At 38.2% G+C, this 288,358-nt stretch overlaps 1 protein-coding gene across 2 annotated transcripts; it reads left to right on the top strand.

Moving 5' to 3' along the window:
• The first annotated feature begins 65,370 nt into the window (after positions 1–65,370).
• On the top strand, positions 65,371–211,438 carry TDRD3 (tudor domain containing 3). Of its 2 annotated transcripts, XM_087814305.1 has the most exons (15): positions 65,371–65,528; positions 115,561–115,645; positions 119,520–119,585; positions 135,534–135,694; positions 139,997–140,138; positions 144,943–145,014; positions 147,312–147,461; positions 153,108–153,248; positions 158,415–158,571; positions 159,287–159,412; positions 173,848–174,698; positions 179,471–179,596; positions 188,917–189,002; positions 207,032–207,157; positions 211,241–211,438. In XM_087814305.1, exons 1-15 carry the CDS (start codon positions 65,488–65,490, stop codon positions 211,293–211,295), a joined length of 2,385 nt encoding a protein of 794 aa, XP_087670431.1. In that variant the 5' UTR covers positions 65,371–65,487; the 3' UTR covers positions 211,296–211,438. The 2 variants fall into 2 exon arrangements, with proteins under 2 accessions (XP_087670431.1, XP_087670430.1); XM_087814304.1 differs by lacking the exon at positions 188,917–189,002 and having other exon boundaries at positions 65,372–65,528.
• The last annotated feature ends 76,920 nt before the right edge of the window (positions 211,439–288,358 follow it).

Below are 288,358 nucleotides of genomic sequence, written 5' to 3'. Positions count from 1 at the left end.
AAATCCTTTCTAAATATTGATGTCCCTATCACTTGTATGGTCTCATATTGTACTGACAATAATTGATAATATTGATTGAGCACTTACTAGTTGCCAAGTACTGCACTAAGAGCTCACTTTGATGTCTCGTTTAACCTCTCTCTGATCCTAGGGAGAGACTGTTAGAAATTAGGAAATGGAAATTTACAGAAGTTAAGTGCCTTGTCCAGTTGCATGGCTAATAAATAGATCTGGGACTCAGTCTCTTCCCTCTAACTTCAGAGCTTATGCTCTTAAATCTAATGTGACATTTCTTCAGCACACCAAGGGGAATAATGATATAGATGGTGGTAGACTGCTTCTAAAATTGTACCGATGATCCCTACCGTATGGTGTGCTCTCCCCTATGTGTTCCCTTCCCCTAGTGTGTGGGATGGACCTAGTCACTTGCTTCTAACAAAGAGGATATGGTAAAAGTGATGAGATGCCATCTGACATTAGATTATAAAAGATGGTGACTTCAGTCTTGATTGCACTCTTTCTTGCCCCTTGCTCTCTGCTTTGGTGGAGCAAGACGCCGTGTTGTAAGCTGCCCCGTGGAGAGGCCCACGAGGCAAGGAACTGAGGGTGGCCTCCAGCCAGCAGCCCAAGTGCAACTGAATCCCACCAATAACCACATGAGCGAGCGGGGAAGTGGATCTTTCTCCATCGGAGCCTTGAGATTTCTGTAAACCAGCTAATACTCTGATTGTATAGCCTGTGAGAGGCTCTGAGTAGAAGGCCTAGCTAGCTAAGCCGCATCCAGGTTCCTGACCTACAGAAACTGTGACTTAATAAACAGCGTATTGTTGTTTTAAGCTACCAAGTTTGGGGAGTAATTTATTACACAGCAATTGATAATTAGCACAGTGATAATGTCAGTGTTAATAATGTTAACTATCATAGCATCTTGCATTTGTGTAATGCATCAGACTTTTCCAAAGAAAAATCAAGTTTCAAAATAGTAAAATTAGAAAAATATTACCGTTATCTTCCCCTAAAACATAGCAGCTGCACTTGAAAGCACAACCTGCATTTTCAATAAGAAAAAATAGTTTATTCACCTGGCTTTCATTACCTTAATTCCCACCTCTGAAACCATCTGAAGCATGCTATCTAGCAAAGAGGTTATTTTTTTCTTTGTCTAAATTATTATTAAAGAGCCGCATTTAAACCATCTGGCCTGGGTGTTCTTTGGACTTCAAATTTGTAGCAGCCAGGTGGATTTCTTACCCTGTGCTGGGTTTTGTAATCCTTATGTCAATTCCCGCTCCAAGAAAGGGACACGGATTTTGAGCTGTCAATCAGTATTTTTGCCAGTTAAGATGAAATATAAAGGGGGGGAAAATTTTTAAATTAACATAAGACCAGTGCTCAAATTGGGCAAGACCACAAAGAATTTTTCTAAAAAGTTTTCCCAGAAGGAGCTAATTACTGTGGAAGAAAGTAATCTTCATGTTTGGCTTGAAAAACCATAGAAACAACAAAACGCAAATATTTATAAAATGATGGAAAAATTAAAGGAAGAAAAACTTTTGATTGCACTCTTATGGGGGCTTTGGTTTTATGTTTTTTTATTTTTAAGCAGTGAATATATGAATAAATATATATATACCCATACATCTTCATTAACAGCAAGAGAAATATAGGAAATATACCAAAAATTCATTCATTTCACAAATAGTTATTGAGTATCTAATATGAGCCAGTCAAGTTCTGAATGTAAGGGATACACTGCAGAATAGGACAAACGCAGTCTCTATGCTGATAAAGCCTAAATTCTAGTGGGAGAGACAGATAAGTAAAAGCTAAAGCAATAAATCAATAAATAATTACAGGTTGTGATAGTGATTGAAAGTAAAAAGGAGAAATTGCTTACATTGGATGTTCAAAAAGTTCTTGTCTGGGAATTAATGGAAGGGTGGGGTCAACTATGTCAGGAGCTGAGGGAGAGCTTTCCAGACAAAGGGAATGACAAACATAAAAGCCCAGAAGTAAGAAAGGCTGGAATATTCTGGAAACTGTCAAAGGTCTGTGAGCCTGGTGGAGAATGGGGTTAGATGAAGGGTGGGGTGTAGTCATGGGCCAGAGCATTTAGGGCTTTGCAAGCTCAGGAAAGGGGTGGGATTTCGCTCTAAGTTCAAAGGGAATCCATTAAAGGCTTTTAGGATCCAAATGGCATGATCTACGTTTTCAAAACATCACTCTTGTGGCTGTGTGAAGAACAGACAGTGAGGGAGCGAGGATGGATGCCAGGAGCCGAGTTGCAAGCCTACTGCAGTACTGGGGGCTAGAGAGGGGGTGGCTTGGAGCAGAAGGTAGCAGTAGAGGTGATGAACGATGGACAGATTTTGGAGGTAGGATGAAAGGGACTTGAAAGTGATTTTTATGTAGGGGCTGAAGGAAAGGATGAATCAAGGAACCCTCTTGAGTTTGGTGTTTGAATTAAGTGCACATGGTGTCACCGTGTATTATGCTGAGAAATCCCTGAAGAGATCTGTGTGTAGAGAGACTCAGGAGATTGGTTCTGAACAAGCAAAGTTTGAGATGCCTATGAGATATTCAAGTAAAGATGTAACTTAGGAAACAGAATATATAAGTTTGAGTTATATATAATAAGTATAAAGTCAATCATAGTCTATGATTAGCCTAAATGTACAATATATACACCATGGAGGATTATGCTTGGAAATTAAATTCTGGTTTTATTTTAGAGAACTGAAATATAATGTCCTTTCGGTTATTTTCCACTTTTTTTTTAAATCCTCACCTAAGAATATTTTCTTCCATTGCTTTTTAGAGAAAGTGGAAAGGAGGCAGGGAGGGTGGGGGGAGAGAGAGAGAGAGAGATCGACTGGTTGCTTCCCACATGCACCCTGGCAGGGGGCAGTGGGGAGTGAACCCGAAACCCAGGTACGTGCCCTTGCCTGGGAATCGAATTTGAGACCTTCCTGTGCTCTAACCACTGAGTCACACGGGCCAGGGCGTATTTTCCACTTTTAATTGTAGTCCAAACACAAACCAATATCATTAAAATTTTTTTCTGCTTCATGTTTTCTAATTTTTTAATATTCTCATTTTCCATTATAAAAAGCTTCCTTATTTAGTTACAGAAAGGAGGAGAGGTCTATAATTTATAAAGCACTTAATATAAAACATGCAGGGACAACTTAGGATTATTTCACTCAAACTGTAACAACAGTCTCATATTATTCCCTTTTTGCAGGTGAAGAAACAGAGGTTCAGAGCATTTAAATACCTTGCCCAATGACATATGGTCAGGATTCGCAGCCAAGTTTTCTTTTGGCACTAAAAGCCATGCCCCATCTTTATAGAAATGTAAAGCACAGAACCTCTCCTTCTGTTTCTCCTTCAGCATCCACATTTCTTTGCACAGTTCTTACATCTCTTTTATTTTCAAACTCAGTTGAATTCAAGAAACACTTAGGGCATCCCAGGCACTTGTTTTGCTGTTGACTACATTTCTGCTGAATTTTGGACATGCTCTGTTCCTCACCTCCACCATTTGATGGTATCCTGCCATTGTCTCAGCTGCTTAATGAAAAGAAATTTCCAATATCCTTTCTTCTCAGAATGTCACAAATGGCTGTTATTGCCTTGGCAATTTTCTGGACCTCTGCAGCCAGTGAGGATTGGCTGTTACCTAAACTGTCCTTTTCTCCTGACCATGATCCACACGGGAAACTAGATTCTTTAACTCTGAGGCTTGCTTAATGGAACAAACAACTTGAATTTCTTCCACTTTTCTCTTTGTTCTTCCATAATATATTTTCTTATTATAGTTCCCCATTCTGTTGTTTCACTTTTAATTTCATTATTTTCTTTTTGTGTTGTTTTTTAGATAATTCAGTGCCCTTTTCTAGTCTCAGGTTTTCCCCCCCTGCATTTCTATTTTTGGAATAATACTATTTCAACCTCTTAGTACTTATTTATTCATTTATTTAAACATATTAATAGCCCCAGCACAGGACTTAATGATTCTATTTCAGAAAAAAAAATTAGTATTTGTCATTGGGAGATATACTTATATTAATTACATACAATAGTCAAAGGAACACCCACATTTTTTTTCAAACACACTCCTTTGTAGCAGCTTCTATGTGCCAATCACTATTTTTGCAAGCTGTGAGCTAGCACCTAATCCTCCTGGCCACTCCATGGGGCAGATACCATCATTACATGTTACAGGTGAACAGACCAGCAAGAAAGTAGAATGAGTGCTCAAAATAGAAAATCTGGACCAACTTTTACACATGGAGATGGAACCTAACCCCAATCACCTGACTGCAGTATATATTTGGGGCATTGTATGAAGGGAAGAGGGAAAAATGGGGAGATGGTGTCTCTTACTTTGCAAAGTTGTGGCGTGTTCCTAGGAGAAGAGAGTGGAGTTCCAGATGGACAGAACCGAAAAGGGGACATGACTTAACTGGGGGAGAAGGGAGAACTGACCTCTTTGGGAAGGTAGAATTCACCTCTTGCACCTTCCTTTTGATACCAAAATAAAAAATGTCTGTTAACTAGAAATGTATTCTTTCTGATCTAGTGTTCTGGTAGAGAAATTTGCAGAAACCTGAACAGTGTGATGTACTTGCTGGCAGTGATAGGAAAAAAACACAGGGTGCTCTCAGGGAAGATGGCATCCGCTTATTGACTGGACTGCGGGTCAGAGTTTCAAATGGTGATTAGCCATACTGCTGGGCAGCCCATGAGAACCATCTTAGGGAAGCACTGCAGAGGAATGTAAGACCAAACCTGCTTCCCTTAAAGAGTGGAGGGCATTTCTGTGAATGGGGAAAAGAGGGAGCTTGGAAACATCTGTATTTCATAACACCCACGAATTGCTTGCACTTTAGGAGGAGAATACAGCATGTTTTCAGGTTTAAGCTTATGTAATTGTATGTAATTTTATGACACCCTGATAGCATCTGTAAGTTAGAAAAGAATCGCAAATCCAGTAGTAGCCCGTGACCAATGCAGTGTCCTTGTACAAACCAGTTTCTGGTGAAATGTGCTGCTTTATCAGTAGCAACGTGGCTGAATTCTATCTGAACCACAATATACACATGAACTAAAGTCGAGTACTTGGAAACCTATAGATCCAATGAAAGTAAGTTCACACTATAAGCTTAACCAAAAAGTAAGAAGAGTGGTGAAGAAGAACTGTGACCGACCCAACACAACACTTAATATACTGACAGTAAAGGTTACTTTCAGAAAGTAGGAGGAATTTCAAGTATCTGTAACAGGTAAGTAGCAAACACTTTGTAAAACTGTTTAACAACCAGGAGAATCCTGATAAAGAGTCCTCAGTAAGTTCTAGAATAAGCTTAATTTACTTTATGAAAACCACATTTTAGTCATCCTTAATAACTCACTCCCTGTCACAGTTAGGAAAGCTTTGAGCTGCACATGACAGAAAACTCCAGCTGACATGGCTTAAGCCATTAGAATACAGTTCCTTAAAAAGCCTAGATGAGTTTAATTTAGGGATTAGATCAGCAGCTCCAAATTTTAGGGCATTCGATTGGAGTTTCTACGATTCTGTTGATATTCCCTGCAGCACCAGGCATCAGGCCCTCAGGCTTCAGAATTAAAAGACAAGAAGCAAAGGTGTGGTCCGGGTGATGGGGAAAACTCCTCTCACTTGCCTGTCTGCTTTTATCAGGAGGAAGGAAAACTCTTTGCTGGAGATCTACCCATGAGATGTCCTCTTGTGTCACAATGACCGGAGCTGGGTCCTATGGCATGTAAACTACAAGGGAGACCAGGAAAATGAATACATAGTTTTTGTTTTGTTTTGTTATGTTTCCTGAGAGAGAAATGGGCAAGGAAGAAGGAAGCTGGGAATGGCTGATGGGTAGTTCATTAATAAGTGTTGGTCATATTTTCCATGTTTAAAATGCTTTACTTTCTCTGGATTTCTCACAACAAAGTCAGACTCCTTGTCCTGGAATAGGTCTTTTATGAGCTGGCCTCTGTCCACCTCTCTAACCCCATCCCCTACCCTATCCCACGGGAAACCTGGGTTCTGATCATCATGGACAAATTGCAGTTCCTACACCTCAGCGTCCTGTCTCATACCTCTATGTCTTAGCTTTGCTATTTACCCTTTAAATACACGGTCTGTGAAGTATTTTCCAGCCTTCTCTAAGACCCTAGGAAAAAGTCATCCTCTCCTCCAAGTTCCCACAGCATCTTATATCTGCTATAGCACATGAACACATTGTTTTGTGTCTACTGGTTTATTTGTCAGCCTTCCTCAACAAATCCTGAAGGACAGAGATTTTATGATGTCAGCTTTGTGCAGCACCTTGCACAGGGCTCCATTAAATTTGCTGGATGAATGAATGAATGAATGAATGAATGAATGAATGAATGAATGAATGAATGAATCATCGGCTATTACTCAATTTTCGATGTCCTAGGTATAAATGTACTGGATGTGGGCACAATTCTCTTTCCTCTTTCTTTTTGCTTCAGCCGTTTTGCCCGTCCGCACATTTTTTCCTGAATACGCTTCTTACCTCTGCAGCACAGAACTGAGGGGCTGCAGCTTCTCCCAGGGGCTGCTTTGTCCTTGTCACTCCCTTGTAGGCGTCTTTCCAAGCCTCAGGCTCAGCCTGACACCTTGCTGCCTTTCCTCTCCCTGCATTTACAGAGGGTCCCTCTGTTGTGTGTCTCCAGCACTGAGGCTGCACAATCTCAACAGGCCACAAGAACCCTGCCTACTAAAATAGACCAACCTCCTGCTTCGGGACTTTGTTACTAGATTTTACCAATCATATTTTTTTTCACTATATTCTCCAATAGGAGAGATTGTTTATCTCCATGAGGAAATGCTTTGTTATAAAAGAATAGGATGTTTTCCTGTTTGAAGATCTTTACCACATCTTTACTTGCCTGGCTCAGTTCTGCCTGGGGCTGGGGTGGGGTGGGGATCAGCAGGAAACATGTGACTCCTTTCTGTCTGTTATTTATTTATGGTTTTGAAAATGCTCTGTCCCCCGGAGGAAAGTAATGCTACTAATTTTTTCACTGACTTTCAAATGGGCATTAAATACTGATTTTCCTGACTTTTGACTTAATAGATTCTACACAGGATAAATCTGAGATTGAGTTTCTAGGTGCAAATAGGGCATATGGGTAAGGGGTTAAGGGGCTTCATACCTAGGGCTTAGAATTAAGAACAAGCAAAAGGCATCAGAGAGATGCAAATTAAAACCACAATGAGCTATCACCTCACACCTGTCAGAATGACTATCATCAATAAATCAACAAACAACAAGTGCTGGCGAGGGTGTGGAGAAAAGGGAGCCCTAGTGCACTGCTGGTGGGAATGCAGACTGGGGCCGCCACTGTGGAAAGCGGTATGGAGATTCCTCAAAAAATTAAAAGTGGAGCTACCTTACGACCAAGTGATTCCACTTCTGGGAATATACCCAAAGAAACCCAGAACACTAATTTGAAAGAACATGTGCACCCCTATGTTCATTGCAGGGTAATTTACAATAGCCAAGATTTGGAATCAGCCCAAGTGCCCATCAGTAGATGAGTGGATAAAAAAGCTGTGGGACATTTACACCATGGAGCACTACTTGGCTGTAAAAAGGAAGGAAATGTTACCCTTTGCTATAGCATGGATGCACCTGGAGAGTATTATGCTAACTGAAATAAACCAGTGAGAGAAAGACAAATACCATATGATTTCATCTATATGTGGAATCTAACGAACAAAATAAACTAACATAAAATAAAATGATGACAAATATTCTAAATAATAAACTATGGAACAAAAAAAAAATGAGGGACTAAAATACTTGGAACAGTTGTTTCTTCTGCTGTTTAGAAAAAAAATCAATAAACTTAAAGTTTTGAAAAGTATCAAGGTTTAGAGAAAGAGTAGGAAAGTACTGAGAAACTCATGACAAAAATAAATAAATAAATAATAAAGTAACAAACAAAATAGAAACAGACTCATACAGAGAACCGACTGACAGCTATCAGAGGGGATGGGGGTTTGGGGCTGGGTGAAAAAGGTGAAGGGATTAAGCAAAAACAACAACAACAAAAACCCCTCATGGACACAAACGATAGTACGATATTACCAGAGGGAAAGTGGGTGGAGGGGAGTAGAAGAAGGTAAAGGGGGATAAATGGTGATGGAAGGAGACTTGACTTGGGGTGGTGAGCACACAATATAATATACAGATGGTGTATTATAGGATTATACACCTGGAACCTATATAATTTTATTAACCAATGTCACCCCAATAAATTCAATTAGAAAAAGAACAAGCAGAAGGGTTTGTCAATAGACGGGAACAGAAACAGTGCAGGGGTGACAAGGACGCAAGCCTCTTCGATTACATTATCCTGCAATTTTACTATGAGTTTAAGAATGAATTTATTTTTATTTATCTCGCTCAGAGTAACGTGCTTCTTTAGTCTGCGGTCTCATGTCTTCGTTCACTTCTGGAAATCTGTACCCATTTTCTCCTCATGCCCAGATATTTTCATTCTATCTTCTGTTTCTCTGAGCTTTTCTGTCATGTTTTCCATCTTTTTTATTTCTCTGTGCTGTGTTCTGGGTTATCTCCATAGATTTATCTTCCAATTCACTAATTTCTCTTCTGCTGTATATAAAGCATTACTTAATCTATTGAGTTTTTTCTAAGTGACTCTCTTGTTTTCTTTTTATGTTTTTTTAACAGCCCAATTTCTTCCAGCTTTAATGATCTGTCCTTTTAAAACATACATATTCAATTTCTTTGAACATTTTAAACATGTATATATTAAAGTTTTGGAATCTTCACTTTGTTGGGACGAAGGATTCTCTTGTTGGCCGCTAAACTTTCTCATATAATTTCTGCTCATGAATTCACTTTGCGTAAGAGTTATCTTTCCTAGCAGTTTCACACGGGCCTGGAAGCAACTCTCAGAGATGGTTTCACATCTCCTCTACTGAGGGGTTGAACTATTATGCATTTCAGTGTGATATTTCTGCATAATGTGGGTAGTGTGAATTGAGACCCTTTCGCTTGCTCGTAGATTTGATTCCTCCAAGTGGGCTCTTTCCTCCTCACCCCCAGGCTGCCTCCGGGCTCTATCATGGGCCCCATGGCAGGACAGTTCTTTCTTGCCTTGCCCTTTAGGCAGGAATAGAATGCCTGCTGTGTACAGGATCTGCACTTTGAGTCCCATCTCCACAAAGTATTAAGGCTTGGCTATGATATCCTGGCACCTCACAGCAGTACAGCTTTACCTTCTTTTTACTCTGAGCTTTAAATTCCTTCTTTATTTACGTAACCTAGATTTTTTTTCTAGATTGAGCTCAGCCACATACTATTAAAATAATTTAAATTTTTATTTTATTATTTTTTTTGCTGCTATTGTGGGAGGGAATGACTTTCTTAACTGGAAGTCATTCCAAGCCTATTTTTTACCCCAAAGTATTTTTGACTCCAGTACAGAGTAGGTGTTCAAGAAATGGTTGTTGAATTGTTGTTGTATTATTGAGATATATATCATATTCTGGCCAAGTCAAATCTTGTATAAGGGAGACTTAAACTAACATTCTGGAAAACACACAGAGCAAGAAGCTAATGCTGTGCTTGGTGGTATGTCAATTTGCTTACTCATTTTATAATGGAATTTTTTTTTCTCTTTTTCACCACTTAGTTGCCTGTTAGATTTATCTGAGAAATTGATTCTTTATAGCTCTGTAATTAAGTGAAGGAGTCTTGGGCCTTGGTCTTAGCAGATTCTGGATTTAATTCCAACTGAGCTACATCTAAATGTTCAAGTCACATAATAGTCACACAATAATCACTTGTTGAAAGAAGAAGTGAATGAATCATTTTACTGAGTATCAGTTCCTCCTAAGTAAAATATGGACAATGATAGTATCCACCTCATAGGGCTTTGAGCATTAAGTGAGCTCATCTATGTAAAGAATCCAGCAAAGTGTTTAGCATAGAGTAAGAGCTCAATAAATGTTCACTATTATTATTTCATAGAGTTACATGAAATTCGTATCTCAGGACCTGGACATAAAATAATTTAAATAATTATGTATTCTTTACTTTTTCTTTCATTTCCCCTATAACTTCCATTACCTAAATCTTCTTTTTAAAAATGTTACTCTTGCCCTAGCCTGTTTGGCTCAGTGGTTAGAGCGTCCACCCACACACTGAAGGGTCCCGGGTTCGATTCTGGCCAAGGGCATGTATAAGGTTGCAGACTCGGCCCCTGTCGGGGTGCATGGGGAAGGCAACCAATCGATGTGTCTCTCTTACATCGATGTCTCTCTCTCTCTCTTTCTCCCTTTCACTCTTTCTGAAAAATCAATGGAAAAAATATTCTCTGATGAGGATTAAAAAGAAAAATATCTACTCTTTATAGGGTTGTGCTCATAGATAGTAAAAAGTTCCCAATTTTAATTCATAGTTCTATTATTTGCTCCCAGCCTAAATTTCTGGGGAAAAATTTTGACTTTTTGTACATTAATAACAGTGGAATGGTTGACCTCCAGGTAAGTATTTATTACAATATTAGAAAAATTGACTCAAGAAAGTAGAAACTAAATAGAGGTCTAGCATCCATCCCTGCACCAGTGGAAATACCATATTGTATTATCTATAAGAAAAACAGCTTTTTTGATTTAATAGATGCTAAAAACAAAGGAGAAATAAAAATACAAATTTTCTTGAGTTCATTCTGGCTTTCACTGAATCCCCTTTTAAAGGAGTTAAAATATCTTAAAGAAAATTAGATCATCGTATAATTTTGTACTGTTATAGTCCCTTTAATATTCATCTACAGTTTATGTAATTTAAACTATAAATTTTAGAATTCTATTGTATGTCCCTGCTTGATAATAAATACAGAAAGTGATAGTGCCATCTTGTGAAAAAGATGCAGAACTGCATTGTATTAACTCATTTGAAAAAATTGAAATAGGTGGAAAAGATACAGAGCTAGAGTTGTGTATAATAAAGGTTAATCAGCACATTTCTGTGAACTTAGCTAGATTTAATGTTAAAAATATAGAACCTAGGTAAGTCTGCCACCTTCCCAGATTTTTCTGTAGCATGGGTAATAACCAGGAAGGAAAGGTTAACATCCTAAGTTGAAATGATGCAAGAGGAATTACCAAATTTCAGACCATTTTGATTACAAAGGGAGAAACGAGAAGAGAAAGAAATTATGCCTGATGCCCTGAACAGTAAAGCTGTGTACGTGACTGAACCAAAGATGTTGCTAAACACAACTGAGAGGAGAGGGAATTGTTCACAACACTGGGTAAACACCTGCCCTGCGTTCTCACCAGGGCCTATACAAGGCAGGGCCACCCTCTAGCTGTCACAGAAAAAGAATCTGGGGAGCTGACAGAGGGTATTGTAACTTACAGAGAAGAATTATCCTGTATGAATAGAAGTGACTCCAAATATTTAATTTGTTTTAGGAGGAGCCAAGAAACCCTTGCTTTTAGGATCAATATGAAGCACATTAAAGGTAAGTTCAAAGTTCTCTGAATGATATGATGCAACAGACAAAAGCTGCTGCTTGCTCACTGGTTCATGAACCCCTCCCTTGCCTGCTTGAATGAGAACCCCCAGGTCGCACGCATGTCGAGACGGCTGAACACGGTCATCAAGATAGCACTGAGATCTGTGAAGGCACCAACCTAAGAAATGGATTTCTATTTGAGGTTTAATAGGGGGCCAAATGGAAAGAACAAAGAGAGATAATTCCTGTTAGGATAAGCCAACAGAGAGAAAGAAAAAGAGGGTGAGGAGACAGAATCTGGGAAGCAGCGACAGTTAGGGGTGGGAAGGTGGTTAGGTCAGGTGAACGGATGCTAATAGCACTTAAAATGGAATCTCATTTATTTGTGGTATCATTTTAATAGTTAAAAGGTAGCTTCTAGGAAGTATGCTGAAGAAAATACCAAGGACAAAGAAAAGACAAGAGAATCATAATAATGAAAGGCTTTATTTGAAAATAAAACTTGGACCATTGCCTTATGATCCTGCTCCTAGTACCAATTTTTTTAGTTCCTTCAGTGATCTAAAGGTCTATGGGAGTTGTCAGCTGCATAATTTCACTGTCTGGGCTCCCTCCTATATATTTAAGAAAGTGGCCCTGCACATGCAGTGAGGCATGAAACTGAAGGAATTTTATTCCGAAAACCTTGCTTTGAATTTTCTTGCCTTCGTGGATTTAACTTAGATCCTTTAATGCTATAATAATTTGGTTTCATATTGAATGTCCTTTGGGCTTTCATTGTCATTTATTTTTTTAAAGAAGTTTTTCATGAGTTCAAAATAATCCTTTTGGTGAAAAGGCAATTCAATTACAGTGACAGCATAAAAAGAACCCAACATGATACAATTCTCTAGTGAGATCAGACTTATTGCTAAACCCGGATGAGTTTATAAAACCAAAATTTGTATTTGCATTTCCAGACACTCAACTGAAAGGCTTGATCAGAACCTAAAGCATCAAATAAAAGTGAAGCTCTCATCTACATCAGGCAGAGCTGAATTAAGAGTTTAGTGACTCATAAGTTGCCATGGCACAGCCATTTAACGAGGTTTGAAAGCACGTTTATTAGACGCCAGATCGCCCCCAACGCCCTTTCACTCAAAGGCACAGGAGAAAGTGTGCAATTCCTTCTGTCCACGGGGGAGATTGCCCACCCCCAGGAATGGCTAACACACATCCCCAACCTCACCACAATGGTGAGTAGATTATGTGGTAACTAGTTTTATATTTAATGACATTATTCTCTGAAGACCTAACTGCTGACAACATTCAAATTGTGGCTCCACCAGTTCAGGGCAATGTGACCTTAACCTCTCTGTCTCAATTATATTTAATCTGCAAAATGAGGTGATATTACTACCTATCTCATAGGCTTTTATGAGATTACAGTGCTGGGCATATTTTAAGTGTTAGTTATTATTATAATACACAAAAAATGAACATATACATGTAAAGTTCTAATATGCATATGTTTGCATACGACTGGTGCTTATAAGGATGAGTTCATAGAATTTGGCATTGTATGAGATCATAGAAATTTGGATTTTGTATGAGATCATGGAATTTGGCATTGTATGCTTGGAAAATTGAATTTCCTGAGGGGTGATTGATGGTGAAGATTAAGATGTTAGAAGCCAGAATGAGGAAATTCTGTAAAGGTTTAAGTGGAACAAAGGGGGTATATTAAGGAAATAGCGGTGCAGAGAGATACTTTTGTAGACAGAAGAATATTAGTTGTGAGTAGGCGTTTAGCAAATGTTTACAGTAGGAATTGATGGAAGAGGTTTAGAGTAGGACCAGAAATACTGAAATGAGTCAGGAGGTTACTGAGGAAGCAGCACAGGCCAGAGAAATTTGGGAACCCCTCTTAGATTCTCATATATTTATCATAGCAACTATAACTCTTTATTGCTTCAACTTAGTTGCTTATATTCCCATCCTCCTTAATTGAAATTCAAAATGGATCTCACCTGGGAGCAGCATGGGTCTCACCTGAGAGGCTTTTAGACATGCAGCCTCTCAGGCCCCACCCAGACCTGCTGCAATTTTGTCTGCATTTTTAACAAGATGCCCAGGTGTTTCCTGTGCATGTTACAGTTTGCAAAGCACCACTTTCATAGACCTTAAGACTTAGTCAATGCTCAACAGAAGCTTGTCAAATGAATTAAGTTGAATATTTGGAGGCCAGCAAATCATGCTTCAGGTGGAGATGAAAGAAGTCATTTTAACCCCAAACCAAAGCCTTGACCTAGAGCGAAACTTCTACGGTGACTACAGAAACTAAGAAAAATCATCCGCATTGGCTGACAGGTAGCAGGAGTAAGGTTCTGTAAGAGAAAAGTCGGAGTGGTTCAGGACTGGAGCTAATGGGAAGGAAGCCCAGGAAACAGCCACAGAGACGCTGTGAATACAGTTCATATCATGAGACACAGCCCATAGCAGTATGATATGTTGTGTTCTTAACACAAATGATGCCTTGAGTCCTATACTGTGCGCCAGTGGCAGAGGCCTGAGCTGGAGACAGGCAATCCCACCCTACTTTGGGGGAGGTGGGTATCCGGGAGCTTTGTGTTGAAGATTGCCTCAGGGATCTTAAATCTGCAAGAAGATTAAGTAGAAGAGGCCCCCACCCCGCCCATTTCCCCCTCCACCACCACATTTTTAGAGGCACATAGAAACTGTGCCTTAGACACATACTAGTTCATCTGAGTATCTGCTTTTGGAGTTGACCCTAACTTCTCGGATATGCTGACAATGCTTTTGAAGTGTTCACTCAAATAAATGTAAAATATTAATTTTCGAGAAGACTTCCTTATCTAAAGTAGTATCCCTGTTTTAAGTTAGCTTTCAAAACACAGAATCACCTTCCACCCTCCCCCTACCTACAATCGGCCCCTAAGTCTTGTCTACCCTGCCTTGGAAATCTGTCTGGCGCAGATCCTCCCTTTGCATTTCGGCAGCCCCTCTGAGCCAGTGCTGGGAACAGTCTTCTCACTGGGAATTTGGCATCAAGTTTGGAGCTGTGGAGTCAGGTGAGGTTTGCCTTGACTTCCTGCTCCATCCCTTGGTACACATGTGGCCTGAAATTATGAACCTCTCTGTTTCAGTTTCTTCATTTGTAAAATGGGGATAATGGTAGTACTTACCTCACAGAGGTTTTAGGAAGCTTAAATGAGCAAAGTGCTTTGTAGTGCCCGGTACATTGTTAGTGCCATACACATATTCCTTAATTTAAAATTTTCCACAAGATTTGCTCAATAATTGTTTTTCTGCTTCCTGCCTTTACTTTCATCACTGTACCAACTTATCCCCATTGAAATCCCTTGCAAATCTTCCTAAAACATTCCTCTGAGCATTAGTTAGAATGGTGTGGCCACAAATGACAGGAAACCTGACCAATAGTGGCTCAAGCTATAGTGTATCTACAGCTCACTCGACTGGTCATCTGGGAGTAGGCAGGCCCAGAATTGATTCAATAGCTCGCTAATGTCATCAAAGACCCCAATTTCTTGAATCTTCCTAACTTAGCCATCCTTCACGTGTGAGAGACATTTTTCCTCATGGCCCCAATATTGTTGTTGAAGCTCTAAGCACCACATTCCTACACAACAGAATTCACAGCATGAGTTCAGCAAGGGGAATGACATGCAAAGGAGATATAGCAAAATGATTTTCTCATTGTGTATCTTTCTCTTTAAAAATGTTTTATTTTCCAGAAGCACCTAGTAGATTCCCCTTACAGCTCATCACTGAGGCTTGTGTTACACTGTCAGAGCCCATGGCCATCATCATTAAAGCTAGGAGGAAAAAAGGAAGGAATGGCTGTGGGGAGGCAGCTAACAGTGTGAGCTTGACTGGCTTCAAAACCCTTTCCTGGCACCTCATTGCCTGCCTAAACAGCTCTAACCCTATTAGTTAGAAACTGAGACTCCTCCATGATGTAGCTCTTCCATGGCTGCATCTCCATGGACCTCCTCTGTACGTCTATACTAGTGCCCAGCCATCCTCTCAGCCACTACCCAAACTGTCTTGTATTTTTCTGCCCTCCCTTCCCCATGTTTTATTGCCCGTATGTTTATCATTTCTCCTCCTTCAAGCCAGCACGACATCCATGCTTCCCTGTTCATCTCTGCATGTTAAAATGCAACATTTCCTTAAAGGTCCAGATCAAATATCTTCTCTTCTACTGAAACGTTGTCTGATCCTCTAAGGCAGAAAGACCTTTCCTTCCTTCATATTCCTCATATTGTTTTATATTACTTCCATGTTCTCTGATATTTGAGTATGGAAAGGAGGTGTATATATATTATCTTTTTGTTCCATTACTTTCAGCTATGTTTACTACTACTAATAATAAAACTATTTATTGAATGTTTACTATTTGCTAGGTATATAGGACAATGAGCACTTCACGTGTATTATCTCATCACACTAATCTTTAAGAGTATGAATATTTCCTTTATATGAGGAGTAAACTAAAGTTAAACAAGGTTAAGTGGCTTGCTTTAAGATCACTATATTTTAAATGGCTGTATTTAAGTATTTAAGTGGCCTGTATTTTCAAAAAATATGCTATATGACTCAATGTAGTACTTTTCAAAGTAATAACTCTTCATTAAATTTTTATCTAAATGAATGAAAGAGTATTTGTATAAATTGGCTAATAAAGATAGCCAGTCTAAGTAACATGTGTCCCACACCAGCTTCTCTCTCCCTGAATTTAAACCCAAGAAACAAAAAATTGTATCTCTTATGTAGGTTAAAATACCTGGATATCTCCCCCAACCTTTCTCATTTTGCCTAAGCCATATAGTCTTTTATTCATTCAACAACAACAAATACCTGTGTTAATTGAGCACATACTGCTTGTATGTGTCAAGCAGTATGACAAGGCACAAATAATACTTTTGCCCCATCTAACCACTTCAACAGAAAGTGGCTTAAACATTTAGTGGTTTTTATTATTTCCCTTAACAATTGGTAGGTGGTTGCTAGGTGGAGTTAATAGCTTAATGATGTCAGGTCTCAGGATTGGTATCTCTGCAATTCTCTTGACCTCATGGCTGCAATATGGCTTCTGTGACTCCAGACTACATCACTACGCAACTTGCAGAAGAATTTCCGATTTCTCATTGTATCTCAATGATCAGCATTAGATTACATGCTTGTCCCATCTTCCCTGAGATCAAGAATCTCATAAAACCTGAACTAAATTGGAATTCTGCTAGTAAGAAAGAAGGAAAGGGAAATGATGTTAAGTCTCCAACAAAAATGGTCTCCCCAGATGAGTAAATCAGAGATAAATAAAAGGAGCATAGTTCTTGTCCTGATGAAACTGACTCCAAGCAAGTGGGACAGATATTAAATTAAAAAACAAAATTATACATTATGATAAGTGATAAGAAGGAAATAAACAAGGATTTGTGGAGTAGACTGATGTCTGCTTAAAGCAAGATGTTTCTGGAAACACCCTTCTACAGAGGTGACATTTACACCCTTCTACAGAGGTGACATTCTTTGGTGAGACCAAAGAATGAGAATGAATCAGCCATATGCAAAGCAAAGAGGAGTGTATTTGTAATAATCACGTTTTTTATTTTCTACATCTTATAATGTTTTGACATTTGGAGGCATCTTACAGGCTAAGGAAAAGACTATCTCTCCCAAGACTAGCCAATTCTTAGACATAGCAAAGTGTCCAGATGGGAGCATTCCTTTCATAAGCAAACCACCCAACGTGAATCTATACTCCCAAATACCCACTTTATCAGTCCTCACACACCAAGCCACTATTTCCCCTGCCCTAAATCATCCCACATCAGGTACCAGGCCTGCCAGAATAATTTAAGCCAGCCAATCCCCAGCTATTTACTCAGCCCTTCATTTCTTTTTCTATGGAAACCTCAGTAAAGGCTTTGGCCTAAGCTTTCTCCTCACTCCTGTCTTTGCCACCTGACCAAAACCTGGCACTTCTCCTTTGACCCTTTGTGGTGTAGCCCCTTTCTCTTGAGAAATGTAAGTAACAAAAAAATGTTCTTTAAATGGCATTAGAGTCTCCATGTTATCACTCAGACACTTTAACAGCTTAAGAGTCCGGCACTGAACAATGTGGAACAAGTGTGAAGACTCTTGGTGGACACTGGAGAGAACAAAGAAAGCAAGTGTGGCTGCTGGTTAGCTGATATAAGATTGGAGAGGAGTGAAGACTTCTAGCTGTATAGCAAAACCCGTTCTCTCATGCTCAGGTTTGAGAACCATTGTTAATGGAGAAAGAAGAGACAGAAAATGGAAGACACATGAGTTCCTGAATATCCACATGGAATAAAACTCAATATAGGAGTCTGGAGCTCAGAAGAAAAGTTTGGGTAGGATATTGTCAATTTACTCAAAGCCATAGATGTGAGTAAGAAAACCTAAGGAGAGATTTAGAGAAAGAACAAGAGGACCAAAGATTGAGGCCTGGATAACTTCAGCATTTAGAAGGAAGGGGAGGAAGTGGAGCCTGAAAGTCAGTCTGAGAAATGGGAACCAGAGAGCTGGAAGGCAAACTAAGAGTGCGTCCCCATGGAAGTCAAGAAGGTAGGGTACTTCAGAGAGGGCGCTGGGCCCCTCCCAGTGCAGGTTCTCCCCCTCCTCACAGAGCAGCAGCAATGCGTCATTGAAGAACTGGCCCTGACTCAGGAGTGAGTCGAACTAATTAGAAAGTAATCCCACCTCCTTGCCTATGTTTGAATGTGAGGCCCAGTTCTGCCCAAGAAGATGCAAGGAGAAGCTTGCTAGAGACTTCTGGGACAATTCTTCCTTTCTCTTAATAGAGAGCAACAGGAAGCTAATGTCTGTCTCTCTCCCCGGGATGTAAATAATATAGCCTTGATTGCTACTGGCAGGCAGTTTATAACTATGAAGGGACCACGAGGGCATCATTTTAAGGCCATACATTTCCTCATTTGTAAAATGGGGATAAAGCTAATACCGACCTCACAGAGGATGAAGCTGGCATTTTGGACACCCGTGCACAGAGGTGAAAGGAACCAAAGCCCTAGGTGACAGGGTGGAGGTGCGGAATCAACCAAAGCAAACTTTCTGTTCTGTGAGCTGATACAGTTCCCTGTCGTTTAATCAGTTTAATGTAGGATTTCTGCTACTTGTAGCTGAAAGCAGCTTCTCTGATATAGTGATATATGAAGGCTATTTTTATTTTTAATTGTCAAAAAGTCACCGATTTATTACAAATTCTCAAGAAAGATTATTTGTATGAAGTATTGTTCAACGAGTGTTGTAAAGTACTTTTCTAATAAAATGGAATCAGCAACCTAATCTTATAAGACAACAACAAAAAAAATCAGCTTAGGGATAATGGATTAAGCATTTTACTTATCTGAGAATGAATATATATTTCCTATTAATGTATTATTCTACAATTCAGGTCATATTTTAATATTAAAACCTCACTGAAACTAATTTTTTGAACTCTCATTTTGCATAAAAGGAAGTCTATGTCTTATCCTTCCCACAACCTTGAGTAATTGTAAAGACTGGAAATTAGGTCTGTGGAAGAAGGAACATCTTGAATATTAAATATGCAAAATACAATAAACAGGAAACTATATCCACACAAAGTCAATGGTTTGACTAGTTGAAATATTGATATCTTAATTTCACTTAGAAAATTGATTTATTAAAATACAATGAAGCTTAATACTTCAAATTAATTTTATTTACTACCAGAATAGTGAAGTTGTAGAAAGAATGCTAATCTAGAAATCGGGGCTTTGTGTGTTAGTGCCACCCCTCCCACCAGCTTTGTATTCTCAAGTACATAATTAACCTCTTGTTACCTTATCTAGGAAAGTGAGGAGAGGTTGGTCTTGGTAACCAATAAAGTTCTTCCAGTTCTATAATTCCATAATTTAAATTGTGTCTTAGATTATGAAAGTAAAAATAATTGAAGTCACATTTTAATAAACATGTTATATGAAATGTAGTCTATTTCTAATTCCAAATTGGTAATTGTTTTCCATTTATAGCTTACTCTCTTTTAAAACATTCTTATTGGAATTATTTACTAGAAGCAGGTAGGAAGCTCCCATATAGATGAGTTTTAATTAAAATACCTGTCTGCCATGCACCAGAAAGACACATTTTAAAGAGAGGTGTAAATAGATTGTCACAATGAAAAAATGAAATTTCTTTTTTGTGGTGCTTAGAAACAGGATTAAAATTAAGCATGATTCTTAAGCCAGCAATGTATTTCATAAATCATAAGATTATAATGCACAATATCCTTATTAAAAATGCCACTGTCAACATTCTCACTTACAGTGTGGTAAGTGCTGCATCAGTAGGATTAGTTGTGTGATGTGATGCTTTTAGCGTTTGGTTGGTTCTGCAGCGTCTCTTCTGCGACAAACATGGTTCATTGGTTCAATAACCAAAGTCAGCCATATGCAAATGTGAGCAACAATGATGATTTTCTATGTATTTTTCCCTATATTCGTAGACAAATATTATACTGACTTCCTTTGACCTATTTTTTTTAATTCTCACCCAAGGATATGTTTTAATTGATTTTTAGAGAGAGAAGAAGGGAGAGAGAGAGAAAGAAAAAAAAAACCCAAAACATCGATGTGATAGAGAAACTTTGATCAATTGTCTCCTGTATGTGCCCTGACTGGTGATCCAGCCCACAACCTAGGTATGTGCCCTGACAGCAAATTGAACCCACAACCTTTTGGTGCATGGACAGTGCTCCAACCAATTGAGCCACCTGGCCAAGGCTGTTAGTTCCTTTAATTTCTCTCTTCACCCCCTCCCCAATAAAAGATGTGTATATTACACATGATTATTAATTTGGGGCATTTTCTTAGTAAGTGCACTGTCTTCCCTAATTTTATTTTTATTGATTGATTGATTTTAGAGAGGGAGAGAGAAAAACCTCAATTAGTTGTTCCACTTACTTATGCATTCATTGGTTGATTCTTGCATTGTGCTCTGACTGGGGATTAAACCCACAACCTTGGCGTGTTGTATGATACTCTAACCAACTGAGCTACCCTGCCAGGGCCTGTCTTCTCTAATTTTAAAAGGCAGTGACGCTTAACTTTTGTCTTGATAAATATGATTCAATTGAGCTAAACTGCTGTTCTTCTGGAACTTAAAAAGTAAAATGCCAATATAAATATGTAGTAATTATCACTAGGATTGTTCATTTTTAACTATTAAATTTAAACAAAGAGCAATCGTTGTTTGTTCATGCAAAACAAACACTGCCTATTTAAGATCTTTTTGATTAATCTGCTTCCCTGTGTGCAAATTCAGAAGAAAACACCGCCTTGGGCTCAGCACACACATCTATGAAACTAAAAAGCTTTGAGGTCCCAGTCAATTGTTCAGGTTTTCCCAAAGCAGGGGTTTAATGGTAAACAATGCTGATCAGCTGGGGGAGGGGAGACCAAATCTCAGGAAACAGGCCGAGCAGTTGCAGCCCAGTTCTAAAACAACTGTGGGAAACAAGGGGGGTTGGCTGTTGGGGGGAGGGTGGTTGAATGGTGGGAAGTGGAGGGATTTATTGAAAAGGAACTGTTTTCAGACAGAGTGCCAAGGAATACTAGAATTGCATCCAGAACAAATATAATGAGGAGAAGGAAACTTTAAACCAAAACTCCTGGCAGAGGTACTGCTGTACAGGGCCAGACACATGTCCCTGGGGCTGTGCTCAGTGGGTTAGGCCACCTGAGAGAACCCCTAAGGCTGAAAAGGCAGGTAGAGCCAGATAGTAGAAGCATGTTGGAGACCCCCATTCTCCCAGAGCCTCCAAACTTGAAAAAAAATCCACAGAAAATTACAATTAAAAAAAAAAAATCTTCCCCTGCGGATATGGTTTATTGATTTTTATTTTATTTTATTTTATTTTATTTATTTTATTTTTGAGAGGGAGAGAGAGAGAGAGAAAAACATCAATGTGAGAGGGAAACATTGAATCTGCTATCTTTTTGGTGTACAGAATGACACTCCAACCAACTGAGCCACCTGGCTGGGGACCAAAATCTTTTATTTGGTGGGATTCCTTATAGAAACTGGTGTAAAGGTAGAGATGAAAGGTCAGGGCATAATAAAGCAAAAGTGAAAGCCTTCCCAGAAGGATTGAACTGTGGGAAATAACAGAGAGGGTCCAGGTGAGCTCTGGCCTGCAGACAGAAATTTCTACCAGAGCTCAGGGGAAAGGGAGCCTCAGGTGACCTCTAGGTTACACAAGAGAGGTGAAATGATAACTGCCTACTATACTTTAGGCACTGGCAATGTCTTTTACATCACTGGTGTCACTCCACCTCTGAAGGGCAGGCTGGGCCCAACCCCCTGGGAGGAGGGCTGGCAGGAACAAGGTAATGGGTAGACCCCAGCTGCTGGCAGGAGACACTGCCTGAGCTCCCCTGGGGAGTCAGGGCTCTGATCTGTGTGGCTGAGGTCACGTGTGCGTGTGGGTATCTGTGTGGGAGAGGAGTTGGCCAGAACACAAGAATCCTAGAAACCCAAGCAGAAGAAGCCAGTTAGGTAGCCTAGCGCCCAGTTATTTATGGGGTTCTCTTAGGTGGGTTCATGGGATCACTTAGCAGCTGTGTCTCAGGCTTGACTATTTTACATCATCCTAACTCCTTGGGTGAGAAATTGATATGCAGGTTCAATTATCTTCTAATTTAACTTTGAGGCTGAGCAGACTAGACTGTAGATGTGGGTCTGCCTTACGTGGAGACCATCTGGAAAGGGGTTAACACAGGGACAGGAATTGACATCAGTATGGGCAGAGTTCGATTTCTGAATGGGGGATAAGACTTATAGATGCTAACTTACTACAGAACAAGTCAAGATAATATATAATCAATTGTTATCATGTGACAAGTATTGGATAAGTACTAAGTCATTATAGAGCACTGATTCACGTATTAAATACATATCGAGAGAATTCCATGGGACAAGGACCGTACTAGGTTCAGAGGACACAAAGACCAATGACATGATCACTTCTTTCAGGAAGGTCCCTGTCCGGTGGAGAAACACCTGAGTAAAAATCAGAGCCTCGTGTGCTGCATCAGATGTAAGAGCAGAGTTTAACTGGAGCCCAGAGGAGAATGCGAGCTCAGCCTGGGAGCCTCAGGCAGCCTCCCAGAAAGACACTTCGAATGTGATGTCGATGTATATTTATAGAGAGAGAGACCGCTGGCTGGGGCAGGGTGTCCTGCATTTATTACCAAATCCTTTTTAAACCAGTAGTCCCTTCTTCCAAAGTCCCACAGAGAAATGTATGCACAGGAACTAATGGTCAGCTTTGGCCCTGAATCAGTTGAAATGAGTGATTTCAGACGGACCCTGGGGATCAGGCAGGCCACGTTGCCTATAACAGAAGTAGCCCCAGAGTCCTTCTGTGCTTCCTCCTCTGCTGTCCTTCGCCTGTCTCCCACCGACCTCGGGCTCCCTCGGGCTGAGAGAGCAGGAGCAGTCTCTGAGAGCACTGTGTCTCTTCAGCAACACATCAGGAAACCACAAGGACTGCCTTCCATGGAGTTACTTTAGCTCAGCCCAGGGAAAAGCTCCTTTCCTGTTACAGTGACCAATAAAATTGATCTATCTTAACAACATTTCTCTACCTTAAGGGAGAATTTGTGGAGAAAGAACAGGATGGAGAGGAGCCCTGACCTCGCTGGGGATTCTGAGAGTGCCGTATGACCTACATTTTGAAGCATGAGAAAGCCTAGTAACGAGTATTTATAGCAGAGGAAACCATATGCTAAATTCACAAGGCTGAGGAAACCTGGCAAGTCTAAGGAATGCCAAGGAATGCAGCACGGCTGGGCCCCAGGGTGTGAGGAAGGATGGTGGCGGATAGCAGGAGATGTGGAATCCTAAATAGCTGGGGTATCATTCAGTAGAGACCGGTGGGCATCCGATGATTGAAAGTAGCAGTGACCTGATTAGATGCTAATTGTAGAACCATCATTTGCTCAAGTAAAAAGCCTACTTAAGCCTATTCTGTACTTGACTCTCATCCTGAGGTTGTAGGTAAGGGGTGTTATGTCCGAGAATCAGATCCCCTATGCGGCGGAAAGACAATCACTCCAGAGCTGATAATGTAACAGCAAAAGGGACTTTTATTCCAGCCAGCTGGGGTTCGGTCGTATCCAACGCAGTGGAATTCTGACTCGAACCCTGATCTAAATTTTCAACAAGCTTATATAAGGTTACAGTGAGCAAGCAATCATTGTCCTTGCAAGGGTTGTAAATTCTTCAGGAAGGGTGGGCTCAGGATGTTTCTCAACCACAGGCGCCTGAAGCTTGAGTGCACCTGGTATTTGTCAAACTCAATGGTTTAAGGCAATTCCTGGAACCGCCTCCACCCTCTGTAATTTCCTGAGTCACTCATGTATGCCTTTTGTTCTGCCCTGGGGTCTAGGAGCCTGCCTCTGTACTGATGGGTCCTCACAGGGGGAGCATGAGAGCCCCAGTAGGGGAATTCTTCCATGGAGGCACTGGAAGCAGTGTGGGGAAGACAGCAGATTTCAGAAGGCGACAGAGAAGAAACACTGTCAGGATTTCTCAGGAAATATGTGAGACATCTCCTGGGCAAAGAATTATAAGATTCAAATTCCATTTTGTTGTTAATGACTCATTATAAGAATTTTTTTGCATTTTGAAAATTTAGGGGTTGAAAAGTCACAGCTGGATGCAGGCTCTCTCCATAAAGCTAACTTATATCACAGCGTCTGTTAGTCCCAGACCCTCCATGCCCCTGTTTAGTAATCTGATTTTTCTGTCTATAACATACAATGACTGTTTGGCCCTGCTTGTGTTACATGCCCAACTGGACCAATTGTTGTATCTAGGAGAGTGTAGTATCACAATTGGCCTACCCTGAGACTCATGCCTACCTGTATATCTAGAGACTGAGGGCATCTTTTTAGTCAATAATACTGTTTGTCAAATATTTCCACTTTCTTTCTGGGCACATGGTACAATTACAGTTCCCTGTCCCATTGGAGTAACTTATAGACATGTGACTTTCTTTGACCATTGAGTGAGCAAAGTGATGGATGTCACTTTTAAAAAGTAGCTTTATTGAGATATAATTCACAACATAAAATCCACCGTCTTAAATTGTACAGCTCAGTGGTTTTTAGTGCATTCAGAGAGTTGTACAACTATCATCACTGTCTAATGCCAGGACATTTTCATGACTCCAAAGGAAACCCATACCCACTAGCAGTCGCTCCTGATTTCCCCCTTCCCCCTATACCCCACCCATTGCTAATCCGTTTTCTGTCACTGTGGATTTGCCCATTCTGGATGTTTCATGCAATATGCTGCCTTTGTGACTGGCTTCATTCACTGAGCATAATGTTTTCAAGTTTTGAGTTGTAACATGAATCAGTACATCACTCCTTTTTATGGCTGAATAATATTTCATCGTATAGACTTATCCCATTTTGTTTATCCATTCATCCATTGATGGACATTTTGGTTGTCTCCACTTTTTGGCTACTGTGAATAATGCTGCCATGAGCATTTACTTACAGTATTTTCTGTGGACATACGTTTTCATTTCTTTTGTATACACACCTAGGAGTGGTATTGCTGGATCGCACGGTAACTCTGTTCATCTTTTTGAGGAACTGCTGAGCTGTTTTCCAAAGCAGCTGCACCATTTTACATCCCTACCAACAATGTATAATGATTTCAGTTTCTCCACTAACACTTCCTATTTTCTGTTCTTTAAGTTTAACTATCTTTGTAGGTACCTCATTGTGACTTTGGATTTTGTTTCCCAAATGACCAATGATGTTGAGCACCTTTTCAAGTGCTAATTGGTCATTTGTACATCTTTTTTGGAGAAATGTCTGTTCAAATTCCTTGTCCATTTTTTCATTGGGTTGTCTTTATATTGTTGAGTTGTAACAGTTCTTTATGTAGTCTGGATACATGTCCCTTGTCAGATATATGATTTGCAAATTATGTTTTCCAGTTCCTTGTTTTGTCTTTTCACTTTCTTGATAGCATCCTTTGATGCTTTCAGTTTTTCATTTTAATGAAGTCTAATTTACCTATTTTTTTCTTTTGTTACATGTGTCATATATAAGAAACATGAGGTCATGAAGATTTAGTTCTGTTAAGAATTTTAGCTTTTACATTTAACATGTATATTTTACATTTACAACTTACATTTATATTTTATAATCACTGTTTACATTTAGTTCTATGACCCATTTTGAATTAATTTTTCTATATGGTGTGAGGCAGTGGTTCAACTTAATTGTTTTTTTCCAAAGAGAGGAAGGGAGAGGGAGAGAGAGAAACATCAATGATGGGAGAGTCATTGGTCGGCTGCCTCCTTCACTCCCCCTACTGGGGATCGAGCCCACAACCCTGACCAGGAATCAAACCTCGATCTCCTGGACCATAGGTCAATGTTCAACCACTGAGCCATGCCAGCTGGGCTCAACTTAATTATTTTGTTATGTAGATATTTAAATGTCCCAACACCATTTGTGTATACCCATTTTATTTTCTCAGCAAAATCTTAATTGATCATAAATGTAAAGACTTAATTCTGGGCTCTCAATTCTATTTCATAGATCTATATGTGTTTAGCCTTCTGCCACTACATGTGTGTCACTTCTATGCGAAAGTTTTAAAAGCCAGTGCACAGTCTGCCACGCTTTAGTCTTCTGTTTCTTCATTGCAAATATTCGAGATAGGAGCTGGGATCAAAGCCTGGGTTCCAGAGCAAGAATAACACGGAGAAGTGCTCTGGACCAAAGCACATGGGATGTAGTGTGAGTGAGAATTCAATTTTTGTTTGATCTTACTAATATCCTGAGGTTACTAGGCTGTTCTGACAAACTGAGCACTAAAATTGACAACTTCACATAGAATAAGGGTGGAGTCCACACAAAAATCAGAGGAAGGAAAACGAAAGCGTGTTGGGCAAGCAAAACTTTAGCTGTAATTAAAACCCCAAAGGCTATGAGCTAACTCTAATTGTGTTGTTTACCAAGATCATATTTTGATTACTACGTCCTGGGTACTGGGGTGCTAAAAATTCAGTATGTGAAATGTCATCTCTACCCTCAGGATCTTACATTCTAATTGGGGAGATAAAATGGATACACAGAAAATAAAGAACCATACAAGCTACCATGTAATAGTGGGCTAGAGAAGCTTAAAAGAGAAGAAATAAGGGTGATTTAGGACAGTAAAGGAGGGTTTCGCTATGTTGTGATTTAAGTTGTACCTGCAGGGAAAGAAGGACGGATGTAGACAGAGGAGAGGAAAGGTACAGTGGTACAGGTGTACAAAGGGGTAAGCAAAGCAGTACTAACTTGCTTGAGAGACAATAAATAAATAAACCAGTTTACCTGGAACAGGAAGATATGTGGAGAAGTAGTTGCAAAAAGAGTTTGGGGCAAAATTGAAGAAATATATGAAAGATGAGTCTAAGTTTTATTCTGTAGGTAGTGGGAAACCATTGAAAACTTTCTTGGAGGAAAAATGATGTTTTTGTGAAATTAATCTTATGGCAGTGACATTAGAAGCAGTAACATTAGTTCTTCATCACCTCCGAAATGACCTCTAAAGGTGGCTTCTTAATGTATCTGATTTACAATAGTTTATCAGTGCAGTCCTGTAGAGATGTGGAGGTGCCAATTACCTCTCTGTCACTCTCGAAACTAGTAAGCAGTTCAGGCTACTGGAACAGAATGCCATAAACTGGGGGCTTATAAACAACAGAATTTATTTCTCACAGTTTTAAAGGCTAGGAAGTCTAATATCAAGGTGCCAGAAAATTCAGTGTCTGGTGCTTTTTGGTTCACAGATGTCCCTTCTCAAAGTGTCCGGACATGGCAGAAGTGAAGAAAAATGCTCTCTGGGGTCTCTTTTATATGGGCACGAATCCTACTCATGTCAGAATCATCTCCCAAAGGCCCCGCCTCCAAATGTCATCACATTGGGGATTAGGATTCAACATACACACTTGTGGGGGGGAACACAAACTTTCATTCTGTAGCAATTATCATCTACCATTGGAGCTTTCTATATTGGATAGTATAGTGCCAGTACACTAAGAAATCCTATGTATCAAAATGGTCAAAAAACATACTAAATGTGGGCTTTAAATTTTGGATCCATTAGGGTCTTGCAAATAGATTCCAGGGGAAAAGAGTAGACTTTAATAGTGAAGGAAATTGAAGCCTCAACCATCTGAATGTGGCAATCATGAGCTGTTTTGAGTGAGAGTTGGCAAATATTTTCCCAACTGTCAATTCTAAGAAACATGCAAACAGATTCTGTATGACTGAATGCTGCAGTGAACCTGTGTCTCTGTTAAACCACAGAGAAATGAAATAAGCTGATTTTAAATTTCTAAAGGGAACTTAAACCACCTGCTAAGTTGTAGAATTTAATTTGCAAGATGAATACTTGGCAATGTGACACTTCTTTCATAGCTTCATTTGCCATTTTAATAAAAATGTTCACAATGCTTTGGTTCCATCTGTTAGGGAGCGTGAAAACAGCTAACTGCTATTCAAACAACAAAAAATACAGCTTTCTAGAAAACTATATCTAGTGCCGCCAAAATGTAAAGAGGTATTTATAAATTTTAAACTTCTGCCTCACTTCTTAAAAATGTCGTCATAATTGCACTGCATCTTGGACACAACACATAAATAATTTATGCAAAAAATTTAAATTTAAATGATTCCCCCACGCTCCAAATGCAAACGAATGCTTCAAGGTTATCATGACCATGAATCTTACTGCAGCAGGCTACAGATTTTCATTATAACAATTTGTAAGCAAATATTTGGTTATTTTTATAAGCCACAAATCTGGCTGAAGGGGAAAATGATATGTAATAAATAAAAACTGTGCAAACCACAAAGTATGTTTGTTGTTACATTTCCAGATTGGAGTTAACAATAAGCTACAGTATGACAGCCTCCCTACTTTACTGATTAAATTTCCATAGCTTTTCCCCTTCAAAATAGATCAAAATGTTACACCTTTCAATAAGAGTTATTTCTCAAACACTAATTTCAGGATTTAACACCATGTTGGCATATGGTAGGCAAAAGCTATGTGTTGAGTTAAAGAAATACAACAATAGTCAATGTTACATCAAAGAAAGGCAATGAGAGAAGAGATGGAAACAAAAGGTAGGAAAAAAGGGAGGAAGAACAGCTTTTTCCGTTTTCTGTGCCATGGAATTACTTTGGACATTAGTTTCAGCTGGCCTCACAGTGAGAGGCTCGGTAAAACTGACAGTGTCGCAGGGAGAACAAAGGCTGAGTGACACATTAGGGGGTCTGTAGGCCAGTTGTTAGTCCCATGCCATCTCCTTCCATAAGGAAATTCTATATTTACATTTCCTGCAGAAAGGTAAGGGTGTGAAAGTGTCCTTTTGTTATTCAATCTTGTCACGCTTTTGTCTCAGATTAGTAGATATTGAGAGTCTCTTTATTTTTTATTTTATTTTATTTTATTTTTTATTTTTGTTTAAAATATTACAGATGTCCCTTTTTCTCCCCAATGACCAGTTCCACCCCGTCCCATTCCCCCCTTCCCAGTCCCTCTCCCCACCCTTGTCCCTGTCCTTGGGTTGTGCATATATGCACATAAATTCTTTGGTTACTCTCCCCCTCCACCCACCTGCCCTCCTCCATCCCTCTGACATTTGTCATTCTCATCTATGCTTCCATGTCATTGAACCTGAGAGTCTCTTTAAACATTAGTGCTAGATATTCGGGTATAAGCCTAGGCACTTTATAGGCAAAGAAAATGAGATCCTTGAAGTTAAATAGCCGGCTGATTACCTATTGAATAGGAAATAGATACAATATTTTCTTAAGATCATCTCGAATTCCAAAGTTCAAATAAAAAGGAAATGAATAATAAATATACTCATTTATCTAGTCATTTCATAACAATAACAAAACTTGTGTCCCGTTGCCAATTTTAAGATGGGCTAGAAGCACCTAAAAGAAAGATAATTTTACAAGGAAAGATATTAGTATTGATATATTTGTAGTGAAGTCTTGGAAACCAGGTTCCAATCACCTACTACTCAGAAAGTTTTATAATCTGTTTGATCCCAAATCTTCTCATCTGAAAAATGGGTACAATAATTACCTTATGTAGTTCACCAAGTATTGATAGGATGAAAACAAAAATAAGAGCATGTGCCCAAGGTGCTTTGCTAATTGCACTGTGTTAAATAAAAATAAGGTATCTTGGACAGTGTGGTCGCACTGATTTTAATAGCAATACTATGAATCCTTCCATACGAAACAACTGCAAATAACCAGTACACGAGAATCTTGCTCATTAAAAATTGTTGATCAGAAAAAGAAACTAGCACAGCATGGATAAATAAGATACTAAGGAAAAAAGATAAAAGTGAGTAGCAATATCAATCAAGAGCTGAACACTCACCAAAAAATGATGCCATGGAATAGTTGATATTTGGTATTAAACACTTTATAATTAACGTTTTTAAAATGGTAGAAGAAGCAGTTTTCATGTGATAAGAAACCACAAAGAAACACTATATATGAGTATTTTTAAATAACAGAAATGAATAAAATATGAGGTAGCAGAACATAAGAAAAAAGTAGAAGAGAAAAAAAAGCCATTACAGAAATAAAAATGAACCATAAGAGAACAAAAGATAATAAACACTGTGGAAAATTCATGAGGACATAAGAGGTAGAGGGAATAGAAATTGGAAACGTTTTTTAAAAAATTTAGGAGTTAAAAGGAATTAGAGAAACAAAAAACAATAGAGAAACCAGGAAAAGGAGATTCAGTGTGTGCATAACTGGAGTCCTTAATTAAGACTAGATCAGTGGAAAATAATTTTTTTAAATTCCTAAGGTTAAAAAACATTCTTGAATCGGTCTATTTAAAGAGTATAGACTGGCTCATGAAAATTGACCCACAATGGTCAATGCCATCACCTATCCTAGTAACAGTTACTAAGCTAACAATTTTATATCCACCAAAGTTGTCCTTCAAGGCCTTGGAAAACATGTAAGAACTCAAGGAATAAGAACAGCCAGGAGTCCTTATTGAGGAAATTATTGGAGAATAAACTTCATCAACCAAGAATTACTAGGGAAGCAGTAGGAAAAGAGCCTGCAGTGAGATTTAAATATTTTTAACTATAGAAGTAAGACTAACACAAGTAAGAAGGCTAGGATGACAGAAACAAACCTTGGATGTCCTTCCAATTTAGAAATTAAGTAGTTAACTAAATTGGAAGTGTCTGGGGGAGAAAAAGGGAAATTGTCCCATCTATCATATTTGAAAGTCAATATTACTATTTAAAGTTGATAATAAAATACTGGAAGTAAAAGAAAACTTAACAAACACTAATAAATATACTTTTATTGACTCATAATGGGGCACAGAGGATCAAAAGAGAACAGGGAGCGGAGGAAATATTCTAATATTATCAGTGATCCTCATAAGGAGCTAATAGTGTCTAAAGAAATAAAAGGTAAATAAAGAAATAAAAATATAGACCTTCTTAAATATAAAAAAAAATGCACATACAAGCAAACAAATTACATTGAAAAGGCTTTTAAGTCATCAGATAACGCAACATAGAACAATGTGACAGAACTAAGATCAAATATATCTATCATATGGAAAAATGTAAATGAATTTAACTCATCCATTAAAAGAAAAAATGTTTTCAGATTAGAGACCAAAGCAAAACTTAATTTTGTTCTGTATGTAGAAAGCAAAATTTGGAAGAGTTGAAATTAAAGTAGGTGTTGAAAGGTCAATATCAGCTAAAGTGGAATTAATGAAAAAGGCATTATATAACAAATGTCCTTTATAATTTCAAAGGGGACATTTGACAGTAAAAATATAAAAGTTATAAAAATCTGTGTGCCAATGAAAATATCAGCATCATCCATAAAGCAGAAATGGTTTAAGTTACAAAGAGAAATTAACAAAAATACATGAATGTAAGAGACAAAGGTCTCAAAAAACCTAAACAACATTATTTTAAAAATTCAATTGATGCACTCTGAACTCTGTTCCAGAAAATATTAAATACACCTTGTTTTCAGATACCCATGGAGCAGTCCTGAACATTGATTATAATTAGACCATAGAGTAGACCTCAATCAATATATTTGATTATAATAAAATAAAACTAGAAATACATCAGAAAATAAAATTTAAAATATCATATGACAATTTAAAATTTCTTTTTTTAAAAAATACATTTTTATTGATTTTTTTAAAGAGAGAGGAAGGGGTAGAGAAAGAGAGAAAGATAGAAACATCGATGAGAGAGAAACATCAATTGGCTGCCTCCTGCATCTCCCCTGCTGGGGATGGAACCTACAACCCAGGCATGTGCCCTGACCGGGAATGGAGAACCAGAGACCTCTTGGTGCATAGGGCGACGCTCAATCCACTGAGCCACACCAGCCAGGCTAATTAAAAAGTTTTTACAGCAACCTGGGTCATGGGCCAAAGAAGATCCATAAAGTAAAACTGTAGAGTTTAAAAAATATAATGATAATAATAATGAAAACACTATATAACTGTGCTCAAAAAAGGCAGAAGCCCTAAATATTTAAATTACTTTAAAAAGGGGAAATTAGCCCGGCCGGGCCTGGCTCAGCGGTTGAGCGTTGACCCAGGATCCAGGCGATTGGGGTTCGATTCCCTGTCAGGGCACATGCCCGGGTTGCGGGCTGGATCCCCAGCGGGGGTGTGCAGGAGGCAGCCGATCAATGGCTCTCATCATTGATGTTTATATCTCTCTCTCTTCCTCTCCTTTCCTCTCCCTGAAAGATATATTTAAAAAAGAGGAAATTAAAATAAATGAATTAAGCTATCAACTTAAAAGGTTTGAAAAATAAAGCAAAATAAGCTGAAAGAAAATAGAAGTATTAATAAATATAAAAGCAGAATTAATAAATTTTAGTAATAGAAAAATGGAGCTCATAAATAAATTCAAAACCTGGATCTTTGAGGAATAAAATAGAATATGTAAACTAGTTAACTTAAAGGAAACTATAGGGAAAGTGTAACTATATAGATTAATAAATGACAGTAGAAAAGTAACTTTAGAAAGGAGGACATTCAAAGAATTCTGAGATTACTTGGCTCAACCTTATGCAAATAAATCAAAAAAACCTAAATGAAATGAATAAATTACCATAAAAATATAAAATATGTAAACATACCAATTTTCAAGAGTAAATAGCAATTGTCAAAGTGCGATCTTCTAAAACCATCACCAGGCCCAGGCAATTTTACAGAAAATTTGTAAAGCCTTTTAAAAAAGATTACTCTAACGCTATTGGAACTGTTTCAAAAAATTAAATTTCCAAACTATTGTTTTCATCCATTTGCAATGCCTATATGAAGAAAACATTCAAGTACAAAGAAGGTCACATATAGAATACCTGAATTAATAGAAAGACATATTCTATGCTTGATTAGGATTCATATTCATTTCCTATTTATTGTAGCCCCAATAAAATACAACAGATTTATTTATTATCTAGACAAGCTGTTTTTAACTTTAACAAAAAAGAAAAAAAAGAATCATGAGGTAGAACTAGCCCTACCAAATATTAAAGATTCCTGCCCCCACTGTGCACACACCCTATATAATCCCTGCCCCTTGACTATGGACAAGACCTGTGAGTATAATGGGTGTTACTGCTGTAATTAGATTAAAATAGCTGGAAAAAATGAATAGATTTTTCAGATATGATTATGTCTCTACTCAGTTGACTTTAATAAAAAGTAAAATTGCCCTGGGCGAGTGCTTTAATTGAGAGTTTGATGTCAGAGTGTCTTCTGCTGGCCTTGAAGCAGCAAACCTCCCTGTGGTGAGAGGCCTCTAAGGGGTCACTGAAGGTAACTCTCTGGGTTGAGAGTGACCCTCGGCATAATAAGAAGTGAATTCTACCAACAATCATATAATCTTTGAAAAGAATCCAGATTCTGGCTGACACCTAATTTAAGCCTTGTGAGACCCTGAGCAGAGGCCCTGTTAAGGCATGCTTGGCCTCCTGACCCATGGAAATTGTGAGATAAATTTATGTTGTATCAAGCCACTGACTTGTGATGGTTTGTTACACAGCAAGAGAGCCTATTCAAAAAGCATTTAACATATATCAGAAAACAATTAATAATTTACATGTATATATGACCTAGGAATAAGCTTAATAAGGATTGGGGGGAAAAAGACTTGAAAAATGAGAGATATACTGTGCTCCTGAATGGGAAGACTGCATATTATAAATATGCTGATTCTATAATTTAATTTATACATTCAATACAATTTCAACCTAAATTCCATTTGAAGTTGAAAATCTAAATTAAGAAATAAAAAGTTTAGGAAAAAATGGTAATGGGGAGTTACCCCACCAGATATTAAATAGATAAATATAAAGACAGCAATATTAATATTAATAAAAATAGTAATGAAGCTTACCACATTCCAAGAATCAGGTTGAGCATTTTACAATTATCTCATCTTATTCTTGCCACAACCCTTTGAGTAGATATTACTATTATCCCATTTTTACAGATGAAGAGATTGAGCTTTAGACACATTAGATTACATGTAAGTAAGAGGATCAGCCTGGTTTTAATCCATGCTGTTGCTTCTCAGACCATCCTTTAACCACCACATATACTACTTCAAGTTCAGATTGCTGGTGAAAGAATGGACTTACGAATAACCGTATTGGGACAACTGGCTTATCATTTGAAAGAGAATGAAGTTGAATCCTTACTTCCCACCTGACAGTGAAGCAAGTTTCAGAGGAATTAAATAAAAACAACTTGCAAAAAAATATACTAGAGAATAATAGACCAATATTCATATAATCTTTGGGACAGAAAACCATTTCTAAGCAAAAAGCCAGTCAGTAACATAAAAATTTAAATTTCTATACAGCACTACATAAATTAAAAAAACATTAAAGCCCATTAACAAATTTAAAGTACAAATAACAAGGTCTATGACTTGGTGTGGAAGGGTGGAAGCTATGGTAAAATACATGGAGGTTCACGGGTTGGCAGGCGATTTAAAATTATTCAGAGAAGCTCCAGCGAGCATCATTACTCCTTCAATTAGTCATTAAATAGTCTGTAGTCTGTACAAGGTGCTAGGGGCAAGTGGTAAACAAGACATAGAGAGCATGGGTTCCAATTGTGGGAAACTGTAAATTAAGGAGAGAGGGAAGGAAGGTGGGAGTAGGAGGAGGGGGAGAGAGAAACAGAGAGACCATGCAGGGAATGAAAACTGGATGAGGTAACTACCTGATGGTGACAGGTCATGGAAAACTCCCCTGAGGACGTAAAAGTCAAACTAAATCTGAATCATAGGAAGCCAGATGATGCTGTGACAAGAAGTGATTTGACACAGAGGTTGACCAGCTGGAAGGTACTGCAGGACCTAGCTAAGACTTGATGGTGTCAGAACGAGGAGTCCATAGCAACGCATCTCCCGCCCCCTAACACGCCAAGGCATACAAGACATTTCCTCATGAAACAAGTTAGGAGGCGCGGATGTCTGGGTATCACGTAATTCCATTCAGGGTCAAGGCTCAATCTGTCTTACTTGTAGGGCACAAATACTTTTTCTTAAATCCTCAGCTGAGGACTTGGTTAAAGAGAGGAAGGGCGAGAGAGAGAGTGACATCGATGTGAGAGAGAAATGCCTAAATTATAGACTGAGCTGATTTAATCATAACACGTTTAACCTGCTTTTAAATGAGTTAAGATCACTAACTTTTTCAATTTTGTTTTTAAAGTTACATAAATTTGTTTCAGAAGTTAATGCAGTGAAATAGAAATGGTTGTATTAGAGTCTACAATGGAATTTAACTCTTCATGTCTGTACCGTACAAATGAGTTGTAATTCTACTTAGCAGCACTCTCATCTTTCCATTAATAATTTCTAAGAGAAGATATATCTAAGTGATTACTAGTAAATTGTTCTAAACTGAATACTGAATACTTTATTTCTTATATTCACAAAAACTCGTGGTAAAGAAATTCAAAACTTATATATGTCAAATAGGTTCTTAAAATTTTTCACAATCCATCTATTGGGCTCAAGAACCAAGTGACAATGTGTGGAAAGAGGGAATAAAGGGACATGAAACCATGTGATAGGACAAGAGTTGTGATTCTCCACGTACTGATTGTTGTACTGACATATGGCCATTGTGGGGAACACTTATTCTTACACTGTAGGTCTACATGTGAAAAGTCTACTTGCCTCCTGTAGATGATTGAATCACATCTAAAAGATGAAATCACAAATTGGGCAAATCACCTTGGCCATCCTGGTCATTTGGGAAAATCCTAACAAGTCTGTCCTGACCCACAGATGCAGGTGCAGGCTTCTGCTTACTCAGGTTCCCACCGCTGTGCACTGACCACTTCCCATGCTCTGCCTCCGCAAACAGTCCCTCATCCTCCAGGGCCTCATGGCAGACCCAACGATTTACATTCTGTTCTTGCTCTCTGCTCAGCCCTACAGACCTGGACCAACTCACCTGGGCCTCAGACCTTGACTGGCACCTGGCTGAAGTCAATAAATATTTTTTTAAGCCCTGGCCAGTGTGGCTCCATGGTTAGGGCATCGGCTCATGCACCAAGGGGTCTTGGGTTCAATTCCAGGTCAAGGGCACGTACCTGGGTTGCAGGTTTGATCCCGAGGATGTAGTACATTTCTTTTTCAAAGAACAATATGGAATGAGAAGTCTCCTAATGTCTTTCTCTGACTGAAGCAAATATCTCATTTATTCTCTCTCTTCTTCTCTGTACATGTTTTGTACTGTGGTTAATAAGTGCCTATCTAACAAGATTCCTATCTTTCAATATTTTAAAAACTTATTAGTATTTTACATTTTTATGTGAAATTTGTTTTAAAAATTTTTAATTTCATTTTGAGATAGTTATAGATTCACATATAGTTGTAAGAAATAATATACAGAGATCCCATATACACTTTACCCAGTTTCCCCTGTGCTACCATCTTGCAAAACAGTAGTACAATTTACATTGACCAATCTATCAACTTATTCAGATTTGTTTTATTGGTATTTATTTGTGTGTGTGTGTGTGTGTATTTATACGTCATTGAGATATTAATTCAAGGTTAGCCCTGTATATTTTTTCCTCACATAATTTTATTTTCAGCTTATTTCTCCCTTGAATAATCTTTACATTTCTAAAAGAAATGCTCTATACCTTTTCTGTGATAGTGTCTTTGACTTTGCATTATTTTAGACATTGCAATCAACAATAAAGAATATTTTCCCCCCCAAATCTGTTCTTTTTAATTCATGCCATACATTTTTTGAACTCCTGGTAAGTTATTTTTAAATTATCTGCAGAGAGCCTATGGCTTATTTTCTTTAAATTAATCCATGATTTTTCTTCTAATAAATGTACTTCTTTTATTATATTTCTAAAATGAAGTATATGCGCTATAGTTTTTGGGGGGTTCTCCCAAGTTAAATCATACTGTGATAGCTCATGTAATAACGGTACACTTTCAGATTTTCTATAGACAGAACTTCCTATTTATACTTCCATATCTAATAAAATTTATTTTTTTCTGGGTGCTGACGTTACTTATTCTAAAAATCAGAGTATAGAATAATAATTCATCCTGGATAAAATCTTATCTTCAAAATAGTCACATTAGATATTGTCAACCTACATGTTTTATAGCACTCCAACCTTTCTGAGTTCTCTACAGTTTGTCGCTTAGCCTATATATCTTTTTGGTTTTTCTCTTTCTACCCAGCTTTTGAGATGAAATGAAAGCAAAATTATCACTTCAATTGCAATTCAATGCAATATGATAATTATATTACTTTGAATTCTAATACCCCCCCCCCTTTTTAAAGAATATATTACTTCTTAAGCAGGCAGTATTAGCTCCACCTGAGACAGGAACCCCAGATCCCTGGATTCTTTAAACATCTTACTGCTGCACAGCGTCATGGGGACATCAAGATCACCTAGCACACGGTACACACCTGGCAGACACTACAAATGAGTGGCACATAAACCACATCCAGTTTGCAGTTATTTTTTGCTTGACCTGTGTGAAATCAGTCAACATAATGTGTGTGTTTTTAAAGTTTCAATTAATAGACAAAACTTAAAAAATCAGGAGGTATTTCACATAAATATCCAGATTTCCAATTTTCCTTGAAAAATTAGGATGCCTGGTAGCACTCAGCTGGATCAGAGGGGCAGCTGCTCACTTCGGACAGGGCAGGTGCTCCAGTGTGCCACAGCTGCACCACTTGCTCCTGTCAGCCTGACCTTGAACATGAGTCACGCTGATCATTCATCACCGCACTCAGGCTGTTGTTTTCCTTAGGTTGTGTTGCCTGCCTGAGGCCCCTCTCTGGCTCCCCGCTTGGTGCAGATGTTGGACATGACATCCATGAGAATTCCTTTGGACTATACCGAAGGCAGGTTGAGGCTGCTCCTTCCCCTCCTTTGATTGGTTTGCCCCACCCTGCCATCCTCAATAACGATTCCTCAATTTATGTGAAATCTCCTGATTTTTAAAGTTTTTTCTATTAATTAAAACTTTAAAAACACACACATTATGTTGACTGATTTCATACAGGTCAAGCAAAAAAGTTAAGGCATCCTCAATAAGGATTCTGCTGGCAAACAGCCCTCCCTCTGCTCTTGGATATCCCAGTACCCCAAAGGACTACATTGTTTAAGTTGGGGTGAGGTGGAGTTCCCACAAAGGAAATATCCTCAGGTCTGCCTTGACATACCAGTCACAGGGAGGGGAAGCAAATGAAGGAGCCAGCCCCGTGGCATAAGAAGGGAGGGTGATAATCTCCGTTTGAATTCTCTTAATTCTATCTTTGCAAATCTCACTAAATTGTCCTCTCCTGATACCCAGCCCTACATAATGTATACTTGGGACTCCATTTTGCCCTTGACTCTTTTCACTAGTTGGAGTAAATGGGGTTAGGGCAGAGCTCCAGTTTTCCAAGGAAGCGAGAAACACTCCGGGCTATTAAAATTGCCGAGTGTCAATTGCTGGCTGCTCTTCACTTCGGGGTTGCTTGTGTATGCATGGCTTTAAAACCTCAGGCTTTTGGCCCATTACATATTGCAAACTTTGATTTTTGAACTGTCCTCGGGGCATTGAGAACCGTTTGTTAGTCTCACTATTTTGATACCCACCAGGGAAAATATCCAAGCTGCTATGGAACAGGATCGTTAACTGAAGCATCCACTATGAGAAGGAAACTGCATAATGTTATAAATGGAGTCACTGCCATGAAATAGTACAGATGTATTCTTTTCAGTGGCTTCCGTGCAAACACCCAGTCAAGCTGAGACTTCCCTGACTGTGCACAGGGAATGTATTTCAGAAAACCACCAGCTGGGTTTCTCAGTGGTTTAAAAGCTGCTGTGCTGCAGCATTTCAAAATAAAATCAGTAAATACCACCTACCAACCAGTCAAATGTTTGACGCAACGCCCCTTTACTTCAAAGCTTATCATGAAATTGATTTTCAGTGCTTTTGCATTCCAACTTGCTAGCCCCATGAATAACTACTCTAAAATAATTGCAATTTAGGAGTGTTCAGGAACTGGTAGGCAATGGATAACGACTGTTTTATGCTTAGCCAGAAGATGTGGAATAAAAATGTAAAGGAAGAACTTGGGTGTTTAGATGAGAAGAACCATATGATGAGGAGGCAAAGGGCCAGAACATGATTTTCCATGATAACCAGAGTAATTTAAAACTTTCTAAATTTTTAGTGGGATGGAATCCTCAAACAAGTGAGATTTTATTGCCTGGGTAGTTAGCAGAGGCTGTAGAGCAAATTCTAATGTTTGCTCCTGGGGTGTCATTCATTGATGATGACTTTCTAATGAGATAGTCATTTTGAGGAGAGATTTTTTAAAAATTTAGCAGATTTTCTAGATATTTGGAAACTCCTGGATAACAAACAGAATTTTTTGCTTTACATTCACATAGCATTGTATTGATACTTATTTTGAAGGCATGTGTGGATCCAGCTTTTTGTGTGCTGGAGCTTATACAATTTGGGGAGAGGAGCTTTTTTAAAAGAGAAGAATACAAAATTACGACTATAAAATTTGGTAAGAAAATGAGTATTTAGAAATATAGTAGAAATCACAACAGATTACAAATCTCCAAATCCTAAAATAACACAAAGATCACAGAATCCAGAAAATTAACAAAAGTTTTTTAATCGATGAACTTCCTGATACATCTCTGTAGCACGTTTTTCTTTATACCTTTGGCTGCATTCTCATTAATTGTCTCTTCACGTGACAATGATTTCAGAATATAATTTTTATCCAAAGAACTGAAAGATAATCCAGCCTTTCCTCTGGCATAGTTTATTTATACTTCTTTATTCTTATTGAAAATTTAGAAAAGTTTTAACTTCACAATTCCTTGTTGATGAAGTCCATGTACAATTTTAATATTGCTGCTAAACTTTGGAAAACCTCTATCAAGTTTCTTTCATACATGAGCCATTGGATTTCAGGACACTTCAAGGCCTCTTAGGCAGTGGCTGATCTGATATCACTCATTCACCAATTTGCCATTGATGTTCTTGTATCAGGATGCTGGCTGGGGCTGCACAGCGGGGGGAAGGAAGATTCCTGGAAGTCATTCCTACAACGGGACAGCTAGCAATAACAACTGTCCAGGGAAGCACCCAAGCTACATAAATACAACTGTACCCCCAACTCAGTTTCCTCTGGGAAACTCCCAAGACGGCTTTAGAGTAGAATTCTGTGCAGAGTAGAAAGAGACAGTGGTTTTAACTGACTGTGATTAAAATCTCCTCCTTTTGCAAGTTATACAAAATAGGCACGATAAATCCACTTTTGTCTCAAGGAGAAGAACTGGATGTAGCATTTTACATAATTATGTCTGTTCTCTGAGAAGTGCCCTCTGAGCCCTGAATGAGTACTTGTCTATCCCAGCACAGCCAATTTAGGAAAAATGTTTCTGAGATTTCTATATCCCATTCAGTGTCTACATATATTTCTTAAGAAATCTGTTGACTAACCTCCACTGTCCAAACTATAGCCTTTCTAAAACCACCAACTGAGTTCAGATTGTTTAAGAAACAACCTGGAAATTTATCTGACCCTCATTGTCGTAGGGGGAACAAAGCATTCCTTATGAATGTAAGAATGGCAAGATGTGAAATGTTAAAGAAATACGTTGTTAAAGAAAAAGAACAAGAGCAACATTTTTGTTCAATCAACGATCAAATATATTATTTTATGTTATAAATCATAAATGTAAAAGAGGTTAATTTATGTATGGATTACAATTTATCTGTATCAGATGATATTTAATTGCCTTATGTAAGCAAAGCTTTGTCATAATCAAAATTCCATGCTTTCTAAAGACATAAACTTCTGTCTTAAAAAAATAAGTCATTAGGATTGTTGCAGTAACCCGGCAAAGTGGGAGTTTCTAGTAAAATTTTGATTTGAAAGACACCAAAAGGTCAGCTTGTTCCAAAATATTTCTGTATGCCACGGCAAAGGGGATATTTTACTAGAGCATGTCCTCCTCCTGTTACGATAATATAAATTATTTAATTATATGAGCTATTTATCATCTTGATTTCTGTAGAGACAAGAAATCTGACAGGTTGAGGGTCAATAAAATTGAATGGAACACAGCAGAGAGAAGATCTTGAGGGCAGCAGAATTTTTGATTATAGATGACAGGGTTGGGGCAATGACACAGGAATCAGCTACTGTGGAAATCTCAATTTTTCAATTTAATTTAGTAAACATAAAATATGCAAGTGGTTTTTTTCTACCCATTAATTTTCAAGAGTTTTTGAAAAGTTAGCAGATAGGGAATAAAGTAATCAGTATTCTATCTTTTCTAAATGTGATTTGGGTTTTTATTTTTTAATGGTAGCATTTCATTTAATTAAAGAAATAGATTGTGGCTAATGGAACCTGAGGAAGCCTAAGTATTACAAGATAAAACTTCTATAATTCAGTGTAAATCTTTTCTCTTTAATTTGAAATAAACAAAGAGTAGAACTTGAAATGGTTTTAAGAGGTGGAAAGTCCAATCCAAACTGGCTGAAGAACTTATTGGCTCATGTTACCTAATTTCTTCATGTTTGGCTTCATCCAGGGGATAAAGTAAATTAATTTACTTCTTTCAACCCTGCCATCCATTGTGGAGCATCATTTTAAGGCCCCAGATGGTGGCTTCTGGGTCTCCAGGCTTATTTGTTCCAAGGTCAAGTCCAGTAGAAGAGAGATGCCAGCAAAAGTCCTAGATTTTATTCTTCCTAGACCAACTGGGGTCATATGCCCAGCCTGGATTAAATTACTCTCTAAAGGAAAATGGTCAGTCTGACTGGCCAGACCTGATTCACAGACTTTTTCCTGGAACAAAAGGTGAAAGTGTCCCTCACAGCAAGGATGACAGTGGGAGAGAAAAGGGACCCAAAAGAAATCCAGATACAATACTATTAGCAAAGGAGGGGGAATGACTACTAAAGAAAAGCGGTGGAGTCTACCCTCCATAACTCAACATCAATATACATCTTTCTTCACATATACAAACTTCTAAACATGCCTTAGTTGGGCACATAATGACACCAACTTCCATGTCCACTCCTGCCCTTCTTAAAGGGCAACAACTCAATGTTTGGCCATTACTGCATCTAACTCTAAATTTAAGATGTCTGGATGATGCATGTTTTTAAGTAGGTCTGTATATAATGCTCATGATCTGACAATCTATGGATAAATGCAAAGCCTAGTCACTTCCAATATACTCAAAATGCAACTGTAGATTGAAATAGGCTAATTTAAATTTAGAACTCATATAGAATGGAAAAAAGGGGATAGAATGTTTTTTTCTTTGAAACAACTGAGAGTGGTCACTGCTTCAATAGCATGTATCATATCCTGCAGATAAAGAACACTATGGATATTTTGCTTGGGAAATAAAAGAAAATCCTTGGTCAGATAATCAGGCCACCTCCGGTCCTCTCTGAGAGGACCTCCCGCCCGGCCGGGTGTGGCTCAGCGGTTGAGCATCGACCTAGGATCCAGGTGATCGGGGTTCGATTCCTGGTCAGGGCACATGCCCAGTTGAGGGCTTGATCAATGACTCTCTCATCACTGATGTTTCTGTCTCTCTCTCTCCCTCTTCTTTCCTCTCTCTGAAGTCAATAAAGATATATTTAAAAAAAAAAAAAAAAGAGAGAGAGGCCCTCCCTAGTCTAGTATCCTCCACAGCAATGAGCACCAAGGAGTCTCCCTCTGATGGGTGGGCCTCCTTAGCAGAGCACTGCCTGTTGGTGCAAAGGGGCTGAGGAGTGAGAGCCAGCTGTGTGTATCTCTTCCCAATTCTGAATTCAGTGACATACATTGAAGCTTGAAAGGGCCATAGTGGGAGTAGTTATACCACAGAAATCAATAAATGTCGTGAAACAAGGTCCCCCTCTCTGCAGTCAGTTTTACTATTTATCAGGATATCCCTGACAGGAGGTCTAGAAATTAATTAGGACTTAGGGGACGAGCAATGACCAACTTTTGTTTACTAAATTTTTGTTTACTAAATTTGAGATTTCTGTAGCAATGCAATTTAAGAATGTAGCTGAGTCTGCAATTCCATGGGTTAATCACCAAATCTGTTTGTCTTGTTAAATTAGTCTTTCAACTTAGAATATGGGCAGATTTGTACTTCTTAGCAACTACCTTCAGTTTCTTCTTTATCTGCCCAGACCTCAGTGTCAAGGCCTTTATCTTGTCCTTTGTCTCACAGCACAGTGAACATATGGTCTGCAAGCAAAGAGGCAATAACTAAGCAGCTTTAGCCCCCAAGCTGCGAGCCCACTGAATATTTGCGATTAGAATATTTATCCCCTTTTGCAAGTAGAGAATTCACAAGAAGAGATGCTAGGTAGGAGCCTGAGCATCAGACTTTCTAAAGTGCCAATGTCACCTCACGCTGTGTTTCCCGCCTTCTGTTTTGTTTGCATTTCTCTAGTTTGGTGCAGAGAATTTTGTTTTTATAATATTGCAAATCTTCAGATCACCAGGCCCTCAGGCATATAGCGCATTGGCAACAGAGTGTCTCTCTGAGCATAGGTACATTTAAAAAGGGTCAATTCTTTCCAATGGGTCAATTTCTATGAGGTTTTTATCTTTCTTGTAGAAGAAAAATCAAGAGTATAGCATCCTGCAAACCAAGTGAAGGATGTGTACCCGGGAGGAAGAAGCACTCAGCTGTGCTCGGTGTCAAGGCTGCTGGATCAGTGTGCTAATGTCAGTGCTCGTAGCGCAAAAAGAATGAGGGGGAAAGATTGAGCACTGCATTTGGCCTCGTGGAGGCCTGTGATCAGCTTGACAAGAGCAGTTTTAATAGAGTAACGGGGGCAAAATGCAGTGGGTGTAAGTGACAGTGGGATGAGAGGAGCTGCAGAAAGTATTTGGTGAAGTTTTGCTGCAAAAGAAGAGCTTTGAAGATTATTTTTACCCCTGTGAAGATTTTGACTGCATGTCCCTGAATATATTTCCTTCAATGAGATGGGTAATTCCTGTAACTACTCTAGTGAGCTCACTTATTACAACCTGACGGCACCTAGAGGTATAATAGAAAGAGTTAAAAAAAGTCCACTTTTTTTCAGTTAGTCGATAATACAATAAGGGTCTTAACTACCGTTATTAGTTGAGAATTTGTGACAGCTAATATATTTATTGACTCGAATTGCTCGGAATCTCTGAATTTTCCTTTTAACTCATTACAGAAAATTACCAGAAGACAGTTACCTAACTTCCCATATATATGTATGTGTGTGTATGTATGTATATACTATATGTAATATGTGTATAACATGTATATTATATATTACATATAAAGTTTTTTTCACTTTAAAAGGATTAACAGAATAGCTATACAATGCAGCAACAAGAACAAAAATATACTTAAATAGTTTGAGGTCAAATATATAAATTCAAGGCATTATTAATCTATTTACATTTTTATCTATTACATTTAATTCTACTTGTTAATATTTACCAGGAAATCTCATTTTACTTTGTTAAAGTCAGAATAACCAGTTTTTAAGCTATCATCTGCTGGAAGGTCTAAATTTGAAAATGAATGAATTTACTTAGGCTTTACTAAGAGCCTTGAATTTTAAAAGCCTTACAATTCATATATAATAGGATCAAAGCCCCCCACTATTTCTAGATAGAGTGTGCATTTCAAAGTAACACCCAATTGCTTGACATTCCTGAAAAGAGCTTAAGTACAAGAAGAAATAAAGAGCAGTGATAACGGAGGGAGATGGTGAACAGTATTAGTACTCAGCTCAGTGCTTAGCTCTGCCTTCTGTGTGCTGTGTCAGTAGTAGAAAGTGTCCTTCGTGTTACCTGGCATTTCCACGCGGAGGGGAGGAAAGTATCTTCATTCCTTACGGGACAACGAAGTTGGCACGATGCCAGAGGCAGGGTTCATTTTGCTCTATTTCAGAAACACTCCCCAGTTCCCCTGAGAAGGGCTTCTGGCTTCTCTGCTCGGCACAGACATTTCCACTTCATTCAGCCACTGTCTTGCATTCAGGACCATAGCTTCAAGCAGTTGGCAGCTCATTATTACTTCTGTCCAGGGTCATGAATAAGGTAAACTTATATCCAGTCAATTATTCAGATTAAACTCATCCTCAGGGTGAGTTTGATACTGAAAAATCCAAAATGCTTCAAGCTCCTGGCCCCATAACAAGAGCACAATCAGATTGCACACTGAGCTCATTTCTCCTCCCGCACACTGAACAGGTCACACTCCTGACTGTGGCCTTTGCTGGGGGGTTATGTTTCATGTGAGCCTGCAGGTGCATATTTTGGAATATTGACTTTCACATTATTTAGTATGGGGCTAAGCATAATGCCGGTGCTATTATATAAGAAAAAACAAAAACAATAGAACAGTATTCCTCCATGGTTCCTACTTCTTTACCACTAGTCACCATTTCTAAAGATATTAAATAGTTGATATACTTTGAATATTTCATACATAAGAGTAGGGCATAATGTTGTCTACAATGGTGATAATGTATTCATTTTCATATTTAAATTTTAACAAATTAATATAAACGCCCTCCCATATTAATAGAGACAATTTATGGGAAGTGAATTTGGTATAATTGGATAACCATTATGATGATGGTGGTCATGTTGTGGTTTTGAGGATGTCCTAGAACTGGTGGCAGTATTGAGTCAAATAATATCTCTATGGGTTCCTTTTATTACTGCCTATGATGCAATGGAGATTTTTGAATAACATTGATAAGCGTGTAGAGTTCTTTTAATCCAGAAAGAACAAGTGGCATTACCACACTGATTTCAGTCTATGAGGCGAATCTAACCTAGAATAAACATTTCAAGTTAATCAGGCGACAGCAAACATTATATTCAGTAACCAATGTTTATTTAGTACTTGCTGTGTAACAGGTACTGTATGTGTATTTTATGTCATTTACTCTTCCAAGCGATCCTGTTAGGACAGTGCATTAGGAGATAATGAGGGTCAGAAGCTAAGCAGTTATTCCAGTCACTCCGTGATAATAAGAGGTGGAGCTGGAATTCAAACCTGGGGGTCTATCCTTCAAGTTGACCACAAAGCTCTGTGGCCATGCTGGGGAGTAAAAGGTTGAAGTAATGGTTCCTGCCTTTAAGCACCCCACAATGTGGAAAGAGAAATGGATGGATAAATACAGAAATGATGTCAATGTGGTATAGTGAGAACTGCAGAAAATGGATGTCCAAAATGACATGTGAATGAAGAGGCAGGAGGCCGCAGTTGTGCCTGGGGAAATCAGGTGACGGTTCCCAGAAGTGAGATCTCAGGCACAGAGGAAAAGAGGGGTATTCGAGGCTAAGAGCACAGTAAGTAAAGAACCACCAAAGAGGAAAAGACATTAGCACATTATGGAAATCCTTCAAAGTTTGGTAGTGGGGAGAGAGGTGCTTGTGGCAGGAGCACAAGAATTAAATATGGCAATGCTCTGAATTTACTGTACTGAGTAACTGAATATTAAAACAGTCTGTAAGGATCAGGGAGCATAAGTTAGAGGTTAAGTGACTAAGACAGGACTTATGACTTGCTAAGTTTTAAGCTAGGTCTATTTCTCTAGTTATTTTAATTACTTTGTCAGCACCCTTCAGAACACATTCTTTCTGTAGATATTTTGTTTCAGGTCAACAACTCCGTGTGCATTTCAGCTAATGCCTCATTATTATGCTAACTGTATTTTCTTTGTTGAAACTCTGTATTACAGTGTGTTACTATATATGGCAGGGTATGATTTGGCCTTGCCGAACTTTGGGCCATTACCAGTGGCTTCAGATTGAAAAGGGTTATTTTGAGGTTATACACTGACACCACAAAGGACTGAATTATTTATGACTTTAATATTCACCAGTGTTTCTAGCTCAAGATCCAATATACCACTGAATATTATCTGTCAACAAAACGCTGCATCTGTTCCATTTGTTGATGACCGATAAAACAAAGCAGTTTAAATTGCTGCTTTGAACTCAACAGGGGTTGAATTTCTGCCAAGTATCTCAATAATAATAATAATAATAATAATAATAATAATATTTGCAATGTTTAAAATATTTATAACAAATAATATTTGTCCTGATACTAACTGGCACCGTGCATAATGGATGCATGAAATTTACATATACATCAATATCTATACTATATAACTATATTTACTAATTTCATTTTTGCATAATAGACACTCATTTGGGGAAATAGGTAGCTTCCTCAAACACTATCTGTAAGCACTTGCTACATTTCTGTAAAAAATCAGGGTCTGGTAAAAAACGTATTTTTAAAAAATTATGAGTGAACATCTCTCTCATTTGACCACTTTTCCCCTTATACTTAACCTTCAACAAAACTTAAGAAAAATGAATATTAGTTATTATGAGAGAAGAGGAAGAAGAAATATTTTAAAATTCTTATTTTTTGAAGGCATTTAAAAAATAAATATATCGCCCAGCCAGGCGTGGCTCAGCAGTTGAGCATCAACCTAGAAACCAGGCGACCAGGGTTCGATTCCCGGTCAGGGCACATGCCCGGGTTCCCAGTCAGGGGGTGTGCTCAATGACTCTCTCATCGTTGATGTTTCTATCTCTTTCTTGCTCTCTCCTTTCCTCTCTCCGAAATCAATAAAGATATATAAAAATAAATAAATATATCGATAATTTTACAGAATTAAACCTTAGAGATGGAAAGCAGTTTAGAGTTTAATTTTAAAAATATTTTTTCAAAACTGTCAATACCAAAAACATCAACCCCCAAATGGGTTTTTATTACCTTACAATAATGCAGCACAGGGCATTTCCAGGACTAGTGCTAGAAAATAAAACATCTTACAATATTAATTATTTTCCCCAAGAAACAATGTTGCTTCTGGGAATTGCATCATTGACCAAAAATTCAACATAAAATAAATCACAGATATGCCCAATAACACTGTATAAAGTAAATGCTGAGTCACAGTGCAGACTGAAGGAAATGATGCAAATCAGGGGCCTAGCACAGTGCCTGGCACATACATATAAGCAATCTGTAGACGTTAGTTTCTCATATCCTGGCTTCTGGTTACTTTGGCTGCCTAACATATTACCCCAAAACTTAATGGCTTAAGTAATAATAATCACTTATGCTCTCTCATGGTTCCTGTAGGTCAGAAACCAGAAATCAGACAAGGCACTGCACTGTTTTCTGCTCCATGATGTCCGAAGCCTCTGCTGGAAGAGATGAAGACTGAAGGCTGAATCATCTGAAGGCTCATTCGCTCACATGTCTAGCAGCTGCTGGTGGTTATTGGCTGGGGCCTAACTAAGGCTGTTGGCTGGAACACCTACTCATGACCTCTCTGTATGGCCTGAGTTTCCTCAACATGGTGATTAAGGTCTAAGGGCAAGAATGAGATAGATGGGGGGGAGATAGATAGAAGGCGGGGGGAGAGAGAGAGGGAGCCAGCCAGAGCCTGTACACACTATACTGAAGCTGTTCTGCCTTTTTAAAAAATATGTCTTTATTGATTTCAGAGAGAGGGAGAGAGAGAGGGAGAGAGAAATATCAGTGATGAGAGAGTCATTGATCGGCTGCCTCCTGCACACCCCCAAGTAGGGATCAGAGCCCGCAACCTGGGCATGTGCCCTGACCAGGAATCAAACTGCAATCTCCTGGACCCTATATTGATGCTCAACTGCTGAGCCATGCCTGGCAGGGTGAAGCTGTTTTGCCTTTATGATCCCTAGCCTCAGAAATCAAGCAGCCTTACTTCTGCCACATTTAAATAGTCAGGTGGTTACAAAGATCCAAAGGGAGAAGCATCAGCCTCACCTGTCAGGGGAGGAGTGCGAATGTCACACTGTAAGAAGAGCGTGTGTGATGTGGTGTATATTGGTGTAGCCAAATTTGAGAATACAGTTTGCCAACCTACCAATAATTTGATTTGAAATAATAAAATTACACTTGAAATCATAGAAATTAGGAGAGTCCAGGTGACTTTATAATGCATTATTTGGAAATCCATCCGTCTGAAGAAAAAAAAAACAGTTCCAGAAAAGTAAATGATCTGAGTGGGGTCATTCAACTGGTTCTTCTAGTGTCAGGAGTTAAACTCAGGTGTGCTGAATCTCAATTCTATAGTAATTTACCATATAAATATTCCATAAAATCTGTCTGAGTTTGTTCATTGATTAGAAAAAGGGCTTAAAGTATTTAAAACTATCTATCTGTGTTAAAAAAAATTATATGTGAGAAATCTGAATTTTTGATACTAATTTGGGGAGAGGATGTTTCCCAGCTGTGGTTAAAAATGTGTAGGCGCGTCTGATAAACAGGTTGGCTCGTGACCTCCCTGACATGCACTTGCATAAGCTAGATGTATGGGGCAGGTTTAAGCAAGACAGAAGAGTGGAGAGGCCAGTGCAGTGTCTGTTCCTCAACCCTGTTTCATGCAGTTTCTCGTTTGAGCTTTAGGGAATCTGAGACCTGAAGCAAAAGCTGTTTTAAAAGGAATCTGTGAGACCCACAGAGTAAGCAGAGATGCTCTGGGCCCCAGGTGATCCAGTACAGCTGGGATTTGGAGAGGGGCAATCCCCGTTTTATGCACTGGACACAATGCAGGTAACACATTGATGTTTCACATATTTGAAGTATTGCAGGTTTGGGGGCAGTAATAAACCATCGCCTAGAGAGAGAAACAGCATTTTTAGAGAGGTCATGGGGTAAGGACAATATCCAAGTACTTTCCTCTAGTGGGTTGGGAGTCAGTGGACAGAAACAAGAGACCAGACAGAGGACAGTCGATGACTATTGCTGCTCATGGGCCACACAGCTCCTGAGAAATCCTTGCAAAGCTAGGATTAGTTATTGCGGAATGGGTCAGGGGGATACTCAAATAGTGTTTCAGTCCTACAGTTATGCTGTGAAGAGTGACAGTAAAATCGGCATATAAATACTAATGTAGCCTCATTTGAACCCACGGACAGATAAGGTCTGTGAAAATTTGGATCACACGAATTATCTATAATTAACATTTAATTAGCAACGATTTTATTTGACTTCTTAAAATTCTGAAGGGCACTTGGAGAAATGATTTGGATTACATGCTTAAAACTGGACTATTACCTTTTCTTCCCTTCATTCTGAGACATGCAGAAGATTATAAAATTACTCTATTCATCACCATTTTAAAAAACATTACTGAAGCATCTAACTACTTGAAAACATCATTATAGGGTTTCTTGTTGTTGAAATTTAGAGATCCATAGCCTCTTCAATCTGCTGATCTGTTTACATTTTATTCTTTGCTGTTTCCAGAATCCTAACCTCTCTTTTCTCACTTCTAAGACTTCTTATTCCACCCCAAAACCAGGATAGCTTTAATTTACAAAATCACAAAACTGCAGTTGCAATGGTGCGTGCAAGTGGAGTGGGGCTGAGTAGGTAGTGAAGGTTGGAAACTTCTTATCAGACGTGTAGGCTCAAACCCCGGGTCTGCCACTGACCACCTATGCAAATTTGGGCCTGAGTTTCCACATCTGCAAAATAGGGATCACACACACACACACACACACACACACACACACACACACACACACACACACACATAATCTATAAATGGTGCAAGGGACACTGTAAGAACTCCCATTAACTAAGTCACAGGGGAATTATGAGCTAAGATTTTTAAAAAATAGCACTAACTAGTTAGAGCCCATTCACCCAACACCTTCCTTAATTTCTGTTCACATGATCATCTTCTGTGTGAGCTGACCTGTGTCTCAAAGTCTTTCTCAAGAAGTAGAGCACAGCCTGGCCAGCATGGCTCAGCAGTTGAATATCGACCGAGGATCCAGGAGATCAGGGTTTGATTTCAGGCACATGCCTGGGTTGCGGGCTCGATCCCCAGTGGTGGGGGGGGGGGGGGAGGCAGCCGATTAATGACTCTCATCAATGATGTTTCTATCTCTCTCTCTCTTTTTCCCTTCCTCCCTCTGAAATCAATAAAGATATATTAAAAAAAAAAAAAAAAGAACAGAGCACAGATGTTAATTGAGTAGTTTTGAATAAGCAAAGGGGTAAAAACCAAAGCTTTGAAAAGTAATCACCAATCTTTTATTTATTATTGAGACATTTTAGGAATAAAAGTGAATGCAAACCAGCTCTATCTCCCCTGGGCTTAGAAAGTTCCACTTCTAAGTCCTTTATAGCAAAAATTATCAGAGGTAACTCCTGGCTAGTATTTTAGTGTTCTCACTATTTTTAGACCTGGAGAGCCAGTGAAGAGATTTCGACTGTGAGAGCAAACTCTCAAAGCCCAGCTCAACTTCTTTGGCTCACTAACATCCCATCGACATGCAATATGTCAGCTAGCACTGCTACAGCGGGGGAGCAGGGATTGAAAGAAAGACTGGCTTATTTTGCTTAGCATAATACTTTCCAGGTCCCTTCATGCTGTCTCAAAGGATGAGATCCTTCTTCTTTACAGCCGCATAGTGTTCCATGGTGTGAATGTCCCACAGCTTTTTTATCCACTCATCTACTGATGGGCATTTGGGCTGTTTCCAGATCCTAGCTATTGTAAATAGCACTGCTATGAACATAGGGGTGCATAGGTTCTTTCTGATTGGTGTTTCAGGTTTCTTAGGATATATTCCTAGAAGTGGGATCACTGGGTCAAATGACAGTTCAATATTTAGTTTTTTGAGGAAACTCCATACTGCTTTCCACAGTGGCTGCCCCAGTCTGCATTCCCACCAGCAGTGCACTAAGGTTCCCCTTTCTCCACACCCTCGCCAGCACTTGTCATTTGTGGATTTGTTGATGGTGCCATTCTGACAGGTGTGAGGTGGCACCTCATTGTCATTTTAATTTGCATCTCTCTGATGATTAGTGACTTTGAGCATTTTTTCATATGTCTCTTGGCCATGTGTATGTGCACTTTGGAGAAGTGTCTATTTAGGTCCTTTGCCCATTCTTAAATTGGATTGTTTGTCTTCCTTTTGTTAAGTTGTATGAGTTCTTTATATATTTTGGATCTTAACCCTTTATCAGATGTATCATTGGCAAATATGTTCTCCCATAGAGTGGGCTTTCTTTTCATTTTATTGGTGGTTTATTTTGTTGTGTAGAAGGGTTTTTTGTGTTGTGTTTTTTTTTTTTTTTTTTTTAAATAAGTGTTTATTTATTTATTTAGAAAGGGAGAGGGAGAGAGAGATAGAAACATTGATGAGAGAGAAACATTGATTGGCTGCCTCCTGCATGCTCCTTACTGAGGATCGAGCCTGCAACCCAGGCATGTGCTGTGACAGGGAATCGAACTGGTGACCTCTTGGTTCCTGGGTCAATGCTCAACTTGCTGAGCCACGCTGCTGGGCTATCACTATATTTTAATAGATGACATATCAATACTCCATTCATAGACAAAAAGAAAGAAAGAAAGAAAAATTTATCATATGAATGGGATAATAACATGGAAGTCATTGCTTGGATTAGTGCTACAGTAAGAGTGACAGAAATGGACAGAGGAAGATAAACTGATCCCTGGCACCAAGGTTATGGTTAAGGATTTCAAAGAAACGGGGGAAGATGTTTAACTGTAATGTAGTTTTTCCAAATTTTAGTCATTCACAAGCTACCCTCACAATTTTGCCATATTTGCATACTTCCTGTATTATTGTTTGCTTAATATGGTTTTTTAAAACAGAACCACTTAAAAGAATCTTATGTGTATTCAGACAGGAAATTTTCTTCACTACTGTAAATGGAAAACCAGAAGAGTTTTACATAAGTAGAAAGTAACTATAAAGAATGCAATGAAAACATAGCAATGTTATAAAATTATAGTTACATATTGTTGTCTATAGAATATTTTGACCTTAAGGCCTGCTATCTTGTTTGTTAAAAATGCAGGTTGGCAGGTGTTAGAGAGATGTTAGAAATGCTTGCTCCAAACTGACACCTCCTCTTTGAAGCCTTTAGACAAACTGAGAGAGATTTAGAAAGAGGGAAAACTTTCTCACTGTGTGATTGATTCAATAAATATTTATTAAGTCAATGTTATGTCATACCATGTCCACAAGCCTGACAGAAATGTTTATGAGAGAAATAATATAAAGTTAATGCTATAAATCTAAGAAATGATCTCCACCTCCACTTGTCCCATGTGCTGGGAATGGTGTATTGGGTAAGAGGGATGGTCTGAGTGTTGAACAGGCCTGGATTTAAATCCCAGCTTTGTCATTTAATGGCACGCTATCTTGGAAAGGTAATTTTACCACTATAATCCTGTTTCCTCATCTGTATTTAGGAAAATATTTAGCACATTAGTAAATTTTGTTGTGATTATGATAATAGGAATATTGATGTACAGGATGAGCTAAGAAAGAGGACTGTTGCTATTGTTTTAACGTGTTACCTACACATTGTCAAGCAAATACATTTTGACTGAATTCAGTTTATTTGTTTTAACGATCTGTCCACATTACTTGTCCTTCTAGCATCACAGTTCTGGTGGTATGATGCTTTTCTACTCCTTTGCTGCTTCCTCTTTCTCATGCTGTTTACTGTGGTGGTTCCTTATCTTCACTGTTAGAGCCTCTTCTCCATTTTTACACTGTTTCTCAGAATATTGTTCATTTACAAGACTTTTAACAATCTCTTGTAAGACGAGTCCAAAAATCAGTAAAATCATTATCTCCAAATCTGCCCTTCAGCTATATACAGATCAGTTTTCTACTGGGTATTTGTTATGTCTCATCACTTTATGTTCAACACAACTAAAAACAGCACACTGTTTTCACCCTTCTTTTCAAAGATTCCCCCACACCCCCGTTTCTTATGAGTGTAGGAACTAAGTGCAGGTGCCTCAGAGTCAGAAGGCTCTGGAATCTTGGCTCTACCATTTGCTAATTTAGATGCAAGTTTATATACATATATATATATATATATATGTTGTATATGTGTAGAAAGTATATATACTTTCTAATACTGCACAAGAAGTAGATAAGATAGTGGAAGAAACAGTCTATAAAGAATGTAGCTAACATACTTTTTACATTGAATTTTACTTTTTACACTGAATTTTTCTTTACTTATCTGGCCACTCTAAAGAAAGAAGTGAACATCAGTTTTAAAAAGGTGAAGCATAAAGTATGTTGATATTTTCCTTCATGTACTTTCTTGTGAAACATTAGTTCTAAAATTAATTCAAATTAGTTAAGTATCATCAGTGAGCTGAAAAGTGGCTAAGTACCAAAGAGCAAGAACAAATGACAGTGATTGAGTTCTGAGGAAGGTCTGAAGAGGGGCTGCATGTTAGGCTGGGTGTTAGTGGCAAGCGCTGAAGAGAATAAACGATTTGTAAAATATTTAGTCTATGGTAATTGTGAGGAAGGTGAGAATATATCAGAAGTAATCTTAGCAAATTCCATTGTTTGAAAATTACACCTACAGTCTACAAAGATTTTGGGGAAACCATTTTCTACTTCCTTTGAAAGACACATCATCCTGCCCTGGCCGGTGTGGCTCAGTGGGTTGGAGTCTCATCCCATGCACTGAAAGGTGGTGGGTTCAATTCCTGATCAGAGCACTTACCCAAGCTGTGGGTTCGATCCCTCGTCAGGGCATGTACAGGAGGCAACCAATAGCTGTTTCTCTCTCACATCGATATTTTTCTTTCTCTGCCTCACTCTTAAAAAAAAAAAAATCATCCTGTGCACTGTACCAGATCTAGTTGGGAACACAAAATACATGTTCTCTGTCCTAAACAGCTTAACAGCTAACTTCCATGGCTCTAAGGAATATGGTAAAATTTAGTGCTTAAAGTGAATTAAAGAAAATAAGTAAAATATATGCAGCCTAATTTTTTGATGTAAAAGCAAAGAAGGCCATTTCCTCTTGTGCATACTTATGAAGCTTGCTCATGTTAAGTTGTTGGAAAGTGACTGTCAGTGATTTTTATTTAAATAAAAATGAATATGTGAAAACTGAAATGTATCCCAAAGCTACATTAAATTGTGACAATTCATATTTTAAGTGGGTGCAACTATCAGTCTTTTAAATGATAGGGATTTAGGGTAATTTAAAATATAACATATAATAACATTTTGATTTATGTATATTTAGAATTGGATAACTGAGATGGATATATTTTGGCCTGTCTGCTTGACGGCCTGCTTCTCTCACACCATGATCTCTGGCAGGCTCTGTGTGACATGTCACCCCTCCCTCTGACAACGATGACTGAACCCTATGGTGGGCTCCTTACCCTTGCCATGCCAGAGTGCTTTTCTAGTTCCCTTTGGCGTCAAGAGTGAGAGTTTCTTTGGGGGCTGGAATTATAATATATAACTCAGGAGGTAAGGAAATATACTGTCATGCAAATTGGGAAGTAAAGAGAAGAAAGATGTGCAAGGAGCAGCAGGGATGTTGAGACTGAATTTTGCCGGGGGAGTCCAGAGGCTTTCAGCTGTTGCTTCCTCTCCTCCTGGAGGTCTACTACTTCTCTGCTCTTGGGTTCTATAGGATGCTCTGTATCTTTAGACATTCTATTTCCTTTTGCTTAAGTTAGGTGCTACTGAAAGTAAAGAGTGCTAAGAAAAATTCTATTGCACTTTCAGTGATATATCGAAACTACTAATGTAAATTTGGAAATGTTCAATGAAATGTAAAGGATATTTTAAGTACTCAATGACTTACAAGAAATGATTACATGAAAAGGACACATAGGGTACCTAGGTCAAGCAGAGTATTAAACTGGAGAAACAGTACTTCAAAAATATAAATATAATTTATAACATTCATAACGAATAACAGAGATAAATAACATAAACAGAAATATAAAATCTATATCATGTTGCAGTAATTAGACAATAAAATCCTTAACAAGGGTAGAAGAATCTTCAAATTTACATAGCTACCAACCATATTGCACATATATATGAAACTCCAAGATTTCACAGAACAAAAGCAGCCACATAAATTCACTCTGCCATTTTCTTACTGGTTCTGTATATATTTTTACAAGAGTAATACATGCTAATTTTGGAAAACATATTCATTTAAAGGGCAGACAAGAAAGCTACACTAATATTATGTATATGTTCTCTCAATCTTTTTCTTCACTTATAACTCATTTGGCTGTATTTATGTCCAATTATATTCAAATTCTCTTATATTTTGTAGTAGTTGACAAAAACCACAGTGATCAACTCATATTAATTTATTAAAGACAGCACATGGCTTCTTCCCGAAATGATCAGAATGAAATCTTCACATTGGTCTTATTCACTGCTATTTCCCCATGCCTAGGACTTAAGTAAATATATTTATGTTAAAATATTTGAAAAAATGGACAACAGTATTTTTCATTCAAGAACACATATATATAGCACAAACTCAAGTTAGTTAAAAATTAGTCATTTTACAAAAGCAAACAATTGTGTTAGGTAGAGTGATTTCCATCTTTCCTGAAGGAGTGCTGGCTCAGGTTTAAATGATTTGGGCCTTGCCTTATCTGGGTAAAGTAACATCATCATTTTCTTACAATATGCAAACTGAAGGTAGCATGACTCTGCACTTTAAAAGCATCTTATCCCTATAGAATTCAGCTCTTGAACTCAGACAATTTGTGTACCTGCCCATGTTTTCTAAACCATGTCTTCTAATCCCAAAGTTCTCTCATTCTTGGAGGTGTACCTAATGGTGTGTTATTAAATGTTTAATAACTGGCTCTCCAGAAAAAGACAAAAACAACAAAATAAACAAACCTGATGTTAGCATTTTCCGTGGTATAAATACACAATGGCTAATTTCAAGCTAAGAGCATGGTATGAATGCTGTGTTTTGGAGATGTGCCTGTTTGGCTTTCATGAGTGGGGAGGATCTGGTTCCATCGCAACACTGGGCTTAAAAAAATTAGTCATTTTAACAATGAAAATATGGATTCACAGTATCCTTCATAAGAGCTCAGGGGTCTGACTGGATATCTTCATAGCACTTACAACTAATTAACTATGTATAAAGTAATTGAATGTTTTTAGCATGAAACAGACCATAAACTTCAAAGGCAGGGCTCATGACTACTGATCTCACCTGCAGGGCTTGGCACAGTGATGGGCTCATAGTGTGGACTCAATCAATCCTTGTTAACAAATGACTAGTTTATTCATCTAGCCCCATAATTTTTAAAACTCCTTTTAAGTTGTTGAATCCTTTATTCAAATTACATCTTTCATCAAAATGCAGTGAATAAAGCAGATAAAAGAAGTGCCGTTATGCTTTGAGCGGGGGCCTAGACTCCAGCTTGCTGACCCTTTGCTTTGCCCACTACTGTGGTTCTTGAGGCACAAGTGGAGCCAGTAGGGCTCCTTAGGAAATCCTTTGGAAACCACTGAACCAGTGTAACTACTTGGATTCCTTTCTGTAATTAATCATTAACAGAGGCTTGAATACCTCCTCTGCTGGGGAACTCACTGTTCCTAAGGGTGCTATTTCTTTGTTGGACTGCCTCCAGATTAAAATTTTTATTATACTGAGCTAAAATCTTCTCTTTAGTCCCTAGAACTACCCTCTGGGAATGATAAGAAAAAGTCTCAATTTCCTTCTACATGAGAGTCTTTCAGATTTATAAAAGTTACTACAATAGTCCTCTTCTTTCGCCCTCCTTTCCCCTTTGTTTTCTTCTTCCGTGTTTTTTCGTATTGATTATATTTTGATTAAAAAAATAATAAAACAATATGCTGCATAAAGTGAAAGTATATTAAGTATCATGTAATACAACAGTGACACAACTTCTTGTCCTGAGGTATTTGAAATGCAACAAAAAGGATAAATAATAATATAAAAGCATCCATGTTCTTACTACTCAATGAACAATAACTAATATATTGCCATAATTGCTTCTATTCTTTTAAAAGAAACAAACTTTACTAATAAAGCAAATAATCCTTTTTGGCAACTACCCTCAGGTCTATTACCTTTCTTCCCCCCTCCAACCACTATTCTGGGTTTGCTGTGCATCCCTCAAATCTATTTTCATACTTCTTCACACATATGGATGCCTCTACATCCAGGCATACATACACTTGTGCTGTCCAGTATATAGCCACTAGCCAATGTGGTTATTTAAGTTTAAATTAATTGAAATAAAAATTTAAAACTCATTTCCTCCATTGCACTAGTCATATTCCAAGTGCTCAGTAGCCAAATGTAGTTAGTGGCTACTATATTAGTGCAGATATAGAACATTTCCATCATTGCAGAGAGCTCTGTTGGATGTTTCAATGATTTTAGTATGTGGTGTGCTTTTTATATTTGGCATTAGGTTGTTGACATGCACCTAAGTGACATATAGGGAGGTCTAGTGTATTCCTTTAAACTGGCATAGAACATTTTATTTTATGAATATATGACTTTTTAAAATCTATTTCTCCCCATTTGCACATTAGAGTTGTTTTTATTCTTCTATCTTAAACAATGCTTCAATGAACATCTTCCTCTAGAATTAGTATCTAAAAATGAAAATGCTCTATCATAAGGTATGCATGTTTTCAGTATTTCTAGATATTGCCAAAGCACTCTTCAAAGTGTTTGTACTTACTTCACTCCTATTAATAGTGTATTAAAAAATAAATTTTCCCATATCCTTGCCAACATTGATATTGCTTATTAGTTTTTGCCATTGGGTTAGGTAAAACTGGTATTTTATTGATATCTCATTGTTTTAATTTTTGATTACTGACATGGCTTAAACATTGTCACATATTCATTGACTACTTACATTTAGTTTTTGTATATTGCCTATTCATATACTTTGTCCATTTTTTCATGGGGATTTTTGCCTTTTTCTTACTGATTTGTAGTAATTCATCATATTAACTTGCTTTTATTCCATTACTACACACACATATATACGTAATTTAGGGTGTCCCAAAAATGTATACATACACACACTTTCAATAATTATAAAGACAGTGTTTCTTAAAATACACTTCATTTTATTTATTTATTTTTAAACATATCTTTATTGATTTCAGACAGAGGAAGGGAGAAGGAGAGAGAGAGATAGAAACATCAATGATGAGAGAGTCATTGATCAGCTGCAGCCCACAACCCGGGCATGTGTCCTGAACCGGGAATCGAACCCTGATCGCCTGGATCCTAGGTCAACGCTCAACCGCTGAGCCATGCCCAGCTGGGCTACACTTCATTTTAAAAATTGGGCTATCAGCTGTCAAAGTGTGTATACATTTTTTTAGGACACCCTGTATACTTATTAGCCAGTAGACATACTGGATAATCTCTCATTTCTTTGTAATGTCTACATGGCACCCATTATAATATTTAAATATTCCTCCATTGATGGACATTTTAGTTATCTTAAGGGTTTTGTTCTCACAAATAATACTGGTACCTCATTGACTACAACCATTAACACTGTTCACTGAGTATTTCTGGCTCTTTATCTTCTGGCATCTGGTGATTGATTTCCTGTGTTATCATATGTCCAGTCCTAGAAGAGCATCTAATTTCCAGTGTGAGATCCTCCAGAGCCTTCTTTCTATCTACTGCTTCGATCATTAGCACAGTTTGAGATGGCTAGTGCTCTGTGAGGGTGCTGGAGTGAGGATGACCACCATAATCAAAGGCTTTCTTCCACACCCTCCAGATATTTCACATTGTACCTGTAACATGAAAGAAAAACATTTTTTATTAAAAGCCACTAATACTTTGTGGTTGTTTATTTTCATAGCATAACCTAGTCTATCCTGATGGCCACGCCCTATTTCTAGTACTTACTAATTAAGAAAGTTTTTGGGTTTTTTTTAAGGAAATGAGGCTCACCTGACATGATTTAGAATCATAGAATTCTAGGAGTCAAGCAACATTTAGCGGTCAGCTATTCCAATTCCTCTTCCTATTAAATATTTATCTCCTAAATCATAAATTCTGGAATCATGACTAAGGTCAACAGCAAATTCCCTGGTCTTGTTTGTGGAACCCTGATTCTTTTATTTATCTATTTTTCAGTGATGGACATTTGCATTGTTTCCACTTTTCAGCTATTATGAATAGTGCTTCTATGAACATCCATGTGGGTTTTGTGCAAACATGTTTCTATTTGTCTTGGGCATATAGCTAGGAGTAGAATTGCTGAGTCATGTGGTAACTACATTTAACTTTTTGAGGAACTGCCAAACAATATTCCAAAGTAGCTGCACGATATTCTCACCAGCCATTATGAAGGTTCCAATTTTTCCACATCCTCACCAACACTTGTTATTACCCATCTTTTTAACTATTGCCTTTCTAGTGGATATGAAGTATTTCATTGTGCTTTTGATTTGCATTTTCCTAATGACTAATGATGTTGAGCATCTTTTCATTTACTTATTGGCCACGTGTATATCTTTTTTGGAGAACTATCTGTTCAAATGCTTTACCCATTTATAAACTGAGTATTTTTAAAAAATTTTTATTGACCTGCAAGTTTTTTATATATTCTCAACACAACCTCTATTTTCTCCAATTCGGTAGATTGTCTTTTTTACTGTCTTGACAGTGTCCTTTGAAGCACAAAAGTTGTAAATTTTGATAGTCCAATTTATCTAATTTTTCATTTTTCTATTGTGCTTGGATGTCATATCTATTGCCTAACTCAATGTCATGAAGATTTACTTCTACATTTTCTTCTACGTGTATTATATTTTTAGCTCTTACATTTAAGTCTATAATCAATTTCGAGTTACTGTATATGATGTGATGAAGTGGTCCAACTTGATTCTTTTGTATGTGGATATCCAGTTGTCCCAGTACCATTTGTTGAAAACACTCTTTTCCCTTTCTTAAAACTGAAAATATTTTTACCTGTTTCAGGCTTCTAGCACATTTCCTGATGAGCTCAGCAGTTAGTTCTTCATGGCTCCCTGACATTGGCTCATCTAAATCATTCACAGGCTATTTTTGTTTTCTCTGGAATGTAAGTGGCCTAAGGACAAACAATTTATTTTGCTTCAAGGGACCAGGTACTCTTATAATCTCACATTTTATTGTGTTTTTTTTTTTTTTTATCCCTACTTATCCATAGTCTTCTTTCCTTCTTCAATTTGAGAACCTTTTTCTTCACTGAAATGACAGAGGCAAAACAGGTGGATGGATTCTCAACCTCTTCTATTAACTTATATGCTGACTCCAAAACATTTAACTCTGCCTTTTTGCCCTCTTATACCTAAAGCTCTTTTGTCATCTTAACATTTCCTCCAATTTTCAGCTCACTGTGAGGCTTTACATTTCTGTAAATCCATGATTTATCTTATTAAAAATGTAAATCCACTTTTTTGTCTAGTCAGCTGCTACTATTTTTCCATAACACTAACATATCTATATAGAACATGATTCCAATAAAAAATGTTTGATGTGAAAGAAATTAGTATAATCCATACATTTTCCTTAACTTTTTATTTTGAAAAATTTCAAACCTAAGGAAAAGTTTAAAAATATATGATGTACATATATACACAATACATAATATATATGGACTCTCCAATTAGATTTTCATTTTTAACATTTTGCCACATTTACCTTCTCACCTCCCTCTTTCATACATATACATATATGTGTACATACATGTGTATACATTTGTTATGTAAATATATCTTCTATATAGACAGACATATCTACATAGATATATTCTGAATCATTTGAAAATAAGTTTCGGATACAACTCTTAAGCCATAAATGCTTTGGCATAAAACTTTCAAGATTAAGGACACTACCACATCTCTTTAAGGCTGAGGATTACATTTTGTTGTCATGTTTCTTGTGTCTCTTCAATCTGGAAGAATTCTACTTTTCTTAAAAAAATTACAATGGCTCATTTGAACAGTCCAGGCCAGGTTTCTTGTAGAATACACCACATTCTGGATTTATCTGCCCTTTTCCTCAGTTTAACTTGTTCTAATACCCCCTATATATCCTTTTAATTTGTGCTTATATCTAGACTAGGGCTTCTTAACCTTGGCACTATTGACATTTGGGGCCAGATAATTCTTTCTTGTGGAGAGGCTGTCCTGTAGTTTTTAGATCTTTAGCAGCATCCCCAGCCTCTGCTCATTAGATGCAGTAACAACCCTCTGCACCACCTTTCCCTGCCTGCCTTGCTCTCCAACTATGACAAATAAAAATGTCTCCAGACACTGTCAAAGTGCCCAGGGGGGTAAGGGGATGGGGATCCACCCCTTGATTCAGAACCACAGACTAGAAGCATGATGAAAATCAAGTCAAACAATTTTGGCAAGAATAGTTCTTAGATGATGTATATTTCTAATTGCACAATATCAGTAAGCACATAGTATCAGCTTTCCCCATTATTAGCAATTTTAGCTTTGGTCACTTGTTCAAGCAATTTTTTTTTTTAAGGTAAAGCTATGTTTTCTATTTTATAAGTAAGTTATGGCTTGACACTTTGAGACCATGTGAAGAACCTGTACTCCTATAACCTTTTGCCCAGTGGCTTTTAGCATTCTCTGATGAACTTTGCCTGAATTATTTGTGGTTGATTTGAAAAACAGTGATTTTCTAATTCTATTATTTGTTTTACATTTAATCTCCAGTATTCCTCTGAAAGAAAATTTTTCATTCTCCTTTCTTTATTTTTAGTGGCACTTTGAACTCATGCATTTTCTTTATCCAATTTTTTTATTCAATTAATTATTGTAATTACTGTATTCTTTGTGATGCTCGTACTGTCTGAAATTTCTCCACTGGAAATCCTCAACCATTCCTTAAAGCATATCCTAAAGCAAGGGAATTAAGTGTTTTGTGGAGCTTTTTATTAAAGTAATTGTAAGCACCACACAATGGTAATTTCTTAACTGTATTACACTGCATATGTGAACAAATGTGTGAAGACTTCACTTTTAACCAGTGAAGAATTCTGATGATTAGAACAACCTATCATTTTCATAGTTAACAAGTTACATTAATTGCAAAATATAAATAATTAAGAGAAGATTCAACAAACAATAAAAATTAGCAATTTAATTTTGAGTCATCTATTTACTTCAGAATGGTAATCTTTTCCTGACTCCTGGATATGACTGGTGCCCCAAAATTGAAATATACACCCGGACCAGCTTGACTCCTCAGTGGTTGGGCACTGACCTTGAAGCAGGAGGTCACTAGTTCTATTCCTGGTCAGGGCACATGCCCAGGTTTTGGGCTCAATCCCCAGCAGGGGGCATGCAGGAGGCAGCTGATCAATAGCTCTCTTTCATCACTGATGTTTCTCCCTCTCCCTTCCTCTTAGGAATCAATAAAAAAATTAAAAATTGAAATATACTTGTAGCATATATAGGGCATACCTCAAAAATGTATACTCAAATTTTGAATAATTATAAAGGCAGCGTTTATTAAAATACATTTCATTTTCAAAATAGAGCTATCAGCTGTTAAATTGTTTATACATTTTGGGGGGACACCCTTTATATGGCCTTGTGTGTGTGTGTGTGTGTGTGTGTGTGTGTGTATATATATATATACCACTGCTAATTGTAGGGAATAGGATAAGGTTACTTCTGTTTCTAAAAGTGCTTGGGAACGTATTACAACAGCATTAAAGCTCAGGAAAGCACCGCGATTTTAGGACTATGACTTTTGGGAAGCCGGAACGGCATAACCCAGTTAAAATGAGGGAATTTCGGCCCGGCCGGGCGCGGCTCAGCGGTTGAGCCCAGACCTTAGGATCCAGGCCACAGGGTTCGATTCCCAGTCAAGGCACATGCCCGGGTTGCCCGCTCGATCCCCAGTCGGGGGCGTCCAGGAGGTGGCTGATCAATGACTCTCATCATTGATGTTTCTACCTCTCTCTCTCCCTCTCCTTTCCTCTCTCTTAAATTAATAAAGACATATTTTTTAAAAAAGAGAAAATTTCGCATTAACGATTTAGCTCCACGCCGGGCAATTATCCCCTTCTTCCCCAGTTCCAGGAGCGGCTCTGCTCAGATCCAGAGTCTGCTCTAAGTCTGTTTATGATAATGGCTTCAAATGAAACCACCGTGGTGATGGGATTTAAATCGACTCACCCTGGTACTTAGCAGCTGGGGCCTGTGCCACCGTACTCCCTCTGCTGCGCCCCTCAGAGGTGAATGACCGTGGAGGGTGGAGCATACTTTTAGGGAGCGACTCCCGGGGCCGCGTGCCTCCTGATTGGCTGGCGTGGGTCTCAGCCGCCCAATCACATTAGAGCGTCTCGGGCGCCGCTCCGCGACGCCACTGCGCATGCCCACTCTGGGACCCGCTCTAGCTTTTCAGCCTCCCGAGAGCCTCGAGCACCGGCCAGTGGGCGGTGGGAGCCTCGCCCGGGGGTGCGCCCCTGTCAACACCACAGGGCCGCGCTGGGGCACTGCCCAGCCTAGTGGGGAAGCGCCTGGAACAAAGAGCACTGACCCGACTGCCCGGTTTTCCCACGTCCCTTAAGTGCAGGTTCTCTTGGGTTGACCACTCGCTTCCATTGTGGTGTCCGACCTGGACTTTACGATTTGCCTGTGGGGACTGAAACGAAATCGACTGCGTTCTTTCTTTGCGTCCAGGCAACAGAAAAGCGGGGTGAATGGAACGAGTCCTTATAAGAAAGTAAACTTTTCCCCTATGCAGAGGGGGCCTGGGAACCCCTTTCCTTTGAGTCTTACTGCCTGCAAGGCGGCCTTACCAGCGCCGCCACAACCCTGTCGGTCTCGGCGCCGGCGCTACCCGCTCGCCCGGAGCGGGCCCTCGTCAGCGAGGGAAACGCGGGCGTGACTTTCTGCTCTACAAAGAACCTCCCCAACTAGTTCCCAAGGCGTGCGACTCACAAAAGTGACCCCCACAAAAAACAACCAGCCTTTGGGGGAGAGGCGGCCTCGCGGTCCTGGCTAACAAACCGGCCCCTGCCTCCGGGCCCCAGCCCGGCCCCGGCTGGTGACCGCCTCCGGCGCGCCGCAGCCGCCCAGCCGCACACCGGGCCTGCCCCTGCGGCCGCTCGGAAAACGCGGCGAGCGGAACCCGCACGCGGAAGCGCGGGCCGCACTGAGCATGCCCAGTTGCAGAGCCGACCAGAGGAGTTTTTTTCTTTCTTTCTTTCTTTCTTTTTCTTTTCTTTCTTTCTTTCTTTTTTTCCCTTAGTCTCAAGTAGGAGGCCCCCCCCGCCTCCACCGCAGCCCCCCACCACCCCCGGCCTAAGCAGCTACCATGGCCGAGGTCCCCGGCGCGGCGTTGTCCCAGGCGGGTTGGTAAGTGGTGAGTCCCGCCGGCCGCGGATGCGGACCGGGGCCCCAAGGAGGGTTGGGGTTGGGGTTGGGGGCGGTGGGGTGCGTGTCGGGGTAGGCGGAGGCCGCCGCCCGCCCCCGGCCTCCCCCAGGCCCTCCGGGCCGGCTCCGCCCCCGGCGCCACGCGGAGCCGGCCGGGTCCCCCAGCTCCCCTGCGGGCGGCGGCGCGGCCTGGGCCCTGGGTGCCGGGCGGCGGGCCGGGGAGCCGCCGGGGGCCGGGGGCCGCGGGCAGGGCGGGGCGGCCCAGGCCTGACCCGGCCGGGGGGGACCTGCCGCGCCGTTCGCGCCTCTGCGGGGCGGGGGAGTTGCTGCGGCGGGACGAGGGGAGGCGAGGGCAGGGGAACCCAGTGCGGTGGCGGCGGAGGGTCGCGCCCGCGGGAGCGGAGGGCGGCGCTCAGCCCCGACCGCTGCCCCGCGCCTCTTCCTTCTCCTCCTTTCCAAGTGCAGCGGCGGGTGTGCCGCCGAGCCCCGCGCACACGCGCAACTTCTGAGCGGAGGCTGACCGCCTCGCCCGTGCGCGGGGGGGCTCCGGGCAACTTTTCTTGAAGGGATGGAGGTGTTTCTGGTTTTTAAAGACGTTCCATGTCGAGATTTTAAGGCTCTGAAGGCAACAAAACATCGTAGGAAATTAAGCGGTGTCTGAACTGCGGCCATTACAGTTGTAAACATCCAGTTGAACTCGGTAACGCTTCCCCAGGCCTGCGCCGGCGGCCTGAGGAGGGAGCGGCGGAGGGGCCCGGCCCTGCGCCCTGGAAGTTCACGACCTTCGCGACAGGGGAGAGGGAGGCGTGGGAAAGGACAGGCAGAAAAGCGGAAAATAGTGGGAAACTGCACCGGGCAGCGGGCGGCTGTGCAGTCGAAGTGGAGAGGGAGGGGAGTTAATTTCCTAGAGGAGTGGGCTTGGAAGGGGGTGAGCGGAAGGCTTTGGGGCGCCGCGGGAGGACAGTGCCGGTGCATCTGCAGGACTGACGCTAGGTCCGGGCGCCTCGTGGTCGTGGGAGGATGTCCAGTGAGGATTAAGACCAGAAAGTGTGGGGCTAGGCTATGGAGGGTACAGGTGCCTAAAAATGTGGATTTGATATGGCGAATAAAGTTTTTGATTAGAGTGATGTAATAATACCTGTGTTTTGAAGAAGCTGCTCTTGGTTTGACAGCCACCCCATTTTTTTTAGGTGGAGACTGAGTCACAGAACTGTTAAGGAACTTTCCAAAATTGACATAGCTGGAAAGGGAGGGATGGAGGTGATCTCTGGAGGGCCAGTTCCCATGAGGGTGCTTTTAACTGTTACGTGCGATTGTTCCTACAGTGTTTGTGTAGAACACTGTTGGCATAACAAACTGTAGTTTAAAACTCGCCTCATTTAGTATTATTTTGTTCTTGCAACTGGAATCTCTTCTTTCAGTAGTTTTTTTTTAAAAAATAGTTTTGATACTTCATTATTTGTTTATTTTTAAAAATATGTCTTTATTGATTTCAGGGAGAGGGGGAGAGAGAGAGAGAAACATCAAGGATGAGAGAGTCACTGATGGGCTGCCTCAGGCAAGGCCCCCCACTGGGGATCCAGCCCACACGTGGGGCATGTGCCCTGACCGGGAATTGAACTGGGATGTCCAGGATCGTAGGTCGATGCTCAACCGGGACTCTTCTTTCAGTATTTTTACCTCACAAGGTTGTCTTGGATAATCTTGGATCACTCTTCCATTTGAATTCCCCATTTTTCATTAGATTGAGCCTTAGTTCCTCAAACTAGTTCAATGATTTCATTTACAAACTTAGTCTTTTACTGCTTTCCAGCACCACTCCACCTCCTTTAGAAAGGCTAGTCTCGTTATTTTGGTTCCAAACACATACTAAATTGTTCTTCTTTGGACTCCTGACTCCTTAAGAGTGGAGAACTACATCTTATTTTTCTGTGTACCTGTAGTGCCAGAGAGCACATTACATTTTAGGTTCTCAGTAAAGTCTGATACAATTGACCTTGGAATGACCCTGCCAGTTAGAATTCCCTAGCTAAGGTCTCTAACCAAGCGTAGGCAAAATTCCTCTGTTTGCTATTTTGTTATAAATCCTGAGCAATGTTATATTGTAACGTGTGTCACTTTGTATTGCAAATTACCTGTTTCACTTCCACCAAACTGTATTACTTTTATATGACTGACTCATAAAGGGAGGAGTAATCTGTGGGTTTGATAAAACTCTTATCTAAGAGTTGGGGAGTGTTACGTAATTTCACTCCCCAACTGTTAGAAAACTCTTGGCCGGCCTTCCTGCCTTCCTGCCTTCCTGCCTTCCTGCCTTCCTGCCTTCCTGCCTGCCTGCCTTCCTGCCTTCCTGCCTGCCTCCCTCCCTCCTTCTCTCCCTCCTTCTCTCCCTCCTTCTCTCCCTCCCTCCCTCCCTCCCTCCCTCCCTCCCTTCCTTCCTTCCTTCCTTCCTTCCTTCCTTCCTTCCTTCCTTCCTTCCTTCCTTCCTTCCTTCCTTCCTTCCTTCCTTCCTTCCTCTCTCTCTCTCTCTCTCTCTCTCTCTCTCTCTCTAAGGGGGGGGGGAGAGAAAGAAACATTGATTTATTGTTCCACTTATTTATGCAGTCATTGGTTGATTCTCATATGTGCCCTGATGGGGATGGAACCCAAAACCTTAGCATATGGGAATGACTCTAACCAAGTGAGCTACCTGGCCAGGGCCTCTGATGGGTCTTGAACAGACTAAACTTAAGCCAAAGAAGATGAGGATCTCCTAGGTTTTCAGCGGCCTGTATTGTAATAGATCTTATATTTAGGTAGAGACTTACTACTATGTTAAAATTCAGACTCTAAAAAGTTTAGGCAGAGAAGAGCACTGGAAGGAGAATTTCTGACCGTAGAGCAGCTTTGACCAATTCATTCCAGTTCTGACATGCTGAGTTTCATCTAACCCTTGGAATACTCTGTTATTGTCACTGACAAAACCATATTTCTTTGAACTCGGCTTGTAGGACCTGAAAAGAAATAGATGCTAAAACACCTAAACTATTATTAAATCCATTCTGTCATTTTCACCGAAAATACTAGGTTAGGGAAATATTTAGTGCTGAAAAACTTGTTTCTGAAAATGTGATCTTCAGGGAGTACAGATAATCTATATAGACTGATCTATTATTCCAACTTGGTATTTTTTAATACATTTTTTCCCCCTAAGTCTTTATTCTTCATTAGAACCCCACACAAATCAATATTTTAAAGTACAACTCCAACAGTAGCTATACACACACAGCTTTTAATTTTAAATCAGCAAAACCTAATGCTTTCTGTGCTACTGGCAACTAAGAATATATATATATATATAAATATATATATATTTATATATATATATTTATATATATATATCTATAAAATTAGATTTTGCTGATTTGAACTTAAAAGTTTTAGGGACTTCTACAGTATAGTGATTATGTTTAAATAATGCACTAAATGGTACACTGAGTCTAATGCTTAATTAAATGCATGGAATAATATCACTGAGAGAGTTGACTTGATTTGTCTAGGTAACAGGTTTACTTCACCCTGCCTGTTTTGTTTTTTCTCTTTGGAGATTTCCAGTAAGGGGGAATTGTGTGTTTCTACTAACCTTTGAATCTTTTGAATTTTCTTATAAATATCAACCTTTGAAACTTTTTAAAAATAGAAACCATTGAAGAACAAAAATTCAAGTTAATTTAAAGATAATTTAAAGATCTAATTGGTTTACTGAATGATTCATGAATCAGACAGCATCCCATCTAGTAAATAGAAATGTGTCCTGAGGAGGGAGAGGCTGAAACTGGAATTAGGTTAGGTACTAAGTGTCGGTGGGGCTTACACATTTAGGGTCTGTTGTTTCTTTTCTGTTGGTCCTCACCTGAGGATATTTTTTTCTGTCGATTTTTCAGAGAGAGTGGAAGGGAGGGGGAGAGACAGAAACATCAATGTGAGAGACACATCCATCAGTTGCCACCTCCCACACAGGCCCTGACCAGCCTGGGGATCAAGCCTGCAACTGAGGTACATATACCCTTGGCCAGGAATCGAACCCTAGACCCTTCAGTCCAACGACCAACACTCTAACCACTGAGCCAAAGCGGCTAGCGCTGTTGTTTCTTTTTAACAAAAGATATTAAGGGAACATAATCAACTGTGCTTGTGTTTTTGAAAAGATATTTTTCATAGAATTATTGATTGTATAGCTTAACTCCCTCAGTGTGGAGATGAGAAAACTGAAACACAGAGAGTGTGTACAATTTACTCAGTCATAAGTGGCAGACCAAGAATAGATCCCAAAGGTCTGGAATAAGCATTCAGTACTCATTTCCACCAAGCTGTGGTGACCACTTCTAATTGATATTGCTGATCAAAAAACAGCCCATTTTAAAATTGAACCCAGGATTTTAAATCACTTTGTGGTATGTAAATTTACTTTCTTACTTGGGAAAGGTAAGGTGCTTATCCTGTGGAGTGATTGGGCTCAGGCATTGGGCTCAGGGAAATCTTTACCTTTCAGTGGCTCATCTAATTGCTGATTAAGTTTATCTGAAAATCTGGTTAATTTTTTAAAGTCAAAGAATATCTGAAAAAGTAACACACTATACTGTATATTTTTGCCTAATCCAGTAGTTTTGAGTTGAAGGACACCAAAGGTAGCCTTAGAAATAGTGTGTTTCCATTTTATTCTGAAAGAACCTACGTATTTCCTTAGAATCTCTAGGTTTCTGACATCCAGCGTTTAACTGGTTAAACCTTGTGCTCAGGAGTTGTGCTTAGGAATTTGGGGGTTTTTGTTTGTTTGTTTGTTTGTTGGATAGGCTGGGGTTAGAGGTGAAATCAAGGAACACAAAGGTCTCCTTCGTACCTTGTCCCCTTTGAATCTCACCTTCTCTTTTGGGTGTTCTCTCCTTGATTGCTGGTGCTACCACCTTACTGATTGATATCCTCAGGCTCAAGTGTGTGCTAAACTTCATTTCTTTTATTTCACCTTTGAACAACTAAGAAAGGCTACAGATTATAAAAATCTTTATCAAAACTCAGTACTAGAGGAGAACCGCCGTGGGATAGAGAAAACAAGAAGCACAGTGGCATTGTGGACTGTGAAGTGGTTATTGCCCTGTTGTCCTGAGGGGCCTGCCCTGCTGTTGTGCATGTTGCCTTGAGGTGGCTACTCCAGAGAAGTGGAGCAGCTTCAGGACTTTCCGCGGGAATGCTTAATTCCTGGCTCTTGACCTGTACACAGATGGAGACCTTCCCAAACACATTCATGATCAAGACCAAAACAGTCAGATTCCTGTTCTGCATTCCACTCCTGTGCCTTTCTTGTTTGTTTGGTTTCAGTTTTCTGAGACACACCTGTTCCCCAGGAGATGGCTAGTGAATGATCTCAGTCTTCAAATAAGAAACAGCCTTCGCAGCATCATAATATACTTTCCATACTGTCACATGATCCACTATTAGTAACCAGCCATACAATAAGAGTTTATGCAAAGGCTATTTCAGCGTAACTCTTAGGCATAGGTATATTTGTAAAGAATATTGGGAGTTCTTTGTAAGGTTGTATATTCAGTACAGGGTTTTTTATTATCTAGATTTACAGAATACTTAATCATTACCACTTTGATATAACCATACCTTTGGAACACTGTTTTGGAAAGGATCAGAACTGTTAAAACACTTTTTGGATGAAACAATAATAGAACACTAGAAGAAACCAATTGCTTTACACTTGGTTTTCAGGGGAGCTTATTGGAGACATCCTTCTATTTTGAAATATTTCTTGTTTCTTTAATGAGCATTTGTAACTATTTCTTCAGTTTATATTGTTTGTGTAATTACAGTGTTCAAAGGTAATAAGCCTTCTTGACTTTGTGTCACATATGTTATATATATGTGTATGTATGTATATATATTGTCTGGTTGCTTCTGTAGGTATTGTAAACTGCTAAAAATGACTGGATATTCTGTTAAACTGTGCAAGTTTTCAGGTTTTAAGGTGCTGCTTTCAGTGATTTTTTTTTGGTGAATAACCTATAAATCTAGTTTCAACTGCCGGTAGACTTGACTGCCTGAAGCATAAAGGCAGTATAAAAAGAAACTTGCTACCTCAGCAAGTTGAAAATAATTTTCTCCTCTCACACAGCAGCATTTGCTAAATCAAGTAAAAATTGCATAGTAACATTTCAAGAATCATAAAAATACAACTATATTCCTTTTTTGGCTTATGTTTTCTCTTTTTGACAATAGAATGTGGGCATTTTGACTTACCATGTTATAGTTAAGTTCCATCTCTCTAGAAATTCTGATTTTTTGAAAGGTGTAAGATTTGGAAGTAGCTGAAGAACACTACCTCCAGATAATTTTTAGAAGGAGTGCCCAGCCGGGCGTGGCTCAGCGGTTGAGCGTCGACCTGGGATCCAGGCGATCAGGGTGCAATTCCCAGTCAGGGCACATGCCCGGGTTGCGGGCTCGATCAATGACTCTCTCATCATTGATGTTTCTGTCTCTCTCCCTCTCCTTTCCTCTCTCTGAAATCAATAAAGATGTATTTAAAAAAAAAAAAAAAAGAGCAGACTACATTCCCAGCAATACAAAATTTTTATGTGCAATTGAGAAACATTTGTGAAGTCATAGAATGACACACAAAAACAGAGAATGCGGGAGGAGGGGACACAACTGTGTTGTCATAATGTAAAGCCTTAAGGGTGTCAAATCAAAGGTGATGATGGCAGAAAAGAAGCACACTGGTAATGCAGAGAACAGGCAGCACATTGTGCGGCAGGGTTGACAGAGCTCGTGTGTGCCTTAGTACTGTGACCCCATAACATCCCTTCAGTGGGTCTGGGTCTGTGCACATGTGGGCGCTTCTCACACATGTTGGGTACATCACATCTACCCAACAAGACATCTTGTTGTGACAGGCACTTTCTTTAGTAGAGTGCTACCGAAGGTATAATAATAGTCTTTACAGCAATGGTCAGTTATAACGCAGAGGACTATGTAACCCTATACAGTAATGTCTGTACTGAAATACATGTAGCAAATACATATTCCTCTTTTGCACAAAGTACTGTGTTGTTGGAATGGTGTACAAGACAGGCAGAATTTAAACATGTTATACACTGGCATTTTACTTGCAGGGTGTTGTTGAAAATAGTTAAGTCAGACTTGAGATATCTGGAAGGCTTTTCAGACCTAATGAAGTATAAGCAGAGTATGTTGAATATGCCATCTCATAATGTGGTATCTGGTCTTTGTTTAGGGAGAAGGCAAGGCAGGTTCATTGGTGTACTCATTCAACAGGTAATTATTGAACATCTTGTCATGACAGGCACTTTCTTTATTATAGTTGGATGTAGTCTTATGGGGGAAAAGCCATTAGCTATATATTAAAACATACTGCATTTGTAAAATATACTAGAGAGGAGAAGGGACATTGTTAGTAAGAACTTATAAAAAGGGAAATTTGATGTCTTCCTAGTGGGGTCCAGAGGATGAGTGGGAATTAAATAACCTGAGTAAGGGGAAAGCAGCATATGCAAAGGTCATGCACAGGTGGGTATGGAGATCTGAAGGGCCCGGCGGGAGGAAGCCAGGACAGAAAGGCAGTGTAATGAGATGGGGCGGGGAGAGTCTCGGGATCCAGGTCATGAAGCTCGGGCCTGGAAGGCCATGGTAAGGTTTATTTTTATTCTGAAGGGAATATAGTAATTAGTTGAAAAGCTTTATTGGGATGGGAGGTTGAAGTAGGGATGACATCATCTTTAAGTTTTGAGGTATCCTTGTATTGAAGAAAATGGATTGGTGGGCAGGAGTAGATGGATGGAGCAGGTGATGGTTGTGATGAAGAACAGTAGACTAAGTTGAGATGTTTAGGAGGTAAAATGGAAAGAACTTTTTGCTGGGAATTAGAGAAACAGAAGTGTCAGGGGGTTGGTTTCTAGGTTTTTGGCTTGTATACCGGAATTGGTTAGATAGAGACTATTAGAAGAGGACCACATTTTTGAGGGATGGATCATGAATTCAAGTTGGACATTATTTGAGTATGAGGTGCCTTTGAGTCATCTAAAATGAGATGCCAGTTAGGCATTAAGAAATACTAATCTTGCACTCAGAAGAGAAGCCCGGAGATATAAATTTGGAGTCATTTGAGTATAGCTGATGATTGAAGAGTGCATGGGTGAGATCAGTTAAGGCTGCACTGTCCAATTTGGGACACATAAGCCACATGTGGCTACTGAACACTTGAAGTGTGTTTCTAGTCCAAATTTAGATGTGCCGTAAATGTAAAATACACACTGAGTTTGGAAGACTTAGTTCAAAACAGGAATGTAAATATCTCTATGTAAATAGAGAATGTAAATAGCCAGTTTGATAATCGGCCGTCAGAAGCTCAGTGGTTAGAGCGTCAGCCCTCAGACGGGCTTCGATTCTGGCCAACGGTGCATATCTTGGTTGCAGGCTTCCCGGTGGGGGCAGGTGCAGGAGGCAACTAATTGATGTTTCTCTCTCCCTCTCCTTCTCTCTCTACCCCCCTTTCATTCTCTCTGAAAGCAGTGGAAAAAATATCCTCTGGCGAGGATTAAAAACAAAAACAAAATCTCTCATTAATTTTTATATCGCTATATATTGAAATAATGTTTTCAATATGTTGTAGTAAAATATATTATTAAATTAATTTTACCTTTTTCTCTTTGCTTTTTAAAATGTGGCTACTAGAACATTTTAAATTACATATGTGGCTTGCATTGTATTTCTGTTAGACAGTACTGAACTGTGATCTAAAGACCAAGCTTTGAGTAAGAATAGGCTTGGTTCAGGCACTAAGGAATTTCAGCATTTTAAATTGAGAATTAGCCTTTAAGGAGCAGCCAGAGAGGAGAAAAAGCATTAGAATGCATTATGAAAATTATGATTTTTTTTTAAAAAAGAGAAAATGGGCATACCTTTAAGAGGTCTGTGGCAAGATAATTTGATTGGGTCAGTATTAGTGTGTTGACTTGCTGATATTAGAGATTCAGAGCAATTTTTAAAACATTTATAAATTTAGATATCTGAAGATCCATTGTGTTAATTCCTTGCAAATCCCCCGAAATTCCTCTAAATATAAAATGCAGTAGCAGCTTTTCCGAGGACACTCTGTCATGGATATAAATTGAAGATATTAAGAAAAAAAAATTTTATTTTACTAAATTCTAAGCAGGACCTTGAAAAGTTTGAAAATTAATAAAGGTTGATTTTGTAAAATGGCTAATATGAAACATTAAACATAAATATTGATGGAAAACTTACTCTGGATTAAAGACTTAAATGTTAGACTCAAAACCATAAAAATCCGAGAAGGAAACATGGGCAGTAAAATCTTGGACATTTCTCGTAGCAATATTTTTTCTGATATATCTCCTTGGGCAAGGGAAACGGCAGAAAAACAAATGGGACTACATCAAACTAAAAAGTTTTTGCACAGCAAAGGAGACCATCAACAAAATGGAAAGACATCCCACTGAATGGGAGAACATATTTGCCAGTGATATATTTGATAAGGGGTTAATATCCAAAATTTATAAAGAACTCATACAATTCAACACCAAAAAACCAAACACTCCAATTTAAAAATAGACACTGCTCCAAAGAGGACATACAGACGGCCAATAGTCATATGAAAAGATGCTCAGTGCCACTAATCATCAGAGAGATGCAAATTAAAACCACAATGAGATACCACCTCACACCTTTCAGAATGACTATCATCAGTAAGTCAACAAACAACAAGTGCTGGTGAGGGTGTGGAGAAAAGGGAACCCCCGTGCACTGTTGGTGGGAATGCAGACTGGCCCAGCCACTGTGGAAAGCAGTATGGAGTTACCTCAAAAAATTAAAAATGGGACAGCCTTATGACCCAGTGATCCCACTTCCAGGAATTTATCCAAAGAAACTCGAAACACTAATTTGAAAGAATATATGCACCCCTTTGTTCATTGCAGCGCTATTTACCATAGCCAAGATTTGGAAGCTGTTTAAGTGTCCATCATTAGATGGGTGGATAAAAAGCTGTGGTACATTTACACAGTGGAATACTTCTCCACCATAAAGAAAGAAATCTTATCCTTTGCGACAGCATGGATGGACCTGGAGAGCATTATGCTAAGTGAAGTAAGTCAGTCAGAGAAAGTCAAGTACCTTATGATTTCACTCATATGTGGAATCTAATGAACAAAATGAACAAACAAGCAAAATAGAGACAGACTCATAAAGAGCAGGAAGACATCTGCTGTGGGGTGGGGGGCTGGTTGGCAGTGGGGGAAGGATTGAGCAAAAAAAGAGAATTCATGGACAAGGACAACAGTGTGATGATTGGGGGGGAGGGGATGGTATGGGGGCGATAAGTGGTGATGGATGGAGACTTGACTTGAGGTGTTGAACACACAGTACAGCGTACTGATGGTGTGTTGTAGAATTGTGCACCTGAATGAAACCTGTATAATTTTGTTAACCATTGTCACATCAATAAATTTAATAAAAAGGGGGAAAAATTTAATTCCCAACCTAGAGAACCAGCATTTCAGTGTTTAGATAAGATGGAAAATATGCTCAAGGAACCTGACTTTCTTTGGAGGAAAAAAAAAAGAAAAAAAAGATCCCTGGCTGGTGTGGCTCAGTGGATAGAGCGTTGACCCTCACACTGAAGGGTTTTGGGTTCGATTCCCAGTCAAGGGCACATAATACCTGCATTGCCGTTCACTCCCCACCCCAAGTTGGGGAGCATGTGGGAGGCAGTCAGTCACTGTGCCTCTCTCACATCAATGTCTCCCTCCCTCCCTGCCTCCCTGCCTCCCTGCCTCCCTCCCTCCCTCCCTCTCTGAAAAGCAATGGAAAAAATATCCTAAGGTGAGGATTAACAAAAAATTAAAAAAATAAGAAAGAAAGAAAAAAGAAAGGGAGGGAGGGAAGGAAGGAAGGAAGGAAGGAAGGAAGGAAGGAAGGAAGGAAGGAAGGAAGGAAGGAAGGAAGGAAGGAAGGAAGGAAGGAGAAGGAAGGAAAAGAAAAAAGAAAGTTGCTAAATAAAGCTAACATTTTATAATGGATTTTGAAATCGATTCAGTTTCAGTTTTGTTTAGAGAGAGAAATAGGGACATATGTAAGTTTAAGTGTCCAAAATGTTGATAGGTAGTTATGATAAAGTTAATGAAATTATTCTTCCTTTTCCATAAATATATTCTAATTTTAGATCCAGGCAAATAAATGAATATGTGCTTTTTCTAATTAGTTAAAATAGCTTGATGCCTTATTATTGTGTAAGCTCCTATAAGGCCAAGATCATGTCTTTCCATATTTTATGGTATTACTTGCATTTAGCAGGGTGCGTGTGAGGTAAAGAGTAGACACTTATATACTTGAGGAATGAATATTAGTGTCATATTAATGTCAGTATCTTTCATTATATTGTTTTTATATTCTCAAGGAACATGAAACTTGTTCAAGCCATTTGTAGGGTAGTCACTGATTTCTGAAATGAGTGTTGTAAAGTTAAAAGTTTTTATGAAAAGATGCAACCTCAGCCCTGGCTAGATATCTCAATTGATTAGAACAGTGTCTGATATGCTAAGGTTGAGGGTTTGACGCCAGTCAGGGCACATACAAGAATCAACTGATGAATGCATAAATAAGTGGGAAAAAAAATCCATGTTTCTCTCCCTCTCTCCCTCCTTCTCTCTAAATAAATGAATAAGTAAATAAATATGTAATCTCTACAGAAATGTAAGAAATAACCTGTTACACAAAGCTTTATTTATTGATATTCTAACAGAATACAAACACATGCACTCACAAGTATATATTTATTTAGATGTCAGTTTTGAAATATGTTGATAGAATTTCTTTTCTTGGGACAGCATTTCTGTAGGGGCTCAAAGCAATATTAATAAAAACTATTTTCAGAAGTTTGTTAAATTAGTATGTTTGTCCTATGTCCTAATTATTTCTTTACACATTTGATATTTTATGAATTATTTCTTTACACATTTGATATTTTATGATATGCTAACAGTTTTTACTTTTTTTTTTATTATATTTCAGAATTGCTTGTTAGCTCAGAGTCCCTGGTAAGAAGGTGTTAAAATGATGAGATCATAATTCATTCCAGAGCCTTTGATGAAGCAAACAAGTAGGCAGTTAAGCACTTTGCAGTCTGGTGAACTGGCCTAGGGTTTCAGTCCACTGGGGTTTTACCTGAGGACCCTGCCAAGCACAGGTTGCTTTTATGTTAACTTTCAATTATGAACACCAAAAAAGGCCATCTATATGTTACTAGTTAGGACACAAAGCATGTGAAATGGGCTCCTTCTCAGTGTCCTTCCTTAGTTCACCATGCTCAGAATGGCAGGTATTAGTGATCCTTTCTGCTGGAGCTGAGAGTGTAAATTGATAGGTGGGGGCTTCTACTCCTAGGGGTTTGCCATGATCTTTTTTATCTGGGCTGCATGATGACTCCGTCTGTCCATTTCACTCTTAATTTGTGAGTTATAGTGATACTTCTCCAGGGTTATGTTGATTTGACCTCTTTCCTCAGTTGTGCTTCTTGGGGAAGGATGGGGTAAGGTTAGTACCCAGACCTCAACAGAATCTTCTTTCGTTGTTGTATTTTGAAGTTTTAGAGAATCAGGATATACTTTTTTTCTTATTTTATTGCTGCTGATAAATTTTTTGACTGCTTTTTCTGGTTGTGGTTATTTGCTCTGTTTTTACTATTTTTAACTTGTTCATCTAAATACTTACATATCCATCATAAATTATTATAGGCATATATTAGGTGTTTCTTTGATAATTAAAAATTAATAATGGACCATGGCCAGTGTCTCGGTTGGAGTGTCGTCCTGTGCACCGAAGTGTTGTGGGTTTGATTCCCGGTCAGGGCACATACCTAGGTTGAGGATTTGATCCCTGCTGATCGGGGCAGGTATGGAAGGCAACAGATTGATGTTTCTCTCTCACATCGGTGTTTTTCTCTCTCCCTTTTCCTTCTTCTCTCTCTCAAAAAATCAATTAAAACATATCCTTGGGTAAGAATTTAAAAAAAAAGATAAATAATGAAAGTATTTTGTATACATGCATTAAAAACATGATTAATACCCTGGCTGGCATGGTTCAGTGGTTAGAGCATCAGCCCACACACCGAAAGGTCTTGGCTTCAATTCCAGTCAAGGGCATGTACCTGGATTGCAGGTTCCCCGCCCCGGTGGGGGCTCATGTGGGAGGCAACCAATTGATGGGGCTCTCTCATATCAATGTTTTTCTCTCTCTCTCTCCTCCTCCCACTCTCTCTAAAATCAATGGAAAAAATATCCTCGGGTATTAACAAACAAACAAAGAAAACGTGATTAATATACCTCCGTGGCTGGGTGGCTCAGTTGGTTGGGTTGTACTATACACCAAAAGATTACGGGTTTGATTCCCAGTCAGGGCACATAAGTAGGTTGTGGGTTCGATCCCAATCGGGGTGCATATGGGAAGCAACCAATCAGTGTTTTCTCTCACATTGATGTTTCTCTCTCTCTCTCTCTCTCTCCCCCCCCTCCCCCTTCCTCTCTCTCTAAAATAAAAAACATATCCTCCAGTAAGGATTAAAAAATTAAAAATTAAAAAAAAGCACATCCACAGGACAACAGTTTCTTTAAAAAAAAATCCAACATGATATACCAATACCATGAAATTCCAGTGCCAACTTTTGTGTCAGTGTTTACATCATTGTTAATGCAAAGTTGAAACCAAACAATGAATGGGTCCCAGCTGTCTGTCATTACTTGAGCCAGTTAAGCAGAGACAGGGTTGAATCATATGTGAGTGTTTATTCCAGTAATGCCAGCAATATGGGAAAGCAGCAGGTCATCTGCAAAAATCTGCTCCCCCCGCAAGCCCGTTGTTTATATTGAGTAGGACAAAGATTACATGGGAAAGTAAGAATTACAGGCATGGGGAAGTAGGCAAGGTATAATGGTTACAGGTTATAGGCCATTCCAAGGTTAACTCCCAGGTTCCAGGGTGTCCAACTCTCAGCCAGGTTAGAATATGCTTTCTCTGATCAGAACTGAACAATCATGGTTAACAGAGCATGGTCAATATTTCTTACAGCTATAGCTAGTCCCCACTGTTCTATTTCTGATCCTAACAAAGTGACCACCCACAATAACATTTATTTGTTGGTAACCATATCTAGCTGCTCTTTGCTACACAAAGACAGCTGCCTAATGTTTTATGCATTAAAATTTTTACCAGGTATGAAGACAGTATTTCTTTAGCTGTGATAGCTCACAACTGAAATACATCTTCATATAATTAGATGTAGTTTCTTAACAAATTGAAAGTTTAAAAAATTGAGATTTTGATTTAATTTTATGAAAAAGATATTCCAGTGTTGTGGTACAGACTTTAATGGGTACAGGGTATGAGAAAGGACTTAATATTTAAGTGATACGTAACCGAAATCATGGTGTGCATACTGGTCTGATTATCTAAAAGGCAATAGAGCCTTAAAGTTTTACCAGTTTATGCTTATGTGAATAAGCATTTACATTGATGTTATTTTAATTAAAATGCAAAAATTGACCCAACATATATTCTTCTAATACATAAAAAACTGCTCTGTATTAGTTAGGTTGAAGGCGAGGCTGATGTATCAGAGACCCCACATTACAGAGATCTAAAGAACATAGGCTTTTTTTCCTCTGTCACAAAACACTCAGCGTCGTGGTGAATTCTGCTTTGTGCTGTCATTTAGGGGGACCCATGGTTCCTTCCGTCTTACTATTTTTTTCTCCCATAACCCCTGTTATTCCCAAGTGTGGTCCTCAGACCAGCATCATTAGCATCCTAGTAGCTTGTTAGTTATGGAGAATTTCAGTCTCCACCTTACATCTACTAAATCAACATCTGCATTTTAACAAGACTCTCCCAGGCATTCCTTTGCAAATTAAAGTTTGGGAAGCAGTACTCTGGGACATCATCATCATCTTCATGGTTATTGTAGAGTAGCTGTCAATCTGGGTTTCAGCTAGTAAGCCAGGGAAGGACAGCATAGAACCACAGAGTCCATTCCTGATAGAAAATGTGCACACATCATGTCCTTGGTTTCCATGAATTTAGTTTCATGTCAACCTGGAAGGGATACTGAGAAATGTGTTCTAGCTCAGTGATTCTCAAAGTGTCAGTTTTTTAAATTTCTAATTTTTTACAGATGAAAACTATAAAATCTTGCAGTAGTGTCAGATTGCTCTAAAAGGTTTTAAATGCTTACCTCAGTTTCTGTGCTTATCCCGTGATGGAGTAGTAATAACAAAGAGTTTGAGGATTGGCAGTGATCAAGGACCACACTTGAAGTAGTTCTTTTCTACCTGGACACATTTAAAATTTTTCACTCAGCGATACTGTTCAAATTATGGTAAAGTTGCATGAATTGGTATGAATGCATAAGCTACTTTTTTTGGCCTTTTATATTTTTTGATATAATTACTTTTAATATTCTTCTAATTAAAAAATTATATTATTTTTAGGGTTAATCTTATGTCCGTAAAGGACTTCCCAGCTTGCAAAGCCCTCTTTCCCTAATTATATGTTATTCCATAATAATAAGTAGTATGTATGAATTTATTATGCTTGCTTATAAAAGGGGACTGCAAACCTTGGTTTAATCATGTTGTTGATACCTAATATGGCACATCAAAGAATGGTCATTCTTTTCAGGAGATAATACTTAATGTATTTTAGCATATTTTTAGCTATGGACTAATATGAACTAATATTGGTTTACAATTGGCGTTATGAGACTTACCTGTACCATTATTGTATTGACTCACATTGCTTGACTGGTTTGCAGTATTCCTGTCTCAGCGTATTTTCATGGAAAATTAAATTAAGTTGAACGGTTGGTGGTCTTTTAAAATGTTTACCTTATCACAATAATTTTCATGTATAAATTGAATTGTTTATAGTTTTGGTAATGCTTTAATGCTTTAAAATGTGTGATTATAGATTTCTGTATACCTAAGACATGCTTTTAAAGTGGAAAAACAGGCTAATGTTTGGCTGAATGTTTTTGTTGTTTTCAAAATGCTTGCTGCTGTCTTGGTCCGCCCAGTATTGCCCTATAGCACCAGTTTCTTTTCTTTGCCTGAGTTCCCAGTATATATGAACTAATAGGTCAGCAAGAAGTCAGCATCATGAAAGTGTTGCCAAAGAATAGACTTGTAAGCTTGAATCAATTTGTGTTTGAAACTGAGATTAATAAATTATGAGATTTTGAAGTTAAAATTTATATTAAAATTATTAGTTAATTAGAATTACATCACAAAGTTGGATTATCATGAGTGATTATGAAAATAGCTCTGAAAACCCCACTATGTAAATCTTCAGTTAGATATAAACTTGCTTCTTGAGAAGCAGTGTGGTTGGTACTTAGGAGCATGGGCTCTGAAGTCTAACTCTCTTGAGCCAGGGTCACTTGAGCACATTAATTAACTCCTCACTGCCTCAGTTTGCTCATTTGTTAAATGTGCCAGTTGTAGCACCTAACCCATGTTATAATTATGAGGATTAATGAGCTAATACACACAAAGTGCTTAGAACACCACTGCTTGTCATCTGCTGAGCGCCCAGTAAATATTTGCAGTTCTTCCTATTGTATGTTAAACCTGGACTCTCATAATTTATTTTTGCCAATAAATAAATTCATGTACTTTGCAAACCTTTGAATTTCTGGTATGTCACTTTTGGAAACAGTTGATGTCATTTACTGTATTTTAGAATACCTTATATTGTCTCTAAAGGGTTACTTGAATAAAGACAGGACCTTTATATCATATGAATTTTGAATCTTGTTCTAGAGTATATCTTACCATTTGATAGTCTTACTAATGTCTCAAGTTAAAGATAAATTGGTACATATAGGATATTTATTTCATATAATATTATTTCACTTGTACAAGAGGGATAGAAAGACATTTAGAGATGAAACTGTCACTACTCAGTCTTGCTATGGATGTGAATTTAGTAAGTCTCAGGAACAGAAGGCAGGTAAATTTCACATTCTTGTTGAAATGTTTCATTGTTATTAAGTATTTGCTTTTTGTTTTTGTAAATAAGGATTTTGCTTAAGGAGAGTAATGGATGATCCTCCTCAAAAATTAAATTTTTGGAGCAGGTTATGTAATATGTAAATTTATGAGAACAATACAAATTTATTTAAAGATTAAATACATTTTTGAGAGATATCTTTTGAATCTAGTTTTTGAAGAAAGAAAGATTATATATCTTTACCTTAAGTAAGGTATTGGCAAACTATGGCCCATGAGCCAAATCTGGGCTGCTCCTTGTTTTTGTAAATAAAGTTTTATGGGAATTTGGCCAGTCCATGCTTTTGTATTGTAGAGCAGAGTTGAGTAGTGGTGGCTGAGATCCTATGAATAGAAAAACCTACAATTTTTACTTTACAGAAAAGTTTGCCGATTTCTCACCTAAGTAATTAGTGAAATAGATTTATCGATTCATTATTACTCAGAAAACATTGAGGTTGGAATAAGTGGTGCATACTTCTTGTCTAATATTTGTCAAAAATTTCCAAAACCACCATATCCTTATTCATAATGCGTGGTACGACCGGAGCCGCCTCGCAGATTAGTAAATCCTAACTGTTTGATGGGAATGTGCCAGTACTTGCAGTGGGGCTTCCTATCAAACACAGAATTGTCAGGTGTTTTTGAAGTGGTCTACTGATTTTAAAAGAGCTTTTCTATTTACATCCTAGAGCAGATAGAAATCCTTCATTGATTTCAATTGAGAATTTCTGTCACACCTGGACAACTTTTGAATTTTATAGAAAAGCTAGACCACAGATAGTTTTTATCAAATCAGTACTGCTTAAGGGAAGGAAACAAAGTAGATGTGAGGTTGAAAAACCTGTTAAAACATATCAATCCTGAGTAAAATATAGTTTGTCTATAGATAACAAAATACATTTGATAGCCAGTTATATTTTAATTAACCTGACTTATCAGTAACAAGCTGATTATTTTAGATTAGAAATTAAAGTTATGAAAAATGTAACTTCATGCCTCTGTTTGACAAAGGTTGATGAAGTTTTGTAACAGTGTTCAGAGGACTAAGCTTGAAGGTTCTAATAAAATCCAACTTTTCAATATGTGTCGCCATACTCATTAATATTTTTCCATTTGGGTATGTGTCCTCAAATTTGTAGAATGACCAGTCTTACACATGTGGAGATTCACATTCCCTGGAATCCAGTGCATACTTTTCATTTTTTACATTTTGGTTATAGGAATTACATTCCTATTTCATCAGAACTTTACACTTCGTCTAACCACTTTGGTGTACTGGAGCTAAAACTAACATAGTGATAACAAGTAAACATGCTATTTAACAAATGTAACCAATAGACAAATGCATTATTGAGAAAAATCAGGCCCTGAATTTTAGCTAAATTAAACACCCCAATGCAATCTTTGTAGCTCATCCACACACTTTAAATAATAATCTTGAAGAATACATTAGTTTTTCTGTAAAAGTGATGATTTATTTGACATGAAATTGTGAGATGTATGAAAATAAAACTGCTTTCTTTTCCCAAATGGCCAAACTTTATATGGATGATGCGGTGGACTTGTCCCACCCAGGTCCAGAGATCCATTGAGCGCTTTAAAAAGGGACATGAAATGATCAAATTTGCTGAGTTTACAAAGATCACTCTGGCTTTTATTTCAAAGTTGGGTTAAGAGATCAATACTCAGGCAGGGACAGTTTAAAGAAAAACATTCTTTAGAGACAAACTTCATCAATGAGTTGGATTTGTTTTTGTTTGTTTTTAAGGGAAATTAAAGAAATGGAGAGCTTTGGTCCCCTCTCGATGTCCTTGACTTGTCCTCCTACCCCCCCAAACCCATTTAAAAATAAAATCAGTTACTACTGTTTAATCTATTAGTGTTAGTGCTGGTGGTTTCTTGACGTCCTTTGCTTAAGAATTCATAAGTTTGTTGGATGCCTCAAAGATTATTTATGCTTTGTAAGTTAATAAAGTAAGTGCTTACTTAAAATCTAACATGGTGTGATATCAAATCATAGCAAAATGACCTACTTTATTTCACCGATTCCCTTCAATAAATTAAGTGTCTCTAAGTATAAGGATTTTTAAAAGTAAGATGGGGAAGTCCTTATAATATAGTTTTAAATCCAGGTTTTTGAAGAGTAGCAGGAACTTTTTTTTAAACTAATGAACTTTTAAGAACATTGACAAAAAAGCAGTGATTACTGTCAGATTGGAATACTATACTTCTCTCACCTTTCCCATGATTGAGTTGATATGATCAACTATGAATTTCATTCTTACTTTAGTGCTATTTCCAAGCCAGGATGTGAATGAAGCTGTATTTAAAGCATTCACTTAATAAGTAGATATTTATTAAGCAAGACATTTTCCTCCAAGATCTGAGTTTCCTTTTTAAGAAAATATTTTGTGTGCCTTTTCTGATATTTTTCTTTGGTTTGAAAATTGTAGTTTTAATGTTGAGCACATGTATTATTGTATTTATATGTAGAATTCTTTGCACTAGTCTTTATGTTACAGGGTGGGGCAAAAGTAGACTTACAGTTGTGAGTACATGAGAGTTTATTCTTATGTTATTAATTATGGCCTTATTTTCCATACAAACAACTGTAAGCCTACTTTGCCCCACTGTGTATTTTCTGCCTCATCTATACCTGCCATTCCCGCTGCAGTCTGGCTTGTGCTTCTTCCACACTACTGCAATGTTTTTGCTGAAGTCACCATTGTCTTCCCAGTGAGGTCCATTTCAGGCTTTTTTTGACTGACCTCTTTGCTACATTGGACAGTATTGGTCAACCTACTTCTTGAAATTCACTATTCCTTGTTTCCCCTAACGCTGCAAAATTCTTGCCTCTTCCTCCCTTTCTGATGATCCACGTGCTGTCTTTATGTGGTATCCCATCCCGCCCTTCCCTGCTTTTTCTTACCTTCCCTGCTGGTATTACCAAAGTTCTGTGTTTGTTCCACCTTCTCATTTTTCTTACTTTCACTGGTCATTCTCATTTGATTTTATTTCTATATGCTGAAGATTCCTAAATCTGCTCATGCCAGTATTTCAGAATGCAACCTTGTATATGAAACACCCGCGGCACAGCGTGAATTAGCCTCACAAAGGCACTGCAAACTTCCCTTGCTTCTCTTCCCGTCCGTCCCCCAGATTCTTCTCATTATGCTCTGTCTTGGTTGGTGGTTCACTCATCTCACCAGTCACATAGGAGTCATTTTTGGCTCTTACCATGCTCTTATAGGTAAATTGAGAATGAGCCCTGCCAGTTTTTCCTTGTAAATATTTTTCCACTCACTCCTTCATTCTTGGGAGCACATTAATAGCCTCTTGATAGGTTTTGTTGCTACCTCTGTCCAGTCGGTCTTTTACATGGCTGTGGGAATGAGTTACCTAAAAATGTTGTTTAACTTTTAGGTCTCCTCTCACCTACAGAATGAAGCCTGTCTTCTTTATAAACATTATATGCCCTCTTTTTTTTCCTCTTTGTCCTCCTTTCTTGTTGCTCCCTCCCTATAGTTTATACTCTTACATTAACCTGCCTGTGGGTCTCTTATATACATAGTATATTGTGCCTTGCTATTGTACCATTTCTCATCTTGCTCTTTCTGCCTGTAGTGATTTTCTCCATTTAAGTTAGTTAATCCTTGCTTATCATTTTATTTTTTAAATTTTTATTTTTCAATTATAGTTGACATACAATATTATATTAGTTTCAGGTGTATACCCCAGTGATTAGACATTATATAACTTATTAACTGATCATCCTGATTGATCTCATACCCATCTGACACCATACATAATTGTTACAATATTATTGACTGTATTTCATATGCTGTACTTTACATCCCCATGATTATTTTACAACTACCAATCTGTACTTCTTAATCCCTTCACCTTTTTCATTCAACCCCCAATCTCCCTCCCATCTGGCAACCATCAAAATGTTCTCTGTATCTATGAGTCTGTTTCTATTCTGCTTGTTTGTTTATTTTGTCTTTTAGATTCAGATGTTAACAGATATCTGTTTATGGCCATTTTATTGTTCATAGTTTTGACCTTTTTTCTTCTTCTTTGTCTTCAAGAAGACCCTTTAACATTTCGTGTAATACTGGTCTGGTGGTGATGAACTCCTTTAGTTTTTTCTTGCCTGGGAAGCTCTTTATCTGACCATCAGTTCTAAATGATGCTTTACTGGGTAGAGTAATCTTGGTTGTAGGTCCTTGCTTTTCATCACTTTGAATATTTCTTGCCACTCCCTTCTGGCCTGCCAAGTTTCTGTTGAGAAATCAGCTGACAGTTGTATGGGTGCTCCCTTGTAGGTAACTAATTGTTTTTCTCTTGCTGCTTTTAAGATTCTCTCTTTGTCTTTAACCTTTGGCATTTTAATGATGATGTGTCTTGCTGTGGGCCTCTTTGGGTTCCTCTTGTTTGGGACCCTCTGTGCTTCCTGGACTTGTAAGTCTATTTCCTTCACCAGGTTAGGGAAGTTTTCTGTCACTTTTTCAAATAAGTGTTCAGCTTCTTGCTTTCTCTCTTTTCCTGCCATCATCCCCATGATGCAAATGTTGGTATGCTTGAAGTTGTCCCAGAGGCTCCTTACACTATTTTCATTTTGCGGGATTCTTTTTCCTTTTCTTTACTGTTCTGATTGGGTGTTTTTGCTTCCTTATATTCCAAATTGCTGCTTTGATTCTTAGCTTCATCTACTCTACTGTTGTTTCCCTGTAAATTTTTATTTCAGTTAGTGTAGCCTTTATTTCTGGCTGGTTCCCTTTTATGGTTTCCATGTCCTTCTTATGCTATTGAAGTTCTCTCTATGTTCATCTACTCTTCCCCTAAGTTCACTGAGCATCCTTATAACCAGTGTTTTGAACTCTGCATCTGGCAGATTGCTTGTGTTCCTTTTATTTAATTTTTTTTCTGAAGTTTTGTTCCGTTATTTCATTTGGGACATGTTTCTTTGTCTCCTCATTTTGGCAGCTTCCCTGTATTTGTGTCTATGTATTAGGTAGAGCTGTTACACTTTCTAGGCTTGGTAGAGTGGCCTTATGTAGTAGGTGTCCACTGGAACAGCCTTCCCGTTCACCAGAGCTAGGCACTCCAGGTGCATGCCCCTCCCCCCACTGTGTGGGCTGTGTACACCCTCCTGTTGTAGTTAAGCCTTGATTGCTGTTTGCATGTCATTGGGAGGGATTTACCCCTGGGTCGATCGGCTGCAAGGACTGGCTGCAATCACTGTGGAGGATCAGCTGTATAGGGGCCCACCACTTGGAGCAGAAATTATTTCAGTGGGGATTTAGTATTTGCTGAGTCCACCCCTTGAATGTGTTGCTTGTGGAGGTGGTTGGGTGGTGCTTTGATGTGATCTGAAGCTCACCGTCAGGTACGCTCACTCTTGGACCTCTCAGTATGCTCAGGCTAAGGTCAGCTGCTGCTTGTGTTCTGCCTGGAGCCACCTGGCACGAGCAAGCAATCTGCAGATGACTGCTACTTGTGTTGGGCTTGGAGGTGCCCAGGAGAGGCCAAGCTGCAAACCAAGATCAGCTGCTGCTAGTGCTAGGCCTGGGGCCACTTAGCAAGAGGTATGGGGCATGCTGAGGCCAGTTGCTGCTTGTTTGAGAGATTTTAGGAAAGTCTTAAGTATGAGCCAAAACAGGCCATTTGTATGGAAACAGCTTGGGTGGGCCCAGAAGTTGGTGGGGCAGAGTCTCAGGAAATCACCAGGGCCTGGCAAATAGGGATAGCCAGGTTAATGGAGACTCTGATATGGCTCCCTTGTGCCCTCTCTCTGGGGATAAGACTTAAAAGGAACAGTTGCCTCTGTCAGCAACTCTTTCTGTGGAAAAGCTGCCCCTCTAGCTCTTGCTCTGATGCCAGACAATTCAGTTCCTCCTCTTATGTCGCTGGTGCCTTTTGAGCTGCTGCCCCAGCCCTGGAACTCAGAGGGTGTGAGCCCAAGTAAGTCTTTGCTTGGGCCCTGTAAGAGGAACTTCCTGGGACTCCAGAAGCCCTCCATCTCAGTCAGCCACAATCCCCGCTGCTTTTCACAGCCAGAAGTTATGGGGACTTCTCTTCCGGCAGTGGAACCCTGGGCTGGGGGGCCTCACTCCTTAGGGGGGAACTCTACAGCCGAAACATCCCTCCTGATTTTTATGCTCTACATGTGGGTGTGGGACCAGCCTGTTCCTCAACTCTGCACCTCCTACCAGTCTGATGTGGCTTCTTTATATCCCTAGTTATAGGATTTCTATTCAGCTAGATTTCAGGCAGTTCTGAATGATGGTGGTTCTGTAGTTTAGTTGTATTTTTGAGGTGATTGTGGGAAGATGGCAAGTACTGCCGTCACGACAGGATGCCTCTTACTTATCGTTTTAAAACATGGCCATCACATGTCATTAGAGGTGTTCTCTGATGGGAAGTATCCTTTCTCTGAGCTCCTGTAACATTCTGTCTCTAGCTCATTGTGCTATAAGTATGATATGTCACTCCTTAAGTCAAGAAGCTTCATTGGTACTGAACATCTTGAATTCCCAAGACTTGTCTTTCACAGAGTAGGAACTCAAGGAACGTTTACTGAGTAAAGTGATTGACCTTTTTAAATTGTGACAAAATTGACATACAATAAATTTTGCAGCTCTTAAGTGTTTAGCGCACTTGGTTTTGATAGTTGTATACACTTACGTAACCACCATCCCGAACAAGATGCAAAATATTTCCATCACCCAAGAAAGTTTTCTCAGGCTCTGTCCCTTCTACTGGCCCAGGTCATCTTTTTCTAACATCTGTCATCATGAATTAATTTTTCCTATAATTGGACATCATAAAAATGGAATAATTTTTATTTGACCTCTTAGAAGCTTAACATAGTTTTGAGATTCATCTGTGTTCTTACTCGTGTCAGTAATTCATTCTTTTTTTAGTTGTTGAATAGTATTACATGTTTGAGTATGCCATAATCTGTTTAGTCATTTTCTTTTGATAGAGATTTTGTTTTTTGTGTGTGTTTTTTTCTAGTTTCTGGTTATTACGATTAAGACCATGAACATTCTTGTACAAGTGTTTTTGTGGATATGTTTTTCATTTATCTTGGATAAATACCTAGGAGTGGCATTTGTGGGTTGTAGGGCAGATTTGCTTCACTTTACAAGAAATAGCCACTTATTTCCAAAGTGGCTGTGACATTTTATATTCCAACCAAAAATATGTGAGAGATCTGGTTTCTCCACTTCCTCACCAGTATTCAGTGTTTTCAGTCTTTCTAATTTTAGCTGTTCATGCTGGTATCTCATTGTGGTTTTAGTCCGCATTTTCTTGATGACTAAAGATGTTGAGTACTCTTTCATGTGCTTATTGGCTATTTGTATATATTCTTTTATGAAGTATCTGAGTCTTTTGCCCTTTTGAAAAATATTGGATTGTTGGACTTTTAAATGTTGATTTGTAGGAGTTGTTTATATGTTCCAGATACAAGTTTTTTGACAGATACATATGCTGTATTTTTTTCCATTTGTGGTTTTTCAATGTATTAATGACATCTTTTTGTATTAGAATTGTGTAATTTTCATAAAGTTTGGCTTATTAGTTTTTTCTTTTATGATTAATATATTTTATGTCATATTCAAAATTGTTGCCTACCTAAAGTTTGTGAAAATACTCTTAATGGTTGCTGTCAGAAGCCTCAGAGTTATAGTTAGGTATGTGGCCAAATTAATTTTGGTGTGTGGAGTGGGAAAGATGCTAAGTTTTATAATTATTTTTTTAATACAAATATTCAGTTGCTTTGGTAATATTTGGTAAGAATATTTTTGTTTCCCTGTTGGATTGACTGGACATGCTGACCATACTCTATTTTTTTATATTTAACACTATGCTATTGTTTTATTTGACTGTCTGCATGCCAGTTTCACACTGTTTTGATTAATGAAGCTTTATAGTAGTACTGATATCAACTAGGGTAAGCCCTCATTTTTTGTCATTATAATTTGCCTATTCTTGATCCTTTGCATTTCCATATGAATTTTAGAATCAGCATATCTACTTATTGAACAAAATCTGCTGATACTTTGAATAGCTAGCTAGAAAATGATGGTACAGTAGTAAACAATCTCCCAAAATCTCCTCCTCAAACCATACAGATAACTTCACATTTATGAAAATTCTGTGTAAAACCCACTTTCTGAACATTATGTAAAGACAGAGAATACTGAACCTGTCAAATGGCTGAGGGAAAAAAGAGCTAACAAACACCAGCACCACAGTTCCACACACTCCCACCCAACCTTGTCCTACTGTGGGGCTTTGGTGATGTAAGGCAGACCTTGGAAAACTATAGGAAAAGCAGAGGGGAGATGCAAGTGAAGTGGCTTGAGAATGAATAGGAATGAACACCAGAAAGGTGAAATCTTCCCTAAATCTGAAAATTCTCAAGTAACTTGGTAGATCAGAAAGGTATTTCGAAGCATGCATTATCTTAAAGGGTTCCAAATAAAGGGCCAGGCATGCAGTTTAAAAAGATGGATGCTATAAAGGCACAGGTATGTGATTTAAGTGTACTCTATTTAAAAGATTAAGACTGATTTAGAAGAATATGCATTATTTAAAGAGATGGTCTTTTATTTGTTTTTTAAAAATATGTTTTTTTTATTGATTTTAGAGAGAAGGGAAGGGAGAAGGTGAGAGAGGAAAAAAGAAACATTGATGTGAGTGAGAGAGAGGTATCAATCGGTTGCCTCTCATATGCATGCCAACCAGGGATTGAACCTGCAGCCTGGGTATGTGACTTCATCAGGAATTGAACCTACAACCTTTCATTGCATGGGACGATACTCAACCCACTGAGCCAGAGCAGCCAGGGCCAGAGATGACCTTTTATATATGTTACTTCTGGAAGGGAAAAAAAGGCAAAAAGGAAGGAAAATATTTCCTTTGGCAGTTGGTTAGTGAAAAGGAAAAAAAGAAAAATTAGGCTCTTACAAGGCAATAGAACCACAACATTGGAGGATCTCCCCCCCCCCCCCCCCCCAGAAACCATCTAAAGAAACAAACTAACTCTAACGACGACTAGGAAAATTTAAACAAAAGGACTGATGGTGAGCATTAAAAATATATATATATATATGTATGTATGTATATGTATGTATGTATGTATGTATATACACACACACATACATACCTATAGGACTAAAAGTTGAGGATGAGGGGGGAATACTTATGTAAAAATGTTATATATGTGAAAACAGTAGAAATAATGCAAACGGGAGCACAAGGGAAGGGGAAGAGGAAAGTAGGCGTTAAAGAAACCAAAAGCACCTGGTAAGGCAGGTATTAAAAAGTTAAATGAGAAATCAAGGGACTTGAAGCAATTAAAAACAATGAAAGTACAAAGGTACCACCAAAACAAAAATACAAACTTTTATAACAACCAAAAAAAATGTAAACAAAATAGCCAAAAATACACGTCTTGTGGACAAACATCCTAAAAATAAAAATATGCTACTTATAAAATATTATGATAAAATTGAAATGAAACATATCATTCATAATAATGTGAATGGGCCTCACTAATTAATTTTTTTTAAATGGCTCACATAACAAAATGCAACTATATAGCAGTACCTTACTTAATGGAGAAACACACAAAAATCCCTAATAAGTCAGAGATGCGTACTATTCTCACTATTCAGTATTGTACCAGAGATATTAGCCAGTGTATTATACAAGACAAATCATAGTAAAAGAGTTGTAAAGCTGTTTAAATCTGCAGATGATATAATATACCTGGAAACCCCAAAGAATCAAAGATAAAACAAAATTCAACAGTATGAAATTAACATACAAAAAATTAGTTTCTTCACAATAATAAACAGGATAAAAAGATAGAATGCGTTCATCATAAAAATAAACAGGATTAACTATTTAGGAATAAACTTAATGAGTAAAGCCTATGTGAAGAAAAATTTTAAACATTCATCAAAGACACAAAAGTGAAAAAGGAAAAATATCCTTGTGCTTGGCTAGGACAGCTCCACATTATAAGGATGTCATCTCTTCCTAAGTTAATTGATAAATTTAATAAAAATACCAACAAGTTACTTTATGGAATTACTCAAGCTGATACTAAAATTTATATGAAAAAGAGAACTATGCAAGAATATTCAGGAAAATCCTGGGGGTAGGCTACACACGGGTGGGAGGAGTAGCCCTACCAAACAAATTGTATAAACAGTGGTGTGGTACTGATACATAAATAGAAAATTAACTAGTGAAATAAAACAAAGTCTAAAATTAGACCCAAATACAAATGGAAACTTAATATATGGCAAAGGTAATACATCAGTATGGTTCTAATAAGGAGAGAAAAAATGACTCAGTAATTTAAACAGAGAAAATTAGTCCATATGAAAATTATGAAACGTAACAGGAGATTGGAGTGCTGAGGGCTTATGTAGTAAGAAGTAAAGAAAATTTCAAAGAATATGGAAATAACAGATACAAGGAGAAGCTACTACCCCTAAGGAGGAAGAGCTACCTGTATCCTCAGGGCTGAGATTTATACCTCATTGAAGATAGCACTGAATGGGAGAGAAGTCGCTGTGGTTTTGCATTGCCAGAACTTACTGGAAATCACTTCTTTGGAACTTGTCAGAAATCTGCCTTCTAAGGTGTCAGGCAAGCTCTTCACAGGGGAAAATCTTCCTGGAGTCACTCTACTATGAAGCCACCGAAGAAAGGTGTTAGATGATGCTACTGGCCACTCCCCACTACAGGAGCCTGTTTTGTGGGCAATCTTTCATCCTGCAGTCCCCTGTTCCCTCTACTGACAGCTGGCAAGGAAAAAAAGAAGGTTAAAGGGTTCAGATTCATTTTCACAGTGCAGGCAACAAAAGGTGAATTTGGAACTGAAAGATAGTAAACTGGTAACTGGCACAGGAAACATCTCAAAACACTTCAATGAAGATGCGCTTTTAAAAGCAGTAGTACTGGGACAACTTGGCAGCCATGTGGAGAGTGGTAAAATTACATCCATGTCTTATACCAAACACAGAATAAACTCCAGTGGATTACAACCTACTTAAACAGTACACGTATGAGAAGAAAATGTGGGTGAACTCTTCAACCTTAGTGTAGGGAAAGGCATTCTAACTCTTGACTCAAGTTCAGAGTCAAGACTGATAAAAGACTGATAAATTTCTCTACATAAAGTGTGCACAACAAAAAAACACCATAAACAAATCAAAAGACAACTGATAAATGAGAGACACAACATATAAAACAGACACAGGGCTAATCCCTAATATATAATAAACTCTTCAAATTTCAGGGGCAAAAGACCAGTGGCCTTACAGAAAATGGAGAAAAGACATGCAAAGGCCATTCATACACACAAAAAGAGGTAAACATAGACCTTAAACATATGAAAAATTGTTCACACTTATAATTAGAGAAATGTAAATTAAAGTGACGCTGAGATATTCTTTCTCACCATAAGAGTAGCAAAAAATTTAAAAATATATGATACATTCTGTTGGCTAGGTTGTGATGAAATAGGCTTTCTCGTAAGTTGCTGGTATGAATGCCATTTGCTATAACTATTCTAGAGGTATACCTGGCCCTGCTGCATCTCCTTAATCCGCCTGGAACACCTTGGAATACTTTCTGTCGTTCTTCTGAGAGTCTTTATGGTCTTTGTTAGCTAAATGGCTTGAGCATCTCAGGGGACTTCTCTTAATTTTCTTGACCCACTTCCTGTTTTTAATTACTAAAATCCTGCAGCACACACAAAATATATTTTTTGCCAATCTGACAAAAAAAAAAAAAAATAGGTATAATTTTGATTCACACTGGAATGCTGTTGTTGTGTTGGCTGTTGTCATTTTTTAATTTGACAATCTAAGGGAAAAGAGGTCAGGTATTACGTTTTAAAAATTCTTGTAGCACACAGGTTGAAAATCGCTACCTTAGAATATCACTGAGCCAGGAAAGGTTCTTTTGCTTTATCAAAATATGTCTCTTGATAATCATGACATGGAGTGTTTAAATGGGAAACTATATGGTTATGTAGTACAACCCCTGTATTTTACTAATGGGAAAAAAATCGTTACATTCTAGCTTGTCATATGAGGTCAGGTGTGCTCCCTTAATATCTGTAGCCATTGCACTTGCATATGTCTTTTAGCACAGTGTTTTTATGCTTTAGATTTCCACTGTGATTTTAGTCTTTGGTGGTTATCTTACTTTTTCAGACTTTAATTAGAATTTTAGAATGTTTAGGAAGACAGATTCTTTCTCTGGGGTTCTAATTATTTTTATTTGTTTCTCCTATAACATAAATGGGATTATACATATAAATGGATTTAATGTAAATATTACAGTTATTAACTACAACTGTTGATAATATTGTGAATGTACTGGCGTATTTAATTAAAATATAGGTTAGTACTCATGAATAATGCTTCCCTTTAAATTGTTTTATGCAGCATAATATACTTTTTAAAAATAAAAATTGGACTTTGATATTAATTTTTGAGGTATGGGATTTCAATGCCAATAATTTTAATTTCTTTTAATTATAAAAATAAGAAGCTAACCTTCATTTCAGATATGTAACAAGTGATAAGGAATAAATGACCATTTGTTTAGTCAGAGAAAGTTAATATAAATTGCACTCTTCCAGGAATTGGTGCCAGCAAAAGTTTTGTTTGCTTGTTTGTGTAAATGATTGGGGAGTGGAAGAGAGCAGAAAGATTTTTAGGTTGCCAGAGGTACCAAGTTCTTCTAACTGGTAAGATTCTAAATTTGTGGAATGAAAGTAAAAGAGGATCCTTTAATGAACACATATTTGTAATTAAAAGCTAAATTTTATTAAATATAAAATAAACATTTATTTATTTTAACAAAATACATGTCCAGTAAGTCTTTTTTCTTCCCTCTTTTCTAAGAAATGTGAACCCAGTTCTAAGAGGCCTTAGATAACTAGAGTCCCCTATACCTTTTTCAAAGAACACTGCAGGACTGCATGATTTTTTTCTTGTATTTGCCACAATTATAGTTATGGCATTTTAAATTATCTTCTAGTTGCCCTTTGCCTTCAGTTAAATCTCTGCTTTATTTATTTTTGCCTTGAATCATTTATAGTATGAAGTGGGGTTTGATTAGGGTCAGTGACTGAGAACTGTGTTGTTCCTAAGGCAGGTTAGTAGAATAGTGTTCGGTACTTTTGTAACCATTGTTTTACCAAGTTTCCCATTTTTCTCAGATCCACTCTGCTGTTTGCTAACTGTATAACTTTGGGCATGTTAATTAATCTAAACATTATTATATATAAAATGGGGATAAAATAATACATTCTTCACAGGGTTATTTTGACAATTAAATAACAATATCCAATGAATTGTATCTGGCATGAAAGTGCAGTAAATATTTGCTGTTATCGTTGTCATTATATTGTCATCATCTTCATCATCCCCACTCTATCATCATTCCCTTCTGCCTCTTCTGATAATTACCATCATATTCTACTATTACTTTGCATTTAAACTTGTGCAATAGCCTCCTAACTGATACTTCTATCTTCAGTTTCTGCCCCATTCATCTGGCTTATTTATACTTTTCAGGCTAATCTACCCGAAAATAGAACTTTTAATCAGGACACTGCCCATTCAGGAATATCTCTCCATTGCTCATAGGGTCAAACCTTGTGTTGCTTGCTTCATTTTGCTTGTTCAAAATTTGTAGTAGGTGTTTATGAAATATTTGTTGAATAAATTGAATCAATGGCTGTATTCTAGCACTTGTAAAATTAGATTACAATGAAATTTCAGTATATTGATGGTTGATGATACTGTTCTTTTTTCATTTATGTAAATAATGATTTCTACAATGAGTAAGAGATACTCATTGATTTTTAAAGATATTATTCCATTTCTCTCAAAGTAATATATGTTTATCATTAAAAATATCAAATGACGCTGATGGACTTATAATGGAAAACAGTAGTTCCTGTTTTATCCATCTCTTTCTCATTCCCCCATCCTACTATAACTCTTAAATGTTCTTTCTCTTTCAAAATAATATGCTTTTATCAAGCTGCTTTGACTTCATTCTTCATCACATGACAGATGGATATATATAGTCTTGTTCTATTATATGTCCTTCCTAATAAATTATTTTTAAGAGCTTATTACTTGCTTCACTTTTTTTTTTCATTGTATTTTTCAGTGTAGATAGTATGCACATTTTGTCATGTAACTCTAATTAAATCAACCATTTCTTTCTACTGATTAACACTCTAGCCACAATTAAATTTATATTATTTCTATTATTGTGACTGTAAATTTTCTTTGTAGAAAATCATTTAAACTCTGATTTTGTTTTCTTTCTTACACAGCTTAGTGTATTTCCTGGAGTTTCTAATTCCCATTATTTTTTGGTTTTGTTACATTGCTTGTTTTTATCATATCTTTCAGTTCTTTTAAGACAGTGGTTTTCAATTAATGACAATTTTCTCAACATTTCACATACAACCGCCCCCCTCCCCCCCGCCCCCCAGAACATTTGGTAATATCTGGGGACATTTTTGGTTGTCATAACTAGAGGAGTACTACTGGAATCTAGTGGGTAGAGCCCAGGAATACTGCTGAACATCATGTTAATATGGTACGGTTGGGAAAAAATTATCATGTGTGTGGAATTCTTCCTTCCCCTTGGCTTTTTTTCCTGGATACCTCCCTTCTGAGGTTCTTTCTTCTTTTTCCAATCTGGTATGATTATTCTTTAGTACTGCTGTGCATCTCTCTTTTGGGATTTCAATTTATCACACTCCGGGACTGGATCCATTTTCTGGTTCCAGTCTCTTTCTTAGTTTATTCCATTTCCTTCTTAGACCATATCCTTACATAATTTAATTTCCAATGAATGGATGGATGAAAGTAAATTTTCTGAGGTGTTCCATGTCTGGAACTACATTTGTTTTACTCTCACACCTGAGTGATATTTTTTTTCCCTTATTTTTATTGTTGACACCATTACAGATGTCCCCATTTCCCCCGAGTGATGTTTTGGATAGCTATGGAGTTATAAGTGGGAATCATTCTCTTTAGTAATTTTGAGGGTGTCAATCATAAAAAGTAACTGCCTTCTTTTTTCCTTCCTATTTTCTGTGTGTAAGTTCTTTGAGAATTCACAATTATGTATCTGGGTATTCTCCCCCCCCACCCCCCACCCCATTTATTGTACTGGGAACTTTCCCTTTTTACTGGGTTCTTTCAGTGTATGTTGTGTCTTCAGCTTTGGAAAGTTCCCTCTTATTTTTTCTTTGCTAATTTCCTGTATACTGTTTTCTCATTTTGGAACCTTTATTAGATAGGTGTAGGAACCTCTGGGTTATTTCTTTAGGTTCTCTTCTTTTTTGGTAAGAAATAAAGCAAAGAGATTAATATAATAAATACCAGAGTTTCAAATACCCAGAATTGACATTAATTGGTACATTGACTTCCTATTTTTTTCTAACAAAAAAGAGAAGTTTCAGGTAGAAATTCCCTTTGACACACATCCCCTTCTTTCCCATTCCAGAAGCAGCCCTATTATGATTTTTGCATGTACTATATTCTTGAAGGCTATTAAAAGATACATTTACCTCTATGTGTACATAAATAATACATAGAATTACTTAGTGCATAATTTAAGAATTTACATAGTTACTATTTCACAGCTTACTTTTTCTGTCCTCTATCCATGTTGGTGGTATAGGTAGATCTATTTGTAAGCTCTCGGACGGCAGGGACTTTGTCCTGCGCATTGTGGAGTCCTCAGCACCTAGAACAGTGTCTGGCATATAGTAGGCTCTCAATATGTATTTCTTAAGTGAATTAATACAGTTATTTTTTACTACTATGTAGTAGTTGACTGTATGCATATATCACATAAAACTTTATTTATTAATTCCCCTAGATATTGACAATTTAGATTGATTCTAATTTCCATGTTTTTTATGACAATCTTGTGAAACATCGTTATTTGCAGCTCCCTGTACTTGTGTTTGAGACTTTTATCAAAAATACTTACCTAGAATAGGAATTGCTAGGTTGTAAGAAATAAACTGTAAAATTTATCTCAATACAACCAAATATCTCTTCAAAGTTTCCTGGTTTTAAAACAAGTTCTCTACATACTTTTTTCTTCCTTTGACTGCTCTGCATCCTGGACCAATAGTTTTATTCTTTTTTTCTGAGTGTCAAGTTTTCAAAATGATAATCTACAGCCACAGAATCCATTCATACTTAATGCTTGAAAGTGTTAACCTTTGATCTTCAAGTTATATTAGCCAGTTATTCCCCCCTTAAAAAATAACTTATTGAGGTAAAATTTACATAACAAAATTAACCATTTTTAAATGAACAAGTTGATGGTTCACTTTTTTCCCTCACCTTCTGTTTTTTTGTTGTTGCTTGTTTTTTTCTTTGATGATTTCCAGACTTACTATTGGATTTTTAGTTTTGGTAACTTTTTAATTTCTAGAAACCCTCTTTTTTCTTTAATATTTTCTATAATACCCTGCTTTTCTTTTATGAATCCTTTAATATTGTTCATGGTACTCTGTTTTTCTTTGATCCCTTGATTCTCTCTGAGGGAAGTAATCAGAGATCCTCTCCCAGTCTGAATTATTTGTTTTCTGTAGTGCCATTCTTAAACTTTTTTGTTTGTTATTCTTGGTCTCTATTTCATGTTGTAAGTTTTCCCCAAGTTATTCATGGTATTTGGTCATTAGTTCACATTTTAGAATGATCCAGGAGAAAAACTCCCAGGGAGGGACTTCTAAACTGAAAGGCTTTGATCTGGAGTGATCAAGTGGGTCACTTAATAACTCACTTTAGGGCCAGTAAATGCTAGAATTAGGGGGCTTATTTTCTCTGGTAACCGGTATCCATACTTGCTATCTTGGTTCTTCCCAAAGAGACCATTTAGTTTCTTTAAAGGAAACCCACGCACGCGTATGTGTTTCTTTATTTTTTAATGTGGGCAAATGTCTTGTTGCCAGAGTTGAGTTTATGCCGTTTGATCAGTGGAGGGTGAGAGAGTGTTGACTGTTTTTCTCCTCTGCTTATTTCCCCTGTTCCTATTCCTCTCCTCTCTCCCTCTTCTTTTGTTTCAGATATTATGCCACCCTCTATCCATACTCCACTCTACTAAAAATAGATATTTTTAAAGTTTCAAAAAGTTTTACCCCAGTGTTAGTGAAAGCCCCAGACTAAAATGTCATAAGACCGGGAGACTATCAAATGAGTGAAACACAAGAAGTGTCACGGATGTCTGGGTTCCACTCTGAGTAAAGAAATTAATGATGGACATGTACCAGGGGAGGCCCTAGCATTTGGAATTCATTCAGGAAAAGAGGCAAGCTGAATGAAAGATACTTAGGGCCTTTATAATTTAGTCCAAAACTTTCTTGCGGGCTTAATTTTATTTATTTTTCAAGGCTCATTTATTAAATTCTTCGGTGTGCCAGGACAGGAATAAGTACTTTACATATGTTATGATATTTATACCTCAACCTTAACTTGTTGAGGAAGGTACTATTATCTTAGTTTTACAGATGATAAACAGGCCAAGAGAAGTCAACTAGTTCAATTTTTAAGTTGTTTCTTTGCTTACATCCTTTCACAGAATGTGTTCAGTTTGTCACACAAATTGTAGGATGCCTCACCTTAAGGAACTCTGAAGTGGAGAGGACTGGTCTTTTTTTAAAAAATATGTTTTTATTGATTTTTTTAGAGAGAGAGGAAGGAGGAAGGAGGAAGGAGCAAGAGATAGAAACATTGATGAAAGAAACATCTATTGGCTGCCTCGTGCATGCCCCCTATGGGGGATGGACCCCACAGCCCAGGCATGTGCCCTGACCTGGAATTGAACCATTGACCTGTTGGTGCTTGGGAGGACACTCAGCCAACTGAGTCACACCGGCCAGGGGAAGAGTACTGGTCTTCGAAACAAGTAACAAAATATAGTGATATATTATGATGAAGTAGTGACTGAGAGAAACGTTCAGTTGAAGCCTTATCCTGGGTGAAGGAAGGCAACAGAGGAGGAGACTTTTGAGCTGCATCTTGAGGAATGAATAGGAATTTGTTGGAGATGGGGTGAAGGAAGGGGAAAGATAAAAGAAAGTGTTAAGGTGAATGGCATGGTTTTGGAGTAATTTAAGGTAACATTTGTGAGGGCACAGTGGTGATCCACAACTCTCCTCACATCAGCAGCCTGCAGGACGTTCACTCGGTAGTCTTGCAGACAGATCATGTCAAGCTTGTCCTAAACTGAGCTTATCATCTTTCCCCCAAACTGCTCCCCACTAATAACTCTCATGCTCCATTCTTACTCTCCCTCATTTCCCGTGAGTCACTAGGTACTATAGATTTTCATCTCTAAAGCCTCTGGCCTGTTTCTGCCTATCTATACTCTCCTTCTCATTGCCTTAAACCAGGCCATCGTCATCTCTGACTTGGATTGATGTAATAGCCCCCTAATCAGTGTCTCAGCCTCCAAAATTGCTTTCTTCCAGTCTGGTTTCTGTTGAGCGCAGCCCAAAACATTCCTGGTTGATCCACATGGTGGTTAAAGAAAAGAAAGAGGTCCAAGGAAAGGATTATTTTGCAGAAGCAAAGCTTCTCTCAGTATAATGCTGATGTTAAAATTCAGGTTTTACAGTGGCATGATGAGTGAGAGGCTTTCAAGGAAATGGCTGAAGAAACAGGAAGAGGAACGGCAAGCCTGGAAAGGCCGGCCTGTAGTCGTTGGAAACTGCATAGGTCATATTATGACTTCAGACGTCTTTGCTGACTCAGACCCAGGCAGGACATTAAAGATCATCTCTTCCAGCTTTTTTGTTTTATATTTGAACCTGAAGCACACAAGTATGAGTTCTTTATCCCACATGACACTGTTTGTTAGGATGAAATCCAGGTTTCAGACTCAGAGCATTTTTTAAAAATATATGTTTTTATTGATTTCAGAGAGGGAAGGGAGAGGGAGAGATAGAAACATCAATGATGAGAGAGAATCATCAATTGGCTGCCTCCTATATGCCCCCTTCTGGGGATCAAGCCCACAACTCCCGGCATGTGCCCTGACTGGGAATGAAACCATGACCTCCTGGTTCATGGAGTGGTGCTCAACCCCTGAGCCACACCAGCTGGGCACAGAGCATTTTTTAAAAATGGGTTAAAGTGTGGTTACTGAGAGTATAAACTGGAACCAGACTCCCGGGGTTAGCAATGCCAGCTCTGTTATTTGCAAGCAACTTAATGAAGCATTTTGTACCCGAGATTCCTCATCTGTAAAATGTATAATAGTACCATCTCAAAAAGTTGTTGTGAGGATTAAATAAGTTGGTATACACAAAGTACTTAGAATAGTGTGTAGCACACCGTAAGCGTAGCTGCTATTACTATTATTATTCTAAGGTATCCTGAGTTTAGTTATATGTATGACCTAATTCATACATAATGTGACTTAATACTGGCATTTTACAATACAGGGAAATAGCCATAGTGCTTACAGTATGTTCTTCATTTGTTAGAAGAATTAGATTAGACCAGCGATTTTCAACCAGTGTGCTGCAAGAGATACACTGGTGTGCCCCAAGAAATTTAAAACATGCAATACCTATTTATTCAGGAGCACTGACCCCTTTTCCCTTAGATTCTCAGATAAAAAAATGACAACAGCCAACACACCAGTAGCCATCCAGTGTGAATGAATCAAAATTATACCTATTTTTTGTCAGATGGGCAAAAAATATTTTTTTGGGGTGTGCTGCAGAATTTTAGTAATTAGTTTATGTGTGCCCTGAGATGAAAAAGGTTGAAAATACTGGATTAGACATTTGATATCGATGAAGCACATGGCTTGATTTCTTTGTGAAGGCTACAGCAGAGTACTGAAAATCTGCATTGAGATTTGGATATCTAGTGGTTGGATAAGCTTTTCTGTGACTCACTCCCACAAAGCAGCCATTCAGCAGATGCGCTTCAAATTTGTGATTTAGTGAAATTACACATTGCACTGTTGAGACTTTTTGGGCTACATAAGAATAGTGTTAAATCCTCAAATACTAATATACTAATACAGAATATATTCTGCAGATGTTAAACAGGAAAGTAGGTTCTCTTGTCTAATCAACTGTGTATTTTAAAAAATAGAAAACAGGCTGTTTACTGCAGGACTTCTCACAGCATTTACTGTGTTATATTAGCTTGTCTTGTGACTTTCTTTAAGAGCAATAGGATACATGGCCAAACTTACTTATTCCTGAGACTGGTTGTTTTAGCAAATGGTGATCTGCTAGATTTTGTAAATTAATAATCATCTGCCTTAGAATTGTATTAATGTGCCTCAATTATAAGTAAGATATTCCTTTATTAAGGCAGAGGGTGTAAGAAATTCCGTATTTGTCAAACAAGGAGACTGCCAGTTTGAGAGAGGTATAAAATTGACAAATGATACCTTTCTTACTTTTCACAGACTTTACGATGCTATATACCAGTTCAACATTGCAGTTATAGAATATATTACTGATGCTACAGTTTGGACATAGAATATACCTTTGACTACTACAATTTGCATATGTATTTCACAGCCCTGAGTTTTTTTCAATCATGCAAGGTTTATCATTCACAGAAATGACTGGTGGTTTTGTTGCCAATGAGAAGGAAAACTGAAGGTTACACTTTTGGTGTCCTAGTTGCAGGGTTGCATTCTTTCAAACCTCAGCCCATGATACCATTTCCTCCTTAGAGCCTACCCTGGTCTTTCTGTGCAGACGTAACTGCCGACTTCATCTTGGTCATACGGGGTACATTAGAACAGTTTTGCATCTTTTCACTATAGCTTCTTGGACCATAGATTTCTTGAAGGTAGGTATGAACTTTTAACTTCGCGTTATCTTGTGGTGCCAAATAATTTCCCAAGTATAATTTTGCTGAGGGAAGGAGAAAAGAATTCATGAGATTTAATTACCTTTAAGGAGTCTTAAAATTTTTCTTTGTTTATGTTTTTGCCCTGTAAAGGGTTAAATTCTTGTAACCTATTTGATATATGAGTGCCATTATGCACACCAGAATCTATATCTATATATTGTATCTACAGCTGTTGGCAGTGAAGTGTCAGATTTTTTTGACAGATAAAATAACAGGTTTAGTTCTTATTTAAAATTACCTGCACAGATGAATGTACTGCCAAAATGTGAGTTTCATATTTTTCTAAATTATAGAAGTTTAAAAAAATGGATTCACTAAATGCAGTTTTGTCAACATACAGTTTTTGTATAGGCATGCTTTTAAATTAATACTCCTCCAAACTACCATAAATATTTAACTGAAATATATTTAGCTATTTGTATTATTTGATTAAATATCATCTTTGTTCATATCTATATCTTTAAAGTAGGACAAATGTTTTTATAGGAGAATGGTGCTTATGAATGTTGAGATTTTTATTAATCTGTAACAGTTCCTAATTTTTATATGCCTAGTGTTATAAAACAATGCTGTATAGCATTGTTAGAATGGAGTCATATCAAGGCGTCTTTCATGAAGATTAATGAAGGTATGACTGTTACATGAGGCATATGCTGTTTCTGAAGAATCCACATGTGAGAATTGAATAAGTTGATATATAAATGTAAAATCCTGAGTTTATCCTGAAAGTTCTATTTCTAGTGCAGCACTAGAGGCTTACCTCTAGCCTTCATCCATTTATATTGTATCTCCTCCCTTCTCCAGCAGTGAGAGCCCTGGCTCCCCGCATCATCAGTACATTGACTCACTTGCTCAAAGTAGTTTCTACAGAGTTGCTACATCCATGCCACTGTGGAAGAAGAAACCTACATAATAGAGTTCAAGATCTGTTTAGATTTTAATGTTTAACATTAAACATTTAATATTTTTAATGTTTCTTGAGTTTGGGTTTCAGTGTAGTTATATTATTCATTTAAAATATAGATCATTTATTTTTTTCTGGTTATATTTAATTTTAGGCTTCTTGCATTTTTTTTCCTTTTATGTTTGTTAAGGTACTGTTTACATACAATTAAATTCACCAGCTTTAAGAGTACAATTTGCTGGATCTGGTAATTGTATTCAGTTGTGTAAATGAATTTCTCACCTTCCAGCCCCTTTGCATTTGATCCCCCCCTTACTGTGACTCCAGGCAACCTCTGATCTGCTTTCTGTAATTATAGTTTTGCTTTTTCTAAAATTTTATCTAAATGGAATCACATGGTATATAGTCTTGTGTATGTTGCCTTCTTTCACTTGGGATCATGTTTTTGAGATTCATCTGTGCCATTTTATTGTTATTTTGTTCCTTTTTATTTGTGGTATAAATATATCACAATAAAAAATCAGTTTATCAGTTAATGGACTTTTGGGTTGCCTGTAGTTTTTGTTATTATAAATAATGATGTTTTGAACATTCATGTACACATTTTTGTGTAGTCATATGCTATCACTTTTGTATAATTTTTATAGTTGTTTTTGTGGGGATTACAATATATAATCTTAACTTTTCACAGTTAATTTCTTGTTAATATACTACTTTATGTAAAATAATCTTTCTACTCTGTGTTTATTATACTGTTAATTCCATTTTATTTCTGAAATAGCTTTTTATTCTACAGTTTCTACTTAATTGGGAATAGTTATATTTACTTTAAAATTTTTGTCTGTTAGTTCCAACATCTGATTCATCTTAGAATCAGGTTTGGTTGATTTTCTTTTTTCTAGAGAATGTGTTCCATTTGTTGGTTCTTTGTAAGGTAATTTTGGATTGTATCCTGGATATTAAGAGTTAAGTTGTGGAGATTTGGTTCTGTTGCTTTTCACAGGTGATTATTGTTTGCCATGTTATAGATGGTACTTTCTTTTTCTGGGCATGAACTGCAGATTCTTGTGTAGCTGCACTATTCTCTGTTCAAATCTTTTGTCTTTAGCTGGACTGCTTTGGGTATATTCTGTACATGGGTCATTCAGAGGTCAGTCAGAGATGTGGCTAGACAGAGTTTGGGGATCCCCTTTGAGGATCTTTCCTTCACAGTTCTGGTTTTCCCAATTTCCTTTTCTTTTCGCCAGACCAGAAAGATTGTGGATATGTCCTTGTGCACACTTGCTACATTTGGACTGCACTTTGTCCTAGGCTAAAAGCCCCAGGGACTAGAAATTACTTGTAGCTCCCTGTCTTCCTGATCCAAGTGAGCATGCATTCCCCACCGGAGTTTTTGCTCACTCTCCAGTAGCTTTAGTGTTTTTTTGTGTTTTCTCCACATGTTTTGTTATTTTCTGCAGTGGGGTTGGGGTATGGGGTAGGGGGATTGAGGATGTTCTATGTCCAGTAGGATCTTCTTCATACCCTGACCTGGTACTTCAGAAATCATATATCGAGTCCTCTCTCTTTAAATGGGGATAATAACACACATACACACACACACACATCTAATAGGTATGGGAATCACAGGAGTGAAATATGTAAACTTCAACACACTTTACTCTGAGACAGGGTAGGGAGGGATCATGTCATTTATCTGAAATATTAAGTCATTGAAAGTGTCTTGTGCCCTGGCTGGGTAGCTTAGTTGGTTAGAGCATTGTCCCCATATGCCAAGGTTTCAGGTCCAGTCTCTGGTCAGGGCACATACAAGAAGCAACCAATGAATGCGTAAGTAAGTGGAACAACAAATCTCTCCCCACCAACTCCTCTCTCTCTCTCTAAAATCAATCAATAAAAAATAAATAAAAAAGAAAGTGCTTTGTTAATTGTAAAGCTCTTTAGGGATATTTGTTTATCAATTAAAAATTTTTAAAATGAGACATTATTTAAAAATAACCCTTTCATTAAAACATTAAATTCTCCAAAAGCACAAAATAATTGATAATTTTAGAGTTTAACGTTCTTTCCCCCCGTTCTAACATATACAGGGTGGGGCAAAAGTAAGTTTACAATTGCGAGTACATGAAACAGTTCATTCTTGTATTATTAGTTATTAATTATTGTATTTTCCATACCAACAATTGTAAATTTACTTTTACCCCACCCTGCATATATGTTTGACATAGAAGTTGGCCATGATATATTCTTAAATGAAAAGATCTATTGCAGAAACTTTTGTATAAAATGAGTATTTTTGTACTTTTTTGTAACTTTATTCTGAAATAATTTCAAACTTAAAAAAAGTTGCAAGATTAGTACAAAGAACTCCTGTATGTACCTTTCATCCCAGTTCACCAATTGTAATCATTTACCAGATTCGCTTTTTCATTCTCACCCTCCCTTCTCCCCCTTCCCTTGTTCTCTCTGTATATTCATAATTTTTTTCTGAACCATTTGAGAGTAAGTTGCTTACATCATACCTCTTTTACCCCAAATACATAAGCGTAAAATTAGTCTTTTTATAAACAAATATTTCCTTCCCAATTCCACTCCCATTTATGTGTGTGTGTGTGTGTGTGTGTGTGTGTGTGTGTATTACAAGGATATACCTAAGATTGCTAATATTGTTTATTTTTTGGAAGAAGGATTAGGGAAGGACCACTATAAACTTTTAATTGTCCCTCTGTACAGTTTGTGTTTTATTATTTATAGACTTAAAACACATAAAGTCAATGGATTTAGGGCCTACCTGGATAATCATCTCAAGATCCTTAATTTCATCTGTTAAGATCATTTTTCCAAATAAAGTAACATTCACAAACTCCAGAAATTAGGACATTTGGGTATCATCGTTGAGCCCACTACAGAGAGGTATGAGTATATGTTTAAATTATGTCTTCTAAGCTAAAAAATTAAAATTTTAAATTTTATTTGCAGCATTTCAGTTTCCAAAAATTTAATTAATGTCAAGCACTTTTTAAAAAAATATATGTTTTTATTGATTTTTAGAGAGAGAGGAAGGTAGAGGGAGAGAGAGATGGAAACATCAATGAGAGAGAAACATTGATTGGCTGCCTCCTGCATGCCCCCTACTAGGGATCGAGCCCATAACCCAAACATGTGCCCTGACTGAGAATCACGCCAGAGACCTCTTGGTGAATGACACAACACTCAACTAAGCCACACCACAAGCATTTTGTATTTAAGATGCATTTTAAAGAAATGAAAATTAGAATGATTAATTCATGTTTTTTGACTAAGACAACTTCACTCTTTTGGTAAAATTATTTAATAGCATATCTAAGTGACTACTCTTTTTGATTTTTAGGCCTCATTTTCATTTCAATTTAATTTATGAAGATTGTTATGCTATTAGATGGTATAATATATGATTATATACACTAGAAACAAATAGGTATTTGATATAATTGGCTGTGATCATTGAAGTAGATTTTTACTTTTAAAGTTTTGAATGAATGGTATTAGTTTAAGTTAGAAGTAAATTATAAAATGTCTAATTTAAAAATTAAATATTATAATTATAATTCTCTGTGCTGTAGAATTTTAAACTTATTATTTACCAGCTGTTTGTTGACATCATTATTTTAAACTTTGGCATAGATGGTAGATTAGACAAAAATGATGGCAATGTACTTTGCATTGGAAATTCTGTTTGGGGCAGAAATAGTTGCATATTCTCATGGAATAACTTATTTTCTTATTGTTAAAAACTTTGTTTCTTATGGCACCCTAAGAAAACAGTATATTCATCCATATATGTAAAATTGGAAGATTTCAACAAATTAAATAATAAAATTCTTTAAATCTTGTTGATACTTTTTCTTCCTTCTCAGTGAACTCCAGGTGATTAGTATGTTAGAAACATAGTTCAGTCTTTTATGATGCATATACACTTTTGACTATTAGTTGTAGCTTTATTGTTAGGCAAATTTCATTCTTTTGCTTTCTTCTAAAAACCCAGAAGACATCTTTGGGTATCACTATGTTTTGAAAGTATTTTCCAGGATAAACACCAAGGTTATAGTGTTTAAGAAGGAAGAAAACGCATATTTATTTGGCATCTACTTTTTACCGAACATATGCTAAGTATTTCATGCTGTCTCATTTATTCTTAAGAACAACTCTATCGGTCAGTATTTTCAGTATTGGCTCCATTTTTTGTTTGTAGGGGAGGAAACAGCACAGGAAGATAAGTTGCCTAGGATCCCACCTGTATTAAAGGGTGAGGCTGAGATTTGTATCCAGTTCTATCTCACTGAAAAGTACAGACCAGATGACAGTCTCTCCAAGCTATTTATAAACATGCCTTCTGATTTTTGTTATGGTATCATATATTTTAAAATAGTATTTCTTTAAGTACACTTTTAATTGAGTATGCAGTCCCTTGAGAGGGGTTAATCCTGAGAGCACTCTGCAGGTACTGGTGTTGCATTGCAGTGGTCAGTGCACAGGGCATCTGGCCTGAAGTGAGCCTTTCCACCTGATGTATGGTTTTATAGCTGTCACCTCTATGCTGAGGAAAAGATGACAGAAATATTAAATGATCTTACTTGTTAAAATGAGTTATTAAAATAGCCTCAGCTCTACTTCTGAATTAAAGGAAGGATATAAATTGTAACTTCCAATGAAAGTAAAAATATCCAGGCTTTCACTTTATACTTTTAAATTTATGTGAAAGTATGGTTTGCAAAAATGAATAAATTAGTTAGGTGCCCATTGCCACTATACTTCTTAATAAATCAGTTATGGAATTTCAAGGGATTTGCAAATGTTTATTTGCTCAGCTGTTAGTGATTTTTTATGCCAAATGAACATCCTAGGGATACTGTCTTCATGGGTTGGTTTATGTCTGGGGGAAAATATTTTAATATCTGAAAATAAGTCATAAAAAATAGAAGTTGTGATTTATTGTCACCTCTCTTCTTACAGTTATTATCTTAAAATTGTCAAGCTTATTTTTATGTCAGAGAAAAGCATCTATTGAAATAATGTTGAAAATACTCTGTTTCACTACAAAAAAAGCATTAATCTCTAATAAGTGATGTGTACTTTTATAAGTCTCTATTTCCAAAGGATGAATGCGGGAGAGAATAGGGGAGAAAATTGTCTTTTGATATACTTCCATTTTTTCCCTTGTGAGGAGATATCTCTTGAATGCTTACTAAATGAGTTTTTTTAAACCCTGTGTGATCTTCATAGCAAACTAAATTCTAAAATTATAATAGCCCATTTTATTTCCTTTGCTATCTCTACTCCCCCAAAACAACAGCAACAACAAAACAATAAATGTCAGAAACCTTTCTTTTAAAGCTAGTTTGTGCATCTTTGGAGTCTTAGCCTTCAATAATAGGATGGTAATATTTTACTTGTGAAGCAAGGCTGTCATCTAGTGGTGGTTTCAAGTAGTACATCCTTTAGAATTAGTAATCAGCATTTTAACGGAAGTGCTTAAAAAAAGAAATATAGGTTTCAGTTTTTCAGAATGTAAACACTTTTAAATGTTTTAAATTTGCTATAACTTGGCAAAGGATTTTCCCTAGCACTTTTTGTAATTTCCATCTTTCAGTCTTTAATGTTGGCCCAAAAACATTTTTGTCTGGCAGCTGAAATGTTGAAGTTTGCGTGGTACGGATGTTAATCATGATGTAAACAATGCATTTCATAATTCTTCACATCTCTAGAAGTTGTTTATTTAGAAAAAATGATGCTTCTGTAGTCCTAAGTAAAAAAAACTTTTTAAACTTTTTGCATATTCATCCTTTCCTTGTTTGTGCAGGGTAATTTTATGAAAAATTTGCATTTAAAATGTTAAGATTTTCATGATGACTTCTTTGCTTTCGTTTTTATTTTTGCACTATAACAATTGGGAAAGTTAGTGTAGAAGAAATTTAAACAGGCTTTATGTTGTATGTGTGTGTAAGTATATAGATTAGCTAAATGGTGGATATAATATACACTTGTACATGAAAAGAAATCATAAAAATAAAAACTGGAAAAATTCATTTTAAAAGAAATTATTTTTGAATAAAATAAATCATTTATGAAAACCGTTTATTGAGGTCAACACTAAGTGATTTTATGTAGAGGTACTTTAAATAATGCATAACTTTATTCATGTGATTCATTCATTTGTAAATCATGGAGAAAATTAAATTTTAAGCTAGAGTTGATTCAGGTCTTTATTGCAATTGTTAGAATAAAACTTGTGGTTCTCATTTCGGCATAGTAGGTGGCCACTTTGTCTAAAGAAGGAAAGAAAATGGTACTGATAGAGGAGGTACTCGGTTGGTAAGGGAGATGAAATAAAAGGCCTCTTTTTCGTATTTCACCATGTGTGTCACAGTGCCCCCTCTTCTGAGTCACCTTTAGTGGAATTCTGATCCTCCTATTTGCTGTGCTTAATAGAGATTTAGACATGGAATTCCGTGGATTCATTCAGCTTACTGTTGGTGTACCAATTTATATTCTTGGTGATTTTTTAACCTCTAATGTATCTGTAAACTGTAATGATTATATTGATTTCATCTGTAGCAAGTTATCAGAAGCAGATTTTGTGTCCAAGTCTTAGTAGCCCTATTACCTTACTAATTTTGTTAATACAGTTAAATGCTATACTTTTCCAAATTGTATTCATAACAGGAATTTATAAGCCACTTTCTTTTCCCCCAGAGGAGGAAGATAGCAAGCTATTATTTCAGTGTCTCTGGCTGCAAGTGAGAATAATAGCAAAAACCGAATTTGGGAGCAGGCTTTTTATAATCCACTTACACTGTGAAGATGGAAACTGGATAGGGGGAGTGAATAGAGAGATCTTTATTCAGGTCATTTTTTAAAATTATTTTTTTAATGTCTTGGGAGTTTTCAGTAGGTTGCCAACTTTTATATTTGCTGAGATTAAAGATACCTTTTAATATAAACGATTTTTTAAATTATCTGTTATGTTTTATTCTGTCCTGTCCCCATATTAGCTTGGGTAATTGGAAGTTAGTTATCTTTATTATCTTTGTGGTTAAGGAGGAATTCATTTATTAAATTCCCATTTGGGTATTTGGGTAAATGTGGGCCAATAATTTCAGTGTGGTAGCAAATAATCACGTATAGGTCAGAGACCCCCCCAAAACCACGAGACCATTTGACTCGGGTTTTATTCAGAGACAGGCAAGGCCACTGTGTACCAGTCATCGTCCAGATATCCCTTTCAGTTTTGATTGAGTCACTATCCATTTGGGAAGAAAGTTTTCACTCTCGTTTTTTTCATTAGCATTTTAAAGAATTTTCATGTGTCGTCAGCCTAATTTGCATATGCAGTAATAGATTCTGTCTTTGACTATTTTAGGGATTCAGTTCTCAGTTCAGACTTGAATGGTCATTCATTGCTTTGATGGGTGAAGGTGGGTGGAGAGTAAAACTTGAATGTTTGCTTTTTAGTGTTTCCAGCCAATAAAAACTCCTTCCTTAAAAATATATGTATTGCCTAGAAGTCTAAGATAAGGATGAAGTCTATATTTCTAGTTCATTAAATATTTAGGCCAAACTAAATGATTTGACACCTTTTAGTCTGATGTAGATGACTCTGGTGAGAACATTTTTTAAATGCATAATTATGTTCACTGTCCTCAGGAGTCATACAAAGTGACCTGAAACACGTAGTCTTTTCTTCTTTTGCTTGCAAAGAATGTCAGCTACGAATGGTATGTCATTTGAGAGACACTTAATGGCACAACCCTGCATTTCAGAGGCACCTTGGAAGTATACCAGAGCAAACAAGCAGATACATTTAGTAAACTAATATGATTAGTAAGTACAAAGTCTGTGTGCTACACACAGGCTTGTACACTGCTTTACAAAAAACTAAAAGTTAAAAATGAGAAGATCAGACAATAGCTGCTTTACCTGTCCTTGCTGAGGGAAAGCCCAAAAAGTCTAAATCCAGGATTGATCCCAAAGAACTGACACGTAGCCTTATTCAAATAAGAGCTTTAATAGGAGAAACCTACATACACGGGCAAAGCAGCTGTGCTCCAGTGGTGGCCGCTGGGAAGAAATCCACACCCTCCCAGGACAGGGTCCCCTTTTTATAGGGGGTTAATTGTAAAAGCATATGGTGGGTAGTCACGTAGATCATCAGAAAGAACAATGCACTTCTAAGTTTACAGATCTCATCAGACAGTTATCCACACTCTATACATTCATTAACCTGCTTCCTGGGGCCTAACATTCAACTTTGGACGGCATTTGGGCTTTCTGGGTAGTCAGCTAACCCTGACTAAAGAGTTAAACAGTCACAGGTTAAACAGAGTCCAACATTTTCCAGCTGCCTTTGGTGCTGGAGTGATATTGCATCTCTGACTGAGTTCCCCTACAGTCCTCAGACAGACAGTCAGCTGGAGCAGAGTTATGACCACCGCCTTTAGATGGGCCATGTAGTCTTCAGTTTGCCTCAATCTCCTCTTTATGTTGGACTCAAGATTTTACCTGCTCTCAGAGGGATGGATCAAAGGACAACTGGCTCTTTTTTCCCTTACTGGCAGTAAGAGGTGGTAGTGACCATCCACTGTCTGGATCAAATAAATGAGATTTAAATGACAGTGTTTTATCACAGTTTTCTGTCAATTGAGATGCTTGAACTACAGTTGGACATGTCTGTTTTATATGCCCACTTGACTTCTGAACAGGAGGTGAAGATGTTTGGTAGTGGCACTTAGGTTGATTGATCCTTCTTATCGAATATGTATTCATTATTTGTAATAGGGAACCTCCTCTCCCCCAAATTGGTGGGTAATAATTAATTTTAAAGCTTATGTTTATGAGAAGCTCATATTCCTAGTAGTAGCATTAGTTGTTGGTAAATGAAAATGGTGTGAGGTAGTGAAAAGCCTAAAGTGAGAGTCAGGAGGCATTCTTGTTTTAACTTGGCCTCACTTCAGTTTGTATTTTGGGGCAAGTTGAACTACTTTTATTCATCTGTAAAATTGAAGGGATGAACTTTGATTATTTTTAATGATCTATTCCATAGTATCCTCTAATCTTTTAATGCTAAAGAGTTGTCTTTCTAGAAAAGAAAGTATTTTATTAATCATTCTATATAATTTCCCCATTGTGTAGGAATTTTGAAAGTTGTGTTTTTGTAATTAGTCAGCATTTAATGTATCACCCATATTCCATTGTGTGCTGTCACTTTCTAAAATTGGTCCCAACTTATACTTACCTCTCATTTCTTCCCCACTTCCCAGCCAGAATGTTCCAGCTTATTACCTCTAGAATGTGCTTCAGACTTTTTGTTTCCATGATTTGCTCGTACTATTCCCTTTTATGTGCTCTTTCCCATCCCCCAGACTCTTTGAGCCCCTATAACATTTTGTTTATAATTATTTTGGCCTTGTATGATAGCTCTATGTATTGTCTCATGCTGTGTATGAGTGAGACTGTGAACTCCTTGAAGGCAGGTGTTTACTTTTCATCATTTTATTAATTTTATCACTGAATTACATAATATTTTTCACATAAATAAGGGCTTAATTAATTAATATTTGTAGAACTGAACTTATGATTAATGACAGATACAGTCAATGACTATGAAGAGTGAAAAATTAACAGGATAATAAGGAAATTAACTTAATCATTTTGAATTAGAGTTGTGTTTAACCATCTCTGCTGACTGCAAACATTTGTATTCCATGGTCACTTATGTTCTGTTATAACTGCCTCCTACTCATTTATTCTTACAGACTCATCTGCATACTAACTTCTGTTTTTTTCCTCTCTGTAATCCACTTAACTGCTTGTCTTCATTCATCATTGTGGTTTATAAACACTGCAGTAACCTTAAAGTTAGTATTTCACTTTGTGAACACATTCTTGCTTTGTGTTACATCTGTACTTTCCAGACTTTACCTCTTTGATCTTGTTCATAGACTGATTGACTTTTATCTCCTCCTGTTCATTTACACTCTTCAGTTTATGTTTCTTTACACTTGCTCTTCTACTTTAGAGCCTCATTCATCTGTGTTTCTTAAAGGCACTTAACCTTTGGTGGCTGTCTCCAAACAGAGTTTATAATGTTGGGGGTTGAATTAGACTGTACTCCTGTGTTTTTTTAATGGGAGGAGACCTGTAGTGGCATTGCTAGCTAGCACTAGCCTTTTGGTTAAAGGAATTGAGACTGATTACAGAACATGTCAGATGCTAATAGACATTTTTATAGGTGGACTTTTGGGGGGATGAAACCTGAATTGTAGAATTTGTCAAAGAATTTCAAAATGGCAATGTTGGGCATAAATAAATGGGTAGAAATAATCCCCCCTCAATCAGATTCATTAATCTTGAATTAATTACTGCCTACAACAGATGTGTGGTTAGTTTAGACTGGATAAAAGGGCAATAAGACAATGAGTAAAAAAGCTAAAAGAGACCAGAAAAGTAAAAGATACAAGGTAAAAAGTTGCCTATCTTTATGTCACTTGGTGTTTAGTAGTTGAAGGATTCTTGGGAACATTATGGCAAAGAAAGGGGACTTGAGAAGATGATGCGAGAAAGTAGCACAGAAGAAATTTCTGTTGGACTAAATTTAAAACTATGCTGTTTTTAGTTCTGTTTTTATAGTGTATCTCAATCTCCAAGAGCTTACTGTCTTACCAGATGTTTAAGTCAGATATTATATTTGTATATTAGTAAAGAATAGCTTATACATTCCTTATACATTCCATCAAGTATATTGATGTTTAATTGCATTAATACAACAATATCCATTTAAGGGTACAAAAGAGGAAAAATATGCACTGTCCATTCTGTTCTATCAGACATGGTAAATAGGAAATATCCAGGACTCTTTCCCTAGTATTTGTAGAAGCATTTCCTAGTAGAGAACAAAATTGCATGTTGATTTTAAAAAATAATTTTGGTTGGTTTTGATTTCAGAAAATATTAAGCCACTTATTTTATTTTAACAGGTATCTTTCAGATGAAGGCATTGAAGCTTGCACAAGTTCTCCTGACAAAGTCAATATAAATGACATCATCCTGATTGCTCTCAATGTAGGTTTTGTTTATTAACCTTTTTAATCTGGAAGCTATATTCATAAAAAATATTTCATAGAATAAACTGGGTTTTATAAATAATATGGAATAAAAAATACATTTTATTTTTATTGTCCATTTTAAGTTACAGTGATGTTTATTGAATTTGGTAATCTCATATCAGCAAATTATTATAAATATATATGTTTCTTTTAATATCTTTTATACAGAATATAATGAAATAGGAAAAAAAAATGCAGTGAAAACTTCATTTTTTAAGCCAGTGTTCAGTTATAGGATTTCATAACGTTTACATTATCTGTATAATAGCAGTAAAAACATCATAATTCATTAAAACAAATTGCCATTTAATTAACATAGAGACTATAGTTAGCTTTAACCAGCAATGAACAGTGCAATAAGATATAAACAATGTTTCTGCTTAGAAAGTCTATTAGAGACTAGTAGTACCCAAGGCTTTTATTGAACTGCTCATGAAGGTACTGTCCACCTAACAGGAAACAAAATTCTATACCCCTCCCCCCAAAAAGAGCAGGTGTTTATCATAAATCACATTGTTTTTACAAATAGTCTAGGCTGTGAACCACATTTTTAGTTAGGAAATGGTTCAAGTGCGAAGTTCCCAGATGCCAGTCTAGTGCCAGCCTTGTGAAAGAGAATAGCCTCAGAGCTGCTGAGTAACTGTTTTCTGTGCAGATTTTTTTATTTTATTTATTTTTTATTTTAAGGGAGAGGGAGAGAGAGAGATAGAAACATCAATGATGAGACAGTCATCATTGATCGGCTGCCTCCTGCTAGCCCCTGAGTGGGGACTGAGCCTGCAACCCAGGCATGTGCCCTGACCAGGAATCAAACCTCGATCTCCTGGGTCCTAGGTCGATGCTCAACCAGCCCAGACTGTGCAGATTTTTATGTTAAAAAAAGCGTTCTTGCCCGGCCCGGTGTGGCTCAGTGGTTAAGCATCGACCTAGGATCCAGGTGATCAGGGTTCGATTCCCGGTCAGGGCACATGCCCGGGTTGCGGGCTCAATCAATGACTCTCACATCATTGATGTTTCTATCTCTCCCTCTCCTTTCCTCTCTGAAATCAATAAAGATATATTAAAAAAAAAAAAAAGTGTTCTTAATTTTTTACTTTGTGGAATGGGGAGTAAGGATATTAAGAAATGACATTGAAATCCAGTGTGTAGTTGGGTTTCAATCGCCTGAATTATTCAGAAGAGGGGAAAAAAAGTGCTAGCCCAGTCTTAAATTACTGAATACTATGTATTAATAAAAATTTAAAGATAGATTTTTTTTTTTCTCTTAACATTCTGTATAATATAAAATGGTTTGCCAAGACATTCTGTTGAACTTAACTTGAAAAAATAGTTAGGAATCTTTTCTGTGTGTGCACACATGCATGTGTATTTAAAAGCTAAATATTTCTCCTGCATAATTTTGTCTGTTCAGTGTAAGTGCATTTTTGGACCCATGTGTCCTACTGGTCCTGATAAATTGGCATCTGAGTCATAAAATTGTCTTTGTTTGTACTATAAATTGACTTTGCATTTAGCATGTTTAAAGATTTGGTAGGTCATTTTCTTTTCACTACAAGAACAATTAAATAACATTAATTATATACATGCATAACACTTTAGGTTATGTAAACTTTGAATACAGTGTCTCCTTTTAGCCTGACAATAACTTTGTGAGACAGGGTTGGTGATTCCATCCCCCAACACCCCATTTTATAGAAAAATAAATTTAATGGATTTAGAGAACTAGTGACAGTATCCAAGATCATATTAGTTAAATACAGGTTGCAGTGAATCAAAGTTTAGAATTTTAGTCTAGTACTCATTTCTACTTTATAGTGATACCTCATTTCATTTAGTTTAGTTCATAATTATTGATAAATGTGAGACATGAGGGACTATGATATATCATAAAATTTGAACATATTTTGTTTCTCATATATATTTAAATATTTCAGCCTTTGAATGACTTCAAAATAATGCCTATGCTTTTATGAACTATTAGTTGTGTTATTGACTTAATGGTTATTTTACATTTTCAAGTGATAAAATGTACATGTTTTCTATTCACTAAAATAGACATGATAACTAACATTAATTAAATGCTTACTCTTTACAAGTCATTGTGCTAAGTGCTTCACATGTATTAACATTTAATCTTCAAAACAATCCTAATATAGGGAAGGGTAGTATAAGAAAGTATTTTTTCCCCATATTTTACTCAGTATTTTTGAAGTGAAAAGGCTATGATTTGAAGTACGGCTTTCACTCTGTTATTGGATGGAGGCTGCAGAAGAATAAGCCTAAAGCATTGTTACACAAATATTTGCATTTGGGGCTTAGTTTGCCTGGCATTTCCATTCGGTGAGTTTTAGTTTAGGAGTGATCCCTGCATTATATTGAGAAATAAATTATGGACCATGGTAGTAAAAGCCTGGAAAGATCTGTGGGGATTGTATAACATATACTTCTTTCTTAAGCTGACATATGCATATTTTAAATATGAGAATAGTATATTATTATAGGTGTTCAATAATAGATAGTTAAGTCTATCCTACTTCTCTCCATGTATTCATTATAATAATTTTAATCATCTAGTGTTTTCTCCTTAAGTCTAACGTAAATTTCTCCCTTATAATTTTTGTGATTAAAGGCACTCTATTTTCTTTTATTTTGCTCTTAAGGCAACGAAGAGCTTTTGTTTGCTATATTTTAAGGAATAACAAATACAAGTTTATTAATCTGACTTCAAGCTTTCAGTCATCAAGATAATATTTTAGCTTAAATAATTAAGCCTTTTTCATGAGTATTAACAGTTTTCCTCTGAACAAATTTTTACCATTCCTTTAGTTTTTACTTCTTAAAGAAGACAAAAATCCTTAAAAGTTCTGCTTTTTTTACATATATATATATATAAATATGAATTTATTGATTTCAGAAGGAGGAAGGGAGAGAGAGATAGAAACATTAATGATGAGAGAGTCATTGATCTGCTGCCTCCTGCATGACCCCCCACTGGGAATCGAGCCCAAAACCTGGGCATGCGCCCTGACCAGGAATTGAACCATGTGTCTCCTGGATCATAGGTTGACTCCCAGCTGCTGAGCCACGCTGGTGGGGCAGAAGTCTTTTTGTGTAGACTGTGTAGTTGAAGTTCTGTGTTCATGTCAGAAATGCGGTAACTTTTTGTTAAGCCTTCTTTAAGTTTTCCCTTTTTGGTTTGCTGAGTAATATGTATTTCTGCATTTTCATAGTTAATTATTTGTTTGCCAACTTCAGTTTTTATAATTTGCTTAAGCAAATTAAATGCATCTTTACTATGGGAAAGTCTTACTATACTTACTTTGCAGTGGAATTGATCCATGGCATATTTGTATGTTATATAGCTTTGTTATGGTACGGGTATTATAGGCTATAGAATAATATGTTTTCATGCTTCTGCATATCAAGGTTATATAAGGAATTTAATTGTTAAAAATGTACTCTTTTTATGAATTCACTTGGTTTTGGATTGTGGCATTAATTTTTTAGTAAGTCTATAGTTTACATAAAATAAAATTTTAGAATTCAGTAGAGAAGATTTAGTAAGTTAAAAGGTTACCTAATGAAATATGACCAGAATTAAGGCTATCTGTATATTAATGTTCAACCTACTGGTGCACTTTAAATAACATGTGTATGGGACTGTGTTATTTGAAAAGATTGATTACATATGTAGATCTCATAATCAGCTAAAAGACATTTACTTAAATTTTCTCTGTAAATCTTAAGTGATTTCATCCTTTGTGATAGAGATTAGATTTAGATTTACTTTTCTTTATAATTATATTTTAATAATAATATTTTTATTTTAGACAGACTTGAGAACAATTGGCAAGAAGTTCCTCCCCAGTGACATCAATGGTGGAAAGGTAGAAAAGGTAAAGAAAAATGTTAACTTCCTAAATTACGCTAACTGCGATAAATGTGAACATCCGCTAAATGACTGGGATTTTGTTGTGTCTGTAGAAACTGCAACTGCAAAATATTTTGGAGGCAAACAGGTCACAAAGTCATTATTACAGTGACTTCCTATTCATATGGGAAACTATTAGGACTTAACCTTTTAAGTTCTTGGTGACTTTGAAACATTTTTAAAAACTTTTGTTTTAAGAATTATAAGTGTGACACATTTACATATGAGACTTACCAGATATTATCAGAGCTCAGGAAAAGGACCTTTTCATTTTAGTTACCTGTTACCATGTTTATTTAATGAGTTTATTAATATCAAAGTATATGAGTGTAAGAGAATTATTAAGAGAAATTTGGCAAAGCCATGCATTTGGTTATTTTTATCATTTTGCATTTTACATATATGTAAATATATGTATATTTATGTTATATTTTTTTAGTGATATCTTTAAAATACAAGGATACAAGTTTTAGATACCAACTATTCCGTCTTTTACTTCTTACTCATTTCTATTTAATTTCTTCTCTTTATTTGAAAATTCATGTAAATGGTGTCATCCAAGAATTTTCTCTATGCTTTTGGTCACATGCAGTTGGTCTATGTGCTGTTGGTCACTTTTTGAACTATTAAGGAGCATCATTATCCTTAATTTAAATAAGTATTTTCAATGTGTATGTTTTGTGTTTGAATACATATTATTATTTTAACACTCAGATATTTAAAATACTTATTACACCTCAGATATTTTGAATTTTAGATAATTTAAAATTTAAGGTCTATTATGTAACAACATATTTTTCACATTTCTAAATATTAGTTCATTTATGCAGTAGGTAGTATTTATTTATTTTTTGCTGGACCGAATTTCCTTTCTTAATTAAATTTATTGGGATGACATTGGTTAATAAGATTATGTAGGTTTCAACTGTACATTTCTAGGATACATGGTCTGTATATTGCATCATGTGCCCACCACCCGAAGTCAAATCATCTTCCCTCACCATATATTTGGTCCTCTTTACCCTTTACTACCCCCCCCAGTCCCCTTCCCTCTGTGAGTTTCAGTTTTATATCCCACCTATGAGTGAAATTATACGGTTCTTAGCTTTTTCTGACTGACTGTTTTTTGCTTAGCATCATGTTCTCAAGTTCCATCCGTGTGGTTGCAAGTGGCAGTATTTCGTCTTTTCTCATGGCTGAGTGGTATTTGTTTAGAACCATAAGAGTTTCTAATCTGCTCTAGTTTTTGAGGCAGATACTCAGAAGAGGTTTGAGAAACTCCAACAATCCATTATCATGTTTAACAGCACTCTCTGTCAGCAAACTTTGGTTATATTTTAATCTAAATTTCTTATGCTGCAACTTAAAGTGCGGAATGCCCTTATCTTCCCTCAGGAGAAGTGGAGAACGCTGTTTGCCTTCCCTTGGGAATAATTCTTCATATGCTTCAAGAATTGTAAACGTCACTTCTTGCCACAGGTTTCTTTTGCTAAAGCCACTTATCTTGGTTGCTTTGTTTATTTAGTCTCAAGCTTTTCCTTCTACTTCGTTGTTCTCAGAGTTCTCTCCAGCTTCTTTCCGTTTCTTTTTCCAGTTGTGGTAGTAGTTCTCAGACTTCATCGTCCACCAGAATCACCCTGCGGCCTGGCTAAAATACAGATTGCCAGCCCATTCCTACCCCCACCCACCCCCATTTTCTGATTCAGTTGAACTGGGCTAGAGCCTGAGAAGTTGTATTTTTGAGCAAGTTTCCATGGGATGTTGATTCTGCCTTTTTCTAAGTATGGGGAGCATCCTTAGAAAACTGCTGAGTTATCAAACCCTAGATTAGGCAGCAATCTTGGACAAGTCTGATGACTGCAAAAATTTTTTACAGGAAAAGTAACTAATATCAATCAAAGCATTGTCTGTGAATCGCTACACTAATTCATTCAAGAAAAATAGGAAGGTTTCTGGATTTTTTGTTTTCCATTTTCTCTTTGTGTATCTTTGGGGACTCTGAGAACCCATCTCTGCTCTAAGCTCATGGGGATGGTGAAGATGAGACTTCATTCCTTACACTCCATTTCCTCAGAGCAGTTTTTCCTTTAAAACGTTTTACACAGTTGTCTTTTTGGATTTTCTTTTAATTTAGCTAATAACAATAAAGAACTTAAAATATTTAAATGTAGAACTTTCTGTGCCAAAGTTTATCTTTTAACCCTTTGCGGTCGTTATTAGATTTGGACATGGGTGTCGTACTGGTCGGAATTAAGAGCTTTCAGAGAAATTATGAACTGATACATGAATGAATAGAGTTAAGATTCGTACGGTTCCTTTCTGTGGTGGCTGAGAGCAGACATATGACCAGAACGATAAAAAAGCTTTGGTGGCTGAGAGTAGACAAACGACCGCAGGGTTAAAATATTCTTAATGCTAAGTGACTTTAGTTTATACATAAAATGAGAAGATACAAGCCCTTTTCACATGAAACAAATTGAGTTGGACAACCTCTATCTGGTCTTCCTCTTTGATTATATTTTTCCTTTCACTACCTACTTCTAACACCAAATATACTTCTCTTCACAAGATCAGTGAAGATGTTTCGAAAAAAATTTTTAATAGAAATTTTAGAAGCTGATCCACAGAGACTGCTTATTTTATTTGCCTTTATTTAAAACTCCATACAATATATAAAAATATAACGATTTTAGGCCAAAGTAAATGTTCAAAGAATATATTTTGATATGAATTGGATTATTTGTGCTTCTTTGTAAAATAAGAATAATGTAGTAAAAGCTACTTTACTTGAGCCTTTATTGGGATGAATTTAACCAGTATTTTGCTATGTTAATGGTGACTGAATCATTATAAAGACACGGCTCCAGTCACTAAATTATGTATGTTGTAGTTCTTGTTTAAAATAAATTTTAAATTAAAAAAATTAAATAAGTTCTAATCTGTGCATAAGATATAGGGCATTATTTAGTTTGCACAGTATTTGATTAAGTAGTCTTCCTGTTACTTAAACATGTCAGATTTTGGTATAAAATAATATTATTTTCTAGTTTTCTTTTTATATTGAAAAAGAAAGAATGAATGAATGAACAAATGAATGAGTGAACGAATGAACTGGATTACCTAGTGATCTTCTAAATAGATTATACTGGAAATTAACTTTCCAAAAACTAATGTAGACAGAAAACTTAAAATATGAGACAGACTAGTTGCCTCAGGAAGCAGAGACATGGTTGTGATGTGTCTCAAGTGGTATGTGGAGAGGGATGATAGAACCATAGGGACGGTAACATACTGGAAAGGTACAGATGTTAGCATCACTGGTCTGGACTTAAATTCTGATTCTCCTGCTTATTAGTTTTTGTGACTTCTGGCAAGTTATTCAGTCTTGCTAGATTTTTGTTTTCTTATCATTCAACATTATCTATGACATTGAGAAAGACACACAACGCAGTGCGTTGCATATGGCAAGGACTGAGGATATGAGCAATTTAGGATGGTATTTTTGTCCTGCAGATCTAAGAATGCATAAATCCTTATTACCTCCATTGGGTATCTTGTTCCTGAGAGATATCCAAGGGAATTCAGTAAATGAAGCAGGCAAATGGATACTTCATTACTGACAGGGTTTTGACCCCACCCTAATGCAGAGCTCTATTACTTATGTTCATCCAAGTATAATGGAATGAAAGCAGGCCAAATGCCCTGCTCTGACTATTTCTACTAAGTTCCAAGCCTGCCAGTGATATTACCATTTTTAAGGGAGAGAAAAACCAAAGAAAAATGTGAGGATTGGAGAGCATTTGTCCCAATATTTAAAAAACAAATACTTAAGAAGCAAGAGACAGGAAGAGACCGTCTGAGGAGCTACCTCCGGTAGTCTGTGTGGTCCCTTTGAAAGGCCTCAGCTGTGGGTTTTCCAGCCCCTTTGGAAGCTTATTCATCAGACCTCAGGGTCAGTACAATGTGCTAGAGAATCCCCAGGATAGAGCATTGGAGGAAGATTAAAGGAGTGTAGAGAGGAGTCTTCAAACTTCCTCTCCTAAGTGGCCAAAAATAAATGCTCATATGGTGCGTGTTGTTTTTATTATAACTAATAAAACTTAGATAACACCATTCTTAGTGTTTGGAAATTTGAGAGTGGAAAGGAAGAATGGAGAGCTGATAGATCTGTGATGAGGTAAGAAAGATGTAGTTAGGAGAAAACAGTTAATCCTGTACTCATTGAATTTACATCTCTCCTGTTCTATGGCAAATCTGGGGCCTTCAGAATGGCATGGTCATCTGGAGTTTGAAATTGATCTTAATAATGGCTATTATCTCTGATTAATTTGGGAGAAAGTAGAGTAGCGAAAAGATCAAGTAACTTTATTATTAATATAGTTTTGCTCAGGTTCTTGTCTCTCTCTCCTCATTCACTGCTTAACATTACTTTGCAGTTCCTATATTTTCTGCCTAACCCCGAGGCAAACTTTTCAGACAAATTCATAAAGTGGTGAGAGTGGGAAGATGACATTTTCTCTAGGCCTCCAAGCCTGAGAGATTTTCCCAGAGGCAGTTTATCCTTGGTTTTTAGGCCATAAAGATTGTGAGAGTGGAGGGATGTGTGGTGGGGAAGCCATATTTTGCATCTTTTTTTCTGAATTTTTCAGGGCAGGCTTTGCATTTCTCAGAATCTACAAGGTCCTAGAACATGGTGACTTGTTAGTTAAATATCATGGAAAAAGTCATGACACAAAAGAAGTAAAACTATAATTCCTTTTAAACTTTAATATTTTTTATACTCTTCTCTAAAATTAATATTTTGCTGTAGTTATTTTCATAGTTTTCATCTTCAGACCATGGTGCAGAAATCAATTATAAAATATGTTAATGAAAAAATACTTTGTTACCTAGTCCAGCTATGTGGTGACCTTATGCACTACTGTGGAGCCCTTTCAGGAAAAGCTTGCAGTTCTGTGTTTATTTTTTTCATGTAAGTTAGGGCTGACAGGTTGTGTATACTTTTTAAAATGTGAAACTGTGATTAAAGACCTAATTTTTACAAATAGAAGTGACCCTCTCAAAGCTTCGGCAATACCGACATCAACCACAAGATGGCTCCACTGCCTTAAAATTCACTCAGTCTAGAAATCAGATGTTTTAAAAAAGAAAAATAATTGAAAAAAATTTAAGTTTTCATTTCAATCAAATTGCACTATTTCATAAATTAGTTTATTCTATGCTAAATAATACAATTTTCCAGTATTTCTTTTAGTGAGTTATTGAAGTTAAACATGCTTTTCAGAACAGTAGATTACTGAAAACCTATGCTTTATTTACGAGCGCTTATTAGTAATTATTAATAGGACTTCTGTGGAGTTTATAATGACTGCACAAAACAATATATATTGGCTAGGTAGTCTTCTGATAATTGGGAACAAACTGTTCATCATACTTCTGTTTTTAATTCTCCCGGAGAATAGAAAGCTGAAAAGGTGAAGGGTGGGGATGTGGGAATGGGCAGATGACCCTTGGAGAATGTTTCTTTTGACTGGGAGCCCCACAGTGTGTTCCTTGTATTTCATTCGCTGTGATTACTCTGAATGATTTAGTAAAAGAGATTATGTGCTGTGCCTTTGATGTATAAATTGATGCTTTTTATAGGGGATTTCAATTTTGAGAAAACCTAGCCATGATTATGTTGTCTGTTTCTAAATTACCAAGTGTACATGGCATCCTGTTTTAAAGTTTTCAAGGTGTAGAGACTTTTAGATATTTTGATAAATACATTATCATACTCATGATTCAGAAATTTCTCTTTTATTACTGTTTATTGATTTTTTCTTTTCTTCCTTTCTCCTTTTTCTTTCTTTCTTTCTTTCTTTCTTTACATTTAAACTCTCTTGCCGTATATGAATATCACTTGAAAAATTCGAGACCAGGATTTGGGACTACTTTCCCAAAGCCTTTCCTTACAGCATCCCTGATGCTGTTGACCTGCCTTCCTCTTGACCATTTCTGGTACAAGCCCCTAACTTACTAGGAGAACCCTGGTTTTCAGTAAACTCTTCTTCTCTTTATTGAGAACCTACCTGGACCCATGGTAAGTAATTTATATGAATTATCTATGTAGCCTTCAGGGCAACACTGACAATGGCAGTGATCACTGCCACCCCTTTTACTTTGGAGACGAGGGAACTGCAGCCTCCTACAGCCAGCCTTCGGTGGCTGCGGCCCCTTCATGTGCTGTGGGGACAGCATGGCTTCCCTCAGCCACCAGCAGGCTGCTGCTGTTCTTCACATCCCAGCTCAGGTGCCACTTCTCTTCCAGTTTTCTCAACCTGTTTTGAGAAGAATTAACTTGTAACAATTAATAGTCCCATTGTCCTTTATAGCTACACCTGCTTTTAGTATGTAAAAAGTTTAGAATAGTTTTAGAATATGTAGTAGAAAGAAGATAGACTTCAGTATGAGACAGAATTTGAATTCTAATTCTGCCTCTTACTAGCTGAGTATGTTACTGGCAAAGTATGTTACCCTCTGCTCTATTTTCCCATTTAAGATACATAAATGATCCTAATGTTACCATTCTGGACGTAAATTAAATAACTTACGTAAAGATCTCTCCATAGTTTTTGGCATATCTGTTCAGTGCTGAATAAATTATAGTGAAAACACAGGGAATACATTATTGAGCAGTTTTTGAATGTATGTCTGTGCCAAGTTCAAAGGATGCCGAGATAACGGGATGGTCCTGCATTGTTGAAGCACATAGTTACTGAGAGATTGAGGAACCAGCAGTGTCAATGTAGTGTAACAGCTGTTACCTAGAACTACATACAGTGAAAGGGCAGCTGTCTCAGCTGTGTGAGGTGGGGGAGGTTGCTTTTCTTGTCAGACTGTGGTTTTTGGTGATGTAATTCTCAATGAGGCAGTAGCAAGTAGATCCCCATTTGGGGACGTATTTAAAATATTAGGAGTAGGAGGGTATGTATGTATATATATGTATGTAGTGATCCTTGAACAATGCAGGGGGTTAGAGGTGTTAACACCTCCCTGCACAGTCAAAAATCTGCATATAGCAATTTTGACTCCCCAAATACTTACTAATAGCCTGCTGTTGACCAGAAAGAAGCCTTACTGATAACGTAAACCATTGATTAACACGTTTTGTATGCTAGATGTATTATTTACTGTGTTATTATGATAGAGTCAGCTAGAGAAAAGAAAATGTTATTAACAAAATTATAAGGAAGAGAAAATACATTTATAGTATGTCATTTTTTTTTTAAGTTTCTTTATCTTTGTTGTTGAAAATATTATAGATGTCCCCTTTTTACTCCCATTGATCTGCTCTACCCCACATCCATCCCACCCTCAGGCCTCTCTAGACCAGTGTCTGTGTGCATAAGTTGTGCTTATAAACATATAAGTTCTTTGATTAACCTCTCCCTACCCACTCCTCCCTCCCCCCTTCCCTCTGAGATCCCTCAGTCTGTTCCATGCTTCTATGTCTTTGGATCCATTTTGTTCATCAGTTTATTTTGTTTATTATGTGCAATCATGTGGTACTTGTCTTTCTCTGACTGGCTTATTTCACTTAGCATAATACTCTCCAGTTCCCTCCATGCTGTGCCAAAGGATAAAAGATCCTTTTTTACAGCTGCATAGTATTCCATGGTGTAAATGTCCCACAGCTTTTTTATCCACTCATCTACTGATGGGCACTTGGGCTGTTTCCAGATCTTAGCTATTGTAAACTGCGCTGCTACAAACATAGGAGTGCATAAGTTCTTTGCGATTGGTGTTTTGGGCTTCGTTAGGATATATTCCTAGAAGTGGGATCACTGGGTCAAATGGCAGGTCAATTTTTATTCTTTTGAGGAAACTCCATACTGCTTTTTATAGTGGCTGCACCAGTCTGCATTCCCACCAGCACTATACTAGGGTGCCTTTTTCTTCACACCCTCGCCAGGACTTGTAGCTCATTGACTTGTTGATAGTCATTCTGAGGGGTGTGAAGTGATACCTCATTGTTTTAATTTGCATCTCTCTGATGATTAGTGACTTTGAGCATTTTTTCATATGACTCTTGGCCATCTGTATGTCCTCTTTGGAGAAATGTCTATTTAGGTCCTTTGCCCATTTTTAAATTCAATTGTTTGTCTTCCTTTTGTTAAGTTGTATGAGTTCCTCATATATTTTGGATATTAACGCTTTATTAGATGGGTCATTGGCAAATATGTTCTCCCATACAGTGGGCTCCCTTTTTGTTTTGTTGATGGTTTCTTTTGCTGTGCAGCTTTTTATTTTGATGCAGTCCCATTTGTTTATTTTCTCCTTAGTTTCTCCTGCCCTAGGAGATATATCAGCAAACCTATTGCTATGACAGATGTCTGAGATTTTGCTGCCTATGTTTTCCTCTAGGATTTTTATGGTTTCATGTCTTACATTTAAGTCTTTTATCCATTTTGAATTTACTTTTGTGTTTGGTGTAAGTTGGTGGTCTAGTTTCATTTTTTTGCATGTCCAATTTTCCCAACACCATATATTGAAGAGACTGTTTTTACTCCATTATATGTTCTTGCCTCCTTTGTCAGATATTAATTGGCCGTAATGGCTTGGTCAATTTCTGGGTTCTGTTCTGTTCCACTGATCCACTGATCGATATGTCTGTTCTTGTGCCAGTACCAGGCTATTTTGATTACAGTGGCTTTGTAGTATAACTTGATATCTGTGTTGTGATCCCTCCAACTTTATTCTTCTTCCTCAAGATTGCCGTGGCTATTCGGAGTGTTTTTTGGTTCCATATAAATTTTTGAAGTGTTTGTTCTAGATCTGTGAAATATGCTGTTGGTATTTTAATAGGGATCACATTGAATTTATAGATTGCTTTGGGTAGTATGGACATTTTAATGATGTTAATTCTTCCAATCCATGAACGTGGTATACGTTTCCGTTTGTTTATATCTTTTTCTATTTCTTTTTCCAGTGTCTTGTAGTTTTCCAAGTAAAGGTCTTTTACATCGTTGGTTAAGTTTATTACTAGGTTTCTTATTTTTTCAGTTGCAGTGGTAAATGGGATTGTTTTTTTAGTTTCTCTTTCTGAGAGTTTATTATTGGTGTGTAAAAATACCATCAATTTCTGGGTGTTAATTTTGTATCCTTCCTTTCTGAATTGATTTATTAAATCTAGTAGTTTTTTTGGTGGAATCTTTAGGATTCTCTATGTACAATATCATGTCATCTTCAAATAATGACAATTTTATTTCCTCCTTTCCAATTTGGATGCCTTTTATATTTTCTTTTTGTATGATAGCTGTAGCCTAGGACTTCCAGTACGATGTTGAATAAGAGTGGTGAAAGTGTACATCCCTGTTTTGTTCCTTTTCTTAGGGGAAATGGTTTTAGTTTTTGCCCATTGAGTATGATGTTGACTGTAGGTATGTCATATATCGCCTTTATTATGTTGAGGTATGATCCCTCTACTTCCACTTTGCTGAGAGTTTTTATCAAAAATAGGTGTTGGATTTTACTGAATACTTTTTCTGCATCTATTGATATGATCATGTGATTTTTGTCTCTCAATTTGTTTATGTGATGTATCACATTTATTGATTTGCAAATATTGTACCAGCCTTGCATCCCTGAAATAAATCCCACTTGTCATGGTGTATGATCTTTTTAATATATTGCCGGATCCGATTTGCTAATATTTTGCTGAGGATTTTAGCATCTATGTTCATCAGGGATATTGGCTTGTAATTCTCTTTCTTTGTAGTGTCTTTATCTGGTTTTGGAATTAGGCTAATGCTGGCCGCGTAAAAAGAGTTCAGAAGTGTTCCTTCCTCTTGGATTTTTTGAAATAGTTTGAGGAGGATAAGTGTTAATTCTTCTTTGAATGTTTGGTAAAACTCCCCTGTGAAGCCACCAGGGCCAGGGCTTTTGTGTGCTTGGAGCCCTATACTACTTCAACTTCATCAATAGTTACCGGCCTTTTCAGGCTTTATGACTCTTCCTGATTGAGTTTTGGAAGGTTGTATTTTCCTAGGAATTCATCCATTTCATCCAGGTTGTCCAGCTTGGTGGCATATAGTTGTTCATAGTATTTTCTTACAATCCTTTGTATTTCTGTTGGGTCAGTTGTTATTTCACCTCTTTCGTTTCTGATTTTGTTAATTTGGGTCCTCTCTCTTTGTTTCTTGATGAGTCTGGCTAAAGGTTCATTAATCTTGTTTGTCTTTTCAAAGAACCAGCTCTTGGTTTCATTGATCTTTTGTATTGTTTTTTTAGTCTATGTCATTCATTTCTGCTCTGATCTTTATTATTTCTTTCCTCCTACTTACTCTGGGCTTTTCTTGTTGTTCTCTTTTCAAGTTTTTAGGTTGTAGGTTTAGAGAGTCTATTAGAAGTTTTTCTTGTTTTTTGAGGTAGGCTTGTAGTGCTATGAACTTCCCTCTCAGGATTGCTTTCATTGTGTCCCATAGATTTGGAGTTGTTGTGTGTTCATTTTCATTTATTTCCAGGAAGTTTTATTTCTTTCTTGACCTCTTTGGTAACCATTCATTGTTTAAAAACATGCTTTTTAGCCTCCATGTGTTTGAATGTTTTTTAGTGTTTTTATTATAGTTGATTTTTAATTTCATGCCACTGTGGTCCGAGAAGATGCTTGATATGATTTCAGTTCTCTTGAACTTGTAGAAACTTGTTTTGTGTCTGAACATGTGGTCTGTCTTTGAGAATGTCCCATGTGCACTTGAGAAGAATGTATATTCTGTAGCTTTGGGATAGAATGTTCTGTAAATGTCAATTAAATCCATCTGATCTAGTGTGTCATTTAGGGTCACTGTTTCCTTGTTGATTTTTTTATTTGGAAGACCTATCCAGTGAAGTCAGTGGGGTGTTAAAGTCTCCTAGTGTGACAGTATTGCTGTCAATCTCTCTTTTAAAGTCCTCTAGAAGTTTTTTTTTATAAATTTAGGTGCCCCTATATTGGGTGCATATGTGTTTATCTGGGTTATATCCTCTTGTTGGATTGATCCCTTTAGTATTATGTAATGACCTTTCTTGTTTATCGCTGTGGTCTTCATTTTGAAGTCTAGTTTGTCCGATATGAGTATTGCTACCCCAGCTTTTTTTTTCATTTTCATTTGCATGGAAAACTTTTTTTCTCCCTTCACTCTCATCCTTTTGTTCTAAGGTGGTTCTCTTATAGACAGCATATATTTGGGTCATGTTTTCTTATCCATTCAGCTATCCTATGTCTTTTGATTGGGACATTTTATCCATTTACATTTAAGGTTATTATTGAAAGATACTTACCTACTGCCATTTTATTTCTTTATGCCTATATTCTCATTCTCTTTATTTCTACTTCTAATTATAGGAGCCCCTTTAACATTTCCTATAATGCTGGTTTTGTAGTGATAAAGTAGCCTTTTTTTGTCTGGGAAGCTCTGTATTTCACCATCTATCTTTATTGATAATCTTGATGGATAGAGTAGTCTAGGTTTAAATCCTTGTTTTGCATTACCTTGAATACTTCATGCCGTTCCCTTCTGGCCTGTAGAGTTTCTGATGAGAAGTCAGCTGACAGCCTTATGGGGGCTCCTTTGTAGGTAACAGATTGCTTTTCTCTAGCTTTCTTTAAGGTTCTCTCTTTGTCTTGAATTCTTGGCATTTTAATTATGATGTGTCTGGACATGGACCTCTTTGGATTCTTCTTGCTTGGGACTCTCTGTGCCTCCTGAACTTGTGTGACTTTTTCCTTGACCAGGTTAGGAAAGTTTTCTGCCATTATTTCATCAAATAGGTTCTTTAACCCCTGCTTACTTTCAACCTCCTCTGGCACTCCTATAATACAAATATTGTATGTTTCATGCTGTCCCACAGCTCCCTTAGACTGTCCTGTTTTTTAATTGTTTTTTGTTTTTGGATCTCTGCTTGTGTGATTTTTTCCACCCTGTCTTCTAATTCACTGATCCGATCTTCAGCTTCCTCTAATCTGCTGTTTATTCCTTAGAATGTATTCTTTATTTCTGCTATGTCATTCTTCATTTCTGTCTGGTCATTTTTCATAGTTTCCATATCTTTTTTCATGCTGTTGAGCATCCTTACAATCAGTATTCTGAACTCTGTATCTGATCTCCATTTCGTTTAGCTCTTTTTCTGGAGATTTCGCTTATTCTTTCATTTGGAGCTTGTTTTTTCGTCACCCCATTTTGGCTACTTTTTTTGGGTTTTTTCTAAGTACTAGGTAGATCTGCCAGGACTCAGTCTTTTTAGAGGGTCTCTGGTACAAGCCAATGTCAGACGTAGTTTGTGATTAGCCCTGAGTACCCTGTTTGGAGCTGTCAACAACCCTAAGCTTGAGGTCTCCTCTGCTGAGGCTGTGTGCATTTGCTCAAGACTGAGATGCACACCAGTCTGCTTTTCTAAGGCCCAGGTCCTGAAGCAGATCAGGCAAAGACTCAAAGCACCCTGAGGTCTGCCTCTGCCTGCAGACTGATTAGTCTGATTCTCCTAATGAGCCTTAGGCTGTAGAATCTCCACTGGGCCAGGCAAGAGGTTTTCCAGCAGAGTGGGGCAATTGCTTCCCCCTTTAGGCAAAAGCTGCAAATTGGCCACCCAAGAAAGATGTCCTCCATGGTCTGGGGGAATGACTAGGCACAGGAATCCAGATGGGCATCCCCTGATCTCACTCTCCAGAGCCCACAACCCCAGACTCTCCCCACACAGCTCCAGCCCATTCCACTCCCACCCTGCCAGAGCCCAAGGTGAGTGGCTGCACAAGAAACTTTGTGCATTGGCTCTTTAAAAGGGTACCTGCAGTTCCAGATGCCTCTCCCTGGCAGACAAAAATCCAGCTGTTTTTCACAGCCAGATATTATGTGAGCACCTTCCTTAGTTCTGGTGCTCCTGTCTGGGAAGCCCAGCCTGGGGTTTATGCCCCAGAGTCCTCAGTAGGAAGCCCCCACAGCTGAGATCTCCCTCCAGACCTTCAGCTGCTGCCTGTGGGAGCCCAGCCAGCCCTCTCGGGTCCGCACTTCCTACCAGTCTCTCTGCTGTCTCCGCTTTTCCTCCTTGGTTATGAGAGTGCTCTCAAGCTAGTCTTCACTTGGTTTTCAGGATGGTTTTTCTATGTTTTTGTTGTAAATCCAGATCTGCCCCAGGAGAGTATCAATGTAGCTTCCCCTCAATCCACTGCCATCTTGGATCTCTATAGTAGTTCTTGAAAAAAAAATGTGGACATAGGTGGACCTGCGGAGCCATGTTAGTCAAGGGCCAACTGTATATATGTACACACACACACACACACACACGCATCATATGTGGTATTATTATTTCTAATTGGAAAATCAAAAATCAAAAACAGCGATTTTATTGTGCAAACAATAGAAAATAGAGCTTGACAAAAATCTTCTTGACTGATAATACACAGAAGATGAGTATAGTGGACACTTAGAATTCCTAGAACCTGAATTTTCTTCCTGTGTTTGGGGGGAATCTCCCATCTTCAGAGCCTTGGTGGTGAAGAAGAAAATGCCAGACACTTTCCCCCAGCCTCCTTTGCCAGGCATATACACCTCAGTCCTGCTAGTCAAGTGTTGCTGCTCTGGTCCTGGGCTAGTCACACAAAAAAGTCGGAACTGTGGTAAATCCTCTCTGCGAGTAGTATAAGCTGCAGCAAGATGGAGTAAATATTTTTTATGATTCTCATACTTTGTGGCTTGTTGCCTTGTGAGTCTCATGATATTTTCTTGTGGTTTCTGGTTTCCCAATCTTTCTGCATGGGCATCCTGGGCTGCTGAGTCAGGAATGCTTTCTTCTAGAAGGGATATGTGGAGCTATGGGGGTGCTACTAACTTATAGTGAGTTAAGGTTCTGGCTGAGGTTAACTTTATTACTTTTCTACTAGTCCAAAGTTAAGGTTCTCAATTGCAATGTTGTTGCTGCCAGAAGCAAACGGATCTTCTCTATGGAGGAAAATGTCCTCCAAATTGAGGCTTACCATAGATGCCTGAGCGAATGACATGGGGAATATTTTGTAATTTCTACTTTTAAGGTGGTATAGGATGTGAAGAATTTTATACTTGTTTTTTTCCTGATCTCCTTGCCCCACCTCCACGCTTATTAATATCAAATTTTGTTAAAATGATACCGAGTTGTTTTGGCAGTGCAAAGAAGGTGGGTAAGAAAGAAGGCATTACAAAAGCTTACCCTTTGGGCCTTTAAAGCAGGTATAGGCGGAACCACTATTTCTTCTTCCAAGGCAGTTTCTTGACTCATTCATTGCCAGTTGCTCGAATAACAAAGTAGAGATGTGAATAGTCCGGCAAAAACTTCTCAATATAAATGAGTGGACGAAAACATGAGCCCTAGGAAGTCTCTGCCGAAGCCATTGAAATGCTTTTGGAAGTAGTGATAGTTTAGAGGAAGAACTGAGTTGTGGTTTGAAGTTCTTACAGGACTGTGGATGAAACTGGTTTTTATTCTGTTAGTTTTAACCCACTTTGTAATTATGGTGGAAGGCTGATCAGAACATAACCATGCTCATATGTTCCTTGTGAGTATATGCGCCTGTTTCTAGGGTTAATGGAGAATGTGATGCTTACATTGTTGGATATAGATTGAGAAAAAATTGTTTTAAGAAACTTGATAAGATTATAAAAAGAAATGGCTGGCAAGTTGTTTCATAGTATTTCATGTCTAAATTTAGATCGTTTTTAGAGTTCTAAAAAAAAAAATCTCAATTTTAACTACTTATCTATGTATGATTAGACTATATATAACTGATTTCTTGTCATTCAAACTTTGGGAAGCCTGATTATAAAGAAGAATGTTATTTAATATGATCAGTAAATTAATAAACTAATATGGCCATTTAAATTTGACATTTCATGTCACTTGTATGACTGTAGGAGTTCAAGTGACAGAGGTGACCATCTATCTAAGGAGAGAGGAAGGAATGAAGCCTGGATAAATTTTTTGGCCTCAGAGAATATTTCTGGCAGATACTCTCCCTATCAATTTCATATTTCTCTTTGCTGAAAATATAAGTTAAACTAATGTACAAAGGTTTTACTTAAAAGACTATTTATAATAAAAGTTGTTTTCCTTTGCAGGTAAAATACTTAAAGGTATAATATTTAATAATGTGAAACCATCACTTTATGTTAAACTTATTTTTCAGCAGAATTTGCTGTCATTTCCCAATCATGCCATAGCTGTTTTATTATATTAAATGTTTAACTTAATAGTTAGTCCACGAGTTTTTTTTTGTCTTTGATTGAAATGTGGCAAAAAAGAACATTTTTCCCCCCTCACTGACAATGCCTGTAATATAGCATTAGATTTAAACTCATCTGAAAAGGAAATGTGAAAATAAGTTAAGTATAGCTCACACTTCTAAAATTTTATATAGTTTAAATTTTGGAGTATTGTATTCTTCATTTATACCAGCAGAGGGTATACTTCAAATTTGATGTTTTTGAACAGAAAGCATTTCTTTCAACTACTACTGTAAAGTTGATATTTCTTTAAAAATTACAAGGTCCTTAATTTCAGAATGTCTCAATATACATGGGAGGAGAAGGGGGATCTATGTGAGTGATTTAGAGGGCATAAGACTAAAAACAGCTGTTAATACACCTTCAGCCCAGAAATATAATTCTGTTTTCTTAAAGTTTTCTTGTTACTTTCTGAAAATGAATTCAGAAAAAAAAATTTTTAATGTGTTTCAGGAGACCCTATTGAAGTTTTATCTTTAAAAACAGCCTCCCTGATATGTGTAGTATAATTTCAATTTTGACCTGTTTAATTGAAGTTATCATTATAAATCATAAAGCAGTGATCATTAAGGAAAAGAGATACACTATAAATGAAAACTAAGCTGTGGCTAGAAAATCATATTTATTTCTTTGTGTTTTGACAGCTTGAAGGTCCATGTGTTTTGCAAATTCAAAAAATTCGCAATGTTGCTGCGCCAAAGGATAACGAAGAGTCTCAGGCTGCACCCAGAATGTTGCGGTTGCAGATGACTGATGGTCATATAAGTTGCACAGCAGTAGAATATAGTTACATGTCAAAAATAAGGTGATTGGCACTTTATTTTGTATATTTGTTACAGTGTTTGGAGGTACTGTTCAAAATGGATTTTGTTTTAAGATCTCTGTAAAGAAGGAATGAACTCTTAAGTACGTGTTACAGTTTTTCAGAAGAAATTAAGGTTTGTATTTCTACTTTATCTGTGCAGAAAAATAGATAAGAATGGAGTTGGTTACTCTTTGCTTCAACGTTAATTATAAAAACAGAAATTTAACGTGTTCTTGCATGAAAAGTAATCTTTTCAATTTTGTTAGTAACTTTGAGATCATTCAGAAATTTCCCAGTACAAACAGAATTTCTTTAACTACATTATGATTTCTTCCTGGACAGTTATCTGTGTCTACCACACTATTTAGTGTTCTAGAAAAGTTCATGGGCGAATGAGTTTTCTAAGGAAATGATTGACACTAGCGAGGTTCCTAAGCCACCCTACTTTCCAAGAGAAAGTGGAACTCCATAAGGCAGAAATTTCCAAATCCTGGAATTTGGCTATTTTCACGAGAGGCTTTTAGAGTCATGCCTATTGGAATGGAGAAAAGCAATGGTGGGGGCAAGGAGAGTCTCCTTTATCCTCAGTGTCCCTATTAGGTCAGTTTGAGCTCTATTTTCTGAAGTGGAAATTTTCATTAAACATTTATAAACCTCCTTTTTTGTCTTCTTAGTCATTTTATATGCTTATGTTTGCTACTCTGAGCTTTTCATTTATTGTAAATTAATACTTCTCTCCTGAGCAAGCATTTAACAGGCATTTTGCATCCTTTGTGTTCCAGCTTCTTACTTGGTGCTGGAGGTACAAAGGTAAACAAGGCTTAGATTTTGCTTCCAAATAGCTCATATGCTAATGAGGCAGGCACATAGGCTTACAAATTATAATAAATATATCAGCTGGAAGGATTAGTAGTCCAGAAAATTACCTTTTCCTGGGGGAGCCGGAAATGGGATTTAAAATATGAATAGACCTTTTGAGAGAGGCGTGGTGGCCTGTGGAAGGCTGAGACCTGATTCTCCATTTTCCTTCCTTCAACCAGCATCTGCCTCTGCTAAGGGAGCCTCCTTCCTTAGAAGATATATGTTTTTCTAAAAGGTTTATTTTCATATACAAAGGGGGATTATTGACTTTGTGGTTAGGTTGTCTTTTTGAAGAGTAGAGGGATTCCTACTTTTGTGGGGAAACACAGCCTTTCCTCCTCTGACAAAGACAATCAGATCCCCTACACTGGAGCACACAGACGACTGAGAAGGAAGGCTTGCCATGTCTTGGCTCATTCTCTGATTTCACTGCTCTGTATTCCTCTGACATAAATGAAAACAGGACCAGCCCAGAGAGGAGGGTCTCTTATTGCTACCCACGGCCTTCTTTCTTTGAATTTATTACAGTTTGAGAATTGAAAAAATTATTGCCACTTGCTCATTCACTCATTGAAGTAGCATGTCTGCTTGGTGCTGTAAAAACAATAGCTTGCAGAACAGTTCTGACATGTGAGCAGTTTGGGAGACTATTTTAGAGCAAGTTTTGTTAGTTGTCATCCTAGAAGGGAGGTAGAAGAACTCACTGGAGAAGATGAACCAGGAGCTGGTGCAGAATGTGCTCCCTCCAGTGGGATGACATTGCTCTGGGTGCTTTTTTCCACTCTTCCATCCTACCTCTTGCCCCACTTTTCCCTGTTTTCTGTTGTGTTTTGTTTTCCTTAAAATTGCAGTGTAGAGAGAATAAAGGTACTTTGGGATGCCAATAAAAATAGCAGTTAAACCAAAATATGTTTGCTGAATAAGAGTTAATTAAAGCCCTAAAAGTGATGTTGTAAAAATTATATATTAAAATTTTAGCACCACCCTGGTCGGTGTGCCTCAGTGGTTAGAGCGTCAGCCCTCTCACTGATGGGTCTCGGGTTCAATTCCTGGTCAAGGGTGTGTGCCTGGGATGCAGATTCGTTCCCTGGCCCTGGTTGGAGCACAGCGGGGAGGCAACCAACTGATGTTTCTCTCACTCACTTGCTCTTTCTCTGTCCCCATCCCTCCCTTCCACTCTAAAAATCAATGGAAAAAATATCCTTGAGTGAAGATTAACAAAAGAAAATAATAAAATAAAATAAAATAAAATAAAATAAAATAAAATAAAATAAAATAAAATAAAATAAAATAAAATATATTTTAGCTACCTATTTATCCTTTTCTGGGAGTAGAACTATAATCTGGTAAGTGGAAGTCTTTATTAATTATCGTAATAAAATTGTATGTAGGTCCATCTTCAAATTATTTGAATTTTTTTCCTCTTAAGTTTTAAAGTTATAGTATCAAAATCAAAATTCCCCTATAATTTGCATCCTGATTTTAAAGGTCTTATGTTGTTTCTTATATTTTCTTTTTTAGATGTTTCTATAGTTTTCAATTTTATCAGTTTGTAAGAAATTATTGGCTAAAAGTGGTTTTGAATACCATAGGTCTTGTGTAAGTGATGCATAATTTTATTAATAATTTCTTTAGTGAGAAAGAGTACAGCAGCCTGGTATCTGTGGTGCTTATTTTATTTACCCCTAAACAGTGACTATAGAGTTATGAAAATCTGGACATGCTGATTGCCTGGAATTGGGAAAAAACTCCTTCACTTAGTGTAACTGTACTCAGTTGTTGCTGATCTTGAAGTCTGATAGATATTGTCCTACGTTTACTACATGTATCATTGCAGAGCTCTATACTTAAGGGGCAGGCAAGGCTGTTTATGGCCACTTATTCTGTAAGTTACATGTGATGACCAGGAATGATTAAGCTGGGGGTCCTCAGAATAGTTTTTACCAGATAATGTCTCTGAAATATAGTGTTGGAGGAGAGCTCTATGAACCCTGGACAGCCAGAAAAATGAACATGTGAGTCTTAGAGCAAAATAAGCCTGAAACATCACTAGAGGTAAAAATGACAAAACTGAAGCTGTCCTTCTTCGGACACATGAGAACGCAGGGTTCTTATGAAAAGACAATAATGCTGGGAAAAATAGAAGACAGCAGGAAAAGAGGAAGACCAAATGTGAGATGGATTGACTTCATAAAAGAGGCCATAAGCATGAGTCTGCAGGAGCTGAGCAGGGCTGTCGAGGGCAGGATGTTCGGGCATCACTCATTCATAGGGTCCCAGGAGTCAGAGCCCACTCAGTGGCATGTAACACAACACGTCTTGCTCTGCATGCAGTCTTTGAAGCTTTAAAACAGGAGTATTCTGTTTCTTCTTGTTAATAACTATGTTATCAACCTTTTTTTTTTCTTTCAGAATAGACCAATGATTTCACTGATTTACTGTTGTATATATCAGCACATGGTGAATTTCCTGAGCCTTTAAAGTGTAAACAATGTGAAGCCATTTTGGCATGATTTTCTAATCCGGTCTCTGTGTTTTAGGACAGTCTTTTCTCCTATTTGGAGTGCTTTACCTCTTGCTAATTGGGCAAAGAGATGGGTTGGGACTTGATGTATGTGCTTTAACTTTTCAATAAACCTATGTGATGAAATAGATTTCTCCCATTGTTTCTTCTACCAAAAGGTTGGTAGGAGGATAACCATCTTGTCTCTGGCCTCTGTAAAAGGGGTTATGGTGTAATGTTTGCCCCCAGACTGATAATATTAGTCTATTATAGAAAAGTTATTTTAAAGTTAGTGCATTTTAGAGTAAATAACTCTCATTTGATCATTAACTACATGGTTAATAAAAAGCATTTTTTGTGGATTATGATAGCTCATATAGATGTAAAATTTCTAGGATTATTACTGGTAAGCTGTATTTTTCTGTGATAAAATTTAATTTTGTAGTATAGTGTATCAGGGCAATGCACAGCCAAAGCTCAGGAAAAAAATGGCAAATCATATTTGTACAGCATGGCATTTTGAGAAAGAACATTCATATATTTTATTCTTTTTATCTTTGCCACAGATTTGTGAAGTGTGATTTTTATTGTGTCCTTGTTTTTCTTTTTTACTCCTGAAAAAGTTTGTTTTTTTTTAAAATATATCTTTATTGATTTTAGAGGGAGGAAAGGAGAGGGAGAGAGAGATAGAAACATCAATAATGAGAGAGTCATTGATCGAGCCCACAACCCGGGCATGTGCCCTGACCGGGAATCGAACCCTGATCGCCTGGATCCTAGGTCAATGCTCAACCACTGAGCCATGCCCGGCCGGGCCTGAAAAACAGTTTTCATGTTAGTTCACTTGGAAGAACTTGACCAGGTCATGATATCAGACTGAATCATAGTTTGGGGGAGGAGCTTCAACTTGTTTTAACTTTGTTTTTTCTTTGCTTTAGCCTGAACACACCACCTGGAACTAAAGTTAAGCTCTCAGGCATTGTGGACGTAAAAAATGGATTCCTGCTCTTGAATGACTCCAACACCACAGTGCTTGGAGGTGAAGTGGAACACCTTATTGAGAAATGGGAGTTACAGAGAGTAAGTGCAAACTAAGAAGAAAAGCTTCAGCTTCTAAAACACTGCACTCTTATTGTCTACATCTTAAGGAGACCTCCCCGTAATGAATAATGACAATAGTTCTTGTGTTAGTGTTGGAGAGAATGGAATGTAGGATTCTTTATAGACAACTATCTGCCTTTGTTTGAACACAGTGTTCCTCTAAAGCAGATGTCATGTCTTCAGTATTTATTATTTTTTTTATATATTTTGAAAAGTCATGTTTTACTGATAAGTTTTCAAAACTGCCAAGATACCAGTTATAACTTGTGTGTAATATATATAATTGTTCCTGCAAAGAAAAACAAGTGTTTGTGCATATTTACATACGAAAACATAATGCGTATTTGTCTCATCTACATACACACATACATACAGATAATGCAGGTTAGAATTTCACTATAATGAGGGGCTCTTGTAACGAGGCTCTTCCTAGTTACTTTAGTTGATGTTTCTCCTATTTGTGTTAATAGCTTCATCTTCGTGGTCATCTGGGTTATCTAGTAATTGTTCCTCTGCTTTCCAGTTCTGTTCATCCACTGCAGTCAGAACTCTTACCAGCCTTTTGCTCCCAGGTTGCATTGCTGTTACTCTACTTTAAGACTCTAGTATCTCTTGCCTGGACTGCTGCAGTAGCCTTTTAACTGATCTCTACACATATTCTTTCTCCATCTTCTAATCTATTTTATGCATTTCTGCCAAATTATCCTCCTTCAGCATTACTCAGAACATGTCACACCCTGCTTTTATTTAAGATGCCTTAGGTTGGGATTCAATGCCATTTATAATCTAGCCCTAGTTCCAGTTTACCTTTTCAACTCTCTAAATTGTTTCACATAGATTTTGTTCTAACAAATGGAACTGCTTACTCTTTCATTGGTTCTCTATGCTTCCCTCAATTATATTTTTTGGGGAAAAAATTTTACCACTTTTACACCATTTATCTTGTGTTGTCTCCCCTAATCCCTGCATGGCAAAATTGTCCTTACGCTTTTAGACTCAGATCAAATGCTGCTTCTTCACAAAGTGAAGTAGTTGCTCTTTTATTGAGTTCTTGGGATATTTTATTAATCTTAATAAGTATATTAGTTTTTACTTAGCACTAAAATTCTGTTTATTTCTTATTTCCTTTAGGCCTCTTAAGGTCGGAATTCTTGTTTGTGTCATCTGTGTTCAGTTTTACAAATATTTGATGAACAGTGTGTAGGTATTGTGCTGAGCTCTTGTTTCTGTATATCATGTAATCTTCCTAACAATCATGTGAGGGGGTTTTATGTCCATACAGATCAGAAAATAGACTTTAAGAACTGTCAACTAACTTATTTTATGATTAGACACCTGATAAATGATGGGTCTGAGCATTCCTATATCTCCAACGTGGTAGCTCTGAGTCTTACATATAATAAACATCATAACAAATAATTATGAAATGAATGAATTACAAAGCACATAAAGCAAATTACTCTTTGAGCTAAAATTGATGTTCTTGTGTTACTCTCAAATCTTGCCTAAAGTGAGCCAGTGGGCCTAGCACGATTTCAAGCTCTTAGTATTTTATGATACATCACTTCTTTATATTTTCTTAGTTTGAAAGTACCTCTGTTGGGAGGTAAATAGATAAGGAGAATTAAGCACATATTTTATTTCTTAGACTCATTCCTTATGATAATAATGTGCTACATTTTGGACTGTTGTGCGGTGCAGTATAAGATAATGTTTCATAACTGCATTGTTTAGTTGAAAATGTTGCAAAAGCAAGTAAGTGGAGATTTGATAGTTTTACATAAAGAGCCAAGTTTATGAACTTTGAATTTCCCAACAAAATCCCACTCATTTTATGTGATCCTTTCCTTTCACAAGTTAATATATTTTTCTTATAATTAGAGATTTTATTTATTTATTTATTTTTTAAACATATCTTTATTGACTTCAGAGACAGGAAAGGAGAAGGGGAGAGAGAGATAGAAACATCAATAATGAGTCATTGACCTGCTGCCTCCTGCATGCCCGAGACTGGGGATCGAGCCCGCAACGCAGGCATGTGCCCTGACCTGGAATCGAACCCCGATCACCTGGATCCTAGGTCGACGCTCAACCGCTGAGCCACGTCCGGCTGGGCTAATTAGAGATTTTTTAAAATGTGGTAAGGTGTTCTCAAGTCAGACCAACATCTTACATAATTTTCCCAACCCAGCCAGAACTACTTCATTGGCTGAAAAGTCAGTTAAACATTCTAGGAATTTCCTCATTCTAAACACACACAGATTAGTAGTAGTTTGATAGTTGTCCTTGTAATGTTTTATTATGTATCTTTGCACTTTGGTTCCTGAAAGCCTGTTAGTATTTCTTGTTAGGGGGCAATAAAAATTTACATTAAAAAGAATTTAAAAACCTCTTAATATAATTATAATTCTCTTTGATTTTATAATTTTTTGATTTGGTAACCATAGCAATGTAGAAACCATGGAGAGTTCAATTACTTGAACATCTGGCAGGTAGTACACATAGAAATCAAATGCACACATAGAAATCATAAACCATAGAGTCATTTTGGAATTAAAGCAGCCCTAAATATTCTTGTAAAATAAATAAGGGAAGAGAACATTGAACAGTATTTAAATCATATACAGGTGTTGTATCTGTAGCAAGTTGATTATAGACAGGTGAAGGAAAGAAGGAAAGTGGTTTTTATCTTCCCAAACTGAAATTCTGCACCCATTAAACATTAACTTCCCACTCCCTACCTCCTCTCAATTTCTGGCAACCATGATTCTTCGTTTTGCCTCTGATTTTGATTACTTTAGGTACTTTGTGTAAGTGGAATCATTTAATATTTGTCCTTTTATGTCTGGCTTATTTCACTTAGCATAATGTCTTTAAGTTGTATTCATATTGTAGCATGTCTTAGAATTTCCTAACTTTAAGGCTAAATAATGTGTGTGTGTGTGTGTGTGTGTGTGTGTGTGTGTGTGTGTGTGTGTATCACGTTTTGTTCATTCATTCTCTGACGGACATTAGGGTTGCTTTCACCTTTTGGCTATTGTGAATATGGGTGTATAAATAAATATATGTTCAAGTTTCTGCTTTCAATTCTTTTGGGTATATACCTAGGAGTAGAATTGAGGGATCATATGGTTATAATTTAAATTTATTTATTAATTTTTTAGTAACTGCCATATTGTTTTCCACAGTGACTGCACCATTTTACATTCCCATCAGCAATATACAGGGGGTCCAATTTTTCTACATCCTTGCCAACCCTTGTTTTTCTTTTCATATGCTTATTGTCCATTTGTGTATCTTCTTTGGAGAAATGTCTATTTAAATTCTTCGCTAATTTTTTAATCAGTTTGCTTTTTTCTTATGTGATTTCTCAGTATATTCTAGATATCAATTCCTTCTCAGATGTGTAGTTTGCAAATATTTTTTCACATTTCATGGATTACCTTTTTTAACCTGTTGATAATGTCCTTTGATGCACAAATGTTATTAATTTTGAAGTTCAATTTTATCTTTTTTTTTCTTTTGTTACTTATGCTTTTTCATGTCATATCCAAGAAATCATTACTAAATCCAATGCCATGAAGCTTTCCCCCTCTGTTTTCTTCACGAAGTTTTTATGGATTTATCTCTTAATTTAGGTCTTTGATCCATTTTGAGTTAATTTTTGTATATGGTGTAAGAACAGAGGTAACATTTCCTGTAATGATAATTATTAAGAATGTACAGAAAAGTTTAAAGTTAAGAAGCTATATTAAATGATAACTGGTGCTTAACAGATATCATCTCAAAGTGAGACACATAGGAGGAAAAGATGACTGAAAGGAGCCATGAAGATTCCTTATGACATTTCAAAGGAATTTATAACGTGAGAAATTGCCTTTGCAAGGAGAATATTTTTCCCCCACTTGCATAATACATTGTTAACTCTAATTTTAAATATGAGAACTAGGGGAAAAGAAAACAATTAGTAGAGTTTGAAAGTGTATTTTTATTAAATAACATTCAGTCGGTTGAATATTTTTTCAAAATTTAAATTCATTTTTAAAACAAGTCTTTTATTGTTTTTTGTTTGTTTTGGTTTTTTAAATCATCAGATCTTTCATTCATTCCATATATTTGGCACAAGAAGGTGTTCCAATTAAAACAAGTCTTTATTAAGGAAATTTTTTTGTAATTGAAAGTAATCACCATATTATAAACTGTAACAATTTGATCCCTTTAAATAATTGGAAAGTGCCGTTACTAGTTTTTCCATAAACAGTTTCTGGTTACAACTCTTCCAAACTCTGTTCTAAGAACTGGGGACGAAGACCAAATATATATTTCTTATTATATTGCAATATAACAAGTATGTTATTTGCTAATAGATTTTATGTCTAAAAAATTCATTTTAAAGGTAATTTCCAGGTAATATTTATCTATCAGATTATAGTTTTAATATGCTTCAAAGTAAAATTTTTGTTACCAAAGTCTATTATCTTTGAATTTGCTACTGATTGAGGAGGGTTTTTTTTTTTACTGTGTTTTGTTCTTGTAGGAGCAGCTCGGTATATACTTCTGGAAACTATTGTGAATGTGTGTTTTGGTATCAGAAGATTAGGAGAGGGCCTTTGCCTAATTATAAAATATTTTATATATTCTGAAATAATTTATAGAAAGCTTTTTTTCCTGTTTGGTTTTTTTATAAGAATGTACTAAAGTAAGTAGATTCCTGGTGCATTGTAAATGTTGTAAATATATTTTTTATGTATAATTTCTGTTTTGTGACTCACTTTTATCACAGAGTTTGTCAAAACACAATAGAAGCAATATTGGGACTGAAGGTGGACCACCTCCTTTTGTGCCTTTCGGACAGGTAAATGATTTTCATGTTGGCAAATGAATTTTAATCAGCAAAAAGTGTTTTTCATCTGTATTCAAGCTGTATTTAGTTTTATGCTGAACTATTCATTCAGGGGTCATGGTGTTATATGGAAATATGTTCAGTAAAGGAATTTAATAATTGTGTGTGTTTTTCTTTACTGTAATTAAATTGTTGGTTCACATGATTTTCTCAAGAGCTGTTAACCCAAAGATTGAAGAAATTAAGAAGCACACCTGAAGAGCAGCTTATAATTAATAACTAACTAAGATAGTGGTGGAGAAATGCAAAAGAAAATAAAAATATGCTATAGTTTTTCATTTTGTTCATTAAAAACAAGAGGGAGAGAGAAAATAAAAGTATCAACAGAAGGGTGAGACAAAAAAGTGAGAACACGAGAGGGACAGGAGGGGCACCATTGCACCTTAGGAGAGCCTGCTGTCCCAGCCGCCCCATTCAAGATTCTCTTCTCTTCATCTGCCTTGATTCAAATACCTTTCTTAGTCAGGGACTTAACCTTTAAAAGACGGCATTTAAAAGACAGCATCATACAAACTCCATATATTTTCCAGGATCAACTGTACAAGTAATGGTTTCTTTCCTTCTGCCTGTAAAAAAGAACGTATATGCTTAGGTTTCTGAGTATTTAATTTTATTTTCAGTTAGTATTTTCCTTTTCAACCACAGCAGCCCTGATCCTTCTCTGACAGAAGCTAAAGGCTTTCTGTCTACTTCCTGTTTTCAGCCCCCTTGCTGCTACGTGTTACCCTGAGGTAGCTCCTCAGCTGCCTGATATCTTGTGTCTTCCTGGTTGTGCTCAGCATCAAAATGCATCCTCTAGCCTATGCCTGCTTTATCCCTGCAGAGTCTGAGAATAATCCCTGTGACAGCTTGCTCTTTGCCACATGATGCCACCAAAATTTAGCTATTGGTATTCTGCCTTGTATCTGCTCTTCGTTTTTCTTTGCGTGTACTGAAGATGAGTTAGGGACACCACAGGTAGGAAACAGACCTCTATATCTCTAACAACTTGAAAAAAAATTTTGTGTGAAAACAAGCTGATCAGAAGATAAGTGGGTAGACTCAGATGGTATCCTCTTCAAGAATCTTTATGTAGAGTCTATCCAAAGTTCAATAAAAGTCATTTCTTGCATCATGTCTATTTTGAAAGTATTTAAAAAATATGTTGATTTTTATTGTACTTTGCAACAAGGCACAGTCAAGATAAAAGGAGGCATGATGCCCTGTGGTGTGATCTATGTTGATGATAACCTCACTTCTACTAGTGTAGTAAAAAGCCCCAGAATGAAAACAGTTTAAATATTCTAATAATTTGTATTTGAAAATGATAAATGATATGTTTGTAAGACTTTGCTTTTCCCTTAAACATTTTGGTGATAATATTTCTTTCATAAATCGTCCAGAGACTTATGCTTTAATTATTTTCAAGAACTTGAAGTGTGTTTTATTATTTTTTTTTTGTCTTAGGAAGTATAATAAAAGTTATAGTTTCAGTAATATTATTTGTTTATAAAGTCCATTCTGAAAAATTCTTTTCCGCATCTTTTTAGACTTGTGTGTAGATTAAAGGCAGATAATGCTGGCTGTGTACTGGTATCAACAAGATATATTGCTAAAAATCTGTAATTGTGTAACATTTGTTTGAAAGCATGTTTTCTTGTTATTAATGAGTTGAGAAAATGTTTATTTTATAGGATTGTTACTGCTATGATTGGAAGGGAGAATAGAATTCAGGGCTTATTTTTAGGCAATGATGATTTTCTCAATTTATTTTATGAGACTAAAAATCAAAAACTTTGCAGCCTGGTTGAGGGAGAGGGTATGTTTTTAGCTTTTGGTTTATAAGTTCAGAGACATCTTAATCCTCATAAGGATATTGTGACATAATGTGTAAACCAAGGTCTTAATAAAAAACTGAATTTACCTTTTCTTGTGCAACAGTCTATACTGTTTGAAATTTAAATTATTTTAAGCCATTATTCTATAATGAAACTTAGGTCTTCTGGTTCCATGTATGTTTTAAATATGGACCCTACTTTAGGGGGCCCCATTTTTGTGAAGCTTTTCATTTTATTTACTAGTCACACTTACTTAAAAGTTACTTTAATCAGTTTTCTACCTTTATTTTTAAATCTATGGAAAAATGGTATTTTTATGGGCTCTCAGCTATTGTAATGCAAACATTTTTTGAATAAGTAACACTTTATTATGTAAACCTTGAATCTCTTTGGGAATTACTGAAGTGATTGATTTTTATTTATTGTTACCAGAAGTGTGTTTCTCATGTCCAAATGGATAGCAGAGAACTTGATCGAAGGAAGACATTGCAAGTTACAATGCCTGCCAAACCTGCAAATGATAATGATGAATTTGAAAAGCAAAGGACTGCTGCTATTGCGGAAGTTGCAAAGAGCAAAGAAGTAAGAAAGCTAAATTATAATAAATTTTTCTTAGTTCTGGTCATTATGTTCTATTTAGATTACTTATATTTATTATTGTCTTTTCACATATGGTAAAAATTCAGTGAACTTTTGGCATTCTCCTTGTATCAGTAGAAAATGCCCTGGTACCTTGTGGAGTCTTTAGCTTACACATTTTGCTCATGTTTTCTTTTTCCAAATCCTCTTGACAAGTCCATTAAGTTACTCTTGCTAGCAAACCACCCTTCTTTTCTCCCTCTTCCTTTTCTTCTTATAACAGTTTAACAGCCAAACCCAGTAGTTTCTGTTTTGGCAGAGGCTTTCCTATTATTAGTTGGGCTTGACAACATTCTTTGAGACTAATTTTCCCCTCAGCAACTTCTGAGAATGCTAGTAAAAATCAGAGGATAAATCAGTGGCTCCGGATTAACAGTTTTGTCAGTTTTTATTCTTAAGTCTATTTACTATATAGTAAAAACTGTTTTCCCCCTGAATTATATGTGTATTTATACATGTGCACACCCCACCCCCATCATTTACTATTAATAGCCAAATGGCTTTTAAAATTATTTTTAATTTCTTGATTATTTGAAATAGGTGTTTTCTCTAGTTATTTATGGATTTTTAGACTTCGACAAGAAATTTTAATTCATTAATTAGTTGCTTAGACAGGTTTTTCTTAACCAGTGATATTGAAATAGTTTTCTTAATTCAAAACCAGCCATGAATCTTAGCTAACTGCTTTTCTGTTGAAATTCAGAGTTTAAGGAGGAGACTTCTTGCATTCTGATTGTCCTTCCTGCAGGGTGTCTATCGTCAGTCTAAGGTAGACGCCAAGAGCACGGACTTTGGAATCAGGCAGTCTGGAAGCATATCCCCTGACAACCTTGGATAGGTTACTTAAATTTTGTAACCTATTTTTCTTTGTCTATGAAAAGAAGATAATAATGGCACCCAGTTTATGTGGTTATGGTGAGAATTAAAACTGATAATCTTTAAAACATTTAAAATACTACATGGCACAGATCATAATATTCCTTTGCTAAAAAGCTCTTAATAAACATGACCATAGCTATTCTTTAGTACTTTCTCTAATCTAAGGCACATTTTAAAAAATCATTTTTAATATTTCTGAAATTAATACATTTTACACAGTTTACATGAAATATATTTCTCTGTCCCAAAAAGCTATTAAAATTATGGAGTTTCAGAAGAGGATATGGGTGTATATCAGTTTCTTAATGACTGGGAAAATTGTTCTTTTGATTTGCACTTCTCTCAAAAAATTTTTCTCCCAAAATTTTGGTTGATGTGGTTACTGCTATCTATTTGCTGGAATATAGTTAACATACTGTAATATATTTCATTTTTTAAAGTCATAATTGATCATGTTGTGTTTTCTCATAAGTATTTGATAAGTACAGTTTGATAAGTACAGTGAGTCTCAATTTTCTGAAACAGACTTAAAAAGTTCTCAATTTTTATATGAGAGAGTTGATGGTGGTTTAAAACTTGCCCAAGGCTACCCAATGACAATTCTAGGAGTAAACCTATGTGCATTACAGTAGAAGATTATATCTATATCCCTATATACCTATAAGTGTGCACACATGTTTATATTTAATCTTTTTGAACATCAAAATCACCATAACAGTGTAATTTTTCTGAAAGGATGTTTTATGATCTTTTATTAAAACACTTGCATGGATTTGGTGGAATCTACTACAAATGACCAAGTGATTATTGTCGTTCTTTTTTCCCTTTATTCCTTCATTCAGCAAATATATTTTGAAAACCTACTATATGCCATCAAGTATTATTTATTTATTTATTTAAATCCTCACCTAAGGACATGCCCAAAGAGAGGGAGAGGGAGAAGGAGTGAGAGGGAGGGAGGGAGGGAGGGAGGGAGGGAGGGAGGGAGGGAGGGAGGGGAGAAAGAGAAAGACAGAGAGAAACATCAATGTGAGAGAGAAACATCCATCCATTGCCTTCCATGCAACCCTTGGGTGCATGGGACGATGCCCCAACCAACTGAGCCACTCCGGACTAGTAGGTGCCAGGAAGTTTTTTAAATGCTTAGGTTAAATCAATGAACAAATAGACAAAAGATCACTACCCTTATCAAGCTTATATTATAGTGAGGGTGACAGACTAACACATAATAAGTATGTAAGTTATATGGTAGGTTAGAAGTTGATAAGTGCTATTGGAAAAAAAAGAAAAGTAGAATAGGATGGGGAGTTGGGAATGCCATTTGTGGGGGGGAGGTACAATTTAAAATAGAATAGTCAGAAATTGAGATTTCTTTGAAATTCTTGTGTAGTTTACATACTAGTAAGGTCAGTAAATAATGTAAACATACTAAATAGGCAAATTGTAGATTTCAGTTTTAAATATAGTAGTTTGATTAGGCCTCACTGTGATGAGATTTGAGCCAAGACTTGAAAGAGATAAGAAAATTAGCTGTGTGGTTACATGAGAGGCTTATTCTAGGGAGAAGGAAAGGCTTTTGCAAAGGATCAAAAGCGGAATATATGTTCAGTGAATAGCAAAGGGACAGTGGAAGCAGAGAGAGCAAAGGAATACGTAGTAGGATGTAAAGCCTAGTGGTAATGGGATTCTGCTTATGTAGGGCCCTGTAAGCCATCCTAAAGACATTGGCCTTTACTCAGAGAGAAATGAGGAGCTTCTGGAGGATTTTCAGCAGTAGCATCAGCTGACCTACATTTTAAAAGTCTATTTCTGGCTGCTGTGTTAAGAACAGATTATAGAGAAGGAAGATTGGAATCAGACAAGTTAGGAAATTACTGAAGTAATCCAGTGGGAGAAAAATGATGGTAGTTTGAATGAAGATGGCAGCTGTGTAGGTCATGTGAAGTGGTCAGCTTCTAGAATTTTGAAAGTAAAGTCATCAGGATTTCTGGCAGATTGCATGGGGCACAGGAGAGAAGAAGCAATGTCATGAATAACTCCAAGGGTTTTGCCTTGAAAATTTGGCAGGGTTCATTGCTTACCTTGAATTGGAGAAGACTGAGGTAAAACATGTTGGAGAGGAGAAATATCTGGTGTTTTGTTTTGAACATATTAATATTGAAGTACCTATTAGACATCCCTGTGGTAACGTTTAATAGGCAGTGAGACAGAAGAGTGTAGCTGAAGGGTGAATTTGAAATGGATATATGCATTTGAGAGTTATAGGCATAAGGATGATATTTAAAATCATGAGGCAAACAAGATCACCAAAGGAATGAACGCTGATAGGGAAGAAAAAAGGGTATGGAATGAATGCTGTAGCATTTCAGCCTTAGAGGTTGGATGAAGAAGTTGAACCAGCCAAAGCATCACTGGTAAGATAGGATCAAAACAGGACAATGCAGAAATTGTATCATGGAGGAAGGAGTGTTGAACTTATCAAAGACTGTTGAAAAAGTAATGTAAAATGCTACCTGAGAACTAATGTAGAATTGGGAAAACCATTCATTCCCTGCACATTACTCTTAATATTCATATAGAGGGTGTAAAGATAAAGTATAAGTGCAAATATCAGTGGTGGGTTGATGTAGTGAAAATCTATTCAAGTTCTTCAGTGATTATTTTGTTGTTTCAGTGAGGAAGTAAGCAAGGCCAACTGTGACAATGGGGGAGAAGATGTTGGAGGCTTGAGCAGTGAGGAGAACATGTAAAACAGTGGTCTAGAAGATCTGGAGGATGAATGGGCTAGGGAAATCTAGTAAAAGTGCTAGGCAGCATGAAAGGCCCACCGAGTTTCCTGGTGATGGTGATCTCACAGACACCTAATTCACATAACATGGACAAGATGGTGTGGCTCATAAAGGACATCAGTTGCCTTATGGGTAATGTTTAAGTTTTGATATTTCTAGACATTTACCTGGTTAGTGAGTAACAACTGTTTTAAAGCACTAAAAAGCAATACTGAAAATGCTATTTATCCTATTCCTTAATCCATAAAGAAAATAATAAAATGTATCCAGAAGATGGGACTATTTCACTAGCACCAAAAAGAAAAAATACTGGAGTTACAGAATTTAAATTTCAGAAATATATTTAATTTGGAACAGGTCAGGCTCCAGAGTTTTCAGGTAACTGTGTTCTAATATATTAAATAAAGCAGTAGAATTGTCATCTGTTATGAGTGGTTGCCATGTGCCAATTACTGAATTGATCACTCATGTCGATGATGTCATTTAATCCTCAAAACATCCCAGTCAGGTAGGTTTTCTCATCCCTGTTTTAAGCATGAGAAATCTGAGGCCTATGGAAGGAGGAAGTTAAATGACTTGTCCGAGGGCAGGAGCTAGGAAGTGGCTGAGCCAAGATTTAGTCCCACCTTTGTCTAGCTCCAAAGCCTTTGTTCTTAACTATATTACAGTGTCTTCTAGCCTAATAAACTTTGTATCACATTAATATAAACTCACATTTTTCTTTATGGTTATATAAGTAATGACTATCAAGACATTCTAAATCTGTTTTTTGCTGGGATTGCCTAAGCCAAAAAGTGAATGAATCCAGCAATGCATCTTTGGTTTTTAAAGATATGGTTTTATTTTTATTTGAATTAAATTTAGATACTGGGGTGTATCAATAGAGATACTTTATATGTTGTCCATTAATGCTTATCTAATATTTTTCTATTTTTCAGGTTCTTTTTCTTTATATTTTCATCTGATGCAAAATAATTTTTCAATGTTATATGAATTTATATCTAGCATACTTTATTTTCTTGTAATCACTTTAAAACACTTAAATAATTTAAAAATATTGATCATTATCTAATAAAAATCAAGTCTTGACTTCTTCCTTTTTTATTAGATCTATTAGTTTATAAAGCTATTGTATATTTAGATGTTTAATTTGATATTACAAAGGTACAACTGTGAGGTACTTTTTAATTATGAGTTAGTATCCTTCCAAACCAAGGTTCTTTATCTTCTAGTCTTTTAAAAATAGTTTTGAAAAAACATAAATGAAATCATATCAAATTTTCAAATTTGATTACACATATAATTTTTCAAATTAAGCCAGGTAAAATAAGAAATATGGACTTCAAAGTTTTTGTACATAGTTGGTAAGACACAGCATATGTAATTAATATAAATAATAAATTAGCAATGAAAGTTTTAATCCAGTCTTAAAATTTATATTATTTATTTACCTTCTAAGAATATACAATTATATTACTGGATCATAGATATAATGTAACTGATTTCTGGACAGGTTTGGTGCCTTACTGAAGATAGCCTTGCCTTGTAGCTGTATTTTTAACCCAGGCTCATGATATTAGTCAAGTATTTTACCCTAGAATTATTTTTGACACCTAATCTTCATAGTGCTTATTATTTTCTTCTATATTATTATCTACTTAAGTTTATTCTGATGACTTGCGTTGGAGACTTAAAGATTATAATTATGTAATTATTTTATTGCCTTCCCTGGACTTATGGAAAAAAGAGATTATGGCTAGTAGATATTTGTTTAAAAAAGAATTCTCTAACGTTTGATTTTTTTAATGTAAAACATGGTTAAAACTACTTCAGTTTTGATATTTTTAGTTGTAGCTTAGTCTTTAGGACTATTTTTTAATGCTATTTACTTACATCTCTGTTGTCTTTCTCTTATCTAAAGACCAAGACATTTGGAGGAGGTGGTGGTGGTGCTAGAAGTAATCTAAACATGAGTGCTGCTGGTAACCGAAATAGAGAAATTTTACAGAAAGAAAAGTCAACCAAATCAGAGGGGAAACATGAAGGTGTCTATAGAGAACTGGTAAGGCTAAAGAACCAACACAAAGTTAATGTGTTCTTCCTTTAATAGCTTGATGATTTTTTATTCTTTCTCCCAACCACCACTGGTTTTGTTCAGTGTATTATGGGTAGATGCTATAACTCTAAGAAGGCTTTCATTAAGATTTATAATTAACTCATGGAAAATTTGGATTGTTTGAAAAATAATTTACTTAAAACTTCCATTTTATTTAAATTTGTACTGTCTGAATAACATCTTTTGGAATGGATTGATAAGTTATCAAATTAAATAGAAGACACTCAATGGAAATTATATTCTAAAAGTTGCATCAAAAACATAGTTATCTCCCCTTCTCAATCCTTCACCATGTCTTCATGTTTTTCTCTAGTTTTGTCTAAAGTGATTTTGTTTTGTTTTGTTTTGCTTGCTCTCTGGAAAAAAAATATTGCAATAAGTGCATGTATATTACAGACTCAATTGCAAAATATACCTGGAATTTTAAGATAAATAAGAGTCAAATATATTTCTGATATGCTGCGGTGTCCTCATTTATAACAGAACTGACAAGAATTCATTTTCTTCTGCCTTTAGAGGTTGAATGATTTTGGACATTTTTATCTGCAGGGTACAGAACACTAAGACTAGCTTAAATAATGGGGGTTTATTATATCTTGTAATTAACAAGAAATTAAGAGCTAGATGGTTACAAAAGTTGATAAATTTAGCAGTGTGAATGTTGGGACTCTGGTGTGTTTTGGCTTTCTTCTCATTTTTATAGGATTCTCTATGCATTAAATCTCCATGCAAAAAATTCAAAGGAATAAGGATATGGGTCATATCCCTGGGTGTGGTTCTGTTTTATCAGATAAGAAAATACTTCTGAAATCTCCAGCAAATTTTATTTATATCTCATGGAGTAGAAATAGATCACATGCTCATTCCTAAGTCAATCAATCACTGCTCAAGGAGAATGGGTTTATAACTATAGGCCAGGTTTTCTCTTCCTTGAACATTTGCCCATTTAATTCTTGAGGGGGGAAAAAAAAAGAGCATTCAGGATAGAGTGGATACAACAAGCTGAAAAAGACATGGTCTCTAACTCAAAAAGCTCTTAAACTTTAGTAAATTGAGAAGACTTCTGAGGAGATATCTTGCCATAGAATACCAGGAACCTGCACTTATTATGATATCACGTATGAAGGAAGTAATATCACAAAGATGGCAATATAGAAATCTCCAGGAATTGTCCTTTTCACTGAAATAATTATTGAGCTGACAAACACTATCTGAAGCGACTCTTTTATCACACTGGGTCCTTGTCAGACTCTTACAGTATCCAGAGTAGTGATTGATGGAGAAGAGGCTGATCACAGAGATAATAGAACAAAGACTTCAGTGATCACACAAGGAATATAATTTTTGAAAGGGAAGTTTGGAAAGTAAACAAAATTAAAACTGCAGTCTTCATCAAGTAATAGCAGCAGTCCCAGAGGAGGAGGGAAAATCTGATTTCCAAAACTGCCACTGTTAAGAGTATTCAAAATGCACAGTTCTCAACAAAAAATTACAAAGCACACAAAAAAACAAGATAGTATGGCTCAGTCATAGGAAAAAAGAAATTGACAAAAATCATTCCTAAAGAAGCCCTGGCATTGGACTTACTAAACAAAGACTTTAACAATCTTAAATATACCCAGAGTTCTGAAGTAAACCATTGAGAGCAAACTAAAAGAAATCAGGAGAACAATATATGAACAAGTAGGGAGTACCAATAAAGAGATAGAAAAATGTTTTGAAAAGATAGAAATTATAAATGGAGACTAAATAGAATTTCTGGAGCTGAAAAATACGTTAGCTGAAATTTTTTAAAAAATTGGGTTCAGCATCAGACTAGAGCAGGCAGAAGAAAAAATCAGTGAACTTCAATATAAGGCAATTGAAATGACCCAGTATAAGATGCAGAAAGAGGAAAAGAATGAAAAAAACTTAAGCCTAAGGCACTTTTAAGTTACCATCAAATGCACCTACATACACAATAGGAGACAGAAAGGGGCAAAAAATATTTGAAGAGATAATAGCCCCAAGTTCCCAAATTTGATGATATCATGAATCTACAAATCCAAGAAATTTAAGAAACTCCAGGAGAATAAACTCAAAGAGAGACACAGCAATACATTAAGAAGTTTACATACTGTGATCAAGTGGAATTTGTCCCAGAGATGCAAGGTTGGTACAGTATTAAAAAATCAATGTGATACATCAAAGAAAGATAATGAAGGATAAAAACCACCTGATTATATCAATAGATTCAGAAAAAGCATTTGATAAAACCCATTTATGATAAAAACTCTCAGCAAAATGGGAATAGACAGAACATACTCAATGTAGTAAAGGCCATATATGAGAAACCCACAGCAAACATCATACTCAATGGCAAAAACTACAAGTGTTTTCCTTAAAATTGGGACCAAAACAGGAATGTCCATTCTCACCACTGTTAATTAACATAGTCCTAGAAGTCCTAGCCCCAGCAATTAGACAAGAAGAAGAAATTAAAGGCATACAAATTGAAAAGGGAGAAGTAAAATTGTCATTATTTGCACATGACATGATACTGTACATAGAGAAACCTAAAGATTCGACCAAAAAAACTGCTGGAACTGAAAAATTAATTCAGTAAAGTAGCAGGATACAAAAGAAATACCCAGAAACCAGTTGCTTTTTTATACACCAATAATGAACTATCAGAAAGGGAAACTAAGCCTGGCTAGTGTGGCTTAGTTGGTTCGAGCATCATCCCATACACCAAAAGGTTGCAGGTTTGATTCCCAGTCAGTGCACATACCTAGGTTGTGTGTTCGATCCCTGGTCAGGGTGTATGTGGGAGGCAATTGATTGATGTTTCCCTCTCACACAGATGTTTCTCTCTCCCCCCTTCTCTCTCTAAAATCCATTAAAAAAAAGAAAGGGAAACTAAGAAAACGATCCCATTTGCAATTGAGTTAAAAAAACAAAACAAAAAAACCTAGGAATAATTTAACCAAGGATGTAAAAGACCTATACTCAGAAAGGTATAATACACGGAAGAAAGAGACTGAGGAAGATAGAAATAAATGGAAACATTTACCGTGTTCGTGGATAGGAAGAAACAACATTATTAAAATATCCATACTACCCAAAGCAGTCAATAGATTCAGTGCAGTTCCTATGAAGATGCATACTAATAGCATATTTCACAAAACTGGAACAAATATTCCAAAAATTTATATGGAACCACAGAGGATCCTGAATAGCAAAGATATCTTGAGAAAAAAGAACAAAGGTGGAGGAATCACACTTACTACCTGATATCAAGCTATACTATAAGGCTATAGTAAGCAAAACAGCATGGTACTGGCATAAAAACAGACATATTGGTCAATGGAACAGAATAGAGAGCCCAGAAATCAACCCATTCCTTTACAGTCAATTAATATTTGACAAAGGAGGTAAAAACATACAATGCGGTAAAGATAATCTATTCAATAAGTGGTGATGAGAATATAGGACAGATATGTGCAAAATAATGAAACTAGACCACCTTCTTACACCATACACAAGAATAAACTAAAAATGGATTAAAGAGGCAAATGTTAGACTCAAAACCATAAAAATCCTAGGAGAAAACATAGGTAGTAAAATCTCAGACATTTCTTGTAGCAGTATTTTTTCTGATACATCTCAGGCAAGGGGGACAAAAGAAAAAAGTAAACAAATGAGATTACATCAAACTAAAAAGTTTTAGCACAGCAAAGGAAGCCATCAGCAAAATGAAGACAAACCACTGAATGGGAGAACATATTTGCTGATACAGCTGCTAAGGGTTTAATATCCAAAATTTATAAAGAACTTAGAAAAGTCAACACCAAAAAAACAAACAGTACAATTTAAAAATGGACAAAGGACCTAAATAGACACTTTTTTGAAGAGGCATATAGCCCAGCTGGTATTTCTCAGTTGTTAGAGCATCAGCCCACAGACCAAAGGATTGTGGGTTCGATTTCCAGTCAAGGGCACACACCTGGGTTGCAGATTCAGTCTCGCTGACTGCAGGAGGCAACCAATCCATGTGACTCACACCCAGGTTTCCCCCCTCCTTCTCTCTCTCTCTCTCTCCCCCCTCTCATCTCCCCCCTTGTTCCCTCCCTTCTGCTCTCTCTAAAAATCATTGAAAAAAACTGTCTTCAGGTGAGGATTAACAAGAGGACATACAGATGGCCAATAGACATGAAAAAATTCACAACATCTAATCATCAGAGAAATGCAAATTAAAACCACAATGAGATATCATCTCACAACTGCCAGAATAGCTATCATCAATAAATCAACAGATCACAAGTGTTGGCAAGGCTGTGAAGAAATGGATACCCTTGTGCACTGTTGGTGGGAATGCAGACTGGTGCAGCCACTGTAAAAAGTAGTATGGAGTTACCTCAGTACTATGAGTTGCTATGACCCAGCAATTATACCCCTGGGAATTTATCCCCCAAAAAATCGAAACAGTAATTCAAAGGAATATATGCATCCCTATGTTCATTGCATTATTTACAATAGCCAAGATTTGAAAGCAGCCCAAGGGTACATCAGTAGGCGAATGGATAAAAAAGTGTGTTACATATAAAGAATGGAATACTACTCAGCCTTAAAAAAGAAGGAAATCTTAACCCTTTGCCACAGCATAGATGGAACTGGAGAGCATTGTGCTAAGTGAAATAAGCCAATCAGAGAAAGACAAGTACCATATGATTTCACTCATATGTGGAATCTAATGAACAAACTGAACTGACAAGCAAAATAGACAGACTCATAGAGGAGGGTGGTGAGCTGGGTGGGGGGAAGGTGTAGGGGTTGAACAGCAACAAAAAAGAATAAACTCATGGACACTTGCCAGGATTACAAGGCATGGGGGGAGGTAGAATGGGATATGGGGAGATAAGTGGTGATGGATGGAGACATGACTTGGGGTGATAAACGCACAGTACAGTGTACAGATGATGTCTTGTAGCACCTGAAACCTATATAGTTTTGTTAACCATTGTCACCCCAATAAATTCAATGAAAAGGAAAAATAAACAATATACAGTTTAGAAGTTATACCCTGCTTTATTTATTGGCTATCAGCATAGCTTTTCTCTTCATTCCTCACAGGTTGATGAGAAGGCTCTGAAGCACATAACAGAAATGGGCTTCAGCAAGGAAGCATCGAGGCAAGCTCTTATGGATAACGGCAATAACTTAGAAGCAGCACTGAATGTGCTTCTCAACAGCAATAAACAGAAACCTGCTACGGGCCCCCCTCTGAGAGGTATAACTCATTAAGCAATGCGCCAGGGAGTATTGTTTGCTTTTCAGGGAAATACACGTTGTTAACAGAGCCAGGGTTTTGCTGCTATGATGACTCTAACTTTACTTACCATTGTGGTAAGTGCTTCTGGTTTTGGAACTACAGAGACCTGTGCAGGCTACACTGCATCTCATTGTCTTCATCTTCATATAAAGTTCATCTAACAATACTTTATTTAACAGGATGGTGGGAGTAATGCAGAAAACATAAAGTGACTAATTCTGTTATTTCTTGTACATACTATGCCACTTGTATAAATGACTAAAGAGTCTACAATCTTTTAAAATTAACAACATGACTCTAATATTATTCTGTAATAGCATAGTTGCATGTATTATGTGATTATTAGTTGCATAGTTAAATGTATTATGTGATTTTTCAAGTCCTGATCCTATATTCTTTTAAAAAATAAGTGGGTAAAGAAAATTTTTATGAAAGTTATTTTTTCCTTGAAAGATAGTTTATATGAACAAATTCAAATTTCTAGATAGATCATTTAGAGGATTAAAAGTACTAGTTCATAGTCATTTAAAAAATTTTATTATAAATGATGTAGAATATACAGGAAAAATATGAAAAGAAATATATTCAAAATCCTACTTAAGATGTCTGCTAATTATATTTCAGTGTATTTTCTATTTTTGTTTTGCATGTACAATATATACGTCTTCTTAAGGTAAAGGAAAAGGCAGGGGGCGAATAAGATCTGAAGATGAAGAAGAACTGGGAAATGCAAGACCATCAGCACCGAGCACATTATTTGATTTCTTGGAGTCTAAAATGGGGACTTTGAGTGTGGAAGGTAGGCTAACTTTTAATGCAGATGTTTTTAAAATACCAAACTTTATTTGTAATTGTACAAAAAAGGTTAACTAGGGCAACTGGCAATATGAACCTCTGTTCTGGGTGTTTATAAGTTTATTTAACTACAAATTTTCTATTTGATAAAAGCACAGAAGAAAATTTTAGTTGTTACAACTTGAATACTAGATGGCAGCTTCTTTTGCCCCCTCACTGTATGATGGGTAATAGTGCCAAACTCTTCCCCCACAGCTTTACTAGATGACAGATTTAGGTATGAAAACAGATTAAGTTGTGGAGTTATAATTATATAATCTTACATAATTTATTTTGATTGTGAAATTGGTCTATGTCTTTTTCCCCTCACATACTATATATTGTATTAAAATATTCACCCAATAAATGAATAAGTTCACAGGGTGATGCATTTCATAATAGGATATATTCTAGCGATTAACATAAATACTGAGAAGAGAGATAAGTATGTTAATGTGTATCTTTTTCTCTAAGCATGGAATGTGGTATTTTCTAAAATAGTAAGTTTTCAAAATATGATTTCAAAAATTTAAGGAAATATACTTTTAAATTCAGTTTTAGATATATTTTGAGTCAACTAAAAGCTCAGGGATAAAATGCTTTATAACAAATTTGAAGTGTCCAGATTTTATGAAAATAGAAGCTTATTTGTTGCTAGATTACATAGGAAAGGCAATGTATTTGAGAAAAGAAATGTTTGATGTGGACAAAATTTATAAGCAAACACGTATAAGAGCAATATTTTCTTGATTATAAAGCATGATGTGTTGGTTTTCTATTGTTGTTTAACACATTTCCACAAAATCAGTGGCTTAAAACAATGCAAATTTATTATCACATCATTTCTGTGGGTCAGGAGTCCAGCCTCAGCTGGGCCCTCTTCTGAGTCTCACATACTGAAATCAGGATTTCTGTTGGACTATGATGTTGTCTGAGGCTTCAGGCCCTCTTACAAGTTCACAGGTTGTTAGCAAAGCTAAGATCACCCGGCCGATGTGGCTCATTTGTTTGAGCATAGTCCCGTGCACCTGAAGGTTGCCGGTTCAATTCCCAGCCAGGGCACATACCTGGGCTGTGGGTTTGATCCCGTCAGGGAGCGTACAGAAGGCAGCTGAGTGGTGTCTCTCTCTCTCTCTCTCTCTCTCTCTCTCTTTCTCTCTCTCTGTCAGCCTGTCCCTGGATGAGGATTTTGAAACCCCACAATCAGGTCCTTGAGGGTACAGTACTGAAGTCCCATTTTTTTTGCTTGATGTTGCCTGAGGAGTGCTTTCAGCTGCTAAAAGCCCTCAATTCCTTGCCATATGACCCCCTCCGCAGGCAATTCATAATATGTTTGTTTGCTTCTGCAAGGCCAGCAGGAGAATCTCTACTGCTTTTTCAAATTTCTCTGACTACCTGCTATTTTTGTCCCAGCCTTCTGTTATACTGTTTTAATCAGAGCACCTTTTATTTCCTCTCATCCTTCTGTCTTCCTACATTAGCTTTTAACTCCTATGTTGTCTCCTAAATCATAAACAGGTTGAGGCTGAGAAAAGTGATTCCACTGTGACCTGTGTGCCTGTAATACTTCAGTTCTCACAGCGCACACCTTAAACCAATAAAATGAATAATAGCATTCTGCTTAAAAAAGGTATCAAAGTTAATTAAGATACATGATAAGAATAATACACTCAAAACCAAACCTCAGTTTTAGAGAAATTTATCTCTCAGAGGACAGAAATTTATGAACACATCTGTTAATAGTAGATACTGTTTTAGTAGAATATGTTGTATTTATATAACTGTTATTAATGACACAGAGTCAGCAAGAATGTGAGAAAAATATGGGCACTCTAGTAGTATTCTAGACCCTTGATTTTCACAGGGAATATAGCCTGTGACCTTCATAAATTCCCAAATTCAAGAAATTAAATATATTTCTAATATTTGTATAGGCTCTTAAATTTTATACAAATTCACATGTTCCTGTGATCATGCTAAACCCAGAAATTACTTTCTTGCCCTCCATTTACATTAGAGTTTACTGCCCTACTTGATGACCGTTATTCTCAGAGAAGCAAATTTTTATTCTTTTCTAAAAGTACTGTGTGGGAAGGCCAACTGACCAAGATGGGAGATGGCTTCTAGAGGAGGTGGCATTTAGACAAGTATGAGGAAGAGTGTTGGGGGAAGGGCAATCCAAGAAGAGGGAGCTCTGGGTGCCCAGGCTTGGAGGCATCAGAGCACCACTCCCCTGTGCGGGAGAGGTAGAGACAGAAGGCCAGAGACAGAAGTGGTAGGCTGGGGCCAGACCAAGAAAATTTTGTCCTACAGAGTTTTTATTTTATCCATATAGCTTTACAAAGCCATGAAAGGGTTTTGGGCGTGAGAGTGATGAAGTTTGTTTGGTACTTTCAGAAAAGAAATTCCTCTGCCTGCAATATAGAAAATGCGATTGAGACTGAAGTCAGACTACAATTGCATGTGTCATGAAGAATCATTCATTCTATAAATGTAGTAGAGCAAAAGGTGCTATAATTTCTTTTTTCTGATTTTTTTAAACTTTTATCATAGGTAGTTGGTCATCATACATACTTTTCTTAGAGATTATCTTTTATCGTTTGTTAACTTTTTAAAAATTGTTTCTTTAAATTGGAATCAAACGTAATCCAAATTAACATTTTTATCAATTTTCTGGTGAAAAAAGAGAGATTGGATTACATTGTTTTATGGGAGTAACCACTAATGAAAGTGTTTCTTGTGATATGTAATGACTCCATGTCAGCTTGGGACAGTTCATTTGATCATTTTGTGATGGGGTTGTGTTCCAAAAGGCTCTTATATGTAGATTTTTTAATATTTGGTATTATATTTAGATATTATAATTTGTGACTAGATTATCAGGCCAACTCTGAAAGGTCAGTTTTTGTGTCATATGTGTTAAGTTTGTCAATATATCACTTCAATAATACATAGTTACCATTTAAAACAATGCCCACTGGGAATATGTATTTTAAATTTCAACTTGGGACAGAAGAAGTAGGTTTGATTCTTTCTATTATCATAGAAGAAATCTGGGTTGGCCAGACATGGATAAAGGGATGCCTTGAGGCAGTAACTTTACTGTTCTAACTTTCTACATCTAAACAAAACCAGGGTAACCCTAGTTTGTTCTGAATGTGGAGCAAGGGCATTGTGAGAAGAGGTAGGCGGAGCAGCTCTGAAATTCATACTCCTCTACTTCCCCCTTGTTTGTGTAGCTTATTTTGTAAAATAAATGTATGTTGTCATTTTATTTATGTTTCTTCAAATTTTGTGTCAAAATTTTAGAATGTACAATCCAGAACATGTCCCGTTTTTATAAAGGGTAACACTTAGAAAAATATGTCAAATAGAGATATTTTTTATGAAAAGGATAAGATTTAAATTAAGTAAATATAGGAACAAAGAACTCATCCAACAGTCCTAAGTGTTGGGCATGATCGTGGGTGACCCAGCGTCTCCTTTCCAGGACCCCGTCTTGTCTCCCACTTCCCCTCTTGTGTTCCTTGTTCGTAGAACCCTGTCATCCCTCAGGAAGCAGGGTTACCTGGTCCTTGGTCTGTTTGGCTGGTTGGTAATAATTGAGAAGACACCTCTCTTGTTGCGTCTACGTTCTTTTTACTGTCAAACGTGCCAGCTCGTGTCTGTCTTGTAGGACTCCTGAAGGCAGAAAGAAGTAACCAACACTTTCCATTATCCTGACGTTTTTATACCAAGTTCTTTGAAGCATCGGCCCATTGGTTGGTTGGTCTCAGGTCCGAGACAGTAGGTTTAACTGCGTAGTGAGAAGGGCCAGCTTCCTGCTGAGTGATGAGGAGACTCACCGCTCTGCCCTCTTCCCTTACTAAACAGGTTTTACATTTGAGGTTCTGTCACTCGTATCACCCAATTTCCTGGCACCAATTTCTAAATTAATTTGCTTTAAGGTGTAAGCCATAGAAATTCAAGTAAGCAGAAAATGAATTTATTGGCTCCTTTAGCTGGAAAGTCTTTCCTGTCTCTGGATTCCGCTGTTTTGTGTTGACAGACTGCCTTCCTGTGGTAGTAAAGATGGCCTGGGTAGCATTAGGCACATCAGCGGTCGGCATGTGAGGCTGCATAGTAACATAGAAAGATAGGCAGGTGGGAAGCTTATCTCAGTTCTGCAAGTACATTTTTTTTCCTGGGTAAAAGTTACTACCTTTCATCACATAATTACTGATTCCCCAAGCTCAGCCGAGTCCCACTGGGGTTGCTGGCTTTGGTGTGTTTAGAATGGCTGGAATACAACTCCAAAGAGACTTGGAGAAAGAGCACACTACCACTTGGTGTCAAATCTTTTTCATAATATGGGATAAAGGTAATAAAAAAAATACCTCTCAGAAACAGGCAAATGGTCCGTACACCTAAGAGATCAGATAGAAGACTTTCCACCTCCTTATGTCTGTATCTGCCCTCTTTTTATTCAGGAAGCACAGGACATCTTAATTGAGGAAGGCAAAGTTTCCCAGCTACCTGCCCTCTCAAAACAGGGCTCTATTGCCCTGGCCGGTTTGGTTCAGTGGTTAGAGTATTGGCCCGAGGGCTGAAGGGTCCCGGGTTCGATTCCAGCCAAGGGCACATACCTCAGTTGCAGACTCAATCCCCAAACCTGATCCCTGATCGGCACTCGTGTGGGAAGCAGCCAATCGAGGTGTCTCTCTCACATCAATGTTTCTCTCTCTCTCTTTCTCTTCCTTCCTCTCTTTCTGAAAAGCTCTTTTCTAATTGCATCTAATGGAGAAATATCCTCTGGTGAGGATTAAAACAGACAAAAAAGCAAACAAAGAGGACTCTATTACCAAAAGAAGGGGAGAACTGACATGGTGCTGGGGGAGATAAATACAACAGATTCTACCACTAAATTTAACTCACAGTTCTTGTATTTATTAGTTGTATGTCTTTGGGCAAGTAATCTCTTAAATTTTAATTTCTTTATTGGGAAATGGAGAAATAGTAATAACACCTAAGTTACAGGGTTGTGAAGATCAAATTAGATAAAGTGCTAAGCACAGTGCTTGACACATATAGTGGACTCCATATAGTGGTAGTTCCTGCCACCACTACCACCACCACCATCATCATCATCATCATGAGCAACAGCAACCGCGTCCCCCACTTCTCATCTCCATGCCCACTGCCCCCTTCAGGTCCTCGGCCTTCCCCTGATGTTTTGCAGAACTTTTCCTTTCATCCTCTGTATTGCAGTCGTGATGTTTCAAAATGCAGACTTGATCCTGCTACTCCCTTGCTCAAAATAATTCATTGGCTCTTCTCATTGGCACAATAAAATTCAGACGATACTATATACACTGTTGTTTTGGAGTGCCATTACTGTATTTCCTGTGGATTTTGTGAAAAGTAGCATTTGGTTAACCGTGCTGCATAATTATAAATTCTGCATAAGAGTCAGATATAAATAATATATTAGATGTTAGCAGATAAAATACTAATGTTTGCTGGGTAATTCACATGAAGTTGCAGGCTTTTGATAGTTGTTAACTGTCGTTTTTATTTTTGTTTTATTTTAATCAAGTTTCAAGTCAGTTTAAAGAGTTTGGCTATGGCCTGGCGGGGTGGGGCTCAGTGTTGGAGCATCCACCTAGGATCCAGGGGATTGCAGTTCAATTGCCGGTCAGGGCACATGCCCAGGTTTCAGCTCGGTCCCCAGTGGGGGGCATGCAGGAGGCAGCCAATTAATGACGACTCTCTCGTCATTGATGTTTCAACTCTCTCCCTCTCCCTTCCTCTCTCTGAAGTCAATAAAGACATATTTTGAAAAATATAAATAGATGATAGATGATAGATAGATAGATAGATGATAGATAGATAGATGATAGATAGATGATAGATAGATGATAGATGATGATAGATAGATAGATAGATAGATAGATAGATAGATAGATAGATAGATAGATAGATAGATAGATAGATGATAGATAGATGATAGTTTGGCTGTAGATTTACAGTTTGAATTTTGAAGGCTGAAGAATAGAGACTGTAGGAAGGAAGTGTAATATAATGGTAATAGCTTAATTGGATAGGCAGGACACTGATTAAGAAGAGAGAGGATGTGTGTGTGTTAGGCTAACTCTCCTAGGAAGGGTTTCTTCAAGAAGGGACTTTCCATGTATTGACTGTTGTGCGTATTTCCATCTCATTGCACCAAGCAGCATTACTCCTCATTTCCGTGAGCAGCTGACTGATTGAAATCGATGGTGGAGTGCCTCTTTGGAAGCCAGGGATTAATGGTTGCTGTGTGAGTAGTGATAAACTGTCAGCACAGCAGAGAGAATGTGTAGCTATCTACACACTACATGTCACTTTCTCTTCCTACCCTCCCTATGGCCTTCCCTGTCCTTCACTTTTTTTTTTCTTATAGAAATGATTTCTTTTTATCAGTCCATTTTTTAAGTGCAAATTTCCCCCCAGTTTCTAGCTAGTGCTTTACGCTTAACTTGAATTGTTTCCAATTCTAATTTGTGGGTTTGTTACCTTACAGTGAATAGCCTATCTGCCCATGCTACTTTGTGTCTGGTCACAAATGGGTACAGATAAGCACTGAAATTGAGAGGAAGGGTCCAGAAACTCCTTCAGCAATTTCACAGTGCCTCCCCATTTGTTACTACATTTTATAAAGTAACAGTCAACAGCTGATTGGAAATTGAAATCCAAACCAAGGACTACAACAAAAACCCTGGTACTTTACTAGTTAATTTGAAACTCTCTGGTCTATGTTATAATGACATTGGGGTCCCTAGATTTGTAAGCATTCCAACAGCATAGTGCCTGACATTTTACTTTTGTCAGGCGATGAGGCCAAGTAGTTTAAAGACGTTAGAGAAAATGATAGGTGGAAAGTGAAAATATGCCGCATGCAGCATATGTAATGTCCTAATTATGAATGGAGATTAAATAGTTATTTGAATTTACTAATCACATATAAAAAATTTTATATAGATTTAGGAATAAGTTTAATGAACAATTGTAAAGGTAATATATAGAAAGTCGGTTAAAATTAGCTTATAAATTTGAAATATACTTTTAAAATCATGTTTACAGCTAAAGCATTTTAAAGATAAAACTGAGAATGGGTTTAATTAATTTTTTGATCAAGTACCATGGAAGTGTATTTTTTCCTGTTGCATAGTTGTTACATGATAAATTTGGGAAAACTAAAAATATAGGTAACAAATAAAAGGAAACAGGCTATAATTTCATCACCATATTCTGTTTTCATTTCTATTTATGAGATCATATTTACATAATCTGCTTTTTGTTCTAACAATATAACTGTATTTCCATGTAATTATATATTTCTCTCAGCATAATTTTTAATGTCTAAAAAGTAATCAGTTATAATTCCATTTATGTTAGTCATTTGAAAGTTGTTTCCAAATTTAGCTATAACAACTTTCAAAGTAGTCTTTTAGTTAAGTTATTTACATATTGATGATTTTTTAAAGATAAATGTATGGAAGTAAAATTACTTGGCATACATATTTTTAAGATTTGTTAACCATGCTATCAGTTGTGATATATAATTATTTTTCTTTGGTTCTTAGGTATGTAGAAGATGGATATAGCTTTACTCAGAATACTAGAACACATGAGCCTCTTTTTCATTTTGCCATTCCTCTATTTCCCTCCTCCTCCATTAATGGTCTATTCATTTAAACATTTATTGACTATAAAATAAAATAATGATTGGCATTTATTGAGCATCTACTATATGCCAGGAACAGTGCTGGGTGCTTTGAATACTATTAATTCATATAATCATCTAAAAATGCAAAATATACATTGTTATTTCCATTTGAGAGATAAGTAAATAGATTTGAAGAGGTAAAACATCTTACCATAAGAAGTGAAGAACTAGGATTTGGACCCTTGTCTGTGTGATTCCACTCAGAACCCTTTCTACCATGATGCATTTCTAAGCACCTATTTGTTTTTTGGGGGGGAGAGCAGTCAAGAGTTTAATTTTAAGATATGTCAAGTTTTAAAAATCAAGGGGAGGTATCAAACAGGCATTTTAGGATAAAGCAGTGGTGGAGGCTCAGGCAAAGACATGGAGAACACAGCTGCCAAAGAAGTGGGAAGAGCGTAACCTCAGCAGTGTGCTGGTGAATGTTTAACAACTGGTTCTTGGAGAAGAGGTGGGGACAAGGGAAAGATGCCCTGATTTTTAGCTTTTGCTCATTTTTGTGATGTAAATGTTTCCACGATGGCTGATTTCCAGCTATCAACAGTTTAACGTCCAGCTTGCAGATTTTCTGAGAATTGAATAATCAGCTCTTGTACGATGTTCAGGCTGGCTCCAGCGCACCATTGATTGGAGACCTTGACAAAAATAGTGTGAGTGAAGTGGTGAGGTTAGAAGACAAGCTGAAGGATATCCAGTAGATAAATATTAGACAAACATTAAAATGATAATTTTAAAGAGAGTGGTAGGAAACAACATATTTAGTATAGCATGAAAAAGTTGTGCTGTAGGCTTGAGGTGATGGTTGATTTCTCTTCTTGCCCATTCATCATATTTTTAAAAGGTTGCATTTTACTTCTAAAATATAGAAAAAACATCATCATTTAATAACTATGTGTATTTATATGTACCTGAAAGGAATGAGACATAGTCCCTGGTTTTACGCATTGTAATGTAAGAATTCCTACAGAATACATTTATAGAGGAAAAAAATTTGATACAGGAAATGAAATGTATAAATTTTGAGCAGATAGATAAAGTTTTATAGCCAAAGAGCTTTGCTATTATTACAGAATATACACAATATCTAAAGGTATTTTACACAGAAAGCCTTTATTTGTATAATTGAGAAAATTAGTCAAGAATTTTGAGGTGAAAAAACATTATGTATAAACTGGCTTAAATATAGACAAAGGAATATTACCAAGTGTTATGCTTCTGTTATAATGTGAATTCAGTTAATCAGTTAATACCATCTTTTTGTAATTAGTTAATACCATCTTTTTGTAACAAACATATTTAATGATTTGTTTTTGTTTTGCTTTACTTGTTGAATGATTACTTAGCAGTAATCTCAGCTATGGTACTTGGATCAGTTTATACACCAGTAGGTAACCTGTTGTACTGTGATACTATGACTTTTAAAAAAAAGTACTTCAGTCCAGAAATGGACGTTCCTTTGGCTTCTCTTTTTTAAAATCCTTTTTATTTTCATTTATCTGCCCCTTAAAATAAATTGGCTTTAAATTGCACTAGCATGTTTTAGCTTCAAATTGTAGGAGTTCTCACTTTTGTTATGCTATAGTTTTGTGTGAAATGTTCAAGAACATGTGTTGCAAAGATAATGCTGTGTTTAAAATGATTATACTTATGATCCTGGAAAATATTAATCAGCTTGGAAGGAAAGATCACACAGGTTAAATTTAGCTTCTGCACTTGACTGGTTCCTCCTGCATGACAGGTCCACTAGCTCTGGCATAGCATCCTTTCAGTTTTTACAGGTTTGATAATAAATTACAGTCCTGTATGTTTAGTTGATTTTTAAATCCAGTATGTTTTCTTCAGTAAACAGTATTTGATTTAAAGCAAAAATAACATAAAGTTCTTTCTAAATGGTTTTTGACCCACAAATTTAGTCCCTGGTATATAAATGCCTAGTTTATCAACAAGGGAGCTTTACTTGACTTAACCCAAGGCCACCAATGCACAATTGACTGATCCTACCCGCAATTTGGTTAATATGTAATAATATTTAAAGTATCTTCCTTTAAAAAGAAAATGCAATATTGAAATGAACAAGATACCTCTATGCGTTGACTTGGAAACATGTCTATGATATACAGTTAATTTAAATATCTTGCAGCTTGTGGGATGCTCATGAGTTAATTTTTTATTAACAAAAAATAAATAAATGTGCACAGATGTCTGTATGGATTATATAAAAAGAAAGAGTAACCTCTGAAAATGTTAATAGTGGCTATCTGTGGAGGTGGGATTGGACAGGCAGAAGGTAGAACTTTATACATTTTTCTAATATAAGATTAAAAGCAATTTTTACTTTTAAAAATATTTCTTAGCATTTTTAATGTAGAAAAATATAAAGGGTATATAGAGAAATTTTGTCTGGAGAATGTTTATAATATATTTTAAATGAAAAACCGTATTAGAATATGATTTTGATTTTTTAATGTATCTAAATTTTCTCTGCACTATGACTTTGAAAACTTGACAACAAACAAATTTTTACTAAAGCATTCTTTCTGCCCTGTTTTCAACAAAAATAAACAAAAATAAACAAAAAAACTAAAGCAAGGTAAGGATCCTAACTAAAGGTGAGGTTGGTGATAGTGAAGATGTGTAAATAGGGAAGCACCTTATCATCTAAGTATTGGTTTTTTCTTGATGCAGTTCATTATGTTTATTTGCATAATTATAATGCTAATAATCATCATAATAACAATGGCAGCTAACATTTATTGAATGTTTATTAAAGCCAGATATGGTGTAAGTACTTAGTTAATCCTCTGAGGTGGGTACTACTATTATCCTTACCTTAAAGATGAGGCTCAGAAAAGTTAGATACCTTGCCTACGGTTACAGAACTAGCAAGTGCAGAGCTGTGACGCAGCTGTTCAGTCCCTCCAGAGGCTGTACCCTGCACATTGTGCGGTCTCTAAGTGCCAGTTGTGAGCTTCTAAATAGCAGTCCAACTGTTAATAGGGGCTTTAGTGTTTTCTGCTTTAATAGAAAGATTATTAATTTTAGGTCAGTATTCTGGCAAACCCAGTATACAGCTTTATTTTTTCAGCCCATCAGGGATTGCTAAAGAGCTTTTGTGATTTCTGTATCTCCCAGAAATGAACAGATGTAGGTGATAAAATTGTAGCTAACATGCTGTTGGTTGCATTCTGTTTTGTTTCTCTGGGCAGGCAGTTTGGCATGGTGGAAAAATCGTGGGCTTTAGCTGCCATTAGATTTGAGTTTAAATTCTGGTTTCAACATTTGCTAGCTGCTAGCTTTGCTTTCTTTCTTCACTTGTAAAATAAGGGTAATAATATGGCCCTTCAGGGTGATTATGAGAATTACATGAAATAATGTAGGCAAAAGACCTTTGAAGTGGAGTCAGGCACATAATAAAATCTTAATAAATATTAAGTCACTTCTTCAGGTAGGTCTTTCAAAATAAAATGAAGAAACAGAATGTACCTTTTTCTACTATAAAATGCAGGTACAACTGACTGGAGGATGAATATTCTGCAAAAGAGAATTAATATAAAAATCTAAATAATTTATGACCATAAATTCATTCTTGATGCCTATATTTCAAAGCATGGTGATGTAAAATACTGTAATCAGTTATCTTGTGAACATTTTGAAGCTCACTACCTGGTGTAACAGGAACATTTTATCACAAAGCCTACTAAACTCTTATAGCATTCTTTGATCAGGTTTTTCATTTGAGCTTTCATCACTGTGATCTTTTAGATGTTTTCATAGGTTTAGTTATTTTGTGTTGAATTTTTTTTATCACTTATCTTCCTTTTTCTTTTTTTCTACTATTTACTATTAAATGTTACCAATTTTTGTTCATACTGTTGTTTCATCTTTCCCTTTCAGGTCATTACAAAAAGGTTGATGCATTTTATTCTGTTGTTTATACAGAAAACTCTCTCAGTTTATTTTTTATTAGCGTTATTGTGTGCCTCGCCTATGGTGCTGACCAGTTTTCTAGTGATTTGGAATCATCAGACCTCCTCGGGAAGGGCGGCAGAGAGCAGTTAGGGTTTGGCTGAAGGACTGAGGCGCTTTCTGTTTAACTTGGGATCTGTTTCTTAATTTATCTAAAATTACGTTTTCCGCAGTTCAGTAGTCGAGCATATTTTGTTATTTTTTTGATAGATTAGCTCAGTTTCTAAATACTTACTTTATATCTGACTTTATTACTTCTCTGTCTGAGACAAAAGGTACTGGCTAAGGAAATCTGAGAGTGATGAGACATGTAAGGATGTCTTTTCTTGGCTTATAGCTATTTTACTTTGAAATGGAATGGGTATGTGAGAAAACCACCTTCTCTAAAAGCACAGCTTTATCCTTTCATCACCGTAATTAGTTTATTTCTTTAAATTCTTATTTTAAAAAGCAGTTTTCTTTGTAGATTCTTCTTTCACTCTTTTATCTCAGCACATGATTGGAAATGAAGTATGCTCTTATTAGAAAGATCACTTGTTTTATTCTGTAATCTAATGTATATCGCCAATTAAATAGATTAGGAAATCTTTACTTTTTTCTTTTGGAAGAACTGAGATCAAATTCTCCGAGCCCTGCCAAGCCTGGTTGAAGCCTCCTTCTGCATACGTGGCTGTCAGGAACCCCGTCTCCAGTCAGGAAGTGTTGTCCCTTGTGATGACCTAATATCCTTGCACTTTCTGGCCATCGTAGGGATCAGTGGCCCTAACTGGAGTAAAAAGACAGACTGATCCCTAAACACAGCCACTCTAAACCATTTGCGTATCAAATATCTATTCAAGCCTAATGACAGCTAATACAATATCTTCATATTTAACCTATTTTGGAAGCTGAACAATTTCTTCATTTCTCTGTACAAGGGACTTTACCTCTCTCTCCCCCTTACATAAAACCCCGTAACATCTATACCTGAAGACTGCAGTGGGGACTCCTTGATAATAAAGTGGAGGGCAGGTACCGAATGCGCTGCAGACAGAAAGAGGCAGCTGCTGTCTTTATTCTCTAATATAGAGGGACTGGAAGAAATGCCAGGATACGCTTTCTGCTGGAAATGCTCATTTGCGTGCTGCTTATATTCACTACTGCACTTTCTCCCAAGTCTTTACTCCTGGGTAATAAATAAGTAATGCCAGCAGGAACCAAAACTGACCATTTTCCTCCTCTCTAAAGAAGAACTTAATGTTGACTACAGTTGTTGAAAACAGGATGTTGGTGTTCTGTGTATAAAGCAGATCTTGGGGAAAGGAATTTTTAAAAAATGTCTCTGTAAATGGTCTTGGCTAGCATTTCACATCTTATTTATTTGAAAAGTCTTCTTTGTCACAATTAATGGGTGGTTTGGCTGGATGTAGAATTGTATTTAGAAAAAAGTTTTCTTTCCTTTTAAAAGACATTTAAAACCTGTTAGATTGGCTCTAGCTTCCATTGTTTTTGTTAAGAAGTTTTTTTGCTATGTGGAGTCTTGATCTTTAGTCTGTGACTTGTATTATCACTCGGGGACTTTTAAAAGTCTTCTCTTCCTCCCCGTTGATTTAAACATTTTATCAGGTACTTTTTTGTGCCTCCAGTGGGTGTTTGGCAGTGTATGGAGACACTAGGAATGCTGGGAGAGGGTGCTTTGGCCTTTAGTTCCTGGAGGTCAAAGATGTTAATTTTCTTGCAGTGCAGGAAACATTCTCACCCAAAATGTCAGTAGTGACCCTGTTGAGAAGTGTTGTGACCCTGGGGAAATATAGGAATGATCCTGACCTGCCTATTGATTGTGGGGTATGACAAGAGAAACAAGACATGCATGCCAAAGACCAATCAGTATGTTTGGTAATAATGCTAGAGGCATGTTGTGTGAAACAGTGGAGGAAGAAAGTGTAAACAACATGGTACAAATTGAAATAGAATAAAAGTCCCTCTGGAAAATACAGTTATTAAGTTATCTATGAGTATATCTTTACCATGTTATTGCTTTTGGTATCTGGCCGATATTAATTTGCACTGTTGTGCTTAATCATATTTTTGACAGTTTTCTGTATTTCTAAGTAGTACTTGCTTTTAATTACTTTGATAGGTCAAGAAAATTATTAACTCTTTTCTATAGTGGGATACCTATTTGTAATCCAAACGCTTAGAAATTCCAGATCCAGAAAGATTTGAGAAATGACATTTTTGAAAAGGCTAGAGTTTGACTGACAATAATAGCTGTACTTTTCTAAATTGGAGTGGGATTCAGAAAGGAGTTGAGCAAGGGTTGTCCTTATGTAGTTTTATAGCAGCTTCTGAGTTAGCAGTTTACAGTTCTATTTCATTAATGTCTTGGGAAATGAATTACCAAAATTGCATATGTAGCTAGCTATATTATAAGAATGCAAACATTCAGTGACAAAGACAAATTGCTTTGAAAGTATCCACCATTTTTTCATGGTTCATACATATCACTGCTCTACTTTACTAATGTGGCTGACTCAGAACACTTGACATTAGAAATACAGGGCTCTAAGGAAGCAGAGAGGGAAGTTAATGGGGTGGGGAGATAGTGAACAGTAGTTTGATAATTTTGTATTAATATAATTTAGGTATTTAGAAATAAGTATTAATGCAGAGTCATCATTTTAATATGCATATAATTTACTTTTCAGAACCTAAATCTCAACCACAGCAGCTTCATCAGGGACAACACAGATTGTTGAGTAATGAGCAGAATGGAATAAAAGATAACAGTCAACCAAGATATCTTCCTCGGAATGATACCAGACAGCCAAGAAATGAGAAACCTCCTCGTTTTCAAAAAGACACCCAGAACTCGAAGTCAGTTTTAGAAGGCAGTGGATTACCTAGAAATAGAGGTACTGAAAGACCAAGTACTTCTTCAGGATCTGAAGTGTGGACTGAAGAGAGAATCAGATGTGATAGACCGTATTCTAGATATGATAGGACTAAAGACTCCTCCTACCCTTTAAGTTCTCAGCACAATGATGGCGCTTTTAAAAAAAGGGATAACTCTATGCAAAGCAGATCAGGAAGAGGCCCACCCTATGCAGAGGCGAAAGAAAATCCACTTCCTCAAGAATCCGCAGATTATAATCATCAAAAACGTGGGAAAAGAGAAAACCAAGCAGCAAATCCTGATCATTTTTATGACAGGAAACCACGAACAATGAATAACGAAGCTTTCAGTGGTGTAAAAATTGAAAAACATTTTAATGTACATACTGATTACCAGAATCCTGTCCGAACTAATAGTTTCATTGGTGTTCCAAATGGAGAAACAGAAATGCCACTGAAGGGAAGGCGAGTGGGACCTATTAAGCCAGTAGGACCCCCCACAGCTACACCCTATGATGATAAAACATTTTACAACAGTGGGCCCAAAAGAAGATCTGGTCCAATTAAACCAGAAAAAGTGCTAGAATCATCTATTCCTATGGAGTATGCAAAACTGTGGAAACCTGGAGATGAATGTTTTGCACTTTATTGGGAAGACAATAAGGTATGCATGCCATAATGATATTATATACTAACATTACTAAATGTAACATTCTAGTGAGACTAAAGAAAGCATTGCTTTGGGACTGCAAGTTTTGTTCTACATTTGTACCTGTTTAAAGTCTTTGAACAGATTTATTGATATATAATTTATAAAAGAGGTTTTTTTATGGATGATTAAGGAGAATGAGTCCCATAGATTTGGTTAGGTTACATTTGATTTTAGCTTGTATATCAGAGTAGTATTGTAAAAGTGATTAAGTGATTTCACTTACCATTAACTGAACTATTGTTTGCTTTTCTTTCTAGTGAACTTATACTAATTCACAAAGGAAGAAAATCATTTGCGTGGCCCAGAGTTAAATTCTGCAGATTTTGTCTAAATTAAAATTTACACGATCAGACTACTTTTTTAAAAATTAAGAGAAATGTTAATTATTTAGCTAATAAATAATATAATTATCGAACCTATCCTTTAAACATTCTTATGTTCTACATTATATGCTGGCTAAAAGGGAAAGAGGGAAATTGTAGAGAAAGGAGAAGGGAAAGATAAAAGATGAGGTCAAGACAGAATACAGTAGATCTGATAAAAGAACCTGGTGGAGAGAGAGAAGGCCACACAGTGAGAACAGGAAGGCGAAGGGGACAGAGGGACCCTCTGCGATAAGGAAGCCTCCTTTAATCTGCCCCCTTCTCCCTACGTTATTGTTTTTCTCAATCATTGCCTTATTCACTTTCTTAAAGTTGTCAGAATTTTTGAATATTTTTTTATTTTGGTTCCTGAATTGATAGGTCTCCCCTACCATAATTTTAAGTTCGTTAAGGCAGGATTTTTGTCTAGTTTTTGCCTCTAGCCCCGCTGTTCCCACAGTGTAGGAATTTAATAATTATTTGTTGATTCTGTTAATTTTGAATGGGGCACTTATATAGGAAAAAAGTAGAGTGGTTAGGGGACTAGAGATATGAGCAAGGTAATTAAAACAGGTAAGGGAGTTATAGTGCCAGGAACCTGGATAGATGTGAGGATCAGGTCAAAGAAAAAAATATTTGAATTAAATATTTCATAAGTAGAGTAGTTTCAGTTGATAAGGTAAAGATGTGCCCATGAGAGTGTATGTGACTCAAAGAACGGGGGGAAGGAAAGTTAACAGAAGATTTCAAGGAACTGAAATTCAGGCTAGAGAATGTGGATGGATCTTTTAAAAAGATACTGTAAGGCTTGGGATCAGGAACCAGGCCCACTGTGTTCAATGAATGATGAGGCATAAGCCAGGTATTCATGTTACCTGATGATACCAGCAAGGAGGATACAGGGTGTATAACCAGGTGGCATAGTCTTAAGGTTTTTGTTTGCATGTAGGATAATACTCATCTAGAAGCAGTATCTCTACTGCCAAGATTTTATTAAAGGCTGAAAGGTAGAGCGGAGACAGCACTACCTGTGCTTTTTGTTTTTTTCTGGAAAAGCAAAAGCCTTCCTAGAAATATCAACAATCTCATTAGTTGGAACTGTTTTACATGGCTACTTCCTGGCTGTTAGGAAGGCCTGGAAAGCAAGTACTATTCTGACTATTACTCTTTCAACTCAGACCACTCACTTTCCAAAATACAGGAACTATTTGATTTGGGTAATGAGGGATTGCTTATGTTTACCTGTTTCTCCCTCATGGTAGGGGCAAGAAAAGGTGAAGTAGTTGGAAATCAATGTTGGTTTGTAGAGCTAAGTGTCTACCTTAGAGTAGACCTTGTGCCAGATGCGTCTGTGAAAGGTTGACTAAGATGAAGATGGAAAAATAGTTTTTCCATGTTGGACAGTTTGGGGTTTTTGGTGACTTCGACAAGCAAAGGAGGTAAGTGATTGGAATTCAAATCAGATACTATTTGAAAGGCTAAAATTCCACAAGGATCATGCCCTACTAGTAAGTACAAAACTACTACAAACACGCCATTACAAAGCCTAAAACCAACCCTTTACAGGATCAAGGATATCTGCTTGTACTCTTATCTGCCTGACAAAAAAAATCTAATCCTCTTTTTAGGAAAAAAATACATTTCCTAGAACCTTTTCAATATTTTATCTACAATGTCTGGCATCCTATAAAAAATTATGAGACATGGTTAAAGAGAGAGAGAGAATATGATTGAACAGAAACAAATGAAGCAACAGAGAAATATAAAAGACCTACAGATATTGAGATATTAGACTTAGCAGATAAGCTCTTCAGCAAATATTGAGTATTCAACAAACCATAATTGAGTAGCTGCTAAGTGTCAGGGGCTTGGGGTAGATCAGATAGTTCTGGCTATGTTATTACCCTATGCCTTCAAATACCTAATGAGATTGTTAATAAAACTTTTAATTGTAATTGTCTCAAAAAAATCAATAATACTGAATTCATCTATTGCCTCTACTGAATTTATTCAAAATAATGTTATGTACCTTCTGAAAGACAGTACCTAATAATTCCCAAAATGTTTTGAGCTTTTAGAGTAGTTTTAGAATTATTAGATGACCTTCTAAGTTTACTATGTTGATTTTAATTGGATGTATACTTTCTGTTTAGAGCGAGGGACTATGAGCTCGCCATAGATTATATGATTAAACAAATGAGATAAACAATAGTCACCCTATGAAAGAGATGGGATTAGTTATCTTCTGAAACCACCTAACTTAAGAGATAGCCTTTAAATGTCTTGTCTAGGCTAGGCAACTTTTTAATTTTCTAGCCAGAGGCCAGGGTGAAGATTTAAGAAAGGGCATTGGCTTTTCACTAGTTCAGCTCTTTCTGCCCCCTCAACTGGAGTACTCTAACCACCTCCAGACTGGCCTGCTTCCTTAAACCTTGTTCCTCTTACACTTGCTGAAACTGCCACCATTGTGCTCCTGGGCTTAACATGTCATTCTTCCTAGTTCAAATATTTTACCTGTAAAATAAATATAGATTCTAACGTCATGTAGAGCCTCAGCCAGTTGGCTCTTACCTTCTTGTCCTGTCTAATGTACTAAAGGTTTACCCTTTTTCTCATGTCATGCCATAATTAAATTGAAACTCTGTAGTTTCCTGCACTCATCTTCATGTTTTATGTCTCTGTAACATTCCCTGGAACAAACACCCTTCTCAGTTCTGTACTTGGCTAAACCCTCTTCACCCTTAAAGACTATATCAATTGCCATCTGCACCAGAAAGCTCTTCCCAAATTCCTCAGCCTTATCAAATGCCAGATCACTATGCCTTTTTTACAGTGCTTTTTACATTATATAGAAGTCATTTTTTACACAAGTTGTCTTTGTGAAAGTTCTAAAAAGATGTCAACTTACTTGTTTTTTCTAGGGTATATAGTGACTCATTGTTTGTTGAACTTACCTAAACTGGCATAATTATCTGAGAAGCTTACAAGTGAAAATAGGTCCAAAAATACTCTCAACCACTCACAAAACACAGAAGTGTGAGGCTAAAGATATAAAGGAGGGATGGAGAGTTGTGAATGTATATCAAGAACTCAAGATTTGGATAATTCCAGCATGATACCTCTAATCTTCTTAGCATCCAGACCTTCGAAGGAAGCAACACGGATTAACTTAATAACCTTTGTAGTATGAAGTAATCAGTAAAAACAGATTATTTCCTGGTACATCCAGGGTAACTCATATTTTAGAGGATATGAAGAATAAAGACTTCTGTTGCCTTTAGCATTTTCTGATTCTGGTGAGCCTATTAAGAGATACTGTTACAGTAGAGTCTCCACCTAACCTAGTTTAATGAAATTATTCCTTAAGAGGAAAGAGTTTTTCGTTCTTATTTCATGTTCACAAGCAACATTCTGACCTATAATTTAGGTCCTGGATGGGTTGACCTATAGTGGAGCAGTGCTCCAATTAGTTGACCTTCTGCAGTTACCTTAATGGATAAATTTTTAAATTGTACTTGTTATGTAAATCAGTTCCTTGTGGGTTTGTTAATGAGCATTAGTTCCCAGAGCCAAGTAAAACTGGATAAACTGATAAAATAAAAGTGTCTAGTCTTGCAGTGTCTCAAATCCTATAACTCCTGGGTATGGATAATGTGCTTACTCCTTACCTGACATCCCTACTTCCCCTCAGCTGCCTGTGATGACAGCAGCAATGAGCCTTTTTCTTTGGATTTATTTTGTCATATATATATATTTTTTAAATAAATTGCTCCATAATGATATATTCTGATAAGTACATAAGAATTGTTTTACTAATGTTAGTCAAAGGACTTCAATGGCTAACAACAAAACATAACACTAGTTCTTCATACACCCATTAGCATGTGAATATTCTCTCCTGACCACCGGGCTCTGTCCTGTTCAGTGTATGTCAGAACTCATATGCGTGAGATAACTTATCTTTTTTAGCCAATTTATGATTATTCAAAGGTAAGTTTTCTTTCTTAAATATATTATATTCTTTAAAATTATTTTCTTTAAAATGTTGCATATTTGAAAGTTTAAGAGAGTAAATCTTAAAAGTTTTCATCACAAGAAAAAAAATTCTATAACTGTGGTGATGGACATTAAACTTATTGTGGTGATCATTTTTCACATATACATATATCAAATCACTATGTTGTACATCTAAAACTAATACAATGTTCTATGCAGTTATATCTCAAAAAATTAATTAAAAAAACATCTGAGCTTTCAAAGAAATTACACATTCTAACACTTCAATTATTTACATTTCTATCTAATATTGTCCTTTGTAGACAATGTTGATTGTCATATTTGAACTCCTTTTTGTCTCCTCAGTTTTACCGAGCAGAAGTTGAAGCTCTCCATTCTTCAGGTATGACAGCAGTTGTTAAATTCATTGATTATGGAAACTATGAAGAGGTGCTACTAAGCAACATCAGGCCCATTCAAACAGAGGCATGGGTACGTGATCCAAATTCTGTACACAGGCATAAGCTATTTTGAAGAAAATACGTAGCTCTGAAAGATTAGTCATAATAATACAAAATTTCTCAGTGGAAAAATATTTTGAATTTGCTTAAAACTGGCAACCCCTAAAGAAAGATTTTAATTTAATAATTACACTGCACTACAATAAAAATGAAAGCATTGGAATTACTTCTCTTGTATAATGCTTGTCATTATGCTTTGGAAATAGGTGCCCTTATGTATATGTTTGCCAAAAATTTGTATGTGTAAAATTGTTTTTTATGCATATTTTGTTACTTTAAATTTGACTAAATTATGTCCAGCAGTTGTCAAAGTTAAATCTCTGTTGGATACAAGTATATTCTTTATTATTTTAGTTACATGTAAAATTAAGAAAAACACTTTAAAGTATATATGAATTCACACTGCATTTACTATACATGTATTTATATATGTATATGTACAGATTAGCTGTAAGTATCTGTTTAATAATTATTTGATTAATTTTGCTGCCAAATGTTATGTCGATGCTGCGTGATAAGTTTGATAATGTAATTTAAAATGTACTGGCCTCATGGAGACCATTTTGTTCAGGATTTATGTGACTTTATGTAGATAGATTCTCAACTACATTTAGGCAAAAACAGGAGGGCAAGACATTAAAATTAGTTTATAACTTTATACATTTTTTTCCTTTAATTTATGGGTGGCTGTTAAGAAACTTACCATTAGAAGCCTAATTCGTTGCTATTTTCATAGAATATCAAAATAAACTAGAAAATTATATTATCCAGACAGTAGCCTTCCTCATTGAAGCATACGTTGTTTTCCCACAAACTGCTTTTAGTTTAGTTTAGTGTTGGTCCTTTTACATTTTTCTGACATGACCTCAGCAATGCCCCTTGTCCTCTCCCCCCACAAAAGGTAGATGAAACAACAAAAACCCTTATAGCTGTAATCATGTTTTGGGCCATGGATCTTAATTCTTTGCATTTTTATTCTAGAAAAATTATTATTTTCTAAATAATTTATCATTATGTATTTTACAGTGTAATATTACTAATGGTTCATGTGTTTGAATAAGAGATTCTTTTCCTCTCTTTCTTTAAAGTTTAGTCACTTTTTCCCTAAAAGACTGAAATACCGCCAGTATTTATATCTTTCTTTTCTTGGAGAAACTTGTACCCAAATTTTTGCCCCGTTGATTTTCATATGATGGTTATTTTCATTATTTTTTCTATTGATGCCTCTTAATCTAGCTTTTATGGTAATAGTAATTATCTATTGAGTCTGTATTTCTAGTTGAGTCCTGGTTTGCTGTTCATCATGTGCTCCCAATGTGCTTAGCCATTACAGTCAGAGGTTAAAATAGAATTCTCACATTTAATTTAATTTTTATTTTTTTAGAGATTTAATAAGAGATTAATTTTATTCTTTTCTCCCTAAAGAGAAATTTATTTTTCTTACTTCATTTCTTCTCTACTTACTTTTCTATTCCAGGGTAGCCATAAGTGATGAGCACATTTGTCATTCCTCACTGTAGCTCTTCCATTCAAGGGTGTTTGGTACTAAAGTGATCATTTTCTCTCCACAGCCCCCCCCCCCCCCCCCCCCGCCAAATAGTCCTCATTGCCTTATGACTGATTTTAGACCTATGTAAACTTAGCTGGACAATAACTTTACCAGATGTCACAGCCCATGTAGTGATTCTGTTTGAACCACAGCAATACATTCAGATTCTTCCTGCCTCTTTGTGAATACTCATGTATGCGTTGTGCTATTTTTTTAATCTGTTTACTTTCTCTGCAGTCAACCTAAAAATCTTTCTTATAAGGTGCTTGAAATGTTTTTTCAGGAAGAAGCAGGATAGACTCACTAAATCTTTTGGAGATGCTGGTATTTATTTTCTCCTACTTACAAATAATAAGTGATTGTCGATGTTTTATGATTTTGCATAAATTAATATAACAAACATTTTTGGATCATGAACGTCATTATTGAGGATAAGATTGTCCTTTCTTCTTTATCTTCATGAATAATTGATTTAGTTATAGAAGCATCTTATTCTTGATATATAGAAGCTACCAGCTTAACATACCTTCACCCACCTCTATTCTTAGAAATACATAAAAGTCCCTAAGAAAAAGTCTATGCAGCTGTCATATTTAATGTTGAGTTAGTGTAGACTTCTCTTAGCCTCTGAGAATATAAATGTCCAGTGTATGAGCGCTTTTTCTTTTTGTAACTGGGGAATCGTAACAAGTTTTAAGTTAATTGAAAGCAAAGCATTCACTATGCCAATAAGGTAACTTTAATTGGTAAATCATACTAGAAAAATTTAAGGGCTCTAAAGGTGCAGCGAAGTTCTTAGAAACCTTAGCACAATTGTTCACTTACACTATGGATTGTGTAATTTTTAATTTTTTAACTCTCACACTATATATGTACATTATGATTTTTAATTGTGAAATGATACTGTGTCTTTTATTAAGGATTATGTTTCTTATTGGCACAAGATTTCAGAAAACCTCTTGTTTTCCTAAATGTAGCAGTGCTCATGTATTGAAGATTTTTTTAATAGTAAGTAGGAAAAACAACCCAAAAAGCTTGTATGTAAGCCAAAAGCCTTTATAGAAATCAGTTGCCTGTATTGTCTCTTAAAGGTGTAAGGATAAGTCATTAAATAAAAAGCATGAAATATTCAGAGACTCACTGACTAAGTTAATAGTCTCTTGTATGGAAAATAAAAAAAATCTAGTTAATAGTTTAATTCTAAGTGTTAATATTTTTCTCATGAAGTTTAGGAATTATTTGCCTTAATTCTGCCTTTACACCAAATATCTGGATACACCCTTTTATTTCCAGAACATACTCAGTGGTGATATTTTAGATGGCAAAAACTTAGGTTCTAATTATGATTAAATACTTTATTTCCTCTAAAATGATTTACTTTTTGGTAAGTCATTTTTGATTTTTTTATTCTACCTTGATTTCACATGGTTCTTTTAGCTACCACAAAATATTCTGTCTTAAATTTAGTGTCTTTATTATATTGAACTCTCTATCACACATAATGTGAGATTCACAGCTCATTTTTAACTGGATAAGTGCTCTAATTTTTTTCTATGGTCTTTAAACATTGTAGGATTTTCCTTATTTTATTAAAGTAACTGATGAATTAGGAGTCTCATTTTACTGGAAAAATTATATAGGGAGAAAACCATACTATGTATTATTTTATATTTCTGACCACTGAATGAGAAAACAGTAGGGGCAAAGAAAACCTGCTATTTATGTTCCCTGCAGGCCTCTCCAAATTGATTCTTTTTAACTCTAAAACAAATGCCAGAAAACCAGTAAAAAGATGCCACAGGCAATTTAGAATTACTGAAAATACCCTGGTGCCGCTGCTCAAACAAACCTTTTGTGTTTTTAAGGTGATGTTGCTTCTGAATTGCTTTTCTAAACCTGAAAAAGCACTGTCAAGTCCTAATTCTCCAAGTATATTTATGACTTGGGTTCCATTGAGACTCATATCCCAAGAAATGTTTTAGAACATTCTAGTTTCTAAACTTTCTTTCTAAAGTTCATAGTATGTGCTTCCTGGTATCAGGAAATGGTTGTTGTTTGGCTGTTGTTTTAACTAGAAAAATTATTATTGTTTAGGTAATGGTACACATTATGGACAGTAATTCTGGAAAGTGACAGATGGTTGTCGTTGTCTTTTAGATGATTATTCTCTCTTAACTGTTTTTCTGTAAAGTATTCATTTATTCAACAAATATTTATTGCACACCCATGAGGTGCCAAGCAAGCACTGTTCTAGGTCAGGGATACATATTTGTAGGCAAAACATAAAATTCCTGCCCACTGCCCAGTTGGAAGAAAATTCCAGTTCTAGTATGTGAAACAAAATTAATATCTCATGAGAGTCTTTATTCATTATTTTTGAGGCTTTAAGACAAAATACAGATGATGAAAATCTGTTTTACTGAAGTTTTAAATAATGTTTAGGTCTTTATTCACTCCACCTTAGTTTAAAGATAAAATTAATGTGAAAGAAGAAAGTGTTATTTAATGAATTTTATCTACTTTAAAAGTTCTTATCTATTTTATCTACTTAAGAAAAATTTGTCTTTAGGAGGTTTTGGATTTTTTAAAATAATTATGACATATATATTTCAGTTTTAGCATACTTTAAGAAAAGAACTATCAATCTTAAGTTTTACTTTTGAGGTAACTTTGTACAAAATTTATTTTATAGTGATATTTGAAAGTTAACTTTTCAAATTCAGATATTGTTCACAAAAATCCATAAATTATTCTACCACTAGTAAAAATATTAAAAAGAAATATAGAATCAAAATAAATCTTAACTTATTTACTGAAGTAAGAGATTGAGAGTTGTAATACAGAAATTAATGAGTTAAATGGATCCTAAATGTATTAGAACAAGGTCATGTTAGTAATTTTGAAGACATAGTGATAAAGTTAGGCTGTATCAAGTTTGATATGAAAAAATCACAATAGATATTATAAAGAAGGTAATTGTTATAGAAACCATTAACTTCGTAGGAAAATTAGAATTAGGTAACAATGAGGTTCTGCCAGTAAAAAGTACAAGTACCTATTTCAAAAGGTTTTTCATTCTTGCTGATAAATTCTTAAATTAATTAGTGGCTATAACTTACCATACTTAAATTTCTGCATTAAAAACGCAGTTTGATTAAGGTCACTGAAATACATTTTCTTCTATAATACGTATTTTGGGAAACTTTCCTTTCAAAGATGGCCATATGGGTCCCGCTGGTTTTCTTTTGCAGTATAAAGACAAAGTAAATCAGAATGAAACTGTGCAGCTAGTTTAGCCCCATTTAAAATATAATTTTCAAATCATGGGCAGTGGAATTTGGGGACTTTCATGCAATATCTTTAAACTGTTTTAATAAAGTTTGTTTGTATTTGATGTGGTTTATTTCTTTCTTCATCTATTACCCAGAATTTCACAATTCCCACAGGAGGTGGGAATTGCACAAAAGGACTTTACTGAAGATATGAAAGCTGCTGACATAGAGGGAGAAATGATTCCTTCATAACTGCATGCCATATACACAGATGTGCCACTTAAATATTGTTCACGTCTACCTTCCGAAGCCCAAATTCAGTTTGTGATAACTAAAATTAGCAGATTAGAATCAGAATCTAGAGATCTAGTTTTGAGCTGGCTACATTATTCAACAGAGACATTTTATTTTATCATTTCATTTAATACTAAGGGAATAATATGCTGTTTTAGGACCTGTACAAAGAATTGTTTGAATTTTGGTATCTGATAACTTAATATATTGTAATCTCTTCAGAAGAACTGTATATAAAAATATCTTTAAGAGGTTTTTGGATAACCTGAATTTTCCTTCATTGAGCAGTGGAAGTACAGATTAGATTACTGCCTCATGTTCCCTAAGTGAAATAACGTGGCAGGATATTACCTAAGATGTGCTTGCTTTCTTTTAAAGTTATTTTAATGATCACTCAGATTTGATTCTAACTTTAAAGACAGTTAATAAAAACAACCCTTAAATTATATAAATATTAATATTGTTATATAAATATTAAGTATTAACTATTTGAAAAATTTACAGCATTTTTAAATATACATGAATAATACCAGTAACTATTATGTTAACTATTTTATCTTCTAAGCCTCCCTTTAGTAATGGCAACCTAAAGTACGGGCTCCTAAATATCGGTTTTGATTAAGAAGTAAATTCATGTTGTTTTAGATATATGCTGAATATTACATGATTTTGATTTTTCTTTCAAAGTAGTTTTAAGGAGGCACCATGGGTGAGATCTACAGCTAAAGGGGGCTGGATTGTCAGGTGAACTTATTTTTTCCTTTGATATCTTGATTCAGTAAATCCAAGGTTGGTTCTCTTCTAAGTGTAAGTTTTGTTTTTCCATTTTCTTTACTCACCAGGACTTTTAAAGCTATAATTTCAAACTGCACTGAGTTTTACCATTCCTTTGCATATATATGCAGTAGACTTGCTAATATACTCATTCCACAGGAAATAAAATAGTAAAACAAATGAATAGGAGGAATATTTTCGTTTTATTTCTTTGTTCCCAAAGAAGTTAATCTTATATTGGGTACATGCCTTGTCTAGGCACTCATATCAGTATATTTTAAAGATTTTTATAAATCTGAAGAGGCAGCCTTCTTAAATTAAAAAAAAAAAAAAAATGCACAATTCTGTGTTAGTTTCTAGTGAATTTCTGAGCCTCTTCCATTTGCACCTGAAAAAGCAGAAAAATAATGTTGCTCATTGCACTGTAGACTTTATTCCCTTTCAGGTGGAGCTCGCACAGTGCACCTTCCCTTTTCTAAAGTCAGGGATTGTGAACCTGGATAGTGATGGGCTAAAGGGGGACTAATGGTACATATATAATTGCATACCATAGTGAGTCTTTAGTTGTCCACTCTCTTTTTTAATCTTACGTGGTCATTTGTGTGTTAAGTATAGGAGTTTGTTCTCTAGGAGGCCTTTAACAAATTTAAAAAAACTATTCTTGATCTGCTGTGCTTATTTTCCTGGTAAAGTAACAGTCGTTATGTGACTTAACAGCTGTTAAATCAAACAAATTGATAATCTTGGATCTAATCTAGAGTTTACTTGAGAGTTCTGGAGGGGAAAAAAGTCTTATTTTAAGAAGTGTTTTCTCTCCAAGCACTTATAATTATAAACAAGGGCAGAATTTATGGTTGGATAAATTCTAGTGAAAGTGCAAAGAAGCTCTCTAAATAAGCAGTAGATGAATACTGTAAGTATCATCTCTTTTAGTGTTTGAGAGAATCAGAATTTTAACTGAGCACATGAACTGGTTTGGTAGCAGAAACAGTAGAAGGAGGTCCATAATTATTTGTTGAATGATTGATGTAGTCCTGGTTGTCACCTTTAGTACTGAAGGGCCCTTCAGACATCAAAGTCTAGTATGACAGTTTAATATGATGGTTTTTCAACAAATATTTTTTAATGTTTTTTGTAACAAAGCTACCTTGGAAAATAGATTGGCCTATATATCCAAGGAATTAAAAGGACATAAGAGAAGTAGAAGATACATTTTCTTCTTCTAGAAACCACCTACTCCCTATTAATAAGGCCTCCATCAGACTGGGTGGTTCCACTCTGGGAACTCTTGTTGGTGTGCTTCTTGATTCAGTTTTGTTATGCATGTCAAATGAATGTGATAGTGTGAGGGAAGTAAGTAGTGAAGGCCAACATTGACTTTTCAAAACTAGTATTAACTTTAACAACCTTTTATTGGCATTTTTGTCTTGCCTAAAGTATGCTCATTTTCCCCAGATCATGTGATTAGGAAATTAGGGTGAAACCTTTTGGTCATGCTTAACAAAGAGCTTATTATACAAAGTACGATGTTAGAAGTCAATTTAATTCTGTTTCTGTACGGTTCAGATTCTAAAATTTATGGACTTGTATTTTTCTTAATGTGGGTAACCACTTTCGGTACCGTATAATGAATGATTTAAGAGAGTATAAAGAGCATTTTATCTTGAAAAGACTTAAGTAAATCATGCTTTAAAAATGTGGGGGAAAGTACACTAATATATGTTTTTTCTTCATAAGGTGATCAGATAATATAAATCTTATTATTAGGAATTCCTGAATTTGAACACCAGTACCCAAAGAATGTTAGACTTAATTAGATTTTTAAAATATGGAATTGAAATCTCAGTGGGAAAAGGGATACCTATCGAAAGCTTGTGAGCATTAGCACTTATTAAAATTTTATCTGTTCTGGGTCAACCTTTTTCCTCTTTTTTCTTTTTGCTGCTCTTCTCTTCCTCTCAACTCCCCCCTCATCCAGGTTCCTTCTCCTCTTTCCTTTTGCTTTATTTTTTTATGTCAGTTTGTCTTTTTATTCATTGTAAAGGTTTCAGGTGGCTTTTAGCTATAGTTGGATATGTCCTACCTCAGACAGGACTGGTGCTCAAGTGAAGTCTGGTTAAACAGAGCATCTCTTCAAGTTCAGGAAGCCTCTGCAGGCTTTGGCAGAAATAAGCTGATCTCCTAGTTGATCTTTCACATGCCCAATCAGTGTTAATGCTTACTTAGCAGCTGTCCCTACCGATAGAAGTTCTCCTAAGCAGAAAGACTATTAGAGGCTGAGGTATATTGGACCTGATTACAAAAGATCTAGAAATGATAAAAAGTTGGTCATATGCTCTGTCCACTTAAATTATATCCTCATATTTTTGGAAAATAAGCAAAGACAAGAAAAGAAATCTCATTAAACTTAGTTAAGATGAAAAATTAAAATGTATCATTCCCTAAGAAAAATTAAGGAACTATTCAAGAAACTAGAGACTGGAATCTCTAAATTTTGTTATAGAAAATTAATTATAAATGGCTACATTTAAAGTATTTTAGATATAACTTAGTAATGAATATCAGACTTACATCTCAAAAAAGACATCTCAAGAAGATGCACACATTTTCCTTTAATTTGTTGAAAATACTTAAAATTGGCTATTAAAAGACTGTCCATTTTAATGATTATAATTGCTTTAGTGAAAATAATCACTGAGGGAAGATGATTAAAATAGGGGGGGAAAAAGACCACAGAATAGGTTAAAGGTAGATTTGGTATCTTGGTTCTTAGGCATTTTTCACGGTAATTTATTTTTATTTTTATTTTTTATTGATTTCAGAGAGAGGAAAGGAGAGAGAGAGAGATAGAAACTTCAATGATGAGAGAGTCATTGATCAGCTGCCTCCTGCACGCCCCCGACTGGGGATTGAGCCCACAACCCGGTCACGTGCCCTGACCGGGAATCAAACTGAGAGCTCATGGATCCTAGGTCGATGCTCAACCGCTGAGCCATGCCCGGCCAGGCCAGGGTAATTTTTTTAATGGTGTAATTTAAAAGCTTTGCCTGAAACTGTAAAACAAACATTTTTAAACAAACTGCTTTAAATAATGTCAATTATTTTAAAAACAAGTTTTACTTTCTGAAATAAGAATACTATGCTTTCAAGTTCCAATAAATTTCACATAAATGGCAAAATACAGCCAGAAATACTTCTGACATTGTTTACTGCTTACTGCTGTTCTCAGGCCCAAGGCTGAGAGACATTTTCAGATTCTGTGTGCTTTGTGGTGAAAGAATTTGATGAAAGGGGTCACTGAGAGAGTTAAATGTCTGCTCTGCTTGAGCTTTGAAAGAAGGGGAGAGGGCAAGGCTGGTCTTGGGCAAATTACTTCCACCTCCCTTTTTGCCCCTGCTTCAGCTCCAGGGGAGCTGGAAATGCACAGGAGGAATCAGAAGAACCGGGTCGAGTCCTGGCTCTGCCACTTACTACCTATGTGACTTTGGGTAAGTTACTTAATATCTCTGGTCTCAGTTTCAGTACAGGATGTTGTGAGGATTAAGTAATATGACTGGTAGAAATGTGCTTTGTAAACTCCCAGGGTCTATAAAACCATAAATTTTTATTGACCTCTTCCTTCCCTATTCTTCAGTATTACAGTGTCCTCAGCTATGCATTTTTAAAGCAACCCAAAATGACTTAACTCTTTTTGTTTCTCCCTGTGCCCTCTCCATATTGGAATTCTTATTTCTATTCTCTGCATGCTTTAGAGTTAAGTATTTCAAGAGTATACAACCAGGCTGGTAAATTAATCATCACTGTAGAGTGTGGAGTTTTTTTTACTGTTACCCCTTCCTACCCTTCGCACTCTCACCGTCTTCTTTAATCTCAGAATTATATAACTAGAAACATCAAAGAATCTCTCATTCATGGAAATTTAGACAGTGTTGGGGAGAAAGATTTTTAGCAGGGGGGAGTGTTTTAAATCCTGTTACCCAGATCACTCCTCCATGAGTTAGTGAGGTTGACGGGAGAATGATCTGCCTCAAGTCCTTTCTTCTCTGCGAAAGGAGATGGCAGTAGTTTAGAGTTCAGAGTTCTTCAGCAGTCTTACTGAAGACCTTAACTGGAGGAATAGTCATGGAGAGAAGAGACTAGGGATTCGGTGGCCATTTCTTGAATATTATCTGACTTGACCTCGTCTTTGATTCTCGGTAAAGTAAGTTCTAGCCCACACTCAGCCAAACTAAATTACAACGCTTATTACCTTTACTTAACTGGGTGCTAAGTTTACAGAGACTGCATGGAGCTAGAAAGGAAACTTGGCTTCTGGATCACATCTGGTTTCAGATAAAGGGACCTTTATGAGGGCATAAGGAGAGTTTATAGCTCTACTTGGTCCAGCCCTCACCCATAATCTAAGAATGCTTCACCTGGCTATGTCTAAATAATAGTCATAATAGCCACTTACATGAACTGCTTGCCATTAATGCCTAATTACCATGGAGCACAATAACGGTTACTCATGTCATAACTGAATTAACTTTCTTAAAGATTTTATTTTTTTATTTATTTTATTTTATTTTTACAGCCTTGAACCATTGACTTATGCTCAATATGGTTTCTTGCTGAAGTAGCAGTGTCATCTTTTATAACTAAAAATTAGAGAGAAGTATTGAACTTTGGTAGTAATCAAATGCAAATTGAAACAAGTACAGTGTTAAATTTGTGTGTTAATGGGGAGAAAATTAAATGGTAATGCTTATGCTGGCAAAGATGCAGTGGTATGAGTAAGTACTCTTATACATTGCTAATGGCAGTGTAAATTGGCATGATGCTTCCAATTTTTTATCCAAGCCTTAAAAGTGTTCATACCTTTTAAACCAGTAATCTCACAGTTGTTCATCTCTCCTAGGGAAAGAGCAAAGGAAGTAAGAGGATTGCTGAGAGATGATTACTGCAGCATTATTATAGTAAAACACTAGGAGCTGCCTAAATGCCCAACAATAAGAGAATGGTAAAATAAATTATCATCCATCTATGGGTGAACTATTATACAGCTGTGATTTTAAAAAAATTATGAAGGCTGTAATATGGGAAATATTTATAAATGAATAAAAGCAGTTTATAGATTTAAACAAGATTATACTCATGGTAGTGGTGATTTTAGAGTACTAGGGTTATGTATAATCTCTGTATATGTACATATATTTTTCAATTTTATAAACTTTATGTAATTGTATGATTTTATTTGAAAAAGTAAAAACAAGCAAAATAAAATTAGCAAGAAGAAAATTTATCATGATTAGGGAATTTTAGATTTTTTTTTAATCCCTAAAATTTGCAAAAAAGATTTGAAAATATGGGAGTTTAAAAAAGTAAAATGAAAACATCAGTTATCAATTTCTAATTTTGCCTTTTTTGCCTTCAGTGAGGTTAACAGCAACATGATTATGGTTTTTCATGATAAAATACCATGATCCTTAAACTTGTTTCTGTCTTTAATTAGTAAATGAAATACCTGTGCAACTAAACCAAGAGACATACCTCTACGAAGTCTTACCACATACTTTGACTCTATCCATGCTTTCTACTTCCCAGTTCCTTGCAAAATTTTCTCATATTGATACTGTCCCCAAAACACTTACACACCTTCGTAATTCAGTCTCTCAAAAGTGCTTTCAGATGCAAAGCATATTACATTTCTCACTTGAAATGTTTATTTAATCTGTACTTAACCTGCCATTCATAATTTCAAGAATATGTTGGTATGTAATTATGATATCTTGTTAGATTCTTTATCCCTGTTTTAGTTTTTGATGTAGTATTAAACTATTAAGTATAAAGTTAAATTTTTATATTTGAAGTTTTCCTCTTAACTTATAATTTCAAATATGTATTAATCTGTTTCAAAAAAATTTTTGAGCACTTACTATGTGGCTTTATCTCTCCATCCAACACAGTGTTGGCACAACACATGTCCTTAGAATGATTATGGGCTAGACAATGGGAATGCCTAATGAGAGTCTCTGCCTCAAGGAGTCACAGACTAGCAGAGGAGCCCAGCCAAGTCATCCGCATCTGTTCATCATGAACAGAGCCCGGACGAAGAGTACCTGACTCAGTCTGGAACATACTCTGCAGAAGCAAGGGCTTCCCTGACTATTCCATTATCAAACATTAATGCACCATCACACAAACTCTCTCTACTTTGCCCTGCCCCTGCCTCCAACCCCTCAGGGAAATCAATGTGAGAACAGGGACTTTGTCTCAGCTAATACTTCACCCTTCATATCAGTATCTGAAACAGAAGATGCTTTGAATACAAATTTGTTAAATATGAATGAGGTTTAATGAGTCTTGAAAGTCTTGAAGAACAGTTAGGACTTAGCTTGGGGAAAAAGGGAGGAAAGTGAGAGAACAAAGAAGGCAGGAAAAGTCTAGGGGGCATGATAGGTAAGGTGTTTTGACAGCCGTATAATTTAGGTGTAGCCAATGCCAACAGATGAGAATGAAAAGGCAGGTGGGGTCAAAGGGTGAAGAGTCAGGGAGGTTGTGGTAAGGCGTTTGAATTTTATCCCTCAGAATAGGGACAATGAAGGATTTTAGGGAGTGTCATGGTGTGATCTTTGCTTTAAGAGATTGTTTAGCCTGTTGTATAGAAAATAGGTTTCAGTGACAGCAGAGAGCATGGAGACCATTACTGCAATAATTAAAGCAAGAGGTGAAGACTTAGAGTCAGCAGAATCCAGGCTGACGAGCATGGATGAGATTGCCTGGAGGAAGCGTGCAAAAAGAGATAAGACAAGGGCTGGGGTGAGATTTAGGGGGGATGTCACGGTTGAAGGGTGGGAGGGGACATTGTGGTGTTGGCTAGGAGGACAGGGGTTGGGCGTGGGGGAGTGGTGGTGAACCTGCAATATAAAATGTTGGAAAGGTTAACGAAGATAAGAACTGAGCAGTGCCTATTGGGTCTGACAATCAACAGGTGGCAGATAACTGTAGAAAGCACTTTCAGTGAGATGGTGGATGTGGGAGACAACCTGTAGTTTCTTGACAGTAAGTGGGAAATAAAAAAATGAATGTAGGCTACTTTTAAAATCTCGTCTGTGAAGATAAAGAAGATAGAAGATGTAAACAAAAACTAAAGGAGCTCAGGGTACAAACCCAATCATGTTTACGCCAAAGGCACAATGGAGCAAAGAGAAGGAAAGGATGTAAAAATAGGAGTAAGGATTAAAAAAAAAGTCAGGCCACAGTAAGTGGGATATAATCCCTTGTGACTTTGAATATGTTGAGGGACACTAGAGAGGGGAGAGGAAATAAGTAAATCCAGGTGTGGGTGAGGGTAAGTTGTTGGGCTTCAGGGAAGGAAGCTGAGTAATTCTTTACTAATGAACTCCCTTCTCTGTGAAGTGAAAGCAGGTCATCTGTTGAAAGTAATAAGGTCAAGTATAGGAGAGGAATTGTCAAGAGATATGCAGAGATTTAGAAACTGCCCAGGAGAGTGGGTGAGGCAGCTGACCAAGAATGCATTTATTTTCACAGCGAAGTTTTCAACCCTTAGTAAAAATCATGCGCAAAGTTCTCTGTGACAGTTCATTCTCAGTGTGTAGTCTTAGTAGCTGCAAGAAAAGTTAAAGTGGCTATCCAGGTGAAAAGAACTTCTATGTGCATTCAGAAGCTAGCAGTTAACCACTCGACCAGTTTTCAGTGGAAGTTCTCAGTAGGGACCTGATGTTGGAAAGTCCACACAGTCCTAATGACTATGTTACTGCTCTAAAACCCAGCAAATTCAATATTGCAAAGTTCCCTGTGAAGATGGCTTTAGGCTCTTGCTAGTAACATTAATATAATCCTGGGAATGTTAAGTTAACAAAATTTCAGGCCTTCTTGAATTAATCATGCCTGGTAGTGACACAATAAATAAAAAAAATGTTAAACTGCTCTTTGATCTCATAAGACTTAACCTGTCTATTCACTTATCCATCTATTAACTAGCCCATTCATAGAGGGAGATTTTCCTAACACGGACACAGCTTTAAATAAGGAAAACAATTTTAAATGCTCGTTGTAATTGTTGCATGACAGTTGTAAAAAGTTGTCCACCACTCACTAGCAGTGGAATTAAAAAACAAAATCCAAATAAGAAACCAAATAATTTTGTTAAGAACGTGTGCTCTTTTACAATCACAGAGTTAATTTGTAAGCTACCAGGGAATAGTCTTGTTCTGGCATTGAAGGGGGTGGCCCATCACAGACACTTGATCCCTTTCTGATTGTTACCATGCTAAAATATTGGTAAGAGTCCTAAAAGGAGCCTAAACAACGTAGAGTCTCTCATTAAGAGCTTAGAAAAAAAGTCTGCCTCAAAGTGTATGCCACCAAATGTGATAACACTCATTAAACAGAGAAACAAATACTATGAGGTTTATCAAGTTATGAAATTAATAAATATCCCTTATTTAAAATGTATTATGCAGTCTTAGATAAATTTAGGGCCTTGCCAATCAACTATACAGAACAGAGTTATTTATATTCATTTAAGTCTCTAGGTATACATCTTGGAATATGCAATAGTTAATGTGAAAAATCTGGTGTGAAGAGATTTGTATTGGTGAATGTTACCATTTTATTATACTTTCCTTCTAAGTAGTCATGTTCTCAGGGGAGTTAACTCTCGACGTCTGTAGATACCAAGGGGAGGGGATGTTAACTAAGATGAATTTTATAAAGGACATGACTATATTTGGTAAGCCAGTAAGATTTGTCTCAGTAAAGAAGCTTGCTTCTGGGTTCCTTTCTTCAATGGAAGAAAAATGAACATGTTGCTAATTGACCAGATTCTCAGCCTCGCTTTTGTATTATATTGGTTATTAACACCAATAATTGTAAAATCACTTTGTAAAGTGCCGCATAAAGAGTCATTTAGTATTGTGTGCTCGGTTCTCAACCCCTATAATTCACTGGGATAATACAATAGTCAATTTGCTAGAGTCAAACCAGTAAAAGAAAAACTGGTATATGTTGTATGTGTCATTAAAAAAAACAACTTTACATTTGTGAAGTAGTAATAGTACCTCACTTTATTGAATACTTAACTTTGTACCCAACATTACTCTAAGCTCTTTACTTAACATTAATTCATTTAAAGTTTAGAAGCTACTTAATGATAGTGTAGCCATTTCAGTGTAGTTCATTCTCTCAACCAGGTAGTATATAGTCCTCAGGGTAGATAGCATTGTGGATAATTTGTGTTTTACAGAAGGAACTGTAGCATCTAAATGACATGTCTACTTCGTGTTATCAGTTTCATGATATATTTAATATGTAACTGAGATGGAAAGCACTTGATTTTATATAATCCTCCTAAGAGTCTAACATGATCGGTCTAATTCTCTCCTTTAGCCTCTGCATCCATTGGGATGTGTGGAAAGAGCATGGACTGTAGAGTCCAACATAACCCGGACAAGACATATAATTTTTTTTAGCTTCAGTTTTGTTTTTTGTTAAAAATTGCAATAAAAATATGCAGTCTCATAGGTGGTTGTAAGGAACATAGTAGCTACTCAATAAACATTTTGTTCAGTCATTGAATGATTGAAACGGCTGACACACAGGTTCTTAATTACTGTTGATTCCATTTCTTTAGTTCCCCTTTAGGACTTTGGAAGTAGCAGCCTCCCTTATGTTCACTTTCTCAAAGTCATGCTGGTTGACCTTGGATTGCAGCAGTCGCTACTGGCAGAAACTTCCAAATCAGGAGGTTTGGGTACCATCCCAAGTTACCTCTCTTGGAAGGAAACCCGAACTGTTTCTTTGTACCATCTTCTTTTAAGTTAATTCATTTTCCTTTTACATTTCCCGTTAGAATTTTCTGTTTGAATGTTACTAGTATAATGAACTTCTATATTAGGTCTCTTAAAATGTAGCCCTAATCTCACAAAATGAAAGAACTCTGTTCCTTTAAGTTAATAGTATGGCCTGCAGAGTTAGAAAACGTCCATCATTTTCTTTATGGAAAATCATTTTTCTTCGCACTTTGAATTCCCATGGTTTGTCACCGCCTTCATAAATTGGCAACTTGGTCCCAGCGCTGACACAAAGCTCTTCAGCCAGTCCTGCTGTCAGTGTACCTGCTGCCTGACATTGACAGGATTCTTGTCAAAACCGGGGCTTTGCATAAATTAGTGTTTAACCCTAGACAGGCTTTGCCTCCTTGTTGCAGTTCAGCTTTTAAAAGACTGTCATGCTCTTATTCGTCGATGGTGAAAGTGAAACTTGATTGTGTATCATACATTTATCCTCTGGAGGAGTTTATAAACTGTTAAGAATCCCATAAACTTTTCTGGTCTTACTGATTACTCATTAAGCCTTAACTAGTGATCCTCAGATTTATAAATTCCTGTACAATATAGACATTATCACTGTTTACTATCCCTCCTAGCCCAGAGGATCTATTTGTTCTAGTTTTTATTTTAATAAGCAGCTTACATTGGGGGTGAAGGAAGGAGCTTTAAATTGCATAAAGGAATACCCATACACTTTAAGTGATCCTAGGGATAAATTTAGAATTTTTAAAAAATTGTTTCACCTTAATACTTTTCATAAAGGTACATATTAAGTATTTGAAAAACTGGAGGAAATCTTTTGACCCTGTGGCACAGAGAGTTTGTACCTTCCTGATTCGTTCTTGCCGCCACTGTACCCGCCGTGGCTGAATAGAGGAGAAACAGCTTTATTCTTGAACCACAAGAACATAACGCACATTTAATAGGAGCAAACATTTATTATGTTCTTCCTTTGTCTAAAATGATAGCAGATTACTCTCCAAAATGTATTATCAGTTCCCCCAGCCTCTATTGAACACCTCAGGTATTTCAGGTGTGGAATTACAGGTGATTAAAACATAGTTCCTAGAAATAGTATTGCAGCAATGTTTATAGCCTTAATTAAATCAAGTGGTATATATTGTCTAATTTTCCCTTATCTACATTGATGGAAGTAAGTTTGTCTCCCTTATTATGCTTCAGGAAAATCTTTGTGATATTTTTTTTTCTTCAACCATCTAACCATCAGAAACTATAAAGAAGGTCCCCTAACCCTGGAAAGAGAATGATTTAAAAAAAAAAAACTAAAGTAAAAGGACTAACCCCTTTGTATACAGAACATGCTAAAGCCTCAACCTGAAGGAAAAAATTCATAAATTTCAGCATACTCAGAGTAATTTCTATCTAGATTACAACAAGATTATAAATTACGTGTCTACCGATTTGCTAAGGTTAAGTGGAATAAATGGTTGAGAACATGAAGCTTGGAGTTCCTTCTGTTCAAAACCGGTTGTAATTGGAACATATGGCACCAAGCACCATGTGGAACCCTTGACCTGCCTTAACTGGCTTAATATCTACAGACCCCTTATGAAGTAATTATTAATATTCCCATTTTACACACAGGGGAAACTGCAAATACAGGCTCAGAGCCATTAAATCACTTGCCTAAAACCATCGAGCCCAGTGAGCTGCAGAGCTGACATGCAGTTGTTGCGCTCCCTGACACCGCAGTGCATGATCTGGCACTTCGCCTGTAAATAGGGATACATGACACCAACCTGCTGGAGGATTCTGTGGGAGGTTAATGAAATCATTTATATAAACGCTCAACCTAGCAGTAGCTTGTATTCAATATGTCTGTACTGTTTTGATAAACTGTCTTCCAACCATTATTTCATTCAATCTTAGTTCTCGAGAATTTTATATAGAGAAGCGAAGAGGTATATGAGTAGAGGTATCAGCAAATATTTTTCAAGGGGCTAAAAAGAAAGTATTTTACATAGGGTAGAAAAACCTATTTCTTTAACCTACTATTCTGTTGCTAAAAGAGTTTAATCTTATACCGAGACACACTCTTCATCTTCTAAAGTCCACTGGAATATACTTTCATGATTAAACCACACTTTAGTCATCCATCTAGATGTTACTCTTTTAGAAGGTAGTCCTCTAATGTCCACTGTGCAAAAAAAAAAAGGCTAACACATCACCAAAATGACTTGTCAGAAAACTGACTTAACGTTACATAGTTATTCAGAATACACTAATGATAATACTGTGCCAAAATAGTATCTTTCAATAGCACATGGACTTCAGTTGTGGTTAAATTTAAAACTTGATATTTATATTGGGAAAATAATTCTAAATAAAGGATGGAACACTAGAGCTGGGAACAGGATGTAGGGGTTTTGCTTGATGAGCATGCAGGGACTGAGCAGTTGCTAGAAAGGTTAGAGCAAGGTGAGGTTGCACTGACATTGATACAGACTTTATCATGGGAAATAGCAGTACTGTTCCAAGCAGACCAGACTTGAAATATTCTGAATGCTACGTTATAGAAGTGTAAAGACTGAAATATATAAAGGCAAAGATGAGCAAGGTGATGGGGGGGGGGTTCTAGAAATAATGGTGCTTGACAATGATTCCCAGGAACTGAGTCTAAGTCTAGAAAATAGAAGACTAAGGAAAGGTATAATACTTGTTTTAAAATAATTTAAAATATTTTATATGGCAAAGGAAACAGGCTCAACTAGAAAATGTAGGCCAAAGTTCCACAAATGCAGATTTGTACTTTCTAGTAAAGGTGACAGAGCGGTGGGGTTGGCCGCTTGAGGAAGCCTGTGCTCCCTTCACCAGGGTGGTTTGAAGCCGGCGGAGCCATCACACCATCTGTGTTCGATGTGGTAGATGAATTTTGCACCACAGAGACCAGATCATTGACTCCTGGAGTACCTCACGTTTCTAAAACTGTGGCTGTGTTAACTAGCCTGATAATTGACAAGGGCTTTTAAACATCTGTTATCTTTATGTTTAACTACAGAGAAATAATTTTAGTTCATTATGCAGACATTGTCAGTATGGGTTGTTGGGTATGAATGGGATTTAAATGTGAAAATGACGTTTGTTACTTTGGGCCACTATCTGCTTTAAGATTTAAATTTTTTATTCTTTTCCTGTCAGTCCTATGTTTCTTAACTACCACTAAGCAAGTGAAAAGATCAGCAAATGACTTTATTTCTGTATTGCAATTTTTTTCTTATATAAAGTCTGTCAAGTCATGTCTCCCCTCCCCACTCCCCAACCCTCAGTACTTTTTAGTGGCAAAGATCTGTCCTGTATTTTACCAGTTTGACATGGAGATTTTTCTAATTCTGTTTTTTATATCTGTATTTCTGGTCACTGCAGCATACATACCATAACTATTTGCCTCAGGTGGTCAGTTAGGTAAAATACATTGGGCTGACTGCTTTAGAGGAAAAAGCAGTCTGGCAATATATAATATAGTAATTATTACTTGAAGAGAAAGAATTAGTTATTATTTTGGCCTACCAATTTAAGATATAAGAATGACTCATATAACTTATGAGAGTGAAATGATTAACTGCTTGTGATTACTGTTCATATGTCTTAACCATAAAATATTCTAAAACATGTTTGCCCAATTAGCACAGTAGGGAAAGCAGCTACTTTTGCAAAGATAAGGTAAAGGCATTTCCCTGAAAACAAATCTGCAGGCATATAGGCATTTTCCATTATTAATCATCATTGCTATACTTCCACTTTTCAAATATTGTTTCTAACTCTTTTCTCTTTAACTGCATTTACTAAAATTTTAAGGGTGGTCTAAAGGCAGGGTTTTCAAACAGGTTAATCATGTCACATGATTAACCTGTTTGAAAACCCTGCCTTTTAAAATTTTTACCTTTTAAAATATTCAGTTTTATGCAAGTAGGGTCTATAACTTTTGACTGATTTTTTTCAATAGTGCGTCTTTGCTAATTCCCCCCCTCTTTTTGTTCTGTTTGCCCTTTTTCTTTATAATCAAAAAGACAAAGAAAGACCACCTCCCAAAAGAAACAAGAACAATGGTAACTAGAATTATTTATAGTGTGAAGTGATTAGTTTTTGTGTATAGTTGTGCTTTTTTTTTTAATTTCTGAAGAAATAAAAGGAAAGCTGGTAGCCAGAATCTATCTTCTTGCATTGGCTCTTTCAACTTCTTCAGTTTGAGGGATACTCACAACAAGGGTCCTGATTTTTAGCAAAATCTGTGAGTCTAGATAGTTTAATTAAAGTGTGCATGCATATCTTATTTTCAAAGGGTTACTTAATTCAGAATATTAGACAACATAGATGGCTTATTTGCTAAACCCTTTATAAGTATTATTTTATATAATTTCCCTTGTAAACCTGTGAGTTCATGCCTGTTTTTTCCATATGAGAAAGCAGAGAAGTTGAGTCACATGGTGGAGTCTAAACTCAAACTCAGATCTGACTTGAGAGACTGAGGTTTTAAATACCAACGCTGTGATAAAGTATCTCTCAAGGAAATCTTTGAGTAGACTGGGATCTTTTCAAGCAGGAATATGCTCCCTAATCTGGCTTCTGGACAAACTTTTGAAATCTATTTAACCTTTAGCTAGAACAGGCAATGAGAGAGCTACACATTTTACAAGTCATACATTCATCCTTCAGACTTCACTGTGGTATTTCAACAGAGATGATGACCATTAAATGGTGTTTATACTCATGTTGGGGCAGGAGCCATCCACTTATTTAAAATTGATGTTAAACTAGATGTTAGAAAAAATTAAAACTGTCTGAAGCAAGAAATGTAAATACACACCACTTGAGCGATGCAGTGTAAAGAACTTTAGGGTGGATAGCCCAGGGGTCTTGTTGAAACATGGCCACTCCCAGAACTTTGGGGGAGTTACTCTGGGCCTTAGCTGATTCATCTAAAGAATGGTGAGACTGAGAAAATCAAGATATTGTTTCGAGGATTAAATGAGATAAAATGCAAAATGCCAGGCACATAGTGGAATAAACTCATTTCCTATTTTTCTATTCCAAGTTGTAAATATACTTAGGTATGTTTGAATGGAAGAGTATGTTTTTATCATTTGAAATTTGATAAGGGTGATGTGTTTGCTAATCTCTTTTTTATATATTCTCCTAGTTAAAATACGGATGCAGCCTTTTGATATCTAATTGAATTTTCTTGAGCACCTAAGCTGCTAAAAATAGTTATGTTTACTTTGTATTAAAGGGTAGACCGCAATGATTTTAGAGGAAGAACAGTGAGGAATAGTTCTGTGTTTGCTTAACTGTCGTTTAAACATCCAGTTTTCTTTCATGTTGAAGGTTAGCTGTCTTACTTAGGTTGCTCTTTAGTTGGCAGATCATAGAATAAAACCCTTGGGCTGGGAAGTCAGATGATTTCCTAATATCTTATAGAATCATCCACAATTTCCATTTTTCTATAACTTCAGAAAACATGCTCATTTCTAAAAGGCGAAGATCAGAACCACAGTGAAGTGTCTCACGGTTCTCTCGAAGTTCTGCGGGATGCAGGAATGAAAACATGTTTTCTCAACCAGGCGTTTTAGAGCAGTTGTTTAGTAATTAGATTTTGAATCAGATTTTTATATTTTTTCTGCCATAAATATTTGGTTTTAATAAAATATTACTGAGCATGGTGCATATTATGGAGATGTTTTTAGAGCTACTTTGAAGGAAAGGAAGCCTAATAATTCCTCATATTTTATTCGAAAATGATATTTTACTCAGACTTTTAAAAACATAAATTAGTCTATTATCAAAATTTATTTATTTGGGTTATATGTAATAACTTTCCATATGTTAATAAAGCCTGAATTTTTTTCCCCTCCATTTAGGTATAGAAGGTGAGTTTTTATCATCAATTGAGACACAGAATTTTTAGAAGTCAAAAGTCTGGTTTAGATTTTCTCTGTAATGGAAAGCAAAGGCAAAAGGTCTCTGAACCAGAGTTAGAGGCCTCATTCCAGTCCTTATATTTAATCAAGTCACTCAACCGAGCTTGTTCCCAGTGTACAGCAGAGGTTGAACTAGGTTGGGTTTTTAATTGTTATGGTTTAGGGGTTACAGAGTTTAGAGGCACTAAGGAAGAGAAAGGCAAGGGAATACTTACATATACATGTAAAAACATACACTTTAACCTGAGCCCATCTAACTTATAATTCTCCATGCAAAGTTTCATTTGAAATAAGAGTGCCACATTTACTCCCAAAAAGTGGATAGTAATTTTTTTTTAAGTTTAAATCTGCTCAGTTAGGTTCCCTCCAATTCTGAAACTCATGGTTTCTCGCCCTTATTACTCAAATCCTAGTGAAGGGCAGGCAGGACTGTGAATCAGGAGACCTGTGCTCTAGCTCAAATGATGGAGCTAATATTTGAGCCAGTAATAGCATCTTAGTTATTTGGAGTAACTGTTATTAACAGAAACTTCCTCTTTCATAATCTAGTTCCAAGCCACCAGAGCCTGGTTTATTTGGTGATAGAGGTATAAATAGTGAATTAGAGCGTATTTCTTAAACAAGAATGATTGGTGAATTGAGGTTCAATGTTGATTCATGACTCCTATGGGCACAAATGTCCATAATTGTCATAGAAAATAAGGGCTAATTCAGCTTTTACTGTCAGTTATCAGTTTATTTTAACATAATAGAAAATATAATTGAATTAAAATAGATCATTTAAAAATATTTTAAGTTCTACTTTTGGAGTCCATTACATGATTTGTTTTTGTTTTTTAATGGGACAGAGATACTTTATTTCATTATTTGTACTAACAAATAAAATCAAAGGTCCAAGTTTTCCAGTGGGGACCAAGAGGAAATGTTACTAATATCCAAGATACAATAAAAATTAAACACAGCCTAGAGCCACTTCAGAAAGCTCAATAATCTTCAAAGTGGTTTTTCACACATTAATTAATTAATGGCATTCCAAGGATGAAAGAAATTTAATTCTCACACTTTGATTATGATGTTATATTACTGATAACCACAGGAAGGATCTGAATTTAGATGTGCTGTTTCAATAAGGGGCAGGTCAACAAATGTTTCATCACGTATTAAGGATCTACCATATCATCAGCACTATACGAGGCACAGAGTGGCCCACTGATGTGGCCTATTTTACAGCCTATTTTTTCAAAGGTTTTATTTTTAAAAACAATTTTAGGTTCACAGCAAAACTGAGAGGAAGGTACAGAGATTCTCAATACACTCCCTGCCCTCACACATGCATAGCCTTCCCCACTATCAACATCCCTCACCAGAGCGGTGCATTTGTTACTGTTGACGAACCTACATTGACACAATGGTGATTGCCCAGAAGCCACAGTTTACATTAGGGTTCACTGTTTGTGTTGCACATTCTATGAGTTTGGAAAAAGTGTAATGACATAATGGTATCATATAAAATAGTTTCACTGCCCTAAAAATCCTCTGTGCTCTGCCTGTTCATCCCCTTGTTCCCCCCTAGCCCTTGGCAACCACTGATCTTTTTACTGTCCCCATAGTTTTGCCTTTATTACTTGATGTTTTGGAAAAACAAGTTTTTCTTTCAAGTGATTGTTCACTTAGGTTTTATATTAAAATTAGTTCATATTTTCTATAAACTGATTATACAAGCTAACCAGGCAGGCAGAAAGTGGCCTGGAAATCCATAGAGGAAGTGGCTTATATGTGAATCACTGAAGGAGATATGTGCTCATTAGTATTTTATTATTCAAAATACCCTAAAGTTCAAGGATTATTGTTGAGGGTACATGGTTTACATTTTATATGCTGGCTTGTTTTTGTGACTACTATATAAATTGTGTGAGAAGGAACTGACTAGAAGGAACTTGATTAAAGTACACCCAAAACAGCTATTCAGGGGCAGGGGGGCAGTATAAATAAGTTTTTCTAAAGTTTTTTTGTGAAGAGAATTACCATCCCCACTGTCCACTTCCACCAACCAGTCTTTCCTTGTCTCCTCACAAACTTATGGCTGTGGGAAGATGCTGGAGAAATGGGAATTTAAGATAAGGCGCTTCAGTAAGTAATTATGAACAGGTAGCTGGAGCAGAGGAGAACTGTACTGTCAGCAAGTAGAGCCCCCACAAAAGTCCCATAGAGACGTGGGTCAGCACTGAGGCCTTAGAGGCAGAGGCAAAAGAAAAAATGTCCAAAAGGAAAAAGGGAAAGGGTGGCAACCCGAAACTTCCGGAATGTCAGAATTATTTTCCAGGCCACCCTGGCACTTAACGAAGTTTTCCCCTCCGTTTGCCTAGCCTAGGGTTGCTCAGCCTCGGCACCACTGGCGTTGGGACTGGATGGTTCCTTGTTGTGCGGCATTGTAGGACATTTAGTATTATCTTTGGCCTGCAACCATGAGATGTAGTATCAGCTTCCCCCAGCCCCACCCCTTCAGTTTGTAAAAACCAAAAATATCTCGACAACTGGGGTGCAAAATCACTCGCAGTTGAGAACCACTGATCTGACACCTTCCTTAGGGTACTGGTTTTCATACTTACCTGCACTTGACCTTACTATTTGTGGGACAGAGAACCTGACCTCTAAATATTTCACACCTCCTACTGAAGTATGTTCCACGGGCCACGTGACTGATTTACAACGGGCTTTTCTAACACAGCTCATTTATAAATGAGGGAATATGTATTTGCCTATGTTCTTACTGCAGATACAGTATGCATTAGTGAAAGACTGAAGATGACATACAGGAAAGATGTGGTTTTGTCCTGCCAGATGTGTTTTATACCTGAAGCTGTATGTCTCCTTTTGTATTGGTGCTGTGAATTTTTTTTTTTTTTTTTTCCCAAATAGCACTTCATTCATGCTTGCATTCTGTATGATTATTGCATTTTGTATCTTTTCACTAAAAGGAACAATAGAGTAGTAAATATTGGCATGAAGAGAGGGCACATTTTGAATATTAGTTATTTAGTATTTTAAGACCAGGTTTTACCTGATAGTATGGCTCAGGTAAGCAAAACTGTGAGTGCAATAAACTGGTTCTAAATCTCAAAAGCTTAGGTGAAGATGACATTAGTCACTTCCATGTTACGAAATTTATCACAAGCTTTTAAAGACTCTTGTCTTGAGAGTCAGAAACAAAGTGCCCCGGTCTAGACTTTTCCCTGATGAGCTCTGTGACTTGGGAAAATCACTAACCACTCAGTTTAGAGACTCTTCATCTGTCAAATCTTGAGGGACAGACTAGATGGCATTCCAGGACTGTGCCAACTCAAACATAGTGTTAAAATTTTAAAATATGTTCTTGAACTATGAAATTACTTTTTTTTTTTAGTTTTAAGTCTGTTACAGAGTAGTGAAGCCTAAAGAAGATAAGCTATGAGAAAGAGGTGTAAATTTCATTCAAAGGTGACTCCAAATAAACTGGTGCATTAAATTGAGCTGTGTCATGTAAATGGAAACAGGTACTCACTCAGTGCTAAAACTTATTAGCTATCGACTACAGGAACTGGTTTTAGTGGGTAACCAGGTTTGCCCTCAACTACTCCACTGGAGGAATACTTAAAAGTTTAAAAAGCAAGATTGTGCCTTTGACAATAACTGATAACCAGGGTGTCAGTATCATTTTTATTTTTTGCTTCCATTTTGTATAAGAAGATAGTAAAGACATCAAATAACAGGAAAGAAATCTCACGGTCTGTCATCTCTATAAAATCATTTAATTGGCTCTGGCTAGTATAGTCTGTGAATCTTTTAAACATAGTAGAGACAGCTTTTCAAATAGCAATGTCATATTTACTATATAATTCAGTTCACTCAGCAAATGTGTTCTACCTTTAATAGAGTATTTTATTGATAAAGTATAGATTTTATAGGTTCTCTGACCAGTTCTGCAGCTGGGTGTGGAGATAAATAACATTCCATTCTAATTCCTGAAATAATTACTTCATCTCTTACATTAGCAAATATATTTTCATTCTTCTCAGTTAATATGCAAAGCTTCAAATGTCATATTTCATAAAATTAAATAGCTCCTTTTCAAATTTAGCTGCATTTGATAACCATCATTCAGAACAGTGACCAGAATAATAAAAACTAATTATCTTCTTTTCTGAAAACGTTTTAATTTTTCTTCCTGCATTTTAATTGCCTTACTAAATTATAGACATAATATTTGATGCTTCTAACCATTTTGAGATTGATTGTTAATGAAAGGGGCATAGAGAAAGGAGAACTAATCTGGAGTTTGTCTCCAAAATACCGTTATTAAGTTATGCCATGTATATTGTATATTGTCAGGTTTCTCTATTCTCTTACTTAGGTGATAAGTTCCCTTTCAGGATGACCATTAATTTTTGGCTGTTGTTTTATCTCTTTTACATGCAAACTGAGACTTAAAGATTTAGCAGTGGTCTTTGAATAAAAACTGAGATTTGCCTTAGAAGTGTTTGGCTGAAGCCCTAAAGCTTGCCTAGGCGCCAGCATACTTAACGTAAAATGGAAATAATGGCTCTTTCCTACGAATACCGTGGAGGATGCCTAATGAGTATTATATGTTCATGCCAGATATTAAATATCATTTCTAAATACTAGGATTTAATCAAATTATCTTAGCGTCTTTCTGCTCCCATCAAGTAAAACTGCAAGAGCTAGATTGGTAAAATATAGAGTAGAACTCAGTCTTTCCTATAACTTGTGTGTTGTTAATAGGGCCAAAGGAAAGAATCTTTTGGGAAAGAGATTCAGAGATAAAGTGAGGAGGAGAAAGAAATAGGATGAATTTCCAAAACCATGCAAATTATTGTGCTCAATAATGCATTTGGAATTGAAACTCTACTTTTAAAATAGATGCCGCTTCTATCCATAAACAAAACTGAGAGCAGTGTTTTCCTATCTATGTTAATTTGAAAAACGAAAATACCAGGGTGGCAGCACTCAGTAAGAAACCAGTGTGGCTTTTGGCTACATTTCTGTTGCTTCTAAGTGCTTTTCAAATATTATGATTAACTGTATTCTTTCTGCTTGTCCTAATTTTCCCATGCTATTCCTTAAGCTGGCTGATCTACCCCCTCAGTAAGAAAGAAAATGAAAAGAAAATAGTTTGTGTTTTACTGTGGTGATTGCTATGTGTTGCATGAAGCTTTCTTTATATGTAAATTGTATTTCCCGCCTTGTTCCAACCCATTATTTTTTCCTGTCTCTGGATGTAAGGTTCTTAGCGATGTTGGAGATGCCTTCAGATGAGGACAGACAGCTGGTGACCGTTCTGTGGCTCTTCAACCCCTTTTCCATATATTCACCAAAGCCCCTTTCCATGATAAACACCTAGAAATATATAGAAGCCCAAATATTCATGAAAATTTTCATTATAATGCTGGGTTTTCTGTGTTGTCACCACATTGTCAAGTTACTTGATGAGATAATCATGCTATTACGTGGAAATGGTTTCCTTTCTAGAATTAAATTGGATTCTAATGTTACCACTACACATTTTATTCTTCTGTTACCTGGGACCAAAAGAGGTTTTTTTCTTCCCATTGCCTCCCTCTGTTATAAAAGTTGACAGGTGTAAATCACGGGCAGCTTAAGAGGATATATCAAAATGGGACCATAAAATATATTTGAGTTGGGAAACTTGGAGCTCTTTGAACATGTCCCATCACTACTCTTTGCAAATAGGAGGAAGAAGGAACCTATGAACAAACTCTCGAGTTCCGTCGAGGAGGTGATGGCCAGCCAAGGAGATCCACTCGGCCAACCCAGCAGTTTTACCAACCTCCCCGGGCTCGGAACTAATATGAGAAGGTAAAGTTGACATTGTGAGGTAGTTTCTATATAAAAAAAAAAAGTGCTATTCCTGTAAAATAAGTAAGTCCAATGATTAATATTTCCTAATAATGTAATAGAAAAAACTGATGTTTTAAAACTTTAAATTATAAAGTATTTAAGATTAAACCATAGTCATAAACTACCTTTCCACCAAACCTTTCTTCACAAATGCTATCCTTAATCCCCTTTTCCCTCTACACCTACTCTCTTCTCACGGAGGTGGACAATCAGTGAAGTGACTATAAGTTTGAAAGCAAGAAGGTGAAAGAAACCAAAGGACTAACCTGAATAATTGAGTATTTTTTTTATTTTTAGATTAATTTCAATTTTTTTTTCCCAATTTTTTTTTTTAAACATATCTTTATTGATTTCAGAGAGAGGAAAGGAGGGAGAGAGAGAGAGATAGAAACATAAATGATGAGAGAGTCATTGATTAGCTGCCTAGCCCGCAACCCGGGCATGTGCCCTGACCAGGAATCGAACCCTGATTTCTTGGATCCTAGGTCGATGCTCAACCGCTGAGCCAGGCCTAGCTGGGCTCAATTCCTTTTAAGATAAGAAAGAGGAAATGTTTCACTAATGATCCATGTAGACCACTTGCTATTCTTACTACACTTTGCTGTGTGGAAGGCCGTATTTCCAAGTAAAGGTTTAGTTCAAGAAACTTTTGCCTGGCTGGCATGGCTCAGCGATTGAGCATCGACCTAGGATCCAGGAGATGGAGGTTCGAGTCCCTGTCAGGGCACATGCCTGGGCTGGGGGCTCCATCCCCAGTGAGGGGCGTGCAGGAGGCAGCCGATCCATGACTCTCTCTCATTATTGATGCTACTGGCATCTAGTGGGTAGAGGCCAGGGGTGCTGCTTTAGTGAATTCACAGGACAGCACCCCCTGAATAGTGACCTGTCCCAAAATGTCAAGACTGCTGAGATTGAGAAACCCTCCTTTAAAATAAAAGCAATGTTCCTAAAGCCAAAAAGAAAAATAAAAGAAAAATGAAAGAGGAAATGTTTCATAGTATATTTTAAGGAAAGGGGTAAGACAACATGAATGCTTATTGTCATGTAATTTTGGGGCCCTAGGCTATCAGTCCAGAAGCTCTCATCTTAGAGTTTTAGAAAGAGAGCTGCTCTCTGAATATCCTCTTCAATAGGAAGGAAGAGAAATATGACAAAAAAGTCAGGAAATTATAGGACAAATCTAAGGCATCTAATTTTGATTAACAAAGACCTTATTTATTAATATGTTTTTGCCATGTTCGGTAATATTTCTATTCTTTTTGCTTATGCCAGGGCTTTTGAGTATTTCTTTTAATAATCAGAGTTTCCCATTACAGTTTTGTTACATATCACCGTAAAGAGAATTTTAGACATAACTGTATCTTTTTTTCTCATTTCTTCTCAATAATAAGACCATGGAGAATTTTAAAGAAACTGTTCTCAGTTCCTCGTTTCAGCTGTTTATTCTGCTGAGGCTGTTATCCACGCTGTTTTTCCCCTGCCGGGTGACTTGGTTTTTCAAACCAGCTGTGGCTGTTCAGAGCGGGAAGCACAGCCTGAACTGAGGCGGGCTGTCAGTGCAGAACGCAGACCAAATTGTAAAGACTTAGTTTAAAAACGTAAAATATCTCAATTTTTAACTGATCATACTGAAATGATATTTTAGATAGATTAGATTAAATAAAATGTTATTAAAATTAATTTTACCTATTTATTTTTACTTTTTTTAACGTGGCTGGTAGAAAATTAAAAATCACACGTGTCTCATGTTCTGTTTCTGCTGGACAGCTCTGGCCTGAGCCTCGTGTCTTCCTCTGCCTTCCCCAAGCTCCTTTGTTGGTTAAAGCTTAGTTCTGTCATCTCTAAGTGAATAAATCTTTTATTTCCTGGCTCTTAGGTCCTTCTGTAGTAATCTGCCTGGAGAGGAAGCATGACTTCTGATTTACCTGAACAATCCAGTGTAGCATCATCTTCTTCCTCTTATCATTGGCTTTTCTTGGTGCTTAATACAAGATCATAAGTAAATACATGTAAACCGTTTAAGTAAAAAAAGTATTAAAACACTTAAAATAAGTTTAGTGTACGTATAGTTAAATCTTTTAAGGTGAATGAAAACTGAGAATTCCCTCTTAGCTTTCTGAGGTCTTTTAAATTGTTTAACACAAGATTTTAATATAAGGCCAAAGGTCCCTACACCACCACCACCCCACATATATATATTCTTCCCCAAAGGTGGGGAGGGGTTGTGTTCTACTTGAGCCTGGTACTAAGGACATCAGTGACTAACGAAAGCAGGAGACACGTGGGAGTCAAGGCCAGGTGAGAAAAGAGGTCTCAGGGAGCCATGTGGGGAAATAGACCCATGTCTGAGAAAAAGTGGTGTCAAGTCAGATCAAAGCCTTGAGGGTTAGGGTTAGACCCAAAATGTCAAACTTCTAGCTCCTGGACTTTTCACAGTTGTTACAGACACCTTAGAAATAAGAGCAGATATGAATAGAGAAATTATGCATAGTTCTTTAATCAATGAAACTGACCAAAACTATGTGCATTTGAGGAGGCTTCTGACATGATTGGCGTTGTGGGAACTAGACTCCAGTAGTAGGGGTAAGCTGTAGAAATCAATTTTAAGCTTTGTTTTCATGGTAGGGTAGAGGCCTCTGAAGAGATTTTAAAGGCCGAGGGAGGCTTAAAGAGGGGAGGAAGCATAGTCCATAGGTATTAAAAAATATTTATTTGTGGTGGTTGAAGAATATGGCCTTAGACACTGTAAGAGTTTGAAGCGCTCGGTGCTGTCATGAACTTCTGAATAAGAGTGATATGATCAACATTACACTGAAGAAATATTGCTGTTGGATGTAGGGTGGATTACAACACCAGGAAGGAAAGAATCTAAGAAGCTAATGTGATGGTCCAGTCAGAGAGCAAAGGTTAGAGTTTCATGTCCTGCTGTGAAAGAGGGAGATGGCAGACTGGCGTGAGAAGGGTCTGTGAGACCCGTCAGCAGCAGGCTCCCTAGTGCAGTGGAGGTTAAGGCTCAGCCTGCGAAGCGGTTTAATAAATGTTGACTCGCTTTGAACTTCATTTCTAGTTTCTTATGTTTGATGCGAGAATCATCTTTGTGGTTTCACAAAGTTTATTAACCACAAACTTTGAAACCTGTAGCTAAGCATAGACTGCTACATAAATACCAGGACTTTCTTTATTTTCTAAGGTTTTAGCACCATTTTCAGCTGGTGAAAGATCTATTTTTAAATGTGAAATATTGTTTTGACAATCTTTGGAAAAATCCTGCAGAATTTTTCAAATCAAGGCCAGGGAAATGATCTCCATAAAGATAGCTGTTATAGAACCCTGTGATGCCAGCAGGGTGGGCATCATGCAAGGATAATAGTACCCAAAGCTCTTTATTTTCCAAGCAGGAGACCCTTACCTCGGAAGACTTATGAGCTGTTTGTGTGCAGCCATGGGGACTCTGCCTGTCCCTGCCCAAGTATTTCTTTATGCATGAGCTCAAATAGGACCAGAGCAAACAGGGCTTCTCTCTTCACTTCTCTCAGCTCTTTCTGCTGTCGTGACCCAAAGTGCTTCACCTAGAGTGGTACCTGATACAGGTGGGGAGCAGGCAGGGGAGGTGACACACGAAAATAAATGGCCTGTGTGGACTAAACTAGTTCAGAGGTGTTCAGAGGGGTAGGATGGAGGTAGAAGTGGTTCATTGTCAGGCTGCTGCTTTTTTAAATCATCCCCTGTTAAAACTATTCATTTAATGGAAATTCCTGAAATCAACTTGCTAGTAATAAAGGGGCTAATGGTGACAGAGTTGTACTTTAAGAATTTAAAAGAAAAAACTATTTAGGAAGATTTTGCTTCTGTGTTTACATATTACTTTATATAAATTATGTTTATAAATTAGACAACAGTATTCAATTTATTCTACTTGCAATCTGTTGATGTTTCTTTAAGCACTTCACATTTGCAGGTGAGTTTCAGCAGAAGTTTGTCGAGTATGGAAAAGTCAGTGTTTGTGTCCAATTTCACTTTCTTCCTCTCTTTTTTTAATAGAGTCTTTGTGAAGAAAGGAGCCGTTCACGGAAACATCCTGGTCAAAACCTCTTGATAGACCTAATTTTCCTTCAGAATAAGATGCAGTCATGGTGGATGTTGTTATTTCGAGAATGAAAACGCAGATTTTAGGGGGGATAAAATACAAGTGAAAGAATTTTTTTTCTGCCATCAATAAAATCAATGCGCTATTACATACGTTGTTTTACTGTGTGTTTCCCTTGCTGAATGTTGTCTTTCTCCTTCACCTGGTATTAACGCCACCCTGATTGCCGTCTATAGATAGAATAGCAGAGAGCATGCTGGAGCCTCCCCTGATGGTTACAGGGTAAACTGACTGACACAGCTTGCCACATTTCTTGCAAAACTACCTAAAGCCAAATAGCAGTTCTTAGTATGGTAAGTACTTAGCTCTAAGTATTTAAAACTCAAATATGTTGTTTTTACCACTCTTTTAGTTTTTTCAAATGCAATTTGATTATAAAACAGGCATTTCCTCCTTGTAATATATGCAGTGGATCTTTCAGGATGTGCCTGAGTTGCAAATAACAGAAAAGCCGACTCAAAATGTGTTCATGTTTAGCTTCATCACTAAAGAGAATTGACTGGCTCACTTCACTTCGAGCTCAGCAGGTTCAGTGGGTTTAATTCAGTGACTCACACTTGTCATGGAAGACCCTGCTTCTTTACATCTCTCATTTCTGCCTGCTTGGCCATCAGCTTCCTTCTGCAGCAGGCCTCCCCATGGGGTCCCAAGGTGGCTGGGATTCCCGGAGATATTAGGATCAAGGACGGGGTTGGGCCAGTTCCAGAAGTGCCCTCGGAAGAGAAAAGAGGCTTCTCTCCCCAGGCTGCACTCGCCTGTACTGTGCTGCCTCTGTGCTCAGGAGCCGGTCACTTACGGGTTCTGTGGGGCTGGTCTGCGTCCTGGAAGCACGTTTGATTCAAGACAGAGGACATGCATCTGAAAGTCGGGAAACTTGCCAAAAGGAGGGGCAGGAGGGTTGGAGAAGCAGCCCAGACTGTCCATTGCAGAGACCAATATGTCTGAACTGCAGACTCTTCGTTTAATAGGACAGAGAGAATCTTCCCGTCGTCTCAGTCCTGTGGAGCCAGAAGTGGTCAAAAAGAATGAGAAGGTAGGAGGGAGGGAGGGTGACGGGAGGGAGGGAGGGGGAAACAATCCTCCAGCCAAAATAAGGGGCAACATTTAGTACTTTGCGGGCCTAGGGCTCTCTCTCGGGGCTGTTAACTGTAAGCTTGCTTTTTTCTTAGCCCACAGTCGATTATTTGTACAATATCTTAATAAATGAAAGGGTGTAGGTGAAAAAGACGTGGCTTGCAGTGTTGGGGTTTTTTTTGTTTTTTGTTTTTTATCATTGCTGTACATCATAGGCAACTTTTTTTTTTTTTAAGACCTCCACACAATTCTATCTGTATCTTGGGTTGAGAACCAGGAGAAGACCCCTGGTAATTTCGATGAATTTGACAGCTGATAAGACAGTAAGGGAAGGGGCAGAAGAACTTAAACTGGGGCCTAGGTTAATGTGTTTGTGTCTCAGTTTTTAACCCAAAAGTTTAAAGAGTAAAAAAAATTAAAATTTTTTGAAATAGAAAAAAAGCTTGTAGAGTAATGATATAAGGGAAGAAAATATTTTTGTACAGCTGTACAATGTGTTCGTGTTTTAAGCTAAATGTTACTATAAAAGAGTCAAAGTTTTTTAAAAATTGTAAAGTTTATCAAGTTAAAAAGTGACAGTAAGTGAAGGTTAATTTATTATTGAAGAAAGAAAAGTATTTTTTAATCGATTTAGTGTAGCCTGCGTGTACAGTGTATAAAGTCTGCAGTAGTGGACAGGAATGTCCTCCTCACCACTCACCACTCACCACTTGCTCACTGACTTACCCAGAGCAACCTCCAGTCCTGCAAACTCCATTCGTGGTAAGTGCCCTGTATAGGTGTATCATTTGTTATCTTTTATACTGTATTTATACTGTACCTTCTACGTTTAAATGTTTAGATATACAGATGCCTACCATTATGTTAGTTTCCAGACAGTGCACAGTACAGTAACATGCTGTAACAGGTTTGTAGCCTAGGAGCAAGAGGCTAAACCAAATAGCCTGGGTGTGTAGTAGTCCATACCGTTTAGGTTTGTGTAGTGCGCTCTGTGATGTTCGTGCAATGATGAAAGTGCCTAACAACGCATTTCTCAGAATGTGTCCCTGTTAAGCAATGCATGACTGTATTTTCTTCAAAATCCTGGAGCTTCACATTTAACTCATTCAGTCTTTGTGATACCATTATAATTAACCTAGTTATAGATAACAGGAGCAAAGGGAAGGCCAGACATTATAGGCATTCGTTTGTGCAGCTTTTCCAGGAAGCTGCAGTTGAATACTTCCCAGGAAGCCGCTGGTCTATTCCCTGCAGATAGCTGAGGGAAAGGACAGAATAGGGGGAAAATAGAAGTATGCTCAGTAGAGTCTGGATGAAATAAGGAAGGTACTAGTCTGTCAGTTAACCTGGGAACAGTCATTGGCCACAGTCGGCATGGCCACTGCAAGCCCTGGAAGATTTGGAAGATTTAATCTCCTAAACAAAGAAGTTCACTCTCTTGCCCTCTTGCCTCCTGGTGCTCTCTTGGCTCCCCTGCATTTGCCCACATGGTTCACAGCCATGTGGACCCCAAGCAATGGACTAATGGACTCCAACTAGACGATGCTGTACCAGACCCAACTCCACCATGGAAAGGAAAATTAGGACACTGACTTTGCTTCTAGCTCTACTGAATCCCCGGCTGCGCATCTTCCAGGACTGGATTAATGGAAATGGGACTTTGAAAACCCAAAAATGTAATTCCACACAAATAAAAATCACTCATTCCCATGCAAGTCTTAGAAAATTCTTTTTCTTGAGATATCCTAAGAACTCGACCCCCAGCACCCAGTGGGGAAGGGGATGCCCCACTTCCACTGATAACAGACAGTTTGTCCCTTTTCCATAGGTTAGCCAAAGCCAGTCCTTGTGTTAAACCAGTCAGCCAAATAAAAGCATGGGATTTTTGTTGTTGTCAGAAAATATCTAACTTTATTTAGCCCCCCCAAATCAAATAAACATGGTAATGCCTTTCTTTTAAACGTTCATCTTCTAAATAGATGGAACCTTGCCATATGTTTGTCACACGAAAGAAGATGCCTTCGGTACTCCTTGGCCAAGTTCTAATGACTTAGCTGCTCCAGGACTGTCCCCAGGAGTTACTTCTGGACTTGTCTCCACTGCAGCCCCTCTCCACAGCCAACCAGGAAGAAATCATTTCAAGAGTCATGGGGTTTTTTTGTTTGTTTTTCTAAAAATATATTGATTTCAGAGAGAGGAAAGGAGAGGGAGAGAGAGAGAAACATCAATGATGAGAGTCACTGATCGGCTGCCGCCTGCACAACCCCAACTGGGGATCGAGCCCGCAACCCGGGCATGTGCCCTGACCGGGAATCGAACCCCAATCGCCTGGATCCTAGGTCGATGCTCAACCACTGAGCCACACCCGGCCGGGCAAGAGTCATGGTTTTTAAGAGATTTGCCTCCTCCCCTCCTCCCCCTGCGCCTTCTCCTTCTGCTTGTCCTGTTCAAGAAATAACAGGCCAAAAATGAGTCAGTTATCCCAACACCAGCAAACCAGGAGTTTTGCAGTTTCATACTTTCAGGAATGTGACCTTTAAAAAGTCAATGTGAAATTTTCTGATTAGCACTAGTTGGGTAAACTGCCTGACAAAACCCTGCTGGTCTCCCTGCCCCCCCATAAGATGACCTGGCTTGAAAAAAATACTTTTTTTTTTTTCTGCTAATACCTTTTTGCCTCACCCTCCTGCCTATGAAAACCTTCCATAGTCTGCAACCCCTCAGGAGCACCTTGCTGCCCAATCTATGAATTGCTTAATAAGCCCGTTACATCTTTGAATCTATTGGATGGAATTTTGTTTTTAACAGCATATATTTTTATTGAAAGCTTACTGGGTGGGTGTATTGGACAATCATAAATACAAAGCCCTCCTTTTTATGTCTTTCCTCTGTTTAAAGAGAGAGAGAGAGAGATGGCCGTGAACACCTTGCAGGAAGACGTAGCAGAGAAGACCACGGACAGTGCTCTCAAAGAGATCCGTTTTTGGAAAAGTAAAAATGAAAATTTGAGGATCTAAAGGATAATTCCTTCAAACTACTTAAGTCTGTGTGGCCTATGGAAAATTGTTATTCTGCCCCGGTGTCCAGGTGTCCCCTTGTGAAAATCGGCGCTGTCGTCTAAGGCAGCCATTCCTGGGCTGTAGAGAGCATCAGAATCCTCCAGAAGGCCTCTTTAAATTCCATTGCCCGCTCCACCTCCGAGATTCTTTCCTGTGGCTCTCTCTTCGGGTCTGGGAATATGCATATTAATCAGTCTCCTCTGGTGATTGTGTTGCTCATGGCTGGCTGTCACTCTCCTACACTGTTCCGAACAGACTAGCGGAATCTCCTGCAGAGCCTTAAAATTGCAGATCAAGGCATCAGAACCAGAAGACCTGTGGAGTCAGAATGCATGGGGGCAGGGTGTGTAAGGACAAAGAGAAATGAAAAATAAGAGGCCCAGTTCTCCCTGTTGAGATTCCTCTCCCTCCTTTCTCTTAGATCTTTTACTTTAGAAAACTTGTAAGTAGTTTCTTCTCTCTTTGAAATGTATATAAGTCCTTTTGAAAACCAGATAGGACTTTTGTCAGCTTGATGACCCATGAATGCCTTTCTCAAGGACCCTGATATTTACTCTTTGAAATGTAAACATCACGGAAAATAGCACCCCAATCACCCAGTTTCTGTGGCATGGTAGGCACCTTGCTGCAAGTTGCAAAATTACCTCCTGTCATAAAGATATGAGTTGGTTTCTCAGCTAGATGAAGCTTAAAAGCTTACACAGATAGTCACTCCATTTACCATGTGAGTCAAGGAGGAACTATGTGTGACAAATGGTTCTGTCAAGTCCTCTTACTTGAGGCCTAGTTATTGTTTATCTTGATAACGTGTGTGTAATGGGTCTTATCTGCTTGGCTATGTAAGGGGTGAGGTTTCTTTCTGTTTTTGCACACTGCCTGTGATGTATGTCACATTCTGGTTTAATGCGTACTCACTAATAGAAAAACAAAACTATTTTTTGTCTCTACTACCTTAGTGGAGAGATTTTCTGGTTGGAAAAAGATTTTGTTTTTAATGCTCTTTCCCCATGTGGGGAAGGAAAATTAATTTTTCTCCTACTCTTCCAGATTCTTCTGCTTGGACCAAAAATCAAATTAACAAGAGACCGATTAAGAGGAGAAAATGGCCACATTATTACATATGTACATACAGGAATTCCACAAGGATATAAGGCCCCAAAACAAATTGAGCAGTTGAGGCTTATATGCCATCTTGACCTAAGGAGAAAGGGGGTTGTGGTTTGGGACTGTATAAGGGAGGAAGGCAATTCACATGGAGATGAAAAAGTGAGTGTATAGTAAATTAATGTTTGCTGGGCCGTCATAGCAAAGGGACACAGAAAATGTTAGTGGCGAAATGGCACCAGAAGTTAACCGGCAGAACTGGACCTGGGTTCAGCAACTTTAGTTCTTAGGTTCAGCTAGGAAAGAATTCAGAACCAAGAACTCAAAGAGAAACTTTATTTAAAAGTCACAGAGGTAGAAAAAGTGAGCTAGCTGGGCTGTGTGGGCTCAGAAAACAAGTTACAGAGGCAAAAGGAAGGGCCCTCAGAGCTTAGGAGAAAGAAAGCCAGGATATACGCACCTGGGGGAAGGAGAGGAGAAAAGGCTCTGCTGGGGAAAGAAGGAGATGGGTTCTGAAGAGAGAGCACGCGCTCGGAGTCCTCGGTCGAGGGTTTTTATCTGGAGGACTGAAGAGAGGGTCTCAATAGAACATTAATCGGCTTTTCAGGTGTCTCCTCAGGGTCATGGTCTCCACTGATTGGGCGGCACCAGGGCAGGGGGTCATTAATCCGCGCAGCTCCTGATGTCAGCCACTGCCTGGCCTTGCTGCTTTTCTGGCCCTGGAGTTGAAACGACTGAAGCGTAGACGTTATCTCTAGGGCTTAGTGCTTACGGGAGTGGTGGTGCAAGGGCTTGTGTGGGAGTCCTAGGAGGCCATTCCCCAGCCCCCTTGTTCCTCCTCTACCCCATGACTAGCAGCACGCCAGGGGCGGAACAGTCAGGGAGTGGTTTGAACCACAGGACCAACGATATATGCTAGGAGAGGAAAGGTTACCCTGGGGGAGAGGTCCCGCCTTACAATTGGCATTGCAAGGCACCCGGGGCTTTTCGCCCTGGTGACCTTATGTACCTGGCTTATCCTACCTACTCTGCTCAGGGTCTGTCTCACTGCCTACTACAAAAAAGACTTGGATCAAAGCGTTACCGTGAGATGTGGAGACCTCAGTTCTTGTCTTCTTGAGGGCAAGATTTCAATCAAGGGACAAAGTATAGAAAAGAAAGCAAGAATTTATCGACCACAGCAAAGATACACTTTGACAATGAAACAAGGAAGAGCATAAAAAAGCAACAGGAGAGCCTAGGCTGGGCTGCTTTGGCTCACTGGGAAGTCAGAGAAAAGGGGGAAAAGGGAGCCTTGGAGACAGGTTTAGGCAGTGAGAGGGGGACGAGCTGCTGCTGCTCATTGCTGTCCTGGTTGCAAGTCTTTTTACTCTGCTCTAACAAAAGGAGGCTAGCTCGGTTCTTCCCTGTCTATCACACACTAGTTCATACTTAGCTGTAGTTATCTATGATGATAGCTCCCTTCCTGGAGCAGATCCTCTATTTTTATTCTTTTAGGTAGTTAGAAGGAAGGTCAAATGTTTTTCCTGAGTCTTTTCTTAAAAAAAAAAAAAAAAAATCTTAAAATAATCAATAGCCCAAAAAGCATATTTAGGGGTGTCAAACTCTGCTTCCTCTCACCCAACAGGTGCAAATGGTTCTTATCGCAGATTTCCCAGGGTGAGTAATGAGCCTGACCCTAGGGGATAACTCACAACTCTGGGGAAGCTTTGCTCCACTGCCTGCAGGACTCTGAGGTTTCCCCTCGTCCACAAGGTCATATCCTCTGACCTACTGTACTGACTTTGGCTGCACCATGCAGGCTCTGGCCTCCAGTAGTTGCCTTTTCCATACCCTGCCTCCCAGAGTCTGCTCTGACTAGCACTTCTCAGCCTTTCCCATTCTGTAGCTCCGTGAGCAGCTTCCTTACCGCCGAGGGAGCTGCTTTGTTGGTGGCTCTGCAATTTGGGCTGTGAAGGAACGGCTTGTCAGAAAAACGCTGTCAGGGAGACCACTCCTCAGGAAGGACAACTCCTTTCTCTGCGGTATTTCTACTGTTCCCCCTCTTCGGACCTTGCTTTGCCTTGTTTAGTTTAAGTGTTTTAAAATCTTCTCTCAGTGGGCATTAAAAGCAAGAAAATGCCCTAGCACATTTTAAACGCTTTTTCTCTTATGTATCTGCCTGTTCCTCATCTGGACTCTACTTTTCCTTCCTGGGCTCAGTGATTCCCTGGTCAGCAGGATGGAGCATGGATGTTGACAGGTGGGAAGCATCCATACAGCATGGTTTGAGGAGTGCTGTTGGAGTCCCACCCCCACCAGCAAAGCCCTAAGTTCAATATTGTGGTACAATAGCACAGTAAGCCATTTGCCTTTTAGCACACAAAAAGAATCATCAGAAAAATTAGCCATTTAGAGGCTGTGTGTGAGAAAGAAGGGAAAGGAGGTTTCAGATCTAAGTGACTCTGTTTGTCAGTTGTGGCAAGTTGTTTTATTTAAAAATTTATCCTTATTTGTGTTACCTCTAAAATGGCTTACTTCTTGTAAGCCCTTATTTGGTGCTTATAAAGTAACTAGTGTATTGCAAAGGCTCTGACCAGATGATGTAAATATGCTTCTACACAGACAAAGAACAGGATCTGAGGGAGCTGTGTAACAGCGGTGGGGGGGCAGGGGAGCTGGGCTAGAGCCAAATCACTGAACCAGGAAACCCTGGGACAGCGTCACGTGGAAATATGCCTCAGAATGGAGAAGAGATAGAAAGAATTTGGAAGAAACACTTCTCTGGCTTTGTAATTTTACCAGCCCTAAGTCACAGTTTTGCTTCAGAAGAACTGACTGGCTTGTTCTCTGTAGGTTGTCATATGTGTTAAGAACGAACAGATGAGTGATGTATGCTCACTCGCTCTAAGATACAATTTGTGCTGTGGATGTAGTGGAATTTGGCACCCCAAATTACATCTTTTGGGCATGAGGATTATTTTGGCTGATTATTTTTTAGAAACAAAATACTCAGGAAGTTTTTTTTGTTTCTGTTTTTTGTTTTTTTGTTTTTTACCTCTTCCTTAGTTGCCTGAAAGAATTTAAATAGAGAGATTCCAAGATGGCAGCGGTTTGAGTGGAAGCTACACTGACACTCTCCCAGGACCAAACTGGAATTACAACTAAAGTAGAGAAAAACCACCCTGAATATTCAACTGCAACTGAAGACGAGCTAGAGAGCACCCTCATAACCAAGGGCCTAAATCAGAGACCACATAGTGACTGGTAGGTAGTGTGGATGCACCAGAGGGCTCGCTGGACTCCCACGGCAGCAGCTGAAGGTCCAAAGGGAGATCTCAGCTGTGGGGACTCCCACTGAGACCTCTGGAGCCTAAACCCCAAGCTGGGCTTCCCAGGAGCACCAGAACTGAGAAAGGTACCATATAACATCTGGCTGCAAAAAGCAGCCAAGTTTCTGTCTGCTAGGGAGAGATCGCTGGAAATGCAGGCACCCTCTTAAAGGGCCAAGGCACAAAGTGTCATGTGCAGCCACTCACCTTGGGCTCTGGGGGAGGGAGGACAGAATGGACTGGAGCTGTGTGAGGAGAATCTAAGGTTTTGGGCTCTGGAGACATAGCTGAGAGGGTGGCCATCTGGATTCCTGTGCTGAGTCATTCCCCTATACTTCAGAGGGCATCATTCTCAGGCAGACATTTGCCAGCCAGGCAGCTTTTGCCTGGGGGGGAAGCAATTTCCCCACCCACTGGAAAACCTCTTGTCCCACCCTTACTCCTTGCTGTGTACTAAAGCCTGCAGCTCATTAAGAGACTAAGATCAATCAGCCTGCAGGCAGAGGCAGACCTCTGGGAGCATTGAGTCTTTGCCTGATCTGCTTCTGGACCCAGGCCTTGGAAAAGCAGACTTTGGTGTGCATCTTGGTCCTGTCCAAAGGCACCCAGTCCCAACAGAGGGAACCACAAGCCATGGGTTGTTGATAGCTCCAGACAGAGAACTCACAGCTAGTCACAAAGAGTGTCTGATATTGGCCTGCACCAGAGACCCTCCAAAGAGACTGAGAGTCCTAGCAGATCCACCTAATACATAGAAACAACCCAAGTAGGCAGCCAAAATGGGGAGACAAAAAAGCCCAAATGAAAAAAAAAAACAAGAGAAGTCTCCAGAAAAAAGAGTTAATGAAATAGAAATAAGCAATCTCTCAGATATAGAGTTCAGAATACTGATTGTAAGGATACTCAACAGCATGAGAAGAGATATAGAAACTATGAAAAATGACCAGTCAGAAATGAAGAATGACATAGCAGAAATAAAGAATACATTGGAAGGAATGAACTGCAGATTAGAGGAAACTGAGGATCGGATCAGCAAATTAGAAGACTGGGTAGAAAAAATCACTCAATCAGAGACCCAAAAAGAAAAAACAATTAAAAAAACAGGAGGACAATATAAGGGAGCTGTGAGACAACATGAAACATACAATATTTACATTATAGGAGTGCCAGAAGAGGTCGAAAGTAAGCAAGGAATGTGTTTGAAGAAATAATGGCAGAAAACTTCCCAAACCTGGTGAAGGAAAAAGTCACACAAGTTCAGGAGGCACAAAGAGTCTCAACCAAGAAGAATCCAAAGAGGCCCATGCCCAGACACATCATAACTAAAATTCCAAAAATTCAAGACAAGGAGAGAATATTAAAGGTAGCAAGAGAAAAGCAATCTGTTACCTACAAAAGGCTCTCAGCTGATTTCTCATCAGAAACTCTACAGGCCAGAAGCAAATGGCATGAAGTATTCAAAGTAATACAAAACAAGGATCTGAAACCAAGGCTACTCTATCTAGCAAGGCTATCATTCAAAATAGATGGTGAAATAAAGAGCTTCCTAGACAAAAAAAAAGGCTAAAGGAATTTATCACCACCAAACCAGCATTGCAAGAAATGTTAAAGGGACTGCTATAATAATAAGAAATAGAGAGAGAAACATAGGCATAAAAAATTAAAACGGCAATAAATAAGGACCTATCAATAATAACTTTAAGGACTTTAAGGGAGAGATCAACAGCAATACAGTCATAGCCTGGGAATTTAACACCCCACTGACTTCACTGGATAAATCTTCCAGACAAAAAGTCAACACAGAAACAGAGACTCTAAATGGCACACTAGAGCAGGTGGATTTAATTGACATTTACAGAACATTTCACCCCAAAGCTGCAGAAGATACATTCCTCTCAAGTGCACATGGGTCATTCTCAAAGACAGACCACATGTAAGGACACAAAACAAATCTCTACAAGTTCAAGAAGATTGAAATCATATTAAGCATCTCTGATCACAAGGGCATGAAATTAGAAATCAACTACAGTAAAAACATTCAAAAACATTCAAACACATGGAGGCTACATAGCATGTTATTAAACAATGAGTGAGTTACCAATAAGATCAAGAAAGAAATCAAAAACTTCCTGGAAACAAGTGAAAATGAACACACGGCAACCCAAAATCTATGGGACACAGAGAAAGCAGTCCTGAGAGAGAAGTTCATAGCACTACAGGCCTACTTCAAAAAGCAAGAAAAATTTTTAATAAATTATCTAACCCTACAACTTAATTAGAAAGCTCCCCTGTGAAGCTGTCTAGACCAGGGCTTTTGTTTGCTGGGAGTTTTTTTTATTACTGCTTTGATTTCATTCATTGTTATTAGCTTATTCAGGTTTTCCAATTCTTCCTGATTCACTTTTACATGATCTCACTCATATGTGGAATCTAATAAACAAAGCAGGCTGAGGAACAAAATTGATCCAGAGACATAGAGCATGGAACAGACTAATGAATCTCAGTGGGAAGGTGGAGGAGTGGGTGGGGAGAGATTAATCAGAGAACTTATATGCATATATGCATAACCCATGGACACAGACAATAGTGTGATGAAGGTCTGGGGGGGACTGTTGGATGCAGGGTGGAGGGGATCAATGGGGGGGGAAAGGGGATATCTGTAATACTTTCAACAATAAAGATGCATTAAAAAAAAATTAGCCTAGCCTAGCCAGGCGTGGCTCAGCGGTTGAGCATCGACCTAGGATCCAGGAGATCGAGGTTCAATTCCCGGTCAGGGCACATGCCCGGGTTGCGGGCTCCATCCCCAATGATTCTCTCATCATTGGTGTTTCTATCTCTCTCTCCCTCTGCTGCCCTCTCTCTGAAATCAATAAAGATATATATTTTAAAAAAATAAAAAATTAGATAGCCTATTCCAGGAAATCAACTTTTATCAGAGATAACTACAAAGAATGTGAGCCAGGTGTGGTAGGCTGGGAAAATAGGCAGGGCCTGGAGACTACTAATGTCTTCTCTAGGTCCCATTGTCTCTGTATGGCAAGGCAAACATTTGTTTACCAAATATTTGCTTTTCCACATCTGTGTGAATTGCCTTCCCCTTCAACTTCCCAGACTTGTACCCACTTCTCCTTAGCTCTGGATGGTATATAAGCCTCAATTGCTTGATTGTTGTTGGGCCCTCATATTTTTATGGAGCCCTCATATGTATGAAATTAAATGTCACCCCTCCCCCTGCCCCTTGTTTATTCTGTTTTATGTTAATTTGATTAGACCAACCAAAGAACCTAGAAGGGTAGAATAAAATTTTTTTCCTTCCCAACGTGGACATTTTCTGACAAAGTCCAATGTTTAATGATATATATGAAATAAGTGAAAGGTTAAGGTCAGTTTTGCACAGGTAGGCAAAATAGCCATCTCAAATGGTGAATAAAGAAAAGTTAAATTTATTTAAGGAAAATGGAATTGGAGAAGGGAATATCCAAAGGGCAGGGCTATGCAGCACTGAGTCAAAGGGTATTGGGTCCATGATGGCAGCAAAAATTTGCATGGGCCAGTGAAACAAGGAAGAACATAGAAGGAGTGACAGGAGAGCCCAGGCTGGGCTGCTTTGGCTCCCTAAGAAGTCAGAGACAGAAGGGGGCCTTGAAGACAGGTTCAGGGGGTAAGCCCCAGACAAGCTGCCAATGCCCATTGCTCCCCCTCATTGCAAGTCTCATGGGATCCCCTGTGAAGGAAGAAGGGGGAAGGTGATGGTGCTGACTTTGTCCCCTAGTAGGGAACACATGCTGGGTCCTATGTCCTGAGAGTATTTCTTTCTTGCAGGTGGAAATCTTAGGGGAGGTCTCAGGGGAGTGTCTCAATAGAATATTCATCAGTTTCCCAGGTGAGCTCTTTCAGGGTCGTGGTCTCCACTGATTGGTCAGTGCCAGGGTAGGGGGTCCAGTGGCAGCCACGGTGCCATTTGTCTGGTTTCACTGCTTTTCTGGGCCTGGAGCTGAAATACAACTGAGGCCTAGATGTTATCTTTAGGGAGGAAAGCTCAGGGGGCCTAAACCCCATGACCAGCACTGTGCTAGAGGAGGAAAGAACCTGGGGACAAGGTTCTGGTTTTCCCAGTTTTGCTCCTTGCTAGGCATCCAGGGCTTCCTGTCCTGGTGAGTTTCTGTACCCAGGTTTTCTGTACCTGGCCCATCTAACAATAGGATTTTTCAAGAAAATATAAGTCTGAAACCTCTTATCTATAATTCTGAAATTTGAAAATCTTTGAAAAGTTTATTGATAAATTTGTGACAAATTCATCATGAAATGACATGGAACTTCACCTGAAACTACATGATGCTTTACATAGAACTCATGAATCCCACTTAGTGTAAGTATTTATATTTCATGGCAGAAATCTTAATATTTGATTATGGGTACTGCATCATATACCACTTGAAGATGTCATGGAATACAGCACTGTATCACTTTACTAAAAACCAAAAAATTCTGAATTTGAAACACATCTGACTCACATATTTCAGATAAAGTGTTATGGACATATATTACTTCACAGTTAAATGAGAAAACAATTTAGTATAATTTGTAAGACAACATTTGTGTGTGTATCCTTTTATCAATGAATGTAAATATTTTTTCCTACAATTTTGCAAAAAATTAGGAGCAATTTCTTTTATATACTCTTGTCACATGAGATACATATATTATCCATCAAATGTTTCAGGGTTCATGATTCCCCTACCATAATTGGTGTAACTAAGTATTAAAGAGCAAGCACAAAAATCATAGAATAAATACGCGGTGTATTCTTGGATAGGATTTCATCCCAGAATCTTTTCCTTTAACTCGATTCCTATCCCAGTAACCTATCTGGGCAACCTAGGAGAAAATCCCTTGTATTTGTACATCTCAGCGGTAGAGTGGATCTCTGTAGAAGACACTTTCTGGTATAGAGGAACTAGGTATAGCAGAACTTTGAAGAATAAAGCTTTATGGCAAAGTGCAGCTTTGGAGATTACATTTGGAGGTTTGAATTTCACATCTACCACTCCCTGATGAGACATTGGTCATTGTAATTACCCTCAGTGAGCTTCACATCACAGAGCATAATAATAATTGTACCCATCTGAGAGGGTGGTTATGAGGCTTAGACGAGATAGATACATATCAGATGGTAGTGGCTCTTGCAAGAACCCAGACTAATCATCCAGTTCCTGGAATTCTTTTTTTTTTTTTTTTTTTAATTGAGGTGTAACTGACAAATAACATTGTATTATTTTCAAGTGTACAACATAATGATTTATACTTGTATTTATTGTGAAATGATCGCCACGATTAGTCTAATAACATCCGTCACCATACATAGTTAATTGTTTTTCCCTTATGATGAGAACTTTTTAAAAAAATATATATCTTTATTGATTTCAGAGAAAGAGGAAAGGAGAGGGCGAGAGAGAGAAACATCAATGATGAGAGAGTCATTATCGGCTGCCTCCTGCACGCCCCCAGCTGGGGATCGAGCCTGCAACCCGGGCATGTGCCCTGACAGGGAATCGAACCCTGATCGCCTGGATCCTAGGTTGAGGCTCAACCGCTGAGCCACACCCGGCCAGGCATGATGAGAGCTTTTAGGATCTACTCTCTTAACTTTCAAATATACAATGCAATATTATTAATTACAGTCGCCATGCTGTACATTACATCACCAGGAAGTTATAAGTCCTGGGGATGTAATGCCCTTTTGAGCCCCTTCACCCGTTTTGTCCACCCTTCAGTCTCCACCTCTGGCAACCACCTACCTGTTCTCTCTATTTAGGAACTTGGTTTGAATGGGGGGGGTGTTGTTTTTAGATTCTACATATGTGAGATCACACAGTCTGTACCTGGCATTCTTGGCTGTACACTGGATCCTCTCCCATATCCAATATCAATGGTCCCCCCTATGTGACAACTATTCCACACTCAGGACCACAGGGTTCACTGTGACCCCTTAAAACCAGTCATGCTTTATGCTCCAAGGAATCAGATGTCGCCCCTTACTCCCAGTGCTTTTCTGTTTAAAGGATCAACTTGTTTTCTATTGCCCATGTCAATTTCCGCTCCACTCGGTGTCTTTAACCACTGAGTGGTTTCTATCTTCTCCCTAGTAAGGGTCAGAGGAAGACCCAATAAAATCTACTGAACAAATTTCTGGAGAAAAATCTTAACACTGCTTTACAACCCAAGGTGTATTGTGTATTCTAAAGTGCAATTTAATGAATAGCAGGGCAGAATTTGCCAGTTTTTTTAGTTCTAAATAACTTACTGTCTTTTGAGAATTCCTTTAACATGGCACTTTCTAATATAATATATGAAAACTTTGGTTTTTATTATTAAACTCAGTTGCAATTTCAGTTAAAATTATGCAATATTAAATGTGCTGTTTTAAAGTGGTTAAATATGCTATTTAAATTTCTTATAAACACTTTAATTACATTTCAAGGAGTAGAGAGGCATAAATAAATTTTAATTTCCATTCTCTAAAATCAATTAAAAAAACTAAAAAATGCTAATGAAAATCTTGCAGATATTACACTTGTGCAAACAGAGACCAAAATTCTGCCCTACAGCTGAATGTTCAATTCTTAGTTTTCACGCTAACGTTGTATTAGTAAGAACAAGAGACCCAGCTGCTGTGGCTCATCGGTTGAGCATCGACCTATGCACCAGGAGGTGCTGGTTCGGTTCCTGACCAGGGCACATGACCAGGTTTCAGGCTCATTTTCCGGCAGGGGGCGTGCAGGAGGCAGCCGATTGAAGTTGGTGTTTCTGTCTCAAATGAGTAATTAAAAATTCCTGCTGGGTAGAATCATGCATTAGAGTAGAAAGATCAATAAATAAATTGATACAGAAGATAATAGAAGAGTAGGATGGTTCTCTTCTATTATACAGTGTACACTGCTCCTGCCCTAGAAGGTGGGGCACAGGAGTGGGGGCCAGGGGCAGATTTGTGGTGGCTTTGACAATTGGTAATCCATAAATGTGTCCAAAGGGAGAGTTTTTTCAACCAAGTCATCCCAGCAATTCTTTAAAAAATTTTGATGAAAAGTGGTAAGGAAGTCTAAATGGTTGACAACAGGGGGAGGTAGAATTGCACAGTCCAAATGCCTGTGTCTATATCTGTTCCATACTTTATTAGCTGTGCGCCCTTAGCAGGTTATTTTGCCTCTCTGAACATCTGTTTTGAGGATAATAATTGCATCTACCTCATTGACTCTTAAATGAAAATATGTTTACGTAAAACATATTGACTGTGTTAAATATTCAGTATTAGCTGTTATTATTACTTATATAAGAATTTTTGCGAACATTAGGTGTTTTTCTTTAAAAAAAATCATGTTCCATTTTCATTTTATTTTTTTTAAAATATATCTTTATTGATTTCAGAGAGAGGACAGGAGAGGGAGAGAGAGAGAGAAACATCAATGAGAAAAAGTCGTTGATCGAGCCCGCAACCCGGGCATGTGCCCTGGCCGGGAATCGAAGCCCCGTCGCCTGGATCCCAGGTCAATGCTCAACCGCTGCGCCACGCCGGCCGGGCTCACGTTCCACTCTCAATAGCAAAAGCGCGGAGGCCCGCTCATCCCGCGCTCCGTGGCGGCTCCCCGGTGCCTGGTCGCGCTCTCGCAGGACCCGGCGCCGCGGCGGGAGGCAGACCAGCCGTGGCAGCCGGAGGCGCAGCGGGGAGGCGCGGCCGGCCTCTCACAGGACTTCAGGCGCAGGGCAGCGGCCCCTCCGTGGAGGGGAGGGGAGGCGGTCAGACTCAGGGAGCCCTCGGAACAGGAGCAGCCTCCAGGGACGCGCCTCTTTGAAGGAGATGGTTGTGTGTTTTCACTCGGAGTTTAATTATGGCCATTCTGAACACCGAGTTCCCAGGATTCCCTGCACGCTGCGCTCTTCTGAGCGTAAATGTATTTACTTTATATCCTCACATAGCACGTAAAAGATGTCCCCAAATAATGGCTACATTTAAAAACAAATTAGGTGAAGCAAACACAACCTGCACTGAAGCCACGTTCAGGAATAATATACTTAATTTTTTTTTTTGGTAAATCACTTTCTAAGTTGAACTACTTAAGTGCAAGCAGTTCAGTCTTTGGTGCCAGCACGGACGCGCGCGCGCACACCCACCCACACCCACACCCCCACACCCCCCCACACACACACACCCCCACACACACACCCCACCCCCACATCCCCCCCTTGTTGTTCTGGCAGCGCCTGGTGCCCTGGCTGAGGCGGGCCCTGGGCCTGGGCCCGGGCGCCGGTCTCTGAGCTGCAGCGTGACCCTCGGAGCCCAGAGGCAGCGGGGGAGACGCCGAAGTCGCACCGCGGAATCGCCCGCTTCCCCTCAGCTCGCACAGTTCAGCGCGACCGGCCACACCCTCGCCGCGATCCCGCCGGGAGCCGAGGGATTCCAAAGGCGGCGGTCAAACCGCCCAAGCTCGGCGTCCAGCGGGGCCTGCGCCCCGGGCCTCCACCGCCCGCACGTGGGGCCGAGCAGCCCAACGCAATGGCACCCGCACCGTCCGGGGAGCGGTGGATCCCGCGCCCTCGCGGGCCACCCGCGCCCCCGGCCGTCCGCGTGCAGCCCCGCGGGCTCCGGCTGCACGAGCTCCCTCGGCAGCGCCAGCAGAGGCTGCGGGGCGCTTTCCGGTCGTCACCTGCGCCCGCCTGCCGCCGGCGACCCGGGCGCGGCCGGCCCGCGCTCCCGGCGGGCTCTGCGGCGCGGGGTGGCCCTCGCGCGCCCGCGCCGTGCGTGGGAGGCCCCCGGAGACGCGGCTCCGCCCGCCGCCCCGACTTGCCAATGTTTCCAAACGCGCTCCCGCGTGCCGCCTTCCTCCTGTTCCAAGTCTGAACGCGGCAGGTTGTTTTCCATTTGTTTTATTTTTCGTTTAGGCCACCGGATCCTAAGTCCCGATTTCGTGTTTCCTGATCTAATTCCCTCTGTAAAATGTGCAACAGCAGCGTGACCTGCTAGCACGCTTCCTGACGAGGAGGTGCTTGCAACCGACTCCCTCTCTCTGTTTTGTTTCTACTTAGCACCCAGCCTGTGATGTACTTTATTAAGATCAGGAATTTAATGACGTAGGTATTTGAAGCCGGGACCCAGGAAGCCTGTGAGCCCCTTGGAAAGGCCGCTTGCCGGGTGTGCGATCAGAGAATGTGCGAGAGGTCGCACAGCTAGTTTTTGAAGATTAACTTAGAAAGGTCCGAGGCACTGGCTTTTTAGGTGGAGAAGATGGCTCCCTAGACGTTAGAAACAATAGGAAAATGCAGGAAATGAGGAATGAAATGAAGAAGACTATATTCATAGGAGAGACGCTGAAAGGGAGGACTCCTCAGTGAGCAGGAGCAGATGCCTCCCCCGGGAAGGCAGGGCCTGCTCTGGGGTCTCCCTGGTCCTCTCTGTCCTGCGTCAGCCCCCCCCCCCCCCCCCGCGCCTGTTCATCCTCATGTGTGTGAGTTTATGCTTCACGTTATCATGACTTATTAACTTTTCCATCAGACTGTAAGCCCCTCGGGGGCAGGAAGCATGACAAAGGCCTAGGACAGTAAGAGTTAGTTGCTGGGAAGGGAACAGTGTCTGGGGGACATGGCTTCATCGGGGCAGGACATGCTGCTCCAGTTGCCTGAGGTGCTCTCAGCCCGTCTGGGACGGCCTCAGCCTTGACCAAGGTCACGATGCCCTTCGGGGAGTGGCCATCCCCCTCACCCGGGCTGGCCGTGTTGGCCTGGCTTGGGGCAACTCGGAAGGCTCACTCTAGCTCCAGGGCTTCTCCGTGGCCCGGCCAGGCTCCTCGGGGCCGGCAGTGCCATCGGCTTTTTTCTCTGCCCGCTCCAGTTCTCACCTTTTGGTTCCACAGGTGTCTGTCCCAAGGGCACGCACTCCCGAATGCTCTGTACCTGGAATTCCATCGAGAGTGCTCTCTGCAGCTGCTGAGCTGAGGTCAAACAGGAATTAGGGAGAAAGGCAGAGAACTTAGGAGGAAGTATTTTAATATCTTAAGTACTGTGGAGTTCTAGAGGAGGAGAGACGAACCTAAAAACTGAGGAAACAGAGTAGACAGGTGGAAAGAAAAACGGCTGGGAGTCCCCAGCCCTGGTGCTGATGCAGGCTCTGCGAGGAGCTGAATGTGTGACCATGGGACAGTTACAGCAGCCGGGGGGCTTCCCTCCCCTTCCTCTGTCCTTCTGTCAGGCTGAATTAGCGACAACTTGTCTGTGAGCAAAAAGTTTCCAAAGATGACCTCAAACCTACAAATCCAGGAGACAAACCTGAAGGAAAGAAAATGTACCATTTAGAATTGAAGGCGGTGATCTGCCATCCCTGCGGGGCTGTCATTCTGACAACTCACAGGTGGGTGAGGGAGACATTCCTCTGATGGCTGCTTGTCTAGAGATAACTGACACCTTTCAAGGGAATGAGGGCAGGGGCTTGGCAGAAAGTGGAAATTAAGATACAAACACCATGGGAGAGTAGATCACATAGAAAAAAACCCCTAATCATTGACATTTACAATGAAGAGATTGACAAAGAGGAACATTGTAGTCGCAAAAGTCAACCTTACTGCAAATCAAGTTTGGCCCAGAGTGAAAAGTTGGAATCTTACTTAGTTTATTGTATTTTGGTTTCAGGATCCTTTAGTTAAAATAATAGTTATTCAACAAATAATTAAGTGCCTACTTTTATTAGTTATGCTTCTTTGATGTAGTCAAAGAAAGAAACAAAGTGATAAAGAGAATTTATGTTCAGGGTAAAAGGTGGCTAACAAAATAGAAGCCAAAGCTGAACCAGGGAAGCCTCAGGTCTAAGGGCTGGAGCAAAAGAGAGGCTTTCCCAGCATCCACACTTCCAACGTGTTTATCCTGTGAAGGTTTTACTTTCCCAGAGAAAAGGGAAAGTAACTGACTGGATTCACTTCTCACACCTTGGTTAGAAGGATAGGACCCCTTGACTGGCAGCCCTACCACAGGTGGGCACAGGACATTCCCCAAAGGAAAATCAAGGTTCTGCAGCCAAAAGAGAAGACAGAAGATGGGCCAGCAGAGATTTCAGAAGCCCCCCTGGCCCTCAGGTATTGCCCTAGCAATGACATATGTTGGTGAGAAGCATGAACATGAGCCGGGCTCTCAGGGAGCACATAGTCTAGTAAGAAAGTATAACAGTGTAGGATACATACTGTTAGTTGGCTGCTTACAGCCGTTCCCAGCCTAGTTTTTTCTTGCCTACTTCTACTACACATTGTGGCAAAGTAACTTTGTATACTTAGAACGTAATATAATACCTGGCACATAGTAGGTGTTCAAAAAATGTTGACAAACCAAGTGATCAAGTGAATAAATCTTTAAAATTGGAATAATTATGTTAGTTTAATATACCTCAAGAAGCTATTCTCCAATAATATATGTAGAAATTTAGTAATATATATGTAATTATTTTTGAAATCTTTGAAGTGAATTGAAATTGCAAATTATTAGTTGATCTTGAGTTTGAATGTCCACTAATAGTGAGTCATTTTGAACTCTTAAAATTGGGTTGGTTCGCCTTCAAACATGGACTCATGAAAATGCATTCCTGGAAAAGGTATTAGAGATGATCTGATTCAACCATTTTATTTTATTGGCAAAGCAATTGAGAAACATCAACTGTGCCCTCCCCCCCGCCCTTGCTGGTCACACAGCCCACTCTTCCCAAAGCTAGGACTCTTGATTACCTGCCTGATGTATTTATACTGCCCTTGATGAAAACAGAAACACTGCAGTTAGATTGGTCTGAGACAGAGGGAATTTAAATGTAATTCTACAAGGAAAAAAAGCCTCCAAATTTACATTTATAAAAGTAATAGACAGACTCTGACTCTTAAATTGTTTCTAAATAAAATACTGTGAATGAACTTCATCCAATATTGATATATCCTTTGGCACTGGGGCATTTTAGAGTATTTATTTGTTATTGTGAAAAATTGCACTTGAATAATGTATAACAGGATGTATATTCAAACTGCCTTTGAATAATGTATAACACGGAAGGTTTTCTTTATGCATTTAGTGCCTTTCTTTCAAGGAACTATAGTACCTTGGGCACTTCAGGTTAGGTGGCTTGTTTAGTATGTGCTTTTCCACTTAAACTTAACATTTTGGAGACCAGAGTAATGTTTTGAGCCTATAGGAGTAGCACTCAATGACCTGAGAGACAACATCATGACAAAGTAATAAGTTTACATTGCCCAACCCATCCATCAGCACAACTTGGAAGCTCCCCCTTGGAAGTAAAGAATGCTGGACTTGGAATTGCATCTGTTAACGAAAGTGAGACATTCCTGGGCTTTTGGAGGACACTGTAGGGCTAGCCCCCTATAAGCTTTTATATGAAGGCCTGTTGTGGTACCCCAGGGACCATATGGCCTCAAAAGTGAAAGGTGAGTATTCTCTCCACTGTTTCAAGAACACAGTGTTCAACTCAGCAAGGGCTGCTTTGAGTGCCTTACAGTTTTACTGCATTGGCCCTTCAGGAACTCTTCCTTGGCATAGGCTGGGGGAGGTTATAGTGGTTATGGGGCTGGTAGCAGAGGTAGGTAGGAGATATCCTCAAGAATCATTATGGCCTGGCCAGCATGGCTCAGCGGTTGAGTATCTACCTATGATCCAGGAGATTGTGTTCTGATTCTCGGTCAGGGCACATGTCTTGGTTGCGTGCTCAATCCCCAGTGGGAGACATGCAGGAGGCAGCCGATCAGTGACTCTCTCATCATTGATGTTTCTGTCTCTCTTTCCCTCTCCCTTCCTCTCTATGAAATCAATAAAGACATATTAAAAAAAAAAAAAAATCATTATGAACAGTAGCCACAGCAGGACAAAGATCTGAGAGGGCTACTCTTGAACTCATAGGAGACTCTTTGAAAGACTACCCCAAGTTACTAGGCAAACCTTTGAGGGGGTGCAGAAGGTCCTACATTCATATAGTGGGATAGAACTCAATCATTAACAATCTTGTGCCCGATGTTCCCCTTGGGGATAGAGCTATAATAGCAGTGAACAAAACAAAGATTTCTGTTCTTGAGGACTTCTACAAAGTGGGATGAGGAGTGTGGTAAATGGTGTGGACTGAATCATGTCCCCTTAAAATTTATCCATTAAAGCCCCCCCCCCCATTGTGTTGGTATTTGGAGATGGGGAGATGGGGCCTTTGGGAGGGGATTAGGTTTAGATGAGGTCATGATAGTGGGGCCCTCAATATGGTATTAGTGCCCTTTAAGAAGAGATGCCAGAAAGATTGCTTCCCTTCTCTTTCTACCATGTGAGGACACAGCGAGAAGGCAGCTGTCTGCAAACCAGGAAGAGGGCCCTCACCAGGGAATCAAATTGGTTGGTACCTTGATCTTAGAATTCTCAGCTTCTAGAACTGTGAGAAGTAAATTTCTGTTGTTTAAGTCACCCAGTCTATGGTACATTTTGTTATGGCAGGCCAAGTTGACTAATACAATAAATAAGACATATAATGTATAAGTAAGTTGCCTAGTATATTAGAAAGTGATACATGGTATAATAAAAATAAAAAAAAAAAGAAAGAAAAAAGCAGAATAAGTGACATTAGGGGTTTAGTTGTGGGGAAAGAAAATGGCCAGATTAGGACTCATAAGGTAAAATATAAACAAAGCATTGAAGGAGGTGAGGAATTAGCCAAGCAGGTACTTGAAGGAAGTGTGTTCCAGGCAGACATTATAGCTAGAGCAATGGTCCTAAGGTGGGAACGTGATTGGTGTATTCTAGTAACCTCAAGAAGGCAGTGTGGCTAGAGGGGAATAAGCCAGGGTGAGAAGAATTAGGTCAGAAATATGATCTGGGGCCAGATCACAAGGGCCTTGGAGACCTCTGAGTGAATGAGGAAATACACTGAAGTCTTGAGTAGGAAATGACATGATCACATTTAAGTTTAAAAAGATCTTTTGGGCTGCTGTTTTGAAGATAGTGTGGAATCTAGAAGGCTAGCTAAGATAATATTGCAGTAATGTGGACCAAAGCTTGGACCCGATGGTAGCAGTGGTAAGAAGTGGTTAGATTTTGGATACATTTTGCAAATAGAGCTAACAAGATTTGCTGTGTTAGAGAGAGGGAGGTGACTTGAATAACAGGAAGAATGGAGTTGCCATCAAATGAGGGAAGAAGGTGGGGGTGGTACAGGTTTGGGGGCGCAGGAGTTTGGTTTGTCCATATTGACTTTGGGATGGGTGTTGGTCATTGAAGTGGAAATGTCAAGACTTAAATTATTTCAGTTACTGTGAAACCATGAGTACCTCAAGTGATGAATCCTGGGGAAATCAGAGTTACATTCCCATCATGCCCTTAAGGTAGCAAGTTTTGAATGGATATTTGTAGAAGTAGCCATGACAGAGTGTGGTAGTTGACTGGATCTTCAGCACTGGGCAATGGCATCGCTGTATACAATTTAAAAATTTTATAAAAAGATCTGAATGCTTCCAGAAAAAACTTTTTTTGCATCCATGTATTTCTTTTCTAATTAATTAATTAATTTTTAAAATTTATTTTTATTGTTGGAAGTATTACAGGTGTCCCATTTCCCCCCACAATTGACCCCCTCCATCTTGCTCCCACCCCCTCCCCAGGCCTTCACCCCATTATTGTCTGTGTCCATGGGTTATGCATATATGCATATAACTTCTTTGGTTAATCTCCTCCCACCCTCCACCCCCCTTCCTTCTTCCCTCTGAAATATGACCGTCTGATGCATTCTCCAATGTCTCTGGATCTATTTAGTTTGTCAGATTCTTTTGTTCATTAGCTTCTTCTTAAAGAAGGCCCTTTAACATTTCATGTAGTACTGGTCTGGTGGTGATGAACTCTTTTAGCTTTTTCTTATCTGTGAAACTCTTTATCTCATCCTCAGTTCTAAATGATAGCTTTGCTGGGTAGAGTAATCTTGGTTGTAGGTTTTTGTTTTTCATTACTTTGAATATTTCTTGCCACTCCCTTCTGGCCTGCAAAGTTTCTGTTGAGAAATCAGCTGACAGTCGTATGGGTGCTACTTGTAGATAATTAACTGCTTTTCTCTTGCTGCTTTTAAGATTCTCTCTTTGTCTTTTAACCTTTTGCATTTTAATTATGATGTGTCTTGGTGTGAGCCTCTTTTGGTTCCTCTTTTTTGGCACCCCCTGTGCTTCCTGGACTTGTAAGTGTATTTGTTTCACCAGGTAGGAAAAGTTTTCTGTAATTATTTTTTCAAACAGGTTTTCAATTTCTTGCTCTCTTTCCTCTCTTGGCACCCCAATAATATGAATGTTGGGCCTCTTGAAGTTGTCCCAGAGGCTTCTTATACTATCTTCATATTTCTGGATTCTTTTTTCTTTTTGCTCTTCTGATTGGGTGTTTTTTGTTTCCTCATGTTCCAAATTGCTGATTTGATTCTCGGCGTCCTCTACTCTACTGTTGATTCCCTATAAATTATTCTTCATTTCAGTTCATGTAGCCTTCATTTCTGATTGGTGCTTTATTATGTCAGTGATGATCTCACTAGTTTCCTTAATAGTCTTACTAAGATCCTCGAGCATCCTTACAGTCGTTATCCTGAACTCTGTATCTGTTAGCTTGCTTGGCTCTATATCATTTAGTTCCTTTTCTGGAGATTTCTTCTGTTCTTTCCTTTGTGACATGTTTCTTTGCCTCCACATTTTGGCTGCTTCCAGGTGTTTGTTTCTATGTATTAGGTAGAGTTGCTATGTCTCCTGGAATTTGTAGAGTGGCTTTGTGTCCTAGGTGTCCTGTAGAGTCCAGTGGCTCAGCCTCCCTGGTCACCTGAGCTGGGCCTTCTAGGTGCTCCCCTGTGTGGGCTGTGTGCACTGTCCTGTTGTAGTTGAGCCTTGGTTGCTGTTGGCCTCATTGGGAGGAACTGACCTCCAGTCCGATTGGCTGCGAGGACCAGCTGCAACTACAGTTAGAGAGCTGCTGTGCTGGAGACACCCCTATGGAGCAGGATTTACTTCAGTGGGGCTTTGGTGTTCACCAAGTGCGCCCCTTGAGTGTGTCCCTTGTGGATGTGGTAGGGTTGTAATCCAGCATGGTGGAGTCCGACCACCAGGTGCACTGTCTCTGGGGCCTCCCGGGAGGTGCAAAGTCAGCCTGTGCCAGTGCCTTGCCCAGGGCCCCCCAGCATGAGCTACACAGCAAACCGTAGTTGGCTGCTACTTGTGCTGGGCTTGGAGGTGTCCAGGAGAGGCCAAGCTATGAGCCAATGCAGCTGCCGCTAGTGCCAGGCCTGGGGCCGCTTATCAAGCTGTATGGGGCACGTTGCTGCTTGTTTGAGAGATTTTAGGAAAGTCCTAAGCATGAGGCTCAAGAGGCCAGTTGCATAGAAAAGCCCCTGGAAATGGCCTGGATGAGCTGCAGGTGGGGAGGGGCGGGGTGAAAGGTCAGGTGCTGGCGATTCAAATATGGCACCTGCCTGCCGGCTGTGTGCGGGGCGGAGTCGCCAAAGGAGCCATGGCCTCTGCCAGCCCTTCTGCCTGGGAGGAAGCCGCCCTCCAGCTCTCGCCCGGATCTCAGGCAGGTTAGTTCCTCCCCGAGTGTCCCAGGTCCTTTCAGGCTGCTGCCCGGCGCCGGGCTCAGAGGGAGCGTCCGAGTGAGTCCGTGCCGGGCCCTTTAGGAGGAGCTGCTGGGGCTCCCGCAGCCTCCGCGACCCTCAGGGACAGTCCCCACTGGTTTCACAGCCCGGAGTTGTGGGGACCTCTCTTCCCTGCCCTGGAGCCCTGGGCTGGGCCCTGCTGTGGGGCTGGGACCCCTCACTCCTCCGGGAAACCCCCACCGCCGAGATTCCCTCCCGGGTTTCAACCGTGGCACCGGGTGTGGGCCCGCGGCCGCGTCTCTACGATTCAGCCCCGATCCGCCCGCGTCTCCGCCCCTCCTCCCGGTCTCGGTGCTTCTTCAGCTCCCTGGTTGTGGGGCTTCTGTGCAGCCAGGTCTCAGGAGGCTCCGAGTGACGGTGGTTCTGTATTTTAGTTGTAATGTTGATGTGGTTGCGGGAGGCGGCGGGTACCGCGGTTACCTACGCCGCCATCTTGTCTCCTCCACGTATTTCTTTTAATAAGAGTAATTATCTCTGTGTGCTTGCGTCTCCCACTTGATTATGAATTTCTTAAAGGCAGGAACTGTGTTTTCTTTATCCCAGTATTCTAAGCAGTTGGCAACTTAGTATCTAGAGGCAATAAATGGTTATTCAGTGAATAAATAAATGAATTTTTGTCTACATAAAAGTCAAATAATCATTTTGCCTAAGTAAAGTATTTTTAAATATTTAAAGCCATCTATTTCCCACTTAATGTCCTTAATTAGTTCCAAAAAAACAGGGCATATGATAAAAAAATTAAGCAAAATGTTACTACTATAATTTAAATGTGCTGTGGGTAAACATAATGTATTTTGCTTCCTAATGAAGTCTCTTCCATGAGTGTCTCATCTATATATTATGTGGCTGATAAAATAAGTGCTGTGCCTTGCTATTCAAAGTGTTATCCTCAGAGCAGCAGCATTGGCATCACCCAAGAGCTTGTAAGAAATGCAGATGCTCAGGCTCCAGGGTACACCTACTGAACCCCAGTCTGTTTTTCAGCTAACTCCTCAGGGGATTCACATACACATTAAAGTTTGAGCTGCACTGCTCTAGGGCAGCGGTTGGCAAACTACCACTTTATTTGTGAATAAAGTTTTATTAGAACACAGCCCTGCCCATTTGTTTATGCACTGCCTATGGCTGTTGTGGTGCTACAGCAGCAGAGCTGGGTAGTTGTGACAGAGACTGAATGGCCTGCAAAGCCTAAAATATTTACTGTCTGGCCCTTTAAGAATTAGTTTGCAGACTCTCCTTTTGCGTTCCAGTTAGGCCACATGCCAAGTGTGAATGTTGTCACCTACATACAAATGTAAGGGTTTATTTCTCCTGTATTGTTTTTTATGAGAAAAACTGCTCAATGATTTTGAATACGAATGTGAATTCTTCTAAGGTAGTACTGGAAAATCGGATAATGTTAATGCCACTCATATTCCAAATTTTCAGTTTATCTTTTTCTGATAATAAAAATAATACGCACTTATTATTGAAATTTTGAAAAGCACAGAAAGGTGCTAAAAGTCCAAAATCAAGGTGTTGGCAAGGCCAAGCTCTCTGAGGCCTCTAATAAGAAAAAGAAATACTACCTAGGTTTTAACATATTTTTTATGTAATTAGAACAATACTATTATTGTGCAATATATTCTGACTTACTGTTTTGTTAAAACTCCTGTGGGTACAGAAACCACAAGCTGGTCTGCAGAGAAAAGGGAAGCCAATTTTCTAATGGGACTGTGGCTTGTATTTTCACTCATATTGCAAATATTTCCTTAAGATAGGAAAAACTATTTTTAAGCAACACAATTAGTGGCACTTCATCTTTGATTATGTGGCCATTGTTTAGTTTTCTTAAAGATTCTTCTATGGTTAGCTATTTAGATCAATAACTACTTAAGAGTGAAAATTAGTGCTTATTAATGATTAGTGCCCACAAACGATGTTCTCTGGCCATTTTACTAAAAAGGACAGGGGAGCAACATGGTCATTAGTTAATTACAGTCCAAATTAATTAGCCCTTTAGTATTGATGTGCTTTGTATATGCAGAATAAAGAAATGATTTAGGAAACTTGTACTGTTTAAACATGATAGAAAATAAAGATAAAGTACGTGAAAAAGTACGTGAAATGAACCTGCTAATGAAAAAGTACGTGATCTTTGAAAAATAGAGAAAGCATAACAAACATAATGCAATGAGAACAGTTCTGACACACACAAGTGAGAAGACATTAAGCTGTGAATTGTAAGATAAAAAGCGAAGCTGGACAACCAGCAGGCAATTAAAACATCATCTTCCCAAACAGCATGGCATTTATAGGAAAATATGCTATTTCTTGCTGCTGACAATACAGCATCTTTGAAGTTAATGAATCTCCAGCTGTGGTTTAGGTGCTAGACTCAGATAGATGTGCTCATCTCACTTTGATTGGTGTGAAGTTCTTTGGAGGTAGCACTGAGGGATGGCACCAAGTACCAGAGACCCACTGTGGACGTGCTCCCTCGGCCTCCCCAGAGCTGCCTGGTCTTGTAAAGCCATCCCTGCTCTCAGCTGAGACCTACCAGAGCCATCCCTGCAGAGGGCAGCTGATCTCTGTCCTAGAATAGACGGTCATCCCCCATGGTGCTCCTTACATGGATTTACTTGGTTCTGAGTCTGAGACTGCACTCCCATCCTTGCTTTCTAGCATGATGTTTTGGCTCAGTTTGGATTTTTTAAAAATATGTTTTATTGATTTTTAGAGAGAGAGGAAGGGAGAGGGAAAGCGAAACATCAAGCCACTGCTTCCTGCACACCCCCTACTGGGGGTCAAACCCACAACCCGGGTATGTGCCCTGATTGGGACTTGAACCTGTGACCTCTTGCTTGGTGCCTGGGATGATGCTCAGCCAACTGAGCCACACCATCTGGGCTCAGTTTGGAATTTAACCCTAGCTGGCTTACCTGGAATTTGCTCCATCCTAGCTGCTCGGAACTCTCAACTCTGACCTTAGCTTGCCTTGGTGACTGGTAGTACTTACACGCCTCTCCTTGAATAAGCCGATTTTCTAATGGGATTGTAGCTTGTGTAGCACTTAATCTAGAAAGTCTGCAGTCTTACGCCCACAGGAACTAGCTGGTAATGAATTGCCCATGACTTGCTGACTGACATTATCAGGATCAAAATGATTTCTGTGGTCTGCTGTGTCACCATTAAAAATGTAATGAAAGAAGGAAGCCTTCTCGCCAAGAGATGAATGCAGAACGTGAGCAAGGAGTTTTCTGGTGTCCTCTCCCAGCCCTGTTCAGAAATGCTCTACATTGGAAGGAGGAGGGCCTGTTCCTGTAGGGATTAGGAACTGTATTTGTTTTCTAGGGTTGATGTAACAAAGTACCACAATCTGGGTGGCTTTAAACAACAGGAATTTATTCTCTCACAGCTCTAGGGACTAAAAGTCCAAAATCAAGGTGTTGTCGGGGCCAAGCTCTCTCTGAGGCCTCTAGGGGAGAATTTTTCTTTACCCCTCCCAGCTCCTGGTGGTATCGCTTGTACTTCTTGCCCTCTTTATCATGGAGGGAGGGGTACTATTTTTATTACTTTACTGTCACTTTGGTGACATTTTATGACGGAGTAGAGACGAACACATGTGTTCAATCTGCAATGTTTCACCCTAAATGAAAAACAAACCAGAACCATATACTGTCTGGGACTCCTTATCTTGTGTACTGCCAGTTTGTGATATCAGTTGATCTTTTGTTTTGACTGAACTTTATTGTTCATAAACACGACTCTAGGCAAGTAACACAAATTGCAATCTAGAGATTTTAATATTCTTAAAATATTTGTTTATATGAGTTGCTTGTCTATTTTCTCCACTGGTTTTATGTTAATGTCTTATACAAATATACCTATCAGGTAAAGAATCTTCAATCCTAATGACACCTTTGGCATTCAGAGACAAATCACAATTCATCAGCATCACTTGAGTGTCTGGTATAATTAGGACCAAATGGATCCTGCAGCAATGGGTGCTTTCATGTTGAAATTCTCCGTACACCTAAATGATTAACAAGGCTTAGCTAATGCCCACCTTGCTTCTGTGCCAGCAGAAGTTCATGGTAATGGAATCTGACCTGTTTAATGTTAACAAATGACACTCCATGGTTATGTGGCTGTCTTTGGTCTTAAGCAGTAAAGTCAGACTTACAGCTATGTTTATTATTAAGCAGGTGCTTTGCCTCATCACTTGTCTTTCAGTTGCAGAAAATATCTGTTTCATTGCAAAATTAACTTGCTATGGTTGTCTAATTAACTGTGAGGATCTGAACAAATTCTTTCCCTCTCTTCGCCTTTTATTCCATAATCCTATTCAAAACCAGATCCCGGCAGGAGAAACAGCATGTCCTCACCAGCTCGGCAAGCCTTTCATGAGGCAATGCTTCTCCCATTCCTGGCTTTGCTGCATTAACAAAGAGGCAAGACTGTAAATGGTGACTCTTCAGCAGCTGAGGGAGTCTGATCTGCTCTCACTTCCCAACGTGTGTGGCCCTAGGGATCCCACTTCATCAGGAGTCTGTCTAAGGACAGGTCCTAGAACACACCATGCTGTTACTGGGAAACCCTGGTTGGGTTCAGGCTGCCTGTCACTGTGTCCAATTCAACAGAGGCAGGATTGAATCATATAAGACGTTTATTGAGAAGGCCAGCCAACCAAGAAGACAGGGAACATATGAGCATCCAAAACCTGTCTTACACCATGGTGTAAGGGACGAGATTATGAAGGGGAATGGGGTAAGTTGAGGCCGGGAATGGAATGCAGCTCTGGAGGTCCACAGACGTCAGCTATTGTTCTTGACCAACCTGGCAATGCATGGACAAAATGGTATCTGAGTCTTGTGGTTAGCACATATCTCTGACTCTTCTGTGCCTCTAGATTTATGACTTTGTTCTATTGCCCTGTGGGTTTGAGTCCAACCATAAACTGGTCTGCTGAATTCAAAGGGAACACCAAAGGTCTGGAAAGGACAAACTTGTAACAATATATCTTATGTCATACTATGAGGTAAGCACAAGTAGTTATACAATCTAACTATAAATCACAATATTCAGGCTATCACACCCCACCAATGTTGTGTAGTATAACCAACCATCCCAGTTTGCCTGGGACTGAAGGGTTTCTCAGGACATAGGATGTTCAGTCTGGGAAAGGCCCCAGGCAAACGGGAAGCTGTCTTAGTCCAGGGATCGTGTGAAATTTCATGGCTAAAGACTTATCCAAGCTGTTCACACTAGGTGGACAGATGCTGGTCAACAACTGGAGAAACTGGCATTGAGAACCAAAGACCAAGGTGGCCACTGCCCAGTTCTCTGTTGGATTGGGGCAGCTGTGCAGCCCCAGATTGTCGGATAACTCCAGCAGGTCCCACGCTGAGAGAGCTCCACACCCCAATGGTTCTTGCTCACTTCAGTTTCCCACCATCAGCTTCCTGTGTGTTTATAGGACGTGCTGGATGGGCTGCGGTTACATTTCCTACAAAGAGCAGTAGCATTCTGAGTAAGAGCAAAGAATTTAAGATAGCCTATTATGAATTCTCATTTATATGTTTTGGTAGATTTGAACATGTGGAGAACCATGTACTTACTGATTATAGTTAGCAAAAAAGAGAGAAGGAGAGAGAGGGAGAAAAAGAAGAGAGAGAGAGAGAGAGAGAGAGAGAGAGAGAGAGAGAGAGAGAGAAGGAAGGAAGGAAGGAAGGAAGGAAGGAAGGAAGGAAGGAAGGAAGGAAGGAAGGAAGGAAGGAAGGAAGGAAGGGAGGGAGGAAGGAAGGAAGGAAGGAAAAATAATGGCATGAATCTCCTGCCCTTGACTTTTTCCTCAATAATCCCAATTCCCTCCTCTGTACCTGGTCCCAAGTCAGGAAGTTCTGTCAGTCAATCAGGAAATGCTTTCCTCAGGAGGGATGCTGATCACTACCAATGTCATGTAATTGGAACCACCTGGGGTTCCATTTTCAGGAGCTTGTTCTGGGGCAATAAGTCCTAGTGATCAATAGGATTCAAGGTGCACTCTAGACAAGCAATCCTGCCTGGGGCCAGGTCTGTGTACCACGTACCATCTGCTTCTCTCCACCAGAGCAGGGTATCCCTTCTGATGTGATAGTGTTGCTCTCATTACATTAGTTTCTCCTAAGACCTAGAGACACGCACTTTATGGTTGACTCAGTTACACTCTCTTACCTAGAAACTAAAACTTTCTTATGACCACGCATGTTAACCAGTCCAGAACGCTCTCTAATTCATTGCAATTATCAAAAATATAATAATCAAAATATAATAAACATGAGTCTCATTCTTTTTTGCCTGGATGTAATAATCCCAAAGAGAACTTTCATAAATCACTTATATAGAGATAAATCCTAGACTCTCCCCTATATTATTGTCATGAATGAAATTTTTATTACTTGATTATTTCTATGGATTAAAGGGGGAAATAGAATAAACATTAATTGAGCACCTGTTACATGCAAAGGACTATTATTTAGACAATATAACTGTCTAGTAAAATTGGAATTCATATCTTCATCTATAATGAGTAGTTGAGTGGTTCACCTAAGACTATACACCTAGTAATAAAAGAGAGAAGAGCTTCCATCTCTCATGGGCCTGACTGAAAAATCATGGTCTTTCATGCTGAGTGGTGCTAGCCTTCCTCCTTTTTACCTTTTTGCAAGGCCAAACCACAAGGTATGTGAGGAGGACAGGGTCCTTCTCAAACAGAAGTATGTGAAAAGGCAGGAGGGAGTGAAAAGAAGATGGCAATTTGGATGGTTAATTTTAAGTTTCAGCTTGATTGAACCAAGGGTCACCAGATAACTGGCAAAACATTATTTCTGAATGTGTCTATAAGGGTGTTTCCAGAAGAGATTAGCAATCGAATCAATGGATTCAGCTGGGCATCACCTGATCCATCGAGGGACTGAATAGTACTAAAATCAGAGAAAGAGCAACTTGCCTCTCTCTGATTGAGTGGAGATATCCATTTTCTCCTGCCCTTGGACATCACCACTCCTGGTTCTTGGGCTTTCAGACTCAGACCAGGACTTACACTATTAGATAACCCCCACTCCCATTCCACCTCCACCCCTGCAATTCTTAGGCCTTTAGACTGAATTACACCACCTGGTTCACCAGCTTGCAAATGGCAGATGCTGGGACTTCTTAGCTTCCATAACTGGCAGCCAATTCATACAATAAATTTCTCTCCCTCTCTCTCCCTTTTTCTTTTTCTGATGTCTGAATCTTTTTCTGTATTATTCAAAGTCAAGATTACCAGATCAATGTGAATCCTAATTAGACAGTAATATTTATCTCCTATAATTCCTTCATATTTATTTAATCTTTTCTTTTGCTCATCTTGTGTTATGCAGGTTTGTCCACTTTTCTCTATATTGAGCTACCAGTTGGTAAAGGGAGTTTTGGCTTTGCCTAGAATCCCTGAGAAACTCTCTGGTCCCTTCCTTATTGATTTGTTTTTTATTGGTATACATATCAACTGTAATTTAATTTTGCTAGCTCACTACACTTTATATTCAAGAGCACTCTCTTTTCACCTGGGACCCTACCAATATATTGTTTGGATCACAGGGCCCTTTTCAACATTTTTTTCTGGGTCCTTGGAATTTAAAGTAGCCTGATGGTTACTCTTTCATATTTAAATTTTTTATCTAATTTGGTCTTTGTTACGATGTAGTTCTCATTTTACTATTTTCTTTTTTTCCAGTAGAATATGTTCATTCATGTGCATGTGATTTGGATGTAAATTTATTATTTGGATCCATATGACTGCCATTTTCCTTCTGTCTGTCTGAGGTCTTTGAATATTCTCCCAGTTTATTACCATCTAAAAGTTTCATCAGCTGTGTTATACGCTCCTTTTCCATGATTAGTGTTCAGTGTTTATGGATCTTTGAGAGGCTCAAGGCCAGGAAAATCCCAGGGGAAGACATAAAGCATGTGTTCATTAGGACTTGTTGAAAATGATTCCAGATTACTAAAGCAGTTTTAAAAAGAGTAGCCACTTCCTTTCTATTGTTTCTCTAGCCCTGTTGTCTAGGAAACATATCAAGTCTTATTTCTTCTTATGATCTTTGGCCAACAAGTGTCATAGGCACTTGTCATAGGCAACAAGTGTCAAAGTCTCCAATTTCAAGTGGCAGCTTCCTCAATATATTTGGAAAAGAAGGTACTTGTCATGCATTTGTGAGTTGTCCACTTGGCAGCTAATTCTCTGAATGGCAAGTTCCTCTGTAATTCCTCTGCAGGGAACACCACTCTTTGCCGTTGGGTCACCACTTGGATTTGTGGGACTCGGTCCTGCCCAGTGTACTTCTGCCATCATATTGCTTTTATGTCCAGTAGACCCTAAGCTCAGTTCTTATTTTCTGATCATCAAATTCTAAGCGCTTAGCACAGTGTCTATCCATAATAGGTTTATAAGGAATAGGTTTTGGGTGAATGAATTTGTTAATCAACTGCTATTTGTCAAGCACAATGATGCTGGGCACTGGGGAGCCAATGGTTATCAAGAAGTCTCTGTTTCTCATAAGCTATACTTTCCCAGGGAACATAAGAAGACAGAATAATAAATGATAAGTGATATGTCATGCTGGTGAAGCTAAAAGAAAATGGGGGAAGGGTTGAAGTAAGGATCTGAGATTTATAGCTGGGTAGAAAAAGACACGATGATAGAGCATGGTGATGGAGAATAGAGGAATCTGTAACCTGGAGGAAGTTTTGAGTGAAAGAATTAGGAAAATTGATATTTTGCTCAGAGACTGGGTATATGGTTCTTTATTTCAAAGCTATAGAAGTTCCAGGCCAAATCTAAGCTCATGGTATGCTATGGGGAAGGACGTCCTGTGGGGGTGGGGGGAATCAGTATTCAGGAGTAGCTCAAGGAACTGAGAGGTCAGATAGAGACTGGGATCGCTAATCCACAGGGCACTGATGTTATTTAGAATAATAAGAGAGTCTATATTAAAAAGTCAACCAAACATTACACTCTTCTCCCTCTAGAACACAGATTACCTCCTTTGAGTTGGTTGCTGTTCTAGGAGCATCCCATGCAGCTCTATCATGCCTCAGCATTGATTACACTGAAAGCTCATTGCCGTGTGACATGGCAGTGAAGCCTTTGAGAGCAAGGACTGCAGTGTATCTCCAGCAATAGCAGAAGGCAAGGAACATAGGAGGGCTCCAAAACTATTTTTCAATGAATTAGTGAATAAATGAATTTAGCTGTTGCAAGTATGCTTGGCTTCAGGTTTGTCTTGATGAAGGAACTCAATGTCACCAGAACCTGTTTTTTCTCTCTCCAGGTTTAGACTCTCTTTCCTTTGTTTTGGTCTTATCCTTGGACATCTCTCTTGTTCTAGAGAAACAGAATGAGACCTCGTATTGCTCAGTCCATTCTCTCCACAGTTGGAGGGCATGCACCCTACAACATGCAAAATGTGATCCAGACATATAGGCTGAAAGCAGGGAAGGTGAGACAAGTCAAAGTGATATTGTCAAAGAAGAGTGAATGGGTTCTGGGTGACAGTAATAAGAGATATCTATTATCAAAGGTAACAATAATTATTTTTATGAGGCCAAGAGATGCCAACAACAACACTTTTAAGAAGTTCAGAGTTGGAGGCCCTGGCTGGGTACCTCAGTTGGTTAGAGTGTCATCCCAATGCACCAAGGTTGAGAGATTTGACCCCCAGTCAGGGCACATACAAGAATCAACCAATGAAAGTGTAAATAAGTGGAACAACAAATTGATGTTGTTCTCTCTCCTTCTCCCTCTCTCAAATAAATAAAAAATAATAATTTTAAAAAGAGGTGCAGAGTTGGATTTCTTTTGCTTTTCGGGGTGCGAGTCATCCCCTGCCTTGCTCCTAATGAGGTGCTGACTTTGACTCCCTGGAATCTCAGGGTAGTTGAACTTGTAGAGTTTGGAGGTTACTGGCTGTGGGTCACATTCCAAGAGCCCCATTGAGCCATGGAGCTTGGAGCACCATGGCTACCACAGGCAGCTTTCTCTTTGGGATGCACTGAGGGAGGCTTGACAGTGACTATTTTTTTTTTCAATTAAAAATTAAAAAAAAAATTTTTTTTGAGGAACCTCCATACTGTTTTCCATAGTGGCTGCACCAGTATGGATTCCCACCAGGAGTGTACCAGGGTTCCCCTTTCTCACAACCTTGCCAGCACATGCCATTTGTTGATCTTTTGATGGTAGCCGTTCTTACAGGTGTGAAGTGATATCTCATTGTGGTTTTAATTTGCGTCTCTCTGATGATTTGCAATGTTGAGCATTTTCTTATGTGTCTCTTGGCCATCTGTATGTCCTCTTTGGAGAAGTGTCTATTCAGGTCCTTTGCCCATTTTTAAATTGGATTGTTTGTCTTCCTCTTGTTGAGTTGTATGAGTTCTTTGTACACTTTGGAAATTAGCCCCTTATCAGATACATACTTAGCAAATATGTTCTCCCAAACCATGAGATTTCTTTGTATTTTGAGGCTGGTTTCTTTTGTTGTGCAGAAGCTTTTTAGTTTGATGTATTCCCATGTGTTTATTTTTTCTTTTGTTTCTCTTGCTTTAGGAGATGTATCAGTGAAAATTCCACTGTGTGAGATGTTTGTGATTTTACTGCCTGTGTTTTTTCCCAGGATTTTTATGGTTTTGCAACTTACATTTAAGTCTTTTATCCATTTTGAATTTATTTTTGTGTATGGTGAAAGTTGGTGGTGTAGTTTCATTTTTTTTGCATGTAGCTGTCCAATTTTCCCAGCACCATTTATTGAAGAGACTGTCTTTACTCCATCGTATGCTCTTGCCTCCTTTGTCAAATATTAACTGACCATAATTGCGTGGGTCTATTTCTGGGGTCTCTGTTGTGTTCCATTGATCTATGTGTCTGTTGTTGTACCAATACCAGGCTGTTTTGATTACAATGGCCTTGTAGTACAGTTTGATATCTGGTAAAGTGATCCCTCCCACTCTGTTCTTCTTTCTCAAAATGGCTGTGGCTATTCGGGGTCTTTTTTGGTTCCATATAAATTTTTGGAATATTTGTTCTAGCTCTGTGAAATATGCTGTTGGTATTTTAATAGGAATTGCATTGAATCTATAAATTGCTTTGGGTAGAATGGACATTTTAATCATATTAATTCTTCCAATCCATGAGCATGGTATATTCTTCAACTTGTTTATATCTCCCTTTATTTCTTTTTTCAGTGACCTGTAGTTTTCTGAGTATAGGTCTTTTACATCCTTAGTTAAGCTTATTCCTAGGTATCTTATTTTTTTTAGTTGCAATGGTAAATGGTTTTGTTTTTTTTAATTTTCTCTTTCTGAGAGTTTTCATTGTTGTTGTATAAAAATACCATCAATTTCCTGATGTTAATTTTGTATCCAGCTACCTTGCCGAATTCATTTATCAAATCTAGTAGTACTTTGATGGAGTCTTTAGGGTTTTCTATGTACAATATCATGTCATCTGCAAACAATGACAGTTTTACTTCCTCCTTTCCAATTTGGATACCTTTTATATTTTCTTCCTGTCTGATGGCTGTAGCAAGGACTTCCAATACTATGTTGAATAAGAGTGGTGAAAGTGGACATCCCTGTCTTGTTCCTGTTTTTAAGGGATTGAGCTGTCTTTTGACCCAGTGATCCCACTTCTAGGAATATATCCTAAAAATCCTGAAACACTAATCAGAAAGAATCTATGCACCCCTATGTTAATAGCAGCACAATTTACAATAGCTAAGATCTGGAAACAGCCCAAGTGCCCATCAGTAGGTGAGTGGATAAAAAAATCTGTTGCACATTTACACCATGGAATACTAGGCAGCTGTAAAGAAGAGGGATCTTTTATACTTTGGGACAGTATGGATGGACCAGGAGAATATTATGCTAAGTGAAATAAGCCAGGCAGAGAAAGACAAACATCACATGATCTCACTTATATGTAGAATCTAAAGAACTTAAACTGATGGACAGAAATGATTCAGTGACATGGAAGCATGGATCAGACTAATGAATCTCAGAGGGAAGGAGGGGGCGGGTGAGTGGAGGGGGAGAGAGTAATCAAAGAATTTATATGTATATATGCACAACCCAAGGACACAGACGATGGTGTGGAAAGGGACTGGGGAAGAGGTGGGGTGGGAAATTTTGAACAACAACAACAAAAATTTTAGTCTAATTTGATTTTTTCAATCGCCTCTTGTCCCCTCTATGTCCTCTATGACCTCCACCCATCCTTCTCCAACCCCGAAATCACGGCACTATTGTCCATGTCTATGAGTTCTCTCTCTCTGTTTTCTTTCCTTTTTGCTCAGTCCCTCTACTGCTTCCCACGCCCAGCTGTCTGCCTGCTCTCTCTACTCTGACTGAAATTAGCCCTGCAAGGCTTCCTGTAAATAGCCTCACTACCAAAAACAGCTTCTGTCTCGGAGGAGGTGGGGTGTATATAGAAGTGAAACTGAGAAGCACTAGGAGCTGTAAGTGAAGAGGCAAGTCCACAGTAGGCTCCCAGGTGACAGGACAAGAGAAGGCTTTGCTGGCCAGTGTTACATCTTGGAAGCCAGAGGCTAAATCTGCTCATGGCATATAGCCTAATAATTAGAATCTTTTACAAAATATAACAAGACCTCAGTAGCAGGAAAAGTAACAGAATCCATTGTAGAGGAACTTAAGCAAACCCTGGGAAGGGAAAAAAATTAAGTGACAGACATTTTATTATATAGAACAAATATGAGCCCATTATCTTAATCTCCTGGCGGGTATTCTCCCAGGCTTTGGGCCATTTTAATTCTCTCCCAACTTACAAATTACTTCAACATTTCTAAGGGACATAGATGTGCTTCAATTGGTAAGTGGAGTGTCAAGCATCACTTCCAGTAACAGAAAACGAATCCTCAGTCTTTAATTTCTACATCTAATTGACTTCAGCTGAGGTGTAGTCAGATATGTATTATTTCTTAATTTGACACCTTGCATTCAAGAGGGCTTATTTTATATGTGTCAGAGTTACAGGTGTGAAATTAGTCACTGGGAAAGCTAACTGTTCCAGATTCTTTTGACCTTATGGCTGGAAGGAATTTAATTGTAACCTCATAAAAAGAAAGGAATCCTGGCCACTCGGGATGATTACATGGCCATTGACAATGTGAACTTGAATGGCTACATTAGCTCTTTAATTATAATGAATCAAAAAGAAACAGTCAAGGTTGGAAAGGAGGCTTTTGATGAGGGATAATGACAGGCAATTATTCAAATGGTATCAACACAGGCAGAGCCAAGAATCTGGAGCTTCTGTGGGCCAGCTTGAAATTTCAGCCAGGAGGGAGAAGCACATAACCTACCAGAGTTTCAGCATCTGTCATTAAAACTACCATGTAAAGTGGTACAGTTCTGTTCACTAAATCTCAAGGTAGAGTTTTTCTTTGCTGGGATGGTGGTTTTATTGTCTTTTCCACCTTGAATTTTTTATTCTAATTGACTGTGAATGTGAATGAAGGGAGTAAAGGGAGAAGGGAAAAAATATATACCTGAGACCAACATGGCAAAAGTTCCTGGTAACCAAATTTTCTTTATATAGCTTCTCATTAGTAACAAGTTTTTTAAAAAGTTTGTGGGGGGTTTTGTTTGTTTGTTTTTGTTTTGTTTCGTTTTGTTTTTGTCTTTTTAATTCCTAGCTCTGGCTTCACCATTGATCATTTCAAAGCGCCCAGGGCATTTCTTAATGTACAGAACATACTCATTAAAACTAGATAAATATGCCCTAGCTGGTGTGGCTCAGTTGGTTAAGCATCATCTCGTGCACAGAAAGGTCACTGGTTTGATTCCCAGTCAGAGCACATACCCAGGTTTCTGTTTCAATCCCTGGTCGGGGGGCATAAGGGAGGCAACTGATTAATGTTTTTTTCTCTCTCTCTGTCTCCCTCTTCCTTCCTCTCTCTCTTTAAAAAAAAAAAAATCAATAAAACCATATTTTTAAAAAAGACTAGGTAAATAAATAAATGATTGAAGGAATGGATTATTATAGGGACATGAATGTTGTAAAAGAGAAATGAAAAAACTAAAAACTGAATTAAGGGAAACAACTTCAACAGTGGATCTCAGTTTACATATGTTTTATAACACTGAAAACAGATGTATTTCTTAGAATTCCTTAAAGAAAGTCTGTTGAGAACACTTAGGAGACCATCATTTTTAGTCAGAGATTACTTAATTAAGGCAAGGATATATAAACAACTCTTCCCACCCACTGGCAAAGTACTGTTATTTATCAGGGTAATGAAACTGAGACTGTTTATGGAAAACGAGGCAGTCCTCATTGGAGCTTCTTCTCAGCAATGAAATAAAAGTCCCTACAAACAATATGTTTTCTTAGGACATAAAATCATTGTATTGGAGGGTTGGAGAGTATGTTTATGGAGAGAGGCTGTTATTCCTCAGTCCTAATGCTTCCTTCCATGTGGATAGAACTTCTGTTACAATAATATCCTTCTCCTTCCCTTTTTACTTCTCTCCAGGGTAAGAGACTTTATTTGATATGTCAGTTTGGGAGAAAAAAACTGAACCTCACCATCTTTTTCAGACCCACCCTGTCCACAAGAAGCCTACATTATCTGTTCCTCTAGGTCAAAGTGTATTCTTTGACTAGCAGCATCAGGATACCCTGGAGACTTGTGAGAATTTGTTATAAGAATGAGTCACAGGTGGCCTTTTTATATTGGCCCTAAGTTGTTTACATCTCCACAGCAGTCTGGGACCATTTAGCTCAAAAGCCCAACAGCACCAAACAATTTTTACATATCCATTTTTTTAAACACAGCCCTAGTAAGCAGAATTTTAGCTGTATAGATCCTGCCTGTTTTGCATACCCCATGAAACTGTACCCAGCACCTGTTAACCATAAAGATAAAATAGGAAAGCCCTGGAGCTATATAAATAAGACTTCATGCTTTGATTGTCCTTCTGAGCCCTCTGACCTAGAGATTCTTCAGTGGGCAACAGAGTGACTTCACTTAGACACAACCCTCCCTCTCTCCAGTCCCCCTTGGGAGTTCCTTTGCCTTCCTCTTTTCTGGGTGGTGGCTTCTAGAAGATCTCATGCTGTGAGAGAAGTCCCCTCACATGCAAACCTGTCAAAGTGTCACCCAAACACAGCTTGCTATGTGCTACTACTGCCATCTTCTAGTCATATCTTTTTCTTTGATCAGCTCCCAAATTCCAGGAACACATGGCAGAATTGCAAATTTTCAGGCCCGGTTTCAGACCTACTGAATCAGAAACTCCTGGGTGGGGCCCAGTAATCTATATTTTAATAAGCTCTTCGAGTGATTGTGCTAAAGTTTGAGAACCACTGTCTTAGGTTTTACAGGGAATGACCCCCTTGGTGAGGCCTGAAGTTCTCTAGCATATGTGCTAAGACCTAGTAAGTTCCTGTATTATTTATCTGTTGCTGTGTAATAAATTACGCCCCCCCCCCCCCAAAATTTAGTGGCTTAAAATAGTAAACATTTATTATCTCACAGTTCTGTGGGTCAAGAAAGCAGAAGGCTTAGCTGGGTGGTTCTCGCTCAGGGTTTCTCATGTAGTCACAGTCAAGATGCTGGTTGGGGCCTCAGTCACCTGGGGTGTTAAATAGGAGGGTCTGCTTCTGAGATGGCTCCCTCCCAGGGCTGTTGGCAAGAGGCCTCTGTTCCTAACTATGTGAACGTCTCTGTAAGGCTGCATGGCATGGCAGCTGGTTTCTCCAGAGTGAGAGATCCAAAAGAGAGCAAGATAGAAGTTGCAATGCCTTTTATAACCTAGCCTCAATAGTCACATTTGTCATTTTCGCAGTATCCTATTGGTCATGCAAGTCAGCCCTGTTCAATGGGAAAGGACTACCCAAGGGCGTGAATACCAGGTGGCAGGGACCATTAGGGGCCCTCTTGTAGGCTGACTACCAAATTCCTTCGAAGTCAGGAATGAAATATTGGCAATGTAAGTTTCCTGAAGGTCAGTCTAAATAAAGAAGTTAACTAAGGCAAGCTAAAATGACCAGAAATTGAGTTTATTTTGGGAATAAGAGAGGGATTGGAATTCAGAAAACACATGCTGTAACAAGCTATAGGTGAGTTCACTGAGAATTTGAGGTCGGCTATATTTATGGGCATGGAGTACAAAGAGGGTAAGTCCAGCCAGAGTCCGAGCAGTAAGTTTATTGGCTTGAGGATGGGAGAGATTCTTGGCAGATGTTCATTGATCAGGAGATAAGTCTCAGTCTTCTGTAAATCAGACATTTAATGGCAATCGGTCTCTCTGTTCTTAAGTTCTGTTCTTCTGAGGACATAAGTGTGAGATTCTCTGTTTCATATTCTCCAGTTCCACTTTAGATTGAAATTCTTTCACACAAACATGGCATGTATCTGTAATCAAAGGTGATATTTTATTTCATTCTGTGCATGCCCATGTTTCATTTCATTGTCAGCTCAGCTTAGATGGGGAAGAGCATTGCTATCAACGCCTCAAAACCCAACATATAAAAAATTGTAAATCAGGATAATCCCTCTTATGTTTTTCTAATCAATTGCTTCCTATAATACCTCTCTGCTAGGGTGCCCCATAACACCTCAAGGTCAAAATTAAACTTCTGATAAGCCCCGTTAACCTGTTTTTCTTTCATTTCCTTCTTATATTCAATAACACCGCCATTCAGCTAGTTGCCCAAGTTAGGAACCTGGACGTCTTTCTAACTCCTGCCTCCTTTAGCACCCGAGTCCTGCTAATTGTCAAAGCCTGCTTACTTTATCCCCTGAATAGCTTACACTCTCCTACCTCCCCTCTTCACCACCACAGTCCTATTCTCTCAACAGTACTGATGCTACAACCAGCTGGTCTACCTGTAGATTAGAAGTGGGGAGGGAAGGGAGACCAGCTAGAGGTTGTACTGTCAATCCCCTTGAGAGAAAAGGGTTGTTGTGATGAAGAAGAGAAGTGGGTTAATTTGAGAGCTATTCAAAAGGTAAACAGAACTCTGTGATTCTTCCAAAGTGTTATCTTCCTTAAGCCCCTCAATAGTTTGCCTTTGTCCTTAAAATCCCAATTCCAAGAACCCATGCAGGGCCTTCACGACCTGGCTTACATCTCCAGTTTCCTCTCTAGCACATTGTACTCAGTCAGTCTGAAAATCCTGCAGACCCCTGATTGCCTATTTCTACACTCACACACCATTTTATACATTTCCCCTTCTTCATCTGAACCGCCCTTTGCCTCATCTTACTCACTTGTGGGGGTTTTGTGTGTTCTTCATGTTTGGTTTAGATGATCCCTTTTCTGGGAGGTCTTTTCTGGATTCCACATTGGGAGCGCAAGCCTTTCTGTGGTCTCCCTCAGCACTCCGTGGGTGCTACTCATAGCATTTACCAGCATTGAAATGTCAGTTTACTCAAGTGTCTCCACTAAACTGCACAGTGTCTGAGGTGGGGACCACATCTCATTAACTATCGTATGCCTGGCCCCTGCCGTAGGTTCCACACTTAATACAATTTGTTGAGTGAATAAAACTTTCATATTTATTTTTTACTCTATCTTTTGCTTATACTTTTAGTGAAATGTTGTCTCCTTTGATTGATGTCTCGTTATTTCCCTTCGGTTGCCTGTCCTCCTTCCTCCATCCTTCCCTGTACCTTCTCCCATTTCCCACTCCCTTTCCCAAACATTTATTGAGCCCCTACTATATATCAGTAAGTGCTCTTGTAACATCTTTCTACCATTTCTTCACACCTTCTGCACTGGATTTCTCCTGTTCCTATTTTTCTGTTTTTACCAAGAATGTGGATAGATTTCAAGATCATTCTAACTTATGTGTAACCCTGTAGTAAGCATAGTAGACAAAGGGCTTTGAGTAGGAATCAGAAATGTGATGCATTTGATCCATGGTGATGCACATGCCTTTCTTTACCTTTTTTCTTAAACATATAAACATTCCTGGGTGAACAGGTCTACTGGGTTCCTTTAGAGGACTCTACTTGTGATGAAAAGGATACTAAGGCTATCTGCAGAACTTCACAGTGTTTGATGGACATTAATGTGGCTGTCTCCAACATCACAAATCATGGAGACTTATGTGACAGTGGTGTGCTGGTAAACACTCTCTGAAAAAAAGAATCCCTGATTTATAGCATTTGTCAATTATCATACTGTAAATATTTCTACCAGGGTTGATTTTAAGCTACCGATATGACATCATTGAACATGAAGCTGGGTAGTGATGGATGGAACCGGCTCTCACTGGTGCAAGCTGGTCCAGCCAAGGACTGCTGCCAAGGGGCATAGGCTTTCAGGGACGGGGTGCTGGACAACTATCCTTAGCTTGCCTAGCACCTTGCTTGCTTTTCTGAAAGTTATTCTACCCACTGCAGAGTTGTCAGCTGGATTATTCTGATGGGACCTGGAGCACTGGACTCAAGCTGGTACTTTCTAGAGCAAAGAATTTTCTAGAGAACTTGAATTTTGGCTGGCTGGTTTCATGAACAGAGATGTCAATCAGGAATTAGTGGGCATTTCCTTCACAAGGACTTAATAGAATAAACTCATCTGCTGCGAGAGAAAAGCAGCAACAGGATATGAAAAGAAGGATTTTTGTAGCTGTCTAGCATCTGAGCATAAGTGCCTTTGTCTATGGATCTGTGGGATTACCTTACCTTACCTTTCCTTTCCTTTCCTTTCCTTGCCTTGCCTTGCCTTGCCTTGCCTTGCCTTGCCTTGCCTTTGCCTTTGCCTTTGCCTTTGCCTTTGCCTTTGCCTTTGCCTTTGCCTTTGCCTTTGCCTTTGCCTTTGCCTTTGCCTTTGCCTTTACCTTTACCTTACCTTTGCTTAAACTAGCCCCATGCTATTTGGAAACAGAGATGTTAATAGCACAAAGGATCTGGCTGAAAAACAACATGCCTTTTTTTCCTGCATTCATTCTCCCAACTATTTATCCATAAACTAACTCCTGAAATCATAAATTCTTGATTGTAGGGTTAAGAGGGAGAAACAGTTTTTATATCAGTGAAGACCTCTTTCACTATATCAAATTTCAATAGACTAGTGGTTTTCAAAGCATCTTTCTTGCAGCCCTAGGTTCTTCCAAGCTGCCCCAGGGACTGGAAGGGTGAGAACAGTGGATAGAGTTTCAGGTTCCAGTGGTAACATCACCCAGAGCAGCTCTGGGCTTATCTACTTTTGCTCTATTTATAACTTCATTTACACAACCATTTGCCTTGCCAAAGCCTAAGGTACAATTGTGGAGTTGACTTCATTGTCCTTAGCACTCCCTTCCTGCTGGGCTCTCCTCCCAGACATCTGTGGCTTGCATACCATCATTATAGCTCTTGGTAAAGGGACCGGTTGCCTTTCTGAGACAATGGTCCTTAACGATGTTGAGCTAGTACTTCTCTTTCTGGGCTCAAGATTGAGAATATTTCCTAGTAGGCATCCCAGTCTCTAGATGGTGACGGCTCATCGAAGTGACAGCATTAGTAAGATAACAGGAAGATGGGTATATGAATTTGAAAGCAAAACAACAGAGGACACCCCTGAGCATAATCACTTCTATATGTTTGTAAGACTCTATGCTCACTGTAGAGAGACAGAGGTGTAGAGCCCACATTGGCCGAAAGTTCTAACATGCGAGAGGCTTCAGGTGAAATAAAATACAGTCCTTCGAAACCTTCAGGAGAGGCGCTAGTGTGGTATTTTCCACAGGCGTATAAAATCCAGAAATTACCTCGATTCCCATGGGCTTTCTTTCTGGCCTTAGAAATGTAATTACATGTAATAGAATTTTGTACTGAGCACATCCACTTTTAATGTATTCAGTAGCCCCTAGATTTTATTGTGTGTAACCTAATTAACAGAATATTGAATAGATTTTCAGCTAGTACATTAAGGGCAATTGCTAGTTGAACTCTCAAGTTTTAGAGAAAAACAAAAGGTGATTTGATTGCTAAATAAATATGTAATATAAAATATCTTGCACTCTTTTTTATTTGTCTTGTTTTATTTGTTTTTAGTTTGCTATAGAATCATTAACTCTGACATCTAGCTATGAGCTTTGTTGGCAGGCAATCACTCTTACTCAATTGGACAATTTATATAAGACTAATTTTAATAAAACTTCCTCTCTAATAATCCTGCCTATCTTAAATTTATAGGCTAAATTTTGTTCAATTAATAATCATTGTTTCTTTTTCTCACTTTTTCCTTAAGTAAGGTTTTCTTTCAGATTTTCTCTTATAGTTTTTATTTAATGTCATGGATTTACTAGAGAGCCTGTTATCTGGTGCTTCAATTTGATCTTTTATGAAATTTTTTTGCAGTGATAGGACTTTCTACCATTGCTTTGTTTTTATCATTTCTTCTTTCCCTGCCACTAAGTGCAATCTGATTGTACATGGACAACTATACTTTTTAGAGCTTGACACTTCCCTTCATAAGATTTTGCAAAGCTACCAGAGCTAAGATTGCCTAACATAAAATATTTGCCATGATCAGAGCTTTCTTTTTTATAAGTTTAACAAGCAAAGACATTGACTGAGCATTGATGACCCTTCTTCCCCACACTTCTGGGGTGAAAATAGCTATCCAGATAAGCTGAAATGGAACATTTGCTGAACATCTACTAAATGTTAACTGCCAGGATAAAAAAGTGTATTGCCATTTTTTTTACCCTTTATAACAAATCCATATTTGAAATTGTAATATCCTCTATTCACTCACAAGACAGCTTAAGTGTAGATCAAGTGGCTCATAGATTTCATGGGGCTGGGCATTCTTTGCATGTTTTTACATACATTTTTGAGACCGTCGTAGGGAGATGTGAGCTGGCCGTACCAAGCAGCATTTCTGACATCCTGATGTCCTTGCTGCTGCACTGTTTCTGAAATTTCATCTAAATCTTGGTGGTCCGTTTGACTTGTTCTTTTCTCTGAGAAAAGGGGATGGAGTAATTCCAATTAAGAGTGAGGTTTTATAGAGAGCACCTACTTCTTAATATTTCCAAACCCAATTTTCTAATAGTAGAGATTTCTGAGCACAATATTGTGGATCCACTGGGGTTGCCTTACAGGAGGATCAACCATTTATTCATTTAGTAAATATTCAGAGAGAACTGACTGTGTGTGTGTGTGTGTGTGTGTGTGCGCGCGCGCGTGTGTGAGGTTGTTTGTTATTTCTAACGCTTTGCTGTCATCTGTAGAGACTGGATCTGGAAAAGCCAAAAGACAGGCAAATTTAACTGAAAAGAAAATGGACATAGAAAAATGAGGGTGTGGCTGAGGCTGGTGAGAGAGAGGTTGGAGGGATGCATGGTGGGTGGAATGGTCTAGAGAGGAGACAGGCTGATTGAGGTTGCTGGGGGCTTTTGAAGGGAGCTGTACTTAATAGTCATGGAAATTCCTACGTAGGTATGAGGCTGCCTGAGGGACACAGTTATATCTGGGTAAAAGCACTGCGCCATCACAGCAGGATATGTGTGTGTGGGAGGGGACACAAGGGTGAACATTAGAAAGACAAGTCCTCTTCCAAACCATAATGAGATACCTTCAAGGAGGCTTTATAACATTTTATTGTATCAAATACAGCATGAACTCTCATCTGTGTTTGGCCACAAAATCAATAGTGAAATATTTCATTGTTTGAATGAAAACAGCTCTTCAGTGGCATTTATAGATATATTTCTTGCTAATGATTTGGAGTTTGAACAACCTGGAGATTGGTCAAAGTTATGAGTCTTGCTTTTGGGTGGTACTGGGCACGAAACAAGGCTTTGGGGAGTAAAATGTTAGCAAAGGCTTGAACTCAGGTCTGCTGACCTTAAGGTTGATGTTCTTAATGACTGTGTTTCACCCAGAGAATGCTCCTAGAGTTCCCCACAGGCTCCCCAGCAATTACTCTGGCATTCCCACGGATGCCACAGCCCCACGCTGGGGGTTCCAGGTCTAACAGGAACATGGTAAGAGGGGTGTACAGCCTTTCTTATTTTTTTAAAAACTGCTAATTAACCAGTTAATGTTTCATAAGAAATTCAATTGTATTTTCTAGGTGCTTTCTTTTTGTGTTGAGACGTCCTACCTATCAACAAATCAGTTTACAAAGAACTGGGAATGGAATGACTTTAGACGGTCTTGTTAGGATAATGAGACCCCTTCATTTTAGAAATAAAATATGTGATGAAATATAATTTATCAAACCACACCCACGGATGCTTGATCCCAAAGTACAGTTTTAAGAACCCATTTATTGTGAATAATGAATTTCTTGCTACTCAGCATGTGATTCTCTCACCAGCAGCACTGGCATCCCTGGCAGCTTGTTAGAAACACGGGGTCTCAGGTCCACTCAGAACTTCTACATTAGAATCTGTTTTTTAACAAGGTTCATAAGTGATTCATAAGTACATTAGGTTTTGAGAAACACTGCTCGAAGGCAATTTTAGGCTCTCAGGTGGATTAAAAATATCAAGAATCATCTTTGCCCTGCCTGAGCTTGCTTGTAATGGCAATGAGCTGAAAGCACATGAATTGGCAATTAACCAAAGGCGGTAAGACTTAAGTGCCAAGCCAGTGGTAACCAACAGAAAACGCTCTAAGTGTTCCGGGGAAAAGAGCAATCAGGGCCAATTAGGTCCCCCAGGGAGGATCTGAAACTCACTGCCTTCTGGTATTTCTAGTTGTTTTAACTCCTAGACTTGCCATCCACTCCTGCAGCCCTAGGGGGCAGTGTAGTATAGTAAAAATCAGATTGCATCACCTCCTCAGCGTTCCTCCTAATAGTCCCTTGACCTTGAGAAATCACTCAATAATCCCCCAGCACCTCAGTTTCCTCACGAGAGGATTAAAATTAAAAATACCTTTCTCTAGGGTTGTTGTATGGATGAAAAGCAAAATAAATGAAATGTCTAACATATTCGGTACTCAATATCTCCGCTTGGTGAATTTTCCTTGTCTAATTCATACTTGTCGAATTCACAGTTACAATGAAGAAAGCTCCACTGTTTATTGAATCTCAAAGAGTGTTAACTTGTTATACTGAAGCAAATAAATCTAAAAGAAGTTGTCAGTAATGGGTAGCTTGACAGATAACTAAGTCTCCCAGAGGGTGTTTACTTGTAAGCAGTTTCTCTAACTGGGAGCTCAAGGAGGGCTGGGAGAGGCCTAACCGCCCGTGCTCACAGTGGCTGTAGGAATTCAAACGATGGCTCCAGTTTCTTGCTGATTTTCTTACCTTTAGAGGAACTGATAAGCCCAGGAGCATGGCTCTGTTGCAGCTGCGACAGCCGTCACAGGCTTAGGTCAGACTCCGGCTACACATTAGAATCTCCTAGGGATTTGTGAAAACTATTGGTTCCCAGCACCCACCTGAGGACAGCTGAAAAGAACCTCTGGTGTGGAAAGGTATCTTAAGAAACATCCCAGGCAATTTTAACGTGTAGCGAAGGTTGAGAACCACTATAATCTGTGTACTACAGAATTAGTATCATTGGAAACCATTCACTACGGGCTTAGTACTTAAGTGCAGGTGAGTGACTTCTGCCCCAAAGCCTGGGGCTCCTCTGGCTGTCAATATAGTCACGTGGATCTGTGGCTCCTAAGACAGTTTTAAGTGTAATCTGTTTTAGAGTGTGACAGTTGAGACAAAACACAAAGCAAAACAAAACTGAAATAAAAGCTAAGTTTTATGTATCCAGATGTTATATTCTATTTATTTTTCTTTCCAGTTTTATGTGAGATTTTTGGATCCTGACTGGTTTCCGTCTATATACTCTGTAACATTTGGAATGTTTAGTAATAAAGAGTTCATTTCCTGGAGAGACCCAAGATGACATTGGGTTAGGTAGAAGCTACACTAATCTCCTCCCAGGACCAAACTGGAATTACAACTAAATTATAGAAAAAAAACATCCTGAATAACCAACTAAAGACTAGCTGTAGAGAAGCCTTATAACCAAGGACTTACAGAAGAAGCCACCTCAAGACTGGTAGAAAGTAAGGAGGCATAAGAGGGCTGGCCTGGCTCCCTTGGGTGGCAGCTGAGGTTTTAGAGGGATATCTGTAATAGTGTCAACAATATAAGTAAGTAAATAAATGAATAAATAAATTTAAAATAAATCTTTAAAAAATTAAAAATAAATTTAAAAATTTATTTTCATATATATTTTTTATTGGTTTTTGGAGAGACAGGAAGGGGGAGAAAGAGAGAGAGAAAGATTGATCAGCTGCCTCCTGCACATCCCCTACCAGGGATTGAGCCCACAACACAGGCATGTGCCCTCACCAGAATCAAACTGACATCCTTTCAGTGAACAGGACAACACCAACCAGCTGAGCCACACTGGCCAAGTAAAATTTATTTTATTATTTTATTTTATTTATTATTTTATTTTATTTATTTTAAATATGTCTTTATTGACTTCAGAGAGAGCAGGGAGAGGAAGACAGAGAGATAGAAACATCAATGATGAGAGAGCCATTGACCGGCTGCCTCCTGCACGCCCCCTACTGGGGATTGAGCCCAAAACCCAGGCATGTGCCCTGACTGGGAACTGAACTGTGATCTCCTGGATCACAGGTCGATGCTTAATGGCTGAGCCACGCTGGCCAGGCAAAATTTATTTTTAAATTATGGTTGACATACAATATTATATTAGCTTCAGATGCTATGCCATTCCTTTTCATTTGGAATTTGTTGAGCTCTCCCTATATACCAGGAACTATTTTACAGGATAATGTAGCCAAGAGACTAACAGCAGAACCAGCATGTTTGCAGAATTGCTGACTTCACTAATACTCCACATCCATAAAAGGACATGACTGTTAGTTGCTGCTTTCAAAAACTCAAGCTATTATAAATATTCACATATAAATAAAATACTAAAATATACTTTTAGATAAAATATATTTAGGTATTTATAGGTATCACTTATGAAATATAAATATTACTTATAAAACAAATTTTATTTATATACATTTAATTTGTGCATCTCTGCAATGACTTGTACCTAACTCTGTTTGCACCCATGGGTGGGAAGGCAAGGGGTAAGGAAGCTAATGGACCAGGGAGGGTCTGAGGTTCCTTGGGGCTGCAGATGAGAGATGAAGGCTAATGAGGAGGTAGGTGATAGCCTTGCATTCCAGCTGGAGTCAAGCTCTGTAAACTTTTGAGCTCAACAAACCAGCTCTCAGGGTCCCGCTGATATTGAGGCATGTGGAACACTGGCTGGAGATGGCCTCTGAAGTGGCAGAAGAGCTTGTAAGCATTTAGGTTGATTGCCTTTAACAAACTGCTTTTGTTCTGTTTCTGAAATCTATTCCTACATTTATATTATCTTTCCTTTCTGAGAACCTCCTGTCAATGCACTGACGGCTACTAGGTTGCCCACTCTGACCTCTGAGTTGTTGTTCAAGTTTTTAAAGAAAAGCAAACATTGCCAATTTCAGAATCAATTCCTTATATGACAAGTCAGTGCTTAACGGTGGTGATCTGGTGGTTCCACATATTCAGATGAAGGAGAGTGTTTGTTCTGTTCTTAGATCTTTATACTCATACTTTGACAATTATTATTTCCTTGGTCTTCAGTAATATTTGTCTGCTCTTTACCTCCCTTATCATCATCATCATCACCATCCATACATCTATTACACAGTAGCAAAGGAAGACATATTTAGTGCCAGGTATCAATTGTAGAAACACAACATAACTGCTGAAAATCAGCTGCAAATTGGTGGTTTTATTTTATGCAATGTTCAACCTTTTGGCAATAACTATCTCTATATAACCTCCAGACTCTCCTCATTATAAGGTGTTTTCCTGCATAATGTAAGTGTTAAAAAACAACTTGGTAATGTCTATAATCTTTCCTATGATAGACCTCAAACTTGTTAGAGGAATATCAAATATGACTGTAGCAAGAAATGCATTTTTGAGGGCATTCTTAGTTCATTTTTAAGCAAAATGGAAGGATTCACCAGTACTGGCTCAAGTTTAGACCTGAAATGTATTAACATGGAAAACACACAGGGAATTCTAGATACTGTGCTAACAAGTGAGCAGTATAAACATCATCATAAAACAGGAAACAAGAAGGATTGAGGCATCTTTTACTTAGATTTTATTCATGTAGAAACCAATGGACTCCATGGAAGTAAGATTAATACATGCTCTTTGGGGGATAGATCAGGTAAGCCTCTGGTGAGAGGGGCTTCTTGGGACCCCAAGTTACCATTTAATAGAGCCAAGCCAGGGAAACCCCGATCTGCCAGCTACATTTTATAACCATCAGTCCTGTGCAAGGAAGTGAAAATAGAAGGTGGACTCACAGCAAGGCCTTCGTTCTTACTGAATGCGGAGCAGAGAAGAGAGAATGGTAGAGAGTAAGGGAGAGAAAATATAAACAATCCACTGTTATTCAGTTTCTGAATGTTTGAAGTATAAGTTGGGAGCTGAGAGAGGCTAAGAATACGGAGCTTAATAGAGAACTTCGCTCCTTTCTCAAGGCCTGGCAGATTATTCATACCACAGAGTTCAAGGCAGAAAGCTCAGTACTGAATATTTGCTCTGCCACCTACTGGCTCTGATACTGAATGATTGATAAGAAAATATGAACCTTGGCTTCCTTGTCTAAAATATGGAGTTATTGATAGCTATCATAGAGCTGTTTTGAAGGTTAATACAATGAGCAAAAGTCGACCAGGACATAGGACATAGGCCAGGTACATAATACTGGTAACTGTGTGTTCAATTTGCAAACCCTTACTGTGTTCTGTCCACAATATTTTAAGTGTCTTCCTGTCAAAATCATACCTGACTGGTGCTCAGTTAGGAGAACAGGAAGGTGTCTTGCAGAAGCTCATGAATAGCCTCTGTGTCTTTCCCCTCTGGTTCTGTGGGTGCCGTCCTCTGGACACCGCTGTCAGTGGGGTCCCAGGGTGACCCCAGCAGTGATGGCTGTGTCCAGAGTACTGCCTCTGTGTCCAGAAAAGCCCTGCATGCCCTGGCTTACTCACTGAATCACAGACACGCTGGTTCTAGACAGAAGGGGTCAAGCTAAATATCTTAGCTTCTGTCTATAGCTCCTTCCCCTGGGTGCTGCGGCAAGTGTCTGGGCTCTAGCAGGAAACGCCTCTCCGTCTCCCACATTCATGGTCTCCCCCAGGCACCTGGGGGAAAGTCCATCCACATAGACCTCTTCCCAAAAGAAATCAGCTCTTGAGAAAAGATAGTCTCCTCAGGGTGAACACAACCTACAAGCAAGTCTCCCTCTGAGCTCAGGGCCTATTATTAATTTTAGCTCCTTTTCTTCTTTACTGTTCTCTCCATGTTTCAAAATGACCTTATTTGTTAGTTTATTGCTTCTTTTCCATCTCTGTACCTACTGTAAGCACATTCAGGGCAAGGTCCGTGTCTTTTAAAAAAAACATGCCGAACGATCTCTTTACTATTATACTCCTAATGGCAAGCACAGTCTCTGACATAAGTTTTGGATGAACAAAGGAGAGAAGCTTCTCTATCTCTGTGCTTCATCTGGGTGACTGACTTCAGTATTATCACTTCTTTTTCAATCAAGAGGAGCAGTGCTCCCTCGGGAGCTGGGCAGCACTGATGAATCTTCTGTCACCCATGTTCCTGTTTTGACACGAGCATGTCACGTACCCCCAGCCACTGTGGGAGATGCTGTGTGGGCACCGAGGCCGAGCAGGCTGAGATGAGCCAGCACAGTGCCTGCGAGGTGACACCCCAGCACAGCCTGAAGTGTTCTTCCCTCCTGTTAACAAAGTAGATAGCCTTGCTTCAATGGCTTCCCTCATCTTGGCAAGGGAATGGAATTAACTATTCCCTGGCCACGTCTAGCTCCAATCTCTGTGTTTGTATTAACAGGTTAATTGCTTTATACCTGCATATCCCCAGCCTGGCTTCTCCAAGAAAGAAAAAAAACAGTGGCAATGAGAGCCACCTTTCACTCTAATATATTCCCTGCATCACATACACGGAATCTCTTTGTATGAGGCCAAATGCACATTCCCATTTGAGAGAGAGTTGCTGTTGGCAGTGCGTAGTGGCTGGCTAAATAACTGCATGCTCAGAAACCCTTGAAGATATTGCTTGGTCTTTCTGTTTACTGTGGGCTGGTGGAGAACGATTCCTTATTTTCTAAGGGCAGTCTCTAATGAGCACCCGGTGGCTTTTTGATGTCTCCCTCCCACAGAGTGTGGGTAAAGGCAGTCCTAGGAATCATACATTTTCATTTGCAGAAGTATCTTATATTGAACCCTGTCAAAAATAACACTGCCTTTGAGACACAGAAAATCCAATTTGAAAGTAATGTTTCCGCTTTTTTCCCCTCTTGGACACATTGTATCAGATAGGATATAGTATTTGGACCTCAGCTATTTTTCACTTGGAAAGTAATTTGGGACAGAGCTCTGTGCTTTATAAGCAGTCTTGTCCTAAAATGACCCAAATTAATGCCTAGCAGCGTAAAGGGGAAGGAGAAGTACTTAGTCCATATACTTTCCTTGGGAACTCTTCATGTGCATACAGTACTCAGGAATTTCATGAGTACTCTGCTTCCTCAACTGCTCACCACCCAAAACATCCCGCAAGAGAGAGAAAGAAGGATTTGGGGGCTGACAGAGGAGGTTCAGGGACCTGGAAATTTTATTTAAATCAGAGACAAGCATTGGGTGGTGGATTCCTTTCCCAAACACACAGAAGACTATTAAATACACTGCAGGCCCTTAAATACATGTTACATACATTAACGAACAAAACATATGAAGAGGGCTAAAAGCAATAAGACATAGATCTTGTCTTCAAGGGATCGAGACACATAGTGAACAAATGCAAGCATTAGAAGTGTTATAGGTGGGGAGTTCTCCTCACCCCCACTGGTTGTGGTGGGAGTGGGGTTCTTAGAGTACAGTTGGAATAAAAATTTCTGGAGGCCCCCAAGGAGGATGAGGTATTGTAGAAAACTTTATTTCTATGGAATTATACCCCTGAGTTTCCAAGGTCCCACTTCCCTTTGTCCCACCAAGAAAGAAGTCCTATTTTGCTTTCAACAGAGCTAGGATCAAAGACAGTGTCCAGAGTTTTCACTCCATGTAGGAGGTACAGTCCAGCATCAGGCTAGCTAGTTTGTATTCCCTGCTGTAGTCCATCAGTCCATTGCATGTGGGGTCCACAAGGCCACATGGCAATGGAGGGAACAAAGGCAGAAGCAAATCCAAAGGAACCAGAGAGCACCATGAGCCAAGAGCCAAGAGAGCCAAAAGACCAAGCTCCTTTTTCTAGGGGATTATGCATTCCTAAATTTTCACAGGTTTTCAGTGGCCCTTCCCACTCTGGCCAATGATCTCTGTTCCCAGGTAGGTTTCACTGACAGCAAACACCTCCCTATGTTACCCTAACTCATTGTGCATGTGCCATCTCCCCTTTTTGTCTGGTCCCTTCCCCCAGTGATCTGCAGGAAATGGAACATTGGTTCCCTGGGGAGTGTGAAATTGCAGCTTCCTGGTGAAGCTGCCTAAATGACATGCCTATAATGCCTGGCCTTCCCTTTGTTCCTTTTCTGTTATGAATAACTAGCTAATTACAATAGTAACCAGAAGGGCTGAAATTCAGATATGTAGAGATGCAATGTCAGTTTGGGGACGTGTTTATCAATCTTGTTTTTTTTTACTATCACACCCCTGAAAGAGCCTTCTTAGATACTTTCCCCCCCTAATCACTCCTTCCCATATTAAATTTTAATACCACACATGTGTTGTATATCTGTTTATATACCATCTGCATGCCTGTGCTTTATACAAAAAAAGAGCAAACATGTTTTGCCCTTCAAAACCAGTGTTTGCCCACTTAGGTGTGATGTCAGCTCCCCTGAGAATGCATGGCCTGAAGAAAGAAGAAGTCGTTTCTCACTTGGGAGAGTCCAGTAGGACCTTATAGGAGAGAGATGTGTTAACTAAAGTAGTAAAAGATGACTGGGCATTTTCTCAGGTAGAAAAAAGAGAGGACAGCAGTGTCAGTATAGTAACAACATGTGCAAAAGTACAGAGGCATGAAGGGGAGAGTTTAGCATGTAGCATGCACAGACAGAAATAAACCTCTTTTAAGCTAAATTCTGTTCAAGTGTGACTTACCTGATTTGCCTTCCATATGTACCAAGATATTGATTATAATAAGCAGGTTCAGCTTAGTTCACATAAGTATCTATAATAAACTTATATCTGAAAATATTCCTATTCATGTGAGTTTTTTGGGACAATAAAGAATTTGTCAGGAATGTTTGAGCTCAAAATCTGGAAAAAAGTATATTACATAAAAATCTGTAAATGGCTAAGGGTGGGGGGAGAGATGAATAGGCAGAGCACAGGATTTTTATGGCAGTGACACTACTCTTTATAATAGAAACTATAATGGTGGATGCATGTGTTGATGTAAGAAATGTCCACACCTGTAAGAATTTTTATGAGTTTATTTGAGCCAAATTGGTGACAATTTCTGGGAAGCAAAATCTCGATGGATTGAGAAAATGCTCTGGAAAATGGCAGTTTTACCACTTATTTTATACGTCACACTCAAAGGGGACGGCATGAGGGGCTTACATGAAATTCACTGGTGATAGATTAGGGAGGCAGGAGAAAGCAAAGGGAGGGATTTTCTGGGATTGGATAAAAAGTAAACTTAATAGACACATCCTTCTTTGACATTGGTGGGTATAGGATAATTAACATTTAACAAGTAACATGCCAATAGTGAGGGTTTCTGTGGCCTCCTGCTCTGGTGCCGTGATTATACCCTGAGAGATATGGAAAAAGAAATTACCTGGACATTTCAAAGGTATGTTATCTTAGATGCAAAAAGACAATAGACTGGCTCAGTTAGGGTAAAGATTGACCTTTGTCAAGGAAGCTACTGGCCTAGGACATGACTACCCACCATGACTCACTTTTAGTTAGGAAGTTTTAATTTCAGACCATCCTATGTGGTTACTTTAGGTCTCTGAGTTTGTAAGGCGTCCATGCAGACCTCCCCTGAGCTTGTCAGGTTTAGTATGTGGCCCCTTTTTCATCCACACATATCATTATACATTTATTCAAACTCATAGGATGTTTAACACCAAGAGTGAACCCTGTTGTAAACTATGGTCTATGGGTGACAATGATGTGTCAATGTAGGTTCATCAATGGAAACAAATGTACTACACTGGGGGGGGGAAGTTAATAATGGAGGAGGGTTATGTACTGGTGGAGGCAGGGGGCATGTGGGAAGTCTTTGTACTTTCTGTTCAATTTTACTGCGAACCTACAACTGCTCTAAAAAAATAAAGTAAAAATAATCCTTAAAATATGTAACTGGAGTAAACACTTTGTATGGCTAGGAGTCTAATTATGAGAATCATGAGTTTGGAGTCAAATAGAGTTAGGGTTCAAGTTCTGACTCCATCAATTAATTGAATAACCTTGAGTAAACCTCATCTCTCAATTTCCTCATTTGTAAGTTGGGGGAAAATATCTATATCCTAGTTGTACTGTGAAGACATGCCCACTCATCCTTTAAAAATGCCACCTGGGAGAGAGTGGTCCAGAGGCACTCCATTTACCAAGGCATTAAGAATACATTAGTGAGTGGAAAACCAGCATCTTTAAAGAGCTCTGTGGTGGTTATCCTCTGTAGGTCAGAAAGCAAAGTGGGAAATCCTGCCATTTAAATAATAGGAGATAATAGAGATAATAGGAGTTCCAGAAGTCCATTTAGAAGTCAATGGAGATAATGGGAACTTAGTGGCAATAATGGGAATTTAATGGCGATAATGGGGCAGAGGTGGGATGGCGGTCAGATGGTAAGATGAGACAAAGTGGGCATGGTTACTGTAAGAACAGCAGGGCTAAAATAGAAACAGAATGGCTTGATCCATAGATATTTTCGGAATTGACTAATTAATCACGGTGTCCCTAGGACTTAAATAGATGGGCAGGCTACTATAATTTTACTTGATTCAAATAAGTGGAAGAGCTCTAGGTCTTACAAACAGTAGTCTGACTTCAGTCACCACAAAAGAGTGTTGCAGCCCTTCAATTGTTTCCCAGATTGAGGCAGTTCTCAGATCTAGAGCCCCTTAAATAAAGGGAGACTGGGTCCCTTTGAGAAACCATCCTGCTACAATGCCAGAAATTATACTGTAAATGTTTCTCCTAGCCTTCTCTAAAAGGACTGTGGATACTTACCTGATGTCTGTGTACTGGGGAAGGAGAACTAATGAGACCATATGTCTCTGAACTGACAGTAATTCTTGGAGACCCAAAACACCTCCCTGGTCCACCCATAAGATTAAGGGCTTAAGGAGTTCAGATAATTAATGTAAGTTTGGCTTGTGTTCATCTCAAAGTGGCTCAGTTGGTTTCCAAACCTACCTCATGGTTCTTTTCTCAAGCCTGGAATTTATATTGGAAGGAGTCATACTTAACCACTTGGAGAATCACCACGCTGGCTCCCTGACTCATGGACAGAGGGCTGTTATGGTATGAAAGGTTGCATGGAAACTACTAGAGTGTCTTCTACCTCCCCAAATAGAAAACTACAAGCTACACTGCATTCCTGGAGGGACTGAAGAGGTTTGTGCCATGATCAAGGTCTTGAAAAATACACTAGTGGTATATCTTTCCTACTACATCCTGATTCACCTCACCTATATGGCCTTTGCAGAGGATAGATGGATCCTGGGTCTTAGAGAATGGCAGTGGAGTTTTTGTAAACTTAATCAAGGGATGAGTCAAATTCCAACTGCTGTTTCAGATATGGCTCCTTCACTGGACAAAGTCAATACCCCCTGGTATGTACCTGGGGTAGATTATTGTCCCTAGTTATCCACTAAACACTAATGTAGGCATTGCAGTGAAGGCATTTTGCTGATGCGATTAAAGTCTATAACCAGTCAATTTTAAGTAAGGGAGCTCATTCTAGATAATCTGGGTGGGCCTGGTTCAATTGTTTGGAAGGCCTTAAGAACAGAACTAAGTCTTCACCCATTAAGAAAAATTCTTCCTGAGGACAGCAGCATTAGCCCTGAGAGTTTCAATCTGCCCTTTCTACAGCCTTCCCTATGGATTTTAGACTTGCCTGCCAGTCTCCATAATTGTATAAGCCAGTTACTTTTAGAATATATCTCTTACTAGTTCTGTTTCTCTAGTTCAACATTGACTGATACAGCAGTTAATATGGTGAGTGCTTTTTCTTTGTATGTGTTCAGAAGCTGTTTGCTTCAATAGGCAAAGCCAGCAATGCTCCTCAGGGTTAAAACTCTTGCCCAGTTCTCTGTTATAATATTATCCATGGGGATCTTGATTATCTCTTCATTTTATAAGACATCATGCTGCTCTACTAATTTGATGATATCATGCTAATTGAACTAGTGAGCAGAAAGTCACAGCTATTCTAGACATCTTGGTAAAACACATGCAAAACAAAGGGTAGAAAATAACTCCCCCGTCCCCCACCAAATTTAGAGGCCTTCCACCTTGTGAGAGTTCTAGGCATCTAGTGGTACACTGATATATCCCTTCCAGATTGAATAAATTGCTGCACTTAGACCCCTCTACCCTCCTATAAAAAAGATAGTGGCATAACAGCTGATGAGTCTCTTTGGATTTTGGAGGCAACATGTACCCCATTTTGGCATGCTTTTCAGCACCGTTATCAAATAACCCGAAAAGCTGTCAGTTTTGGGGAGCTCCAGATCAAGAGAATCTCTACAGGTGGTTGAATGGCCCCACAGATCCATATGATGGTGCTTGAAGTGAATGTGGTAGGTATGGGTACTCTGTGGAGCCTTTGGCGGAACACAGTAGGTGACTCTCATCTCAGACTTTTAGATTTTGGATCAAAGTTATGCCACCTTCTACAGATAACTATTTCCTTTTGAGAAATGCCTCTGGCTTGCTACCAGACCCTATACTTGGCTATGGACCACCAAGATAACTATTATACACTGCATGTTGTCTGATTCAATAAGATGTAATGTTGGGTGTGCTTAGCAGCATTCTATCATTAAGTGTAGGTGATATATATGAGATCAGGCTTGAGCAGACCTTGGAGGCTCAACTACGTTGCATGGGTAAATAGCCCAGTCGCCCATGGCCACTACTCCTGCCATATTGCCTCCTCCTCTCAGTCTGCACTTATGGCTTCATAAGTTCCCCATTACCTGATGACTAAGAAAGAAAATAATTAAGGCCTATTTATAGATGGTTCACAGTATGCTGACATCCCCTGAAAGTTGACAGTGACAACACTAGAACTCCACTCTGGGGTATCGTAGAAGAATAGTGATGAACAAAAATCCCCTCGTTATAATATACATATTTGGAAGGAGAGATGGTCAGAGGTAGGTACAGAAATGCTTTATTTCACAGTAAGTGGCTAACAGCTTGGCTTCATGGTCAGGCACTTGGAAGGAACATGACTGGAAAGTTGGTGGCTAGTAGGTCTGGAAAGAGAATCTCTCCAATAGGGTACAATTTGTGTTCCATGTGAATGCCAACCAAAGAAAAACATGAGCGGAGAATGATTTTAATTATTAGGTGGAAAAAATGGCCTGTTTTGTGGATGTTAGACAGCCCCTTTCCCCAGACACCACTATTCTTTCCAGTGAGCTCAGGACAAAATAGTGATGGTGGCAGGGATGGAGCTTACCCATGGCTCAGCAACATGGACTTCCACTCCCTGAGGCTGGTTTGTTTATAGCTGCCCCTAAGTGCCTGACATGCCAATAGAAGAGACCAACGCTGAGGCCCGGATTTGTCAAGTTTCTAAGGGAACCAAGCAGGCACTTGGTGACAGGTTGATTATACTGGACCACGTCCATTTTGGAAGAGGCAGCACTTTATTCTCATTGAAAGGACACTCTGCATGTGAATTTGCCTTCTCAGCTTACAGAGCTTCTGCAAAACCCACCACGTATGGATTTATGGAATGTCTCATTCACGTTCACGCTATTCCACACAGCATTGCTTCTGTCAAAGAACCTCATTTCACAGAAAGTAGACTGTGCTCATGGAACTCGCTGGTCTTACTGCCATCTCTCTCACCCTAGAGGAACCGGTCTGATAGGAAGGTGGGGAAATGTCCTTTTGAAACTCAGAGCACCCTCTGGTGCTAATACCTGGTTTGTGGGGCTGGGATAATGTTCTCTGTGATGTGGAATATGCTCTGCATTGTGACATGGGGCTGCTTCTCCCATTCAATATTAAGAGAGAGCATGTTTGTTGCCAATCACCTGGCAATTTAGTGTTTCTCACACCAGGTAAACAGCAGGAACAAACATAAGTGGTTATTTTATTGGGCTAATTTATCCTATCAAGAAAATAGCTATTATACAATTTGACAAGAGAAGATTATATCTGGACTGCTGAAGATCCATAAAGGCAGTTTTTAGTACTCCATGTTCTGTCATAGAAGTAATGGAAAACTGCCCCAAACTAGCAGGGCCTTCAGAAATGGAGGTTTGTGTCACTCCACAGGCAAGGAACCATGACTAGTCAAACTATCGGGGGGGGGGGGAGGGGGGGGCAAAGTCAACACACAATATGTAGTGGAGGAAGGACCCTATAAATATCAGTACGGCTATGAGACTAGATGTGGAATGTGTAGAGTTATGTGTTTTCTTTCCTTGCTTTTACAGGAATATATATTAACCAATTTAAAAAATCCCCTCTTTCCTTGTCCTACTAACTAATATAGGATGAACAGTAGTTAATTGTATACCCCCATATTTAAGTCACAAGATATCAAAGTGAGTGTGTGACTGAGGTAGAAAAAAAAACAAGTGTTACCTAGAGATGGATTAAATATATGTATCCTCTTTAGGGGAGAGGTTTAGCAATTTGTGGTTGCGTGAGCTTTGCCTCACATTAAGAAGGAGTATCCTTTAGCTGTTATATTTATTTGAAAGTAAAGTATGGTTAGAAGGGGCATATATGGATGCTAAGTTGAAAGGGGTAAAAAGCGCTGGATTGTGTGCTATTGACAATTTAAGAACTGCATTTTCTAGATTCCCTTGTATGGCTAGATTAGACGTGGCCAAAAGAGGAACGTGCACAAGATTTAGGAGGCAGAAGCAAACCAGTGGCCATTACTTTTGGAAGATTGCAATGCTCAGATACTGTGACAGTCAGACGTGCAGGGGTCTGGTGGATCCCAGCTGGTCCTTGTTCTCCTCTGCTCTGTGTCCAGCTTGTCTTGCTAACTGCTGGCCTTCTTGGCCAACACTGGCCGCAGGATGACCACCAGATGCTTGGCTGTGAACCCACACAGGTGGTAGCTACATAGATCTCTCCATGACCTCCTCCTTTGTGGCCCTAATTTGGCGGCTAGAAGAGTTTGGCTTCTTGGATTTCCCTGCAAGTGCCAAATTTTCCACCCATGCTAAGTAGTCTGGTTAGTAACTTCTCTTCCTCTCGCCCTGCAAATTCCCCTTAAAGATTCTCACTTCCTTGGCATCTCCCACATAAGCGTAAGTTCTAATTTCTGTAATAAACTCCTTATTCCCATATTAGTCATTGTGCTCCACTGACTGAATCCTGAATGATTATCTTTCTCAAGGACGTTGCCATTGCAGTTTTCCCCTCTCTCTTCTGCATTATAAATGATCTCCTCTCTAGCAGATCATTCCACCAGGAAAACAAGGTATAGTTTCCCCCCACTTAAAGTTTTTAAACAAACTCTGTCTTAATCCCACTAACTTTTTCAATCAAAATCATATTTATTTGGTTCCAGTTATAGGAAAACTCCTTAAGATTTTTGTTTTCATCAATGTGCCGAATTCCTGTTCCTCCCTTTGTCTTTGGAATTCGTTTCAGTCAGGTTTCTCCCTAGCACCTATACTGAAATTGATCTTCTCAAGTTCCCCAATGGCTCCCCACTGCTAATTTTAACAGGCAAATCTTCCTCATTTTATTTCACCCATCAGCTGATCATTTATTCCTTTTTAAAACCCTTTCTTTATTTGGCCGGGGTCTGTCTGTACATCTCCCCATCTGCTCCCCCACCCCTGCTGGTCTAAGACATGGACCGTTTCTTCTAAATCCCTTTTGTCTGTTTTTCCCTTATCTTTCCAAACTTTATTGGCAGAGTGCCCCAGGATTCAGTTGTTAAACTCTTCTTTTTTTTTTTTTTACCCCCACTTCTTAGGTAAGTACAGTCAGTCTCAAGGCTTTGTTTACTTTCTGTGTGCTGATGATGCCAAAATTTAACTCTCCACCCCAGGTCTCAGTCCAGGTCTCTAGAATCCTGACTCTAGGAGCCCACTTGACGTCTTAATTTGGATGTGTAACAGACTTAACAAGTTCAAAATTGAATTCCCCATCGAACCCCCATCCGCAAACCTATTCCTTCCTTACCTTTCCCTCTTCAGTAAATGAGCACTTTAGACGCTCAGATGCTTAGGCCAAAAATTTGGAGTCATCCTTGACTTCTGTCTTTCATGTCCCATCTCAAAGGCATCAGCAAATTCTGCCGACTTGACCTTCACAACACATGCGGAATCCAACCCCTTCACCTTACCGCTGCCGTGTTGGTCTAAATTGCCACCATATCTTGCCTGAGTAGTTGCTATCAACTCATAATTATGCTGCTTCTTCCTCCCCTCCTGATCTACTATTCTCAAAGTGGCAGCTGGAGAGAGCCTATTAAAATACATGTTTGATCATGTCATTCTTCTGCTCCGGATTTTCCAGTGGCTTCTCATCTCATTCACAGTAAGACCCCAAATCCTACAAAGTCTTATATTCACCTGAGCAGTCTGCTTTTGTCTACGGCTCTTTCCTAAAACCCGTGGCTTGTTCCTTTCTAGCATTACTGGCCTTTGTGCCGTTTTTGAACGTGTTAAGCACCCTTTTGCCTCAGGGCCTTTATAAATATGTCCCTTCTTTTTCGAATGCTCTTTCCCGGACATCAACACTGTTCACTGCTGTCCTTCAGGTCTCTGCTAAAATGCCATGGAATCAATGAGGCCTTTTATGACCCTTTATTTAATGACCACCTTGTTTAACTAGCAACCTTACCCCTCCTTAAGGTTTCCTAATCCCTTTTTGTACTGTATTTTCTTCCTTAGTGTGTGTGTGTGTGTGTGTGTGTGTAATATTTCTTATATTAGAAATAATATATCCAATGTTATATATTATATCTGTTATTTTTATTACAGAACATGGGAGTACCAAAAGGCGCAGCCTCCCTCAAGGATATCGGCATTCCAAACATACTCTTCTCTAACTAATTGTGTAAAAGCTACACCCCCGACAGTCAGGATCAATACTCCTAGTAAATACATCTCCTCCCCCCTCCCCTCCTCCTACTTTTTCACCTACTCCTTCACCTTTTGGTTCACTGGAAATCGGATGATGGCTTATCTTTGTTTGTAATTTGTCCTTCTAGAATGTAGGCTCCCCCTGCTATAATGTATTTAGTTAACCTCCTCCCTCAGAATTTCTTAAGAGTTTATTCTTTTGCCCTAGCTGGTTTGGCTCAGTGGTTATAGCGTTGGCCTGAGGACTGAAGGGTCCCAGGTTCGATTCGGCCAAAGGCACGAACCTCGGTTGCAGGCTCAATCCCTGGCCCCGGTCAGGGAGCTTACGGGAGGCAACCAATCGATGTGTCTCTCTCACATTGATGTTTCTCTCTCTACTTCTCTCTCTCTTTCTCTCTCCCTTCCACTTCTCTGAAGAGCAATGAAAAAAATTTCCTTGGGTGAAGATTAAAAAAAATAATAATAATTTATTTTCTTAAAGCAGTTTTAGATTCACAGCAAATTTAGAGAAGGTACAGAGAGTTCCCTTATACCCCCCACCCACACGCACGCACAGCGCTCCTCGTTATCAACATCCCCCACCAGAGTGGTACATTAGTTAAAAGAACCTGCATTGACGCATGATTATAATCCAAAGTCCATAGTTTGTATTAGGGTACATTTTTGCTGTTGTACATTTTAATGGTTTTGACAAGTGTGTGATGACATATATCTACCATCATAATATCATAGAAAGTAGTGTCACTGCCTCCAGATCCTCTGTGCTCCACCGATTCATCCCTCTAACCCCCATAACCGCTGGCAACAACTGGTCTTTTTACTTTATCCATAGTTTTGACTTCTAAGGAATGTCATATAGTTGGAATCATACAGTAGGTAACCTTTTCAGATTGGCTTTTTTGCCTAGTAATATGCATTTAAGTTTCCTCCATGTCTTTTTATGACTTGGTAGCTCATTTCTTTTCAGGGCTGCATAGTTTGTTTCTCCACTCACCTACTGAGGGTGCAGTTTTGTTGTGTTATAGTACTAGTTTCTAAAACACAACCTGGACCACGGCAGGTATTCAATACATGTTCCTTATCCCCATTATGCATCTATCGTCTCTGCGAAGTGCAGCACCCTTCAGTATGTTGCCCAATTCTATAGCGAACTGAAATAAAATATTCAGGAATCTGAGATTCTTCCACCTGCCCTTTCACTCTCACCCTCTCAGATCAACCTCTGGCCTCTATCTTGAATTCATCCCTTTCTCTTCATTCCCACCATCAGTGACATGACTTAGGCTTTTATTAACTTCTCCCAAAACAACCCTTGACCCTACTATTTTTTCTGACGCCTGTGCATTATCGATGCTCCTAAAACACATATATTTTTTATATTGATCTCTTGCTCAAAATATCCAGCAGATTAAAGTTTAAACTCATTTACAGAAATTCACAATTTCTCAAGATCCGATCCTCACCACGTGCACAGTTCGTTCAGCCTCTCTTTTCTTAAACTTGCTCTTCCTACTAATGGGTTCCGAATTATATGGAGTACCCAAAACATGGTGTGGCTGCTTATCAAATTCGAGAGCATTTGTGTGAGTCCTAAAGTGCTTCCTGCCCTCTCTGAAGTTTTCCTCTGCCTTATTCTGGCTACTTTTGAAATAACCAATTAAGCCCCTTATCAATTCCATATTTAGTGTAGGAAAAGGCCAGCAAACAACAAACAAACTCTGAAGGAGTTGGGTAGCAAGCTTCCCAGAACAGCAGATATCCCCTTGAAAACGAGGGAAACATTTCTGACAGGAACTGAAAACAGATCCTTATAGATCTGGGAAGCTTGCCCCCAGGAGAGTTATGGCCTTAAGAACAAATGTGAAGCATTAGCACAAAACAAAGCCATTTGTTCATTCGCATTTTATAGTTTCTACTGATCACTGTCTTTCACACCTGCCTTTCTGTAACTCACAGTAACATCTGCATCTCCACCTAAATTCTACATTCTCCGCGTCTCGAGTTTTCTTCGCGCCCCGCGAGCACAACATTTAGGAGATGAATTTCACACACATCATAGAGAAATACGTGGAGCTCTTGAAATCCGAGGTTGGTGATATTAGCTTCTGTATTTCTGCAGGTGGTAGCTGATTGGCCATTTCAGTAGCTCACAGATGGAGAATAAAATTCCTGTAAACTCATGGAAGATTTGGGGCTGGTATCTACAGAGGAACTGTATAAGGAAGGACTTCCGATTCTGCAGTGGGATGGCAGGAAACACTTAAAAACAGGGCTGGTCAGTCCTTCAAATGAATCTCTACTTTAAAATGCTTACATTGTTCACTTTCCATTATTATAACACCCACGGTCCTGATGTCAGATTTTTATTTTTGTTTAAGTGAAGCAGGAAGAAACTTCGTGAAAAAATATATTTAAAAAGGACTGGAATTCCTGCTCATTATATAAGAAGATGTGGAATAAAAAAGAACCAAATCTATGAAGTAATGCAAAATGAAAGGAAGGATGTCCGGCTGTCATCTAAATAGACAGGATAATCTTTTTTTTTTTTTTTTTTGTAACTAAAGGATCTGATGTAATGAAACACGGCACAGCTTTGGGACATTTCATCAACCATTTGATTTCAAGTTATTTTATTCTATCTTTAACTCATGGCATTGGGCTTTGATATTGAAATAGAAATACAACATTGTATCAGATATTTTTCCTTCTAGTACTTGCCATTTCAAAGAGCTTTACATTATTATCTCATCCCCAAGAAGCAGGTAGAATTAATATTCTTATAAAGTGCTTTGGCTTTTTATTTTTAGAGTATGAAAAATCCTAAAATGATAAATGGCTTGGATGTTACCATAGAGCAAATCAGGGCCAGAATGGTGTTGAAAATTCAGATTTATTAGTTTCCAGGATTATAATCACTCAACCCATCTATTTTCCTCTTCAGTTTCCTGGGTATTATACTTTGTATTCTGTATGGTTGAATTTAAAGTCCAGGTAAGGCTAATTTACCAAAAGTCAGGAGTTTTGAGTTCTAATCCCCATTACATCTCTCAACTTCCATTAACACTAATATTTCTGCAATTTAGTTGTATGATCTGTAAACCTATTAAAATTAATTTGATTATAAAGTTAGGAGACTATAGCAGATGACTTCTTGACCTTAAGGTTTTTAAGCCAATATTTCTTATTCAGATGTAAAGCAACTTGCTTCAGAGGTGGTATTTCTCAGAGACATGGAATTAACAGAATGTTGATGTCCATATTCTTCTCCTCAACAGCACCTTTGTATGTAAATAGGCAAAGTACTGAATCCCTTTTTATAAATGAGATGCAGAGCCACTGAGTGAATTGCTCCTATGTTTAGTACCATAGCTACTCAACTCCATTCTTAATTACCTCTTTCAAAAAACTGCTGGGAAATTATTTTTTTAGTTTATTAATATTATTAACTATTATGTTTAATGTCTTACAACTTCTCAAGCATTTAACTTTGTTATTTTTATTGCCTTATTACCATACAAGATTAAGTGTCTAATTTTAGGATGGAACTAAATAAATTCCAACTGAAAACTCCTCTATAGACTTAGCAACAACAACAACAAAACAACAATAATATTCATAATATTAGCTATTCATTAAACACTTAATGTTTTAGATGGGTTATATATACACGTCATCTCATTCAGTTCTCCTAACAGCTCTGTGAGGTATGTTTCATCATAATCTTCTCTCCTTGGGCGAGGAAACAGAAGCATATTGATTTTAGCAACTTGCTTATGGTCACACAACTAGTTCAGGCTAGAGCTAGGATTTGGAAAGCTGGCTTCAAAACCCAAGTTCTTGGCCACTATACTAAACTGTTGAACCATACATCCAAAATCAAACACTCTAAGCCATGTTGATATGGGAATATAACCTATACAAAGGAATACAGATATAGAATATAGGCATATGCTTTAGAAGCATACAAATGTGCAGAGGAAGACTATCTTTGGGGTAAATGAATGTTTCTGAACAAACTCAAGAAGAGTTTGGAGGCTTTGCTAGAAATACCTGATTGAGATTTATTCAAGGGTCTTAGAGTTTACAAACTGGAAACATAGCTAGGCAAAAGCTCGAAAGTGTTCCAAAGAAAGAAAAAAAAGAGAAAAGTTCTTATAGCATAAAGTACATCCTTGAGAATGATCAGTCCTACATTCTCAACCTTAGGATTCGTCCAGGATGGTTATCAGTCAGACAGTTAGGATGATGTATGCCAGGTGGTCCAGAAGATGGGTACCAGGAGGTCTGGATGTCAGGTGGATGTATAGAGTCCTTCAGAGGGTAATTAGAAGGTGATCTGAGGTATAGGTATATATCCAGCCCAGGACTGGGAAGTTAAAAAAATTTAAGTGCCCAGGCTAGTTAGAACAGGAATGGAGTCTCTCCTCATGCCTCAATCTTCATAATGTTAACAATTTCAGCAGCTTGGCTAAAATGATTCTCTGTCTTCACTTTTTTTCCTCAATATCAAAGGTGGGGTTCAGAGCGATTTGGATTTCACAATGAGAGTTTATATGAGATTTATGTTCATTCCCGATTGCTTAAAGAAAATTGAAATCTCAAGAACCATGAAGTCATTATTTTGCCCCCATTTTCTTCAAGAGCCGACTACTTACACACATCAAATTCCAACTGAATAGAAAAGCAACATCTAGACTTAATAGCTGGCCTCCTCTGTAACAAGCAACTAAAACTAAGATAGCTGGCCTCCTCTGTGACCAGCAAAGAACTAAAATCTGCTTAACTGCTGCTCTTTAGGAACCCCTTCCGTGGGGAGCTTTCCAGGATTCTCCGAGCCTGAGCTATGTGTCCCTCCCACGGCACCTCAGGCTTGCTTTTGCTCGACTCCACACACAGCTTTGGAACCACCTGTGGGCTTGTCAGTACCTAACTAGTCTGACAGACCTTCAAGGGCAGAGGTTTTGTCCTATTCATGTTTGCAGCCACCTCCCTAACAGACGCTTTGTCCGTAACAGAAACTCAATAAATGTTTAATGTAATAAAATCAGGGCGCATTGAAACTAGTTTTGAACTTGTGGAAAGATCGTGCTTTATTTTCTTATTCTACCCATGTCTGACATTTACCATGTTTATTACCTACTTTATGCAGGCATAGTATTTGTTATCTATCTACCTAGCACATTGACATAGATTAAATAGTTAACAAGTGTTAATTCAATTATATTGGAATAGGTCCTTCAGATGTACTGAAGAACTGGAAGTAGTTTAGTCAGTTTAGGCCAGGCTATGTTGTGGTAACAAGCCTGCGATGTCAGTGACTTAACACATAAAGGTTTATTTCTCAGTCGTGCAAAATGTAACAGATCTGGTGCCTCTCCAGGGGCGCTCCTTGCCAGGCGGTGCCTCCCAGGTCCCAGCCCTGGCACCCTGCAGCTCGCCGTCTGTAGCAGGCTTCCCGTCCGCGCGCCAGGGGAGCTGCGCCCTGGCTCTCAGCGCTGCGCTCTGGACACAGCCCTTGACTTTGCTCACAGCTGGTCGGCGAGGGCCGCCTGGCCGCGCCTACATCAAGGGCAGGAAATGCGGGCGACAACCGTGGGACATGCCCTGCAGCCCAGGCAGAGAGAACAAAGTGGGATCTCATGATTGACATTTAGTTTTCAGTCTGACGTGTTCATTTTTTAAACCTGCAAATGAATTTTTTTGAATAGAGAATACATTATGTCAAAGAAAATACCGCCTTCTTCCCCGCCGTTATTTGTTTACTTATTTCTCTCTTCGGGATGGCCAACGGGGAGCAGTTGGAGGTCCTAGTGTGTGCTGCGTGCCCTGGGGCGCTCGGGGTGACAAGGTGCGACACAGACGGGCCGGGAGAGGACGGGCCGGGCCGCCCTGCTCGGCAAGGGCAGCTCGAGAAGGCCCCAGGAACGGAGCCCGAGCGCCGCGGACGCTCCACTCTCCCCAGAGGAAGCCCGGTCTCGCGGGATCTTGCGGGATCTCGCGGGATCTCGCGGGATCTCTGAGGCCCTACGGGGCTAGCAGGGGAGACCTGGGGTGAGAAACACTTGAGCGGCGCGGGGACTGTCGGCCCCTCCTCTAGCCTCCCGCCTAAGGAGCCGGCTCACACCACCTATCACGCAACACTCCGGGTCACAGTGCTGCGGTGTCTCCTCCCTGAGGCCCGGGCAGGTGCGTGGGAACCCGCTGGGTCCGAAAACTGGGCAGGGGAGGAGCTGCTTAGGCCAGAACGGGGTGGGGGTGGGGGTGGGGCGGGGGAACTGCGCATGCGCGGGCCACAAATCTCGATCCTTCCAGAAGCCTCGGCGGCCGGGGCTGCTCTGTGGGCTTCGGGCTCGGAACCGCGAGGCCTCGGTCTGTGACGGTCCATCGCCAACGCTTCTTTCCATTAAACACCTTCGGGCCCATGGGTTCCTCGCGGCAGCTGTGAAATGTCAAAGATTTGAACCGGGAGATGACCGCTGCTGTGCGTCGCGCCCGGTCCCCAAACGGGCCTGGTTTTCTGACCCAGCTCGTCTGGCTGCGCCCGCGACGGGAGGAGGCGCCTCCGCCCAGCGGGGGTGTGACGGTGCCAGGGGATGGCGGCAGCCTGGGTAACGTAATTGACAGTGTCCAATTAATTGTTCTTTAATTAAAGTCTTTAAATCGGCAGCTTCCAAATTAATAGTTTAAGTGGGTTAGAAATGGAAGAGACAGACATCAGTTAGGAGTTTGCAGCCCCAAAGCTTTGCTTTATTTAAAGATGATATTAGGAAATCAATAGATCTGATCCATGCTGGTGCTTAGCCCCGGCTGAGGTCCCCATCGGAGCAGAGATTTGTGACCTCCCTCCTGTTTGCACAGTCCTGGGAAAGTTGGGTGGAAAGAGGCTTGTCCGTGGACAAGTACTATCAGTGGAACTTGATTACCACTTCTCTCTAATGAGGGGTCCTGCCTGCCTTTTTTTTCCGTACTCCAGAAAATTGCCGGTGAAAACATCTGACTGCGGCTTAACCGTTCTCATTTGGAGTGCTGGAGGTGAGGTTTCTCAGCTCTTGAATCCAGCTACTAAACTAGAAAGCGCACAGAAAGCTCTTATGAGAGAGTGTAAGATATAAAGACTGAAGAACTCCTAAGCTTTAATTATTTTTATTTTGTTGTGTCTGTTGTTGATTATCTGATGGACCTGGAATGGCCTAAGCCTTGCTCTAGCATGCTTTTCTGGGGACAGGTTCTTCAATCTGTATGTTCACTGTAAAAGGAAATATTTTAAGGCGGCAAATGGCCAAATAAGTACCCTCATCCTGTTTCTTCCCGATTGTCAGAGTTCCCAGGACATGGGGAAGCTCAAGTATTCATAAAGACGTTTAATTTCTGAGAGCATATGGCTGAACGACATTGCCCCGGTCCTAGCCGATGAACCAGTCTGGATTCTTGTGGAGAAGCTTCAGGCAGTAGAGTCTCTTGGTCCCCATCAGACCTTGATGTCAATGAGAAAGAAACCACTGATGTGTTAAGACTGAGATTTCCGGGCTAATTGATCACAGCATATTGTGAGCTAGCCTGCTAATACAGACATGATATAGTATGCCTTTGAGACATGCTGATGGACAGAATTCAAAGTTCAGAATTCAAAATCCAGAGGCGAACATGATGATTAATTTCTTATGTATCTTTTAGAGGTGTTTTGTGCTAATAGCAAAACCAGTAATAATTATGGCAATGGCAGCAAACACTAAATAAGCGCTTGCTCTAACACTTAACCCTGAAAGTTATTTTTCAAACCCAACAGAAAGTTACCTAAGCCATCAATATATATGGATGTGAGGAGGGGAGTCTCTGCATTAAGGGATCCTGATGGACAGAGGCGCCTTGCAATCTTCAAGGTTTAAACATGACAATATAGTAAAAGAAAGGCATTAGACATTGAACTTATTTGCAAAATTTACTGTTACACTTTCACATTCATTGATTTGGAGAATGTTTCTCTGTAACACACTGTAATATAAAATGTACTTTATACTTGTTTAATTTATAAGAAAGTCTTAACTCTGGCTTCCAAGAAAGAAAAGAAGAGTAAAAATAGTACTGCCAATTTTGACATTTCTGTATCGTTTCCTCTCTTGTATCTTTCCTTTCCTTAATTCCTGTTACTTCTCATAATTCTAGCCCATGTAATACCTGGGCTACATCAGCCTCTAATTTTGTCCTCCTCAAAGCTATCGTCTGCACAGTCAGCAGAGCCGCCTAATTGCCTATCTGACCACATTTCCCCCTCAACCTGAGTTAGAATTCACTAGGGTAGTCTCAAGGCTCTCCCTGGTTAAATCTGTTACTTCTCCAGCCTGTGGTCTTGTTAGAATGCTCTTATCAATACAAAATGCTAAAATTTCTCCCAAGGACACAAAAGTGCCTTTTCTTCGTGAATGTGACTCCTCATTGCCCCACTGTTGTTCCCTTCCCCCAGTTACTAGTACCGTGCCTTATGTATGGGAGAGTCTCAATAGGTATTTTTTCCTTGAAAGAATATACAAATGTTCCCCCCTTCTTTGTTCAGAAAAGCAGTTTGTATTGTGGAAAATCTTGAGATTAAATGTCAGGAGTCCTTGCTTTAGTTCTGGTTCTGTCTTTGATACACTCTGTGACCCTGAACATATATATATATCTGTAGGTTTGGGCATATAAGTCTCAAAGCAGATTTTGGGCCTGAGACAACTCAGTATTGAGGTAAAATTAGGAGAGCACCAAATAGGAAGGAAAGCTTTTTAAATATTTTAACCAATTCTTACAGCAACCTGTGAGGTAGGAATTAATATCCTTATAATAGCAATGGAAAATGGTGACACAAATAATTATTGTGTCCAAAGGGAAGAAGGAAAATTCTGCTGCTGCACAGGCCTAGAGGAGGGAAGTGGAGAAAAGCAAAAAGTCAGACTGAGTGTCTTTATTCCTGAATCTATTCCCCCACTATCAAATTTTTGGGAAGGACTTAAGGGTAGGGAGGGCCGGAGATATTTGGGGAATCCTGGAGCAAGGGCGCAGGCGGAGGAAACTACAACCCCTTGAGTGAAGTCACACATTCAGTGTATTCAGTTTGCAGAACAGCTAGCTGTGATTGATTTGAAATGTTTGTAGAAAGGGTCTAGGCAAATGAGCCAGTGCTAGTATCTCTGGTTCCCATCGCATGCGTGTGTCATCTAGGGAGTTTAGAAGGTTCTTGTAGCACTTATGGGCATTGCACAAGTACTAAAAGAACTGGAAAGGGCATAGGATCAGGACAAGGAGCCTGCAGAATGTGGGGACTGTGTGGAGTCTAGTATGACCTACCCGTTTCAGCAGTGGGTGCAAGTTGGAAACAGGTGGGACCAGTCCCACTTCAGCAGGATGCCCAGCCCTTGGGACAAGCTAGACCAGAGCACATCAATGCTAAAACATCTTTGCCTCAAGTCGTCAGGAACTTAGGGAGTCCTTAGGGGTGAGGACGTCTGAATTAGAGAAAGATTAAATCCTGAAGCAACTGAGATGATACCTGAAAAGCATTGGCTGAACTGGAAGAAACAGTTATGTTCACTGACGGGTTGAAGGCAGTTGTTTTTTTCTCTTGAGTGGGTTCAAAAGCAAGCTGAGACTCCTTGCTTTAAAAAATAATTATCTTTTTTTGCACTTTTGAATTGTGACATGTGTCATCAATCCTACTATATTTTTAATAATTCTTTCAGTCATTCAATAACTACTTACTGGTCATCTGTATACTAGTCATTCTGATCATAACACTTGCTGATGTTTTCAAAGCCCCATTTCAAACAATTCTCCCAGTGACCGTATATTCTCTTGGAGATTCATGTAGGCCTCCTAAAGCCCAGCTTCTGGAAACCAACCCTGCTTTTTCTTACAGCACATGTTCCTTACCCTTTACAGTTCTTTCTTTAATATTGTTTTCCTGGAGATTACCATTATGATTTTTCAAGCAACTGACTTAACCAAAAGATGTGGTAGGGCTATATATGTATATGATATGTATATGATATGTTTGAAACTATTATTAAATCACATACACATGGGTCCGTCCCCCTTGCATTAGCTCAGTGGTTACTTCACCTCCTTTTCTAGATATTAAGGCTAACACACTGGGTAGAGGTTTTTTTGCATGTAACTTATGTAACTCAAAGTCAGAAAAGGAAAAGCTGCTCCTTTAGCAAAATAAGGTTGAGGAGGTATGCCAGCAGGAGGTTAGCTTTCCCGCCCCAGGAATGCTGGTTTATTTTTTGGATATTCTATTTGAAGGTCAGACCACCTGAAGAATTCAAAGCATCATTGCTGCCTTAGCAGTGAGAGGACCAGAGGGAGAAGGGACTGATTGAAATCCCTCTCAGAGGCCAACTAGAAGAGAATATGAGGCCTGGGATTGAGGTGTGGGGTGAATGGCAGAGGGGAGCAGGAGAGAATTCATGGAGAGTCTAGAGGAGTCTCTTCTGGTCGAGGGAGACCTCTAGTGCTATTTTCCAAGAGCCCAGGGTTGTGGCCCCAACCCATAAGTAGGATGGTTACTCCTTTGACAGAAACCTAGATCTCTGCACCCCCTGTAGCCTCTGTATTGCTTGAACCTACGATAAATAACCAAACATTTTTTTAAAGATTCTGTATGTGTGCTTCATGGCCTAAGTAGGTAGTAGATGCTCTTTTCTTTCCTCTCTTCAGCTGATGTGCAGATTCTCTCAGAGAGAAAGGCAGGATGGCTGAAAGACTTCTGTGGGACACCATCAGACCATGGTAGACAGAACGTTTTGGTTACTGACTATGCCACTGCTCCCTTCCCAATCAGAAGTGTAGTGTCCAGGTAACGCTGTGGGAAGCAGCAGGAGTGTAACAACAGCAGCATGGTTTGTGATTCAACTCAAGAAATTGGCTTCCCCCTCTCCCCTCTTCCTCTGTCTTATGTTAGCATTCTTAGATGCTTCAGCCTTCAAAATTGTCATTTCATCAAATTATACTTTCATATATTGTTAGAGAATACATAACCATGTATTGCCTTGCCAAAGTTACTTTATTGTTATAGAAGTTAGGAATATAGAAAGAAGAAAAAAAAACAATAAAAAAAATCATCTGAAACATTTCAATTCCAACTTCTTGTTTTTTACATGAGACGATGAAGCATTGAGGCTAATTCTTTTCTTCATGTCAATAGAACAGTTTTTCTATTTCTTGATTGTGGAATCTACAGTGATTGCTGTAACCTAGTCCTGCAAAAATACTGTGACAAATCTGAACACTGAGATTTGTGGGAAATGGGGCACTTTCTATTTAAGGTCTGCTCCTGACCTCTGCTTAGATATTCTTTCACTGGAGGTGGAAGGTGGGTGTTTGAGAGTTAATTCAGTCCCTTTCTGACTCAGCAGATGGAACAAACCTACACAGTTCCTATCATCTTCTGACTGCATGGGTTTGCTGTTGCTTTTCTTTGCTTTCCCTTTCCCCCCATTTTTTCTTAATATGGTTTTCAGCCGATGAATTATTTTAAAGCCAAAGTTTTTTGTAACTACCACCTAGGCCAAGCAAGAGATAAACTTTGCCAGCCACCCCAGCAATCCCTTGGTGTGACTGATTGCAGTTCAAAATATTGCCTACCATCAGAGTAACCATTATCCTGACTTTTATAGCAATAATGTCCAAGCATTTTTTTTTTTTTTTTTTTTTTAGTTTTACCACCCAAGAGTGATTCCTTATACACTATATCCCAGTCCTGTCTATTAAAAAGTTGATGTTTTTAGATTGTTTTTTAATCTGCAGGTCTTCTCCCCACCCTTACCTCATTCCTTTCTTTTCCATACAAATTTCTTATTGAATGACCTAGAGAGTCTGAACTGTCAGGTTTCCTGTCTTCTGGATTTTGCTAATTGTATATTCTTGAATAATTTAACATGTCCTTTTCCCCTCTATTTCATGAAAATTGGCAGCAGGATCTAGAAGGTTGATCAGCCTCATGTTTGACATTTTGGCAAGAATATAGAAGGAGAATATGTCTGATTGTCTCTGTTTTTGTTAGTAGACATTGGTACTTAATATAGTAAATCCATCCATTCATTGAGTGGAGCGTGGTTACAAATGATGATATTCTCTCATTTAAAAAATTATTTTCTGGAATATTTTTATAAACAGACACTTTATCTCATTGATTATCTGTTTACCTAGTAGTATAGTCAGGAAAGGTGGGATAAATGCTTGATTCTTTCACGTTATCACCCTTTAAAGGTGATCATTGAATTTGAAATTATTAATTTAAATAGTATTAATAAATGAATGTATAATATTTGTTGATTTCAGTCCATGGGAATTATTTTTCTTATTGAAGCTAAATTATCCCATCTTGGCCAATAGGAAACTCATAAAGTTGGCTACTGAGTCCTTTTGCCATGTTTCTAGCAGTCTGTTTCTTTTGTGACAAGATATATCAGGCTCATCTTGTACATATCCTGCCCCAGACACGGAATCAACCATTTATCCAAGAAGCCCTGTTTTCTTTTAATAGGAAAAGGCAAATCAAAACCATAGTTTTATTGCTAATGATATTTTTCTAACTTCACAGCTCTCCTTCTTTCATTGTTTTAGAGGTTTGTTCCAAAATTGGTGGCTTGCTTTCTGAGATTTTCTGTCTCTTTCCTTTCTTCACTTTTCATCTGGACATTCATTTTCCTTCATTTTTATTTCCTTGCCTCTGCCAAGTTTTGATTCAGCTCCCCCCCCCCAGCATGGAGGTTTGTTTCAGAAGAAACAGGTCAGTTTCACCGTGTCTAGACTGCTCTACCTCCTTTAATTCTTAATGCAATTTCCTGTACTCTCTCACTGTTGAATTGGACCAAATAGCTTCCAGTTTCAGGTACTGTTTTCAAATTCATTTGTCATGATTTCCAGTGAGCATATGTTGGCTATTATTGGTGTTTCTTATGCTCAGGACCCTCAGACATCCTGTTTCCCTTTGCTTTTTTTCTGCATAAGCACTGGTACCATGCAGATCTTGTGGTGGTGGGTGATTTGTCCCCATTTGTTTAGCAGTTTAGGGATTGTGGTGATGCCTTGCCACTTATAGCACTTTTTATAAGTGCTATTCATGATTTTTTTTGCTGTATAGTTACTTTATATGAAGATTGAGGAAGATTCAAAAACTATGTAGCCACTATCTTCCTGGAATAATATTTTCTGATAGTGAGAATAGGAAGAGAAATAGTTCCATTAGTTTTGCTCTTTTTCTTCTAGGCATTTTAGAACTTTTGCTTGCGTTCATTAGTTTTATGACTCATATAACTAGTATTTATTTGATGCATAGTCATAGCATGACTGATAATATGGTCAATTGAAAATAAGATTTTTCAAAATTTTAAGATCACCATCAGTGATATTACTGTAATATATCATCCTTTACTTTTCTTTCATTTTATTTTTAT

Source organism: Miniopterus natalensis, chromosome 2 (genome assembly GCF_054644295.1).
Source record: "Miniopterus natalensis isolate mMinNat1 chromosome 2, mMinNat1.hap1, whole genome shotgun sequence".
In the NCBI taxonomy this organism is placed as follows: domain Eukaryota; kingdom Metazoa; phylum Chordata; class Mammalia; order Chiroptera; family Miniopteridae; genus Miniopterus; species Miniopterus natalensis.
This window is presented reverse-complemented; position numbering and strand designations above follow the sequence as displayed.

Coding starts and splice junctions, on each gene's coding strand:
- TDRD3 (XM_087814305.1), top strand. CDS start 65,488: ATGGCCGAGGTCCCCGGCGCGGCGTTGTCCCAGGCGGGTTG. Junction 119,586..135,533: donor ATGGTGGAAAGGTAGAAAAG/GTAAAGAAAAAT, acceptor GTGTTTTGACAG/CTTGAAGGTCCATGTGTTTT. Junction 189,003..207,031: donor TACTACCTATGTGACTTTGG/GTAAGTTACTTA, acceptor CTTTGCAAATAG/GAGGAAGAAGGAACCTATGA.